The sequence below is a fragment of the Ahaetulla prasina genome, chromosome 11 (genome assembly GCF_028640845.1).
Source record: "Ahaetulla prasina isolate Xishuangbanna chromosome 11, ASM2864084v1, whole genome shotgun sequence".
In the NCBI taxonomy this organism is placed as follows: Eukaryota; Metazoa; Chordata; class Lepidosauria; order Squamata; family Colubridae; genus Ahaetulla; species Ahaetulla prasina.
In genome coordinates, this window is record NC_080549.1 from 29,054,963 (window position 1) to 29,343,320 (window position 288,358).

At 44.0% G+C, this 288,358-nt stretch overlaps 2 protein-coding genes across 12 annotated transcripts; one reads left to right on the plus strand and one right to left on the minus strand.

Moving 5' to 3' along the window:
- Window positions 1-17,918: 17,918 nt before the first annotated feature.
- LOC131204945 (heat shock factor protein 3-like) lies at window positions 17,919-75,225 on the minus strand. 2 transcript variants are annotated; one of them, XM_058196644.1, is made up of 13 exons: window positions 75,061-75,225; window positions 66,355-66,463; window positions 62,959-63,086; window positions 61,778-61,902; window positions 59,486-59,561; window positions 57,832-57,893; window positions 52,088-52,169; window positions 45,163-45,305; window positions 38,138-38,371; window positions 35,506-35,611; window positions 34,255-34,320; window positions 21,058-21,124; window positions 17,919-19,724 (listed from the first exon to the last, which is right to left on the minus strand). In XM_058196644.1, exons 1-13 carry the CDS (start codon window positions 75,190-75,192, stop codon window positions 19,420-19,422), a joined length of 1,635 nt encoding a protein of 544 aa, XP_058052627.1. In that variant the 5' UTR covers window positions 75,193-75,225; the 3' UTR covers window positions 17,919-19,419. The 2 variants fall into 2 exon arrangements, with proteins under 2 accessions (XP_058052627.1, XP_058052626.1); XM_058196643.1 differs by lacking the exons at window positions 61,778-61,902; window positions 62,959-63,086; window positions 66,355-66,463; window positions 75,061-75,225 and adding an exon at window positions 60,546-61,328.
- Window positions 75,226-75,272: 47 nt separating this feature from the next.
- Window positions 75,273-206,169, plus strand: HEPH (hephaestin). Of its 10 annotated transcripts, none has more exons than XR_009156681.1 (22): window positions 75,315-75,464; window positions 88,918-89,128; window positions 95,235-95,479; window positions 95,991-96,203; window positions 102,746-102,925; window positions 106,846-107,100; window positions 115,406-115,574; window positions 127,398-127,537; window positions 140,744-140,875; window positions 141,959-142,170; window positions 144,066-144,219; window positions 160,393-160,605; window positions 161,316-161,529; window positions 164,367-164,506; window positions 167,234-167,365; window positions 170,126-170,232; window positions 171,365-171,590; window positions 178,717-178,856; window positions 179,144-179,306; window positions 179,649-179,687; window positions 198,314-198,652; window positions 205,307-205,435. XR_009156681.1 is itself a non-coding variant. In XM_058196628.1 (22 exons), the coding sequence occupies exons 3-22, from the start codon at window positions 88,956-88,958 to the stop codon at window positions 205,645-205,647; spliced, it is 3,588 nt and encodes a 1,195-aa protein (XP_058052611.1). In that variant the 5' UTR covers window positions 75,347-75,464; window positions 86,011-86,190; window positions 88,918-88,955; the 3' UTR covers window positions 205,648-206,169. The 10 variants fall into 10 exon arrangements, 9 of the variants coding, with proteins under 9 accessions (XP_058052617.1, XP_058052610.1, XP_058052618.1 ...); XM_058196628.1 differs by lacking the exon at window positions 198,314-198,652 and adding an exon at window positions 86,011-86,190 and having other exon boundaries at window positions 75,347-75,464; window positions 205,307-206,169; XM_058196627.1 differs by lacking the exon at window positions 198,314-198,652 and having other exon boundaries at window positions 205,307-206,169.
- Window positions 206,170-288,358: the final 82,189 nt, after the last annotated feature.

Consider the following 288,358-nt stretch of genomic DNA (forward strand, 5'->3'; position numbering starts at 1 on the left):
GGGGCTCCCGTGTTACACCTATCCTGCGCAGACTGCACTGGCTACCTGTGGCCTTCCGGGTGCGCTTCAAGGTGTTGGTGACAATCTTTAAAGCGCTCCATGGCATAGGGCCAGGCTATTTACGGGACCGCCTACTGCTACCAAATACCTCTCACCGACCCGTGCGCTCTCACAGAGAGGGACTCCTCAGGGTGCCGTCAGCTAGGCAGTGCCGTCTGGCGACACCCAGGGAAAGGGCCTTCTCTGTGGGGGCTCCCACCCTCTGGAACGAACTCCCTCCAGGACTTCGTCAACTTCCGGACCTCCGAACCTTTCGTCGCGAGCTTAAAATGCACTTATTCATCTGCACGGGACTGGATTAGATTTTAAAGTTATTGGTTTTAAGGGGTTTTTTATTATTTATATTGTTTTTTAAATTCGGCAATAGAATAAGTTTTTTAATTGTTGTTTTTTAATCTGTATTTATATGTATTTTAACTGCCTGTGAACCGCCCTGAGTCCTTAGGGAGATAGGGCGGTATATAAATTTGAAAAATAAATAAATAAATAAATAAATAAATTTACCCAGTCACTGTGCTACATGGACTTTACTTCTTCACTAACTACCCTCTAAAAAGCAGGAACCTCCTTTTGGTGTGGGGAGGCTTTCATTTCCTCAAGGGAATCTGAGAGTCCACAGCAGGTAACACTGAGGCAAATGATGGATTAGTTCTTACTTGTTCTTAAGCCCCCATGGAAGAACTCTATTTATTTATTTATTTAGAAAATTTATATTGCCGCCTACTCACATATGGCGACTCAAGGTGGCTTACAAGGATGTAAAAAACACCTTATAAAAGAAATAAAAATAAAAATAATAAAATAGCCTCCCACCCCGCGACAACACACATTCACACTAGCCATTTTTTTTTTTAGTAAAAAAGTTTTATTTTTACAATCATGTCAAACAATTCATTCAATGTACAGTTATATACATTTAGTCGGGCCTGCCCAGTCACCACCCCCCTTTTTAACACTCCCCTCTTCTACCTTCTTTTACTATCCAAACCTTCCTCTCCTTCTCTTATCTACATCCTCTCCTCCCTCCACCCTACACCTTCCTTCTCCCTCTTCTACCCCTCTTCCTTCCTCTTCTCCTCTTTCCTACCTCCTACTCTCTCTTTTCTCCCTCCCCACCGTTCTAAAATGGTAACTGGACAGACCCGACCCTACATTAATTATATTTATACATCTTCAATAATCCCTGTACATTAACCATCACTCCATCTCTAGCCTCAACCCCCAATTCCCTCCCCTACCCCCACCCCACCCCGACTTCCCAGAACAAAATGCAGGGTATCAAAACTAACAATCATAATCTAAAATAATTCCTAAATTATAATCTCTAGTCTCTCCACACTTAATCACACTCTCAATTCCCCTCTCCTTCAGAAATATATCTAATACAAAATATTTCCTAAATTTACTCATATGCTATTCGATATTTTTTTATCTGATACTTATTCTGAATATAATCAATCCACATTTTCCATTCTAAAATATATTTTATATAAGCAGAGATTTTTGCCATTTCTGCCAGATTTGATACTTTAAGTGTCCATTCTTCAATTGTAGGTAATTCTTCTTTCTTCCAATATTGAGCAATCAAAAGTCTTGCGGCTGTTATTAAGTTCAAAATCAATTTAGTCTCTATAACTGTACAGTCCATAATTATTCCTAGTAAAAAGAACTGCGGAGTAAACTTAATCTTCTTTTTCAAAATATTCTGCATAATCCACCATACTTTAATCCAAAATGCTTTAACTTTTTTACAAGTCCACCATATATGGTAATAAGTGGCATCTTCACAATCGCATCTCCAACATTTAGCCTGTACATTAGGATACATACATGACAATTTTTTTTGGGTCTATATGCCATCTATAAAACATCTTATAAAAATTTTCTCTCATATTTTGCGCTTGTGTAAATTTAACATTCCTCACCCAAATTCTTTCCCAAGTTTCCAACATTATTGGTTGCTGAAAATTTTGTGCCCACTTAATCATACAATCCTTAACCAATTCAGTCTCTGAGTCTATTTCTACTAATACATTATACAACCTCTTAATATGCTGTTGGCCTTGATCTCTCATTTGTTTTAACAAATTATCCTCAATTTGCCTAACACCTATTTTTTGATCTAATTTCCATCTAGCTTGTAATTGTCCATATTGGAACCATGTATAATTTTTCCCTTCTTCCCCCATCTTTTCTCTAGATTTTAATTGTAATTCCCCCTTTTCCATACAAAGAAGTTCTTTATAGGTAACTACCTCCATCTTTTGATATATATTTATATTTTCTATCATGTGTCTCGGGATTGCCCATATTGGAATCTTTCCATCTAATTTATATTGATATTTCCTCCAAACCCTCAATAATGCATTTCTAATTATATTATTTTAAATATTTTATCTACTTTCTTATCATATAATAAATAGGTATGCCACCCATATAACAAACCATAACCTTCTATATTCAAAACTCTTTCCTCAGTTAAATTAATCCAATCAGTAATTAATGATAAGACAACTGCTTCATAATACAATTTTAAGTTAGGCATTTTAAGACCCCCCCCCTTTCCTTTGTATCCTGCATTATTTTTAATTTTATTCTTGGTTTTTTGCCCATCCATACAAATTTATTAATCCCCTTTTGCCATTCCTGTAATTTAATATCATTCTTAAGCACCGGTATCATTTGAAACAAAAATAAAAACCTGGGCAAAACATTCATTTTTATAGCCGCTATTCTTCCCAGCAAAGATAGTTGTAACTTCTTCCAACTCTCCATTTCTTTCCATACCTTCTGCCATAATACCTCATAATTATTTTTATATAATTTAACATTTGAAGTTGTAATATATATTCCTAAATATTTAACCTTTTTAACAATTTCAAAACCTGTAGTTCTTTCTAACTCTTCTTTTTGTTGTATATTCATATTTTTAGTTATCATCTTTGTCTTTTGTTGATTCACCTTAAATCCAGATACTTTGCCATACTGACCAATTATATCTTTTAAACCAGTAACTGAGTATATTGGTTGAGATACAGTAACAACCAGGTCATCTGCAAAAGCTCTTAATCTGTAATCTTGATGTTTAACTCTAATTCCCTTTATTCGATCGGAACCACGTATTTTATTCAGAAGAATTTCTAAAGTTAAAATAAAAAGTAATGGGGAAAAATTGGGCTCTGCGCATGCGCAAGTATGGCGGCTTACTAGAAGAGCTGGAATCGGTGCGGGATGGTTTCCCGAGAGTGGTGGACTTGGGGTGACTCACCCGGCTGCTCCTGTCCCTCGGTGGGCTGTGTCATCTCTCTGGCCGCCGCAGGAGAGGTTTCTTGATCCTCTCGGATGTGCGGCGGCCGAGAACGGCCGAGGGAGGAGCAGCGGACCGGATGACGGCGGCCATCTTTGGGGCGCGAGGGAGGCCTGCTGTTCCCTGCGGGCTCCGGCTGTTCCCTGTGGGCTCCGGCAGACTCCGGCCTCGATTTCCGGCCCAACTCCAGCTGCGGCGTTGTCTCTAGCCTTTCCCAGCCCGTTTCCAGCCCGTTCGCCCTACCGGCGTTCTGTTGCGCCGAGCGAGGCCGGGCGAGGCTGGGTGAGGCCCTGGCGGGCCGCGAGGCGTCTTTTTCTTCAGCGGCGTCCTCTGATCCACGGTTCCATCGGCGGTGGGCGTGGTGAGGCCGCAGTGGGAGACGAGGCCTGAGGCGAGGCCTGAGATGTGGCTATGGTTTGTTCCCCTTTTGGCACTTTACATCATGTTTTCCATCTGGCCCCCTATTGTTGGTCTGCCTTTCCTCCCCCCCATCGGATTTTTTGCGAACATTGGACTTTTGACCATCTTCCGCAGCCCATTCTCGGAGGAGTTGGGGGGGGCGATATGATGGGCCCGGTGGAGAAACCGACAACGGACACCGATGGTGGGGGATTGTGATGCCACCTATTTTCATCTTATGGGATTTTGGACTGGACCACAGATTGTGACTATGGATGGTAGTTTCTGCCTTGTTAAGACCTTTTGCAGGGACTTTATCCATAGGTTTAACCATGGAGGCCGTTGGGCTACCTGTTTGGCTGTATCATCTTTATTATCCAGTTCCAGCTTTTATTTGTCCTATTTGACATCTGGACATCCCTTGGAGGTTTTACCATCTCCCAATGTCCTACCACCTGGGATTTTGCCATCTTATCATCCTTCACCGATTCGTACTTTTCTATGCATTACGCTGCACAAGAACTCTTGCGCCTGCGAGGTGCCCCCGCCTCGCAGGAATGGCCCGCTCGTTACGAGGCGGCCTCTATGACGGTTTTGGGACCCACAGAGGTGGCATGCGAAGAGGAAGAGCCTTTGGGGTTTTAGATAGGGCATTTTAAGGGGTGGGAGGGAAAGGGCGGGTGTTGGGGAAACCCGTCGGGTGGGGATCCAGTTCTCCATGCTTGTGGCTACGTTAATAGGTCCGAGGTCACGGCGTTTGTGTTCCATCGGTTGAGGTGGTGCTATTTCCACGGTAAGGGGGAGGGGCAGATATGGCGGAAGTGGGGGCTCATATCGTGTTATGGGGCGCTTGATGTTTGCAGGCGTCACGCGTCGAGCCTCAAACTTCTCCTGTTCCCGGATGGTCAGGACCCTCAGAGCCCTGGCCTTCTGATGTTGTGCAACGACGGTCCATGGTCAATAAGCCCCCTGATTTACGATCTTATCCAGGGGTGCCGCGGACCTTATGGGCGTTACAGAGACCTGGTTGGGCACAGAAGGGGCGTGCCCTTGTTCAAATGTGCCCGCGGGTTTCCGGGCATTCCATCAGCCGAGGGGCCAGGGTAGGGGTGGGGGTGGCGGTTGTGATTAGAGAGTCTGGAGCCGAGGGAGACCACTGTACCTCAGATTGCCGGGTGTGAATCCCTCTTTGTGAGATGGGGTCATAGATGTCAGATGGGCTTGCTGGTCACGTACCTGGCTCCTTGCTGCGTGACAGCTGCCCTGCCCGAGCTCCTGGAGGTGCTTGCTGGGGTGGCAGTTGAGACCCCCAGACTTTTAGTCATGGGGGACTTTAACTTGCCATCTTCCGGCTCGTCATCGACAGCAGCTCGGGAGTTCACGGCTTCCATGACGGCCTTGGACCTGACTCAAGTAGTTGATGGCCCTACTCACATTGGGGGTGGCACTCTGGACCTGATTTTTATCTCTGGTCAGTGGTTGAGAGATCTGGATTTGAAGGAAATAGTCATTGAACCTTTGTCATGGTCAGATCACTCTCTCCTTCGCCTGGACTTTCTGACCGCCGCTCAACACCGCAGGGAGACGGAGCCAATACGTTGGTTCCGTCCCAGGCGCCTGATGGACCCGGAGAGGTTCCGGACGGAGCTTGGGCCATTTCCTGAGGGTCTGGCTCACGGCACGGTTGAGGAACTTGTTGCGGCCTGGGAACAGGCCGCAGCGGGGGCCTTAGACCGTGTCGTGCCTTTGCGGCCTCTGACCCGGCGCAGGTCCCAACCGGCTCCTTGGTTTTCCGAGGAGCTGAGGGGGATGAAGCGCCGGAGAAGACGACTAGAGAGTTCCTGGAGGTCTAGCCGTTCGGAGGCTGATCGGACACTAGTGAAGTCCTATAATAGGACTTACCTAGTGGCATTGAGGGAAGCGAGGCGTTGCTCCTCCCTCATTGCGTCGGCAGATAACCGCCCAGCCGCCCTGTTTCGGGTGACTCGTTCCCTCCTTCGCGGCGAAGGTTGTAGAGAGTATGGTGGCATATCAGTTTCCCTTACACCTGGATGAAACTGTCTATCTAGACCCGTTCCAGTCCGGTTTCCGGCCCGGTTACAGCACTGAGACGGCTTTGGTCGCGTTGGTGGATGATCTCTGGAGGGCCAGGGATAGGGGTTGTTCCTCTGCCCTGGTCCTATTAGACCTCTCAGCGGCTTTTGATACCATCAACCATGGTATCCTGCTGCGCCGGTTGGAGGGGTTGGGAGTGGGAGGCACCGTTTACCGGTGGTTCTCCTCCTATCTCTCCGATCGGTCGCAGACGGTGTTGACAGGGGGGCAGAGGTCGGCTCCGAGGCGCCTCACTTGTGGGGTGCCGCGGGGTGATCTCTCTCGCCTTCTGTTCAACATCTATATGCCTGGGTGAGATCATCAGTGGCTTGTGTGAGTACCAGCTGTACGCGGATGACACCCAGCTGTATGCCACACGGGCCACTAGCGAAGCTATCGAGTGCTGTCCCGGTGTCTGGAAGCCGTCTGGTCTGGATGGGAGGAACAGGCTCAAGCTCAATCCTCCAAGACAGAGTGGCTGTGGATGCGGCATCCCAGTACAGTCAGATGAGTCCACGGCTGACTGTCGGAGGCAAGTCATTGGCCCCGATGGAGAGGTGCGCAACTTGGGCGTCCTCCTGGATGAGCGGCTGTCTTTTGAAGATCATTTGCAACTACTATTTTAATTATATATTGATTTTAATTGTTTTATATTTATATCATTTTAATTAATTTGGCTTTAGAATAAGTTTTTTAATTGTGATCTTAATTTGTATTTATATGTTTTATTCTGTGAACTAATTCAGATAGGAATATCAAAAGTTAAATAAATAAATAAATAAATAAGGACATCCTGTCTCGTTCAATTTAAAAGTTTCTTAACCCACCATTTACTATTATTTGTGCTGTTTGCTTCTGATATATTGCTTTAATTGCATGGATAAAATAATCCCCAAATTGCATTTTTCTATTACTTTAACAAAAACTGCCAATCCAATCTATCAAAAGGTTTTCAGCATCCAAAAAGAATGCCGCTGAGACTTGGTTGTTTGTTCCAAATATTCAAATAAATTTACGATTTGCCTCACTTTATATCCCATCTGCCTACCCTTAATAAATCCTGACTGATCATTATGAATTATTTGATTCATCACTGGCATTAATCTATTAGCAAGTATCTTGGTAAATATCTTGTAATCAGTATTTAAAAGTGATATAGGCCTATAATTCTCTGCTTTAATACCATCTCGATCTTCCTTATTATGAAATAAAGGCTGTCCTCCATGAAGAGACATCTCCTCCATTTGAATTTTATTAAATAACTCTTTAAGTGGTTCAACCATCTCATTTTGTAAATTTTATAATAAACAGCTGTTAAACCATCTGTACCTGGTGCTTTACCGATTTTAAGTTGTAATTGCTAACAAAATTTCCTCTGAAGTAATTAATTGATTGAGTTCTTCTCTTTGATTTTCTGTAAGCTCACAAATATTTTGTTGTTGTAAATATCTTTCTATCTCTGTATCATCAATCATATCCCTAGAATATAACTTATTATAATACTCTAAAAATGCTTTTTAATCAAGTTCTTTTATAAACTTCCTTACCCTATATTCTATTTTATCAATCATTATGATTTTCTGTTTTTCCTTATTAAATAGGCAAGCCATCTTCCTGGCTTATTGGCATTATTAAATGTATTATGTTTTACATATTGTAAATTAATTGCTACTTGATCTGCCATCAACATATTAAACTGACCTCTTAATATATTTATTGATTCTTTTATTTTACTATTTCCTGGGCTATTTATCAATAATTGTTCTTTCTTTTTAATTTCCTCTTCCTCTTCCAGTTCCTTTTTCTTTTTCTGCAATTTATTTTTGTATTTAATATTCATTTGTATAAGATTTCCTCTCATATAGGCCTTGCTAGCATCCCAAATCATCTCTATAGATGTTTCTTTTTTCATATTCATAATAAAAAATTCTTTCATTTGCTTTTTACATTCATTTACATTTTGTTCATATTTAAACAAATTCTCATTCAACCTCCATGATCTCCTAGCCTCCTTTTCCCGATCAAATTCAATCCAAACCGGACTATGATCAGATAGAGTTCTTGAACAAATCTTAGTCCTCTTCACTCTAGAATACAAATCATTAGTAATCAAAATAAAATCAATCCTCGAAAATGATTGGTGCCTGTCAGAAAAGAAGGTAAAATCCCTCTCTTCTGTATTATGTTCTCTCCAAATATCTCTTAATTCCAAGTCCTCCATCATTTCAAAAAAAGCCTTTGGTAATTTCGCCCGGCTTGATATCTTCCTTAAACTTTTTTTGTCTTTTTGAGTATCCAACACACCATTCCAGTCACCCATTAATATATATGATTTATAATCCCAAAATACTATTCTTTTATGTAAAAACTTGAAAATTTTTTCTTGTTGTTGATTCGGAGCATAAACTCCTATTAATAATGTCTTCTTTCCCTCCAACAAAAGTTCGATAGCAATGTATCTTCCTTGCTTATCCACCTCAATTAATTTTGCCGATATATCCTTCTTTATATATATAACTAAACCATTTTTTTCCAAAGAGGCAACAAAATGTACTCCCAGTTTTGAATTTATCAAATATTTCTGGTCTAAAGATCTAATATTCTTGTAAACAGGTAATGTCATTTTAAATTGTTTCAAATAGTGAAATACTTTCCTTCTCTTCTGGTGAATTCAAACCATTAACATTCCAAGATAATAGTTTAATTGCCATTATCGGCCAAAGGAAACTTTTGGAACACTAGCCGGAGATCACATTTTGCTTTAGGCCTTGCTCCTCCACTGTTTCCGTTGTAGTAGTCGCCAGTTGTTGTTGTGCCTTCATCTCTTGTTCCTTGCGTTTAGCAGCAGCTCTTGTCAGCCTTTGTTCTTTTGAGTCTGAACCCGTCGTAGGTATTTCCAACACTGGTGCGCCAGTTGCGCCCTTTCTGAGACCGGGATGCCCTATGCACGGTCACTCACGCCTCGTGACGTCTCGCCTGGATTATTGCAATGCTCTCTACATGGGCTCCCTTGAAGAGTATCCGGAGACTGCAGTTAGTTCAGAATGCTCGCGGTGATAGAGAGCCCCGTGGCTCCAGCGTGACATCCTATCCGCAGACTGCACTGGCTACCTGTGCCTTCTGGGTGCGCTTCAAGGTTTTGGTAACCATCTTTAAAGCGCTCCATGGCATGGGGCGGGTTACGGGACCGCCTGCTGCTGCGAATACCTCTCACCGACCGTGCGCTCTCACAGAGAGGACTCCTCAGGGTGCCGTTAGCTAGGCAGTGTGTCTGGCGACACCCAGGAAGGGCCTTCTCTGTGGGGCTCCACCCTCTGGAAGACTCCCCAGGACTTCGTCAACTTCCGGACCTCAGACCTTCATGAGCTTAAAACATATTTATTCATTTTGAGGACTGGACTAGGTTTTAAATTTATATTGATTTTAATTGGTTTTAGTATTTATATCATTTTAATTAATTTGGCTTTAGAATAAGTTTTTAATTGTGATCTTAATTTGTATTTATATGTTTTTATTCATGAACCCTGAGTCCCTAGATACTATAAGATTAAATAAATAAATAAATAAATAAGGGACATCCCTGTCTCGTCCCTTTCCCAATTTTAAAAGTTTCTGTTAACCCACCATTTACTATTATTTGTGCTGTTTGCTTCTGATATATTGCTTTGATTGCATGGATAAAATAATCCCCAAATTGCATTTTTTCTATTACTTTGAACAAAAACTGCCAATCCAATCTATCAAAAGGTTTTTCAGCGTCCAAAAAAAGTAATGCCGCTGAGACTTGGTTGTTTCGTTCCAAATATTCAAATAAATTTACGATTTGCCTCACATTATATCTCATCTGCCTACCCTTAATAAATCCTGACTGATCATTATGAATTATTTGATTCATCACTGGCATTAATCTATTAGCAAGTATCTTGGTAAATATCTTGTAATCAGTATTTAAAAGTGATATAGGCCTATAATTCTCTGCTTTAATACCATCTCGATCTTCCTTCGGTATTAACGAAATAAAGGCTGTCCTCCATGAAGAGACATCTCCTCGCAGTTGAATTTTATTAAATAACTCTTTAAGTGGTTCAACCATCTCATTTTGTAAATTTTTATAATAAACAGCTGTTAAACCATCTGTACCTGGTGCTTTACCGATTTTAAGTTGCTTAATTGCTAACAAAATTTCCTCTGAAGTAATTAATTGATTGAGTTCTTCTCTTTGATTTTCTGTAAGCTCACAAATATTTTGTTGTTGTAAATATCTTTCTATCTCTGTATCATCAATCATATCCCTAGAATATAACTTATTATAATACTCTAAAAATGCTTTTTTAATCAAGTTCTTTTGTAAACTTCCTTACCCTATATTCTATTTTATCAATCATTCGTGATTTTCTGTTTTTTCCTTATTAAATAGGCAAGCCATCTTCCTGGCTTATTGGCATTATTAAATGTATTATGTTTTACATATTGTAAATTAATTGCTACTTGATCTGCCATCAACATATTAAACTGACCTCTTAATATATTTATTGATTCTTTTATTTTACTATTTCCTGGGCTATTTATCAATAATTGTTCTTTCTTTTAATTTCCTCTTCCTCTTCCAGTTCCTTTTCTTTTCTGCAATTTATTTTTGTATTTAATATTCATTTGTATAAGATTTCCTCTCATATAGGCCTTGCTAGCATCCCAAATCATCTCTATAGATGTTTCTTTTTTCATATTCATAATAAAAAATTCTTTCATTTGCTTTTTACATTCATTTACATTTTGTTCATATTTAAACAAATTCTCATTCAACCTCCATGATCTCCTAGCCTCCTTTTCCCGATCAAATTCAATCCAAACCGGACTATGATCAGATAGAGTTCTTGAACAAATCTTAGTCCTCTTCACTCTAGAATACAAATCATTAGTAATCAAAATAAAATCAATCCTCGAAAATGATTGGTGCCTGTCAGAAAAGAAGGTAAAATCCCTCTCTTCTGTATTACGTTCTCTCCAAATATCTCTTAATTCCAAGTCCTCCATCATTTCAAAAAAAGCCTTTGGTAATTTCGCCCGGCTTGATATCTTCCTTAAACTTTTTTTGTCTTTCTGAGTATCCAACACACCATTCCAGTCACCCATTAATATATATGATTTATAATCCCAAAATACTATTCTTTTATGTAAAAACTTGAAAATTTTTTCTTGTTGTTGATTCGGAGCATCAACTCCTATTAATAAAGTCTTCTTTCCCTCAACAAAAGTTCGATAGCAATATATCTTCCTTGCTTATCCACCTCAATTAATTTTGCCGATATATCCTTCTTTATATATATAACTAAACCATTTTTTTTTCCAAAGAGGAGGCAACAAAATGTACTCCCAGTTTTGAATTTATCAAATATTTCTGGTCTAAAGATCTAATATTCTTGTAAACAGGTAATGTCATTTTTAAATTGTTTCAAATAGTGAAATACTTTCCTTCTCTTCTGCGGTGAATTCAAACCATTAACATTCCAAGATAATAGTTTAATTGCCATTATCGGCCAAAGGAAACTTTTGGAACACTAGCCGGAGATCACATTTTGCTTTAGGCCTTGCTCCTCCCACTGTTTCCGTTGTAGTAGTCGCCAGTTGTTGTTGTGCCTTCATCTCTTGTTCCTTGCGTTTAGCAGCAGCTCTTGTCAGCCTTTGTTCTTTTGAGTCTGAACCCGTCGTAGGTATTTCCAACACTTGTAATAAATCTTCTTCCATCACAATCTGTTCTTGTACCTGCTTCACTTCTCTTTCCTTCACTTCCGTCTCCCTTCTTCTAGCTTCCAATGGAGGAAGACTTCCAACTTTTAATACTTCAGCATAAAATTCTCTTGCTTTTCCAACTGTATTGAGACGATGTACTTTCCCTGCATAATATACTATTATACCAGTTGGAATATCCCATCTATATTCAATCTGACGTTTTTTAAGTTCATTCACCAGGAAGGCAAATTCCTTCCTAGCCCTTAACATTTTTGGTGGAATTTCCTTTAATATTAAAATATCTTGACCAGCAATCTGAATCTTCTCCCCCTTATATGAGGCTTGCAAAATCTGATTTCTCACTGTTCTATTTGTAAAATAACAACATCCCTTGGCAACTTTTTTTGCCTTGCTATCCAAGAATTCACACGATATATTTTATCAATTTGATAAGCCACATCTGCTGGACGAGCTGCTAATATCTCAGCAAATACTTCAGAAAAAATTTCCCTTAAATTCTCTTCTTTATTCTCTTTCAAACCACGGATTCTTAGAGCAAATGCCATATTTCTATATTGTATCAAAACTATTTCATCATCTGTCTTTTCCATTTTACTTTGAAATTCAGCCATTTTATTTTCTAATTTTGAATTATGTTGCTTAATTTCTTCAACTTCCTCTTCTAATAAAATCACATTTGTTGCCAAACTTTGTACTGCAGTTACAAATCCTTCCTTAACTTCTTTATTTCCCACTTGAATTTCTAATATCTGCTCTTTCATTTCAGACATCTCATCAGTTATTACTTTAAATCGGCAACCAATGCAATTCTCACAGGTGATCTATGTGCACATTGAGGTCTGCACAAAACCATGTGGGCTGCTGCATTTTGCACCAACTGGAGCTTCCAGATCCTTCTCAGGGGCAGCCCCATGTAGAGCAAGTTACAATAGTCAAGATAGGAGGTGACTAGAGCATGAGTGACTGTGAGTAGGGATTTTTGGTCCAGGAAAGGGCGTAATTGGCGCACAACCCACACTTACGCAAAGGCTCTGCCACCTGCTTTTCAAGCAGGAGTCATGATTCCAGGAGAACCCCCAGGTTACACACAGGGTCTGTTTGAGGCAGTGCCAACCCTTCTAAGACTAAAGGCGGCAATTCTCCATGGACCAAAAACCCCCAAACCTAGAGCCACTCGGTCTTGCCAGGGTTTAGTTTCAACCTGTTGCTCCCCATCCAGCCCCTAACAGCCTCCAGGAACTGCGAGAGGGAGGACACGGCATCACTTAACGCACCAGGGGGTGAGACATACAGCTGAGCATCATCAGCATATTGATGATACCTCAGCCCATGGTGACAGATGATCTCACCCAGCGGCTTCATATAAATGTTGAATAGGAGTGGAAAGAGTACTGAGCCTTGTGGGACCCCGCAAAGCAACGGGCGAAGGCTGGATCTCTCACCTCCTATTGACACCGACTGAGAGTAGCCACAGAAGAAGGAAGTGAATCAGGGTAGCACAGAGCCCCCCACTCCCAACCTCTAAAACTGCTCCAGAAGAATACCATGGCTGGTGGTATCAAAAGCCACTGAGAGGTCAAGTAGAGCAAGGATGGATGCATTACACCCATTCAGCTCCTGGCAGAGATCATCAAAAAGTGTGGCCAATGCTGTTTCTCTCCCATTTCCAGGCCTGAATCCTGACTGGTAGAAATCTAGATAATCAGTTTCATCCAGAAACCTCTGGAGCTGCTGTGCAACCACCTTCTCAGCAACCAAGAAGAGAAGATTGGAGACAAGTCAGAAATTATCCAACAGGGTGGAATCCAGCAATGGCTTCCTGAGAAGAGGGCAGGCCACAGCCTACTGAAAGTGCTGGGGCACTATACCCTCCTGTAAGGAAGCACTGATCACCTCCCGGGAAGCTTTCAGAAGCTAGGAGGGACATGGGTCTAAAACCCAGGTGCTTGTGTGCATACTCCCTAGGATCCTGTCCACTTCCTCAGGAGTGATAGAGTCAAACTGTTCCCAGATAACAGGGCAAGAACCTGCCTCAGAACCCTCCACTAGACCAGCAACCATCTAACTAGGAACGAAGTCGAGCGATTTTGTCTTCCAGAAAATCCGCAAATTCCTCAGCACGTCCCTTTAGGTGGAGCTCAGTCTTCTCCTTCCCCAGGAGGAGGTAGCTCACCTTAAAGAGGGTCGCTGGTCGGTTATCCAAAGATGCAATTAGTGCACAGAAGTACTTACACTTCGCTATAGGAATCGCCACAAGGTAGGCCTTAATAGCAGCTCTTACTTGGTCGAGTTCATCCCGTGTCTTCCACCAGCGGTGCTCTACATGTCTCTTCATCCATTTCATCCCTTTCAGTTCCTCTGTATACCATGGAGGACAGAGAGGTTATGGGTGGGAAGAGGTCGCATGGGCGCAATCCTATGCAGAGCCTCAGCCACTTTCCTATTCCCAACAGTGACTAAGAACTCGGCTGGACTACACAACAGATCTGCAGTTATAACACCCAGTTCCTTCTGGAACCCATTTGGGTCCACTAGTCGATGGGGGTGGACCAATCTAATCTATGCATTACCATTACTATTATTATTGCTGCTGTTATAATAGTTGTATTTTTCATTTTCAAAACTATCAAGAGGTTTAAGCATCAGACCAGACACTCATCATGTCAATCCCATCTCTACTTTCTCTACCAACATAGCTGTCTCTCTGCCCAAAGCTCTTAGGGACTCAGGATACCCAACCTTGTTATGAAATAACCAACTTTTAATGCACGGAGATACTTCCGTCCTATAAGGACCAGCTCTAGAACAAGGTAAATCAAAACAAGGGAAGCACTAGTTTGCAATTAAAACCTCTGCACGTATTAAAAGAAGGGAAAAATTATACTTGGTTTCAATATGGGCAATTACGTGCTAGATGGAAGGAAGATCAGAAAATTGGTATAGTGCAGAATGAGGAAAATTTGGTAAAGCAAATTAGAAACCAATCTCAGGAGCATATAAAGAGATTGTATAATGTGTTACTTGAGATAGATTCTGAAAGGGATTTGGTAAAGGACTGTATGATAAAGTGGGCACAAAATTTTCAGGAGCCAATATTGTTGGAAACTTGGGGAAAAATTTGGGTTAGAAATGTTAAATTTACGCAGGCACAGAATTTAAGGGAAAACTTTTACAAAATGTTTTATAAATGGCATTTAAATCCTAAGAAACTATCGTGTTTGTATCCAGATATGCAAGCAAAATGTTGGAGATGTAATTGTGATGATACTACATATTTTCATATTTGGTGGACTTGCAAGAACATTAAGGCTTTTTGAATAAGAATTTGGTAGATTATACAAAATGTTTTGAAAAAGAAGATAAAAATTCCTACCGCAATTTTTTCTACTGGGAATTATCACATACTATACAGTAATTGAGACTAAGCTGATTCTAAATTTAGTAACAGCGGCAAGACTATTGGAAGTCTTGGAAGTATTGGAAGAAAAAAGAACTACCTACAATAGAAGAATGGATATTGAAAATTGCTAATTTGGCTGAGATGGCAAAAATCTCAGCCTTTTTGAAAGACAATACAAGAAAGATACTTAAATGAATGGAAAAAATGGATTGACTATATTCAAAATAGATATCAGACTAAGAGATATCAGACTGCCTTTGAATGATTAGGATGTATTATTTCTGATTGTTATTGGGGAGGTTAGGATTTGATGAGAATTGCAGGAGTATAACTAAGTTAGGAAGGAAAATTTTTAGCATATGCTTGTTTTATTTTTAATTATACCTTGTGTTTGTTCTGGGAAGTCGGGGGGGGGGAGGAGGAAGAGGGGGGGAAATGGGAGGAAAAGCTTTTTTTTGTAAAAACTTTTTCAATAAAAAAAAAAACCAAAAAAAACAAGGGAAGCACTGAAGCCTCTTATTTTGCATCTGCCCAACTTTAAAAAAAATTGTTGGTATTTAATTTAAAGTTGGTTTTGCAATTATTTTTTTCTGTGGTTTTAACATTTGTAGTCATCTTCAAGCTGTAGAAATCCATTAAAAAGAGAGGTTTTTAAATATTTAAACAATATCTACACAAAGCTGTCTGGGTGACTTTGTGCCAATCACCAGAAGATGGTGAGTTCTAATACTGCCTTAGGAATGAAAGCTGTCTGGTTGATTTTGAACCAATCCCTCTCCCAGCCCAATGTACCAGAGTTGCTATGGTGAAAATAGGAGGAGGAAAGAGTATTAGGTATGTTCATCCCTGAGTTACTTATAAGGTAATAAAAATGTAATCAATCAATTTAATTGGATGCTAATCGTGAGTCACCTTTTGAAGCTCAATCAACACTGCAGGAAAGGGTGTAACCTTAGCAGAATTTAAGTCTTTCTCAACTATTCCATGTCTGCTCTTTGGCAATGATGCAACACAGCTGACTCACGTTCAGCTGATGACTGATGGGAATCCCAACATTGCATGTGCACCACTGACAAAACAGGTACTGTGCATTCAAAAATTATGTGATCCAAGTGTACAACTTCCCATTTGCCCACAATGAACGTCATTCTTGTTTCCCATTCTATCACTGTTGCAATCACAAAGATCCTCTAGAATAGGGGTGATCTGGATCTGTGGCAAATGGGATTTAGGATCTGGCCTGGGACAGAAACTCTATCAGCTAATCTCATGTCCACTTGTAACAAGACCTGGGAGTATGACCATTCTTCTCAACCCTAGTATCCTTGTGGACCATCTACAATGTTATGGTGGTTCTTTTTTTTAATGTATAGATAATATAAATAGGGAGAGGGAGAACATTTGGACCCTGAGCAATCTGCTATAGGATGCCCATGGTTTGATATTTTCTGTTTAATCCTATTTAGTATCTACATGAGGCTGCTGGGACAGATCATGTCAATTCAGGGTAAGGTAGGATCAATAAGCAGATGATATCCAGTTGCACACCAGTATCTGAGATCCTGTAAGAAATATATGAGAACATCTTATCTGAAGACTATCAGGGCATGGTTGGGAGAAACACAAGGTCTTCTCCAGAACAAGTCAGATGGGACTACCGATGCAGAGGCCTGCTGATTCTAGGATAGAGCCTACATCAATTCTATCCTCTATGGGGATTACGCTTGCCCAGAGACAGTAGGCCTGGAGCCTAATGTTCTTCTACATTCACAGCTCCTGCTAGATGTACTGGTAACATCCATGACCTGGAAAGCCTCTGCTCAGCTTCCATTGGTGCAGCCTTATCTTAAACAGACTGAATTGACATCAATCACCTATATCCTCAGCTTCACTCCTCATCCAGCTCATTGAGAACACGGGGAGTTGGGTATTTGAGCGAGCAAACTCAGATCTCCTGGTCCAATAAAATTGGGATTTAATTACGTAAACCACTTCTTCTTGTTTATGTATTGCAGCCATGGTGATGGGAAATTTACAAAACCTGGCACAGGGAAACTCAGAGAAGTGTTCCTGGGCTCGGAGCAGACAGTTCAAAACCAGTGAAATGTTTAGTATTTATAATCATTCACTTTCAAATTTTCACTTTTGAAACAAAGTACAAAAACACTGTGCAGTTTTTCATTACAGCTAGTCCTCAAATTATGACTGTAATGGAGCTTTCCCTATTACAGTCATATGTTGTGACAGTTATAATGTATCTCATGACCAACCTGATTTTACGACATTTGGCAGCCGTCTTAACCAAACTCAGTTTACTATGGGATGTTTTTGCCAAAAAGCAGAAGTGCCAGATATTGTTACAAACTGTTTGTGTGATTGTGGGACGCTGCAAATGACTTTAAACATGAGCCTGTTGCCAAGCATCAAAATGCAATCATGTGATGTGCCTGTGTGTGTGTGTATGCGTGCGTGCTGGCTATCAGAATTTTGGAACCAGTCCATATGAACCTTTTTTGAACAAAATATGTTGTGCCTCGTCCTCCCTTTTCTCCTCAGCTGGCCCCTCCCGTCTACACCCGGGCCTGTTATCAGACTCAAAGAGTCTGATAATGAAGATGAACGGCCTGTCATGCCTCCAGCCCCTGGCCCTGGCCCAATGCCCGGACAGGATGTCAGGAATGAACAAACAAACCTCACTCCTACAGCGTATGAGCAGGGAGCCTGCCACGTGCTGGAATTACTGACAGCAGTTCCAGCTGAAAAGAATTCAGTGGGAGGATCCTCGTTTCCGGAGATCTGAGAGGCGATGCCAGCAGAAGGAAGGGAGAGGCAGGCCTGGATAAATGCTGAGTCATGGAGCCACACCCCACAGACTATATAAAGGACCTGCTTGTGGCATTCCAACCTTGAGTCAAGCAAAGACACATCTAGTTTGCTGAAGTCACAACTTGGACTCCTGCCTGCCCCAAGAAACCTGGAAGGAATTTGGCAAAGCTGCAGAGGCTTCGTTGCCATGCTTGATACGGACTTCCTGGACCCGGTCGTCGGCGGAGGAGTGGGACACGACAAAATATTAATATTCAAATATATTAAAAAGAACCTTTTGGGGTGGTCAGTCATAACTTCAATCTAAGCAACCAATCATAAATTGAGGATTATCCGTATCCATGCAATCAAGAGGCAAAAGCCTAAGTCAATTTTTCAGACAAACAAGTTATTTTTAAAAGGAAGCCTTCATTTGAAGGCAAGTATGTGATACTACCATTACACCATTTACAGGAGAGCTAAGGTGGAAACGGCTCCAATCCCCATTGGTTCTGCCCATGGATGACGTGGAATTAAAGGGCTGGCACTCATGGCACTTTCTGGGATGACTCTTGGATTTGGCCACCATATTTGGTTTATGGGCAAAGGGCCAAAGACGTTCAGGAGATGTCCTGCCCGTTCAGAAAGTATCTTATCTTTCTATAGGTCTCAACATGCCAAATGGCTTCATAATTCTGCTTTTGAAGACAAGGGGCAAAGGGGAATCTGCAGGTTGGGTGAAAATCGCTGGAACCAACAAACTTCATGAGCATCGGGTCCCAAGCCTCAGAAGTGCACCTGCCGGAGGTACCTAGACAGAACCGGTTATCCACACCCTCAGTGTTCAGGCCTATGAAGAAAATGTTGACTTAAAAGAGCAAAGGTGGCTTTGATGATACTTCTTCTTGGATAATCCCATTATTTACTGTTGGGAAAGTCATCCTAGGAACAGGAGGTTTGACATGCAATGTGCATCAGAAACAAGCTTTTTGCAAAATATCTAAATATGCAGCAGGTACACATACTACCATTATTTTAAAATAAATGTTAAAATATATTGTTTGCCATAGGAAACAGAAGTTACTTACAATAATAATTAGAGGGAGAACTTAAAGGTAAATAATGCACAAAAGGTGACATAGATGAAGACAAGAGAAGACAAGAGCAGTGAGGACTGAGGCAAAAGTTTGGAGCAAAGAAAGATTACAGTTACAAAAAAACTCAACATAATTCTAACATACTTGTTATTTCCAACACAACAGTTCAGGAAGAAAAATAAGTGTATTATGATAGTACTGACTATCATGGGATCAAACAACCTGAAACCCCTATGCAAATCTTACACTAAGATATAAACATTAATCTTATTTATAGCATATTTGTGTATAAAATAGTTCAAAAGCAGATTTGAAATTTAAAAAAAAAAAATCAGTGCAATTTGGAACTTCAGCCTTGCAGCTGCCTTCCTAACACTACATTCTTGCAGTAAAAATAGCTTTCCATTGTTTGTGGAGGAAATTCAGCCATGGAAAGTAAGAGAAGCAGAACTGCAACCTGCAGTGGTTCTTGAATCTTTTTCCACAGAAAAGATGCGATCAGCAGTTCAACTTGTTTCTATTTCTGAGGCCTCCTCTATGAAATTTGCAACTGGGCTGAGAAGCAGAAGAGGAAAGAGTTTATATTCGCCATTCATGTCTTCTGAGAGAAGGGGCTGATCCAGGGGCTCCAGCGGAGCAGCTCCAGCCGTTTGGCTTCCTGGGCTGGCGACTTGCTGCGCTGCTTTGTTGCTCTCCATGGAACCCAGCAGATCCCCTCCGGCGTTCCCCAGGCAGCCATCTTCCTCACTGGAAGGTGGTTCTTCAAATAGTGAAAGCAAAGGGTTTCCCCGATACTGAATCAGCTGCATGTCTGGGGGTGGTGGGGAAGAAATAGCTAGTTAATAAATATTTAATAGCTAAACTAAATGCTTGCGCTGTCATGTGGAGAATCCTGAAAGGAACAAGGGGCCCCCTGCCCATCCAAGCGCGGCACAGACAAGATCCCGGAGGAGGGAACATTTAAGCAGAAGCTCTGCCGTCTGAATCACATCCCAGGCTGCAACAAGGAGGAAACATGAGGCCATTCAGGCCTGCAGGATGGGCCCTGCCTGTCGCTCTTAGAGAAGAACCAACAGAAGCCGCCAGCTGGAACATCAATAAAGACTTCTTGCCTGGACAAACTAGACTTATTTCCAAGTGTATCATTACCGTTACTATTCCTTCAATGTACTGTTATTTTACAATAAAAGTCAATTTACTAGCAGTGCAATAAAAAATAATAATGGCCAACTCAGCACTGACTCTTTTCCAAACAAAAGGCCAAAGTCTAGAAATAGGAAGTTGGCGAAGGGGATGTTGTCACCACCACCAAGATTGGGGGAGGGATGTCCACGGGGCATGATAAGGAAATCAAAAACTCTGCCCCCACAAAAACAAACTGGCAATTTCAACCTCACTGCTGGGGCTACCATCTTGATTTTGAAAAGTATTTCCTGTGAACATCCCTCACATCCTGTGAGCCAATCCCCTCAATTTCCAGCCCCACAGAAGAGGCCTCGGACTCAGATCCGTAAATGATTTCAAGGGCTGGGAAAGTAAAAGCCGGACTGTGAGGTCAAAAACACAAACAGAGCTGATGGGGGATTCCTGCACTATCCACTCAGCCCTCCGGTATCAGAGTTGCCTTTAAAAACAGGATTGCACTTCTGAAAGGAAAGTCACAACCTTTCATTGCACAAGTCCGATTCCTCTCTTCCTCTCTCTGCTCTCCAAATGTTGTGTAAGAAGAACAAAAAGACTCAATCAGTTATAACCCAAATAAAATTTCAAACTGGAACAAGATGCTAAGAATAAAGTTTTGTATGGGGAAAGTACAGGTGCTCAGGGCTGTTCTCTCTAGCAGTGCATGAAAGCCAGTGAGCCAGGGGCAGATTCGGGCACTTGTGGGGCAGCTCTTCCCAACTGGATACTCTCAAATGGACTGGAGTTTGACATTCCAAATTCCTAGCCCCTTTGAGCCACATGGGCTCAAGATTATGGAAGGAGACGTCCAGGTCATCTGGAGGACACCAACTCCTATGGAACAGATGTTGTAAGCCACACAGGGCCTGAAAGGGTGGAAGTTCCCTCCAAATGAATCCACCCCTGCTTAGCTTCTCCAGACTGATTTGATAAAACAATTCCCAATTTCTTGGCCTGCTCACCATTCTTCCCTGAGGTTTCCTCATCCATTATCCCATCTGTGTCTAAATTTTCTGGCAAGTCTTCTGTCTAAAAAAGAAACAAAATTTTTAGAATATTTGTTTTAAATGCTACAGTACTTTTAAAACACAAAGACAAGAGAACCAACTGTACCCTCATCCGTTTAATAATGTCTCCTGTCTTCCCTTTAATCAGCTCATCACTCTGGCTATAATAGCCCAGCCAGGGCTTTGCTTCCCCAGCTTCTATTGGTAATGCTCAACTTAAAGCATCGCTGCTTCACATGTGCCCTAGCTGACAGTACCTCTCGGTGTTTGCTTTTCTTCTATTCTACAAGTGATCAATAGAAATATTTAGAGATGCTTGTTTTGATATTTCTGCTGCAACTGAGTGCTGTAATTTTTTTTTAAAAAAAATAAGGATATAAACATAAAAATAATTCTGATAAACTATACTTTTATGTGCATCACACGAAAGATGAATACTGCAAGCACCTGACAGCTTACATTTCATTTTGGGACTCTCTACTGAAACATACCACCTTGACTAGCCACACTGTCTCTGCAGGAAGCCAGGATGGTCTGCCTGCAGAGCACAAGTTCTGGAAAGAGAGGGACTCTGGGCCTCAGCCTTCTACTCTGCTTCGGAAGCAAAACGCCCTGCATCCCCCGCCCATTTTCTCCTAGGAGACGCGTGTGCTGCATAGGCTGAAACCATCTCTAACTATTGGACCTGATGGTCTATGTGCATACTTCTTAAAAAAGCTTTCCACTGTTATAGCAAAACCCCTAAGCATAATCTTTGAAAAATCTTTCAGGACCAGCTCCCTTCCCAAACTATGATCACTAGCCATGGTTATCCCTGTCTTCAAAAAAGGAGACCCCAGCCTAGTTGAAAATTACAGACCAATTTCTTTATGCTGCATCACCTGCAAAGTCATGGAATCAATCATCAACCAATCCATCACCCTCCACCTTGAAACGAACAACCTACTCTTTAATAAACAATTTGGTTTCAGAAAAGAATTATCCTGTAATTTACAACTTCTTCATTGCAAAAACATATGGACTACAAATTTTGATCAAGGCAAAGCAATAGATACAATTTACATAGACTTCTGTAAAGCTTTTGACTCAGTGGTACATGACAAACTTCTTCCAAAACTAAAATCCTACGCCATCTCCGGACCCCTCCATAATTAGATAACAGCGTTCCTGTCAAACAGACAACAAGTGGTCAAAATAGGCAGTGCCCTATCAAATCTCGCTCCTGTCAATAGCGGTGTCCCCCAAGGCAGCGTTCTAGGACCAACACTCTTCATATTATACATTAACGACCTCTGTGACCATATTATAAGTAATTGTGTTCTCTTCGCCAATGATGTTAAACTATTTAACACTACCAAAAATGCGACTACCCTTCAAAAAGACTTTGACTTTGTGTCGGAATGGTCAAAAATTTGGCAACTCCAAATCTCAACCAGCAAATGCTCTGTCTTACACATTGGAAAAAAGAATCAGAACACTAAATACAAGCTTGATGGAAATTACCTTGTAGATGACCCTCACCCCGTTAAAGACCTTGGATTTTTCATATCAAATGATCTAAGTGCCAAAGCCCACTGCAACTACATGGCCAGGTTTTAAGTGTTGTAAACTTAATCTTGCATAGCTTCTTCTCCAGAAAGATTACACTACTAACCAGACCATACAAAACATTTGCTAGAACAATTCTCGAATACAGCTCACCTGTCTGGAACCCACACCTCATTTCGGACATTAATACAATTGAGCGTGTCCAGAAATATTTTACAAAAAGTTCTCTCCACTCCTCTGATCACAACAAAATGAGCCTCTGGTGGCTCAGCAGACTACGTCTGTCTGTTATTAACACAGCTGCTTGCAATTACTGCAAGTTCAAGTCCCACCAGGCCCAAGGTTGACTCAGCCTTCCATCCTTTAGGTAGGTAAAATGAGGACCCAGATTGTTGGGGGCAATAAAAGTTGACTTTGTATATAATATACAAATGGATGAAGACTATCGCTTAACACAGTGTAAGCCGCCCAGAGTCTTCGGAGAAGGGCGGGATATAAATTCAAATTAAAAAAAAAAAAACTTATGCCACCAGACGTGAAATTCTGGGTTTAGAAAATTTAGAACTTCGCCGCCTTCGGCATGACCTGATATAATTCATAAAATCATCTGCTACAATGTCCTTCCTGTCGAAGACTACTTCAGCTTCAATCGCAACAATACACGAGTGTCAGGCTGCCTCTGATTATATCTAGGAAAGAATACACCTTGATTTCATTTGCAAATAAAGAAAAGTACTTTTACTAGGTACATCTGGATAGCAGCAGTGCTAAGTTGAATCTGAGACAAAATATGGCTAACAATCTGTATCACCCTATTCCTCCCTCCCCTTTCCCAAAAGGTCATCAGGTCTGGTCCAATGCCAGCTCCTTCCCGTGGTCCCGTGGTAATCTTCTTCCGCAGGTCTCTGGTTGTCAATCGTATCAGGAATGCAATGTCGTTAGAGTTCGCGCCCAAACATTCCTGTTGAACTCCTGCTCCCTGGCGGAGCAGAAGGCCAAAGGCCGGATGAAAACCATCAGGCAAGGGAGGAGACCGGTGGCGGATTACAGCCAGGAGTTCAGTGATCTGGTTCCCCTGATGAGAGGATGGTCGGAGGTGACCCTTGTGGACATTTACAAAGATGGTCTGAATGGAGATCTCTATGAATTGTGCCGGGCACGGGCCTCTCCAACCACGTTGTACGGCTGGTACACCCTGGCAGCGGAGATGGAAATCGAGCTAGTGAAGGATCGTGGCAGAAGAAAGCGCAATGGAAGGCCATACCCTGCCCATGCCCCTAGAGGCCTCCCTAAGGACGTTCTTACGTCGGAGAATGGGAGGCAACACTCGACTGCGTGCTACAGATGTGGAAAAGAAGGCCACCGAGCAGCCGACTGTCGGGTGAAGCTGGTGCCTAAGTCGACCCATGGTGGTGAAAAGGAACCAGTGAAACCAGCTGCTAAGGCGCGAAAGCCGGCAAAGGTGGGAGAAGGCGCCGCCAAGAAGGCCACTCCCTGCAGGGAGGAGTGTGAAACGCTGACCGAATCCGATGACAGCAAAACCACGTCAGAGTCCGATGAAGATCTTCTGGTGAGTTGGACACGGGGTCCCTTGAACATCCCGGTCAACCTGCACGTCCCCTCTTCGGGTAATAAGGGGGAAATGCTAGTGCTTCTAGACTCTGGGTGTACTAGGTGCATGATCAGTCCCGAAGTAGTAGAGAAAATGGAACTAAAACTGAGAACCGTACATAGGCCCATAGCGTTTGCCCAGTTGGATGGTTCTGTGGCAGGGGGAGAACCCACCCATTTTGTAACAGAACCCATAGAAATGATAATGGGAGACCATCGAGAGATCCTAAACTTCATAGTAGCCCCAGGGATGGACCAACCCCTGTTGCTAGGGTTGTCATGGCTGCGGAAGTGGAACCCCCATATTAACTGGAAGACGGGAGTCTTACGTTTTCGTTCTAAGACACAAAAGGGGGAGAAAAGAGAAACCAAGAAGGGATCTACAGTGGCCATGTCCCATGACGTGATGGGGGCAATGATCGAGCGAATAGAAGGGGAGGAGAGGATACCTAAGGAGTACTGGGACTTGCGAGAAGTCTTTAGTGAGAAAACATCAGATGTTCTACCTCCCCATAGGCCTACTGACTGTGCAATAGACATACTTCCAGGGGTAAAGCTTCCAAAACCAAAAGCTTATCCCATGACCCAAAAAGAATTGGGGGAGTTACGTAAATTCATAGATAAAAACTTAGAGCGGGGGTTTATCCAACCGGCTAGGCCTCGTGTGGCCGCACCAGTGATGTTCCGAGAAAAGAAAGATGGCTCTTTTCGTCTGATAGTTGACTATAGAAACCTTAACGCTGGTGTGCGCTGAAAACGTATACCCCATGCCGCTCATGAAAGATATGTTAGCGCATCTAGCGAAAGGAAAGTTTTTCACCAAATTGGACCTACGAGAGGCTTACTACAGAGTTCGTATAAAGGAGGGGGATGAATGGAAAACCGCTTTCAACTGTCCGCTAGGGTGTTTCCAGTTTCGAGTACTGCCGTTTGGACTGCAGGGGGCGCCCGCAGTTTTCATGCAACTGATAAATGAAATACTCCATCAGCATTTGTTTAAAGGGGTTCTTGTCTACCTTGACGATATACTTATCTATACAGAAACAATGGAAGAACATATTAAACTAGTAAGAGCTGTTCTCAAAAAGTTATTGTCTGCAGAACTGTATTGCAAGCTATCCAAATGTGATTTCCATCAAACAAAAATAGACTACTTAGGGTACCGCATATCAGCAGATGGATTAGAAATGGACCCAGAGAAAGTGAAAGCTGTCATGGAATGCCCCCCCCCCCCCCCGCACACACAAACAGCTACAAAGTTTTTTGGGGTTTGCAAACTTTTATCGTCAATTCATCCCCTCCTTCGCTCAAATTGCTTTGCCAATCACCAACCTCTTAAAAACTAAAGGAAATACAAAACCCAAACCATCATTACCTCTCGAATGGACAATGGAATGTCAAGCAGCGTTTGAAAAATTAAAACGACTATTTGCCGCTGAACCTATTTTAAAACACCCCGACATGGATGTTCCTTTTGTGATACAAGCAGATGCTAGTGATGTAGCAGTCGGAGCCGTTTTACTCCAAAACAATTCCAATGGTAAACTACAACCCTGTGCTTTCACTTCTCGAAAATTGACTGAAACTGAAAGACGATGGGCTATTTGGGAAAAAGAAGCATTTGCAGTTCATTGGGCTCTTCGCACATGGAGACAATTCTTAGAAGGTTCTAATCATCCTTTTGAAGTTTGGACTGATCACAAAAATTTAGAAGCGCTTAAAACTCCTAGAAAACTTTCGGCTAAACAAGCCCGTTGGGCTCAATATTTTAACTGTTTTAATTTCACCTTACATTACATTCCTGGAGGGAAAAACTTTTTGGCAGATGCTCTTTCACGTTTGCCCCACTACAATGGTACACGTTCCAAGGTGGTTTGCCCAATACTTCCCATTCAACAGATAGCAGCTCCAGCTATAACTCGAAGCCATACCGAAACCGAGTCATCACTGCCAGATGAACTAACTAAATTGTTTAAGGAAGCTTTGAACTCCGATGCCTGGTTCTTGACGCATTCGCATGAATGCACGCTCCGGGATGGACTAGCTTGGATTGGAGCGAAACTATATGTTCCTCTATCACTCAGAGAAACCATCCTACAATGATGCCATGATGCCAAAATGGCAGGACATTTTGGATTTGTAAAAACCTTGCATCTTCTTAAAAGACAATTTTGGTGGCCAAGTCTTAAAAAGGACATTCAATCGTATATCTCAAGTTGCCCTGTTTGCGCATCATCTAAAAGGCCTCCAGGAAAACCTCCTGGACTACTTCAAACAGTAGCCCGGCCAGGAGCTCCATGGAAAGAAATATCCATGGATTTCATAGTAGAACTACCCGAAAGTGCAGGCAATACTGTAATCTGGGTAGTTACAGACCTTTTCTCCAAACAAGTCCATTTTATTCCATGTTCAAAAATACCCTCTTCAAAGACTCTGGCGAAGTTGTTTGTACAACACATTTGTAGACTTCACGGAGTTCCTGAACGCATCATCTCAGATCGGGGAGTTCAATTCACTTCTAAATTTTGGAAAGAATTTTTGCGACTGATTGGCTCCGCCCAAGGATTAAGCTCCTCCCATCATCCCCAGACTAATGGAAGTTGTGAATGCTCGAACTCCATACTAGAACAATATTTACGTTGTTACATTAACTATAACAAGATAATTGGGCAGACCTACTACCTTTTGCTAAAGTCGCCTACAATAACTCAATTCATAGTAGCATGGGATTTACTCCTTTTAAAATAGCTTCAGGCCAAGATTTTGTTCCCATTTCGGAACTTCCAAAGGAAAAAACCAGTTTCCTCCTTGTCAGAATGGATAGATCAAATACAAAGCACATGGGAAATGACTCGCAAGGCGATCGATGACGCTCACCACGCACATAAAAAACAAGCAGATAAAAAAAGATCCCCTGAAAACAAATACCAAGTTGGAGATAGAGTTTATCTCTCCACCAAATATTTACAAACCACTCAAAAATCTAAAACACTGGGACCTAAATATGTGGGGCCTTTCCCCATAGTGAAAATCATCAACCCCGTGACTGTACAGCTAGAATTACCAAAAACACTTAGAAGAATTCACCCCGTTTTCCATGTAAGCTTGCTGAAACCAGAACACACGTCTAGTTTCCGTGCGAACCATACACCCCCTCCTATACCGATTCTCATAGAGGGTGAATAACATTTTGAAGTAAAAGAAATCTTGGATTCAAGAAAACATAGAAATAAAATTCAATATCTCATTGCTTGGAAGCACTTCCCTTTGTCCCAAGCCGAATGAGTGAACAAAGAAGATGTTCGTGCTTCAGAAAAGATAGCCCAATTCTATAACAAATATCCTGACAAACCCTAACTTTTCTCTTTTTCTTTCTAGGACTGACGTCCTTGTTGCAGGAGGGCCGAATGTCAGCCTCCACTCCAATCTTCATATCTTTTTGTATTCCTTATATTCGGTTGTTAGATAGCATGGGATTTTATTTCTAATGTAAATAGCTCTTGGATTCAAGTTAAGTAGAGAGGGCCCTTTAAGAGTGTCGGTCTGATATAATTAAGGGGGGAGGGGAGATTAATGTTTTGAATTCAACAGGAATGTTTGAGCGCGAACTCTAACGGACATTGCATTCCTGATATGATTGACAGCCAGAGACCTGCGGAAGAAGATTACCACGGGACCACGGGAAGGAGCTGGCATTGGACCAGACCTGATGACCTCTTGGGGAAGAGGAGGGAGAAATAGGGGGGTTATAGATTGTTAGCCATATTTTGTCTCAGATTCAACTTAATATTGCTGCAATCCAGATGTACCTAGTAAAAGTACTTTTCTTTATTTTCAAATGAAGTCAACGTGTATTCTTTCCTAGATATAATCAGAGGCAGCCTGACAGGGGAGGCATTTGTGAAAATTTTCTGTAAAACTTTTTAATAAAAAAAAAAGGAGCTCATTTGAAAAGAAAATTGGGTGGATTTTCTTCTAAGTACTCAGTTGACAAAAGACTTGGCAGAGGTCTCTTGATCACAATATAATTTAAAACTGTTTAACCTGAACCTTTTTATTAGGAAGGCTGTTCTGATCAAATCTTACAGAACACAGAATTAGAACTGAATGGCCTAAGAAAAAGGCTTCTAGGCCTATCTGCCAGAGTCCAAGCCTTTAACTACCAAATGTTATCAGAAAAAGCCAGGTCTTGGAAAATGCCCCTAATTTTCAAGTAGGCTTTCCTAATAAATAATAAATCTAATAAATAATAATAATACTTGAAAACCATCACGGATCCACTGTTAGACCCCTTGCAATTTGCATACCGAGCAAATAGATCAACAGATGATGCTGTTAATATGGCTCTGCAGTACATCCTACAACATCTTGAGTCTCCAAAGACCTATGCAAGATCCTTTTTGTAGACTTTAGATCAGCATTTAACATTCTTTGTTGTCCTTTTTTGATGACCAGACATTCTTCTAACTAAGCTAAACCAGCTACAGGTACCGGAACAGACTTGTAAGTGGATCACAAGCTTCCTAACAAACAGGAAGCAGCAGGTGAAGCTAAGCAAGATCACATCAAATACCTGTACAATTAGCACAGGGGCCCCCCAAGGCTGTGTGCTCTCCCCACTTCTCTTCTCTCTGTATACCAATGACTGCATCTCCAATGATCCATCTGTTAAGCTACTGAAGTTCGCAGATGACACAACAGTGATTGGTCTCATTCGAGACAATGACGAATCCGCATATAGACAAGAGGTCGAACGACTAGCCTTGTGGTGCAACCCAAACAATCTGGAACTGAACACACTCAAAACCGTAGAAATGGTGGTAGACTTTAGGAGAAACCCTTCCATACTTCCACCTCTCACAATACTAGACAACACAGTATCAACAGTAGAAACCTTCAAATTTCTAGGTTCTATCATATCGCAAGATCTAAAATGGACAGCTAACATCAAAAACATCATTAAAAAAGGACAACAAAGAATGTTCTTTCTGCGCCAACTCAGTAAACTCAAACTGCCCAAGGAGCTGCTGATTCAGTTCTACAGAGGAATTATTGAGTCTGTCATTTGCACCTCTATAACTGTCTGGTTCGGTTCTGCAACCCAACAAGAAAAACACAGACTTCAGAGGATAATTAGAAGTGCAGAAAAAATAATTGCTACCAACCTGCCTTCCATTGAGGACCCGTATACTGCACGAATCAAGAAGAGGGCCATGAAAATATTTACAGACCCCTCGCATCCTGGACATCAACTGTTTCAACTCCTACCCTCAAAACGACGCTATAGAGCACTGCACACCAGAACAACTAGACACAAGAACAGTTTTTTCCCGAAGGCCATCACTCTGGTAAATAAATAATTCCATCAACACTGTCAAACTATTTACTGAATCTGCACTACTATTAATCTTCTCATAGTTCCCATCACCAATCTCTTTCCACTATGACTGTATGACTGTAACTTTGTTGCTGGCAATCCTTATGTTTTATATTGATATATTGACCATCAATTGTGTTGTAAATGTTGTACCTTGATGAACGTATCTTTTCTTTTATGTACACTGAGAGCATATGCACCAAGACAAATTCCTTGTGTGTCCAATCACACTTGGCCAATAAAAGAATTCTATTCTATTCTATTCTATTCTATTCTATTCTATTCTATTCTATTCTATTCTATTCTATTCTATTCTATTCTATTCTATAAACAGAGAAGAGAAACATCAGAGATTAAAGCCCAAGTGAGAGGTGTGACAAGTGTCGCGACGGAACGGACACAAACCCCAAGAGCCCCGGGGTGAGTGCCAAAAATCCCCTCGATATGGGGGTCCGTCTCGGACCATAGCTGCCCTGCAGGGGCAGCGAAGAATGAAAGAGCCGCTGGAGCGAACAGGGAAGTTGCAAATTCCCTGCAGCTCCGGCTTTTCCCCCCTGACCCAGCAAGGAGGACCGCAGCCATCACCAGCTGCCTGAAGTCGGGACGGCCACAAAGAATGGGCAGGAGGATAAAGCACAAACACTGAACAAAATATTGAAGCCGGATGAGTTAATACCAGCTCACGAAGAGGCACTTGGAGTAATTTTGCTAATAAGCTTTTAAAGAAAAATTGAGAAATAGCGGCTAATTTAAACAGGAAATGAAAACGGAAGGAAATAATTAATGATACTTAAAACCTGACAAAATTTGGCTCGGAACCTAAGTCTAGAGCCCTAATTAAATAGAGAAAACAGAGAAAATAAGACTTCTAATTAAAATTAATTTTGGAGAATTTTTTTTATCGATTATTTAAAGATTACAAGCAAGAAGAAAAAAGAAAGGACTTAACTAAGACTTTAAAAATGGATTTTAATCAAGCATCTCCCAGTTCCTCTATTCTTTACAAATTTGGACTTAAAGGATTACAATGAAACTATTTAAACAGGACTGAAAAATGGAAACAAATTGATACAGAAAAAAAAAAGGTGCACTCTATCTTACAGACGAAATGGATACTTTGTTAATTGTGGATTGCAACTGTAGACTAAAGACTGACACCTAAAGGCAGAAGAAGAAATAAAGGAGGGAAATGTCTTGTGATTTCAGGACAATTTCAAAGGAGGATTTTAGCAACGAGATGGCTGACCTTTAAGACTTATAACAGCAAAGAACAAAGCAGAAAACAATGGATAACAAGAGAAGTATACAAATGACATCTAAGCAAGAAATATAAGAAATGACTACAGAACTGGAATATTAAAGACAAGAGCTGCTTGCAGCAATGATCGTCAAGAATACAAAAAGCATGATATAATAATGTAAAGTTAAAATTTGTATTAAAGATCATCAGAGGATTATAAAAATGTTGAGAAAAGGAGGAATGGGGTATTAAGAAATTTAATAAGATGAAAATATGAAATTTTTAAGCATATGTAATGAAATTGAAATAATTTGAGATAAAACTTTCAATAGAATATTTGAATGGCTTAGGACCGGGTTACTTATGGGACTGCCTACTGCCGCCGTTTGCCTCCCATCGACCCGTGCACTCTCACAGAGGGGGACTCCTTTGGGAGAAGGGCAGTATAAAAATTAAATTATTATTATTATTATTATTATTATCCTTAGGGTGCCGTCAGCCAAGCAATGTCAGCTGGTGGCCCCCAGGGGAAGGGCCTTCTCTGTGGGGGCTCCTACCCTATGGAACGAACTTCCCCCTGGACTTCGACAACTTCCTGACCTCCGGACCTTTCGCCGCAAGCTTAAGACCTACTTATTTGTCCGCGCGGGACTGGCATAGAATTTTTAGATGTTTTATGGGTTTTAATTTTTAATTAGTTTTTTGGGTTTTTAAATGTATTAAAATTTGGGCCAAATTTAATAAGTTTTTTATATGGCTGTTCACCGCCCTGAGTCCTTCGGGAGAAGGGCAGTATACAAATTAAATAATAATAATAATAATAATAATAATAATAATAATAATAATAATAATAATAATAATAATAATAATAATATTATTATTATTATTATTATTATTATTATTATTATTATTATTATTATTATTATTATTATTATTATTATTATTATTATTATACAAGCATGGAATTACGTGAGAAATGAGACACTCCTGTTCACTCCTTTTCACTTTGCTCTTTTCATTTTGTTTATTATTTTAATTTTTTTATTTGGAATGGGATTACGAAATAATAAGTGATGGGAGACCTTTTTGAAACTAAAAGGTGAGATTTAATGTGTGAGAGATTTTTATATAATCTTGTTCTTATTTTCTTTTTTAGTTACTGGTCTTTGATAAAAATTAGAGATAATTATGGTTGTATTTTGTTTAATGAAGAAGGGAGGCAAGAAAGGGGGCAAAAATATGGGAACTAGATTTAACATCAATCTCAGGATAGAGGGGTAGAATAGATGTTTTGATAGAAATGTGCAAATAATAAAATTTTAAGAGGGGAAGGGAAAAATACTGGTTAACAATACAATGGGGTAAAATTTGAAATATGTTTAATTATGTACCTGACTAATATTTTGTTCAAAAAGACTTGCATGTGGTTTGTTTATTTAAAAAAAAACCTTTAAAAAAAAGAGATTAAAGACCAAGCAAGCCAGGCAAAGTCCCAAGAAAACACACACTGCTTTCAAAAAGGGCCTCTGGTGGCTCAGGCTGGTAAGACAGTCTGTTATTAACACAGCTGCTTGCAATTACTGCAGGTTCAAGTCCCACCAGGCCCAAGATTGACTCAGCCTTCCATCCTTTATAAGGTAGGTAAAATGAGGACCCAGATTGTTGGGGGCAATAAGTTGACTTTGTATATAATATACAAATGGATGAAGACTATTGCTTAACATAGTGTAAGCCGCCCTGAGTCTTCGGAGAAGGGCGGGATATAAATGCAAATAATAAATAAATAATAATAATAAAAGGGCTTCTTCGATGCAAAATCACTCCTGATCCCTCAATGGCCTAACATAAACTGAACAGGACCTTCTGAGCAAGGGGAGGAATCCACACCACCTCATCACCCACAAGCCTCAAGTTGGCTCTGCAATACCCTCAGGAGCATCCACTCACAATAGGCATCAATTCTAATCCAAGGGGAGGTTGAGGAACCTGAGCTACATACAAGTTGGCTCTATGGCTTCTGAAGGAAGGTTGGAAAGAGAGCAGGGGCCCACTGGTGAACCCATGTCGTTGGGCTGAGACTGACAGGGAAAAAATGGTTTGAATGTTTCTTACTCTGACTTCTTGAAAGGAAGGACAGAACTAGCATTCCTCAGCCTCAGTGGGAATGATGGAAGCAGTTCGTCTAGAATAGAATAACAGAGTTGGAAGAGACCTTGGAGGTCTTCTAGTCCAACCCCCTGCTTAGGCAGGAAACCCTACACCACTTCAGACAAATGGTTATCCAACCTCTTCTTAAAAACTTCCAGTGTTGGAGCATTCACAACTTCTGGAGGCAAGTTGTTCCATTATTTTATTAATTGTTCTAACTGTCAGGAAATTTCTTCTTAGTTCTGTCTGAACAGCACCATGCTGGAAAAATCTTTTCAGAAGCTCAGCCAGCAATATTGATAGCACAAATACCATTTGGGAAATTGATTTACTTATTAAATTTATTTCCCGCCCATCTCTCTGCGAGGCAACACTGGGTGACTTACAACACTAAAGCTGTTTTTCATTGAACTCAGTGGCCTGAAAGGAAGGGCTCCTGGGGCAAAGGTTGCTTACCTACAGCTCATTCATCAGCTTTCCTACAGGTCCGTGGTCTGAAGAAAGTGACTGTGGGCAGCTAGACCTTTTATGCCCTCCAGGATAGGGATGGCAGCCGACTTTTATGCCCTCCAGGATAGGGATGGCAGCCAACTTTCAAGAGAAAGTTCTGATGGACATCCCTCCACCAATGCGGAAGTCAGATCTGGGATCCCCATTTAACAGTGGACAATCATGCCGTGGATTTGCCCTGTAGCTTTATTTTATGACTGACTGGGGGTGGGTGGGTTTCTCTTTAAAAAAAGAGAACAAGTAAGGAGAAGAAAGAGGAAAATGTCTCCAGGATCTTCAGTACCCACCTTTATTCTTTCTCCACTGGGCAGCTTCTTAAGCTGACTAAAATTGTCCACAAATCAGATTTATACCAAATATGTAAACCAGTTTGAAATGGTTCAATTATTGTGATCTGCTGAAAGTTCCTATCAAAGAGGTATAACTACACTAAAAAAGCTAATGTGTGTGTTTGCGCGTGTGAGAGTGAGAGAGAGAGGGGAGATCTGTATCTGTTAACCGTCTTCATTTATTGCTCTTGTTCTCTTTTTCTACTACTCCATTCACCTGGCAAAGATATTCCTGAAATTCAACTGTTCAGGGTCCAACGTTTCTAAGCAACTTTGCTGATCAGAAAGAAACGCAGTCTGGCACCTTCAATTCCAAGAGTGCCCCCCCCCCATTTTCACAATTCGCTGCTCCCCTCCCTCCCAGGAGCCAAGGAAGACCCACTACCTACCTTTTCCAATCTGAGAGGAGCTTCTGGTATGCTTGAATCCAACACAGGAAGCTCCGGACTGAAAGTCTAGAGGTAGAAATGAAGGTAATCTGATTTTATTGATTAGAAACAATTTAAACAACAAAAATATGACAAGGGCCTCTCTTGAAGTCAAATGCTTAAACATAGAATAAATGTAAAATAAGCTTTCTTCAAGTTAGCCAAAGTGCTGTTGCTGCACTGAGACTAAATGATGATGTCTCTCAATCCTAGAAGCAGAAGTGCCTTATAAGTGAAACGGGTGGCATATAAATATAAATAAATAAATAAAAAGAATCATAAAATCAAAGAGCTGGAAGAGAACCTGGAAGTCTTCTGGTACAAGCTGCCACCCCCACCCCCACTCCCCCAGGAATCATACAACCAGCCCAAATAAACAGCTGTGCAGCCTCTGCTTGAAACCCTCCACTGGCAAAGCCTCACAATTTCACACTGCTCAACTGTTGTCATTAGGATGAATCTCATGCTTTGACCTTCTCTATAAATCTTCCACTCACTGATTCTTCTCCTACTATTGGGCCCTATGGAGAGCAAATCCACAGCCTCCTCTTTCTTAGGGGCGCTCCCCTTATCTTCCTAGAATCTGACTCATCCTAAAGGGAGGTATCTTAATTGGGGGGGGAGGGGAGGGGGGTTGACTGCCCTTATCCTTGTGAGGCCTCAGCCAGGAGGTTTCCGAAGAGAGGGGAAGGGAACAGCATCACTTCCTTCCCCACCTCACCCTCAATGGTTCAGTTCCGTTAAGGATTACCAAAATGGTGTTTTCCACTGTTTTAGACACACATGGGAATGTGGTAACTAGTTGTGGTAAGTTATGGCTTCTAACGGGAGAAGCGCAAGGTCTGAGCTTTGGTGTGGAGTCCAAGTCAGGGGGCAGGGAAGCAACATGCTTTGTCCTAGTGACTCGGCAGGTGCAGAACTGGCCATATTCTCTTGGAAGAAGGCAGCAAAGAGGCAGCACAGGGGTGGTGCTGAAGGCTAGCCCCCTAGGTCAGTCCCAGCTGTCACAGAAATTTTCCAAGCACCATTGACAGCATATTGGTGTCTTGCCAGGACACCAATTTGCTGTCAGAGGTGCTTGGAGAATTTCCCCTGATCCTGAAGGGGAGGGAAAGGCAGAGAAGGCAGAGAATGGAAGAATAGTAGCAACCCGGTTTTCTTCGCTGGGTAATGGGAGAGGCAGGCAGCAGCCCAGCTAAGAAGTGGACTCACATCAGTAAGTGTTTCCGAAGCATGGCTGGTTTTTTCCCCAGACAGCATTGCCTGAAGCTCCTCAAGACTCGCATCAATACAATTCAAGAAGTCTTGGATCTCTTCTCTGCAAAGGGAAGCAGGGAAATATAAATATAACAGCCACATTGGAGTTATATATCAGGCTTTGGTACTTACACGGGTGAAAGAATGGATTAGTTTGAGGCATAAAAGATTATTAACTTTGGAGGGACATGATCTCCAACTGGGATGGCATGGGAAAAACAAAATGCATAGCTATTTTCAAAGACACAATATTAGAAATGCAGTATTGTCAATATGGGCAAAAAGTAAAGAACTACTTGAAAATACCAGTCTGGGTTTCTACAGTGGAGGCACTGATACATCCAAATGTTATTAACATGGAAAAAATTACAAGATATAAAGGTATTTTGAAAGAAGAGGGGGAACTCAAAACTTCAGCGGCCTTCAGCGGGCTCGGGCTGAGTCGCCCTTCACACTGGAATCCATGCAACCATTCAGAAAAAATAAAAGTAGTAGAAAAAGGCAAAATAAATAAAAAGGAAGTTTTCCTGCAGGAAAAAGCAATCAGAAATGGACAGCTCAAATAAACACATCTGTCCAGCTAGACTGAGTCTAAAAAGTTAGCAAGCAACAGGAAGAGGCATGGCTTAACAGTTTTGCAGACTCAGTCCATCAGCTAACAGACAGATTTAACCCATTCCTGACTGCTGTTTCCTTTCTGATGGAGAAATAGATTTGTTTATATTTAATAAAACTTAAAAAAAAACAGGTAGAAGGAAGCAAATGCCTTTTCACTACATTCCAAGAAGAAACTCAGAAGGGCCAGCTCGATCTGCAGTAATAAGAGGCTTTTAGTTTACTAAATTACAGTTTGCCTATCAGAATAATCTATAGATAATGCATTTTCCTGTGTGCTTCATTTTAGCTTGGCGCACCTGGAGGAGAATACTTATGTGTGAATGAATGCCGTTTGTTGATTTTAGTTTGGTGTTCAACAGAATCATTCCTCAGCATTTGATGAACAAACTAAGCCTATTAGGTTTTAATACTCCTTTATGGAACTGGATATCTGATTTCCTTACTGATAGGCCCCAGTTTCTACAAGTTGGAAGAAAAGTTTTCAACTTCCACCTCCTTGAGTATGGGTTCCCCACAGGGCTGTGTTTTGAGACCACCTTGACCCACAACTGCTGTGCCAAATCTGCTATGAGTCATATTGTGAAGTGTGCGGATGACATGGCAGTGGTGGGACGACAGTAAAGATGCTTATAGGGAAGAGGTGAAGGCTCTGCTGGATTGGTGCAATAAAAGTAACCTGGTTCTAAATGTTAATAAAACAAAGGAGATCATTGTAGATTTTAGAAAGAGCCGCATAGTCATACTCCGCTTAGTGTCAAGGATGCAGCTGTAAAAGTGGTCAAAAGTATTAAGTATCTGAGGCTGCAGATAATTAACAATCTCAGTTGGTCTCTCTACATGTCATCCTTAGTGAAGCCTGCAAACCAGCATCTGCATTTCCTGCATCGGATGAGGAGAGCACATCTTTCTCCTTCTGTCCTGGCCACTTTTTACAGAAGCACGATTGAGAGCATTTTAACAAGCTGCAACACTGCCTCAGATAGAAGGTCCATATAGAGAGTAGTAAGAACAGTGGAGAAGATTATAGGAAGCTCGCTTCCTGTTATTCAGGATACTGCTTATAAGCGCTCTGTACTTATAGCCTGAAACATTGTTAGAGACCCTACACGCTCACCCCACTGTCTGTTTCTGTTGCTCCTCGCTGGGAGGAGGATTTGAAGAATTTCTAGTAGGACTACCAGATTTTGTAACAGCTTTGTTCCCTATGCCATCCATCTGGTGAAACCTGCAAGATTAGTTTTTTTCGCCATGTACATGTATACATCCGAACTAGACTGTGTTGTTTCTCTCTTATGGTATACATATACCCATATGTAGGTATACATATAATTTATTTATTTAGTTAGTTAGTCATGTTTATGTAGTGTATATTGGAGGTGGTGACCCTTTGATAGCTGTATGCAACGAAATTTCATTTTAACATATGCCAATTAGTGTACATTTAAAGTGACATTAAAGTTATTCTATTCCCTATTCCTATTCCTATTCCTATTCCCTTCCCTTCTCTTCTCTTCTCTTCTCTTCTCTTCTCTTCTCTTCTCTTCTCTTCTTCTATTCTATTCTATTCTATTGTACTGTACTGTACTGTACTTTACTCTAGTCTATAGGATAGAGGATGGGAAGCGAGGGTTTCTTTTACAGCAGTTTACACTGAGAAATAAGGAGGAAGAATCCAGCAAGGAATTTACAGCTTGTGCTCAACAGAAATACTCAGAAGTCTTTTTCCTTCCAAGGGTATGCTGAAGAACGAGGGAGACAGTAGCACCAGAAACAAAGGGAAAAATCCAAGGGTTTCATTAATAAACAGAGCCAACTTTCTTGGAAAGTTGAGGGGGGGGAGCTGTCTGATGCTAGACAGGTACTTGTCATGGATGGCAAGGAAGAGACTAATCTCCTCCAATGCCAATGCCAGGTTCTGTGGCAGGGGATAATCCTGCCAGGTGTTGCCTCTCTGAAAGTAGACACACACCTGTCAAGGAAAGAGTCACTTGAGGCCGTTGTTTGGTTTTCGTTAATGATGGAATCGATCACTGCTGCAGCTTCTTCATTAGCGCTGACTTGTGGAGTGTGCAACTCCACAGCACTGGACTGGAGGGAGCCATCCGAGAGCTGAACCAAATGGTCACCTTGGGGAACTTCTGGCTCAGAGGTCTCTAGTGATCTACAAGTGGGTATTCCTTCTCTGTTGGGCACAGGAGCCTTCCTGAAAACACACAACAGGCACAGACTGAACTTTCATTTTCTCCGAATAGTGCAGCAAAGCACCTCCCACAGCACCCAAAAAGAGAACCCTCTTTTTCCAATGGGAATCCTGCACTGCTAGCGTCTATCCATTTTAAAAGGGCAAAGAGACTCTTGAATCAAATCACAGCATTCAGCAGGGCTACAGAAGTGGTTTTGCATCCTTTTCTAACATTGTTGAAAGGAAATCTAATGTTGATTTTCTTTCCCAGAGTCCCTAATGGTTTGGACTGATCTTAGAATCTAAAAACCAATCAGTCCTGGTTCATGCTTGTCTGGGGATCCACGTATGAATTTGAATACCGTTGACTGGGAACTTGGAAGAACAATCCATAAGGAGATAAAGGCAAGCCTCTTCTGTAATACTGTGTGGGTGCAGTCACCAGAAGCCGAACTCGCCTTGAGGGCATCTTTGCCTTTAATTTTCCTTTAAAACAAAATCCAATGGACTTCTGGTGAAGATTTGGCCAGCACTGACATGCCCAGAGAATCTCCTCTCTCTGAACTGTCATTTTTCCAACTCAGCAACAGAAGGAACAGGATTCCTTTTGTTTATTTGGCTCTCCGGGGTTAAGGAGAGTCTCAGAACCATCCCTCAAGATCTTCTGATAACAGCAACAGTCTGCAAGAGTTTTAGAAGCCGTGCTTCAGGAATAGTTGGTGAGCTGAAGCTGGGGGGAGGGCTTGAGATCACATCGTTGTTGGTTAAAAAGGCATCTGGGGATTTATTTATTTTTTAAGATCTCTTCGTTTTCCAGCTGGTGGTTCTGCCCAACGACTGTCGTTTGAGACCTTGACAAACCAGGATACCACCATTTTCTTCAATCTCTGATGACTTTTTCATTTAACCAGCTTCTTGCACTGCGAGATGCCCCCCTCTCGCGGGTGTGGCCCTCTTCTTTATCGAGGGCCTACCTTGATGACGGATTTTGGAATCCCGAGAGGTGGCATGCTTCTAAGAGAGGGTTAAGGAGGTTTTTAAATTTATCTTTTTGTAAACTTTTATCTAATTCAAATAAGGGTTAGGGGGTGGGGTGGGGGTGGGGGGCACGCCCACAGGGGATTAGGCTTCTAAGGTTCACGATTTGGAGGTTTGTAAATTGGAGGTCTTGGAGGAGGTTAAGGCTCGACCATGTATGGGCACTTCCATCTGCATGGTACGTGGGAGGGGCAGGTATGGCGGAAGCAGGGGCTCGTATCATGTTCGGGGAGTGCGTTCTCGCTGTTTGAAAGCGATACCGCACTCCGGGCCCCTAGGCTTTACTCGGGTCCCGAGTGGTTATATCCCCCGGATCCTGGACCTTCGACGGATGTTATGTAATGCCAGGTCCGTCATGAATAAGGCCCCCCTCATATCCGATCTTATTCAAGAGGGGGGAGCAGACCTAATGGGCATTACGGAGATCTGGCTGGGCACGGAAGGGGGGGTTCCCCTCACTGAGATGTGCCCGCCAGGTTTCCGTGTGTTTCATCAACCGAGGGCCCAGGGTAGGGGTGGGGGGGTAGCGGTTGTTATCAACGAGAGTCTGGATCCGAGGGAGGTCGCTGTCCCGCAGATAGCCGGTTGTGAAACCCTCTTCGTGAGGTGGGGCCGGGGGGTGCAGGTGGGCTTGCTGATTACGTACCTGGCTCCTTGCTACGTGACGGCAGCCCTGCCCGAGCTGCTGGAGATGGTATCCGGGATGGCGGTTGAGACCCCCAGACTTATGGTCATGGGGGATTTCAACTTGCCATCGGCGGGCGATTCATCAATGGCAGCTCGGGAGTTCATGGCTTCCATGACGGCCTTGGACCTGACCCAGGTAGTTGCGGTCCCCACCCACATCGGGGATAACACACTGGACTTGATTTTCATCTCGGGACAGTGGCTAAATGATCTGGAGTTAGGGGAATTAATATCTCAACCCTTGTCACTGTCAGATCATTTACTCCTTCAGTTAGACTTTCGGACCGTTACACCTCACCGCAGGGAGACGGAACCGGTCCAATGGTTCCGTCCCAGGCGCCTGATGGACCCTGAGAGGTTTCTGACGGAGCTTGGGCCATTTCCGAGGGAGTTAGCCCACGGCTCGGCTGAGGAGCTGGCGGCCGCCTGGGAGGAGGCGGCCGCTGGTGCCTTAGACCGCATCGTGCCTTTGCGGCTTCTGACCCGGCGACGAACTCAACCAGCTCCTTGGTACAACGAGGAGCTGAGAGAGATGAAGCGCTGGAAAAGAAGCCTAGAGAGTGCCTGGAGGTCCAGCTGCTCCGAATCTGACCGAACACTAGTGAGGTCATATATTCAGACCTATCTAGTGGCAATCAGGGCGGCGAAACATAACTATTTCTCCGCACTCATCGCATCGGCAGATAATCGCCCAGCCACCCTGTTTAGGGTGACCCGCTCCCTGCTTACGCAGGAGGCTCGGGAGGACCCCTTACAGGGACGCGCTGAGGATTTTGTTCAGTATCTGTCTGATAAAATCGCTCAGATTCGGGACGGCCTGGACACTGATTGGATAGATCCAGGTGGGATGGCGGAGACGAGTCTTGAGAGTGTTATCTGGGCTGAGTTCGATCCTTTGACTCCTGATGACATGGACAGATTGTTGGATAGGTTGAATTCCACCACATGTTTATTGGACCCGTGTCCCTCCTGGATGGTACTGGCCACACAGGAGGTTACACGAGGCTAGCTCCAGGGAGTTACCAACGCTTCTTTGTTGGAGGGTGTTTTCCCCGCCGCTTTGAAAGAGGCGGTGGTGAGGCCCCTCCTCAAGAAGCCCTCCCTGGACCCGGCTGCTTTAGCGAACTACCGTCCAGTCTCCAACCTTCGCTTCTTGGCGAAGGTTGTTGAGAGTGTGGTGGCATATCAGCTTCCTCAGCACCTGGAGGAAACTGTCTATCTGGACCCGTTCCAGTCCGGTTTCAGACCCGGATACAGCACCGAGACAGCTTTGGTCGCGTTGGTGGATGACCTCTGGAGAGCCCGGGACAGGGGTTGTTCCTCTATCCTGGTTCTATTAGATCTCTCGGCGGCTTTTGATACCATCGACCATAGTATCCTGCTGCGACGGTTGGAGGGATTGGGGGTGGGAGGCACTGTTTATCGGTGGTTCTCCTCCTATCTCTCTGACCATTCGCAGACGGTGTTGGCAGGGGGGCAGAGGTCGACCCCAAGGCGCCTCACTTGTGGGGTGCCTCAGGGGTCTGTTCTCTCGCCTCTCCTGTTCAACATCTATATGAAGCCGCTGGGTGAGGTTATCCGTGGTTTCAGGGTGGATTATCATCTGTACGCTGATGATATTCAGCTGTACATTTCCACCCCGAACCACCCCAACGAAGCCGTTGAGGTGATGGGCCGGTGTCTTGAGGCTGTGCGGGTCTGGATGGGGAGGAACAGGCTCCGACTCAACCGGCGTCCCGGTACAGTCAGCTTACACCATCGCTGACTGTGGGGGAGGAAGCCCTGACCCCCAGGGAGGGAGTGCGCAACTTAGGCGTTCTCCTGGACGATCGGCTGTCCTTAGAGGATCATTTGACAGACGTCGCCAGGGGAGCATTTTATCAGGTTCACCTGATTCGCCAGTTGCGCCCCTTCCTTGACCGGGACGCCTTACGCACGGTTACTCACGCCCTCGTCACTTCCCGCCTGGACTATTGCAATGCTCTCTACATGGGGCTCCCCTTGAAGAGCACCCGGAGGCTCCAGTTAGTCCAGAATGCAGCTGCGCGGGTGATAGAGGGAGCACCGCATTGCTCCCATATAACACCCATCCTGCGCGGTCTACACTGGCTACCGGTAGACTTCCGGGTGCAATTCAAGGTTTTGGTTACCATCTTTAAAGCGCTCCATGGCTTAGGACCAGGATACCTTTGAGACCGCCTTCTGCCACCAATTGCCTCCCAACGACCTGTGCGCTCCCACAGAGTGGGCCTCCTCAGGGTGCCGTCGACCAAGCAATGTAGGTTTGCGACCCCCAGGGGGAGGGCCTTCTCTGTGGCGGCACCAGCCCTGTGGAACTAGCTTCCTCCGGGATTACGACAACTCCCCGACCTCCGGACCTTCAGACGTGAACTGAAGACTTTATTATTTCAGCGCGCTGGACTAGCCTAAGAATAAAATGTTTTAACTAAATTTTAAGGGTTTTTTAATTGGTTTTACCGTTTTTAGTGATTTGGCTATGATAATATTTAGTTTTAATTGGATTTTTAATGCTTATTTATTATATTGTTTTTTAATATGCCTGTGAACCGCCCTGAGTCCTACGGGAGATGGTGTGGTATAAAAGTATGATTAATAAATAAATAAATAAATAGACAATAAGACGTGCCCTTCATTTCTTAATCACTTCGAGACTATTCTCTCTATTAGTTAAAAGAGGCTATCTTTAGTTACAGCCTATAACTCCTTTTTGAAGCTCTGAACGTCATTTTTGAGTCCTCTTTATTGTTAAACAACAAGGAAGAGGGCTGTTAAAGGCAGCCAAAAGAAGGAAGCATGGAGTATTTTTTTTCTCTTGAAATATAAGGATAAAATTTGTGGTTTTAATCTACTACTTTTAAAGTACTGTGTAGGCCTGTAATGTTCTGTTGTGGGTGGTTGAAATTTGCCAATTTTCATGAACTCTGATTGGCTAGAAAAAGGAATAAAGAAACAAACAAATTGTTTGGCCACCAGAGGGAGCTACAAAGATGTTTAACTCTGAGCTGGAGTCTGTCATCAAGGAAATTTTGAAAAGTCCATACAGAAAACTGCTTTTTTCATAAATCAGTTTGAAGGTATTAATTATATAGAGGATATTAAAAAAGAACAAGAGACACAATTAGGTGTAGAAAATTATCAACCCAATCTGTCAACTCTACAAATGCTGGGCAATGCAAATAACCTAAGTGTGTCTTTATAATATAAATCTGATATCAGCTTTTTTTATGATGATGCTTTGAATATAACCCTCCGAGTGCAAATGAAACAAGAGTGCCAAGTAAATTCACAACTCTCAAGAAGTCAAGTTATTCTTCATGGATACTAACAAGGTCAAGAATTCTTTGAGAAAAAAGATATGATAGTCATCTTAGAGAAGGAAACTTTTAATCTATGAGGATTTGCTCCAGTTTAATTTACAACGTTCTAACAAACCAACTTGGGGAATTTTTTTTCATGCATATAAATAAGGCTGAAAACTTCTTGAAGAAAAGAGACTTGATAGGCTCCCCTGAGAAGAAAAAACTTCATTCTGTGAAGATAAATTGGAGGGAGTGACTTAAATTTAATGACTTCGTTAGGATGGACTTTCAGAAATTTGATATACCGTATATATTGAAAGAAAGCTTTAAGTTAGTTTTGTATGTATAAAATGAGTTTGTAAATGTAAGTCCACTGTCTTTTTATGTAATGCTGAATAGTTCCAAAAATTTGTAAAATACTATTGACTAAATTTGAAAATAAGAGAAGAAAAAGATCCATTCCATGAGGATAAACTCGAGGGACAGATTCAGATTCAATGTGCTAATTGGAGTTAATTGAGCTTTTATCAGTATGATATATATATATATAATTGAATGAAAGCTCTAATGTAGTGTTGTGTTTTGGGTTTAAAATGAAGGGTTTTCTTTTTTCTCTTTTATATATAATATTAGAGTACTTTTTAAAGTTAGTAAAATATCAAAACTAAAAAAAAGTGTTTTCTCCCTTTAGGGTTAAAAAATGAAATAATATAAGCAGTTTCTTAATATAAATTATGATAAAGATTAACGAGTTAACTGAAACATATATTACTCCCCATCGCAAAGCGAAGCAGGTGTTCAAATTGATTCTTTTATCCAAAGAAGAGAATATGTGTAACCTTGTTTTTATTCTGAAATTGTTTCCAGATTTTGTGCTTGCAATGAAAAAAAAATGAAACTTTGATTTTGTTTTTGTTAACTAGATAGGCTTATTGTTATAGAAATGGTTGTACATACTGTTGTGTAAAAGCAAAAAGTTGTGGCTGTAATATTATCGTCTACTGAGAGTTGGAAGTTGGTGCCTTTTTCTTTCCTTTTCTCCCTTTATACTATATTTCTTTTCTTTTCTTTCCCCCTCTTATTTTTCCACTACTTTTTAATTTTTCTTTGTATTCTATATTTTGAAAAACCAATAAAAAATCAAATATAAAAAAACAGAATCCCATGCATATCACTCTACACTTTATGAAATGCCGTAAAAGGAAGGTTTTAATTATGAAAACCCTATTCCTTCTAAATTTACATGCGATATTCTCAGCACCATATAAACTTGCATTTTGAGAAGCTTGGTATCTCCATTTCATGGCATTGTCAAGTGTTAGGGGCACCTTGGGGGCCAGGCCCACAGCTATGTAATTGAATTCTAGGTTCAAGTTCTGAGCCTGGCAGAGCTGGGAGAAGCCTTGGAGTTCTTGACAAACCATAACAGACAATGCTAGACCTCACGGCTGCATAATCGGGTTTCATACAACCACAAATGCCACACCCACAAACTTTCAACCTCTTAGCGGTAGAAGCCAAGCCGTCAAAAAACCAGATACATCTACTTTTTAAGACAAACTCCCAATTCTACTTTTCCTTCCCAGGAACATGGCGGTAACCACATCACAAACCAAGATTTTACAGAACAAACAAAGGTATACAGACATCTCTTGGCAACACCTCTAGGGTAAAAATATTCAGCACTCTGATCACTTATTATGAAGCAGTCTGCCTCAGCTTCAATGTTGTCTCTTAGTAAAAACATCTGAATATCTGTAACCTCACCAATTTTCATGATTGGAGTGCACGAGCGCCAAAAACTTCTCTGGGGCAGCATCATCTTCCTCCTCCTCTTCCTCTTGAGCATCTGTGATGTCACAAATGATAATGGAGTCTTGACAGTCTGGGCCATGCTCCGAAAGGGCTGTCTAAGGGCACAAGAGCAACAAGCAGTCTATCCAACACCCTCATTTTTCTTATTCAGACAACTGTTATTATAGTAAAACTGTTAATGCTCTGGCAATTATTAGAATTCCTAATGAAACCAAAACGCATTATTAAAAAAATTAACAGGCATTATTAAGAGGGAAGGGATGTTGGTCTTACCGTGATACGTCCTTTCTCATAGGGGCGATGGGAGGCGCCATTTGGGTTATTCCAGTCTCTAGCTCTATGGTCACTGAGTTGAAAGAAAAAACTGCTGAGGCTCTGCCTCCCTGGTGACGTTCCCCAGCATTTGACAACGAAGCCGAAGCGATCCAGCTGAAATTAGAAAAACAGGAAACACCCCCACACCCCCATGGGAGTCGGACCTGACCGAAACAGGGTGGGACTGGCGCCTCCCATCGCCCCTATGAGAAAGGACGTTATCACGGTAAGACCAACGTCCCTTCTCCATAGTGTGGCGATGGGAGGCGCCATTTGGGGATATACCAAAGACTGATGAGCACTACGGGTGGGAACTGGTCTGGGCCGACGACCCTGACTCTTCGTGGACCTTCTGCAAGACCCTCCGCCCAAAGGCAGCCTCTGCCGAGGCATACACATCCAGTCTATAGTGACGTATGAAGGGAGATGGAGAAGTCCATGTAGTTGCCCTACAAATCTCCTCAACCGAAGCCTGGGTAGCCCACGCTGCTGTTGTAGCTGCATTGCGAGTAGAATGGGCCGTTATCCCCTGAGGCACCGGAAGAGCTTGAAGTTCGTAAGCATGTGCTATACATGACCTAAGCCAACGCCCCACTATGGAAGATGTCACCCTGTGGCCAAGAGTTGACGGTTGATAGGAAACAAACAGGGATTCAGTCTTCCGAAATGAAGAGGTCCGTGAGATATAAATACGGAGGGCCCGCCTAACATCCAACATATGCCAGGTCTGCTCCAAGGCACGGCGAGGCCTTGGATAGAAGTCCGGCAGGACCAACTCCTGTGCTCGGTGAAATGGGGAGTTGACTTTTGGTAGAAAGGCAGGGTCCAGCCGTAGGACCACCCTGTTGGAGTGAAAGATACACAGGTCCTTCCTCACCGATAAAGCCGCCAACTCTGATATCCATCGGGCAGACGTGATGGCCACAAGGAAAACAACCTTACATGATAGAAGTCGGAGACTGGCTTCCTTCAATGGTTCAAATGGGGCCTTGGTCAATGCCTGCAAAACCTTGGCAAGGTCCCAAGTTGGATAATGGTGCAGCGTAGGAGGGCGAAGATTAGAAGCCCCACGCAGAAAGGTACGCACCCTTGGATGATGAGCGAGGGAGCCCCAGTCCCCAAATGGCAAAATGGAACCCAGTGCAGCCACCTGCCTCCTCAAGGTATTAGGAGAAAGCCCCCGCTCAAGGCCATCCTGTAAAACTCTATCACCTCCGCCACTGAGACCGACATAGGATCCCAATTTCTTGCACTACACCACTCTGCAAAGGTGGTCCATGTGGCGTAAATGCGCATGGTCGAAAGCCGCCTGGCCGCCTGCATCGTAGGGATGGCCCTAGAAGAAAACCCCTCTCGCTTCAAGAGCCTCCGCTCAATCGCCAAACAGTCAACTGGAGCCGCTGGGGCTCGGGATGAAGCACCGGTCCTTGACTGAGGGAGACAATGTCCGGGGGAATCCTCCAGGGCTTGGCCACTGACAGGCCAACCAGGTCGGCGAACCACCTGGGCCAATGAGGAGCTACCAATAGTATCTCTGCCCTCTCCAACAGCACCTTCCTGATGACAGCCGGGATCAATAGTAGAGGAGGGAAAGCATACAAGAGGCCCCTGGGCCATGGGGTCCTCAGAGCGTCCACTCCTCTGCTCCCGGGGCTGGGAATCGTGACAGAAACCGGGGAAGGTGAGTGTTCGTTGGGGATGCGAAAAGATCGATTACCAGTTGGCTGAACTGGTCGACGAGGGCTGCGAATAGGCTGGGATGGAACCTCCACTCTGATGGATCCACTGAGGCCTGACTCAGCCAGTCTGCCCTGATGTTGTCTGTCCCGGCAATACAGTCCACTGTCAGGGACAACAGATGAGTCTCTGCCCATTGGCAAAGTGCTTCTGCCTCCAGCATCAGTGAACGTGATCGAGTCCCGCCTTGCCTGTTGACATGGGCCTTCGTTGTTGTATTGTCTGTGAGAAGAAGAACATGTCTCCCCCTCACCAGTGGCAGAAAAGCTTGAAGAGACAGACACGCAGCCCGCAGCTCCAGCCAGTTGATCTGTTGATCGATCTCCAGCCGAGTCCAACGTCCCTGGGCCACCTGGGACCCGCAATGTCCTCCCCAGCCGAAGAGGCTGGCGTCCGATGTCACCGTTACTCTGCAAGGCTCCCTGAAAAAACATCCCCTCCTGATGGCTTCCGACTCCCACCAAGAGAGAGAGAGCAGCACTTGTGGAGGCACCCTGACCCGAGCTTTCAGGGAACTGGTGCCCGCCCTCTGAAAGGGAAGCAAGAACCACTGGAGTGGTCGAGCATGGAACCTTGCCCAAGGAACTATGGCCAAGCAGGAGATCATTTTCCCTAACAGTTGTGACAATCGGGCCACTGGTACCGTCTGGTTCTGCCGAATCAGCTGAATTAAAGTCTGTATGTTCTCCTGCCGCTCCTGGGATAGGAACACCTGACCCGCCCAAGTGTCTATCAGGGCCCCCAGGTGCACTAACCTCGTAGAAGGTATGACCTGACATTTTTTCAAATTCACGGAGAATCCATGATCCCTCAGAGCACCTAAGGTTGTAGTTAAGTCTTGTTCTGCTAGCTGCTGGAACGATGCCTGGATGAGAAGGTCGTCCAGGTAACACTGGATCCTGATAGGAATGGACCTGAGGTATGCCGCCAGGACAGATAAAATCTTGGTAAACATCCGGAGGGCCAAGGCCAATCCGAACGGAAGGGCCCTGTATTGGAAATGCCGGCCGGCATAACAAAACCTCAGGTACTGCCGATGGTCTGGACTGATAGGTACGCTTCTGTGAGATCTATGGAAGCTAGGAAGTCTCCCTTCCTGATCCCCGCTAAGATAGAATGCAGGGAGTGCATTTTGAACCTCCTGTACCTGATGTAATAGTTCAGTCCCTTCAAATTGAGAATTGGTCTCCACCCCCCCGAGGCCTTTGGAACGATGAACAATATTGAATAAAAAACCCGCCCCCGTTGCTCCAACGGAACCGGCTGAATGGCCCGAATATCCAGCAAATGCTGAATAGCCGACTCCATGAGTCCCCGTTTGACTGGGTCTCGAGAAATTGGGCAACAGAGGAAAAGCCTCGGAGGAGGGAAGAGAAATTCGATGGAGAGCCCTGCTCGCACTGTCTCCCTGACCCAGCTATCTGTTGTTAGGTCGTCCCAACGGTCCGCAAACAGACCCAGCCTGCCCCCAATAGGAGCCTGGAGCCAGTCGTCACTTGGAACGACGAGCTCCTCTCCCACTGTTGCCCCTGAAGGACTGGCTTGATGGCAGTTGTCTACCTCTGGCAAAGGAAGATCTCTCGGTCTGGTAACCTGACCGTGACTGAAAGGGCCGTTGTTGTCGGGAAAAGCTAGGCCCAGCCCCCCCCCCCGACGGAAGGAGGGCCGCCTATAGTAGGGTGACTGACGGAAATCGCCCCTTCTACTCTGAGATGGAAGCACCTTCCTCTTGTCTCTGGTTTCAATTAATAAAGGATCCAGAGACTGGCCAAATAAATGTTCCCCTTCAAATGGGGCAGAAGCCAGTTTACATTTATGCTTAGCGTCCATGCGCCAGTGTCGTAGCCAAAGCAGACGTCTAGCCGTGACAGATGCCGCCATGGCCCTGGCAGAAAATTTGGCAGAGGCCAAAGTTGCGTCCGCGGTGTACTCTGCAGCAGCTAAAATCGTGGAGAGATCCTGATGAGCACGTATATCATCCGGCGCTAAGTGAGACTGAAGTTGTCGCAACCATCGAACTGACACTCTAGTAAGGAAGGAAGCCGCTGTAGAGGCTCTAATAGCCCAGGAATCTGCCAAGTGAGCCCTGCGCAGGGCCGTCTCCTCTCTCTTTTCCTTTGCCCTCAGGTGGCAAAACAGAAGAAGAGGTCAGAGCAGCCACCGGAGCATCCACCTTGGGAATGTCCAGTAACTTCAGTAAGGCTGCCTCCACTCCAAAAAGTTGATTCTCCAACCCAGTGGGCCTGGAAGCTGTAGCCGGTGAGGTCCACTGCCTTTGTATTAAGTCCAAAAACATCTTAGGGATAGGAATGGTATCTGCCTCCACCGTCTGCTCAGTGAACAGGAAATCATCCTGTTCCCCGCTATCTAAAGTGGACCCAGCAGCTGCAGGTGCCTGATCCATACGTGCTGTAGCCCGAGCCTTTGCTAACGAAGGTTTTAGCAAGGCAGGATTGAATAGACCCTTGAAGGGAGGTTTTGGTCGGGCATCTTGCTCTGGTACAGAAAAATCCTCTTCACCTTGCCACTCCCCATCGTAATAACTAATTTCAGAGGGAGCAGGAGACACAGGTTCCTGGTACTCCATCACTGGAGACAAAAGTCTCCGAGAGGCCTCTCCCTGCCCCAAAGAATACAAGTGGGCAGTTGGTTGAGACTGCTGGCGCCTTTCCTCTGCAATGCCTCGCTTAATGGCCTGCTCAAGCCACCTCTTCATAAACTGTGGCATGTCTTTTTCTCCCACTTCCCCTTGGTGGAGTCCCGCAGTGGTGGGAGTCCACGTTGCCTCAGGGGCCCTAAGTGGTGACCCAGAAGACCCAGGCCGAGGTAGAGGGTCAGTGAGGGTATCAGGTGACCAGGGCCTGGTAGCTGCAGGTTGAAATGGTATGTTCAGATCCTGCTGAGGAGGCAAATCTGGGGTTGGAGAAGCCATCTGATGATCAGAAATGGCAGAGTCTGAGGAGGCCTGAGGTAAAAACTCTGCTGAAGCCTTGGCAAACTCTCTATCTATGGCTTTCTGTCGTGCCTGGTCAGTCTTTTCTTCAGCCTTGGATGTGCCAGCACGGACATTGGTCCTGGTACAAATCTTAGCAGTTGCAGCAAGGCTGGCTGTTCTAGGCTTGACTGGTGCTCGGCCCCCTCTATCTGGCTGAGATGACCAAGAACCCTCTGCAGAAAATGCAGCCTGCCTATCAGAGTCTCCCATGGTAAGTTAGATATTAGGCCAGAAGTCTCTGTAATCTACAAAGGCAGGATAAACTATTTGCCAAATGACCAACTCCCAAGTCCAGTTTCTCTTTCTATTTGCAAACAGACAAGATAGAAAAGAAAAAAATACAAGCCTGATTTCTCCTCTGTGGGAGAAAAGGAGGCGCTCAATTAACTCCTTCCTTCCCAGGGCTGCACTAGGCTAAGAAAGGCTAGGACAGCCCAGCAGCTTTGTTCCTTTCTGAACAAAAATCCAGGAAACCATCCCGGCTCAAGCCTAGGCTGCAAGAGGCTGGCATGGCCGAGAAACTTGAAACAGCCCCCAGCTGCAAGCAACAAACATGCTCCACAGTTGATTGGCGCCAAAAAACCTCCTGAGTAAAATGCAGCCGTGCCAAGGCTCTTAGAGGCTTAAAAGCTCCAGCAGCTTTTAACAGGACGCTCCAAGATAATGGGAGCCAGCTGCAATCTTTGGGGTGAAAGCAAACCCCTGCAGCACTCCCCAGAGTTACCAGCCCGGTACCTGAGGGGAAAAGGGAGGGTGGGAGGCATCGGAAAGGGCAACCCCCCAGCTCCAATCCATATCAATGGAGAGCCCTCCCTAGCTGCAAGCAACAATCATAGATCCAAGAAAAATCAAGATAAAAGAAACAACCTTTACCTGAAAGGAACGGAAAGAGAACCCAAATCCAAAATAAGAAAAAGGATATCCAGGAAATAATATAATTCAACTCTAAAGCTCTGGAGATAAAAATCAATCGACCATAGCACCAGAAGGCTCCAGTTAGTCCAGAATGTGGCCGCGCGGGTGATAGAGGGAGCACCGCGTTGCTCCCATATAACACCGATCCTATGCAGCCTACACTGGCTGCCAGTAGCCTTCCGGGTGCAATTCAAGGCTCTGGTCATCATCTTTAAAGCGCTCCATGGCTTAGGACCGGGGTATCTACGAGACCGCCTCCTGCCGCCGATAGCCTCCCAACGACCGGTGCACTCCCATAGAGCGGGCCTCCTCCGGGTGCCGTCGACCAAGCAATGCAGGTTGGCGACCCCCAGGGGGAGGGCCTTCTCTGTGGCAGCACCGGCCCTGTGGAACGAGCTTCCTCCATGGTTATGGCAACTACCAGACCTCCGGACCTTCAGGCGTGAACTGAAGACTTTATTATTTCAACGAGCTAGACTAGCCTAAGAAATGAAATATTTTAGTTAATTTTAATTGGGTTTTAAACCGGTCTTTACCGTTTTAGTCATTTGGCGATTGAAATATTTTGTTTTAATTGGGTTTTAAATTGCTTATTTATTATTGTTGTATTTTTAATATGCCTGTGAACCGCCCTGAGTCCTATGGGAGATGGTGCGGTATAAAAGTATAAAAATAAATGAATAAAATAAATAAATAGCTGAGGCTGAGTTGAAAATTGCTGGGGAACATCACCAGGGAGGCAGAGCCTCAGCAGGTTTTTCTTTCAACTCAGTGACCATAGAGCTAGAGACTGGAATAACCCAAATGGCGCCTCCCATCGCCACACTATGGAGAATTTTATAACCAACTAAGCTAGAATAAATTTAACATGAACTGCTTCAGGAGGATCAGGGGGAAAAACAAAACAAGTCTTACAGTTTCACAGTCTTCCACGGGAATGCGCACGTACTGGCGACTGAATTTTGAAGGCGAAGGGTCTGAAGCATCGGCCAAAGACCTGGGAGAAGTAGAGCACAGAGAACTATGGAGGTGGATGGACAGATGAGCCAGAAAGCTTTGTATGCAGAAACCGCTGCATGCACACAACGGAAGCATTCCCCAGCAAGAAAATCATCATCAGAGAAATGACTTGGTAAAAACAAAAATAGGTTTTGATCAATGAGTTTTTCACCCCTCAGACATCTGAACAGTCCAAGAAAACAAATTTGCAAAGAGAATATTTATTCCCTTATTAAAAGAAACAAATGCTTTTGAAGAATGCTTTTTAAGACCCTAGACAAACCGATGAAATGTTCATTTGAATACAATGATCTAATTGCGACTTCTTAATTTTGCTGTATATCTACCTTAACATAACATAACATAACATAACATCAGAGTTGGAAGGGACCTTGGAGGCCTTCTAGTCCAACCCCCTGCCCAGGCAGGAAACCCTATACCATCTCAGTCAGATGGTTATCCAACATTTTCTTAAAAATTTCCAGTGTTGGAGCATTCACAACTTCTGAAGGCAAGTCATTCCACTTATTAATTGTTCTAACTGTCAGGAAATTTCTCCTTAGTTCTAAGTTGCTTCTTTCTTTGACCAGTTTCCACCCATTGCTTCTTGTTCTACCCTCAGGTGCTTTGGTGAACAGCCTGACTCCCTCTTCTTTGTGGCAGCCCCTAAGATATTGGAACACAGCTATCATGTCTCCCTAGTCCTTCTTTTGTTAAACTAGACATACCCAGTTCCTGCAACCGTTCTTCATATGTTTTATCCTCCAGTCCCCTAATCATCTTTGTTGCTCTTCTCTGCACTCTTTCTAGAGTCTCAACATCTTTTTTACATCGTGGCGACCAAAACTGGATGCAATATTCCAAGTGTGGCCTTACCAAGGCATTATAAAGTGGCACTAACACTTCACGTGATCTTGATTCTATCCTCTGTTTATGCAGCCCAGAACTGTGTTGGCTTTTTAACAGCTGCTGCACACTGCTGGCTCATATCTAAATGGTTATCCACTAGGACTCCAAGATCCCTCTCACAGGTACTACTATTGAGCAAGGTACCACATATACGGTACTGGTGCATTTTGTTTTTGGCCTAAATGTAGAACCTTACTTTTTCACTGTTGAATTTCATTTTGTTAGATAGCGCCCAATGTTCAAGTCTGTCAAGATCTTTCTGTAGCTTGAGCCTATCTTCTGGAGTGTTGGCTATTCCTGCCAGCTTGGTGTCATCTGCAAATTTGATGAGTTCCCCATCTATCCCTCGTCCAAGTCATTGATGAAGATGTTGAAGAGTACTGGGCCTAAAACAGAGCCTTGGGGTACTCCACTGCATACTTCCTCCATGTGGATGTAGTTCCGTTGAGGACTACACGTTGAGTGCGTGTAATTGGTCAGCCAATTACGAATCCATCTGGTGGTGGTGCTGTCTAACCCACATTTTTCTACTTTATCTAGTAGTAGGTTATGGTCTACTTTATCAAATGCTTTACTGAAGTCCAAGTAAATTATATCGACAGCATTCCTCTTGTCTACTAATTTTGTCATTTTGTCAAAGAATGCGATAAGATTAGTCTGGCATGATCTGTTTTGACAAACCCATGTTGGCTTTTGGTTATTACTTTGTTTGCTTCTAGGTGTTCGGTGATTCGTTGCTTGATTATCTTTTCCAGAATCTTCCCGGTATTGAGGTCAGACTGATAGGTCTGTAGTTTCCTGGATCTGTTTTTTCCTTTTTGAAGATGGGAACTACATCAGCTCTTTTCCAGTCCTCTGGCAGCTCCCTGTGCTCCAGGATCTTTGAAAGATATAGTTCAGTGGTTCTGAGATCACGTCTGCCAGTTCCATCAGAACCTTGGGGTGTAATCCCTCCGGTCCTGGTGATTTGAACTCGTCTAGGGTAGACAGGTGTTCACTTACCATTTTCTTCCCTATTTTAACTTGTGTTTCTAATCTGTTTTTTGTAGTGCTGTTTTTGATAGGTTGGATTGTTTTTCCTTTTGTGTAAAGACAGATGCAAAATATGAGTTAAGTAGATCTGCTTTCTCCTGTTGCTTGTCATCTTCTTGCCACTTTCTCCCAGCAATGGGCCAATTGTTTCCTTGACTTTTTCTTGTTTTTAACATGTTGGAAGAAGCTTTTTGTTATTTTTACTTTTGTCGCTAGCCTTTGTTCATTGTGAGCCTTAGCTTTCCTCACTTCATCTTTACAGGCTCGGGCTATTTGCTGATATTCTGCCTTAGTTATTTGCCCCTCTTTCCACTTTTTATATTTGTCCTTTTTGTCTTTCAATTTGTCAGATAGTTCTTTATGCATCCATGCTGGTTTCTTTTGAGATCTACTATTTTTCTTCTTCATTGGTATTGTGTTAGACTGTGCTTTTATAATCTCACTTTTCAAAATTTCCCAAGCTTCTTGAGTTGTTTTCCCCCTGAGGATTCTCATCCATTGAATCCTTCTCAAGCTCTCTCTAAGTTTATTGAAATTAGCTCTCTTAAAGTCCAAGACTCTAGTTTGACTTTGTTCTACTACTTGTATTTGCTTAATGTTGAATTCCAATATTGCGTGGTCACTTGCCCCCAAGGTTCCTGTAGCTTCAACACCTTCTATCATTTCATCTCTGTTAGTGAGAATTAAGTCCAATATAGCTGATCCCCTTGTCGCCTTCTCTATTTTTTGGGAAACAAAGTTGTCTGCTAGGTTTGTTAGGAACCTGTTGGATCTTCCACTTGGTGCAGAGTTTGTTTCCCAGTTGATGTCAGGGTAGTTAAAATCCCCCATTACTACTGTGATGTGCTTCCTACATACCTTAGTTAGCTGACTAGCAAAAGTTCATCTACTTCCTCTGTTTGGTTGGGTGGCCTATAGTATAGACCTATGGCAATATCGTTTTCACCTCTTTATATTGACCCAAATACATTCAAGATGATTTTCATCATTGTTGTGCTCTATTTCTGTAGAGATGTAGTTATTTCTTATATATAGTGCAACTCCACCTCCTCTTTTATTTGGTCTATTTCTTTTAAATAATTTATATCCTCTAGCTGTATGTTCCATTTGTCAGTTTCATCCCACCAAGTTTCCGTAATGGCAACAATATCATATCTACCCTCATTTACTTGGATTTCTAATTCACCCTGTTTATTCCTCATACTCTGTGCATTGGTGTATAGACATTTGAGTCCATTTGGATTGATCTTGTGTTTACTGTCTACATAACCTGTGTTGACTGCCCTACTTTCTTGCCACCTGTTGGTTTAGTGCACATGGTATGGCACTCACTGTTAAATGCTTGGTTTTGCTTGATAGCATGGTTGATAGTCTTACCCATACAGACATCTATGTTACATGCACTGATAACCCTTTTAGTTTTCGATTGCTGGGGACAGAAATTTTCTATATCAGTTAATTCTCTGTCCCCACTGTTCAGTTTAAATGTTTATCCAGAAAATCTGTGAATGTATTGCTGAGTAACTCAGTCCCTTTCTTTGATGGATGCAATCCATCTCTTTTGTACAATTTTTCATTGGACCAGTTGCAGACATCATGACTAATAAAACCAAAGCCTTCCCTTTTACACCACTCCTTTAGCCACACATTAAACTCCACTACACGCTGGCCTTTGCCTTTTTGTTCCTTATGTACTGGTAAAACCTCTGAAAAGTTAAGCCTACAACCTATGCTATTAAGTTCATACCCTAAGCTCTGGAAATCATTCTGCACAGAAAGCACATCCTTTTGGGACAGATCATTTGTGCCAAGATGTATAATAGCATCAACATCAGAATCCTTACTGGCATTCTTGACTATCTTAAGAATACGCCTCTTGTCTCTGCTGGCAGTAGCACCAGGTAGACACCTGACGTCTTTCAAAACCTCCATATCCTTTCCTAAATTTACATCCCTTACAATTGAATCTCCAATCAGAAGGTGGCTTCTCTTTTTGGATACCGTGCTCTTCTTGTGTGACCGATCTGTAATACTTGATACACACTTTTCCAAAGTAGGTTCACACTTTTCCAAAGTAAGTTCTTCATCTTGAACCATAATCCCTTGATTGTTTGAGTTATCAGTATCACAACTACCTTGATCTGTCACTTTAGTGTTCCTATTTAGGTCAGCAAGGGCACTATATCTGTTATACTGGGACACTGTAAAAGCTTTGTGTTTATGGTTACCTTGATTTAGAAAGCAGACATGTGAACCATGATGAATATTGTTTACTCCTTTACAGCTACCAAATTGATTGGAGGATTACGGGATTTGAGCGAGTGACCTTTAAAATCACAGCTGGCAATTCACAGCATTTAGGAACCAAAATTGAGGTAGGCTTTCAACACAATCAAGGCATAATCATTATGGAACTAAAATGGACTGGCTTTTCCTAGGAACAGCTTGCATCTAGAATATAGTATGGTCTCCAGCCAACAAATATGAGTGACAAAATCCAAGGCAACTCTTTCTTGTGCTCAAATGAAAAGGAAATCATAATTTTCTCACATGGGAAGTTCTTGCCTAGGAAAATGTACAACAGCCATTTATTTTACGTAGAATGATGGACCATGTGCTTCCCAAATGCACCTACCCCCACTAGTTATAACCACCCAAAATGTTTTTTTTCTGTGCACATGGAAAAAAGGACATGAGTTCAACATCCCGACACAATCATCTGAACATTCCCAATTGGCCAGGCCTCTGCCAACTCTGCACAAGCCCTGGGTCTACGAGCTGAAAAAGCATCCCACTGAAATTAGCTTCAAACCTTTGATTAACTTTAATTAGCTTTAAAGCTTCACATCCTTCTGCATAATTTCCTCAGTAAGGGAAGTATGGGTAGTCCTCGACTTACAACAATTCATTTAGTGACTGTTTGAAGTTACAACACGATTGAAAAAAGTGATTTATGACCGTTCCTCATACTTATGACTGTTGCAGTATCTCCATGGTCACATGATTAAAATTCAGACGCTTGGGAACTGACTCATATTTATGACAGTTGCAGTGTCCTGGGGTCATGTGATCACTTTCTGTGACCTTCTGACAAGCAAAGCAGTGGGGAAGCTTAACAAACGTGTTACTAGCTTAACAACTTCAATGTTTCACTTAACCTCACTTAACAAATATTTCACTTAACAGAAATGTTGTGCTCAATTGTGGTCGTAAGTCGTGGACTACCTGTTAGAACAGGTTTGTACAATGTGCTCTTCTGAAGTCTAAGACCTGGAAGAAATACAGCCGTGATTTAGCTGCCAGCCACTTTCACCTGATGCTAAGAAGAAAAACCAACCTAAAAAAGTTGCCGGCTCTTTAGAGTTTCTTTCCTGGTAAGAGAAACATCTGGCAAGATGAAGGTGTCAGAAACAAGTCAAGCGTTTGGCATGTTCACAGCAAACCATAAGCCGGGACTGTGCCCTGAAAAGCCACAAATATAGTAGCTGAAATACCTTCACACAGGCAAGAATAACACTCACCCAGAGGCCATGAAAAGAGAGGCAAAGTAATCAGAAATAAGAGCACGATGAAAGAAATAGTTCCGTTTGTATCCCCTTAACAGGGAGGCAGGAGCCCTACGAAGTTTAAGAATACTTTTCTCTCCTCAGTATGGGGGGAAAAACTGGAATCAAAATCTCATTTTGAATAGCAACAGAACCAAAAGAGTGAGTAATTACCTTTTTCTCTTGACCCCCAAAATGCAGTTTCCTCTCATTAAACCCAGTATAAATTCAAGGATCTGAAAGAAGAGGGGAAAAGTAACAATCCTCTCTCATCTCAACCATCACAGCCTCAAAATTAAGCACAGGAACAATATTCAGTGGTGCAAAGGTTTTAAAAACTTTTCATTTTTTGTCTTTACCGCATACCTCCTTCAAATAAATAACACAAACACACAAACACAAACACACATACACAAACACAAACACACACATACTTACATGCTGTTATCACGGACAATCTTAGGTAAGATTTAAGATCTACACAACAGATTTTAAAAACTCCAACACATTAACCAGTGTAATTATTTACCTTTCTTGTAATAATTAAGGATTGAGCTAATAAAACATGGACTGAATTATCATTCATCAACTTACATGCCATCAGGGCAGAAGCTGTGTTAACAGAGCAATGGATCACACTGGCAACATCCTTGCTACTATTTCCTCAACGTCAACAGACAAAACTGCTCCAGATTTGGGACCCTCTACAATTCTCTTCCATTCTCTCAGGCGCATCCATCTGTTGCACCAGAGAGAATTCCCAATTACAGGAATTGGTTTCCTGTCTTCCCTCTGTGCAATTTTCCCTTAAAGATGGCTATTATAAAGACATTCAAAGCTGCTTCGTTTCATCTTTTCTCTCCATCTATCTTTGACAGCGGTGTCTCTGAATATTGCATAAACCTGGACACAGGGAGTCATTTGTTGCAACTGTTCTACAAAATACTCTAAAAGTTCTTTCAACTAAGAGTAGAGTAAAGGCAGTTTATATAATTAATCAATCTCTGTGAGTTTCACTCCACAGGGATTTAATTTAACTACTTCTGATCTTCCTTGCCACTCAGAATGCAACAAAAACATAATTCTGTTCACTGACACAGTGAACTCTCAGTTTCTACATTTCTTGTGATTCTCTGATCAGGCCTCTATACCCGATTCAGAATAAAAAAAGTAAAAAGCCTATTTTTGACCTGTGCATGAATCGTATTGTGGGAGTTTTCTTACACATTCAGAGATTGACTTGATACATTCATCCTGAACCAAGATGCAGAGAATAATATAAAGTTATAGGGTGATTCACTGCGTGCCAAGCTACAGCTTTTTGCAACCAACAAAATTTGCCTGCAATTTACTTTAATGGTTGCTCCTTTCTTTGTTCAGTGAAACTTCTGAATCAATGGCCTATCTACTGCAAAATGATTTATCTAGACTAGACAGATTTTAATATTTTAAAAGTTCTCCAGACTTTTTTTTTGTTGTTGTTTTTTCTTCTATTCCTAGTTCTTCCAAGTAATCAGCAGGACTTTTTCCTGACCTCAACATTCTAGCCAAGGGAGACCTTCTGGGACTGTCAGTTGAGTCTCTTCCTTTCAGTTGTCTCTGTGAATCTGGGGGGCACTGAGAAATATTTCTATCTTGCATTTGGACTAGGTGCTCTTCTTCTAAGCACTTGGACAGGCTAGATCACTCTTAGGACCCTGAGCAACTGATTCATGGAGGCAGCATTCCAACCGCCCCCTCTCCTGCCTTCAAGGGAGAGCCCCAGGTGAGGGGCGGCTGCTCTGGAGTAGAGGAGAGCGCCAAGCTAAGGCCAGGCTATTCTCAGTACCTTTGACAAAAGCTGCTGCTGCTGGTTGTGCTTCTGGCGGAGGAAGGCCACTTCTTTCCAGAGGGCTTTGTTTTCCCTGAAAACGAGAAACAGAAAGATGCAAGATGGTGAAAGTGATCGACTTCCAAGGGTGGAGACTTTTGCAAGAAGATTTGGGTTGCTGAAAGGAGGGGATGCGTGGAAGCAGAAGACTAACCAGTTTTCCATTCCAAGAGACCCAGAATGGAAAAGGAGATGCCACAACTTTTCGGGACTTCCCGCCCGGGGTTCTGGAGGGGCAAAAAGAGGCTTTTCTGAAATGATGTGAGGAAGGGTTACACCTAATCATGCTTGAACTACAGTCACTGCCAAGGTTCTAAAGACGGGCTTTTCTCAGCTCTGCTCCATGAGATCCTTTAAATGGAGACTCGGGAGGCCAAAGTCACAAGAGATCACTGCTCAGGGGCAAAATATCTGTCCTGCAGGCAAAAAGCACCTGCATTTCCAAGAAGAATGATTTCTTTGGAAGGGGAAAAGCAGAAAGTTTTGTATCTGTGGACATCAATAGGTTAGACAGCCTATCAGTCCAGCCTTTCATCAGGCAGTTTTTTATAGACTTAGGTCATCTTCTGCTCTCCCAATGACTATGGATCTTTTCATGTCCCACAGTAGAGCATTCTTAATTAAAACATTAAAGAACAACAATTAAACTTGCAGGTGAGTAAAATCTCAGGTAAAATACTGCAGCTGAGCAGGCCAACTTAGTAACCAGCAGGAGCAAGATCTTTGGGGACAGAGGACAAAAAAATTAATAAAGACACAGTCTTCCTCTTAGATTTGCAATTATTAGTAGCCACAATAGTTAAGATCCTTTATTTCCTTTTCAAAGTGGGTGGGTGCTGATAACATGGCATAATGTTTGTTGTTGGAACAGAAGAAGGTCATCCAGGATACTAACAAGTCCACCTTTCTGTACTCAGGCAATCCCTTCATTCTATCTGCAGTTTTATAGATAGGGTGGGAAACTCCTCTCATGATTTGCCTCTCAATACTTGCTCATGGTGCATTCATGGTGCTGCACCTTTTCATACTTTCCAGCTTGATGTCCATGCTGTTCTGTTGTTCCCTCATCTCCTGAACCTCCGACAACACTTTGTGCAAGTCGTCTGGACAGATTGTGAAATCTTCTGGCCTTACCGTGGCCACCTGTGTCAGAGTAGACTGAAGATGATAAGATGAAACATGTTTATAAGAAACAAATGCAATTGAAATTTGACTCATAAGGAATGGGGACGCTGAAAACACTCAGGCACACAACTTTCCCCTTGCTGATCATAGATGATAACCCAAAGCTGCTGTTTATGCCCACTCAGGAATCGCTACCTGGGCATCCATCTACCCCAGTACCAGAGTTATACTGAGAAAGCAGGATTGCAACATCTCACTTAGAAAAGAACTGACACACATGTAAAAGGAAAAGGCTAAATCTCAGAAGTCTATGACACTGATTGCCTTACCGCTGGTCAATTTTGGTGTAATGTTCACATCATTGTTCCTATGATCTTGGGAAGAGAAATAAAAGATGTACCAAACTTTAGGAATTTATCCATTTATTTAGAGGTTTGTCCTTTTTGTACTTGGAATATATTAAAAAAAGAAAAAGATAATATTGAGTTGTCAAAAGCATCCACTGAAGAAATTTGTTAACTCTCACAGTTTGAATGAAAGTCATATTGGTATCATTATTATGATCCTGCACAGGCCAGGTTTAATTTGTGGCTTACATAATATATGAGGTTTTGTTTTTCTTTTATTGATTTTTGAAATATATAGTCATACAGAAAGTATGTAGCTATAACATACATAACAGCTATAAGTATGGATCTTTTCATGTCCCACAGTAGAGCATTCTTAATTAAAACATTAAAGAACAACAATTAAACTTGCAGGTGAGTAAAATCTCAGGTAAAATACTGCAGCTGAGCAGGCCAACTTAGTAACCAGCAGGAGCAAGATCTTTGGGGACAGAGGACAAAAAAATTAATAAAGACACAGTCTTCCTCTTAGATTTGCAATTATTAGTAGCCACAATAGTTAAGATCCTTTATTTCCTTTTCAAAGTGGGTGGGTGCTGATAACATGGCATAATGTTTGTTGTTGGAACAGAAGAAGGTCATCCAGGATACTAACAAGTCCACCTTTCTGTACTCAGGCAATCCCTTCATTCTATCTGCAGTTTTATAGATAGGGTGGGAAACTCCTCTCATGATTTGCCTCTCAATACTTGCTCATGGTGCATTCATGGTGCTGCACCTTTTCATACTTTCCAGCTTGATGTCCATGCTGTTCTGTTGTTCCCTCATCTCCTGAACCTCCGACAACACTTTGTGCAAGTCGTCTGGACAGATTGTGAAATCTTCTGGCCTTACCGTGGCCACCTGTGTCAGAGTAGACTGAAGATGATAAGATGAAACATGTTTATAAGAAACAAATGCAATTGAAATTTGACTCATAAGGAATGGGGACGCTGAAAACACTCAGGCACACAACTTTCCCCTTGCTGATCATAGATGATAACCCAAAGCTGCTGTTTATGCCCACTCAGGAATCGCTACCTGGGCATCCATCTACCCCAGTACCAGAGTTATACTGAGAAAGCAGGATTGCAACATCTCACTTAGAAAAGAACTGACACACATGTAAAAGGAAAAGGCTAAATCTCAGAAGTCTATGACACTGATTGCCTTACCGCTGGTCAATTTTGGTGTAATGTTCACATCATTGTTCCTATGATCTTGGGAAGAGAAATAAAAGATGTACCAAACTTTAGGAATTTATCCATTTATTTAGAGGTTTGTCCTTTTTGTACTTGGAATATATTAAAAAAAGAAAAAGATAATATTGAGTTGTCAAAAGCATCCACTGAAGAAATTTGTTAACTCTCACAGTTTGAATGAAAGTCATATTGGTATCATTATTATGATCCTGCACAGGCCAGGTTTAATTTGTGGCTTACATAATATATGAGGTTTTGTTTTTCTTTTATTGATTTTTGAAATATATAGTCATACAGAAAGTATGTAGCTATAACATACATAACAGCTATAAGTATGTAGCTGTTCAGCCTCCACAGCTCCAGAATTTTGCAAGTAACTCAGTATTTCACCCATTAGAAAAAAAATTAGCATGGATGAAAAACATCAAAGCCACGATTTCTTCCTCAAGACAAGCTCAACTCCGGAGACTTCATGAACCCACCTGAATGCAAGCAGCTTGCCTTGGCCTTCTTCCACATTATCTTTTCATCCATCCAAGCACTAAAGAGATTCAGCCCTGCTTAAGTTTTGGGGGTGGACTTTTTAGGGGGGAGTGGGAGATCAGTCAAGGTCCAATCCAGTTTTGCTCATAATGCTTTAAACAGAAAATGGACCAGGTAAAACATGATCGTATTGAACAGAGAAATTTTAATCAAGTGGCACTCTAGGAAACAGTACCTTTCTTTTGATGTTTGCCAGCAAATCAATCTTCCCTCTTTTGAAAAACGGATGCTGAAATTCAATGGTAGGATTCTTGTCAGAGGTTATCATGCCATTTTCAAGCGCAATCACTTTCCTGAAGCCATCTGTAACAACATCAGAGGATATTCAATGTGTTTGTGTCTCTGAGAAGCCCACTTTCACTTGAACTCTTTCATTTTCCTTTAGTTAGGTACAAATTCCCCACTCAAAAGAAGAGTTACAGCGGTCACATTCTGATATGATAAAACCATTTTCTTTCTTCCTTCTTCAAAAGGAAGAGATCCGTGTGATAATAGACCAATGTAAGAACAAAATCTGGATACCACCAGGGAAAAGTCAAGGGAGGGAAGATGTGTAATTCTTACAAGACAGCCTGGGATTCTTTTGAGTTTTTGAAACCGAAATGACTAAATTTGCTTCGCAGAATGAGCTACAGTAGTGGCCAAAATTGTGGAAAAATTGTTGAGGTTTGATGGCTAATACCACTTTTTGGGGGGAGTTTCAAGATAATCATATTCCACTGCTGGAATGGCCTGGGAATAGCCCAGATCTTAACCCAACTGAAAATCTATTGAGCTGACTAAAGAAACTTATTAGTCAGAAGCGACCCAGCAATAAAACCCAGTTAATAGAAGCAATCATTCAATCTTGGTTTCAGATTTAACAGCTGCAGAACTAAAAGACTTGGTGCACTCTATGGGAAGACGTTGTAAGGCCGTAATTCATGCTAAAAGTTATTCAATTATTAACTGACAACTAACCCTAACCCTCCATGTAGACGTAGCACCATTAAGGACTACTCGTTGAGCACGGCTTCTCAGCCAGTTACAAATCCATCTAATGATGATGCTATCTATGCTACTTTTTCTACCTTACCAAGAAGTAGTCTACTTTGTCGAATGCCTTGCTGAAATCTAAATATATTATATCCACAGTACTTAACTGGTCTACTAATTTAGTCACTATGTTGAAGAATGAAATAAGATTGGATTGGCATGATCCGTTTTTAACAAACCCGTGCTGACTTCTAGTTATTATTTTACTTGTTTTTAGATGTTGGCAGATCTGGGTTTTTTTATTTCCTCTTCCAGTATCTTCCCCGGTATTGGTGTTAGGCTGATTGGTCTGTAGTTTCCTGGGTCTGTTTTTAACAGAAGCCTATTCCAACCTCAAGACTGTATCTGTATCAATCACTGTAACTCCAAGCTCCAAAATTGCCACAGAAGAGAACTGTTTTCATCCCACTTCTGAATGGTGAAAGGGTAAGAACTGAACTGATACTTGTGCAACAAAGGGACACTCCCATACCACATGGCCAAGAACCCCGGTTCTTTAGAACTTAATAGATAACCAGCAGCACTATGGACTCAGCTCAGAGGCATTCCGGTAACCAAGTCCTAGTCTGCCTAAGCAGCTAGTTACAACAGCCTCCGGAGTAGCTATACTCTGTAGCAACTTCAGCTTTTAGCGTATTTTTTTATTATTTACATTTATATCCCGCCCTTCTCCGAAGACTCAGGGCAGCTTACAGTGTATAAGGCAATAGTCTCATTCTATTTGTATATTTACAAAGTCAACTTATTGCCCCCCCAACAATCTGGGTCCTCATTTTACCTACCTTATAAAGGATGGAAGGCTGAGTTAACCTTGGGCCGGGCTTGAACCTGCAGTAATTGCAGGCTGCTGTGTTTTAATAACAGGGTTAGGGTTTTCAGGCATAACCTCAGCTATAACAAATTGCAGTATGGCTACCATGTGTTTACAAGGTGTGAATTGCTATCTTGAGTCACCATCTTCAATCTCTCCTGATCCAGGAAAGGAAGGAGGCAGCTGGCATACCAGCCAAGCCTGAACACAGCTTCCACTTATCTGTCTAGCTGGAGCCCCAAGTCCAAGGAGGACCCCCAGATTGCGAACCTGCTCCTTCAGAGCCTCCATGGAGCCCAAAGAAACCCACAGCAACAGCAACTCCATCCAGGTCTGCTCCACCCCAACCAGTCCTTCAGTCTCCAGGACTTCCAGTGCATCTAGTTCTGCAGCAGGATGGAAAGCTGAGTATGATCAGCACACTGCACTGATAACGTCAAACCCCAAACCAAAGAGGGCCCTCTCCAATTACCGAGAGTGAGCAAGGCCATCAGACTCTCTTCCAGGGCTTCCTCTGCCTTTTGAAAGATACATGACCACCAACTGAAAGTATCCAACATTCTTTTGCTTCTCTTTGGGGCTGGAGGTTTTATACCAGTCTCTTGTCAAGAATCTGCTTGTCAATTATTTATTCATTCTGTCTGAGACCTCAAGATGACTGACATATGGGACTTTGTACTTTTATTTCCCACAACAGAATGACTGACCAAGATTATACACTGAATTCCACAGCCAAGCAGGGATTTCAAACCAGGCTTCTTAAATACAACTTTGCTAAAGGCACATCTGGCCTGGAACGCACTGCACTTTTCCTTGCATAGAAATAGCACTTAGACTTATATCTTACTTAGACTTCATACTGCTTTCAAGCCCTCTCTAAGCGGTTTACAGAGTCAGTGTATTGCCCCCAACAATCTGGGTCATTTTACCAACCTCAGAAGGATGGAAGGCTGAGTCAATTTTGAGCTGGGGAGCCTCGAATTCTAAACTGCAGGCAGGCAGCAGAAACAGCCTGCAGTATTGCATGCTAACTAACCACTGTGCCACCATGGCATCCCTATGTAGGATATGCCACATATAACTCCAAGTGGGCATGTCTTAGAATGAGCACACAATACAACAGGGTGTGGTTAAGGGCTGTAGTTGCTACCTCCATGTAGCTATTCTACCCTGAAGTTTACTTCCTACAGTTACGAAGGTTTATATGAACCGGGTAACAGAGCTATGCAAACTCTCTGAAAGGGGCACTTCAAAGTCTGTCAGTATTATACATTTCCTCAAGACATGCAGTTACATCCTCTGCAAGGCTCCTGCAGCTACTTCAAAGGCCACTGTATGGACATGGTTATGGAACTGGCATAGCTACGTGTAAATGGTGTTTCTGCTGCCTCCCAGCATAGCAAACAACCGTGTGTGGCCTACATGAGCAAGGCCTCCTGGGGCCCCTATTAAAGCAGCTATAGGAACCTTTCAGAGGAAGTTGCTCCTTCATATCCCAAATGCAAATTTTAAAAAATCCACATACTGCTTTATAGCTATTGTACGGTAGGTGAATATTATACCTTTTGCATAAACCCAGTTCTGGTGTTAAATATTTAAATAATTTGGTGTGTTTATTTTTCAACAGTTTAGGTAGAGGAAGGTTTGGGTCTGTTTTTTTTTTTCCATTTTAATGGACACTGGGTGCCGAAAAAAACAAAAATATAGATAGAATCTGATACTTACAGATGTTGAGCTGTCGTATGAAGCTAGACAAATTGTTGTGTTTGAAGTACTTAGGAAGCAATTCTTTAGCAAATCTCTGTTCATCCAAAATGCAAAAATTCTGTCCATTCTAGAAAAGTTAAGAAAAAAACAAGTACAGTAAGAAAGAGTAACTAAAGATGTCAAGATGTACTACTCGGTGGCATCACTCGGTCTATTATTTTAGCACACCTCACCCAGTAGCATATATTGGAGGTGCACTGAACAGACTGGGAGAGATGCGACTTCTATCTCTTAAATAAAGAGAACCCACTAATACAACCAGAGAATGATGGCAGAGCAATCCACCTCCAGCTGTCTCTATGGAGCCAGGAGATGAAGTGTCTCAGCAGAATTTACCCACACGGTGGTAGAAAACTATCTGCAGCAGCCACTGGAACCATCTTTCTCCCTCTCCCTCATTATGCTCCGTAGTCTGCACTGGCTTCCTGTGGTCTTTTGGGTGCGCTTCAAGATTCTGGTTACCACCTTTAAAGCGCTCCATGGCTTAGGACCCGGCTTAGGACGGGTCTGGATGGGGAGGAACAGGCTCAAGCTCAATCCCTCCAAGACGGAGTGGCTGAGGATGCCGGCACCCCGATACAGTCAGCTGCAGCCGCAGCTGACTGTTGGGGGCGAGTTATTGGCTCCAAAGGAGGGAGTGCGCAACTTGGGTGTTCTCCTGGATGCACGGCTGTCGTTTGAAGATCATTTGGCGGCCGTCTCCAGGAGAGCCTTTCATCAGGTTCGCCTGGTTCGCCAGTTGCGCCCCTTCCTTGATCGGGATGCCCTATGCACAGTCACTCACGCTCTTGTCACCTCCCGCCTGGATTATTGCAATGCTCTCTACATGGGGCTCCCCTTGAGATGCACTCTGTGTCTCAAGTTGGTCCAGAATGCAGCTGCGCAGGTGATAGAGGGAGTCACACGTAGCTCCCATGTGACACCTCTCCTGCGCAGACTGCACTGGCTTCCTGTTGCCTTTCGGGTGCATTTCAAGGTTCTGGTAACCACCTTTAAAGCGCTCCATGGCTTGGGACCTGGGTACTTACGGGACCGCCTTCTGTTACCTCATGCCTCCCACCGACCAGACGCCTCACAGAGAGGGCCTTCTCAGGGTGCCGTCCGCCAGACAATGTCGGCTGGCGGCCCCCAGAGGAAGATCCTTCTCTATGGGGGCTCCCACTCTTTGGAATGAACTCCCCCCTGGTTTACGCCAAATACCTGACCTTTGGACTTTTCGCCGCGAACTGAAAACATATCTGTTTGTTCGTGCGGGGCTTTCTTAAATTGTAGTTTTAAATTCTAAATTTCTCTCTGGTTTTAATTGGGGTTTTTTAGATTCTTAATTATTTTAATTTCGGCCAGACTGTATAATAAGCTTTTTAATTGTATTTTAACTGTATATTGTTTCTTTTTACTTTGGCTGTACACCGCCCTGAGTCCTTCGGGAGAAGGGCGGTTTATAAATCTAATAAAATAATAATAATAATAATAAATACTTACGAGACCGCCTGCTGTTACCGTATGCCTCCCACCGACCCGTACGCTCTCACAGAGAGGGTCTCCTCAGGGTGCCGTCCGCCAAACAATGTTGGCTGGCGGCCCCCAGGAGTAGGGCCTTCTCTGTGGGAGCATCGACGCTCTGGAATGAACTCCCCCCTGGCCTACGTCAAGTGCCTGATCTTCAGACCTTCCGTCGTGAGCTAAAAACATATTTATTTACTCAAGCGGGACTGGCATAATAGTTTGATTTTATATTGGGGTTTTATTAATATTTTAAATTTTAAATTCATTTTTAACTATCAGCCGTTTAGTAATTGCTATATTTTAATTCCTTTTAATTGTATATATCTTGTATTTTATTTCTGGCTGTACACCGCCCTGAGTCCTTCGGGAGAAGGGCGGTATAAAAATTTAATAAAATAAAATAAATAATAAATAATATTTGGATATGTTTTGTTTTGAGCTTCAGTAGCAGAGCTCCCACCAGCAAGCCCTGCCTCGGCCCTAGCCACCTTTCACTCATTTTAGAGTTACACAGCTAAGAATTATCAACTGTTGCAGTTATTAATGTCCTTAAAGCTATAACTGATTCACAAAATGCCTCCAGATATAAGAAGTCTTTTTCTGAAAAAGTGAGCTTTGGATTTTTAATTGATGGGACACATAATAAACTAAGGAAATATGAAACTTTTAAGCATATGTAATGAAATTGAAATAACTTGATATAAAACTTCCAATAGAATATAAGCATGGAATTTATTGAGAAATGAGAAATGTTTGCTCCTTTTTATTTTGCTCTTCTATTAAGAATAGATAATGTGGAAATTATTACTGAATAAGGAAAGAATGGTGACGAAGCTGTGGCTATGAACAAAACTTTTTGAAATATGAAAGCATATTGATTTCTTTTTTTAAGATTAAGGAAGAAATAAAAAATGTTGGGAGACCTTTTTGAAATTGGAAGGTGAGAATGGAATTTATAAGAGAACTTTTCAGATTATATTTTGTTTTTACTCTACTTTTTTTTGGAATTGGATTATGAAATAATAAGGGAAGGGAGATCTTTCTGAAACTAAAAGGTGAGATTTAAATGAATGAGAGATTAATAGCTATTACCTTGTTCTTCTTTTTTCTTTTTTGATATTGGTCTGTTTTTGATAAAATTAGGGATAATTATTATTGTATTTTGTGAAGTGTGAGGATTATAGATAGTGATTATAAGGAATGAAAAGAAAGGGAATTGTGGCGGAAATACACATTTGAAATGAAAAAGGGAGGGGCAAAAAGGGGGCAAAAATATGGGGACTAGACTTGATAGACATATGCAAGTAAATAAAATTTTAAGAGGAAAAAGGAAATATATTGGATAAACAATACAATGAGGGGGTGAAATTTGAAATGTGTTTGATTATGTACCTGACTGATATCTTGCTCAAAATGATTTGTATGTGGGTTTGTTTTTTTTCAAAAAAAAAAAACACAAAAAAACCCCACTGTCAAACTATTGACTAAATCTGCACTATTATTAATCTCATTGTTCCCATCTCCTTCCACTTATGACTGTAACTTTGTTGCTTAGATCCTTATGATTTATACCGAAATTGTTTTCTGAATGCTTAATTGTACCCTATGAGTACCATTAGGTGTTGTAAGTGTTGTACCTTGATGAAGGTATCTTTTCTTTTATGTACACTAAGAGCATATGCACCAAGACAAATTCCTTGTGTGTCCAATCACACTTGGCCAATAAAAAATTCTATTCTATGCTATGCTATGCTATGCTATGCTATGCTATGCTATGCTATGCTATGCTATGCTATGCTATGCTATGCTATGCTATGCTATATAAACAGTAAAGTGTTTTATTGATTGGACTGCCCATCTTAGCACAGGGCAAAGCTGGATGGCTTATAATATTAAAAGTTAAAAACTAAACACCATCTATAAACAATACAAATGCAATACTATTGTCACTCAAGAGCAAGTCAGGAATGCTTTGTGAATTGACAACTATAAAAATACAAATACTCAACTCTAACTAAAAGATGAAGAGGGAGGGAATAGGGTGAGTGGGGGAAAGGTGGGATCTATTATTAATCTATCGACCACCCCCCAATCTGCCCCAAGCCCCAATATTGCCTAAAGAATAAATGAAGCTATGTTACACAAACAGAAATGTACCAAAAAAACCTAGTAAAAAAAAGAGACCTAAAATTTCAATTTCCAAGCCATTCCACCTAGCAAAAAGCTACGCTGTGATTTGACAATGTGCCACAGTTCAGAATTCTGAGTTGAATCTTGGAAGGCGGAACCAACACACACACACGCACACACACACACCCCCCACTCTGGTTCAGCCTCAGGCACCTGCCCCAGGATCCAAGTGATCTGCATTTGCAGCCCAGGGGATTACCATCAGCTGCTTATGCCTTGGCCAGGAATTCTTGGGAGCCACATACATGCACCCCTAATCTTCTATTTCTCAAATCCTATTTGCCTTCGAAGCAAAAGCATTACCTGGCAAAATAGCCCAAATAAATATGGCAGCTCTTGAAGCCACATGACCAGGAGTAAAAGAACCCTTGCAGTTATGAATTAGCAGGCTGTTCATGAAATAAAACTGATATGGGAATTGCTCATACACAAGATTCACAAGAGGAAAGCTGGCCTCTTTCTCTGACACGTTAGAAGCAGCATTAAAAGCAAAACTAGGGCAGATATAATCAAAATTTTCTCAGGAAGACTAATCCAGATCTATGTGCGAACCCAGTAGTATTCTTAGCAAATCCTATGTTGAGGTGAATACCAACCCGCCCATACTTAAGAGTTCCCTTAGACTTAGAGAAATATTATAAGGCCTCAGAACATTAATGAAATGTTCGGAGCCAAACCAGAGCCTGGGATGCTGCATCACAGCCATCTGCTCAAGACATCACATCACAGAACTTCAGAGGCCACAACACCAAAGCTCAGGAACAAAAGACCAGGACCACAACCTACACAGGATGCTACGAAACAGCCGACTAATCTGTAAACACCCACTCCATCTACCAATCAGGATGCAACCACACAGCCAACCAACCCGCTCAGAGCAACATTCCCCACCTCCCCACCAATATTTATAGAGACGGCAGCTCCGACCACTCTTTACTCGAGAAGCACGAAGCCGAAGACACCAGCCTGAAGATGATGAGCGAGACCTCATCGAAACGTCGCCAAGATATTCTCAACCTTACACGGGAAAAGACCCGAAAATGCCAAGACTTACGTGTGTGTGTGTGTGTGTGTATGTATATATATATGTGTGTGTGTGTGTGTGTGTGTGTGTGTGTGTGTGTGTGTGTGTGTATGTAGGTCTTTGGTTATTCGGGTTTTCTCCTGCATAAAATTGGACGTGATGAAATCCCATTCGTCATCTTCAGGCTAGGTGTTTACAGCTGTATTTCTCCTAGAAGCACAAAGCTGTAAACACCCAGCCTGAAGATGACGAATGGGATTTTGTCGAAACATCGCCAAGACACTTCCAATTTTACACGGGAGAAAACCCGAATAACCAAAGACCTACATACAAACACCCGCGAAAACCTCAGAAAACAAATATATATGGGGGGCGGGGGGGAAGAGATTCAATTTTCCCAGTCTCTTTTTGAAAATCTCAACTTCTTCCAATTTTCACAGCCTTTGCTTTCCTCTAAATATTTTTCCACACAATTCAAATTCATTGTTTATACAACCAACCCACTGTAATGTATCCTACTTCTTTTATACTATTCCCTTCTGCACTTGATTCACATTCATTTAGCACCCCTTTATTCCTGACCCCATTATTTTTAAGTTCCTCACTCCCAACATATTCAATTTCCTTTTCTGTTTCTCTATATTAAACTCTCAGTTCTGGAGAACAAAGTGGAACCTTGTACTCGCTGCTTATTTAGACTAGCGTTCCTTCCTCAAAATAGACTGCATGCTCCTGCCATGTCCTATACTGCAATCACTAAATTAGGACTGGATGTAAAGTCATCTATTGCTCTGATAGAGGTCCATTTTTTCAGTCAAGCGGAACCATCTTGACTTTTGCTGCCCTGATTTTCAGATTCATACTCCTGACTGCACTGTACAACTTATGCCACATTTGCTAGAGGTTACCCGGGTTCTCTGCCAAGAAGAGATCATCTGTATACAGAAATATATCCAGTTAGGATCCCAACTAATACCCCTTAGTGATACAATAAATATGTATCATGTATCTGCCTACAAATATATTCTGTGAGTAAGAGGCCAGCCAGCAGCATTTACAAGCAAGGTCAAAATTTTCCAAGATGGCAGGTTTGGAGCCACAGCCAAAGCCTACCCCATTTGCACTTGAGGATATGGAAATGGATGGCTGTGGAGATAACAAAGTTGACACCTCATTATTTTCATGCATGCTTTATTTCCACAATGTGCTACTTGTATCAGCAGCCACATTTCAACAGCACATTCTGGCAAAACATTCTGTAATTCAAACCTATTCAATTTAACAAATTATAATATAATAAAAAAAATTATAACTATATATAAGTATAACTAAAATAGAGTTTGATTCAGTATCTTGATTGTCATTATCATGGCATAAAATGTTGCTATCATTCTGGAGATTTCCTAATGCTGGCCATTAAGAAGATAAGGATTGATTGAGGCGCTCACTGTAGTTGAGATATAAAGTGTTAGTTCTGTCTCTTTGGATCCAAGTCAAGTTTCTCCGTTTGTGCTCTCTCCAGATCAGGCTGAGTATGGATAAAAAAATGGGGCTCCAATACATCAGACAGGGCAGTTATTTCTTCCAAGGAGAGCAGCGTCTTGAGCTACAGATTCATCCCTGAAACTGTATCAATCCAGTATTTCAATTGGCAGAATAGTAGGTGATCCTTGATTGAAATGCACCCAAGCTTTAGGCAGCAGAAGTATACTAGCACTAAGCAGGGATCTCAAAAATGTAGACTGGACTGCCTTAAACCCACAAGTATTCTTAGAAATGCAAGACTATTCATGATACAGCAAATACTTGGGCTTTTTCCTGTTAAGGGAGAGAAATTGTAACTCAGGGTTGAAATGAGGGGTCCTTGGCGATCTCTGAGCCTGGCTGTTTTCTTGTAGACGGTTCATTACCCAACTAGGACACATCATCAGTGCTAGATGGTGTCTAGCACTGATGTCATCTAGCACTGATGATGTTACCCAGTTTGGGTAATTAAATGTCTTCAAGAAAACAGCCAAACTCAGAGATTATCAAGGACCCTCACTTGGGCTTTTAGAAGTTTGATTGCTGTGAGTGCATACAGTACTTGTTGCTCCTATAGGTTGTGTATCTAATTATTGCATTAGGAAGCAGGCACACTAAGAAAGTTTAGAGTAGCATTTCCAGGAAGATGACAACTGGAAGTATATGTCTAGATAGTAAAAAGTCTTCACCTGCTCCATTTGGTAGTTGTCAATTGATTAGCATTTCACCTTGTAAATAAACTACCTTAGTTTCACATAACTATTTCAGGTCAACCAAAGATGTTAGCAGGTGGAAGCTGACCCAGCCCCACTTGCAACACAGACAATAACAACAATATTTTCAGCATATATAAAAATGGAAATTGATTTTGCCAGGGATAAAATGTAGCTCTATTAAGGGTCAACACAATATCATGTATAAAATCAAATAGCGGAGGAACAGAACATCATCTGTTTGAATACTTTAGCAGTTGTAATTATGCCACTGAGGTGCCTTCATGCAACATCATAATTAACTGGAGTAGCCAGCAATCAACAGAGGAAATTGTTAATTTTCATCCAAATGCCTCAGAAATTAATGTCACTTTTCTAGAGAAACTTTTGGTGGACTGGTATATTTTGCTGAGGGGAAGACACTAATCTACAATCGAGAACTCTAACCCTAAATCCATGTATGTTTTTGTTTTGTTGGACCACCCTATCAAGAAACTTTTGGCAGAGGAGTTTCACATAATTTTCCAATTATGCATAATAAACTGATTGGCAATAATTAGCCAGTCTGTTCTTCCCACTTTAATAAATTGGGGTTATTAGGTCTAATTTAGAATCACCCACCTTCCCTGTTACACAGAAGGTTTGATGGCCTTTGGTGCATTACTTTTCAGCTTCATGTTCTTTGTTACATTATACATATATAATGTAACGAAGTTATGTATTACATACATATATAATTTACATAACTTTTGCTGCAAGTCATCTGGCTTCTTTGCCAAGAGGAGAGCATCACCTGCATACAGATGTATACCCAGTTATGGCCTAACACACTCAAATGCTGCCACAGGCCCTTCTCATACCACTTATCCGAAAATACATTACACGAACAAGGAGACAACCAGAAACGCCCACGTCAAAAGGGGAGAGGCGGCAGACTTGGTGTTACCGGCCGAACCTTTTCTGCTTGTTGATGTGGATGGCCACGGAGATCCATTTACTCTCAAGGATGCACCCTAAGCAGCCGCTTTCGCCTTCCAAGCCGCGCAAAGACCTCCGGGGCTCAGGCCTCATTATGCGATGCCCGAGGCCTTCACTCTCTTGCGGCCAGGCTCTCCCCACGCCCCTCTGGAAGTGGAACTTCAGCCGGCAACTCCCCCGACTTGCCTGGCATCATCGCCCTGCTTTTCCCCGGCTTTGCAGCCGGCTCTCCCGGCCTTCTTACCCGAGTCCCAGCCACCCCCTCGAGGGGATCCTTGGGGCAGCACCGCCAGGGCCAGGAAGGCGCTGGGAGGGGGAGGGTCGCTCTCTGTTCAAACGGCGGCAGTTGTGAGAGCGACGCCCCCCCCACCGTCCCCGCGCCTTCCTGGCCCTGGCGATGCTGCCGCCTGGTTTGGGCAACGAAGCGGCCGCGAGAGCCACGGGCTTCTCATTTCAACCCGCAGCTACGAATCTTCCCTTTCTCTTCCAAGGCCACAAGGGCCCCCGGGCCAAGTTTTAGGAAACAAGCCCGGGGGAGACGAGGGGCCACAGAGGAGAGGCGCAGGCGCCCGGCCGAGGCCTCGTCCTCCGATGGCAGCCAGAGGGCTTTTCCCGGGCTTGCGGGGCCTCGCGCCCCTCCTGGCCGCAGGCCTCGCGGCGAGCAGCAACCGAGGCCGGAGCGGATCCGGGCCCCGCGAGAGCCTCTGCGCATGCGTCCTCGGCCCTCACCCGGCTCCACGAGATTACGTCGTCGCTCCCGGGGTCCTCGACCAGGGCCCAAAGCTTGGCCAGGAAGCCGGGCACCGAAGAGGCGCCGGGCGAAGGCGGCCCCGCGCTCACCAGCGCCACCGCTTTCTTCATGGCCGATCCGCGATGTCGGAAAGGCGTCAAAAGGCGGCGCGACGGGAGGGAAGAAGGACGGCTCCTGACTCGCCCTCTCATTGGCGGTTCCCGGAGCTGGGCCCGCCTCCTCGCAAGGCCGGCGCTTGATTTGCCTCCGTTCTTTGGAAAGGTGGGGGGAGGCTCCCAGCGCCGGCCCGCCGTAAGACTCAGAAAAGAGGCGCAGAAGAATCCGCGCGGCGTCGGTGCGCTCGATCCTCTGCCCGCAGCTCCCCCGCGCTGCTTTTCGGCAGGTGAGTTTGGCTCGGCCCTTAAAGCCGCTTGGCTGTGGGATCCGGGCGGTTGGAGGAGACGCGCCACCGGCTGAAGAAGTTTGGAAGGAATTCGCCCCGCTGCTCTCCGGCTTTCGTGCCGAGAACCGGCCCCTCTAAGAAACCCAGACCGCGGATTGCTTAAAAGCCGTTTTCCCTCGCGGTGCTTGGTAAGACCCCACTTAGGACACTGCGGCCGGTTCTGGTCACCCCAGGACAAAAAGACTCCGAGACTCTGGAAAGAGTGCAGAGAAGCACAACAAAGAGGGCGAGGGGTCTGGAGGATAAACCGAGTGAAGAAGGGTGGCAGGAACCGGGTCGAAGGAAAAGGAGAAAAGGGGGGGAGGGGCTGCCACGAAGAAGAGGGGGTTCCGCCTCTTCCCCAAAGCGCCAAAAGGCAGCATGAGAATCAGTGGATGGAGAGAAGCGGAACTAAGGAAGTTTCCCGACAGCGAGAACGATTAGACCAGCCTGCCTCCAGAAGTTGTATGTAGGTGCTTCATTGCTGGAGGTTTTCAAGAAGAGTCTGAACAGACATTTGTCTGAAATGGTCTGGTCTCCTGCTTGAGCAAAGGGGTTGGTCTAGAGGACCTCCAAGATCCCTTCCGGCTCTGTTTTTCTGTAAACCCACTAGAGATTGCCTAGGCTAGAGCGATAATCTGGAGTCCTTGTGGGCAATCGCTTGTCTTCTCCTCGAAGGGAATGGCAAAGAGCCAATCTCCTTGCTGACCCTTTTATTATTCAGCCCGGTTCTCAGCTCTCCTCTCAATAGCGAGGATCTCCGCAATCTTCTAGTTACGAGCCGCCCGGCTGCTTTGCCTCCAACCTCGCCGGCTGAGCCTCCGCGGGTGCTTCGAGCGAGGGGCGTCCAGGCGCCTCCGGTGCGTCGCTCAGCCTGGAGCAGACCTGGCCTTTCAACTGAAGCAGCCCGCGGCTTCTCGGGACCAAACGGGGCGTTGTCCTTGGAGCGAGGAGCGCAGCCTCTTCCTCCTCTGAAGCGGAGCAGCCGGGAAAGATGCGGGAGTGGGCAGAAGGGCAGGGCCGGTGGGGGTGGGGAATAAAGTTCTCCCACGTACCTGTTGGCTTTCTCGGACGGACCTTCTCGGCAGGGCTCCTTTCCAGGGGCGCCACCAGGTCTGAAGTTCAGCCTGACAACTGAAGGGTGCATTTTTTTAAAAATGAGGCTGGTTGCTTGCTGGCCATTCCGGCAGATTTCCTATCTTTGTGGCAGAACGTCCAGAGAGAACTAGTATTTCTCAGCTGAATTTGAATTTGAATTGTTTTTTTATTGGTCAAGTGTGATTGGATACACAAGGAATTTGTCTTGGTGCATATGCTCTCAATGTACATAAAAGAAAAGATACCTTCATCAAGGTACAACACTTACAACTGTTGGAAGAAATATCCATCTGGGTTCAGTTCCAAGTGGGGACAAAGACACTGGAAACATGGAGGCTGCTTGGAAAGATGGTTTAATGGTGGCCAGGATCACAAGGCTTGAAATCCTGAACAAAAAAGGGATGAGATGCTGTGTGCTCCCTGGCTTTATGCTTTTTCTGAACTTTGAACTTTCTGGGGCACAGGAAGAATATCCTGATTGGTTGTCAGACTCCCAGGGGGTGGGGATCTTAGCTAGCCTTGCTGGCTGATGTAATCTTCCCAGGTGTCATGTGGTGAGTTTCAGTTGCTAGATGGGGAGAATGAGTTTCTACCACTGACCCATTGACAAAGGTGGGGGGAGTCAGGAAGCTGCTTTGTCTTTAAAACAAGTTTCTCCATTTCTCATCCAGGGAAATATATTCTTCTGCCCTTTTTAATATTTTCTAAAATATTTCATTCTTCTAGGAGAGGGGTGAGTGCTAACTTCCTACACAACACTTAATGATAGTCATAGACTACAATTAAGCAATCAGGAAACAATATCAGTATAAATCATTAGGATACAAGCAACAAAGTTACTATATATTTCTCAGCTTCAGTCACTGTAAAATATGTGGATTTCATCTCCCAGAATTCCCCAGGCAGCATGATGGGAAATGAAGTCCACCGCTCTCAATGAACTCTGTAATGGGAGTCCTTGCCGTCAGACCTGGGATTTGGAGCACAGAATTCCCGGCCCGCAATCTGGGAGGTTTGGGTCAGTGGCAGAAGCTTTTGCCGGCTCTTCTGACCTGGCAGAGGCGGCTGCATTGAAGGGTCAAAAATATTAAGCTGTTGCCACAACTGCAGGAATCAAAACTTTTTTTTAATTGCAACACACATAAAAACCAAGCAGAGCTTTGACTGCAACAATTGTGGCTGCCTTCTTGACTGCTTTGACTTATCCTGCAGCCTCCCCAGCAGTGCACAACTAGCATGTGGGAATTGCTTACCGGAAGCTCTATCAAAATGCTTTGTTTAGTACCTCCATTGTGACTGCCCCCCACTCCCCATTGTTCATGTGGCACCCACTGCTCTAAATCCCAAGGAGCAGATCCTTCTAAGGCAGAAAAGTCAAAGCAAGGATTTTTTCTGTGTTAATGAGTGGGTGACTAATATTTGTTGCTTGTTGTTTGTTCCACTCTTTATCAAGTTGATTAGTAGTCTACAAATTCTAAGGCAAATATTAGACTCTGTCTATGGGAGAGTAAAGTTCAGGAAAGCCCCATTTACTTTGCCTTATTTGAGAATGCAAATACAATTAATGGAGGCTGTAAGATCCATTTCCTTTAGATCCCCTCTGAAGGCTCCCTTGTTTGTCTTGCCATATAAGAACCTCAGAGCTGAGCCTCCCTTGGAAGCCATCTCATGGGCATTGCTTGAGGGAGGGATGACTTACTTCCTCTGTATTTTTCACGTTCATCCTTAGTAAGCAGAACTGAGAACCAGCAGCTGAAATGAAAAAAGAGATCTTTTAAGGTGTATTTTTATATTTGAAGTCCTGCAATCCCCAAATTTTGACTTTCCCAAGGAATACGCCAAAATTATATAATTTTATGTTCAATCAGAACTAAACAAAATAGAAAAGTAAGGTTTCTATGTACATTTATGATAAACATATATTCTTATGACTGCTTCCATTTTACTTTCATTCATTTCTCAATTTCTTCCAGGCAGGGAACGTATAAGACTTGTTTCCCTTACCAGAAGCAGCACCAATAACTGGATCAGCCAAAATGAAAACTCCCTTGACATGGCCTTTCTATTTGGATTTCAAAAGCGGTGGAATATAGAACATAGAATAATAGGGTTGAAAGGGACCTTGGAGATCTTCTAGTCCAACTCCCCCTCAAGCAGGAGATTCTGTATCATTTCAGACAAATGGCTGTTGAATCTCTTCTTAAGAACCTCCAGCGATGGAGCGCCCACAATTTCTGGAGGAAAGCCATTCTGCTGATTAATTAGTTCTAGATTGGATCTCTGTTTAACACATTTCCCCCATTACTGTTTGTACTGCCTCTGGTAATTTGGAGAATAAATTGACCCCCTCTACTCTATGACTGCCCTTCAAATATTGGAAGACTGCTATCGTGTCATTGTAGTCCTTCTCTTACATTTATTTATTTATTTATTTATTTATTGTTTAAATTTATATACCGCCCTATCTCCCAAAGGACTCAGGGCGGTTTACAGGCATTTAAAAAACAGGTAAATACAATCTAAAAACAGTTAAAAAACTTATTCTAGAAGCCTAAATTAAAAATATGAAAATAAAACCCAATTTAAAAACCGTAAATTAAAATCTAGCTCAGTCCTGCGCAATTAAATAAGTATGTTTTAAGCTCGCGGCGGAAGGTCCGAAGGTCCGGAAGCTGACGAAGTCCTGGGGGTAGTTCGTTCCAGAGGGTGGGAGCCCCCACAGAGAAGGCCCTTCCCCTGGGCGCCGCCAGACGACATTGCCTCGCTGACGGCACCCTGAGGAGTCCCTCTCTATGAGAGCGCACGGGTCGGTGAGAGGTATTCGGTAGCAGTAGGCGGTCCCGTAGATAACCCGGCCCTATGCCATGGAGCGCTTTAAAGGTGGTCACCAAAACCTTGAAGCGCACCCGGAAGGCCACAGGTAGCCAGTGCAGTCTGCGCAGGATGGGTGTTATGTTACATACCTAGTATTCTCAATCGTGTAGCCTCCAGATCCCATGCCATCTTTGTTACTCTTCTCTGCACTCTTTCTAGGATCTCAACATCTAGTTTCTATCTTTGCAAAAATGATCCCGGATCTCAAAAGATCCTTAGTAGAAAATCAGTCACACAAATCACATAGACTCGTGTGGGCTTTGGGGGTAAATCTGGACCCTGATTCCTTGGTCTATTTGACCCAGCTCAGCTCCAGGGTGTCTCGGAAGATTCTGAAGCAGGGCACAGAGGTTGCTTTTCTTCTTTAAATTAAGACTACATGAACATCTTCAGTTTAAAATGAAAAAAATCAATGGATCCTTTTGCTGCTTGGCAAATACGTCATAGAAATATTCTTGCATGGTGAATATGTTTTCTAAACATGTTGGGGACTGTAAGGGTGTTCTGTATATGGAGGGCATCTGTACTCCTTCAATCAAATAAGCTCCTTCAGCAATCAAATAAGCTCCTTCAGCAAATAAGCTTAGAAAAATAGCTTGGAAATACTGAGAGTTTCTTCCCACTCTACATGCCAATAGGGTTATTTTTTTAAAAAAACATGTTCTATAGGGGTGCAAAGAAATGATTAAGCCTGAGTTTCTTGACAACTTTGAGAGGTGTGGACTTCAATTCCCAGAATTCCACAGTTAGCATGGAAGTTGAAGTCCACACCTGCTAAAATTGAGAAACATGAAGTTTTCTTTCAAGAAAGAATGTCCTGTTCTACAACAAATTTTCAAAAAAGTTTCTGCTGGACCCAGAGACCCTGAGGCAATTTAGAAACAGATCCTGCCGAAGGCCCAATCCTAATCAGAATCAACCTGTGCACTGAGTACCGGCTGTTTGTGAGCTTTCCAAAAAGCTATAGAAGGATCACATCTGGCCTATACTAACCTTTCCCCTAAAATAAAGGTCCTGAAATGACCTTTGAGAATCATTTCTATGATTCAGGAAAATAGAGAAAATAAGTGCACATCCAGTTTGATTCATACAGCGGAAAAATCTTGATGTATCATTGAATACCCACACACACAAGGCAATTCTTTGGCCCCCTCTACTTTTTCAGTTTTAAGTGAATGCTTAAAACATATGAATTGTGCTAACTAAGAATACTCCTATACAGGTAAGAAAGTACACACCTGTTGTTAAAAACTGGGATTTATTTTTGTAAATCAATTTTGAAATGTCTTTCTATTGTAAATACAAGAAAAGGGACATCTGTTTCCATATGATTTAGGATTAATAATACATTGAGTTCTATATTAACATGGTATGGGTCTTCTTATTTTTTTAGTTTTTATCTTTTAATTATAATTTTTATTGTACTATCACTGCTGTATGTAATAGCAATAGCACTTAGACTTATATACTGCTTCACAGTGCTTTACAGACCTCTCTAAGTTATTTACAGAGTCAGCATATTGTCCCCAACAATCTGGGTCCTCATTTTATGGACCTTGGAAGGATGGAAGGCTGAGTCAACCTTCAGCCGATGAGACTCAAACTGCAAGCAGCTAGTAGTCAGCAGAAATAGCCTGCAGTACTGCATGCTAACCACTGTACTACCATGGCTCATAATCTTTTGGGTGTTATATTTTACCAAATTTAAAAGCATTTGTTAAGTTCGGGCAATGAAGAGGCAGGAGACCAATGAGTGGCAACAGCTCTTTAGTTTATTGTGACCCAGCAAAAGACAACCGGCAAAAACCCCTCTTTAAATACTCTTTTGGTTGAGGCTTCAACCAATCAGCAACGTGCACATTTCCCACCCAAATTTCCCTCTCAAAGTTCAAAATACATTACACTCCTTCCCTCCCAGAACGCTTAGTACCTCTATTTACATAATATTTACATGCTATCTCTCTACGTAGTCACGCAGGTAGACAGGGCGTCTCCTAACTCTTTCTGACCTGCGCAGTTCATTCTCTGGGAGAGAGTCGAGCTGGTCGTAGGGACTGTTTGTTCCTCCCAGCTCCTCCTCTAGGCCGTCCGGCCCTGGATTATTGGCTGAATCGTTCCTGTTGCCTTCAGGAGGAACCGGTTGGCGTCGCTGGACTTCATCGGAATCAGATAAGTCCTCCGCTCGCCTCGGGTTTGAGTCCGCTGCAGATTCAAACAATTGGTAGTCAGGGCTTGGTTGTTTTGTTTCTAGTTTGTTTGGTATACGTTTTCTTAACTGATCTATGTAGCGTTTCCATACCCGGCCGTCCTCCATGTCTACTACGTATGATTTGGGTCCGGTTATGCCCAGAATTTCCCCCTTTAACCATGTTGGGCCCTCGCTATAGTTGTGTGCCCATACTAGGTCACCCACTGTCATTTCCCTGGTTTTTCCTTGAATACCCTTGTACCCGTCTGGGGTATAAGTTGGGTTTAGTCGGTCTAGCGGGCACCTGAGTTTCCTGCCCATTAAAAGTTCCGCTGGGCTGCGGCCAGTTGTTACACAAGGGGTCCTATGTTGGACGGCCAGGAAAGTGTCTATTTTCGTTTGCCAGTCGCCTGGACTTATCCTAGATAGCGCTTCCTTGGTGCTCCGAACGAAACGTTCTGCAAGTCCGTTCGTCGCCGGGTGGAAAGGCGCCGAGAGGACATGTCTGATGCCCTCTCCCGCTAAATACCCCTCAAACTGATTTGCCGTGAATTGCGGGCCGTTGTCAGAGACTAGGGTGTCGGGCAGGCCGTGTGTTACGAATAGATGCCTTAGGACTGTGATTACTGCTTCGGCCGTTGTGCTTTTCATGAGGATTATTTCTAACCATTTTGAGTAGGCATCTACCACAATTAAAAAGGTCTGCCCATGGAACGGCCCCGCAAAATCTATGTGAATCCTGGACCAAGGCCCCTGGGGTTTCTCCCACTCTCTAACTGGGGCTGTAGGGGGTAGCGACCTCGACTCTTGGCAGGATTGGCATTTCCCTACCCTGTCGCTGATGTCCTTATCCATTAAGGGCCACCATACATAACTCCTCGCTAAACTCTTCATCCGCACAATCCCTGGGTGGCCCACATGCAACAGTTCCAACACATTTTCGCATAATTTTTCTGGGATAACTACCCTATCCCCCCATAACAGACACCCCCCTTGAACAGACAGTTCTGATTTTTTTTCCGCAAAGTCTTTGAAACGCTCGCCCGGCGCAGCGGGCCAACCCCTTTGCACCCAACCGATCACAGTCCGAATTGTAATGTCTCTATACGATGCCCTAGCCACCTGCTTGGATGTGACTGGGCCAGAGTCCAAAGAGTCAATTAGTAAGACGGGTGTCCCCGGGGTGGGGTCCTCAATTGTCTCTGGTAGAGGGCATCTGCTCAGAGCATCCGCATGCCTTAAGTCTTTTCCTGGGCGGTAGAGCAATTTGTAGGAGTATGCCGCTAGGAAAATAGTCCATCGGGTCAGCCTGGGAGAAAGTGCCACGGGTGTTGGGCGGTCACCCGCTAAAACCCCTAGAAGGGGTCTGTGGTCCGTGACTATCTCGAAATCTCGCCCGAACAAGTATTCGTGAAATTTCTTAACCCCAGAGACTATGGCCAACGCTTCTCTATCTAACTGGCTGTAGTTCCTTTCCGCAGAGGACATAGTCCGGGAATAATACGCTATAGGGGCTTCTGTTCCATTCGGTAACCTATGGCTGAGCACCGCCCCCACCCCATATGGTGAAGCGTCGCAAACTAACACTAGTGGCAACGTGCCATTGTACTGGATGAGGAGGCTATCGCTGGACAAAAGGTTTTTTACCCCCTCAAATGCCCTAGCCTCTTCTCTGCCCCAGGACCACACAGCTTTCTTTGCTAGCAACTTATGTAGCGGTTCGGCTACTGTTGCTTTATTCTTCAAGAATACCGCATAGAAATTAACAAGCCCCAAGAATGCCTGTAATTTTATTTTATTTTTGGGGGCTGGGGCCTTTCTAATGGCCCGTACCTTGCTCTCCGTGGGGTGGATCCCTTCCCTGTCTATTCTGTATCCTAGGAATTCTACCGATTTCACCCCAATATGGCATTTGTTGAGTTTAACTTTAAGCCCCGCAGACCTAAAAATGCCCAACACCTTCCTTAGTTTTACCCCGAGTTCCTCTAAGTTTTCAGCTGATACCAATACATCGTCGAAGTATGGTACCACTCCTGGCAGGCCCTGTAATAATCGCTCCATTAGGTTCTGGAAGAGCCCTGGGGCCACGCTAACTCCGAACTGGAGTCGCGTACATTTGAAAGCCCCACGGTGTGTGACAATTGTCTGCGCCTCAGCTGTGCTGCTATCTACAGGTAGCTGCTGGTAGGCTTGGGCCAAATCGAGTTTGGCGAAGACCTGCCCTTGCCCTAATGAGTGTAGCAAATGTTGCACCACTGGAACGGGGTATGCACTTTTCTGCAATGCTTTGTTAAGCGTTGCTTTGTAGTCAGTGCAAATTCGGACCGAACCGTCCGGTTTGACTGGGGTTACTATGGGTGTCTCCCATTTTGCATGGTCGATGGGGACTAATATTCCCTGGCTTACTAACTTGTCCAATTCTCGGTCAATTTTAGGCTTTAGGGCGAATGGAACCCTCCTAGCCTTTAACTGGATGGGGGCGACCTGGGGGTCAAGGTTGAACGAAATAGGGGTCCCCACGTACTTGCCCAGGCAATCCTTGAATACGTCCTCGAACTCCTTCAGTAGTTCGTCTCTGAGGATGACGTTGCTCCTGTGGACCCCGGTCACTCCCATGCCCAAAGCTCGGAACCAGTCCAACCCTAGCAAACTCGGTAGAGTTCCGTTTACTATGGTGATCGGCAGGGTCTTTGTGAATTGTCCGTATTTGACTTGGACGGATGTGGCTCCTCGAACAGGGATCCGATTCCCCTGGTAGTCCTGCACTCTCAGCTTCTGGGTTTGTAGCTGACGTTTAGCGATCGCTGGCAAGTCTCTCACGATGGTGTCCCAGGACATAATTGTGATTGACGACCCAGTGTCTACTTCCATGGGGCACTGCACCCCTTCAATGTAGACTTGGGTAAATATTTTCTTCTCTAGTCGTGTCGATGTGTGGCCCACTCTCACAGTGGTCTGGTTTAACTTCGCGCCCTTTTTAAATGGACCAATCCCGGGCCGCTTCGCTGCTCCCGTACTCTGATTGGTCGGTTTGAATTTTTGGCGGGAAGGTTGGGGGGCTCGGCAGGCCCGAGCTATGTGTCCTTTTTTTTCACACCGCCGACAAACCGCGTCCTTGAATCTGCAGTTTTGCCGTTGGTGTTGCCCCCCACAACTCACACATTCGTCCCGGTCACCTCTCTCCAGCCTCCCGGTGTGGAACACCTCTTCCTCACCTTCCGATTCGGCCTGGACTTCCTCACTGTGGACCGGTGTAGTCTTTGTCCCGGCACCCTGCGCGTTTGGCTTTTGCAAGGTCTCCGCCGCCTTGGTGGACATTTCATGAGCTCTGGCTTTGTCCAAGGCTATCGCTAGGGTCAGGTTGCTTTTAGACAGCAGCCGCCTTTGTAGTCTGATGTCTCTGACCCCACAAATGAGCTGTTCGAGTAAGGAATCCTCCAAATCTCTGTACTCGCAGTGGTTCGCGGCTTTCCTCAATGCGGCCATGTACACACTTATTGATTCGCCTTCTCGCTGTACCCGTTGCCTCAATTCGAAACGTTGGACGAACTTTGAGGGTACCGGTGCGTAGTGCGCTCGAAGTGTTGTTTGTAGTATCTGCCACGGTACCGATTGTACCGGCGTTGGCTCTGAGAGTGACTCCGCCGTATCGAAGACCTCTGGACCGCAGTGGCTCAGGAAGTATGCTCGCTTCCGATTGTCCGAGACTCCCTGTAGTTCGTTCGCTTCGAGGAAACACTCGAAACGAGCCATGTACGACCCCCATTTCTCCTTGGCTGGGTCGAATGGCACTGGCGGCATGTAGCTGGACATCGCTACTTTCTGCCTTCGCAAACTGGCTGGGTTTTTTGAATTCCTGGTTCCTTCAGCTCTTTCTTTCGATCTCACTGCCTCAACATCCCACCTTCGTCGCCAATGTTAAGTTCGGGCAATGAAGAGGCAGGAGACCAATGAGTGGCAACAGCTCTTTAGTTTATTGTGACCCAGCAAAAGACAACCGGCAAAAACCCCTCTTTAAATACTCTTTTGGTTGAGGCTTCAACCAATCAGCAACATGCACATTTCCCACCCAAATTTCCCTCTCAAAGTTCAAAATACATTACAGCATTGTACAAATTCAGTGTGCAAAGGAGCCTCATGAAAGTATCAGGTTTAGTTTATCTTAGTCGTTTCAGCCTTTTTATCACAAAGCTATTTTTTATTGCTATAATATCACCTGGCTCCTCCCATCATAAATTAGTCTGCCATCTGAGTGAAACTACACCAAAGTTGTCCTTGTTATTTAAACTAAAAATGAAAGAGATGCAAGGTAAATAAATGCGGGTGCTCTGCTTAATCCATTCCCAGGCCTTGCAGAAAGGCCCACAGTCAGCTGCAGGTTTACGAGTGAGACTTTGCCCCTCCTGGCCTTCTTTAAATCTCAGAAGATTTCATTGGGACTTCAGGTGCTAGAAGAAAATACTTCTGGGGCACGTCTTCACTCTTTCTTGTGGCTTCTGCTTCTGAGCTTCCCTCTTCTTTGTCAAGGTAAGGGAACCATCTTTTAACTTAATTGCAAACCCTTTTGGTTCACTAAAAGGAAAGTTGTTACCAAGACTGCAGTCCTAAATGTAAATGGACATGTCAATGGCAAATTCTCAAGAAAGGTTTAGGCTGCAGAGGGCCTACATTTTATCCTGAAGCTTTCCAATTGTTTCCAGTGAAAAGAAGGGAGTTTTGGGGAAACCATGGAAGGAAGTTTTTGTTAAAGCTTTTGGGATTATGGGAAGAGACCATAGAGTGTAAAGTGTTCCAAGCACTGATGATTCTGTTACAGAAGTCATATTTTCTGCAATCTAGATTAAAGTGGTTAACATTAAATTTAAATCAATTGGTTGCTCTTGTATTATTGCAATTAAAACTGAAGTAATCTTTAACAGGAAGGACATTACAATAGATGATTCTATGAATTAAACGTAGGTCTTGTCAAAGGCGACGGAGTTCCAAGTTTTCTAAGCCTAGGATTTCAAGTCTGGTGGGATAAGGTATTTTGTTGTTTTCAGAGGAGTGAAGAACTCTTCTTGTAAAATATTTCTGGACATGTTCAATTGTATTGATGTCAGAAATGTGGTGAGGATTCCAGACAGGCGAGCTGTATTCTAGAATTGGTCTAGCAAATGTTTTATATGCTCTGCTTAGTAGTGTAGTGTTTTTGGAAAAGAAGCTATGCAAGATTAGGTTTACAACTCTTGGAGCCTTTTTTGCTATGTAGTTGCAGTGGGTTTTGGCACTTAGATCATTTGATATGAAAACTCCAAGGTCTTTAACAGGGTGGGGGTCATCTGTAAGGTAATGTCCATCAAGTATGTACTTAGTGTTTGCGTTCTTTTTTCCAATATGTAAGACTGAGCATTTGCTGGTTGAGATTTGGAGTTGCCAAGTTTTAGACCAAACGGTTAGATGATCAAGGTCTTTTTGAATGGTAGATGTATTGTCAGTGGTGTTAAATAGTTTGACATCGTCAGCAAAGAGAACACAATTACTTGAGATATGGTCACAAAGATCATTTATGTATAGTATGAAGAGTGTTGGTCCAAGAACGCTGCCTTGAGGAACGCCACTCTTGACTGGAACAGGATTTGATAGAGCATTGCCAATTTTGACCACTTGTTGTCTGTTAGACAGAAAAGCAGATATCCATTTGTGAAGGGGTCCTAAAATGCCATAGGATTTTAGTTTTAGGAGAAGTTTATCATGTACTACTGAGTCAAATGCTTTGCAGAAGTCTATGTAGATTGCATCTATTGTTTTGCCTTGATCAAGATTCGTAGTCCATACGTTTTTACAGTGGAAAAGTTGTAAGTTACATGATAATTTTTTCCTGAAACCAAATTGTTTATTAGAGAGTAGGTTGTTTGTTTCTAAGTGGAAGGTAATGGATTGGTTGATGATTGATTCCATGACTTTGCAGGTGACGCAGCACAGAGAGATTGGTCTGTAATTTTCAACTAAGCTGGGGTCTCCTTTTTTGAAGATTGGGATGACTCTGGCTAGTGACCAAAGTTTGGGAAGGGAGCTGGTCGTGAAAGCTTTATCAAAGATTATGACCTTCCAACAAGCAGAGTGAATGGACAGGGCAGATTCACTTAATAACCATGTTGCTAACTTAACAACTGCAGTGATTTACTTAACACTGTGGCAAGAAAGGTTGTAAAATGGGCCAAAGCTCACTTAACAAATGTTTTGCCTAGCGACAAAAAGGGGCCGGATAGCTCAGGCTGGTACAGCCTGTTATTAAGAACACAAAGCCTGCAATTACTGCAGGTTCAAGCCCGGCCCAAGGTTGACTCAGCCTTCCATCCTTTATAAGGTAGGTAAAATGAGGACCCAGATTGTTGGGGGAGCAATAAGTTGACTTTGTAAATATACAAATAGAATGAGACTATTGCCTTATACACTGTAAGCCGCCCTGAGTCTTCGGAGAAGGGCAGGATATAAATGTAAACAAAAACAAAACAAAAACAAAAATTTCAGGGACAGTGGTGGTTGTAAGTCAGGGCTACCTGTAAAGGGAAGGTTTAAGCATGTTAATACAAGAAAGCAGGAGAGAGAGAGAGAGAAACTGATATCCCAGCCTATTTTTCCTGCCGTCTCATTCATTATTGGCTAATGAATCAGCCATGATAAGAGAACTTTATGAAGGGAATCAGTTTCGATGAAGTCAGCGGAATTGCTTCCAGTTAAGTACACGTTGCCACAGTGGGCTCAGATGTTTTAAACACTCTGGGAGCTGCAGAGAAAAGGGTGTGAAAGTGATATTAATGTAGCTGTGAATTTTGAAAATCTCTAATAAGACCCACCAGGCAAACAAACCTTGGCTATATGGCATTACAGAATCTGCAGGTCCTACCCAGTGAACCATGATCCAAAGCATGTTTGAGTTCTCCCATTTGGAATAGGCTTGCAGATTTAGAATCTTGATCAATATGGTAGCTTTAAGATGCATGGACTTCAATTCCCAGAATTCCCCAGCCAGCACAGGAGAGAAGCAAGCGAGAACTACGGTGAGAACAATCAACCAGTGGAACGGCTTGCCTTCAGAAGTTGTGGTGCTCCAACACTGGAAGCTTTCAAAAAAAAGACTGGGCAACCGTATGTCTGAAATGGGATAGGGTCTCCTGCTTGAACAGGAGGTTGGACTAGAAGACCTCCAAGGTCCCTTCCAACTCTGTTATTCTATGTTGTTCCATGTTTTTATTTCATCTCTTTTTTCAGATCCAAAGTCCTGGCGGGATTTTCAGCGCTTCGCTTCGATGTGCTCCTGTCAGCAAATACAGTTCTCTGTCCTTTGTCTCCATTTCCTTTCGCTGCTTCTTCTGGCACACGGAGCTACCAGAGTCTACTATCTGGGGATTCACGGTGTAGAGTGGAACTACGCTCCATTGGGAAAGAATGCAGTTACCGGACAAAGCATTGCAAATGACTCGTGAGTCCCACTTTCTCCATCCCCACAACCCAGCGCTACCTGGACACATCAAATCATTTCCGAATTGTACAGACAAAACTGGAGGGTTTGTGTAGAAATGTACTGCATGTATCACAACTTGTGAGGTGCAGTGGCGGACCTCTTTTATCTAAAAAATGGGAGAAATTCCATGCTACAGTATTTATAATGTATAAAATGTTTGTTGATTATCAGAGGTAAATGTTCAAAAATTCTCCTTAAGAGTTCACGGAGTTTCCCATCCCTGAAACTAGCTAGACTGTAATCCATCAACTTTTCAGAGGGCAGATTCCACCATCCATCTAGGGAAATTAATACAATTGAAACCGCTTGAAATTTTGTAGGATTTCTAATTTTCACAAGTTTTCAGCTATTTCACACCCAGGATTTCAGGCAATATTACTAATAATTTTAATTTCATGAGATTTTTAATATTTTTAATGCATGCTTTAAGGGTTTAATTTTGGGAACTCTAAATGGTATTTTAGAAGTCTCACTGGAATATCTGTCAGCAAATGGCTAACTTAGTTTTACATATATGATTTGGAGCCAAATTTGCTGTGACACCATTGAATTTATGATGAAGAAGTTTTGTGCTTAAATTCTTTCTATGATGACATTTTCTTGACCGTTGCCCTCAGGTCAAAGCAGCTGCCTTGTGTGTGTCTGTGGGCCTGTTGGGAACAGGAAGATTTCTTCATTTAATTCAGTTAACAGCCCAATGGAAGCTTTAAGGGAATGGCTCCATTTCCTTTCCTTGGTACCATGATTGCAATTTGACCTGCAGCTCCCATCAGCTACTTCTTTTAAAGAATTTGGCTTTCAATTACTTTACAAAAAAAATCAGCTATTTCCCCTGAAGTTGGATGGTAGCGGGGGCAGAATTGCAAACGAAATGCTGTTCTGTGCCTTATATGTGAAGGAGGCTGGAGGGACAGTTGGAGAGTCGTCATAAGAGGGCCTGCAGAACTAAGGTAAAGCTGCACTGCGCGGATGCAGCTGGGTTATATTCTTTATATGTGTATCAGTTTATTAAAGTTTCTTAAAAAAATAAGATAAAAATGGAAAAGAAAGTGAAAAAAGAAAAAGAAATCAAAGAGAAAGTTAAAAAGACAAGAAAGGGAGGAAAGTAAAAGAAAATAAAAAGCAGAAAGGAAAAGATACAAAGAAGTGGCTACTGATATTCTTTACAGCGATTATAAATACAAGAATAGAATAGAATAGAATAGAATAGAATAGAATAGAATAGAATAGAATAGAATAGAATAGAATAGAATAGAATAGAATTTTTTATTGGCCAAGTGTGATTGGACACACAAGGAATTTGTTGTGGTGCATATGCTCTCAGTGTACATAAAAGAAAAGATACCTTCAAGGTACAACACTTAATGTCATAGGGTACAAATTTAACACTTAATTATATAACACTTAATGATAGTCATAGGCTACAATTAAGCAATCAGGAAACAATATCAGTATAAATCATAAGGATACAAGCAACAAAGTTACAGTCATAAGTGGAAGGAAATGGGTGATGGGAACGATGAGAAGATTAATAGTAGTGCAGATTTAGTAAATAGCTTGACAGTGTTGATGGAATTATTTGTTTAGCAGAGTGATGGCCTTCAGGAAAAAAATGTTCTTGTGTCTAGTTGTTCTGGTGTGCAGTGCTCTATAGCGTCATTTTGAGGGTAGGAGTTGAAACAGTCCAGGATATGAGGTATCTGTAAATATTTTCACAGCCCTCTTTGACTCGTGCAGTATACAGGTCCTCAATGGAAGGCAGGTTGGTAGCAATTATTTTTTCTGCAGTTTGAATTATCCTCTGAAGTCTGTGTCTTTCTTGTTGGGTTGCAGAACCAAACCAGACAGTTATAGAGGTGCAAATGACAGACTCAATAATTCCTCTGTAGAAATGGATCAGCAGTTCCTTGGGCAGTTTGAGCTTACTGAGTTAGCACAGAAAGAACATTCTTTGTTGTCCTTTTTTGATGACCAGACACTCTTCTAACTAAGCTAAACCAGCTACAAGTACCTGAACAGATTTGTAAGTGGATCACAAGCTTCCTAACAAACAGGAAGCAGCAGGTGAAGCTAAGCAGGATCACATCAGATATCTGTACAATTAGCACAGGGGGCCCCCAAGGCTGTGTGCTCTCCCCACTTCTCTCTGTATACCAATGACTACATCTCCAACGATCCATCTGTTAAACTACTGAAGTTCACAGATGACACAACAGTGATTGGTCTCATTCGAGACAATGATGAATCCACATATAAACGTGAGGTTGAACGACTAGCCTCATGGTGCAACCAGAACAATCTGGAACTGAACACATTCAAAACTGTAGAAATGGTGGTAGACTTTAGGAGAAACCCTTCCATACTTCCACCTCTCACAATACTTGACAACACAGTTCAACAGTAGAAACCTTCAAGTTTCTAGGTTCTATCATATCGCAAGATCTAAAATGGACAGTTAACATCAAAAAACATCATCAAAAAAGGACAACAAAGACTGTTCTTTCTGTGCCAACTCAGAAAGCTCAAACTGCCCAAGGAGCTACTGATCCAGTTCTACAGAGGAATTATTGAGTCTGTCATTTGTACCTCTATAACTGTCTGGTTTGGTTCTGCAACCCAACAAGAAAGACACAGACTTTAGAGGATAATTAGAATAGAATAGAATAGAATAGAATAGAATAGAATAGAATAGAATAGAATAGAATAGAATAGAATAGAATAGAATAGAATTTTTATTGGCCAAGTGTGATTGGACACACAAGGAATTTGTCTTGGTGCATATGCTCTCAGTGTACATAAAGGAAAAGATACGTTCATCAAGGTACAACATTTACAACACAATTGATGGTCAATATATCAATATAAATCATAAGGATTGCCAGCAACAAGAACTGCAGAAAAAATAATTGCTACCAACCTGCCTTCCATTGAGGACCTGTATACTGCACGAATCAAGAAGAGGGCCGTGAAAATATTTACAGACCCCTCACATCCTGGACATAAACTGTTTCAACTCCTACCATCAAAACGACGCTATAGAGTACTGCACACCAGAACAACTAGACACAAGAACAGTTTTTTCCCCGAAGGCCATCACTCTGCTATACAAATAATTCCCTCAACACTGTCAAACTATTTACTAAATCTACACTACTATTAATCTTTTCATCATTTCCATCACCAATCTCTTTCCACTTATGACTGTATGACTGTAACTTTTTGTTGCTATCATTAAGGGTTAAATTGTACCCTATGATCATCATTTGTGTTGTAAATGTTGTACCTTGATGAAGGTATTTTTTTCCTTTTCTTTTATGTACACTTAGAGCATATGCACCAAAACAAATTCTTTGTGTGTCCAATCACACTTGGCCAATAAATTCTATTCTATTTTGTTCTTCTATTCTATTTTTGATGTTAGCTGTCCATTTTAGATCTTGCGATATGGTAGAAGCTAGAAATTTGAAGGTTTCTACTGTTGATACTGTGTTGTCTAGTATTGTGAAAGGTGGAAGTATGGAAGGGTTTCTCCTAAAGTCTACCACCATTTCTACGGTTTTGAGTGTGTTCAGTTCCAGATTGTTCCGGTCGCACCATGAGGCTAGTCATTCAACCTCCCGTCTGTATATTATAAATTTATCTCTTGTTCTATGATGAAAACTCTCTTCTCTATATATTCAGAACCATAAGTCATAAGTTCCATTTTTCTTCTTCACACAAAATGTCTGCGGGGGGTTTCCATTCAGCAATAAACATAGATATTGTCTTTTCTCTGATCAAATAAGTCAGTTTGGCCATCATCAACAAATACCATCATCTTCACCATTCCTCCCTCCATTGTGGGTGGTGCTGAATCTTTCCATCTTTGTGCATCTTTCATTGTGTAAAAACAAACTTCCATGACTTTTGTCCAACTATTTATCCATCAATCCCAAAATAAAAACTTGAGGTCTCAATTGAATATTAACCTTTAAAATTCTCTAGGGTTGGACTTGCATTCAAACTATTCAGCCCCACATTTGCTTGGTTTGAAATGCTCAACAGTTGCTATGGTTTGAAATCTTACTGGTTGTCAGGAGATTCCTGTTTCATCTGCAGATAGAAACTCAAAGTCCACCCCTTACCAACCTGGACTTAGACCTCCAGCCGTGGAGGTTGATAAAATGCCTAATGATAGGTAAGGTTGTATAGTTCTTTGCTGCAGCAGAACAATCTTTCCAGTGGTATTTCCAACTGTTAGAGCAGGAAGTGACTAAGCAGGGACCAGACCTCTGTGATCTGTCACTTGGGGACCATGTGCAGTTCTCTGGGTTCCATCATGCTGCTGGTGAACTGTACATTTTCATATTACACAGGGAATAATGATTATGTAAACAGAAAGCAAACATTCAAATTGTATTTAATTCACTCATTTTAAACAAATTGATCATGTCCAAGTCATGGTCAGTTTTTGTTATGATTCTGTCAGCCCACATCTTACCCCAGCCCACCTGCGCTCTAGAATGTCACTGGGGTAGCACGTAAGTCAAAGATTGTGATGGGTCTTGGTTTGAAAAGTGTTTTCAAATTCTGTGCTGGAACAACTTGGGAGGTTGCCAGTCAAATTAAGCCACTAGCCATATGATATGCTCTACTAAGTGCCTGATAAATCCCTGCCAGCTGCTCCTACAGTTAATAAGCCAGTGCTGGAGGCTTCTCACGATCCCTGTGTTTTTATTACTTATGATCCATATTGCTCTTGGATGCTGGGTTGAGATGGCCTTTTTGATCATCCAATGACTGATCCAACACATTTTTATCTAGGGGTAAATCCTGCTAGGTTCAATGGAGCTAATTAAAATAGCCCAAATTTGGTCCTGTGTCCAGTTTCTCATGATTACAGATGAGATTCATTCTCTAGAATTTCTCAGCGTGGGCACAAGATCTTCCTACCTACCCACTCCATCCTTCCTCTCATTCCTGCTTTAATTTTGTGTAGAGAAATCCTGTATCAACTGTAGAACCCAAGTTTCTCATTCTGGTCATTGATCAGTGATGACCTTAAAGAGGAACTTGGGATCTAGAAACAGGATGTATCATTATCGATTGATCCGTCCTTGATGAATCTTATCTGAACCCCCTTCAGTTCCCTCCAAGTCCAAGCACCTCCGTATCTCATAGCAACAAGTTATGTAAGCCAGCTGTTGTGTCTTGCCCGCCCTCAGAGCAGCCGGGGCCTTCTTATCTGCTCCCGAACACAGAGGAATGTATGCCTCCCGGCCCCAGTCCTGGCTCCATGCCCAGACAAACTGCAGAAGAAGGAGCACCCCCCGGCCCCAGCCCTGACTCCATGCCCAGGCAAACGGAGCAGCTAGACCCCTCCCCCTCCTCCACAGCATGTGAGCCTGAGGAGGGTTTATTACCAACAGCTGATTGGAGTGACCCTCGCATCAGAAGATTGGATAGGCGGAGGCAACAGAAGGAAGGGAGGGGCAGGCCTTAATGAGTGCTGAGTCATGGAGCCACACCCCATGGCCTATATAAAGGATCTGCTTTCTGGCAGTCTCTGAGTCAGGCAAAAGTCGAACTTATCTTGCTGAAGTCACTTACTGGTCTCCTGCCTGCTCTGAGGACTTTGCTAGGACTTTGGGCAGAGCTGCAGAGGCAAGCCTGATTCGGATTTCCCTGACCCGGCCGTCAGCGGAGGAGTGGGACACGACACCAGCTACACTTTGAGTGTATCTTCACTCAAAGTGTAGCTCTCCTGCCAGCCCATTTGCTTGGACGATTGAGTGTCAAACTTTTAGCTAAAGAGCAACAGTGATTCTCAAGGAACCATGAGAAAATGAAAGCATTTTCATATGTGGTAATCAGTGTTTTCTTTTGAGTTCTATATGTCAGCCAGGTTCATCAAGTTTTGCATCAGAGGGAATATTCCGTGGTATATTGCAAAAGGAACCAGCCATCATACAAATAGCATAAGAAACTTTCAAAGGGACTTTTAGCATCCAACCAGAGACAAGACACTAGAGTGAGTTTAGGTGGAAATTGCTACCAATGTTGTCTCAACTTTTGTCTTTTCTAGTGTCGCTTCCAGTTTCCTCCAACCTGCCAAGGACAGAATAGGTGGGATTTACAGGAAATCAGTCTATAAGCAATACTCCGATTCTACATATGCATTAGAGATATCCAAGCCTGCCTGGCTGGGATTCCTTGGGCCTGTCTTACGAGGTGAAGTGGGAGACACCATTACTGTGCACCTAAAAAATTTTGCCAGCTTCCCATTCACCATTCATCCCCATGGTGTCTTCTACACAAAGGATTCTGAAGGTAAATAACTTTGCAAGCTTTCAGGTGTTCATAGGAGAGAAAGCTTGCAAGTGACAGATGACTGAAAAACTCAAGCCACCCTTTAGAGATCTCAAGTGGCCCTGCTGAAGAGAGAGCACTTGGCAATATCTAGCAAGGACCTCTGGAAATTTGGGGAAACGTTTGCCAGAAGACATCAGATGGGGCAACCCCATTCAGAACAGAACAGCTGAAACCTCCGGATCAGCCTTTTGTACATATATCTCTAGGACTCCGACTTCCAGAATGTCCAATCACAGTCACTGTCAACTGGGAATGTTGTGTGGCAGACTAAGTATGTCTAAAGGATGTTATGTTGGTGAAGGGTAAACTCAAAAGGCTAATGACAAATTTACTGTGTTTGAACTTTGTGCAGACTATCCTACAGTTAATAATATAAAAACTAATATAAATCAAGAGATGGAGGAATTGACCATTAGATTTCTTGTGAAACCTATCTTTGACTGAATGGTGTCATTGATCCTTCTTCTAGGGGCCCTGTATCCTGATAGGTCCTCTGGAGCTCATAAGGCAGATGATGCTGTCCCACCAGGAGGAAACCATACTTACACGTGGACGGTTCCTGAGGCCCATGGCCCAACTGCTGATGATCCAGCCTGTTTAACATGGATCTACCATTCCCATGTCAATGCACCAAAAGATATTGCCAGTGGCTTAGTTGGCCCTTTGCTGATATGTAAACAAGGTAAATTCACTCTGAAAAATGGGATTGGTTTTGTCCCTTCTTTTTGAAATGACCTTACAGAGCTACAATAAATTATAAGGCTTCAGACTTAATTTAAGCAAATTCTTATTTCAGAGTGCTCCACCTGATTTTGGCTAGAAATTATACTTAATAACCAAGACTCCAATGGGCAGAGTGATGATGTAAAATAAATAGGCTTATTTTGTACTTTGTAGACAACATTCCCTGCTTTTTTCTTGAGACTTAATGGTGAATTGTTCTTATTTTAACAATGTTAAATGTAATTTTTGGCGGAATGGGAAAACTCTGTGTGGCCAGCTTGCTACCGCCAAGTTGCCTCTGCCAAGTCACCACTGCCAAGTCATCACAGGACAACTCAACACGGCCAATTTGCCATAGGTAAAACTTGACGTGGGGAGCCGTAGAGAGAGTGAGGCAGAGCTCAGAGTGGTGGAGGCTGGAGGCTTCTGCTCTGATCCAGGCCCAAGTAGATAGTAGTAAACTTAGTCCGTGGAAAAATAAACTTGATTCAAACAGCTGGGAATTACTTCATTCCCAGCGTCGTTCAACTCAAAGTAAAACAAATGCCTCCCAAACACAAACTCTTCAGTTATCTCACAAACCTTAGACCAATTAGGCAAACTGCCAAAGGCCCTTCCTAGCAAATGTCCAGAAGCTACAAAAACAAAGATGTACACGAAGCATAGAACGCAGCTACAATGTTGTTTTCCGGCAAGCTGAAACACCGGTGCTGGTCTGTTTTAAGCCTTTTGGGAGGGGCCAATCATCTCTTGGCCCTATTGCCGAGTTCTCCTCTCTGCTTGAGCTGCTCTTGCCTTTTGGCAGCTCTTCTCATGCATGCATTAGGAGCAGGCTTCTCCTGTTCCTCTGCCTCACTAGTGTCAGTCTCTGGAGGCTCTGGAATCCGCACCTCACTTCCTGATAGCCCTGGCCTGACCTTAGCCTCATCGCTGTCTGACTCCGTTGCCAACTCCATAGTCTGCTGATGGACCGCAACATTATTCCTCACCACAGGGCCTTTCCCCTGGGGCTGATGATCAGGATGCAGCTGGGACGGGAATTGGTCATGGAAGGCTTTCACTAAGGCAGGTGTATGCACAGAGGTTGCATCCTCCCAGGTGAAGTCCTCAGGCCCATATCCCTTCCACTCAATGAGATACTGGAACTGTCCTTTGAGCCACCAGGAATCCCGAATGCTGGCAACCTCGTACTCGGGTGGTTCATCTCCATCATGTGGTGCCGGTTGGGGACAATCAGGTTGGTGGAGTGGACAGGCAGGCCGTTTTGGGACAAGGAGGGATCAATGGAACACTGGGTGGGCACGCATCGAGCGTGGCAAGGTCAGGCGGTAGGTGACCAGGTTAATAACCACCTCAACAGAAAACAGACCAAGGTACCAATAGTCTAGCTTCCTGACCGGCCGGTCAGATGGAAGATGCTTGGTGGACAACCAGACCCGATCCCCCCAGCCAGTGGCAGCATCGCCTGTTGTGATTGGTCCATGACTCTTTTATAGTCCTCCTTGGCTTTCTTTAGATACCGTCGCACCAACTGATGGACGGCCTGCAACTCGGACAGAAAATCATTAGTAGCCGGTATTGGGGAGTTGATTGTGTGAGGGGAAAGAACCGAGGGTGATATCCGACATTAGCCAGGAAAGGGGTTGTTTGCATGGAGGTGTGTTGCATGCAAACTATGCTACTGCCAAATACTCTGACCAATTGTCTTGTTGCTGGTTCACGAAGCAGCGCAGGTATTGCTCCAGAATGCTGATAACTTTCTCAGTCCCGCCGTCACTTTCCGGATGATATGCTGATGACAGGCAGATCTTTACATCTAAGGCCATCATCAGCAGTAAATTAAGCCCCTTGTTCTGCTATGACCCTATTTGGTAGGTCATGGAGCCGACAAACATATTGGATAAACATGCGGGTGGTAGCGCAAGCTGTCGGTAACCCATGACATGGAATGAAATGCGCCATCTTTGTCAGCAAGTTCACCACCACGAACACTGTTGTGAATCCAGAAGACGGAAGCAAATCCATCAAGAAGTCCATGGAAATGGCACCCCAGGGTCTCTCTGGTGTTGGCAATCGCTGGAGTAGCCCAGGAGGGGCTCCTATTGCCGACTTGGCCTGTTGGCAGCGAATGCAGGATGTGGCATAAGCCTGGACATCACGTCGCAAGCGAAGCCACCAAAAAGTACGAGAAACTAGATTCAGTGTCTTAAAGAGGCCGAAGTGCCCTGCTGCAGGATTATCATGGCACTGCAACAAGATAAGTCCCCAAATGGCCCTATTGGCATGTAGAGCCTGTCTCGGTATCACAAAAGTTCATCGTGAAATGTTCATGGAGAGTCAGTCCCTACCTCTTCCTTCCGTTGCTCCACATAAGCATTGTGCCGCTGCGCTTCCCGTATCTGAGCCCATAAATCCACTGGTTCTTGAACCGCAGAGAAAGATTCTACAGGCAACACTGTCCGGAGTGGAAGCGGATCTTCAATGTGGATTCCCAGTTTTCTCCAGTTTTCTCGAGAGCGCATCTGCCCTTTGGTTGCAACCACTGGGGATGTACGTCATGCAGAAATGAAACCGGGCAAAGAATAGGGACCACTGAATCTGCTGTTGGTTCAGTTTCCGGGCAATCTGTAGTAACTCCAGATTTATATGGTCCATCCGGACTTCAATTTGATGCCGGGCCCCCTCCAGAAGATGTCTCCAGGCCTCAAACACCGTCTTAATGGCCAGTAACTCCTTCTCCCAGATGGTGTAATTGCACTCGGAAGGGTTGAGCTTCTGGGAATAATATGCGCAAGGGAAGAGGGTACCGCCGGACGCACAAGCCTGGAGCAACACCGCACCAACAACAACATCCGATGCATCTGCTTCCACCACAAATGGACAATGGGGGTCTGGATGCTTCAAGATAGGCTCCTTCATGAAGGCCTGTTTCAAGGCCTGGAATGCCTGCTGCTCGGGAGTACCCCACCAGAACGGGACCTTTTTCTGCAGAAGCCGAGTGAGGGGCGCAATCAAGGCAGCAAAGCTGGGGATAAAGGTCCGATAGTAGTTGGCGAACTGAGAAGGTGGTGGACATCCTTTGCTCGTCGAGGAGGCTGCCACCTACGCAGACTCCACCTTGGCTCCATAGCAGTGCCCTCAGGAGAGATGCAATGCGATGCCCCAGGAACTTGATGATGGACTGGAAAAACAGGCATTTCTTCAGTTTCTCATACTGATGATGCTCCTGAAGAAGTTGCAGGACCTGGCGGAGGTGCTGTTGATGGGTCTCCTGGGAGGGGGAGTAGATCAGAATGCTGTCTAGAAAAATGACTACAAACTTGTCTAAGAGGTCCCTAAAAATGTCATTCATGAAATGTTGGAAGATAGCAGGAGCATTGGTCAGCCCAAACGACATGACCGTATACGCAAAATGTCCATAACGGGTGCCGAACACTGTTTTCCATTCATCCGCGAGACAGATATGAACAAGATTATAGGCCCCTCGCAAGTCTAATTTAATGAACACGATAGCCTCCTGAAGCCGTTCCAAGAGTTAGGGAATAAGGGGCAGAGGATACCGGTTGCGCACCGTGATGGCGTTTAACTTGCAGTAGTTGCAACAAAGCCGCAAGTCTCCAGTCTTCATTTTCATGAACAGGACCAGGGCGGACAATGGTGACGAGGAGGAGTGGATAAAGCCCCAAACCAGGTTTTTGTCCACAAAGTCCCATAATGTGGCCAACTCAGGGTCCGACATCAAATACAAAAGCCCCACTGGGAATGGCGCGTCCGGGATCAAATCAATGGGGCAGTCGTATGGCCGGTGCGGGGGCAATTGGTCTGCCTCCTTCTTGCTGAAAACATCCACAAAGTCCTTGAGGTTGGAAGGCAAGGACACCCCAGTTGGACCCTGTAGCTGGCCTGCGCAGACTTGGTGGGTATGGTCCACACATTGCAGGCTCGGAAAAGCAATGAAGTTCTGGGACCAACAGATCTGCGGGTCATGTGTCCGGAGCCAAGCCAATCCCAAAACCGTGGGAAAATGCAGGCTGGAGGCAATATAAAACTGAATGGCCTCCTCATGAGACCCGATGATCAGGTGCAAGGGTTGCGTGGCAGCCGTAATAGGCCCAGACAGAAGCACCTGATCATCAGTGGTCTCCACGAGAATGGGAGGATCCACCGGACACTGAGGGACTGAATATTTGGCTGCAAACACCGCATCCATAAAATGAGTTGTGGCTCTAGAGTCCACCAAGGTGTATGCCAGAATTCCCTGGTGACTATTGGACAAGAAGACTTTGGTTGCCAAGATCAAATGCCGGGGGGGGGGGGTGTCCGGGCTCCATTTCTGCTGGGCATTCCTTAGTATTGGTACACGCCCGAGACAGGGTCTTCCCTAGATCAAGCTCAGGGCGTTTCCCAACAAGGTTTTCTGTGGCTTTGGGGCAGGCACAGGAGCCGGCTCCCCTTGTCGCTTTTTTGGGCAAGAGGCGGCCATGTGCCCAGGTTTCCCACAATACAAGCACAACTCCCTGATTGTCGTCTATTTTTCTCAGCCACCAACAGATGGGGTCTGGCTGTGCCTATGTTCATGGGCTCCTTCCGTGAAGCCAGGGTCTCATGCCTGACTGGAACCACACGGGTCTCCTGGTGGGCACGGCGACTGGTCCGTATCTGCAACCGGGCATCGATCTTAAGGCACAGATGTACCAGCGCGTTGAGGGTCAGAGGGATATCAACCTGAACCAGCTCATCCTGCAACTCCTCCGATAAACCATCCTGGAATGTGTCCATAAGGGCTGCCTCATTCCAGGCTGAATCCTGGCTAAGCAGCCGAAACTCACTGATATATTCCTGCAATGGTTTCTGGCCCTGATTCAGGGTCTTCAGTCATCTGGTGGCAGTCTGCATTTTGATGGGGTCCTCATACATAAGTTTGAGATGCTTACAAAACCCCCTGAAATCATCCAACAGAGGACTATCCTGGGCGTGGCCCAGCGAGCTGCAGAGCCTGAAAGCAGGCTGAGTACAAACCCCACTTTATCCCAGTCTGTGGGAAAGGTCTCCCTTTTCAGGCTGATAAAAAGCTGGCATTGTTTTATAAAAGCAGGAAACATGGCTTGATACCATCAAACTTGCCTGGCACGGCAATATGACCTATGGGGAGGGGGAGAAGCTGGAGCTTGGAACTGAGCCATCTGTGCAGATAACAAAGCTACTTGCTGCTGAAGCTGCGCATTCACGGCATGGAGCTCCTGCATTGATAGAGGTTTGTTGATACTTCTCCTCGTGGGCCGGAAAACAAACTGTTGTGACCCAGGCCCAAGTAGGTAGTAATAAACTTAGTCCGTGGAAAAAGAAACTTTATTCGAACAGCTGGGAATTATTTCATTCCCAGCGTCATTCAACTCAAAGTAAAACAAATGCCTCCCAAACACAAACTCTTCAATTATCTCACAAACCTTAGTCCAATTAGGCAAACTGCCAAAGGCCCTTCCTGGCAAACATCTGGAAGCTACAAAAACAAAGACGTACACGAAACAGAGGACGCAGCTACAACGTTTTCTGGCAAGCTGAAACCCCAGTGCTAGTCTGTTTTAAGCCTTATGGGAGGGGCCAATCATCTCTTGGCCCTACTCCCGAGTTGTCCTCTGTGCTTGAGCTGCTCTTGCCTTTTAGTAGCTCTTCTCATGCGTGCATTAGGAACAGGCTCCTCGTGGGCCTCTGCCTCACTACTATCAGTGTCTGGAGGCTCTGGAGTCCACACCTCACTTCCCAATGGCCCTGGCCTCACCTTAGCCTTATCGCTGTCGGACTCCGTTGCCAGCTCCGTAGGCTGTTGACGGACCACATTGGCCGTGTTGAGTTGTCCTGCGGTGAGTTGGCAGAGGCAACTTATCACTGGTGAGCTGGCTATACTGAGCTGACTGCCCCAAGTTGTCCTAGACCCAATTTAGGCCCTCTATTCCAAAAATCAATTATTTTGAGCTTAAGGTACACTTGCTTCACAAAGATGTTGGTTAAACTGATGCTGTTCTGCCTTTCTACTCTGGCCTCAGATGGTAGTATTGCTACCAGGTTTTTTAAAAGTTTTATAAAGATTTTTCATAATATTGTAGTGTTTAAATTATAAACAACTTGCTTGTTTTTAGTGAGATATATGGCACTTTGCAAATCTATAGAATGATATAGCAAGATAGAAATATTATAAATCCAGACCTTGATTTACAAATCATGGGAGTTTCATACAACGTAAACAATTCTGTGCCTTAGGGTGATGTGTGGACATACAGATGTCCACAGGATGTGGTTAAAAAATTCAAGATGGCAGCAACAACAGTATGATTGATGAGCCCTCCCCCCCTTCCCATTTTTTATGGGCATTGCATGCAGTGAACCCCAGGTTGGAAGGTCATCCTGAGAGAGAAGTTGAAACAGGTGAAAACTTCGTAAGTTTTCCACCCAGACCTGGCCCTGTTGGTGTCCTTCATTCACTCATGTTTTTTCCTGGTCCAGGAACTCTGAAAATGCTACCTTCAAGACGCCATGATGTAGATCTTGATTTCTTACTGATGTTTAGTGTGGTGGATGAGAACGAAAGTTGGCACCTGGATGAAAACATTGCTTCCTTCTGCACCGAGCCAGACTCAGTCGACAAGGAAGATGAAGAGTTCAGAGAAAGCAACAGGATGCATGGTGAGCACCCTCCTCTTTGCCTCCTTCTTCGACTGAGGTTATTGTTTTGCCTACGACTAAGAAAGTCCCCAAAGAAGCAGACCAAAAATTCAGATGTTACTGTCCAGACTTTATTAAACAGAGGGGAATTATTCTTCCTGGGAAAATGTTTTGTCTAGCATATATAATGGATTTATATGGATATTTCAATTTATGTTACCCAAGTGTAGAGTGATTCTAAGGGGTTAGTGAAAATACCACTAAGTTTGTGAGAAGGAATCAATGTGTTTGAAATGAATATTGCATCCTCTGATGTATTTTTTGAGAGCAGTGCCCCTGGTGATTAGTTTTTGATGAAAAGAACAAATATCCAGGATTTCTCTATTAAAGCGAAGACTTCCATATGATGGTGGTGGCGGCGGCTTTCATTTTCCAAATTTTAAAGGATATAACTTCAATAATGTACTGAAATGAAACTGATACTGATCATAGCATTTAGCATTGTGTGCTTAACTAGGGAGTTATTATTTAGCTCTCTTGACTCAAGCCTTCAAATTCTTGGTTTTGTCTACTGTACTCAAAATGTGATCGTTTTTCCAGCACGGAGACAGCAAGTCAAAACATAAAATTGATTGCAGTTGCCGTGAGAAAAATGTTTAATTCTTCTTCTTTTTAGATGGCTGGAAATGCTTTTGCATGTGTGTGGAAAACAAAGGTCAAAAATGGGATTTTTGCTGTTATTCAGATATCAAGAAACATATAAAATATTTGAAATTTTACAAAAACATAATAATAAAAGAGCCAAATGGAAAACTAAACATCTTAAATGTTTCATATGTTCATTGGTTAGCTTCATTGCAGCTTTTGAAACTCTGGAAAGCCTGTGTGAATTGGAGGAGGTCTTCATAAAAATTAAATTCACAATGTATTACTATATCATAGTTATAAAAATGTCATAAAAATAAAACTTAAATAATGCATTATATATTTAGAATAAAGAATTGAAATATTCTTCATTGGCTTTAGTTTTTAAGGAATGTACAATATATTTCATAAAACTCACTTAACAAAAAATATCCGGAAAGTTCATTAGTCGGCTATCATCCTTCCTTGGTCCCAGATGTCAAGGAACCTTAGAGTATGGGCATGTCAATTAGCAATTCTTCATTGGTAAAAAAAAAAAATTGTAATTTTTTTTAATTTTTAGACACATACAACATAAAAAAATCTTTTCTGAACAAAATATCTGCCAGGTAGATGTTCATATCCAATCTGTTATTTTCCAACCCTTCTTCCAATGCTTTCATCAGTATATTTTCGCTCAATTTTTCTTTCCTTATTTACAATCTTCTTAAAAGTCTAATCTTACCTTTCACCTCCATCTTTAATCTTTTATCTAGTTATACTTCTTTCCCCCCTTTTTCTATTCCCATTTATATCAAATCCTTCTTAATATATATTCTTTTACATCTTCTGCTTAACATCATCATCAATCATATCTTTTAATTTCAATCACAGTTTGTAAATTGTTTTGCATCAACCAGAGGAAAGAAAAGAGAGAAGAGAACAAGCAAAAACTTAATTTAGAAAATTTTACATAATAATTTTTACAATATCATTAAAACTAAAAATCTGTCATAACCTTCTATCAACTTTTCTCATGTTAAAATCCACATTCATTACTTTAGTGTTTTCTTTTTTCTCTCCTTCTCCTCTTTTTGTCCTCCTTCCTCTTAAAATTCTTTACTCTCTTTGTTTGTCCTGTACTTCCATCCACTCTCCTTTTCTTCCCTTCCCCCATTTTTATCTTTTCTCCACTGATCCCTAAGTAATCTTTTGGCTTTATATTTTTTTTCTCCCTTTCTGCCACTCCTTGTTTCTTCCTCTCTTCCTTGATATTTTTACCCGGTCTTATTTGCAGTATTTTTCTGTTTAAAATTCTCATTCCCTTTTTAATAATTTCTATTTTCTTTTTACTGATCCCAGTGTAACCTTCTGGTTTCTCTGCACTGTTTCCCTTTTTATTTTCCCCTTCTTTATAAATCCTATCGTCTATCTCTTTGGACTCGTTTAAAATTTCACAGTCATTTAAAAATTCATCATCAACATTTTTTCTTTTGTCTTCCAATACTCTTTCTTGCTTCATGGTTTCTTTGTTTGGTGCTTTTTTTTGTCTAGTGCTTCACTTGCTTACTCTGGTTCTTGTTTTCCATATGGTCTTGTAATTATTCCTTTTATTTCTTGTCTGAAAGTCATATGCATCTTTTTCATCATTTCAATTATTCCCTGCGCCGTTCTGTATTTTCAAAGTTAGGTTTATTTTTATTATCAAAATCAAACTGTGTACTGGCAAAAACGTCCCTCTCATTTCTCACCAGTCTTATCTCTGCAGTAGAGGAATTTTCCACAACAAATGTTAGTCAGTGTAATTTTCTCTTCTGCCTGAGGGGGTCTTTTTACAATCCACAGTCTAATCAACAATTAACAAAGGTATCCATTTTGTTTCTTTTATTTAAAGCTGCACTTTGTTCAGTTTTAGTTTTTTAGATATTCCAGTTAGTTCCAATTAGTTGAATTTAAAATCAATATCCAGATTTAATTAATTCCAATTTGCAGTAGAAGAGGAAAGTCAGAGAAATTTCCCACATTGTATTTCTAAATGTCCTGCCTTCTTCTTCATTTCTTCCCCCCTTCTTATATTCCAACAGCAAATTTTAAAAGTCCCAGATTTTTCCAACTTTGTTTAAAGGGTTCCTTTCTCCCCCCCCTTTTTTTGAGGGGTCTCCGCTTTGATTTAAAAGTCCCAATTTTCTCAAATCTTAGGGTAATGCTTCCGTTTCTCTTAGTTATGTTTTGTTTAAACATAAGTTTAACATTAGTTTAACCGCTATTTTACCGCTAAGGATTTTTTCCAAGATGTCAAATATAATATTTTCTTGTGAGTTGGTGTTCACTCACTCACCCGACTTCAACACTCTGTTCAAATCACTGCTCCTGTTCAAAATCTTGTCCGGTTGCCCCAGCTTATTGATGGCTGCCGTACCCACCGCCCCCGCCATTTAGTCGGAGAGCTTTCCTCTGACCTCCAAGGAACTTGCCAGTTCCTCTTGGTCATCTGAGGTCCCTCTCCCTCTTCACTGTCCCTACAGGACAGTTCCGGTCCGAAGACCCCTCAACAGCAGTTTGTCGGCCCAGGGAATTTGCAAAGCTCAGTGGAGCTCGCTCTTCCCCGTCTGTCTCGCCGCAACGCTTCATTGGTAAAATTGAATCAGTGAATTGATTCTTTGAAGGAAGTTAAGAGTAAAAATGTTAAAGTAATATTAAATTAAATACTCTAAACATTTGGGAATTCTCAGTTTATGAAGACCTTTGGAAAACATTATGCTTAGATCCATAGAAAGAAAGTGATCATGTATTCCTAGAGAGAAGCTTGTACTTCAGACTCTAAAAGTTGGCTTCATGCACTCGGGGATCTCTTATCTGGCTTTTCCTCAAGGGAGAGGCAAGAGCAGACAATAGGAATCCATGCGGTTCAATTCATTACTAAAAAGGGAGTGGTATAATAGTGTGTTAATACTTGAAACTTTAAAATGGTAATATGATTTTAAAATTTGAATGGTATACTTGTGTTTTATTGTTTATTTGTTTTTGGCTATGTCTTCTTTTTTCTCCTTTGTTTCTTGGTTTTGTTTTGGTGGGTTTTTTTAAACTTTTTGATTGTTTTTAAGAATAGAATTTGTTTTATAATAATCTATAGGTTACATATACTGTGTGTTTGTTATTAAATGTTATTAAGACACATTTGTTTTAGAAAAATGCAACTATAATTCTTTTGGTTTTTTTTTTAAGGAAAGGACCCATGGCAGTCCTGTTCTGCCTTATCCAGGGGTGAACTCTGGGAACCCCCTCCCGCACTGCTACTTTTCTCTTTCTTTCTGCAGCCATTAATGGTTTCGTCTTTGGGAACCTCCCTGAGATCACAATGTGTGCCGGAGATCGGGTCTCGTGGCATCTCTTTGGGATGGGCAGTGAGATTGATGTCCACACTGCCTTCTTCCATGGACAGACACTGACCAGCCGAGGACACAGGTCTGATGTGGTCTCCCTTTTCCCAGCAACCTTTGTGGCAGCTGAAATGGTTCCTCACAATGTTGGGAAATGGCTGTTGACCTGTGAGGTCTCTGACCATTTGCAAGGTGAGCATCCCAGCCCCTGGTAGTCACCCACCACAAAGAAGAACCAAGCTCTTCTCTATTTGGCATGAGCATGGACTAGAAGTCCTTGAGAAGAGAGGGAAGAGCTGAACCAAACCCATAACACATTCTTGTTTTGGGGCCTTGCTCTGAAAGAAGTTTGTTTATTCTTGAGACAACTGCTCTCAAAGTTGTCTATGAGATATGCTCAAGATGGCAGCTGTGACACTGCAGTGCAAGAAGCTGTTCTTTTCATGTGTGGCTTCTATCAGACCATCATCAGAGGTGCCATCTCAAGTTTTTGATCCTATTTTGAGGACATCTTAGTATCTTTGAGGAAGTACTTTATAATCCATGATAGTAATGATAGTACAATGGGGTCTTCTTTTTTTGTCTGAAAACAATCAGATACCACAGTTGTTCCAGAAATGTATAGTATCACACTGTGAACATTTTCTAGATCTAAAACATTTTCTAGTTTTTCTAGCTCTAATGCTTCTAGGAAAGGTCCCTCTTCCCAAAGACAGAAAAAAAAATGACACAAGGGAAACACCAAATGAAGGAAAGCTAGAATAAATTGCAGCTTCACATGACTTAAGTATGATTTTTGCATGATCAATATTTTCATAAATGAATGAATACGCGAATACAGTGAATGAAGTGAATACAAAATGGAGAAAATACTTACTAAATACGCCAATGATATCAAATAGTTGGATAGGGCAACGAAAGCCTTAGAAAATGGGCCTAAAATTCAGAATGATCTTGGTAGGGTAGAAAATGAAAGAAATAGAATAAAATTTAGCAGAAATAACTATAATACACTAAGAAAATAAAAACTAAATTCACAGATAGAGAATGAAGTATACAGGGTTCAGTAAATATATTAGCGATAAAGGAAAAGTGGCTTATTCTATACAGAACATGAGTCAATGTCATGAGGTGGCTGCAGAGTAGGAAATTGTTATTTTGACTGCAAAGAAAGAAATATAATCTATACTATGCTCCCCTGGACACCATATATTTATGGTGTTTACATGTCCCTGCAGTCCAGCCAGATCCTTAAATTTTCTTCTTTGGTTTGAATACAGAAATAGTACAAAATAATATCACTGTTGATATTTTTTAGAAAAAGAAACTAGGGCCATTGAGGACAGAGACATTCAAGCACAAACAAGGATGTGGTATCTAACTTTAACTAGATTCCATCTTTAAAAGCCAGGTTTTAGCTGATCTCCTAAACCATAACAGCGTGAGACTCACAGAAATTGGGAAAAATTTGTGAGAAGGACAGAAGCAATTATTAGGCGACTGTCAGCTGAAATCTATGAAGAATGATTGGACAAGCTAGGTTTATTTATCCCTGATCAAAGCCAACTGAGAGAAGATGTGCTAGAACTTTTCAAATACTTGAAAGGAGATCACAGAAGCTGAAAGCTTGTTTGCTCCTTTTCCACAGCTCAGAGCAGGAGTGACGGATTTAAGTTAGGCAAATTCTCCTTGATTGTTAGGAAAAAATGGGTTAACAAACTGCCTGTAGTTCAACAGAGGAACCAATGATTCAGTCCAGAGAGGCATGGAAGTGTGCAAAGGAGCCTGCTCTTTCATTTTACAGAATATTCACAACTCTCAGTTGCGGAAGTACAAATATAAGCAAGGATGGAGGAAGCAGGGACCAAGACTGAGGGGTTTAGAATATCAGACCACTTTTAGGAGAAATTAGTAGAAAAAAATAAGGGACAGAAACAACATTGTCACTAAAAGCAGTGTTCTCATAATGTTCAGCTAAATGTTTCATGTTTTTATTTTCTTCTTCTGTGGTAGCCCATAAACAGAAATGTCATTGATAGAAGCAACCTCCTATAATGCATTGCAAAACCACTCATGTACAAAAAAAGGTTGATCCTTTCATGTAAACAATCAACTATCAAATAAATAAATAAATAAATAATCAAATAGGCAGTATGAAAGCCAAGCTTTTTATAACTGCTTACAGGATAGAACTTTTTTAATGTAAAAAGGAATGAACAAGACGAGAAATTAAAAGATTTCAAACAAACAGACTCCCTATCCTGTTACACAGAAGGACATCAGATATAATTCATCCAACCTAATTGTTAAATCAATCATTAAAGGTTTGGCCACACAAGATAAAGTGCACATATCTTCTACTTGTGTCAGTAGGGTCTATTTAAGAAAGAGGTGGGAACATTTTTCTTAAGACTATAAATCCAGACTCATTCTGCTTTTCTAGTGTGGATATCTTCTTTGACCTCTCATATGCACATCATCGTCATATTTTAAAATAAACTAATAGGTTCCAAATTTTGTGCATATGTTCCAAGAATATAAAAAAGGTAAAGGAGTCCTTGTGCTATTACCTTCCCATCATAGTGCATCCACGTGCATTTGCATGCTTTCGAACTGCTAGGTTGGCAGGAGCTGGTTGGCAGAACAGGAGCTCGCCCTGTCAGGTGGTGCTCAGTATTAAACCCGGGCTACCATCTTTGCAGCCAACAAACCCAGCGTTTTAGCCACTGAGCTACTGCACTGCCATTCCAAGAATATATTCATGTTTTATTGGAAATAGCCACACTGGTTTTTATAAGATATAAAAACAGTGTTTCTCAATCTTGGCAACTTTAAACTGTTTCAACTCCTACCCTCAAAACGACGCTATAGAGCACTGCAGAACAGAACAACTAGACACAAGAACAGTTTTTTCCCGAAGGCCATCACTCTGCTAAACAAATAATTCCCTCAACACTGTCAAACTATTTACTAAATCTGCAGTACTATTAATCTTCTCATAGTTCCCATCACCAATCTCTTTCCACTTATGAATGTATGACTGTAACTTTGTTGCTGGCAATCCTTATGATTTATATTTAGAATAGAATAGAATTTTTATTGGCCAAGTGTGATTGGACACACAAGGAATTTGTCTTGATATATTGACCATCAATTGTGTTGTAAATGTTGTACCTTGATGAACGTATCTTTTCTTTTATGTACACTGAGAGCATATGCACCAAGACAAATTCCTTGTGTGTCCAATCACATTTGGCCAATAAAAATTCTATTCTATTCTATTAGGTATGTGGACCTCAAGCATGGCTGCAGGCATGGCTGGCTGGGAGTTGAGGTCTACATATCTTAAAGTTGCCATGGTTGGGAAAGCCTGCCTCAAGGCAAACAACGAGAGACAGGGAAAGAGGAGGCTCTTCAGAGGCTAGGGATCTGGTTCATCCACAGATTTCTAGTAAGAACTAGCAGTCAATTGCTAATTGCAGGTAGTCCTCAACTTACAACCGTTTAGTGACCATTCAAAGTTACAGTGGCACCAAAAAAGTACATTATGACTGTTTTTCACATGTTCGTTGTAGCATCCTCATGGTCACATGATCAAAATTCAGACGCTTGGAACTGACTCATCTTTATGACAGTTGCAGTGTCCTGGGGTCGTGTGATCACCTCTTGTGACCTTCTGACAAGCAAAGTCAATGGGCAAACCAGATTCACTTAACAACCGTGTTACTAACATAACAACTGCAGTGTTTAATTTAACAACTGTGATAAGAATGGTCATAAAATAGGGCAAAATTTACTTAACAGCTGCCTTGCTTAGCAAAGGAAATCTTGGGCTCAATTGTACTTGTAAGCTGAGAACTATCTCTACTTGAGTCTCTGTATTTAAGAGACGGAGGGAATTTTCTCTCTCCATCCCTCTTTGAGATACGGTTTAATTATTATTATTATTATTATTATTATTATTATTATTATTATTATTATTATTATTATTATTATTATTATTATTATTTAATTTGTATACCGCCCTGTGGTGGTCTCTCATGAAATAAGAGTCGAACGCGCGTTCTTCCTCGGGATGAGAGCCCAGAGTCAAATCCAAAGCTCCCTTTTATTATAGTTCATGCAAGAGGATACATACATGTAGCATCATGATAGGTCAGCGAAGATGCATGTACAATAAAACAATATATGTGTTGTGTCTTGCCCACCCTCAGAGCAGCCGGGGCCTTCTTACCTGCTCCCGAACACTGAGGAATGTATGCCTCCCGGCCCAAGTCCTGGCTCCATGCCCACACAAACTGCAGAAGAAGGAGCATCTCCCGGCCCCAGCCCTGACTCCATGCCCAGGCAAACGGAGCAGCTAGACCCCTCCCCCTCCTCCACAGCATGTGAGCCTGAGGAGGGTTTATTCCCAACAGCTGCTGATTGGTGTGACCCTCGCATCAGAAGGCGGGATAGGCGGAGGCAACAGAAGGAAGGGAGGGGCAGGCCTTAATGAGTGCTGAGTCATGGAGCCACACCCCATGGCCTATATAAAGGATCTGCTTTCTGGCAGTCTCTGAGTCAGGCAAAAGTCGAACTTATCTTGCTGAAGTCACTTACTGGTCTCCTGCCTGCTCTGAGGACTTTGCTAGGACTTTGGGCAGAGCTGCAGAGGCAAGCCTGATTCGGATTTCCCTGACCCGGCCGTCAGCGGAGGAGTGGGACACGACAATATGATTGGCTGAGGTGCTGCCTATTCAATGAGTGCTAAGCTGAGATAGATACCTGCTATGATAGAAAATGATTTCTGCCTTACCTCTGCTGGTACCAGTGTGTGCCAGGGTCTTCCCAAGGGCAGAGATTCCTTGGGGATGAGTCATAGGTAAGAGACTAAAGACTTACCTTGTGGTCCAGCTGTAGTGGTCTGCCATCTAGTGGTCAGCCATCTAAACAACCTGCATATATAATCTCTACACCGCCCTTCTCCCGAAGGACTCAGGGCGGTTTACAGCCAGATAAAAATAGCATTCATAGATACAATACAATAAAATCAAAGTTAAACAAACTTATTCAAACTGGCTGATAATTCAGATATAAAATACATAACAACATAAAAACCCCATTAAAATCCTAATAAAACCCATTTTATGCCAGTCCCGCGCGGAAGAATAAATACGTCTTCAGCTCACGGCGGAAGGTCTGGAGGTCAGGAAGTTGGCGAAGTCCTGGGGGAAGCTCATTCCAGAGGGCAGGTGCCCCCACAGAGAAGGCTCTCGCCCTGGGGGTCGCCAGCCGGCATTGTTTGGCTGATGGCACCCTGAGGAGACCCTCTCTATCGGAGCTCACCGGTTGGTGGGAGGCATGTGGTAGCAGAAGACGGTCCCGTAAGTATCCCGGTCCTAAGCCATGGAGCGCTTTAAAGGTGATAACCAACACCTTGAAGTGCACCCGGAAGACCACAGGCAGCCAGTGCAGCTTGCGCAGGAGAGGCTCCCTCTATCACCCGCTCAACCGCATTCTGGACCAATTGGAGCCTCTGGGTGCTCTTCAAGGAAAGCCCCATGTAGAGAGTATTGCAGTAGTCCAGGCGAGAAGTGACGAGGGCATGAGTGACTGTGCATAGGGAATCCCAGTCTAGAAAGGGGCGCAACTGGTGAACCAGGCGTACCTGGTAAAAAGCTCTCCTGGAAACGGTCGTCAGGTGTTCCTCAAAAGACAACCGCCCATCCAGGAGAACACCTAAATTGCGCACCCTCTCCATTGGGGCCAGTGACTCGCCCCCAACAGTCAGCAGCGGCAGCAGCTGATTGTACCGGGATGCCGGCATCCACAGCCACTCCGTCTTGGAGGGGTTGAGCTTGAGCCTATTTCTCCCCATCCAGACCCGCACAGCCTCCAGACACCGGGATAACACTTCGACAGCTTCGTTGGGGTGGTCAGGGGTGGAAATGTACAGCTGAGTGTCATCAGCGTACAGCTGGTATCTCACCCCAAAACCACTGATGACCTCACCCAGCGGCTTCATATAGATGTTGAACAGGAGAGGCAAGAGAACCGACCTCTGTGGCACCGCACACATGAGGCGCCTTGCGGTCGATCTCTGCCCCCCTGCCAACACCGTCTGTGATCGGTCGGAGAGATAGGACGTGAACCACCGGAGAACGGTGCCCCCCACTCCTAAACTCCCCAACCGTCACAGCAGGATACCATGGTCGATGGTATCAAAAGCCGCTGAGAGATCTAAGAGGACCAGGGCAGAGGAATAACCCCTGTCCCGAGCCCTCCAGAGATCATCAACCAACGCGACCAAAGATGTCTCTGTGCTATACCCAGGTCGGAAACCAGACTGGAACGGGTCTAAATAGACAGTTTCATCCAGGTACTGGGGTAACTGATGTGCCACCACACTCTCAACAACCTTCACTACAAAGCGAAGGTTGGAGACTGGATGATAGTTTCCCAAAACAGCTGGGTCCAGGGAGGGCTTCTTGAGGAGGGGTCTCACCACCGCTTCTTTCAAGGCGGTGGGAACAACACACTCCATCAAGGAAGCATTAACAATCCCCTGGAGCCAGCCTCGTGTAACCTCCTGTGTGGCCAGCACCAACCAGGAGGGACACAGGTCCAATAAACATGTGGTGGCATTCAGTTGTCTCAGCAGCCTGTCCATGTCCTCAGGAATCACAGTATCGAACTCATCCCAGATGGTCTCCACAAGACCAGCCTCCGTCATCTCACCTGAATCTACCCAATTTTGGTCCAAACCGTCTCAAAACTGAGCGATTTTATCGTACAGATACTTACTAAAATCCTCAGCACACCCCTGTAAAAGATCATCCCGCACCTCCTGATGTAGGACAGAGTGGGTCACCCTAAACAGGGAGGCCAGGCGGTTATCTGCCGACGCAATGAGGGTGGAAACGTAAACCCGCTTCGCCTCCCTCAATGCCACTAGGTAGGTCTGAATGTAAGACCTAACAAGTGTCCGGTCAGCTTCCAAACGGCTGGACCTCCAAGCACTCTCTAGGCGTCTTTTCCGGCGTTTCATCTCCCTCAGCTCCTCGGAGAACCAAGGAGCTGTTTGAGATCTACGCCGGGTCAGAGGCCGCAAAGGCACGACACGGTTCAAAGCGCCAGCTGCGGCCCGTTCCCAGGCCGCGACAAGCTCCTCGGCCAAGCCGTGGGCCAGATCACCAGGGAGCGGCCCAAGCTCTATCAGGAACCTCTCCGGGTCCATCAGGCACCTGGGATGGAACCTTTTTAGGCTTTTTAATCCTCAAATATTTCTAATAAGTCTGATTTTTACTTTAAATACAATGACTGATAATTAGCATTTGTTGATAGCTGGGCTAAGCTCATTCTCTGTAGCCAAGGCAAGTATAGGTAAAGGTAAAGATTCCTCTCGCACATATGTGCTAGTCGTTCCCGACTCTAGGGGGCAGTGCTCATCTCTGTTTGAAAGCCAAAGAGCCAGTGCTGTCCGAAGACGTCTCCGTGGTCATGTGGCCGTCATGACTAAACGCCAAAGGCATACGGAACGCTGTTATCTTCCCACCAAAGGTGGTCCCTATTTTTCTACTTGCATTTTTTACGTGCTTTTGAACTGCTAGGTTGGCAGAAGCTGGGACAAGTAACGGGAGCTCACCCCGTTACACGGCACTAGGGAGTCGAACCACTGAACTGCCGACCTTTTGATCGACAAGCTCAGTGTCTTATACACTGAGCCACCACGTCTCCTTAAGGCAACTATACCATAAGCCTTTTACTCTGTAAGATATACTGCTAAAGATATATTCTGCTATTTAGTTACTCATTATTCTTTAAGTACCCTACTGCTGTTCAGGAGCACAACAAAAGCTCCTGATGAATTTGAATCTCCAGTACATGCTGAAAAAGTAAATGGTCTCTGCAGCACCATAATAACAATTTTGTGAATATTTGTGTGGCATCCATCAGAAATGGAAAAGGGGTCATAACTATTTCCATTCCGATACTTTCTAGAGGAACCTTGCGGTCTTTAATGAAGGCAACACAATCCAGCTATGAGCAGAAGTGGAGAAGACAGTTTACTGGAGAATCAAAGAGATTACTTAATGACTTTCTGATTAATCTATCAAATCAGTATTGGATTTCTGAGTTGAACATTTAAGTTCCAAAGTTGCTCTGTTTGTACAACTCTCTAATGTGCAGATAGATTGTCAAGTTCCTTGTATCTGGAAAACTGAACAACCCAATTTAATTCATTCAATTTAGGCATGGCCCAACTGAGTCTGGGTGACGTGCAGTACAAATAACAGCATAAAAAGAGCATGATAATTATTTTTTAAAAACCATGGAGGATCTGGTGAACCAATCACCAATCAGCTAACCCAACTTATAAGTTACAATTTAGAAAATACAAATTATTTTTCTGCATCCTCCGAACTGCTCTCTTTTCTCCCCCACAAATTTTCCACAAATTGACAAAATGGAAATTGAGTCTCAACCTCTCATGGTCTCTTCTTGGCTTCCACAGCGGGAATGGAGGCTCTCTATGAAGTCAAGCGTTGCTCCTATCAGGATTCAGGACCTGACGTAAAAGGGAAACTGCGGCAATACTACATAGCAGCCAAAGAAGTGCGGTGGAATTACGGGCCTTCTGGACTAGACCCAAGTACAGGGAAAAGCCTGCGTGAGCCAAACAGGTAAGTCTCTTTGATCCAAGGTTTCAAATGCGGTTTCTAAAGCCTACATGCTTCAGCCAGGTATGCATCTGCAGTGCTGTAATGAGCATCATGGAAAAACTGGATTGTTCAGCTGCTGACTGTACTTTTGCAATGAAAGAATGGGCTGAGTAACTAAATTTACTATCTGAGTTGGGAGAATATGTGTGATGCAGATGCTGTTTCAATGAATGTCGAAACTGGCTTAACAATGATAACTTACCAGAAAGGCAGATGAGCTCAAGTTGGCTCCAAAGAGAGCATTACCTAGCTCAGCCACTGTTAGAATCCCTGCTGACATCCCCATCTGGGGAATTAGTTTTTGATGCATGTTGAGACTGTCACACAACGACAGTCTTCCGAACAGGCTTTGCACAGATTGAAAACCTCAATGTTAATGTGGAGATACTCAGTCAACCAGGTCATGGTTGCCCCAAAGGTGCTTTTTCACGAGGTAACTGTCTTTCTTAGTTTTTCCTTGAAGATATTTTGATTCTCATCCAAGAAGCTTCTTCAGTTCAGCTTCTGATTCAGAACTGGGGAAACTTCTTGGATGAGAAATGAAACGTCTTCAAGGAAAAACAAAGGAAGTTCAGTTGCCTCTTGAAAAAACACTTTTGGGACTGCAGTGTTAATGTTGCTTTGATTGTACATGAACTTTAACAAATGTAAATGAAAACATAGCAAGCTTATTTCTCACCTGCGAAGTTGGCAGGTCCACCTTCCTTCCAAGAGGAAGGGATCAATTGTGAGGTGGGAAGCTAGATAAATGATTGTCCCAAAGGTCCTTTTTCAAAAAAAAGCTGTCAAGGTTCCAAATAATGAACTCAACTCCCAGACTTTCAACTTTCTCAAAGAACCATTTTATTGAGTACACCATTTCGGCACAAATGAAAAGAAAACCAGCTCTAAATATTTCCTGCGGTTTCAGTATAATTAAAGAATAATTATTTCCCTCCCTCGTGGTCACAGGTCACATTGTCCAATTAGGTATTCTGGCATCTCCTTGGCAACTCCCCATAGTCTCTGGCCAGCACCTGTTGAGGTGACCTTGGTCCCCTTGGAATGATCTGTTGTTGTTGTTGTCTGGTCTGACATTCCAGACTTCCACCCTGCCACACCGTGTGGCAATCTGAGAAACTTCCGTTTCGAAGTTGAAAAAAGCACCTTTGGGACAACCATCATCGGGATGACTGAGAATCTCCATACATTTAGATAAATGATTACATACATACATACATACATACATACATACATACATACATACATATGCACACACAGGCTCTACTGTATGGAGGTCCTCATTATGGCCAAAGACCCCAGGGCAGTGTAGATACCCTGAACCTTGCATGTGCTTTTCAGGATCTCTTAGCAGCCTCAAGCTCTCTTCAGCTGAATTTCAGGTCTCTTTTCAATGCTCCTGTAGACCAGGGGTCCCCAATCTAGGCCCATAGCCCACTATCGGGCCATGGCCTATTTGCAGTCGGACGGCAGCGGGTTGGCACACACGCGTGCATGCACAGTTCAATACACACGAGTGGCAGCCGAGTGCACACATGCACACAACTTGACTCGCATGAGCTTGCAGTCGAGCTGCGTGCGCACGCATGCACGCCAGCCTGCTGCTCTCATGACCTGATTCCCCCATCCCCTCCCCAGCCAGACTGCCAAGCCGTTGGGGACCACTGTTGTAGCATCTGTCTAAAAATAGGCTTAGTATTCTGTCCCCCCCACAACCACAACCAAGAAGACACGCGAGCTGACTATATCTGCCAGCAATTTATTCCTACGACAGATATCAGTTCTGGCAACGAACCTGAGATTGCCTGCCAAGTTCTCTTATCTCCTCAGAAGCCAGCGTAACTGCAGTTCGTTGCTGGAGCAACCAAGAGTTCAGAAATAAACAGAAATCCAGAAGCCAAATTCTTAGTCTTGAAATATTGCAGCCAAAGTTTCCAAGAGTCAGTTTTTGTCCGTCACAAGAAGCTATAGAGCAGCTCCTCCTGCTTTTATACCATGTGGGGTGTGGCTCCGTGACTCAGCACTCTCTAGGCCTGCCCCACCCCTTCTTTTGTTGTTCCCGCCTCTCCTTTCTGCGATGCCTGGGATCTAACCAGGACTGATTGTCAGCAGCTGGGTCTTGAGGCATTGCCTGGAAGGGGGAAGGTGCGGGAGAAAGAGGTAATCTCCTCCACCTGGCCTGCCTCTGGAACCTGGAATGGAGCCAGAAAGGAAGGTCCTGCAAAGGGAAGCCCTGTCGGCTCTTCCCCCTCACTCTCTGAGTCACTCTCTGCCAAGAGGCCAGGCTTGGGAGCCGAAGACATAACACTTAGCAAGTTTTGTTTCAAACCTGCCCCCCACATTAAACCCAGAGAATCCTGGCCCTGTCTTTCTGCAAGATGGTCTTCATTCGTGTTATGTCAGGTCCCTCCATTGCTTTCTTCAGCTCCTAACCTCAACCATTACATTTGCCTCCTCAGCCAGCACAAGCCCCCCAGATTGTTGGGGGGGCAGTAAGTTGACTTTGTAAATATACAAATAGAATGAGACTATTGCCTTACACACTGTAAGCCGTCCTGAGTCTTCGGAGAAGGGCGGGGTATAAATGTAAAAAAAAAAAGCTGCCCACCCCCTACAGAAAGACAGAACCGGCCCGGGCTTCCCCTGGATTGGTTGAAGCTCCAGCTGCAGCTTTTTGCTAGTTTTCCAGGACTGGTTGGAGAAGAATTCTCCAATACAACGTTATCTGAGAGTCTCCCATGTTAGACAGGTAGTCCTCGACTTATGACCACAATTGAGTTGCCAAGTGAGACATTTGTTAAGTGGGTTTTGTCCCATTTTATGACTTTTCTTGCCACAGTCATTAAGTGAATCACTGTAGTTAAATAATAACACATTTGTTAAGTGAATCTGGCTTCCCCATTGACTTTGCTTATCAGAAGGTCACAAAACGGATCACATAATCTTGGGTCCCTGCAATCGTCTTAAATATAAGTCAGTTGCCAAGTGACTCAATTTTGATCACGTGGCCATGGGGATGCTGCAATGGTCATAAGTATGAAAAATGGTCATAAGCCACTTTTTTTGGTGCTGTTGATGGACATTATCTTGTAGATGACCCCCACCTCGTTAAAGACCTTGGAGTTTTCATATCAAATTATCTAAGTGCCAAAGCCCACTGCAACTACATCACAAAAAAGGCTTTAAGAGTTGTAAACTTAATCTTGCGTAGCTGCTTCTCCAGAAACATTACACTACTAACCAGAGCATATAAAACATTTGCTAGACCAATTCTTGAATACAGCTTGCCTGTCTGGAACCCATACCTCATTTCGGACATTAATACAATTGAGCGTGTCCAAAAATATTTTACAAGAAGAGTTCTCCACTCCTCTGAATACAACAAAATACCATATGCCATCAGATTAGAAATACTGGGTTTAGAAAATTTAGAACTCCGCCGCCTTTGATATGACCTGAATTTAACTCATAGAATAATCTGTTACAATGTCCTTCCTGTTGAAGACTACTTCAGCTTCAATCGCAACATTACATGAGCACACAATAGATTTAAGCTTAATGTGAACCGCTCCAATATTGACTGCAGAAAATATGACTTCAGTAACAGAGTTGTTAATACCTGGAATGCACTACCAGACTCTGTGGTCTCTTCCCAAAATCCCCAAAGCTTTAACCAAAGACTATCTACTATTGACCTCACCCCATTCCTAAGAGGTCTGTAAGGGGCGTGCATAAGAGCACCAACGTGCCTACCGTTCCTGTCCCAATGTCCCCTTTGATTGTATCCAATTTGTATAGTTTTTTTTATACTTATTCTTATATATATGCTTATATATCGTATAATTATTTCATGCTTATGCTTACATATACTGTTGTGACAAATAAATAAATAAAATAAATAAATAAAAACCTAGTCTTACGTTGTTTTGCCCAGACACCTAGAGCCTATATTTCCTATTCGCTCTCAGTGAACTTGTACAATGTGTTATCCATCTGAGTACTGATGCTATTTCTCTCCAAACATGGTCTCCTCCAGTGGCTTTATGTAGTTGTTAAAGAGCAAGGGGTGAGGAGAGAATCCTGCAGCAACCATATAAAAGGGGCCATTGATTCAGCTCCTTGTACCTTCCCACAACTGACTGGTTCCACCCATTCAGGAAGTAATGGGACAGTTGTAAAACATTGTTCCATCTCCCAACCCTTTTAGGTAAATCTGGAAGGATGGCATAGCTGTTGATATGAAATGCAGCCCAGGGACCTTCAAGGATGAGAGCTGCACTCCCATCTTCCTTATCCTGATCTGGATCATCCACAAGAACGGCCTGTGCCATCCTTCCTCTTTTATGACATACACCTTTCTGGCATTAACAGAAAATGTCAGGGATTCTGAACTCCCTTGAATGCAAAACAGCTGTCCTCTTAACTACCAGATGGTTCACCCAGGCACGACTTCCAATCCTGCTAGACCAGGAAATCTCAAACTGATCCTTGAGTCTTGGAGAAAAAGCCAAAAAGGGAGCCTTGGTGATGACATTTTCCTGCAGGCGCTCAGTTTTTAGTTGAACTGGGCTTTGCCATAACTGGCCTAGCTTTGCACAGTAACCACAGGGAAGCTCAGAGATGTCTGCAGGGAAAGTTATAGAGGCTACTCACAGCCTACTCCAGATGTTAAAAGATGGTAGAGTCTGCCGCAGGGGTGAAATGCTACCAGATTGGACCAGATCAGGCGAGTAGGTAGCGGAGTTTGGTTCTGGTTCGCCGATCCGGTAGCAATCGCTGGCTGGCCACGCCCCCGAACCAGTCCACGGCCCGCAGTCCAGCCTTCGCAACACAGGAACACCGGGAAGGGACTTTCGGGTGGCTCCACCTCTTCGCTGAGCCCTAATTAAAGGGGCTCCGCACTGAACATCGTAAAAGCCAGGAAAAGCCGGCTTTAATCTTTTTCCCTGGATGAAAGGGGCAAGATAAGAGCGCAGGAATTGCTGGTAGACCTCCCCAGAGGCTTTGTTTTAATTAAGCAGAGCCTCGAAGGGTCGATGGGTCCCATAAATATTCCTGCCATCTCCGACTTCAGTGCGTGTCTGCAAAAGCAGGAAAAGAAGAAGGTGTCCATCTCTGCTAATTGTCTTATCTTTATGGATCTCTTTAAGCAGACGGAATGAGTGCAAGCGGACGATTATTGGATTGCAAGTATTTTTGATTTCCTGACTTCTACTTTCTAAAAAAGAGAATTTTTTTTTTCTTTGTTCTAATTGACTCTTAAAGATGGCGCCTGAACGGGAGTGAAAATGACGAATGGAATTTTAAACAGTCTGTGCAACTAAGAAGATAAGAAATGTTATGTGTGGATTTTAATGAAGTGAACTGAGCTCTCCTATACTTAAAGGGGAAAAGAGAAGTTTCTAGACTTATATTTTGTGAATTTTAAAACTGAAATGGCTACTAAACCACCTAAGATTGGGGGCAGAAGGGGTTCTGAACCAGCTTTAGAAGATCTGATTAAAGAGCAAGGGAAAGTGTCTGAAGAAAGGTTTAAGGAGATTATGGATAATAATGAGAAAATAAGAGAAGAAATAAAAGAGAATAATAAAAAAATAAGAGAAGATATCTTAATGGCTTTTCAAGGTTTGGCAAAAAGACTGGAGGTGGTGGAGGAGGAGGTGCAAGAAATTGTTCAGTCAAATCAACAAATAGAAAATAGAATGGGGGGAATGCAAATCAAATTGGATAAAAATGAAGATCAAGTGGTGGTGATGCAGTATAGAATGATGGAAGGAGCTCTGAGAATTAGAGGTTTGAATGAGGACAAAGGGGAAGATTTAAAAAAAATTTTATCAGAAGCTCTGGCTGAATTTATTGAACTTGATCCACAAGAGGTTGCTTATCAAATTGACAAAATTTATAGAGTTAATTCTTGGATTGCTAGGCAAAAGAAACTTCCTAGAGACATTGTGGTTTATTTTTTGAAAAGAACAGTGAGGAATCAAATTTTGCAAGTTGCTTTTCAGAAAAACTTGAAAATAGGGGAACAGGAGTTGAAGGTTTTGAAAGAGATTCCTCCCAAGATGTTAAAGGATAGAAAGGACTTTACATTTTTTACTCAAGAACTTAAGAAATACCAGATTCAATTTAGATGGGAGGTTCCAGTTGGCTTGACAGTGTATTATCAAGGAAGGAGGCATCGTATTGACACAGTGCTTAAGGCCAAAGATTTTCTTTCTACAGTGTTGAAATTTGAAATAGAAATAATAGAAAAAAGAATTCAAGAGACTCAAATGGGTGTGGAAGCTGAGGTGATTCCAGTGATGTTACCATCAGAGGAACAACCACAAGAACAAAGACTGACGAGGGGAGCCCTTAAGCGTAAAGAAAAGGAGCAACAAACTCAAAGTAAAGTTCAGGATTCTGCTACAGAAGCGGTGGGAGGAGCACGTCAAGATCCGGGAGGACGATCTTCAGCTGATTGCTCAAAGGCTTCAGCAGCCCAGTAATGGCAAATAAAATCTTGACTTGGAATGTCAATGGTTTGAACTCAGCTCAGAAGAGAAGAAAAATATTTCATTATTTGAAACAATTTAAAAATGATGTTATTTGCTTACAAGAAACGCATATTAAATTATCAGATCAAAAGTACCTAATAAACTCAAAGTTAGGTAAACATTTTGTTGCTTCAGCTTTGGAGAAAAAACATGGCATAGTGGTTTATTTGAGAAAAGATATACCAGCCAAGTTAATAGAGGCAGATATTTATGGAAGATATATTGCTATTGAACTTACAATAGAAACAAAAAGGACTCTCTTGCTTGGTATATATGCACCCAATCCAGCAACAAGAAAAATTTTATAGAATGTTATATGACAAGTTGAATCTATGGGATTATAAATCGTGTATTATATTGGGAGATTGGAATGGAGTAATAGATACGAAAGGACAAGAGAATTTCTTCCAAGAAGATACCTGCACATGCAAAGCTGCCTAAATCCTTTTTGATATGATAGAAGATTTTGAGTTAAGAGATGTATGGAGACTGCGGAATTTGGAGGAAAGAGACTATACTTTTTCTCTGATAGGCATCAATCCTTCTCACGTATTGATTTTATTTTAATTTCTAATGATTTGCTTTTTAGGTGAAGAAAACTAAGATATTTCCAAGATGTTTGTCTGATCATAGTCCTGTTTGGATGGAATTGCAATATGGAAAAGAGGGTAGAAGAACTTGGAGATTAAATGAAAATTTGTTTAGATATCAGGATAATGTAAATCAATGTAAAAAGCAGATGAAAGAATTTTTTGATTATAATTTGAATAAGGAAACATCGATAGAAATGGTTTGGGACTGCAGTAAAGCTTTAATGAGAGGTGTATTAATATATCTTAATAATAGACAGAGAAATAAGCAACAAAGACAGCGAGGTATTTAGAAGAGGAAATTTATAAGAAACAACAATTATTAATACATAATCCACATGATCAAAAACTTAAAGATGCAATAAAGTTACTACAGAATCAATTTAATATGATAATGGCTGATCAGGTGGCAACAAATATACAATATGCCAAACATAATACTTTTGTAACGCAAATAGACCTGGTAGGTGGTTAGCATATACTTTAAGGAAAAGACAAAACAACGTACTATAGAAAAATAGAATACAAAGGTAAAGAGAGATATCAACAGGATAAAATTAAAAAGCTTTTTAGAATATTATACAAATTTATATCTTAAAGATAATATATTGAATAGGATATTGATAATTATTTGAAGGAATATAAGGTTAAAAATTTAACTTTAGAACAAACGGATGAATTGAATCGGCCTATAACCTCGGAAGAAATTATTTTGGTAATTAAACAATTAAAATGGGAAAACTCCTGGTACAGATGGGCTCACAGTTAGTTATTATAGGAATTTACAGGATGAGATGTTAGGTCCACTTAAGGAATTATTTAATCAGATACAACTAGGAGGGGAATTCTCATGGAGAACCTCTTTTATTTCATTGATACCAAAAGAGGAACAGGATTGTTCTAAACCTGGGAATTATAGGCCAATCTCACTTTTAAATAATGATTATAAGATTTTGTTAAAATAATAGCTAATAGATTAATGTTGATTCTGCAGCAAGAATTCATAATGATCAATCTGGATTTATAAAAGGGAGACAGATGAGGAATAATGTTAGGCAGATTGTTAATTTACTGGAGTACTTAGAAAAGAAAAATTTTATTCCAGCAGCATTTATTTTTCTCGATGCAGAGAAAGCTTTTGATCGATTGCATTGGGATTTTTTATTTAAATTAATAGAAAAGATGCAATTTGGAGATGGTTTTTTAAGAATAATTAGGGCAATTTATGGAGAGCAAACAGCACAGATTATAATCAATGGTAGCTTAACAGAACCTTTTAAGATTGCGAAAGGAACAAGACAGGGATGTCCTTTATCACCATTATTGTTTATTTTAACTCTAGAACCATTACTGGATAAAATACGAAGTAAAGGAGATAGAGGAATTAGAGTTAGACAGTATGAATATAAGTTAAGAGCTTTTGCAGATGATTTGGTGATTACTTTAACAAACCCTATAAATTCTAGTAAATCTTTGTTGGAAATAATTGATCAATATGGGAATGTCTCAGGATTTAAGGTAAATCAGAAAAGACAAAAGTGATAATAAAAATATGGCCAGACAACAGAAAGAAAAACTAGAGGAAGTAACAGGATTTGAAATTGTAAAGAAGGTTAAGTACTTAGGGTTTATATTACGTCATCAAATGTGAAATTGTATAAGAATAACTATGAGGTTTTATGGCAAAAGTTCAGAAGGAGTTGATTGTTTGGAAAAATTGCAATTATCTTTGCTGGGGAGAATTGCTGCTATTAAAATGAATGTTTTACCTAGATTTTTATTCCTCTTTCAGATGATACCAATAATTAAGAAAGATAAGAATCTTGAGGAATGGCAGAAGGAATTAACAAATTTATATGGGAAGGTAAAAAGCTAGGGTTAAAATGAAAATAATTCAAGATTCTCGGAAAGGGAGGTTTAAAATGCCTAATTTTAAATTATATTATGAAGCAGCTGCTCTCTCTGCAATAAGTGATTGGTTTAATTTAACAGAGGACAGAATTTTGAATATAGAAGGTTATGATTTGTTATATGGATGGCATGCATATTTAATTTATGACAAAAAGTGGATAAGGCCTTTAAAAATCATGTGTTAAGAAATGCCCTTCATGTGTTTGGAAAAATACTCTTATAAACTAAATTATAAGGTTCCTATATGGGCAAGTCCTAGACATACCGTAGAAAATAAAAACATAGAACAGAATCAGGAAATGATTACATATAAAGATCTTTTGTATACTGAAAGAGGTAATTTGCAGTTAAAATCTCTGCAAGTATTAAGAGAGGAAGGGAAAAATTATACTTGGTTTCAATATGAGCAACTACGTGCTAGATGGAAGGGAGATCAGAAAATGGGTATAGAGCAGAACGAGGGAAATTTGGTAAAGCAAATTAGAAATCAGTCTCAGGAGCATATAAAGAGATTGTATAATGTGTTACTTGAAATAGATTCTGAAAGGGACTTGGTAAAGGACTGTATGATAAAGTGGGCACAAAACTTTCAGGAGCCAATATTATTGGAAACGTGGGAAAAAAATTGGGTTAGAAATGTTAAATTCACGCAGGCACAGAATCTGAGGGAAAACTTTTATAAAATGTTTTATAGATGGCATCTAGATCCTAAAAAATTATCGTGTATGTATCCAGAAATGCAAGCAAAATGTTGGAGATGTAATTGTGATGACGCTACATATTTTCACATTTGGTGGACTTGTAAGGACATAAAGGCCTTTTGGATAAAAATTTGGTGGATTTTACAAAATGTTCTGAAAAAGAAGATAAAGTTCCTGCCGCAATTTTTCTTGTTGGGAATTATTATGGATTGTACAGTAATTGAGACTAAATTGATTTTAAATCTAATAACTGCAGCAAGATTACTAATAGGACAATATTGGAAGAAAAAAGAAGTATCAACAATAGAAGAATGGATATTGAAAGTTGCCAATTTGGCTGAGATGGCGAAGATATCAGCCTTTTGAAAGACAATACGCAAGAAAGATACTTAAAGGAATGGAAAAATGGATTGACTATATTCAACGTAGATATCAGACTAAGAGTTATCAGACTGTTTTGAATGATTATGATGTATTATTTTGATTGCTTTTGGGGAAGTTAGGAATTGATGATTGTAGGGGTATAATTAAGTTGGGACGAAAACTTTTTAGCATATGTTTGTTTTACTTTTAACTATACCTTGTGCTCGTTCCGGGAAGTCGGGGGGGGGAGGGGGGTTGCGAAGGGAGGGGGGAGGAGGGGGGGAAAGGGGGGAAAAAAATTTTGTAAAACTTTTTGAATAAAAAAAAAAAAAAAGGAACACCGGGAAGGCAGCTCGCCACCTGCTCTCCCTCGGGTCAGGGGCCGGGGCCCATTTCCCGAGGCCCCGGAGCCGCCACCTTCCCCAACCGGGTCAGGGAATGCACCATTCCCTGACTCTGGCCTTTCCCCGGAGCCGCCGCCCACTCTTCCTTCGCCACAGCTCATCGCCACCGCCTTTCTCGCCTTTGGTCAGGCAGGCCCAGGGATACCTCATTCCCCTGAGACCCCGGAACCACCCTCTGCTTGCCGCCTGCCCCAACAAGACACCAGCCTTGTCCCGGAGCCGCCGCCCACTCTTCCTTCACCGCGCAGCATATACTTACTTTCTTCCAGCGGCTGGCTGCCAGGAAAGGCAAGAGTCCAAAAGTTAGAGTCCTTCTCCTTGAATCTGCCGCTGCCATTGCTGCGTTTTCCATGCACCGACTGCGCAAGCGCACACCCGTTTATTTCATTTATTTATCAGCGGCAGGTTGGGTGTGCGCTTGCGCAGCCAGAGCATAGAACAAGGCGGCATATTCAAGGAGAGGAACTCCGGTAACTTTTGGACTCTTGCCTTTCCTGGCAGCCAGCTGCTGGAAGAAAGTAAGTATATGCCATGTGGCAAAGGAAGAGCGGGCGGCGGCTCCGGGACAAGGCTGGTGTCGGGGAATGGTGCATTCCCCAACCCGGTTGAGGAAGCGGCGAGCAGGGGGCGACTCCGGGGCCTCAGGGAATGGGGCGTCCCTGGGCCCCGGCCGCTGACCAAAGGCGAAGGGCGAGCAGGCGGCGAGCGGGCGGTGAGTGGGCGACAGCTCTGGAGAAAGGCCGGAGTTGGGGAATGGTATATTCCCCGACCCCGTTGAGGCAGGTGGCAGCTCCGGGGCCTAGGTGAAGGGAGAACAGGTGGCGAGGGAAAGGGAAAAGAATTTTTTTTCCCTACTGGGTTCTGTGGGTGTGGCTTGGTGGGGGGGGTTGTGACTGAGTGGGCATGGCTGTGAGTGACATTGAGTTGGCCACACCCACTCAGTCACAGGACACACCCACCCACCACGCCCACTCAGTCACAGGACACACCCACCCACCAAGCCACACCCACAGTGTAGGTAGCAAAAAAAATTAGATTTCAACCCTGGTCTGCCCATGTATCAATTTGCACTTGGTTGTATTGTACTCTGTGAATTAAAAGGGCAACACAAAAGGTTAATTTGCCATTAACCTATTGTCCTATTTGCACAGTTCAAAATGAAATTCATTGCCATTCTTGATAGAGTCAGATTTAACTATTCCGTAACAAATCCGCCTTTTAAAAGCTATGAGATTTAAGAAATGCAAGAATTCATTGTGGGCTTGTTTGTGTTCAGTTTCTCACAGCTGTTCTTTAAGCAAAATGCCAGTCAACTTGGAGGGACATATTGGAAAGCCAAATACGTTGAATATACGGATGGGACTTTTCGTGTGGAGAAAGAACAGACGGAGGAAGAAAAGCACCTCGGGATACTTGGTAATGGGGCAGGATTACATCTCTAATTGAGTAGGGAGTTCTTCTTAACTGATCACCCACATTAGTGATTCTCATCCTTGGCCACTTTAAGCGGTGTGGATTTCAATTCCCAGAATCCCAGCATGCTGGCTAGGGAATTCTGGGAGTTGAAGTCCATCTTAAAGTTGCCAAGTTGAGAAATACTGCCTGTATCTGTTCATTGCTCCATCCCTTCAACTTCTCCAAGCAATACGTAATCTAGTTAAAAACAATTTAGGAATCTGACATTTTTTATAACAACATTTTACAACAAGAATCCCACTTGTACACTGATCACTTATTTAATTTACTGTGAGTGTCAATGTTTCAAGCTTAAGGCTTGATGTTTTAATGTTCGTACAGTATTTTAATTGTGTATGTTGCTTTTATGATACTGTGAGCAGCCCAGATTTGTGTGATAGTGAGATGGGCGGCATACAAATTTAATAAATAAATGCATGATAGACAACCTGGAAATCTTCAGTGAAGAACAAAAATTCTAAAACCTGTATTTAAATAAAAATGTTTCCAGGTAAAGCACTTCTAGCTAAAAAATGGTAAGGATTTATTCAATTCCATTTTGAGGAAAACAGAGTTTCTATATAGGTAGGTGGAACATTTTTCTCAGATGGAAATATAGCTCACAATTATGCGCAATTACAGTTCACATTATATTCATGTTAAGAATAGACCTCGTGTGAAGAACCTGTTGGACATATTCAATAACTATATTAGCAAATGCATACAATTTTATGCAAATTTATTTAAAAATAGTATGGAATAATAAGAAACTCATCCAAATCAAAACTTACAAATTTGCTTTCCCCACTAATTAAAAATATTATGTAATGGTTATTACACAAAAAATGGATTTGTTTATGGAAAGAGAAAAGACAGAAAATATTGATTGATTAATTGATTGATTTTGTCAAACGTGTATAAGATAACAGGTATAAGTATAAACATGGAAATGAACATAGGAAATGAGTACAAATAAATGGGGATAGTAGGAGAGGGACGGTATGCATGACCCCTTTACAGACCTTTTAGGAATGGGGTGAGGTCCACGGTAGACAGTTTGAGGTTGAAGCTGTGGGCGTTTGAGGATGTAAGGTCAGGTAGAGTATTCCAGGCATTGACCACTCTGTTGCTGAAGACGTATTTTCTGCAATCGATTTTGGAGCGGTTTACCTTTTTTTTTTTTTTAAATTTACATTTATATCCCGCCCTTCTCTGAAGACTCAGGGCGGCTTACAGTGTGTAAGGCAATAGTCTCATTCTATTTGTATATTTACAAAGTCAACCTTGAGTTTATATTTATTCTTTGCCTCAGTATTATTGAGGCTGAAGCTGAAGTATTTGTTGACAGGTAGGATATTGTAGCTGACAATTTTGTGTATTATGCTTAGGTCAGTCCGCAGGTGGCATAGTTCCAGGATGTCCAGGCCTAAAATGTCGAGCCTGGTGGCATAAAGAATTCTATTGTGAGCAGAGTAGTGGAGTACTCTTCTCTTGAAAGACCTCTGGACCTGTTCCGATATACTGTCTGATATACAGTGTGGATTCCAGGCAGACGATGTCGTGTCCCACTCCTCCGCTGACGGCCGGGTCAGGGAAATCCGAATCAGGCTTGCCTCTGCAGCTCTGCCCAAAGTCCTAGCAAAGTCCTCAGAGCAGGCAGGAGACCAGAAAGTGACTTCAGCAAGATAAGTTCGACTTTGCCTGACTCAGAGACTGCCAGAAAGCAGATCCTTTTTATAGGTCATGGGATGTGGCTCCATGACTCAGCACTCATTAAGGCCTGCCCCTCCCTTCCTTCTGTTGCCTCTGCCTATCCAGTCTTCTGATGCGAGGGTCACTCCAATCAGCAGCTGTTGGAAATAAACTTTCCTCAGGCTCACATGCTGTGGAGGAGGGGGAGGGGTCTAGCTGCTCCGTTTGCCTGGGCATGGAGCCAGGGCTGGGGCCGGGGGATGCCCCCTCCTCTTCAGCTTGTCTGGGCATGGAGCCAAGACTGGGGCCGGGAGGCATACATTCCTCCGTGTTTGGGAGCAGATAAGAAGGCCCCGGCTGCTGTGAGAGCAGACAAGACACAACAGACGAGCTGTATTCAAGAATTGGTCTGGCAAAGGTTTTGTATGCCTTAGTCAGCAATACAATGTTACTGGAGAAGCAGCTTCGCAAAATTAGGTTAACAATGACTTTTTGGCAATGCTGTTACAGTGAGCTCTGGGGCTTAGATCATTTGAGATGAGTACTCCTAGGTCCTTGACAGAGTGAGGGTCGTCTACGAGGTCATATCCGCCCAGCTTGTATTTGGTGTTCTGATTTTTGTTGCCAATGTGTAAGATACAGTATTTGTTAGTTGAGATTTGGAGTTGCCAATTGCGTGACCATTCTGACACATAGTCAAGGTCTCTTTGTAGGGCAGCAGCATTGTCGGTGGTGTTAAATAGTTTTATGTCATCAGCAAAGAGAACACAGATGCTTATAATATGATCGCAAAGGTCATTTATGTAAATCAGAAAGAGTGTGAGTCCTAAAACGCTGCCTTGGGGTGTTCCCTATTTTGACTACTTATTGCCTGTTTCATAGGAACATGGCTATCCACTTGTGCAGGGATTCTGAAATACTGTAAGAGCTTAGTTTTAACAGTAGTTTGTTATGTACCACTAAATCAAAGGCTTTGTAAATTGCTTTACCCTGGCCAAGTTGTGTGGTCCAAATGATTCTGCAGTGTAGGAGTTGTAGATTACAGAACAAAATTTCCCTGAAACCAAACTGCTTGTTAGAAAGCAGGTTGTTTGTCTCTGTGGAGGGTGATGGATTGGTTTATAATTGATTCCGTGACTTTACAGATGACGCAACACAGTGAGATTGGTCTGTAATTTTCTACTAGGCTGGGGTCTCCCTTTTTGAAGATAGGAATGACCATGGCTAATGACCATAGGTCAGGCAAGGAGCTGGTTCGAGAGATACCTCATAGATTGTGCTTAGAGGTTCAGCTGTGGGAGAGCTTTTTCAAGAAGTAGGCACATAATTCATCAGGGCCATAGATACAGATGGCTTTAGGTTGCGTAGTGCCTTTTCAATGTTGTCTACCATAAAATCAATGTGTAGCAGATCATTGTAATTAGTTGTGGTACGACTAGGAAATGTGGGGCAGAAACCATTGCTGTTGACAAAGACTGAGCTGAAGAATGTGTTGAAGAGGTTGTGTTCTGACCTAGGCTTCCTGAGAAAGCATAAATCACAATCTTAGTCCCAAAAACCTCTTTTATTGGGATGGCTGTGAATTATGGTCCTTCACAGCCTGTAATGATTCACCAACAGTCTGTGAAGATTCCAACAGGTGTCTGCTCGAGTTGACACAGTCTTTCAGGGTAATGTTGATAAGCACCCACCTTTATCTCCCTTGAAACTTAGGCTGCCAGAGACCTAATTGTCAATTAGTTTTGCAAGGCCAAACAGAGCACAGAGTCAAATGGACTTCTCAGAGCTCGAATTGACTATATGAACTAATTGCTTCCTGCAAAGGCTCACGTCTGTTTGCTCCTCTTTTATGTCTTATGGGAGGGGCCAATCAACTCAATCCTTACTCCGGAGTCACCCTTTTTCTTCTTAATTGTTCTTGCCTTCTGGCAGCTCTGTACATGTGCCCACTGGGACAGGCTCACACTGTTCTTCTGCCTCGCTGATGTCAGTTTCTGGAGGCTCCAGAGGCAGCACATAACTACAAGATGGTCCTGGCCCCTTCTCTGCCTCCAATGTAGAGCCCTCATTGGAGCCTTCCCCAGACTCCAGAACTGGCCCACATTCCTTCCCAATCTTTTTGGGAGGGATTGAAGCTTTTTTATTATTTTGGGTAATGTTATTTTAGCTTTGGGGTTATTAATGGTACGTATAGTTTAATGATTCTATTGACTTCAAGCAAAAAAGTGTTACAATGGTCTTCTGCAGTATTACAGCCAGTGAACAGTAGGTGTTAATCAAAAGATGTGAAGTTGGCAGCTATGAGATCATAATTAGCTTTTTTAAAGTTATAATTTGGTGTCCCATCATTATGACCCTCTTTGCATGGACGTAAATTGAGACAAAAATCAATCATGCTGTGGTCACTGTTGGAAAAAAGTTCTTTAACTTGTAGATAATAAATTTGAGTTTAAACTATTGCAGAAGATGAGATCAAGGCAGTTTTTGAGCTTAATGTTGTTCATTACCAATTGAGCATGCCACTGAGTTGTGACAGTATTGTACAGGTTGCATGCATAGGTTCAGTTGTATATTCATTTGGGGACCAATTAAGAGGTAAATTGAGGTCACCAAGAAAGATAAGGGGGTGAAGGCAGGAGGCTGCCCACGTTAGTAATTCAGTCAGCTTATTTGTATGACCAAGGTCATAATTAGGGGCTCTGTAACATAGTAAAAAGCAAAATGTGGTATTTAGGGACAGTTCGCAGACAATGATCTCAGGAAGAGCAAGCTCCTGTGTAACTTTAATCTTTTTCAGATCTAGTGACTTTTTATAGAAGATAGCAACACCACCTCCTGTACAATTTTCATGGTCAGACCAATAAACACGATAGTCACTTACTGTGGTAATGGAGTCTGGAAAGGATACATTCAATCACGTCTCACATATAAAAATAAGGTTGAATAGGGCTACATTTAGGAGGAGGAGGAGGAATTCAGGCATTTTGTTTACGAGGCTTCTTGCATTAAATAGCTTGCATTTAATGTCTGTAGTGGTGGACCTGGAGAAAGTTGGGGGTGTGCATGCCTAGTTTTGGTTGTTGGGTGGGTGGTTGTTGGGACACGGGACGTGGGATGTTGGTCTTGCGTTTGATACAGTCAGCATGGTAGTTGATGTATAGGTCGGTCTCTCCTTGGTCCTGGCATGTTTTGAGCTCTGAGCGGAGCTCAGGGGCATGGGCACATTGCAGTATGGACAGGTCAGGCCATGAACGAAGTTTCTTATGGTTTGTACAGTTTTTGGCAAGTGAGTTTACTGTGGAGATGAACTTGCATTTGTTGCTCTCACTCTTGCAAATGACTCTGCAGACGCGTGGGGCCGAGCCGTCGTTGTTCTTGAACTCAGGGCTGTCGCGGGAAACGTCAATGATTTCATCAGGAGAAATGTTTGATGGCTGAAAGTTGCTGATGATGTTGCGAACCTTTGTGATGTCATCAGATTCATTGGTGTCCTCAAGTCCAAATAAGATAGTGTTGGGACGCTCCTGTTCGTATTCAGTTGTGTCTTTGACGAAGATGGAGATGTTACAGAGTTGGTGATTTCCTGTGGTTGTGGTTGTTAGGTCGGGATAGGATTTCGGGATGTTGCATCGTCACTTTTCTGTGTTATATCTTTTTTATCAAGGGATGCTAATCATGCTTCTATGGTGTCAACTCTTTCAAGTAGACTATAAATTTGTCCAATCTGGGTCTGCATGATGGGCAGAAAAGTGGAAACGCAAACTGGGAGGTGTTTTTTTTTTAATTGAAAAAGTTTTTACAAAATTTCCCCCCCCCCTTTTCCCCCCTCCCTCTCCCCTCCCTCCCCCTCCCTCCAAAACCACCCTCCTCCCTCCCTCCCCCCGACTTCCCAGAACAAACACAAGGTATAGTTCAAAAGAAAAAACAATCATACGCTAAATTTTCCCTAACACAAATTATAATCCTCCCCTTCTTCTCAAATCCTAACTTCCCCCATACAAATCAGAGATAAATACATCCTAATCATTCAAAGGCAATCTGATATCTCTTAATCTGATATCTATTTTGCGTATATTCAATCCATTTTTTCCATTCAGTTAGATATTTTTCTTGTGTAGTGTCTTTCAAAAAGGCTGAGATTTTAGCCATCTCAGCCAAATTAGCAACTTTCAATATCCATTCTTCTATTGTAGGTAACTCTTTTTTCTTCCAGTATTGTCCTATCAATAATCTTGCCACTGTTATTAAGTTTAAAATCAGCTTAGTCTCAATTACTGTACAATCCGTAATAATTCCCAGTAAGAAAAATTGCAGTAGGAACTCTATCTTCTTTTTCAAAACATTTTGTATAATCCACCAAATCCTTATCCAAAAAACCTTAATCTTCTTACAAGTCCATCAAATATGAAAATATGTAGCATCCAAACTGGGAGGTTTTAAGTGAAGATGATTGTAGGAACTGGGCTACACTTTTGGTTAACCCCAAGCATTTGTGGTGAGCATGCATGTCGCATAGGGAGCACTTCATGGTACTTTCATCCTCCTCGAAAGATCCTGTACAGATCCTGGCATAGTAGGTTTGATGTGGAGGCATTGGTGCAGTTGGTGAGGAAGGATTTATTTATTTTTGTTTGTTTGTTTGTTTGTTTGTTTTTATTATTTTATTTGGTTTTTTATTTGTTTGTTTTATAAATGTGCAGCTGAGCACCTCTTATTTGCTGGTTTTGACTGGTCGAATTCTTTTCCTCCCGGATTGCCCGAATACTAGGTGATGATCACCATACGTGTCTTCCAACTACAATGCTGGTAACATATGGCAGGATTATAAATGCAGGAAGGCCATCAGCTTCAATCTGTGCTGCCAATAAAATTCAATCAGCAAACAGGGTAACTGTACAATTAAAACATTAGTCCGGACCGGGTTACTTACGAGACTGCCTACTGCCACCAATAGCCTCCCATCGGCCTGTGCGCTCCTATAGGGAGGGCCTCCTCAGGGTGCCATCAGTCAAACAATGCCAACTGGCGGCCCCCAGGGGAAGGGCCTTTTCTGTGGGGGCTCCTGCCCTTTGGAATGAGTTGCCTCCGGGGTTGCGTCAACTCCCCGACCTCCGGTCTTTTAAATGCAAGCTCAAGACCTTTTTATTCCACCGTGCGGGACTAGCCTAACGAAATTTTTAATGGGGGTTTTTAAGATGGTTTTACGTTAGTTTTAATTTTATTTGGCCAAATTTTAGAATCAGTTTTTTAATATGTTTTTAATTTTTGTTTATGTTTATGTTGTTTTTATTCTGGCTGTAAACCGCCCTGAGTCCTTCGGGAGAAGGGCGGTATAAAAATTAAATAAATAAATAAATAGTCAGAAGCCCTTCAGAAAGCAGCTCATTGCTGACTTCCGGTTGACGTTGGGGCAATTTCAGACACAGTGAACGGGTCTCCGCATTCTCTGTGCTGATTTCTCCTTGTTTGTGGGCTCCAAGAGGAGCCAAAGCTGCCTTGTAGAGGCAGTGAATCATAGAGGGGCACCCTGTGAGATCAAGGTCACAGCTCTCCTACCTGACCCAGGGTTTTTTTTCCCTCTCAGCCATGGCAAGAGGAAAAGGTAGCTTAAAGATGGCTGCCACAAAGCTGGGACAATCGATGAACAACTAAGACTGGTGCTGGAGCGAAGTAGGTAAACAGTGACTGGAACTGGGGGAGTGGATTTTCTTTTGCTTTAAATTTAACCCCAAGGAACAATTTATTTATTTATTTCTTTATTATTTTGATTTTTATACCGCCCTTCTCCCGAAGGACTCAGGGCAGTATACAGGCAAAAATAAAATAGGCAATACAATGTACAATTTAAAATGCAAATTAAAAAACTTATTTTATAATTAGCCTACAAAGTTTAAAATATATAATAAACTAAAACCCCATTTAAAATTATTAATAAAAAATTTAAAATCGATAAAATTTAAGCCAGCCCCGCGCGAATGAAAAGATGTGTCTTCAGTTCGCGACGGAAGGTCCGAAGGTCAGGTATTTGGCGTAAACCCGGGGGAAGCTCGTTCCAGAGTATGGGAGCCCCCACAGAGAAGGTCCTTCCCCTGGGGGCCGCCAGCCGACATTGCTTGGCGGACGGCACCCTGAGAAGTCCCTCTCTGTGAGAGCGTACGGGTCGGTGGGAGGCATGCGGTAACAGCAGGCGGTCCCGTACGTACCCAGGCCCTAAGCCATGGAGCGCTTTAAAGGTCGTAACCAAAACCTTAAAGTGCACTCGAAAGGCCACAGGTAGCCAGTGCAGTCTGCGCAGGAGAGGTGTTACGTGGGAGCTATGCGTAGCTCCCTCTATCACCCGCGCAGCTGCATTCTGGACTAACTGAAGCCTCCGAGTGCACCTCAAGGGGAGCCCCATGTAGAGAGCATTACAATAATCCAAGCGAGAGGTAATGAGCGCATGAGTGACTGTGCACAAGGCATCCCGATCAAGGAAGGGGCGCAACTGCCGAACCAGGCGAACCTGGTGGAAGGCCCTCCTGGAGACGGCCGTCAAATGATCCTCAAACGACAGCCGTTCATCGAGGAGGACACCTAAGTTGCGCACCCTATCCTTTGGGGCCAATAACTCGCCTCCAACAGTCAGCTACGGCTGCAGCTGACTGAATCGGGATGCCGGCATCCACAGCCACTCCGTCTTGGAGGGATTAAGCTTGAGCCTGTTTCTCCCCATCCAGACCCGTACGGCTTCCAAACACCGGGACAGCACTTCAACAACTTCATTGGGGTGGCCCGGGGTGGAAAAGTACAGCTGGGTGTCATCAGCGTACAGCTGGTATCTCACCCCGAAGCCACTGATGATCTCACCCAACGGCTTCATATAGATGTTGAACAGAAGGGGCGAGAGAATCGACCCCTGCGGCACCCCACAAGTGAGGCACCTCGCGGTCGACCTCTGCCCCCCTGTCAACACCGTCTGCGACCGGTCGGAGAGATAGGAGGAGAACCACCGATACACGGTGCCTCCCACTCCCAATCCCCCCAACCGGCGCAGCAAGATACCATGGTCGATGGTATCAAAAGCCGCTGAGAGGTCTAATAGGACCAGGGCAGAGGAGTAACCCCTATCCCTGGCCCTCCAGAGATCATCCACCAATGCGACCAAAGCTGTCTCCGTGCTGTATCCGGGTCGGAAGCTGGACTGGAACGGGTCTAGATAGATGGCTTCATCCAGGTATTGGGGTAGCTGTCGCGCCACAGCACTCTCTACAACCTTCGCAACAAAGCGAAGGTTGGAGACTGGACGATAATTACCCAAAATAGCTGGGTCCAGGGAGGGCTTCTTGAGGAGGGGTCTCACCACCGCCTCTTTCAAGGCGGCAGGGAAAACCCCTTCCAACAAAGAAGCGTTGATAATCCTCTGGAGCCAGCCTCGTGTCACCTCCTGAGTGGCCAGTACCAGCCAGGAAGGACACGGGTCCAGTAAACATGTCGTGGCGTGAAGCCTCCCCAACAACCTGTCCACGTCCTCGGGAGCCACAGGGTCAAACTCATCCCAAACAGACTCGACAAGACGTGCCTCCTCTCCCTCGCTTGGATCATCCCAATTTCGGTCCAGGCCGTCCCGGAGCTGAGCGATTTTATCGTATAGATAACCACTAAACTCCTCGGCACGTCCCTGCAAAGGGTCATCCCGCACCTCCTGATGAAGGAGGGAGCGGGTCACCCGAAACAGGGCGGCCGGGCGGTTATCTGCCGACGCAATGAGGGTGGAGGCGTAAGAACGCCTCGCCTCCCTCATTGCCACTAGGTAGGTCCTATAATAGGACCTAACTAGTGTCCAATCAGCTTCGGAACGACTGGACCTCCAGGTGCTCTCTAGGCGTCTTCTCCGGCGTTTCATCTCCCTCAGCCCCTTGGAGAACCAAGGGGCCAGACGAGATCTGCGCCGGGTCAGAGGCCGCAAAGGCGCGACACGGTCCAAGGCCCCAGCCGCGGCCTGTTCCCAGGCCACGACCAGTTCCTCAGTCGTACCGTGGGCCAGATCCTCAGGGAATGGCCCAAGCTCCGTCAGGAACCTCTCGGGGTCCATCAGGCACCTGGGACGGAACCAACGTATAGGTTCCGTCTCCCTGCGATGGTGAGTGGCGGTTCGGAAGTCTAGGCGAAGGAGAAAATGATCGGACCATGACATTGGTTCTGTTACTAAATCATCTAATTCCAGATCATTTAATTTAGAACTATTTGCTCAGAATTACTTGTTAAAGCAGCATCTGAGCATTCTGAGAAAATACCAGACCGGAAATGAAAGGACGAGGAGAGAAAAATAATAAATTTTGAAACACATGAACTCTTAAACTGGGAAGACATGGTACTGGGAAGATATTTTAAAATGCTGGAATCATTTACTTACAAAACTTATTCTGCTTTTATAATTGTTTTACAACTAACTAGTGGTAATACTGAAACTTGAGAGTGCCACCTACTGACGAAAGGAAAAATTACAAGTCTGGGAATACCTATATGAAGGACTGTGAAAATTATTTATTGGATTATCTTTAACTACCTTATGACTACTGGAGACTCAAATATGAAAATAAGGAAGTTATTTAATTAAAGGGACCCCTAAATGTTATACTAGAAGATTGAACCTGTAAAGGGGATGTAAAGAGGCTCTTGATAACTTCTGGGATTATCTAAATGGAACTGACTGTTTACCTATGGGATATAAAGAACTGGGACTAATGCACTCCTTGAAGGGTAGCTTAAGGACTGAATAAATAGTTCTTGGACTGCTAAACAAAAGCTGATTCCTTTAAAATGAAATAAGAAGCTTTATAAGGAAGAAATGAATGGAATTTTGAAGAAGATGGAGTTACTTTTTCAAAACACAAAAGACATCATGGAGATTATGGAAAAAATGGAAAATTCTATACAAGGGATGATGAATAAAGACCAAGACGCCCAGGAATGGGAGGAGTCAACAAAAGAAATGAAGGAAGTAGAAGACAAGAGGAGATAACAATGAAAATAACAGTGATTGATGATTAAACCAGGAAAGAAATATATTAAGAGAGTTGGAAGATATATTTGAAAGGGAGATAGGAGCCTGGGCAGAAATTTTGGAAACAAGGCAGTGAAAGAGGGCAGAGGTAGGAGAAATACCTTGATTGAATAGCCAAGAAGCAGAGGCTGACAGAGATAAAGATTCAAGAGAGGAATTTGGGAAGCAAGACAAAAAAAGTGTAGCAATGAAAGTAAAAAAGTGTAGCAATGAAAGGAAAGCAAATTGTTTTGATTTGATTTCCTTTTCTCTCTCCTGCTTTTCTTTTTTTAGGTAGGTGAAATGACTAGAAGTTAGGTAAAATAGAAAGAAAATGTTTTTTAGTAAAGGGTGACATGATTAAAAGTTAGAATAAGTGACAGAAATAAGAGGAGGAGGAATAGTAGTGTATACACTTTTATATAATAAAATAAAAGTAATAATAAGAGAAAACATGGAATAATTGAATAATTGAATAATGACAGATTGCAACTTAATATAATTGTGTATCATTATTAGAAATATGTAAGCTGATTGAATGTAATAACTATTATTAATTTTACTTGTTTTATGTTCATGCATTGATTTGATGTTTGTAAAAAATAAAAACTTTTTTAAAAAAGAAAGAAAGCAGCCCATTGCTGTGTGATTATTTTCTTTTATTCTTTTTTCTCTTTATTCTGGATAGTGAAATAGCCCTATTCTGATACTTTAAAATGAAAAGGAATGAGAGCAAAATAAAAATGAAGAACCAACCACCTTTGCTGATGCTTCAAGAGATAATGTTTAATGTCTAGTTTAACAAAAAGAAGGACCAGGGGAGACATGATAGCAGTGTTCCAATATCTCAGGGGCTGCCACAGAGAAGTGGGAGTTGGGCTGTTCTCCAGAGCACCTGAGGGTAGAACAAGAAGCAATGGGTGGAAACTGATCAAGGAAAGAAGCAACTTAGAACTAAGGAGAAATTTCCTGACAGTTAGAACAATTAATAAGTGGAACAACTTGCCTTCAGAAGTTGTGAATGCTCCAACACTGGAAATTTTTAAGAAAATGTTGGATAACCATCTGACTGAGATGGTGTAGGGTTTCCTGCCTGGGCAGGGGGTTGGACTAGAAGGCCTCCAAGGTCCCTTCCAACTCTGATGTTATGTTATGTTATGTTATGTTATGTTAATGCAGCAATGAAGAAAGACAGACTTTGGAATTATTAGCTGGCAGTTCATCTAGTCAGACAGCAGAAAGAAAAACAGAACAACAAAGAGGAGACTCACTTGGCTTGTGCTTGACAGGAGGGTGACAGTTCCAGACAGCTTTTCTCCCAAGTCCAAGGAAGTAGGTGATCCAAACCTGGGGAAAGTTTTGGATTTGGACTTTGTGCCACAGATTTAGGAGGTTCTGTCATGATTCTGCAGCGAGGTTAACAGTTGTGGTCAAAATGTGAAGGTGGCAGCCAAGATGGTGCAGTCAAAGTTTCACCAGGCCCCCATTTTGAGTTTCTGGCATTTTGATTCATGGACATCCTGCCCATGCCTCTGCAATTTGGGGAAAATTCCAGCCCACTGAACATCCTTGTTTGGCTTAACTTTTCTAATTCAACCTTTCTGTTTTGAAAGGTATTATTAATCCTTGTAAGATAGAGGTTTCATTCTGAATTACCTCTTTAATTAATGTTTTAAATAACATCTAATATTTTGTGTCTGGGCCTCAGCAGATGAGCTTTGATTGAATTGTTTTTACTGAAAACAATAACCAGCAGGTTAGAACTCTATAAACATAAAGTTCTTAAAAACTTAAAATGAATGTTACCATAACATAAACTTTCTTGGATCCACCAACAACAGATGCTGAAATATTTTTTAAACTTTTTTTGGTTATGAATAATTTGAGGAGGTGGGAGATCTTTGAATTGCACTTGGTATTTGAAAGACAAGCCGGGATTTCACTCAAAAAAGCTGGCCAAGTCAAGACAAAAAAGTAAGTGAAATAATTTCAAATTATCTCTATCAACTTGCATCCATGGAAACATGATTGTCCAAACTTTCGTCTTGCTCTGGGCCTTGTTGAGTGAAGAGGAATTGTCCTAGTGTTTATAAATAAAAAACTTCATTTATTTTTAAATATTTTTAATAATCTTGTGAGACCACATTGCTAGCTGTCCAGGGCCACATGATCTCCTGGATTGCTGGTTGGACACATTTGCATTAAAAAAATTATGATGCCTCTTATCAATGTCTAATTCTTTCTATTTCCTCCTTTTTCTCACATTAAACATAACATTTTGAGAGCAATGTTAGCATGTTCTGGGGGCCCCACCAAAAGCTTTGGGTGGTTCTGGGGGCCCTGACTGGGCACTCTAGGGTCAGAATTTGCTACCCAGGTTTCATCTAGGTCCTCTGAAGCTGGGTCCGTTGTAGTTGTAGCTCATCCAGCCCCTTCTCTCTTTTCCCTTGCAGGTCCAGTGATCAAAGCCGAAGTAGGTGACACCATTCAGGTGACCTTTGCCAACAAAGCCTCGTGGCCTTTCAGCATCCAGCCCCACGGTGGGTTTTACAGGAAGCCGTGGGAAGAAGCCCCACACCAGGATGGTTCGTTCTTCTAACCTCTTTATGTTCATTTTTTAATCTCTTCCAGAATTAAACACATATGTAACAGGTGTGATCCTTTCAGTCAGAAAACAGGTCAGGCAAATTACGTTAAAACATATGAAGAACGGTTGCAGGAACTGGGTATGTCTAGTTTAATAAAAAGAAGGACTAGGGAAGACATGATAGCAGTGTTCCAATATCTCAGGGGTTGCACAAAGAAGAGGGAGTCGGGCTGTTCTCCAAAGCACCTGAGGGTAGAACAAGAAGCAATGGGTGGAAACTGATCAAGGAAAGAAGCAACTTAGAACTAAGAAGAAATTTCCTGACAGTTAGAACAATCAATAAGTGGAACGACTTGCCTGCAGAAGTTGTGAATGCTCCAACACTGGAAATTTTTAAGAAAATGTTGGATAACCATATGTCTGAGATGGTGTAGCGTTTCCTGCCAGGGCAGGGGGTTGGACTAGAAGGCCTCCAAGGTCCCTTCCAACTCTGTTGTTGTTGTTATTATTATGTTCTTGGGCTGAGTAACAGGAGCAGTTTCCAGTTATACAGAAGCAGTTTTATAGGATTCCTTCATGTGGAACACTGGCCATTTTATAACAGTCTGCTCCAACCTGGTGTCCTATGTCAGTGTGGATTATGCAAAATGAAGGAAGTCAAGTTGTGGCAGGCTTCTGCAACTTCCTGCTTTAAAAGCTTTTTATGCAAAAATGCTTTAGCAAAAAATGCAAAAAAGCATTCTTAATCTGTCTTATTTCATTAGCCCCTCTGAGAGCTTCTGAAAATAACAATGACTGATGGTTGCAACTGAACACTTCCTTTGAAAATGTGTCTACCTTTGCTTCCTCCAAGAAAGGATGAAATGGAAATTAAATGGATATTGCAATGATTAGTGATTATTATCTTGGCAGACATATTTGGGTGCCCCCTCTCCATGATAGCCGTTTTGTACAGGGCGATATGCCCGTAGACGGAAACAGCTAGGAACATCGGTTCCCATAGTGCATTCTATGAGATGTTTTGCTGGACCAGTGACCAAAAATGTACAAATAACTGGGTTTTTTCCCCTTCTTTTTAAAGATCTACTCAAAAATGGAGCATCCATCAAGCCATTTGGCAACTTCACATATCTCTGGGTGCTACCACCACATGTTGGCCCCACAGCCTCTGACCCTCCTTGCCTGACCTGGATGTATTCTTCTGCAGTGGATCCCACAAGAGACATCAACTCTGGCTTAGTGGGGCCCTTACTCATCTGTAGGCCTGGCACGCTCAATGAGAGAAACAAGCAGGTACTTTGTCTTGTTTAGTCTATCACACGTGGAGAAATCATGCAACCTGTGAGGGAGGGTTTATAAATGAAAGGCAGAGCATCTGTTTTGGATGCAAGAAGCCCAGGTCAGCACTGGCATGCATTCTCAGGGCTGGGGAGGCCTCAGAGCCAGATTTACTTTTGGGGCAGACTGCAGCTACTGTTCTAATGCATGCTGTAAGCCACATGCTGTGTGTGTATGTGTTTTGCTTTGGCTGCATCTGTTTGCCAAATGTGTGGAATCCCAACTTGTATGAGTCCTCTACAAATCTTATTAGATAAAGTAGATAAAGAAGCATGCTGTAAACAAATCTAACTATTTGGGGATAATAATTGAATAATATATTTTCTGGCTTCTTTTTAGTTGTTGTAAAACCCTAGTCCAAAAATGATGCCTTTGCTTTATAAACCTAGATCTATCAGTTGGTACATAAAAATCGCTGATATGCACAAGCATATGCAATAAATTAATATTCTATTTAAGTGGTTGGGCTTAGCTCCATTTAATAACAAGACAGAATCATTAAGGCTGCCATCGGAGATTTTTATAATTAAATTATTAAATGTCTATATCCAGAGGGAAGTCAACTACAGACAATTCTCAATGACCATAATTGAGCCCAGAATTAGGGTTGTGAGTCAAGGTGGGTCACCACATGACATCATCACCTTTTTTGCTGTGGTCGAACACAGCAGTTATTAAATGAATTCATTTTATCCAATTGGCATTTTTTTGCCAGAAACTGGAAGTAGATGCCAGAAACCGACAAAAAATTCTGAAAATTGCTATCACGTGATCACGGGATGCTGTAAACAGCCATAGACACAATTGCTATCACATGATCACGAGACAGCCATAGACACAAGCCAGTTGCCAAGTGCCCAAAATATGAGCATGTGACCATGCAGCATGTTGCAGCTGTCGAGACTGGAACCAGTTCATGAGTTGTTGTACCTTGATGAACGTATCTTTTCTTTTATGTACACTGAGAGCATATGCACCAAGACAAATTCCTTGTGTGTCCAATCACACTTGGCCAATAAAATTCTATTCTATTCTATTCTATGAGTACCTTTTGAGGAGTTGGTCATTGACTGGTCGTTAAGTAAGGACTACTATTGATGCCATTGCTCCATGTTGCCCTGTTTGTGGCTTTTCAGAGGCTTCGCTGTGGACTCTGACCCAATTTTGAGACTCCACAATATGCTAAACCGGTTAACAAAACAGAATTCCTGTATTTACCACATGTGATATGCCAAAGCAAAACACACACACACAGAGACATTGTGGCTTACAGCATGTACTAGAACAGTAGCTGCAGGCATGTTCCTTTATACCAACATCCCCATTTTAGCTTTGTGACACTAAGTAATTTTATATTCCCTGATTTTATTCCACTTTTCTATGTGTGGGCTAGCTGACAATTAGTAAGTTGTTGTCCCAAGTAGGCTTGCTGGACCCAGGATGCAAAACCAATAACACAGACCAGAGTAGATATTAGGAGGCTTTATTTGAGCCAATAAAGGGGGGCAGGAAAAATGCACCCCACTGCTTTTTATATAGTTCTTATGAAGCACAGGAAACAAAATTAAACGAAAACACAATAAAAAATCATTAAGTCTTTTACTACCTTTCTGTTCTCACCATAGAAGTTAAAAGGACTTTGCTACACAGCTTGTCCCATGGAAATTGCCCTGTTGTTTTAATAGTTCCTCACATTTTATTCCCACATGTTTTGCTATCTCTCACCCTCTTTATAACTCTGAGCTACAAAAGAAATTCCCTCTGTCCGCTGAGCTAGTTGAAATAGCAGACTATCACCTTGGTTATTAAATGAGATTCCAAAACCTGATATCCTCTGTGTTATTTCCTAGAGAGGCATTGATAAAGAGTTTTACCTTTTGTTTGGTGTGTTTAATGAAAACCTAAGCTGGTATCTGAACACAAATCGGAAGTATCTGAAATACACATTGGGGAAAGAAGAACTGTTTGAGGATCACATCTTCAAAGAGTCCAATAGAATGCATGGTATGTCAATGTGCCCAATCTGGGGGATGAAAGCAAAGGACCAGCCAATTCAGGATAAGAGGTTGGAGGTCTTATGGCAGCTCAATTTCTTACCAAAGATCAGGGATGTGAGATCTCAGGAAACAGAGCAATGTCATTGCAGAAGCCAAATTTGGCTTCTAGTGAAGGCACCAGGCCGAGAACCAGGAGACAGTGAGTTCTAGTCCTGCCTTGGCATTAAAAGCCAACTGATTGACTTTGGCAAGTCACGGCCTCTCAGCCCAGCCCACCACACAGAGTTGTTATTATGGAAAAGTGAGTATTATATATGTTCATCTTGAGTTATTGGTAAAAATAATAAAGAATGGGATATAAACAAAACAAAATAAACTTCCATATAGACAAATTCAAGAATCAGAGCTGAGTGTGGTTTTGTACCAGTCCAAAGATCAACAAGGGAATCAGAAGCAGCACTCACTAAGACTTGCCTGAAGTTGGAAATTGTTTCCCTACTCAAACTCACATCATCACGTGACATATCGGAACTTTTTTCCCCTTCGCTAAACCAGGTGTGGGCGTGGCCAGCCTGTGATGCATCCAGCCCATGAGCCGGGAGTTTGACACCCCTTTTATAGCATGACTAGGGCTTGGCTGTTCTGCTGAGTCTTCCCTCTTCCTTTGAGGAGCCACATTTCATATCTATGATCTTGCTGGGTACCAAAAGGCAAGAGCAGAATTCTGAAGCCCAATTCTCTTCCAGTTCAAAGTTGGACTCATCAAACAGGCTCATAACCCTCAGATATTAATTATAGCAACTCAAATTTGTAATGGTGGATGCAAATATTTGAACAAATTGATAATGAATGGTTGTTTACGTAGGTCAACCTCATCCTTTTTCTTGAGGAAAAGTTTCAGGACATCCTTCAAAGAAAAGCTTGAAAGCAACAGCTCTCTCCATTATTGCATGTACAATGACAATCTGCAAATTAAAAGCAAAAATGGACAATTCATAGAGCTCATGTTGTTGTTGTTGTTAGTTGCAAAGTTGTGTCCGACCCATCGCGACCCCATGGACAATGTTCCTCCAGGCCTTCTTATCCTCTACCATCCTCTGGAGTCCATTTAAGCTCACGCCTACTGCTTCAGTGACTCCATCCAGCCACCTCATAGGCTCTTCTCCAGTGAGTCCTTCCTTCTCATTAGGTGGCCAAAGTATTTCAGTTTCATCTTCAGGATCTGGCCTTCTAAAGAGCAGTCAGGATTGACCTCCTCTAGGACTGAGTTGTTTATTCACCTTGCAGTCCAAGGGACTTGCAGCAGTCTTCTCCAGCACCAGAATTCAAAGGCCTCAATTCTTTGGTGCTCAGCCTTTCTTATGGTCCAACTTTCACAGCCATACATTGCAACTGGGAAAACCATGGCCTTGACTATAGGCACTTTTGTTGGCAGGGTGATGTCTCTGCCTTTTAGTATGCTGTCTAGATTTGCCATAGCTTTCCTCCCCAGGAGCAAGTGTCTTTTAATTTCTTGGCTGCAGTCCCCATCTGTGGTGATCTTGGAGCCCAGGAAAATGAAATCTGTCACTACCTCCATTTCTTCCCCATCTATCTGCCAGGAATTGAGAGGGCCGGATGCTATGATATTAGTTTTCTTAATGTTGAGTTTCAAGCCAACTTTTGCACTCTCCTTCTTCACCCGCATCAAGAGGCTTTTCAGTTCCTCTTTGCTTTCTGCCATTAGAGTGGTATCATCTGCATATCTGAGGTTGTTGATATTTCTTCCGGCAATCTTAGTTCCAACTTTTGATTCATCCAGCCCCGCCTTTCTCATGATGTGCTCTGCATATAAGTTAAATAGGCAGGGTGATAGTATACAGCCTTGCCAGACTCCTTTCCCAATTTTGAACCAATCAGTGGTTCAGTCCAGTTCTCACTGTTGCTTCTTGATCTGCATACAGGTTTCTCAAGAGACAAATAAGATGGTCTGGTACTCCCATCTCTTTAAGAACTTGCCATAATTTGTTGTGATCCACACAATCAAAGGCTTTAGCATAGTCAATGAAGCAGAAGTAGATGTTTTTCTGGAACTCCCTAGCTTTCTCCATGATCCAGCATATGTTGGCAATTAGATCTCTAGTTCCTCTGCCTCTTCGAAATCCTGCCTGTACTTCTGGTACTTCTCGATCCACATACTACTGGAACCTAGCTTGTAGGATTTTAAGCATAACCTTACTAGCATGTGAAATGAGTGCAATAGTGCGATAGTTTGAACATTCTTTGGCATTGCCTTTCTTTGGAATTGGAATGTAAATTGACCTTTTCCAATCCTGTGGCCACTGCTGAGTTTTCCAAATTTGCTGACAAATAGAGTACTTTTACTACATCGTCTTTTAAGATTTTGAATAGCTCATCTCCTCTACTAGCTTTGTTGTTGCTCAGGTTTCCTAAGGCCCGTATGACTTCATATTCTAGGATGTCTGGCTCAAGGTCAGTGACCACCTCATTGTGGTTATCATGTTAAGCTCGTTCTTGTATAGGTCTTCTGTGTAATTTTGCCACCTCTTCTTAATCTCTTCTGCCTCTGTTAGGTCCCTGCCACTTTGATCCTTTATCGTGCCCATCTTTGCATAAAACGTTCCCTTCATATCTCCAATTTTCTTGAAGAGATCTCTGGTCCTCCCTATTCTGTTGTTTTCTTCTATTTCTTTGCACTGTTCATTTAAGAATGTATTCTTATCTCTTCTAGCTATTCTCTGGAATTCTGCATTCAACTGGATATATCTTTCTCCTTCTCCCTTGCCTTTCGCTTCCCTTCTTTCCTCAGCTATTTGTAAAGCTTCCTCAGAGAGCCATTTTGCTTTCTTGCCTTTCTTTTTCTTTGGGATGGTTTTAGTTGTTACCTCTTGTACAATGTTGCAAACCTCCGTCCATAGTTCTTCAGGCACGCTGTCTATCAGATCTAATTGCTTGAATCTATTTGTCACCTCTACTGTATATTCATCAGGGATATGATTTAATTCATACCTGAGTGGCCTGGGGCTTTTCCCTACTTTCTTCAATTTAAGCCTAAATTTTTCAAGGAGAAGCTCATGGTCTGAGCCACAGTCAGCTCCTGGTCTTGTTTTTACTGACTGTATAGAGCTTCTCCATCTTTGGCTGCAGAGCACATAGTCAATCTGATTTTTGTGTTGACCGTCTGGTGATGTCCATGTGTAGAGTTGTTTCTTGGGTTGTAGGAAAAGAGTGTTTGCTATGACCATTATATTATCTTTATTTATTTATTTATTTATTTATTTAATCAAATTTTTATACCGCCCTTCTCCCGAAGGACTCAGGACAGTTCACAGCCAAATAAAACCACAATAATAAATATAATAAAACAATAATTAAAAAATCTATCAAATATGGCCAATTTAAAATATATATAAAACAATAAAACCCAGTTATAATTTAAAACCCCAATAATAACAAATAAAATTCTAAAATCCTATGCCAGTCCTGCTCGAAGAAATAGGTACGTCTTCAGCTCACGGCGAAAGGTCCGAAGGTCAGGAAGTTGACAAAGTCCCGGGGGAAGTTCGTTCCAGAGGGTAGGAGCCCCCACAGAGAAGGCCCTTCCCCTGGGGGTCGCCAGCCGGCATTGCTTGGCCAACAGCACCCTGAGGAGTCCCTCTCTGTGAGTGCACACGGGTCGGTGGGAGGCAAACGGAAGCAGTAGGCGGTCCCATAAATAACCCAGTCCTAAGCCATGGAGCGCTTTAAAGATGGTAACCAATACCTTGAAGTGCACCCGATAGACCACAGGCAGCCAGTGCAGCTTGCGCAGGAGTGGTGTTACATGGGAGCCACGAGCGGCCTCCTCTATCACCCGCGCAGTTGCATTCTGGACTAACTGGAGTCTCCGGGTGCTCTTCAAGGGGAGCCCCATGTGAATGCTTCTCTGTTGGAAGGGGTCTTATCCTGCCACCTTGAAAGAGGCGGTTGTGAGACCCCTCCTCAAGAAGCCTTCCCTGGACCCAGCTATTTTGGGTAATTATCGTCCAGTCTCCAACCTTCGCTTTGTGGCGAAGGTTGTAGAGAGTGTGGTGGGGTGGCAGCTTCCCCAGTACCTGGATGAAGCTGTCTATCTAGACCCGTTCCAGTCCGGCTTCCGGTCCGGGTATAGCACGGAGACAGCTTTGGTCGCGTTGGTGGATGACCTCTGGAGGGCCAGGGATAGGGGTTGTTCCTCTGCCCTGGTCCTATTAGATCTCTCATCGGCTTTTGATACCATCGACCATGGTATCTTGCTGCACCGGTTGGGGAGTTTGGGAGTGGGAGGCATTGTTTATCGGTGGTTCTCTTCTCCGACCGGTCGCAGACGGTGTTGACAGGAGGGCAGAGATCGACCGCGAGGCGCCTTACTTGTGGGGTGCCTCAGGGGTCAATTCTCTTGCCTCTCCTGTTCAACATCTATATGAAGCCGTTGTGCGAGGTCATCAGTGGCTTTGGGGTGAGTTACCAGCTGTACGCTGATGATACTCAGCTGTACTTTTCCACCCCGGGCCACCCCAACGAAGCTGTCGAAGTGCTGTCCCGTTGCCTGGAAGCCGTACGGGTCTGGATGGGGAGAAACAGACTCAGACTCAATCCATCCAAGACGGAGTGGCTGTGGATGCCGGCACCCCGGTACAGTCAGCTGCAACCGCAGCTGACTGTTGGGGGCGAGTCATTGGCCCCAACAGAAAGGGTGCGCAACTTGGGTGTTCTCCTGGATGGACGGCTGTCATTTGAAGATCAATTGGCGGCCCTCTCCAGGAGAGCCTTTTACCAGGTTCTCCTGGTTTGCCAGTTAATAATCCAGACGAGAAGTGACGAGAGCATGAGTGACCGTGCATAAGGCATCCCGGTCAAGAAGGGGCACAACTGGCGAATCAGGGGAACCTGATGAAAAGCCCTCCTGGAGACGGTCGCCAAATGGTCTTCAAAAGACAACCGTCCATCCAGGAGGACGCCTAAGTTGCACACCCTCTCCATCGGGGCCAATGACGCATTCCCAACAGTCAGCAGCAGCTGCAGCTGACTGTACCAGGGTGCCGGCATCCACAGCCACTCCGTCTTGGAGGGGTTGAGCCTGAGCCTGTTTCTCCCCATCCAGACCCGTACGGCTTCCAAACATTGGGACGGCACTTCGACAGCTTCATTGGGATGGCCTGGGGTGGGAAAGTACAGCTGCGTATCATCAGCGTACAGTTGGTAACTCACCCCAAAACCACTGATGATCTCACTCAGTGGCTTCATATAGATGTTGAACAGGAGAGGCGAGAGAATCGACCCCTGCAGCACCTCACATGTGAGGCACCTCGCGGTCAATCTCTGCCTCCCTGCCAACACCGTCTGTGATCGGTCGGAGAGATAGGAAGAGAACCACCGATAAACGGTGCCTCCCACTCCCAAACTCCCCAACCGGTGCAGCAAGATACCATGGTCAATGGTATCAAAAGCCGCTGAGAGATCTAAGAGGACCAGGGCAGAGGAATAACCCCTGTTCCGAGCCCTCCAGAGATCATCAACCAACGCGACCAAAGCTGTCTCTGTGCTATACCCAGGTCAGAAACCGGACTAGAACGGGTCTAGATAGACAGTTTCATCCAGGTACTGGGGTAACTGACGTGCCACCACACTCTCTACAACCTTCGCCACAAAACGAAGGTTGGAGACTGGACGATAATTACCCAAAACAGCCGGATCCAGGGAAGGCTTCTTGAGGAGGGGTCTCACCACCGCCTCTTTCAAGGCGGAAGGAACAACCCCTTCCAACAAAGAAGCATTGATAATCCCCCGGAGCCATATTTTGTTAATTCTATTTCCTTAATTACCAACAATAATATAGTTTCCACTCTCAATGTTATTACTTTCCCCATCATTTCAAATATCATTTTCTCCAATTGTTGCCAAAACTTTTTAACCTTATCACATTTATACCACATATGTTCATAAGTCCCCAATTCCATCTCACATCTCCAACATTTTTTACTAATTTTTTTATCCATTTGTGACAATCTTACTGGGGTCAAATACCATTTCCAAACAACTTTATAATTGTGCTCTTTAATCCTTATAGATAAAGTTCTCATAATTCTACTCTTCCAATTCACATTCCAATCTGACTCTGGTATTTCAATATTAAGATCTTTTCCCAATTTGTCCTCATCACTCTTTGTAATTTTTCATCAGAATTTATAATCTTATAAACCCTACTAACGAGTCCCTTTAGCCCAATTTCATCTTTCATAATCCGAGATACTAAATATTCAAATTCAGTTTCACATCTATTTATCGAATAATTTTCCCTTAGTTTTTTTGTCCATTTTTCTATCTGTATTTTTTCAAACCAACTTAACCCTAATTTTTCGATAATTTCTTTATTCCTCCTTTCATTTTCCATAACTTTTATCCAATCTCTAATAATTTCTATATTTTCCTCTTTAATCACTTCATTACGTTTTATATTATTTTTAATCGGCCAAATTCCAGTTGTCTCCCCCAAAAAGATTATATCCGGAATTAGAATTTTAACAAATTTATTCCACATTTTACTTAATCCCTTTAACCAATAACTTCTACTTACACATTTTAAATTTGCTTTATCTAAAAATATGAAAAAGAATTGATTAGAATTATGATTATAATAGGTAGAATTATAATAGCTAGATATTGGAAACTAGATGTGATTTTTAGAATAGAAGAGTGGAATTCTGAAATGTGGAAATTAGCTTTAAATGATAAAATGACATGTGATATTAAAATTAGAAGTGGTGTGTATAAAGAAGATATTTTCTGGAAGACTTGGAAACCATTTGTGGACTTTGCGCTTGCAACATTGGACGCTTCGGTACCTGTACCTCGAGAACGTGGATTTTGGCGATCGTGAGGATATATCCGAAGACCCAAATCTTCCTTTTTTTATGTATAGCACAAGGGTGTAATAATGTATTTTCTTTTTGTTTGTTTGTTGCAAAAAAGTAATAAAAAAAATTTAAAAAAAAAAGATAATCCCCCGGAGCCAGCCTCGTGTCACCTCCTGCGTGGCCAGCACCAACCAGGAGGGACACGGGTCCAATAAACAAGTGGTGGCATTCAGATCTCCCAGTAACCTGTCCATGTCCTCAGGAGCCACAGGGTCAAACCGATCCCAAATAATCTCAACAAGATGAGTCTCTGACACCTCACCTGGATCTACCCAATTTTGATCCATACCATCCCGAAGCTGAGCGATTTTATCGTGCAGATACATACTAAAGTCCTCGTCTCATCCCTGTAGGGGGTCATCCCGCTCCTCCTGTTGAAGAAGAGAGCAGGTCACCCGAAACAGGGCGGCTGGGCGGTTATCTGCCGATGGAATGAGGGAGGAAACGTAGGAACGCTTAGCCTCCCTCAATGCCACTAGGTAGGTCTGAATATATGACCTAACTAGTGTTCGGTCAGCTTCCGTATGGCTGGATCTCCAAGCACTCTCTAGGCGTCTTTTCTGGCACTTCATCTCCCTCAGCTCCTCGGAAAACCAAGGAGCCGAGTAAGGTCTGCGCCGGGTCAGAGGCCGCAAAGGCACGACACGGTCCAAAGCGCCGACCGCAGCCTGTTCCCAGGCTGCAACTAGCTCTTCGGCCGTGCCATGGGCCAGATCCTCAGGGAACGGCCCAAGCTCCGTCAGGAACCTCTCCGGGTCCATTAGGCACCTGGGACGGAACAAACGCATTGGTCCCATCTCCCTGCAGTGGTGAGTAGCGGTCCGAAAGTCCAGACGAAGGAGAGAATGATCTGACCATGACAGTGGCTCAATCACTAAATCTCCTAAATCCAAATCATTCAACCACTGCCCAGAGATAAAAATCAAATCCAGTGTGCCTCCCCCAATGTGAGTAGGGCTGCTAACTACTTGAGTCAGGTCCATGGCCATCATGGAGGCCATGAACTCCCGAGCTGTCGTAGATGCCACACCGGTCGATGGCAAGTTGAAATCCCCCATGACCATAAGTCTGGGGGTCTCAACTGCCACCCCGGCAAGCACCTCCAACAGCTCAGGTAGGGCTGTTGTCACGCAGCAAGGAGCCAGATACGTGATCAACAAGCCCACCTGAATCCTACGACCCCATTTCACAAAGAGGGATTCACAACCGGATATCTGAGGTACAGTGGTCTCCCTCGGTTCTAGACTCTCCTTAATAACGACCACCACCCCACCACCCCTACCTTGGGCCCTCGGCTGATGGAATGCTCCGAAACCTGGTGGGCACATCTCGACAAGGGGAACCCCCCCTTGACAGAATTCTATCAGCCTGTGCCCTGCTTCATTTTGTTCTCCAAGGCCAAACTTGCCTGTTATTCCGGTTATCTTTTGGCTTCCTACTTTAGCATTCCAATCCCCCATGATGATAAGGACATCATTTTTTGGTGTTAATTCTATAAGGTGCTGTAGGGCTTCATAGAACCAGTCAATTTCATCCTCTTCAGCACCAGTGGTTGGGTTTGCCTTGGATTCAAACAGAGATCATTTGGGGATTGTATCCTATTTATTTTTATTTTATTTATTTATTTTATTTATTTTGTCATACAGTATATATAAGCATAAGCATGAAATAACTATACAATATATAAGCATAAGTATGTAATAACTATATTAATTGGATATAATAAAAGGAAACAATAGGACAGGAACGGTAGGCATACTTGTGCTCTTATGCATGCCCCTTACAGACTTCTTAGGAATGGGGTGAGGTCAATAGTAGATAGTTTTTGGTTGAAGCTTTGGGGATTTTGGGAAGAGACCACAGAGTCAGGTAGTGTATTCCAAGTATTAACAACTCTGTTACTGAAGTCATATTTTCTGCAATCAAGATTGGAGCGGTTAACATTAAGCTTAAATCTATTGTTTGCTCATGTATTGTTGCAATTGAAGCTGAAGTAGTCTTTGACAGAAAGGACATTGTAATAGATGATTCTATGAGTTAAACTCAGGTCATGTCGAAGGCGGCATAGTTCTAAATTTTCTAAACCCAGGATTTCGAATCTGGTGGCATAAGGTATTTTGTTGTATTCGGAGGAATGCAGAACTCTTCTTGTAAAATATTTTTGGACACGTTCAATTGTATTGATGTCAGAAATGTGGTATGGGTTCCAGACAGGCGAGCTGTATCAAAGAATTGTTCTAGCAAATGTTTTATATGCTCTGGTTAGTAGTGTAGTGTTTCTGGAGAAGAAGCTACACAAGATTAGGTTTACAACTCTTAAAGCCTTTTTTGCAATGTAATTGCAGTGGGCTTTGGCACTTAGATCATTTGATATGAAAACTCCAAGGTCTTTAACAGGGTGGAGGTCATCTGTAAGATAATGTCTATGAAGCTTGTACTTAGTGTTTGGGTTCTTTTTTCCGATATGTAAGACTGAGCATTTGCTTGTTGAGATTCGGAGTTGCCAAGTTTTAGACCATTCAGATACAAAGTCGAGGTCTTTTTGAAGGGTAGCTGTATTGTTGGTGGTGTTAAATAGTTTGACATCGTCAGCAAAGAGAACACAATTACTTGTAATATGGTCACAGAGATCATTAATGTGTAATATGAAGAGCGTTGGTCCAAGAACGCTGCCTTGGGGAACGCCACTTTTGACAGGAACAGGATTTGATAGAGCATTGCCAATTTTGACTACTTGTTGACTGTTTGACAGGAAAGCTGTTATCCAATTGTGGAGGGGTCCTGAGATGCCGTAGGATTTTAGTTTTAGGAGAAGTTTGTCATATACTACTGAGCCAAAAGCTTTACAGAAGTCTATATAGATTGCATCTATTGCTTTGCCCTGATCAAGATTTGTAGTCCATATGGACTTCCGGTTTGGCACCGTAGGTGATGGCGGTGATCTTTACGATCACCAACCTCTGGATTATGTGGAATCGCTAGGACAGCTTAAATCTGCTGCCCAGCGGTTCGGAAAACCCCCTCTTCGGGAGAAGGAGAAGGGGTGAGCTGAGGGCAGAGGTTGAATTTCCCTAAAGCCCCTGAGAAAAAAGGGGTTTGAAGGGTTAAGTTCCCTCCAGTAACCCGAAGTGCTCCAGATCCGAGGATTCTTCTGCTTTGGCGGAACCAATCACCACGACCAAACGCCGAGATTTATTTTGGACAATAAAGGATTATACCGGACAGAACGAAAGTGGGAGAACTTTAAGCAAGTAGCCAAGCCGATTCCCCGATACTTTGTAACAAGCTTGAAAACAGCAAGAAAATGGAGGCGAATTGTTAACAAGTTAAGAGTGGAAAGCGAAAGTGATACTTTCAGCGTGTGCCTCTGCAGTTGGTAATTTGCATGTTACTTGCTGCTTTAACTCTTTGCTGCCTGCTGATAGAATCTAGGGAGATTTTTTAAATACTGCTTTAAAAGACTGTGTTTCTCAGAAGTTAAGAAGATTTAAAGTGAATATTAAGTTGGAAATAAATAAATAAATAATTTTATAGAAGATGGCAGCCAAACAATTAAAGTCTACTGTAACAAAGAGCTTTGGAACTTTATCAGCTGGTGCCTCTCCAGCTCATACAGCAGAGACTAGAACATTGAATTTAGAGGCGTTACAAGAGAACTTAAAAGGCTTTATAGAAGAAAAATTTAAAGTTATAACTGATGAGATGTCTGAAATGAAAGAGCAGATATCAGAAATTCAAGTGGGAAATAAAGAAGTTAAAGAAGGATTTGTAATGGCAGTACAAAGTTTGGCAACGAATGTGATTTTATTGGAAGAGGAGGTTGAAGTAATTAAGCAACATAATTCAAAATTAGAAAATAAAATGGATGAATTTCAAAGTAAAATGGAAAAGACAGAGGATGAAATAGTTTTGATACAATACAGAAATATGGAATTTGCTCTTAGAATCCGAGGTTTGAAAGAAAATAAGGAAGAGAATTTAAGGGAAATTTTTTTCTGAAGTATTTGCTGAGATATTAGCAGCTCGTCCAGCAGATGTGGCTTATCAAATTGAAAAAATATATCGTGTGAATTCTTGGATAGCAAGGCAAAAAAAGTTGCCAAGGGATGTTGTTATTTATTTTACAAACAGAATAGTGAGAAATCAGATTTTGCAAGCTTCATATAAGGGGGAGAAGATTCAGATTGCTGGTCAAGATATTTTGATATTAAAGGAAATTCCACCAAAAATGTTAAGGGCTAGGAAGGAATTTGCCTTCCTGGTGAATGAACTTAAAAAACATCAGATTGAATATAGATGGGATATTCCAACTGGTATAATAGTATATTATGCAGGGAAAGTACATCGTTTCAATACGGTTGGAAAAGCAAGAGAATTTTATGTTGAGGTATTAAAAGTTGGAAGTCTTCCCCCATTGGAAGCTAGAAGAAGGGAGGCTGAAGTGAAGGAAAGAGAAGTGAAGCAGGTACAAGAACAGATTGTGATGGAAGAAGATTTATTACAAGTGTTGGAAATACCTACGACGGGTTTAGATTCAAAAGAACAAAGGCTGACTAGAGCTGCTGCTAAACGCAAGGAACAAGAGATGAAGGCACAACAACAACTGGCAACTACTACAATGGAAACAGTGGGAGAAGCAAGGCCTAAAGTAAAATGTGATTTGCGGCTGGTGTTCCAAAAGTTTCCTTTGGCCGATAATGGCAATTAAACTATTATCTTGGAATGTTAATGGCCTGAATTCACCGCAGAAGAGAAGGAAAGTATTTCATTATTTGAAATAATTTAAAAATGACATTACCTGTTTACAAGAAACACATATTAGATCTTGTTAAATGTTGGAGATGCGATTGTGAAGATGCTACTTATTACCATATATGGTGGACTTGTAAAAAAGTTAAAGTATTTTGGATTAAAGGCTGGTGGATCATGCAGAATATTTTGAAAAAGAAGATTAAGTTTACTCCGCAGTTCTTTCTACTAGGAATAATTATGGACTATACAGCTATAGAGACTAAATTGATTTTGAACTTAATAACAGTCGCAAGACTTTTGATTGCTCAGTATTGGAAGAAAGAAGAATTACCTACAATCGAAGAATGGACAAAACAAAACAACAAATGGACACTCAAAGTATCAAATCTGGCAGAGATGACAAAATCTCCGCTTACTTGAAAGACTATATACTAGAAAAATATATTTTAGAATGGAAAATGTGGATTGATTATATTAAAAATAAGTATCAGATAAAAAAATATCGAATAGCATATGAGTAAATTTAGGAAATATTTTGTATTAGATATATTTTTGAAGGAGAGGGGAATTGAGAGTGTGACTAAGTGTGGTGTGACTAAAGATTATAATTTAGGAATTATTTTGGATTATGATTGTTAGTTTTGATACCCTGCATTTTGTTCTGGGAAGTCGGGGTGGGGGGTGGGGGTAAGGGAGGAATTGGGGGGGTTTGGTAGAGATGGAGTGATGGTTAATGTACAGGGATTATTGAAGAAATATAATTAATGTAGGGTCGGGTCTGCATAGTTACCATTTTAGAACGGTGGGGAGGGAGAAAAGAGAGAGTAGGAGGTAGGAAAGAGGAGAAGAGGAAGGAAGAGGGATAGTAGAGGGAGAAGGAAGGTGTAGGGTGGAGGGAGGAGTGGACGTAGATAAGAGAAGGAGAGGAAGGTTTGGAAAGTAAAAGAAGGTAGAAGAGGGAAGAGTGTTAAAAAGGGTGGTGGTGACTGGGCAAGCCCGACTAATTGTATATAACTGTACATTGGATGAATTATTTGATATGATTGTAAAAATAAAACTTTTTATAAAAAAAAAAAAAAAAGATTTGTAGTCCATATGTTTTTGCAGTGAAGAAGTTGTAAATTACATGATAATTTTTTTCTGAAAACAAATTGTTTGTTAGAGAGTAGGTTGTTTGTTTCTAGGTGGAGAGTAATGGATTGGTTGATGATAGATTCCATTACTTTGCAGATGACGCAGCATAGAGAGATTGGTCCGTAATTTTCAACTAGGCTGGGGTCTCCTTTTTTGAAGACAGGGATGACCGTGGCTAGTGACCAAAATTTGGGAAGGGAACTGGTCATGAAAGCTTTTTCAAAGATTATGCTTAGGGGTTCTGTTATATTAGTGGAAAGCTTTTTTAAGACGTATGCACATAGACCATCAGCTCCAATAGATAGGGATGGTTTCAGTTTGCGAAGAGCTTTTTCAACATTATCTTCTGTGAAATCTATATGTGTTAGGTCGTTGTACTCATTGTTGGTACGATTTGGGAATGTCGGGTATGAGCCATTACTGTCAACAAAGACTGAGCCAAAGAATGTGTTAAAGAGATTTGCTTTAACTGTTTCATCATTATATTCTTTGTCGTTAGATTCTTTTAGTGGTGGGATGGATCTCGAGTTTTTAAGTTTGTTGTTCACAAAATTATAAAAAGCACGATTGGAATTTGAGCGCAGAAGGTCTTCTTGCTTGGTGTGGTAATTGGTGCCCACCAAGCACCAAGTAATTGGCGCAGTTTTTATTTGGTTGCATATATTTCTGTAGCGGTTTTTGAAATTTGCTATATACCCTTTTTGTTTCTTCTCCAGAGGGATTTTTTTTTGGATTGAAGCTTTTTTATTGATATGGGTAATTTGTTTTTTCTGATTTTGGTGGTGGTTTGTGGTATGTAAAGTTTAATGACTCTATTGACTTCAAGTAAGAAAACTCTATAGTGGTCTTCAGCAGTGATACAGGTTGAGAACAGATTTTGCTAGTCAAGAGATGGGAGATAGTTGTTTATAAGTTCATAGTTGGCTTTTTTGAAATTGTAGTTTGGAATACCATTATTATGATGATTTATGTAAGGGCGTATATTGAGACAAAAGTCTATCATGCTGTGGTCGCTGTTGGAAAAGGGTTCTTTTATTTGTAGTCCATAAATTGAGTTTGTGTTGTTGCAGAAGATAAGGTCAAGGCAGTTGTTGAGTCTTGTATTGTTAGTTACTAGTTGTTCAAGACCTAGGTTTGTAACAGCGTTGTATAGGGTAGTATGGATGGGTTCAGTTGTACATTCATTTATTATCCAGTTAATAAAAGGTAGATTTAGATCACCCAGGAAGATGAGAGGATATGGGCAAGAGGTAGCCCATGTTAGCAGTGTGGTTAACATATTCGCATGAGCGATGTCGTAGTCAGGGGCTCTGTAGCATAGCAAGAAGCGAAGTGTGATGTTAAAGGACAGGTCGCATACAATAGTTTCAGGAAGAGAAAGTTTATGTGCAACTTGAATATTTTTTAGATTCAGTGACTTTTTGTGAAAGATAGCCACTCCACCTAGTATTGCTTTTCCTACTCTTTTATTGATTATGAAGGCTACTCCATTTCTTCTGAGGGATTCTTGCCCACAGTAGTATACCTGATTGTCATCTGAATTAAATTCACCCATTCCTGTCCATTTTAGTTTGCTGATTCCTAAGATGTCGATGTTCAATTTTGTCATCTCTTGTTTGACCACGTCCAGCTTACCTTGCTTCATGGATTTTACATTTCAGGTTCCTATGGAGAAAAAATCTTTACAGCATCGGACTTTCCTTTCACCACCAGATACATCCACAACTGAGTGTCCTTTTGGCTTTGGCCCAGTCGCTTCATTCTTTCTGGCGCTACTAGTACTAGCCCTCCGCTCCTCCCCAGTAGCATATTGGACACCTTCCGACCTGAGGGGCTCATCTTCCGGCGTCATATCTTTTTTCCTTTTTGTACTGTCCATGGGGTTTTCATGGCAAAGATACTGGAGTGGGTTGCCATTTCCTTCTCCAGCGGATCACGTTTTGTCAGAACTCTCTGCTATGACATGTCCATCTTGGATGTCCCTGCACGACATAGCTCATAGCTTCATTGAGCTACGCAAGCCCCTTCGCCACGACAAGGCACTAATCCATGAAGGGGTTAGAGCTCATAGTCAACAGTAGACTTCCTGTCCTCTTTCTGTTATGCTTGACCTGATTTCTGTCCTTGCTAGCCAGCATCACTAATGCCCACCTTGGCTGAAAATTAGAGGAATTAAAATCCAGCATATGGAGGTCCCAAATTTAGAAATCCTGGTTTTCCCACTTTCTGGTTTCTCAATTAATGCCTAAATTTTCATCTTACAGCATTGAAATCCAGACATGAATTATATTTCATTGCTTGGATGAATTTCTGCGGGGGTGTTCTGCTTTGAGTTATGAGTCTTCGATTCCTTCAGATGTTCTCCAGGACTGTGTTCCAGGACAGCAGCGGCCTCAACTCTGATTGGCTGCAGAGCCTATCTGTCCCTCCCCTCCTACGGCTACTCCCTGGACAGTGATTTTATCCTGGGCTGCTGATATCCTATGTTTTAGTCTGGTCAGCAGTTGCCATTTTTAAGTATCTTAGTTTGATCCAGCAATGGCCCATTAAATTAATGAAGTATCCTCACTGGCCACCTTCTCTAGACCCTCATTGCTCCATCTCCCTGAACATCCTTTCAGTTTCTGCCCAGACTGGATAAAGCGTACCACCCCATGCCCACAGCCTCTCCCTTATTTTATTTCATTTTTGACATCTTTAAGTTGCCATGTAGACGTCATGCTGCTCTGCTTCTGAGAAGCTGAACTATTTATTCTTTCTTGCTATCAGCAAGTTATCCTGGATTTGGAGAGGCTGGTAGGAAGAACTACTGCCTTGATTGTGGCAGCATCAGAACAATAAAGGGAAAAAGGAAAGCAGAAAGGTCTGCATTGGTATCCAAAGAGTGGGGTGGGAGGCTGTGGAGGCATCCGTGGGCAAATATCTGCAAAGCAAAGTAAAGAGGCAGGGATTGGTAAACAGGCAAAGCCCCCGGGGGGGGGGGGAAAGGCAGGAAGGGGAGCCCCACAGCCGTTTGCCTTCTATCGCCCCCACCGTCCTTCTATTGCCCCTACCAGAACCAATGAAGCTTCTTGGATGTGCGAAAGTTCTTGGATGTTCTTGGATGCGTGAAAGTTCTTTTTCTTCCTCAAGGAAAAAACACTCCAGTTGCCCTTTGAGGCAGCCCCACAGCTCTTGCGGGGGCCACAGCCCAGGCATTTGGCAATCCTCTCCCCTCCCTCCTTTTCTCAGTTTTTGATTTCTGGAGTTTGAATCCTGCTTTCTACTCAGTTTGAGCATTCCCAAATTATGACTGGATGAAATATCCCCTAAAAACTGAGCCTACTGCTGATTTTTCCCTGTTTTCTTTTGCATTGAAGCCATCAATGGATTCCTCTTTGGAAATTTGCCTCTCCTGGATATGTGCAAGGGAGATACCATTTCCTGGCACCTGCTGGGCTTTGGCAGTGAAACCGATGTTCATGGGGTTGTTTTCCAAGGAAATACCATTTTGATGAATGGGATGAGGCGAGATACAACCAGTCTCTTCCCTCACACCTTCGCCACAGCCCTCATGCAGCCCGATAACCAAGGTAAAGGCTTAACTCAGTGCCCTCCCTTCCATCTCCCAAGATTGAGAAACCTGGCCCTTCACACTGTGTGGAACCACAGCTCCCTATGTTGTGACTCACTTTTGGCCAGACTGGCTGCGCTTTCCAGAGGCTCTAGAATTTGCCAGATCTGATCTTAACTCCTTTCCGTACTAAGTTTAAGATGAAGGCAAACAATGTAACACCTGCAGAGCAGTGGGATACTATTTTGTTTACCTATTTAGGGATGGTCTGTCTCCTTTGCATTTAGGAACTCAAGGAAAAGAGGAAGTTGGTGGTGTAGGTTGTGCTGAGCAAATGCCAAGTGAGCGCCATAATTGGAAGATGACTTTTACTGCAGTTTTTGGAGTAGTGATCCAACAGATTAACTACTACCCTGTATTTGCTCTCAGTAAATTCAGAACAAGCAAACCCTTCTTGAGAACTCTTCAAGCATGGCAACATCTGGTGTCTGAGAAGTGAACAAATGCTTCTACTCCCATCCGCAGTCCCTAGAAAAGTTTAAGCATCTTGCTCTATTTCTTTAAGCCAGAAGATGAACACATATGGTGTTTAAAAAATGTTGGCCTGTTGCCAGATCTGAGAGAACTTCGATCTGCCTTTCCCAAAGTTGGTAGAGAAGCTTCAAGCGTTTCTTTGCTCCCATCGTGATTCCGGCCATCTTCTCAGTAGCTTTGCTTGCCTCCTTCCAGGCACTTTTGGTGTGTACTGTCAGACCAGCAACCACTATCAGAATGGAATGAGAGGCAGTTACTCTGTTCGACAGTGTGGGGAAAAGGCCTATTTTCCAGACCGACAGTATGGGACAGTGAGAACCTTTTACATCATGGCAGAGGAGACAGAGTGGGACTACGCTCCAGACCGCAGCTGGGAGTCAGAAAGGCACAACAGCTCTGGAGAGGAAAGGTACCAGTGCTGCTTCTGAGATAACTGCTTCTGGTGATTTGCTTTTGGGAAATGGGATGCAGTCAATCGTGTTGCTCTATGTTTTGGGGGAATTCTCATGAAAGATGATTAAATCAATTAGACTTATAGGCCAGAATTTTAAAAGCGAGATAAGCTAATGGGGAGCGATCCTGAGGAAGGTAAGGAAGCTGATTAGTGGAATGAGAAGAAGCCCTAGAAAATTAGCCTGGAAAAGAGCCAATGAGGAGCTGAAGGACTTTCCTCAGAGGAGGTGAAGGGCTATTCTCCGTTGTCTCATGCTGGAGGATCCTCAGTTACTGGAGGATTAATTTTTGCCTGAATATCAGTGAAAGGTTATTGGTAGCTCAGAGAAGTGAGCAATTATCTAACAGAATAACAGGAAGGGATCGTGGCGGTCTTCTTGTCCAACCCACTGCTCAAGCAGGAGATCCTGTACCATTTCAGAGAAATAGCTGTCCAGTCTCTTCTTAAGACCCTCCAGTAATGGAGCGCCCACAACTTCTGAAGACAACCCGTTTTACTGGTTAATTGTTCTCACTGTAAGGAAATTTCTCCTTAGTTGTATGTTGCTCCTCTCCTTGATTAATTTCCATCCATTGATCTCCCTTGTTAGTACATTTCTGGCCTGATTGTACAGCATTTTATCACCTTTTCTGTAGGCTTCCTCTTTGGAATGACGTAGCTGCTTAAGTTTAGGTGGGAACCAAGGTTTCTGTATATTACTGTATATTCGCAAGTTCCTTATCAGTACTTGTATTGTTGTTACTGTATATTCGCAAGTTCCTTATCGGTACACATAAGTCTTCGCAGAAGCTGACATATGATGTTACAGTATCTGTGAGTTCATCCAGGTCTGCAGAAGTCTCTTCAAAAATATTCCAATCAGTGCAGTCAAAGCAGGCCTGTAGCTTTAATTTTGCCTCCTCCATCCAGGTCTTCACTGATTTAATTGTTGGTTTTGTGATTATAAGTCTTTGCCTGTAAGCAGGTACAAGGTGAATCATGCAATGATCAGAGTGTCCTACAGCTGCTTGTGGTAAAGACCGATAAGCATCTTTTAGTGTTGTGTAGCAATGGTCTAAAGTATTCTTGCCTCTGGTGGGACAATTGACATGCTGAAAGTATTTTGGTAGCTCTTTCCTTAAGTTTGCCTTTTTTAGATCTCCCAAAATAATGGCCAGTGAATCAGGGTATTTGGCTTCAGCCTCCATGATTTGGTCAGCTAGAGTTCGTAATGCCTTGTTTACACAGGCTTGTGGTGGGACATAAACAGCAATTAGAAGAAATGAGGAAAATTCACCAGGCGAATAGTATGGTTTGCAGTTGATAATTAAAGTCTCTAAATTGTTGTCACAGAATTTGTAAATTACTGTTAAATCTTGACATCAGCTGCTATTAATATATAGGCATAAGCCTCCTCCCTTCTTTTTACCAGAAGTTTCTGTAATTCTGTCTGATCGTTCAGTCTGAAACCCTGGAATATGCAGGCTGCTATCTTCAATTGATTCATTTAACTAGGTTTCAGAGAAGCATAAAACTGCTGAATTGTGAAAATCAGAATTGTATTTGTTTAAGAGGAATATTTCATCCATCTTATTTGCAAGTGAATGTACATTTATTAGGAAAATCGAAGGCAGAGGAGTTTTATTGCTTCTGTTCCTTAATCTGTTTAAGATCCCAGCCCGCTTACCTCTCCATTGCTGCTTTTTGGTAATCCATAGCTTTTTTGCTTTTGGTAATCCATAGCTCTGGGGGAATTGCCTCTTCCTGTTTTAGAATCTCCTCCGCGTTTGTAAAGACGGTGGGGGGGGGGGGTGAGATCACAGAAAGCTGCTCCTTAAAGAAATGTTGCTTGATTTTTAGCAGATGGTCTCGTGAGTAGGAAATCCATAGTGAGTCGCAGAGAACAATTAGAAATAAAGAAACCATCTGCAAATTTCCCCTTTATGCCCTCATCTGAATTATTGATGAAGATATTGTACTGGGCCTAAGACAGAGCCTTGGGGGTCCCACACTGCATACTTCCCTCCATGTAGATGCAGTTGTATTAAGGACCTACACAATCTGTTATTTGAATTTTCTGAAACGGGGGACTTTCTGCAGCTTTTTATTTTAGTTTTGCTCCTCTGGCCTCTTACCTCCACCCAGCACACTCTTGAGTGTTGCTCCTTTTTACACTTTACATCTTAACATGTGGAACTGGATAGAGCACAAATGGGACTGCAGGCCTGATCATTGCCTCCTCCCAGCTTGTATCTAGGCAGAGCCCCGATGGAGCTTTGAGTTGAGTTGAGCCACCCTCAGAGCCATGTGTGGTCAAATCCTAAACATATTCCAGGGAAAAGCCTCCATGGGGTAACCATCTCAGATGTCAAGAGGCAAAACACAAAACGGAACAAAGCAAGAGTTGTTTCCCTGAGATGGCTATAGAAATTGAATAAATAAATACATTTGGGGGGAAAAAAAACTTCCTTTGAAGGTATTTTGACGTCTTGATATTGCTATATAAGAATTATTGTAGTTTTCAAAATCTTAGACCGAAACACAGAGCCTGAAATTCCCTGGGCCACATTCCCTGGGCCACACAGGACTCAAAAATCATATGTAAAGTTTGCAGAAATATTTTTGAACTTTTTGCATCTGTCTGATTTCCCTATTGGCTCTCCTGTCAGCCTGCTCTAGATCAGTTAAAGCTAGATTTCCTTGAGTTAAATCTGCCCAAAGCAATGAAAGATAGTCTGATACACACCATTGTAAGTTGTTCATTTGTGCTAACCATGCATCTTTCATGCAAAAAGGGATTTTGAAATTCACAGGTATGGTGACATATTTCTCAACCATGAGAATGGACGACTGGGCTCCCGGTACAAGAAAGCTGTTTATAGGGAATATACAGATGGGACATTCAAGATCCCGAAGAACAGAATAGATGCTGAGCAACATCTGGGGATATTAGGTAATCCACCTGGGGTGAAATGCTCCCGGTTCGGACCGGATTGGGCGAGTAGGTAGCAGAAATTGGGACTAGTTCGCCAAACCGGGAGCAATGGCTGGCTGGCCATGCCCCCAAACCGGGAGCAATGGCTGGCTGGCCATGCCCCCACGGCAGGTGGATGTCTACAGCTGACAATTATAATGAATATGTCCACCTGCTCTCCTGAAGCACCACCATGGCGAACAAAACAACCCCATTGCTCCACGCCTCTTCCTGCAGCCAAACGCGCCCAGCCATGCGTGCCCTTTCCTCAAATGGGCCATGCATGGGGCGCTTGGAGAGCAAGCTAGCAAGAGAGCTCTCCAACCTCTGTTTTTGTGCGTGCGTGCGTGCGAGGGAGGGAGAGAGGGAGTGATCTAAAGCCGAGCCACCCAAACTTCTGGCAGAGGTGTGGGTGGCTTCTGAGCAGCCCTGAATCAGCCAGCTCCACCTGACCTACGCCCTGAGTCTTGCCATTCTCCTCGCCCCACTCCACCCCACTCAAGCAGTGGCTTCCCTGCTCAACCCCAGCTGAGAAGTAATGTCGCTGCTTGAGTGGGGTGGGGGGAGCGAGGAGAACAGCGAAACTCATGGGATAGGTCAGGTGGAGCTGGCTGATTCAGAGCTGCTCAGAAGTTGCCCCAACCCCTACCAGAAGTTTGGGTGGCTCGGCTTCAGATCGCTCCCTTCCTCATACACACACACAAACAGAAGTTGGAGAGCTCTCTTGCTCGCTCTTTCTCCAAGCGCCCCATGCACAGCCCATTTGAGGAAAGAGCACACACGGTTGGGCACATTTGGCTGCAGGAGGAGGCCCGGGTGGAAGGCAGCTTTTTCTGCAACATCCCCCTCCCCTCTTTGGATCGTCCTGCAAGGTGGAGGCTGTGCTTTTGCAGAAACGGGGTGGGTGGTTTGTATAGAGGATTGGCGGGGGAATGCGCAGCCCTCTGAGATGAAGAGCAGGGCAAGAGAAGGCTTCAAAGTTTGCTTGGGCACTTGTGAGGGAAACTCAAAGCGTTGGGGGCTTCAGAAAGGCAAAATGTGCTTTTGTGCAGCTCCTGGCTTCTGTGGCATTCTGTGAAAGACAGAATGTGCTTTTGTATCACAATGTGGAGCTCCTGGCTCTAGCAATGAGTGACATGAGTGACATCAAGTTGGCCACACCCACCCAGTCACATAACCACCAAGCCATGCCCACCAAGCCACACCCACAAAACCAGTAGCCAAAATAAATAAATAGATTTCACCCCTGTAATCCACTGAAACTTTCGGGTTTGACTTTCGTTCCAGCTAGTAGAATTTTAAACTCTTTCTGGCATTATTTTCAAGAGTGCATCTTTTTCATACACTCCTGATAAGCTTTGCAGCTTCTCAACCAAGAGATTTTCATCCCAGAAATGAAGATTGTCTTTGAAATACAGATAAGATGAACAACCATTTGTCCAGGATGGAATAAGGACTCCTGCCCTGGGCAACTCCACATGGGTCTCGGCCGGGGGGGGGGGGAGATAATTTGGATGGGGGGGTGCTCAAGATAGTCCTCGGCCTGCAATCATTCATTCAGCATCTATTAAAAGTTACATTGCATGAAACAAATTGTGGTTCACAACTAGTCCTTGGAGTTCTGGCCATCCCAAGAGCCCTGAAGTCACATGACTGTGATCTGGACATTCAGCAGCTGGTTTGCACTTTTGACCGTCCGGCAATCCCATGATGGCTATTTGCAATCTTTCCTTCTGGCTTTCTCAGAAAATGAAAGGGGAAGCCAACATCCAAAGTCTCAAGTCACTGGGGTAAGTCTCTCCCACCCACCCCCGGTCCCCAGTATTTCTGCGCTTATGCCATGCCTGTTCTTTGGGCACCTTTGGGTGCCCTTCCCACAACGGACCATCTTTGTGACAGAAGTTCCAATCCCAATTGCTATCGTAAGTCGAGGACTACCTATAAAGGGCCCCCTTCATCTGCACTGAGAAAGCACTTCAGCTTATTTCAAAGCTTTTCTCTGCTTTCCCCCCTCCCCTCCTCCCTTTTCAAAACCCCAAGAGCTTCTGCATTGGCCTCACAGCTGGGGAAAGTTAAGCATGTCGGAGTAGGCAGAGAAGCATCCATGAAACAATGTTTGGTCAGCACATCGGATCCTTTGGAGATGTCCCTTCAAGCTTTGGGGAAGTATGATGGACAACAGGTCCTTTTGGATTCTCTGGCACAGCTTATCAAAGCTGGGAAGAAAGTGCTGGAGAAAGCCTGGCTAGTGTCCTAGGGCTGCAAGGGATCTTGAAGGTCTTCTAATCCAGCCCTCTGCTCAAGGCAGGAATCCTTAGACCATCCTGGACAAACGGTTGTTGAATCTTTTCTTGAAAACCTCCAGGGATGGAGTATCTACAACACTGAGAAGCCAATTGTTCCATTCGTCCATCATTCTCCCTAATTTCTCCTTAATTCCAGGTTGAATCTTCCTTTGGCAAGCTTCCATCTCTTGCTTCTTGCCCTGCCTTCAGGTCCTTTGGAGAGTAAACTGATGCCCTGAGCTGGTCAGGAAGCTATGGGGTCCAGTGAACTAAGCAAAGCACTGGTTCCTTCTCTCAGAAGCAAAGTGGTTATGTTGCTCTGTGAAGCTGCTTGGAAGGGGCTACATAAGAAGAAACCCCCCCACTGAAGTTTTGCAAACCCCCGGCCACTCTTCTTTTGCTTTATCCTTCTCGCCTCCAGGTCCCTTTATTTGGGCAGAAGTGGGAGATGTGTTGAACATCGTTTTTAGGAACAATGCCACGCGGCCTTACTCCATTCATGCCCATGGAGTCCTGGAAAAGAACCACAGAGACTCCAAGACAGCAGTGCCTGGTGAGTCTTGCCATCATTTCCTTGGCAACCTATATGCCTGAGTTTTGTTTCTTAATTTACACGTATTGTGTTTGTGTGTCTGTGTACCAAAAAGTCCACAACTGCATCATCTGCCCTAAAATGAGGACAACCTTCCCTAAGAATTTTCAATGCAGTCCTAAAACTATAGCTTCTGGATGGATAGGGTGGCGAATTCAGAAATTCCTGGTGAGGAAGATGCTAATATTTCTTTCCTGCCTATAATTATTTTTCCTGATTCAGAGAATCCAGAGTATTGGGTACTAGGCTGGGTTGATGAAGAGACATGTAAAAAGGAGAGGGTCTTTTATTTATTTATTTATTAAACTTTATGTGGCCATGGTGGTCATCTTGATATTTTTCTCCTGTCCTTTGTTCATGCTCCTTCTCCTATCCTTTCTCCAAGGACTGGGGATATGCTTTTCTTTTTGTTTTGGTCAGTGACCATAATAAAGATTATAATACCCCCTTTTTTTATACCAGTGTTTCTCAACGTCAGCAACTTTAAGATGTGTGGACTTCAACTCCCAGAATTCATCAGTCAGCTAGAATTCTGGGAGTTGAAGTCTACACATCTTAAAGTTGCTGATGTTGAGAAAGATTGAAGTATACCATAATCAGGTGAGGGAGTTTAGACTGCGAGTGGAAACTTGGTCCAAGATCAGCAGTGAGCCTTGTGGCTTAATAGAGTCTTGATCTCAGATTTCCCCAGTTGTTATCTGAAAGCTAATTTTGGTGTCCCACTGGCTCACATAATAATACTATTTATGTTATTCCATCTCTCTTCATCTGCAATTACTGTGAAAGTCAGCAAGAGTCCCCAAAGTCTCACTTGAGCAAGTAATTTATGAAAAATGAATAGCGCCAATAAATATCTTAAAAATGCAGAAATATTTAACTAAATTTATATTTAAATAAATACAGAATAGAGTCAAAACATTGTTTATGAGGAGCAGCTAAAAAGAACTTTATTGTATAAGAAAAACCCACACACTCCAATCAAATAAGTTTTAGTTGCACAATAGCAGAGAACAATATTCTTAACCAGTCAGCTAGGTAGCGCTGTGATGGTAGAAGCATTTAAGCTAATAATCTTAATAAAATATAACATAATATAACATATGTTATGTTATGTTATATTTTATTAAGATTATTAGCTTAAATGCTTCTACCATCACAGCGCTACCTAGTTGACTGGTTAAGAATATTGTTCTCTGCTATTGTGCAACTAAAACTTATTTGAGTTTGTAAAAATTGGCACAGATCAAAGAAGAACACAGGCAGACTATTGTTCCAATAAAGGTATTGTTGAATCAATAACAGGACAAAAGCAGTCCTGGATATTAGCCGATGCCCTGTAGTAACTTAAGTCTCTTAAGTCTTCTGTTCCCGAAGGCCATCACTCTGCTAAACAAATAATTCCATCAACACTGTCAAACTATTTACTGAATCTGCACTACTATTAATCTTCTCATAGTTTCCATCACCAATCTCTTTCCATTTATGACTGTATGACTATAACTTGTTGCTGGCAATCCTTATGATTTATTTGATATATTGACCATCAATTGTGTTGTAAATGTTGTACCTTGATGAACGTATCTTTTCTTTTATGTACACTGAGAGCATATGCACCAGACAAATTCCTTGTGTGTCCAATCACACTTGGCCAATAAAAAATTCTATTCTATTCTATAGTAACTTAGGTCTGTTGATAAACATGTTGGTTTTCTAATTGCTTGTGCTCTCTTTTGTAGCTTGGTATTCATGAGGAGGGCAGCCTCATGAACACCAAAGGCAGCCTACAATCTGCCTTTATATCTGAAGCAGGGGTGAAATCTAAAAATTTTCCCTACCGTGGGCGTGGCTTAATTGGTGGGGGTAGCTTGGTGGCCAGGTGACTGGGTGGGCGTGGCCAATAACAATAAATAATAAAAATAATAAACGAAAGTACACAAACAATAAGAGGTACCAAAAACCAACGTTCACACTTTACACACACACACCACAACATAACATAATACAACTGACTCACACACAATGTAAAAGCAGCTGCACCTCACTCACACAGCTACAAAAAGCCCAAAAACCAACTTTCACACTTTATACACACACAACACAACTGACTCACACACACACACAAAATGCCACATACAGCTTTGTGAAATTTTGTGTATTTCTGTAGTTAGAGTGAAATTACAGAAACACACCAAATCTCAGAAAGTTGCACAAATATTTTATTTTATTATTTTATTTATATTTTAGATAAAAGCAGTTAAATTTAAAACTTCCTTAACTTTAAATTGCTGTCTAAAAAAATTAAATAAAACTCCTTAAAAAAAATTAACTTTTTTTTAAAGCTCCCCCCACCCCCAGTTATTTACCCAATTGGAGGCAGGCAGATTGAGTTGCTCACCGGTGAGATAGATTACAGGCAGGCAGATTCAGTTGCTAGCTGATGCAATTGATTGCAGCAGCCAACAGAAGGCTTTGTGAGTCCGAAAGAAGCAGCAAGTAGGCAAGTGGGGAAGTGGGGCCCGGGCGATTGGGTGGGCATTGGCAGGGGGGGGGAGGGATTTTTGCTACCGGTTCTCTGAACTACCCGCCCCCATCGCTACCAGATCGCACGATCCAGTCCGAACTGGGAGCATTTCACCCCTCATCTGAAGGCCTTAATTTTCAAATGCACAATCCCTTGTAGCTAAAGTTCCTAAGAAAAGTGTTGAAATTTCTCTCTCCTAGGAGAAATTGTAACCTATCAATGGGATGTTCCTGAAAGATCTGGTCCAGGGCCAAACGATTCAGCCTGTTTGAGTTGGATCTACTATTCCACAGTGGATCGTGTCAAGGTGTGTGTTTTTCGATTCCTTGTTGTTGATGTCCTCTCCCAGGGAGGGATGGAGCTGCCCAAGGAAATGTTAGTGGTCAAGGTGGAGACTAGGAATGGCAGAAGCCCACCCCAGCCATGGCAGCTGCCTGGGCGACTTTGAGACTGTCATTCTCCCTCAGCCAAGACTACCTCACGGACTGGCAATTGTGGGGAAAATGAGGGAGGGAGTCTCATGCATGCCAGCTTGAGCTCACCAAGGAAGTTGTGTTTGTGTGTGTGTATTTCTGTGTGTGTGTGATATACCCCTCACAAACAAATCAGCATGCTAGAAACTGTTTAGTCACTTCACAATAATAAGTAATAAAGCAAAAGAGACATAAACATACATGAGGCTCCTCAAAACAGTTTTCTTACCTCAGCTTTTCTCTTCCCTTTGTTGTTCCTGCATGGAAAATGAAGGAGCAGCTTCTCCTCCTTTCAAAGAATTCTGACCTGCAGTTACTGTAAGCTACCCTTCCTTCTGCACTGGACTTAGTCCTGGTTACATCACATTAGGTCCTATTGTTACCATAATTGAGCCCTGAATTAGCCATAAATCATGCCAGTTGTTAAGTGGGTCACAATGTGACCACACCCAATTTGGTCATTAAGCAAATGTCTTTGTAAAGATCATTAAGTCAATACTGTGGTCATTAAACTAAACCATTGTAATTAATGGGTGCTGTTTGCCGGAAACCGAAGTAAATGCTGGGTTCTGGCAAAAATGTTGTAAATCATGGTCATGTGACAGGGGATGCTACAAGTGGCTATAAATGAAGGCCACTTGTCAAGCACCCACAATGGGACCCCAGGGCTGCAGAAGGCAGGCAATTGTTAGGACTTCAAATCCAGGTTATAAATAGTTAGGCTGGAAAAGTCCGTTGTAACTGCTGATCAGTTGAGGACCGTTTAGCATTGGCTGAGGCAAAACAAGCTGAATAGAATTGGACTGAGTTTTAGTATTCCTTTGTTCTGGTGTGTCACACCTATTTAAACTGTTTAAGGCCTTCCCTTATGTAGCTAAATGTGCTCTGCACTTGTGTGTTAATGAAAAGTGTGTAGAGTTCTATCAAATGTATGCGAAGAGTTTTTGCTATCTCCTTTTCTGGCAGGATTTGTACAGTGGCCTCGTTGGCCCCCTGAAAGTTTGTCGTAAAGGGACCCTGGATTCTAACGGTAGAAGGAGAGGCGTGAGCAAGGAATTCGCCCTCCTCTTTTTAGTTTTTGATGAAAATCAGTCCTGGTACCTTGAGGAGAATGTGAAGATTTATATCCAAGGGGATTGGAACCGTTCCCACCAGCAGGATGAAGAATTTATGGAAAGCAACAAAATGCATGGTTTGTAGATCTCTTATGCTTTTTGTATTAGCACCAATGATGTCTTTGCACGTTGCAAAAAGAAAATTTCTCTCTTTCTGAAACAAGACATTTCTAAAAACAATTTGATTGTTCCACATGCACATTGCACTTGAGAGTGATGGCAGATTTCTGGAGTGCCAATATGCATGCAGTACAACTTTAATTTCCTTAGCAAGAGGTCATAAGATAGAGGTTTGGTCATAAAAAATTCATTTTTAATAGAAGAAGATATCTGTAATTCAGGGTTCGACTGTGGAGTCCTTGTTGTTCTCTGAGCTTAGTACCGTGATAGGGAAATCTATGGCACGCGTGCCCAAAGTGGCACACAGAGCCTATCACCTGGCACATGCGGCGTCGCCCGTTCCTCTTCCGGTTTTCTGGTGCGCAAGTGCACACGACGATCAGCTGGCCTTTGCATTTGCAGCAGTACCGGAAACTGGAAGTACTTTATACAACACACGCAAGCCCCCTGGGCAGCTCCTCTTCCTGGTCGCAGCCCTGACAAGCGCGAAGTGCTCTCTTTTCAGCATTTGGTGCTGAAAAGGTTTGTCATCAACTGACCTAGTAGGTAACTTCATCAGTACAAGTGAGTGTGGGGTTTGTTCTCTGGGGGTATGTGGTTTTTATCCCTTGGTAGTTTCCTGATTACAGTATTGTTTCCTGCTTGATTGTTTGTCTGGTGTTAATTAGGTGTTAATTAAATGCAGATCTGGTCGAACTCACAGATACTATAACATCATATGTCAGCTTCTGTGAAGACCCATGTGTACCGACAAGGAACTTGCGAATATACAGTAACAACAAACCTTGGTTCACACCTAAACTTAGGCAGCTCTTTGTTCCAAAGAGGAAGCCTATAGAAAAAGTGATAAAATGCTGTACAATCAGGCCAGAAATGTATTAACAAGGTAGATTGGAGCAGCAAAAAGAAGCTACTCTGAAAAGCTAAAGAATCAGTTGTAGCCAAGATGGCGCCGACGAAGGCTGCCTCGGTGAAATGCTCTCTAATTGTTTCTTTATTTCTAATTGTTCTCTGTGACTCACTACGGATTTCCTACTCACGAGACTATCTGCTAAAAATTAAGGAACATTTCTTTAAGGAGCAGCTTTCTTTGATCTCACCCCCGCCTGTCTTTACAAACACGGAGGAGATTCTAACACAGGAGGAGGCAATTCCCACGGAGCCATGGACTACTAAAAAAACCAAATGACGGAAGAGAAAGAAGAGAGGTAAACGATCTGGGATCTTAATCAGGCTAAGAAATCGCATTAAAACTCCTCTGCCTTCAATTTTCTTAACAAATATACGCTCACTTGCAAATAAGATGGATGAAATACTCCTCTTAAACAAATACTATTCTGATTTTCGCAATTCAGCAGTCCTATGCTTCTCTGAAACCTGGTTAAATGAATCAATTGAAAATAGCAGCCTGAACATTCCAGGATTTCAAATTGAACGATCAGACAGGATTCCAGAAACATCTGGTAAAAAGAAAGGAGGAGGCTTATGCCTATATATTAATAGAAACTGGTGTCAAGATTTTAAAATAATTTACAAATTCTGTGACAACAATTTAGAGACTCTAATTATCAACTGCAAACCTTACTATTCGCCTCGTGAATTTTCCTCATTTCTTTTAATTGCTGTTTATGTCCCACCACAAGCCTGTGTAAACAAGGCATTACGAACTCTAGCTGACCAAATCATGGAGGCTGAAGCCAAACACCCTGATTCACTGGCCATTGTTTTGGGAGATCTAAACAAGGCAAACTTAAGGAAAGAACTACCAAAATACTTTCAGCATGTCAATTGTCCCACCAGAGGCAAGAATACTCTAGACCACTGCTACACAACACTAAAAGATGCTATCGGTCTTTACCACGTGCAGCTGTAGAGCACTCTGATCATTGCATGATTCACCTTGTACCTGCTTACAGGCAAAGACTTAAAGCCACAAAACCAATAATTAAATCAGTGAAAACCTGGACGGAGGAATCAGAATTAAAGCTACAGGCATGTTTTGACTGCACTGATTGGAATATTTTTAAAGATACCTCTGCAGACCTGGATGAACTCACAGATACTGTAACATCATATGTCAGCTTCTGTGAAGACCTATGTGTACCTACAAGGAACTTGCGAATACACAGTAACAACAAACCTTGGTTTACACCTAAACTTAAGCAGCTACAACATTCCAAAGAGGAAGCCTACAGAAAAGGTGATAAAATGCTGTACAATCAGGCCAGAAATGCACTAACAAGGGAGATCAGAGCAGCAAAAGAAGCTACTCTGAAAAGCTAAAGAATCAATTTTCAGCAAATGAACCAGCAAACATGTGGAAAACTCTTAAAAATATCACCGGCTATGGCAAACCTCCTTCCCAGGCTGAAGGTAATCAACAACTGGCAGATGACCTGAATGAGTTTTACTGCAGGTTTGAAAGGAAACTACAGCCACCTATCTCCACAACCCGCATCTCAGACACACCAACAACAGCCAAGCCTCCTACAACTGACCCCATTTCATTGGGTTCACAACCCCTAGTGATCACAGAAAAGGAAGTGCAGGACCTATTTCACAGACAAACGCCAGGAAAAGCTCCAGGCCCACACAAGATAACTCGTTCTTGGTTAAAAGTCTGTGCTGACCAATTGGCCCCATCTTCACCCATATTTTCAATAAATCACTAGAGATGTGCTATGTTCCTTCTTGCTTCAAACGCCTACCATCATCCCAGTGCCGAAGAAGCCCACCATCAAGGAACTGAATGACTACAGACCAGTTGCTCTAACATCTGTAGTCATGAAAACCTTTGAAAGGCTAGTGCTTTCCTACCTGAAAACCATCAGGGATCCGCTGTTAGACCACTTGCAATTTGCATACCGAGCAAATAGATCAACAGATGATGCTGTTAATATGGCTCTGCACTACATCCTACAGCATCTTGAGTCTCCAAAGACCTATGCAAGGGTCCTTTTTGTAGACTTTAGTTCAGCATTCAATACCATCATTCCAGACATTCTTCTAACTAAGCTAAACCAGCTACAGGTACCGGAACAGACTTGTAAGTGGATCACAAGCTTCCTAACAAACAAGAAGCAGCAGGTGAAGCTAAGCAAGATCACATCAAATACCTGTACAATTAGCACAGGGCCACCCCAAGGCTGTGTGCTCTCCCCACTTCTCTTCTCTCTGTATACCAATGACTGCATCTCCAATGATCCATCTGTTAAGCTACTGAAGTTCGCAGATGACACAACAGTGATTGGTCTCATTCGAGACAATGACGAATCCGCATATAGACGAGAGGTTGAATGACTAGCCTTGTGGTGCAACCAAAACAATCTGGAACTGAACACACTCAAAACCGTAGAAATGGTGGTAGACTTTAGGAGAAATCCTTCCATACTTCCACCTCTCACAATACTAGACAACACAGTATCAACAGTAGAAACCTTCAAATTTCTAGGTTCTATCATATCGCAAGATCTAAAATGGACAGCTAACATCAAAAACATCATTAAAAAAGGACAACAAAGAATGTTCTTTCTGCGCCAACTCAGTAAGCTCAAACTGCCCAAGGAGCTGCTGATTCAGTTCTACAGAGGAATTATTGAGTCTGTCATTTGCACCTCTATAACTGTCTGGTTCGGTTCTGCAACCCAACAAGAAAAACACAGACTTCAGAGGATAATTAGAACTGCAGAAAAAATAATTGCTACCAACCTGCCTTCCATTGAGGACCTGTGTACTGCACGAATCAAGAAGAGGGCCATGAAAATATTTACAGACCCCTCGCATCCTGGACATAAACTGTTTCAACTCCTACCCTCAAAACGACGCTATAGAGCACTGCACACCAGAACAACTAGACACAAGAACAGTTTTTTCCCGAAGGCCATCACTCTGCTAAACAAATAATTCCATCAACACTGTCAGACTATTTACTGAATCTGCACTACTATTAATCGTTTCATAGTTCCCATCACCAATCTCTTTCCACTTATGACTGTATGACTATAACTTGTTGCTGGCAATCCTTATTGATATATTGACCATCAATTGTGTTGTAAATGTTGTACCTTGATGAACGTATCTTTTCTTTTATGTACACTGAGAGCATATGCACCAAGACAAATTCCTTGTGTGTCCAATCACACTTGGCCAATAAAAATTCTATTCTATTCTATTCTATTATTTGTAAAATAAATAACCACATCTCTCTGTAAACACTTCTGCCTTGCCAACCAAGAATTAACACGATAAATTTTTTCAATATTAACTTCAAAATCTTCTGGTTCCACTCCATCTATCTGAGCAAAGGCCTGAGCAAAAATCTCTTTCAAATTTTCCTCTCTACATTCTCTTAATCCCCTCACCCTTATAGCATATTCCATTAATTTATATTGTAATATAACCCTTTCTTCATCTGCCCTATCTACCTTAACCTGAATATCATCTATTTTATTTTCTAAATTCAAATTAATTTGAACTCCATCTATTTTCTTTTGCAAATCTAAATTAATTTGGTTAAGTTCTTCTAATCTTTCCTCTGTCTGAATACTAGATAGCAATAATGGGGTAATTGATTCCTTTAATTTTTTCATCTCCCTCCTCTGCTCTTCCACCATATCTTTAAAATCCAGTATTTCTTTCTCCATTTCATTAAATTTTTGATTAATTTCTGAAAGATGAGCCTCCATAAGCTCCTGTAAAAAATTCCTTAAACCTTCTTTAATATCTTCTTTTAATTTCCGTATCTGAACTGAAGAAATTTTCAATATTTTAGAAGTGGTTAAATCTCTTTGCTTGAAAACCATTTTTAAACTAAGTAATACCAAGAAGAAGAAAAAGAAAAGAAAAAGAAAAAAGAAAAATTCAGTAAGCTTTTCTTTTTAAACACTGTAAGAAAAAGATTAAAAAAAGAAATAAAAAAATATCCATTTTTAAAAAATATCTTGTTATATTCTTCTTAAAGGTTCCACGCCAGCAATTGTAATAAGCATTTCCTTAGCTTTCACTTAGCTTAGCTTTCACTTTCAATACACACAATGCCATTTCCTTTCATCATCTCCAATCTTGACTACGAATACATTCTCTGTCAGGGAGTTAAAATCTTCTTACAATCAAATGCCAACGCTCCTGTTTTCAGCTCTGTCTGCGTTAGCAGTCCTTCAGTAATCCATTTCAATCGCGGAGATGGGCGCTGCGTTTTGTTCTGCCATTTGGCAGAAGCGTTCCGGATTCCGGAGCTTTTTTTGGGCTATAGAAGGAGCGTTCCCATCAAGCCACCAGAAATCTTCCTGGGGCTTTCCTGGGGGCTCTACTTCAGCCCGAATACTCACCTCTCCCTCTTTGCCCAAGGGAAGAGATTTCCAAGCCACTTGACAGCAGATTAACGCTGTCTGAGCGGCTCTACAGAATCACACAGAACTGGCGGTCTGAAATAGACCACCATTAACGAAGCGGAGCCACCTGGAAGAAGCGGAGCCACCCAGAAGTGGCTAGATAGATAATTGCTAGATTGATGAGGTGCTTATGTGGATGGCTATATAAAATATATAAGGAAGCTGGTTTGGAGAACAACTGTTTTCTACCTCTACAAAGCAATTTCAGATAGGTCTCGGTTTACGACCATATAATGGAGCCTGCCAGTTAAAGTTGTAACTCATGACAGTTGTAATGTATGTCATCAGTGACCGACCAATTGTACAAAGGTGTGTTTTTTTTGGCATTTTGGAATGCTCCCTTCAGAGCTGCAACATCAAGGCCTGTTGGAGCTGTGGGAACGGGAGGGGGGAGGTAAAGATAGCTGGGGGGGATGTGTAGCCAAAATAACATTCTTTCCCATGGGAACCAAGGACACTCCACCAGGTGTTGGAAAGGTGTGAACCAAAGCCCACTGGAGATGGGACTGTGACTTGATTGGACCATGTGATGGACATGTGACCTGGAGGCAAAAACTTTGGGTTTTGATTTGGGTGGGGAAAACCTCGGGCCCTTCAGAGTTGGGTTTTCCCCAGCTGTGCCTATATGACATTCCTAATAAATTTATGGAAGGGACGTGGTGGCTCAGGGTTTAGGACGTTGAGCTTGTTGATCAAAAGGTCGGCAGTTCAGCGGTTTGAATCAGCGGTTTTCCCTCAGGGGAAAATGTGGCAGCGTCTGGAACCCTAAAGTCTAGTATGGTTTCCAGGCCTGACACCTAGTGCTGCCGTGTGATGGGGTGAGCTCCCGTTACTTGTCCCAGCTTCTGCCAACCTAGCAGTTTCGAAAGCACGTAAAAATGCAAATAGAAAAAATAGGGACCACCTTTGGTGGGAAGGTAACAACGTTCCATGCGCCTTTGGCGTTGAGTCATGCTGGCCACATGACCACGGAGACGTCTTCGGACAGCGCTGGCTCTTCGGCTTTGAAACGGAGATGAGCACCGCCCCCTAGAGTCGGCAACGACTAGCACGTATGTGCGAGGGGAACCTTTACCTTTAATAAATTTATACTTTGAGGAAACTCCAGGATTCAGAGTTTTGATTGCCTTGGGTCTGCTACTTGGAGCCCTGACACTAATTAAGTGAACCCAGATTTTGGCAAAAACATTGTAAATCCTGGGCATGTGACCACAGGATGCTGCAAATGGCGGTAAACATTTGCCAAGCGCTCCCAATGTGATCACATGACTGCGGGAGGAGGGACAGTGGTTGGAACTTGTAAGTTCATTTTGGGGTCCATTGTAACTTTGAATGGTTGCTAAGCAACTGGTCGTATAGACTTTTTGGTCTATATCATTTATGATAGCTCCTAAATTCCTCATCAGGCAAGATGTGACAGAAGACGAGACAGAGAAGAAGCCAAAACTCCAAAATGTTTCTGCAAAGTGAAGTGCAGTTTAAAGTCCTCCTTGGGGTGGAGATTGTGAGCTGGCCCTATTGTTTGTGGTGGGTGTGATTGAGTCAGAGGCAGGGAGAAGGATTGCTGACAGTTTTGCAGAGACAAAGGACCTGATCCTGAGGAGAAATGCAAAGGCTCACTTTGGAAGGCTGAGTGATTCTTCACAAGACAAAAGTCCTGCCATTATTAAGCAGAGATCTCTTCTTTCCTTAGCAATCAATGGTAAAGTATATGCAAACTTGCCCGGGCTGGAGATGTGTGAAGGAGACTGGGTGAACTGGTATCTGCTGGGAATGGGCCAGGAGATTGACGTGCACACCATTCACTTCCATGCAGAGACATTCATCTACCGGGTGAGACTCTCCCCAAACAGATGCAGAGGCTCCCCACCCCACCCCACCCTTAAAGAACAAATCTAGGGAAAGAGTTTGGGGGCTCCTGTCTTGCAGTTAGTTTGTGTGTCCCAAGTTGGCAGGTTGGTTTCTTTCCTCTCCCCAGGTCTCCCCAAGCCAACTAAGTTGAGCAAACTTATAAAGCGCCTAACTTTCTGGCCGTGGACATGGTAGTGGCTAAACATTATTCTCTGGCCATCACCCCTGTTCTAGATTTTCACTCATTGCCCTTTCATTTTGTGTTTCAGAATGGCAAGAGTTACCGGGCTGATGTGGTGGATCTCTTCCCTGGGACCTTTGAAATGGTGGAGATGCAGGTTGGCAATCCTGGCACCTGGCTTCTTCACTGCCACGTGGCTGACCATATCCATGCTGGCATGGAAACGCTTTTCACAATCCTACCCCGCCAAGGTAAGAAGAAAGCTTGTGGTGCAAGTGGGGCTCAATCTGTTTGGGGAACTGTGCCCATCAAAATCATTCAGTTGCTCCAAGGCACATCCAACCCCCTTGGAAACCAAGGATGAAATTCCAGAACTAAAAAAGCTTCAGGATAAGTGATGGATCAGTAGAGAACAACAGCTGGAAGGACCAGAAAAGTTAATGCTGTAGCAGATGTGCTTGCTTAGCGGTGAATTGTGAACAGAGAAGAATATAGATAATTGAGAATCAGGGTCTGGATTTCTCTATCTAAGTCCTCAATCTCCCTTTGGGCTTCACAAAACACTCCTGATTCTGCAATTTATTTCTTTTCAGATGCAGAACACTGCAGATACCATGTATTCAAAATTACAGGTACCGTGTTTTCATATTTATTTTCAGATATCTTTAATGAAAAGAAGGACTAGGGATGACATGATAGAAGTGTTCCAATATCTCGGGGCTGCTACAAAGAAGAGAGAGTCAAGCTATTCTCCAAAGCACCTGAGGGCAGGACAAGAAGCAATGGGTGGAAACTAATCAAAGAGAGAAGCAACTTAGAACTAAGGAGAAATTTCCTGACAGATCAATTAATCAGTGAAACTACTTGCCTCCAGAACTTGTGAATGCTCCATCACTGGAAGTTTTTAAGAAGATACTGGATAACCATTTATCTGAAGTGGTGTAGGGTTTCCTGTCTAAGCAGGGGGTTGGACTAGAAGACCTCCAAGGTCCCTTCCAACTCTGTTATTCTGTTTATCTCTTTCAGATATCATGATTGACAGAGATATTCCAAGTTTCTTTTCTCTCTTCCATTTTCTTGTCCTATGGTCCCAAATAATCATCCTCTGAAATCATCCTGAAATATTGCTAATCTCTTACAAATCAGGATTCCAACTTGGCACACCCTCCTAAAATTTTCCTCTATCTTCTGGAAATTCTCTTCTGAATATTAACTGGTGAACCCTTATTTATCATTATTTATGCTAGCAAGATTGCGTCTTACCCATGGTTTTCAGATTTCAGGCTGTGGTTTAGATGAAACTGCTGGGACATAGCTATGGCACTTTGGCTGAAGTGCAGTTAAACATCATGCTCAACCATGCTGGACTTGAATCCTATACAAACAAGCCGGTTCAGTCCTTGGCTTTGGCTTGCCAGTTTCAGGAAAACCAGGGACTAGTGTAATGTATGAATCCATGCTTAAGCTCAAGAATGACACAACTGAAAGAGATTCTGTTCAGTCAGCTTGGTTCAATCCCAAATTCTAAACGATTTCACAGGATTTCCAGTTTAGCCTTGTTCCTCATTTAGTTTTCCAACCATAGGGAGTTTTTGACTTACTTGAGCCAGCTTTTACACAATTATTGCTGTTGTTCTCCAGTTTTCAATGGCTTAAGTTATTAAATTCCTCTTGGTCCGTAGTTTGATTTTTCCATAATTTGTTTGACTTCCAGCAGAAACATCTGAGGAGGTAACTGGATGTCCTTCTGAAGAAGATCATATTGAAGCTTCTGAAGAAAAAATTTCCCACGACATCATTTTGTTTGGCTCAACGCTAAACCAGGGACATGTAGAAGCAGCAATTATTACTCTTGCTGTTGCTGGGGTGGTGCTCTTCATCACTGCAAGTGTTCTTCTTGGTGTGATCATTCACCTCAAAAGACAAAAGAAGTTGAGACGCAACAAGCGGTCTATATTGGACGAAAGCTTCAAACTGATGCGTAGTCAAAAGCGTGACCTTTAGAAAAGGTCTTGGGAGTTTTTAAGCCAGGCAGTAGTGTAAATGGCCCAGAATAGGATTTAGCAATCATTTTCTGAAAATTCAATGAGAAATTTTACTAGTAAGTCCTTCTGCCTATTATATTCACTTTACATTTTAAGGTTTCAGGTATCCCAAGTCTCAGATTAATTCCCAGATCCTTACACCCTTATTCACTGAAGGACAGGACAGGACCTAAGGTAGAGCCCCCCAAAGTTATGGGCAGTCAATAAATTTGATAAATAAATAAGTAAATCAATCCAGACTGGATACTCAGTCAAAAATCCTTTGGTCAACAGTTTCCAGCTTCTTGCATCAGCTTATTCCCTATCTGATGCTACAGTACAACCTGAGACCTAGATCTCCTGCATTCCTTCATTCTTGAGGCAAGTCACCATTCCGTGAGATTAGCCAATATAGTTTGTGCCTGTTGAACATAATACTTGGTTAGGGAGAAGCAACAGGCACAGAGAAGGTTCTTCTTCTTTTTCCTTGCCATGTATATTTCCACATCATCTTGTTCAAAGTCTCAAAATATTCCTTCTCCAATTTTATCGGAATTGTTTGAAAGAAGAACAAAATTCTTGGCAGTACATTCATTTTAATTAATGCTATTCTTCCCATTCCATGGGGTCGCGATGGGTCGGACACGACTTCACAACTAACAGCAACAACAATTCTTCCCATTAATGATAGTTGCAGATTTTTTCATTTTTCCAAATCTATTTCAATTTGATTCCTCAATTTATAGTAATTATCTTCCTTCCACGTAATACATCTTGAAGTTAATTGAATGCCCAGATATCTTACTTTCTTTACTATTTGAATATCTAAGTTCTGCATTAGTTGCTTCTTTTGTTTTTCTCTCATGTTTTTGACTATAATTTTAGTTTTATCTTTATTTATTTAATCCTGCTACCTCTCCATATTCCTCTATTTGTTGCATTAACTTTAAACCCGTTGCCATTGGTTCTTCCATAATGAATACTAAATCATCCGCAAATGCTTGTAGCTTGTGTTCTTCTTTTTTAATTTTCATTCCTTTTATTTCTTTATCTTGTCTTATTTTTCTATTTAAAACCTCTAACGTCAAGATAAATAACAATGGAGATAACGGACATCCTTGTCTAATTCCTTTTCTGATATCTACTTTTTCTGTCACTTCGCCGTTTATTATTACCTTTGCCGATTGATCTTTATATATAGTCTTTTTTTTTTTTATTTTATTCAAAAAGTTTTACAAAAAATTTTTTCCCCCTTTCCCCCCAACCCCTCTCCCTTCACAAACCCCCTCCCCCTCCCCCCCTGGCTTCCCGGAACAAACACAAGGTATAGTTAAAAATAAAACAAACATATGCTAAAAAAAAAAAATTTTTTTCCCAAAACTATTATACCAATTCTCCCTCTCTAGCTCTGACTTCCTCCTTACATAACCAAATCCTTCAAAAAATTAACAATAAACAATAATAAAATATATAAATCAGTAGAACAAATTAATCCTAAAATATTTAAAACCAGCTAAAACATAAAAATCCAATCCAGTTCAGAGAATATCTCCCTTATAGCTTCTATAACCATATAACCATATAATTCTTTCGGGGACACAAATATTTTTGTCTATTAATATTTTAAAAAAACCTTGTTTCAAAAATAATACTATTGTCTCTTGCCATTTTTTTTGGTGCATTAATCTCTGTCTTTCCTTCGTTGCTCCTTTTAAAAAGTCAATCACAATATTTCCTAGTAATTCCTTATGTCCAGAAATCCAAAAATTACTGCAGATATTCCATCAGTCCAAAAGAGAACTCTTGGGAAACATTAAGCTTGTGAGTCTTTTCCATTTGAGGGACAATCTCCTGTAGCACAAATTCAGGCAGCTCATCCAAACTATTTAAAGAAAACTTCTTTAGATCACCTTGTTTCTTCACGATCAAATCTTCATATTTATCCACTTTTATTTGTATATCCTCCATTCCATTTTCCGAATAATTGCACTGGTTAATTTGCTCCAAACTCTCATCCAAAACGTCCCCATTTTTTATCAATTTGTATTTTTGAATAATTAAATACATTCTTTCTGTGTAGTCCTGTATAACGTCCCGAACCCATTCTTCTGAAAGAACCTCCATAACAAAATTCCTGCTGACAATCCCCTTGTAACGTACTTAAACAGCGTAATATAATCCAACAGTCCACAGTCAAACACAATAAGATAAAATCTCCATTCAGTTTCGATTCAACAGCAAAGCTCCCTTTGATGTATCGCTCTGCTTTCAGTTTCTCTAAAACGAAACTGAAGGGGGGGAGGAAGTCAGAAAATCAAAAATACTTGCAAACCAATAATTGCTCCTCACATTCGTTCCTCCTGCTTTTCGTATCCACAAAAAAAATCAATTGCTAGCAGAAGTGGACATCTTCCTCTTTTCCTGCTTTTTCAGGAGCGCAGAGAATACTGGAGGTGGGGGAGGGGTAAATAAGGGGATTCACCGTTCAGGACTTTGTATTACAAAAACAAAGCCCCTAGGGGAATCTACCCAATTCCTCCCCCTTGCTCTGTCTCTCTCTTTCAACCAGAGAGAGAAATGAAGCCGGGATCAGTTGTTAAATCCGGCTTTTACGGTATTCAATGCGGAGTGCCATAAATTGGCACCCAGCGAGAAAGATGGCGCCACCCAGAAGCCCTTTATATATAGTCTTAACCATGTTTACAAATCTATCCCCAAAATCCATCTTTTGTAATTGTGTAGTCATAAATTCCCAATTCACATTATCAAATGCTTTCTGTGCATCTAAAAATAACAACACCATTTGTTTTCCTGGATGAGCTTCATAATATTCCAATGTATCCAATATGATTTGTATATTATCTCTAATTTGTCTTTTGGGTAGAAAACCATTTTGATCTAACTGTATAAATTCGTTCAACAACCTCTTCAGTCTTTCTGCCATAATTGATGCAAATATTTTATAATCTGCATTTAATAATGAAATTGGTCTATAATTCTTTATTTGTCTGATTCTTCCTTTGGTATAAGAGTTATATATGCCTCCATCCATGACTTGGGTGTTTGGCTTCCATTAGTAAATCATTGAATACTTGTAGCATTTTATCACTTAATACATCTTGCAATTCTTTATACAATTCTGCTGGTAATCCATCTGGCCCCGGGGTTTTTCCATTTTTCTTTCTTTTAATTCGCTCTATCAATTCCATCATTGATATTCTTTCTTCTAGTGCTTTTTGGAATTCCTCTGATATTTTAGGAATCTTTGCTTTTTCCAGATATTGTTCTATTTTCCCTACAGAGAAGGTTCTTCAAGAGGAAGGGTAACAAGCATTCCTTTGAAACAGGTTTCAACCGTGAATTATGGAATTTCTTTGCTTGAACTCCTTTCATTCCTCAGCAGTGCTTCTTTCAGAACTGTTTAACTCAACCAAAATAGGACTTTCCACCTAAAAGGCCAATGATGATAAAACTGATCTGGCTTATAACTAAAAGAAATGGAAGAATCGGGGTTTGGGGGATCATGTTTGTTTCCTAAACTAGGAACCCTCCACCTGAGTTGGGATTGCAACCCCTAGGATTGTGGAAAGTGGGAAAAATAATTGTAGACATGGGGAGGGTGACAGTGAGAATAAATGAAGAATTTTAATTAGGCATTAGTTTATTAATGTCGGGAGGGCACCATTATGGATGGACTGGTTCACATCTTCATTATGCAGTTGTTGGATATCTGATGAGAATCTGATTTCAAGAACTGAAAGGACACCATCCCAACTAAAGGAGACCTTATACCTTAGCCCAATGTTCAGTTTGAACCAAAGATCCGAAGATTGTTAAGGCTTCTGATCCATTCATTTTGGAAAAAGAACTTGGCAAAGGCCTTCACAATTGAAATAGAACCAAATCTTTCAAAAATCAAAATGAAAGGAAAATGAAATACTACATGCAGACTCTGTAGGGTCTGAGAGTGCTATTCTTAGGCATTTATCCTTGTTTCTGGTGCTCAGTTCAGTTTGCCAACTTATTTTGGTGAAAGATCCAAGATCTTTATCAAAGACTTATCTGTGTAGATGGGTAGAAATTCATTTATTCTTGTTTTTTTAATAAGGAAATGCTAACATTTGTTGGTTTGCCAATAAAAGTGATAGAAACAAGTTTAAAACAACCTTATAGAAAGTAGTGGTGGTGGGGGAGAGAGAGAAGACAATCATTCCTACAAAGAAATTCTGAACTCTGATCCCCCAAAATTGTAAACCCAGAGACTGGAGCATTGAAGCCTGATTTATGTATACATATCATGGACTGTTTCCCAACTTTGGGTACTTAAAAATGTGTGGACTTCAACTCCCAGCCAGGCTGGCTGGGAATTCTGAAAGCTGGAAGTCCACACATCCTCAAGTGCTCAAGGTTGGAAAACACCAATCTTGCGCCTTATCCTAAATGTCTTCAGACTCCTCTGAACCTGCGTGCACAGAGTAGTCCATGTGCAAGCGAAAAACCACTCAGGTAGTCAGATGGATGGCATGCTTCAGATGACTATACAACTTCTTTTGCATTCATCTGAAATCACATGAAAAAGTTCTGAATGCAACCATTGTTCAGTGGGCATAGAAAGTTGATTATGTCGTTTGTATTCCTGCCTTCACATGTGCTCTGGAGAAATTACTTGGGTCAAATTCTCCTAAGTTGTCTCAACGACTCCTTCTCTGGAAGCATCAGTTGACTAATGAATGGGTGCATTGTACAGCTTGGTATTTGGAAAGATGTATGAGTATTATCAATGCTGCTTGATACATGATTTGGTACTCATTCATGCCAGTAATTACTTGCTGATTTATAATTATATGAATTGGGCCAGAACTTATCTATCTTAAATAAATTAATAACAAGAATGAGAATGTATTAGTATTGCCAAAACTATCACCAACTAGAAACAAAATTTGGAGCAGCTGTTTCCAAATTTTTTCAGAGTTGATTTTGGACTGGCCTTTTTACTTTCTTCAGACAGAGAAAGAGGGTGAAGATTGCTCCTCCCTAATAGTTCCCAGAGAATATTGGAGATGCAGATAGTAAGGTCCTCAGACTGGGAAGAGTTTGTCTATAGGGCTAAAAGAACAGAGAACTCAGTTTAGAAGAATCACTAGGTGTCATTCTTGGATTTTGAACTGACATGGACCTATCTGAAGGGGAAAAAAAGGATGTCTGGCAAGTGTTTTCCCTTGTTTGAAGAAGAGGTGGCTTTGTCGGGTAGAATTTTAAGAAAGAGAAATAAAGGACAGCCTCATATGAAAAGAAAAATGGTTTGAAAGTATTACCTGGGTGTATGCGCACGTGCAAATGTACCCTGACATGGATTTGTGTAAGTGCAAATGGAGCCTGACCTGGGTGTATATGCATGTGCGAATGGAGCCTGACTTGGCTGTGCACACGTTCAAATGGAGTCTGACATGGATGTGCATACGCACGAATGGAGTTGGACCTGGATGCGTGCAAGTGCAAAAGGAGCCTGACCCAGTTTTGTACTCATGAGTGAATGAAGCCTGACCTGGCTGTCTACAAGTGCAAATGGACCCTGACCTGGGTTTGTGTGTGCATGTACAAATGGAGCATGATCTGGATGTGCACATGTGCAAATGGAATTTGACATAGATGTGCACACATGCAAACGGCACCAGACCTGGGTTTGTACGCATGCGTGAATGAAATCCGAGCTGGGTGTTTGCAAGTGCGAATGCAACCTGACCTGGGTGTGTGTGCATGTGCAAATGGAACCTGACCTGGGTGTTTGCAAATGTGAATGAAGCCTGACCTGGTTGTGTGCAAGTGTGAAAGCCTGACCTGGGTTTGTGCGCACAAGCAAATGGAGCCTGACTTGAGTGTGTGCGCACATACAAATGGAACCTGACCTGGGTGTTTGCAAATGTGAATGAAGCCTGACCTGGTTGTGTGCAAGTGTAAAAGCCTGACCTAGGTTTGTGCGCACAAGCAAATGGAGCCTGACTTGAGTGTGTGCGCACATACAAATGGAACCTGACCTGGATGTGTGCAAGTGCGAAAGGGGCCTGACCTGGGTTTTTACACATGTGTGAATGGAGCCTGACCTGGGTGTATGCACATGTGCGAATAGAGCCTGATCTGAGGTTTAGGCGCACATGCGAATGTGAGATTTGTACAAATGTTTGCAATTGAGCCCACACCCAGGTCAGGCCCCATTTACACATGGGCCAAAACCTGGGTCTGGCGGCATTACCCAGGTCAGGCCACATTCATGAATTCAAATTCAACCCCGACCTGGGAAAGCCCCCAAATCAGGTCAGGACCCATTCGCACATGCATCCAAACCCAGGTCAGGCTCCATTCGCACGTTTACAGAAACCCAGGTCAAGTTCCATTTGCAACTTGAGGGCCTCCTTAGGGTGCCATCAGCCAAACAATGTCGGCTGGCGGCCCCCAGGGGAAGAGCGTTCTCTGTGGGGGCTCCTGCCCTGTGGAATGAACTACCTGTGGGGCTACGCCTACTCCCTGATCTTTGGACCTTTAAGCATGAGCTTAAGACTTTCTTCTTTCATCAAGCAGGGCTGGCCTAATGATAAATTTTAATCGAGGGTTTTTAGTGGGGTTTTTAATGGGGTATTTTATTCTATAATTTTATGCACGTATTTTAAATATTCAGCTTATGGAATTAGATTTTTAATTATATTGTATTTAAAAATTTTTGTATCTGTGTTTTATCTATGCTGTACACCGCCCTGAGTCTTCGGAGAAGGGCGGTATAAAAATGTGAACAATAAATAAATAAATAAATGCACCCATTTCAACGTGCACCCAAACCTGACTCGCCCAAATCCTAACCTTAACCCTATTTGCAAATTCAACCCCGACCTGGGAAAGGCCCCATTCACAAACTCACCACCAACACAGCTCAGGCCCCAAACCCAGGTCAGTCTGTGTTCATAGATTCACCCCGACCCAGGTTAGGCCTGATTCACACATGACCACAAACCAGGGGTGAAATGCTCCCGGTTCAGACCAGCTTGGCCAATCCGGCCAGCTGCTGGTTTGGAGGACCGGTAGCAAAAATCCCAACCCCGCCTCTGCTGAGCCTCACCATCAGCAGAGTTTTTTTTTTTTACTTTTAAAAGTTTTTCTTCAGCCGAAACATGCCTTTAAAAGTAAAAAAAAAACCTCTGATGATCGCGGTGCTGAGCAGAGATCATCAAAACCTTTTAAAAGTTTTTTTTAAAAAACCCTCTTCAGCTGAAGGGGGAAAAAAAAGAAAAAAACCGAGGTTTTAAAAGCCTCCTCTGGCAATCCTCACAGGCTTTTAAACTCACTTTTTAACAGCCCCCATTTACAAGAGCCCCCACCCATGCCCAGCCAATTCCCCCTCCTCACTTACCTATAATTACTGCTCCTTTCGGCAACGGCATGCTTTTTCTTCAGCTACTGAAGAAAAAAAAATGGTTGTTAGTCACAGACTCCTGGGTTTTCATCATTACTTCTTGAGTCATGTTTAATGCTGTTTGTATACTCTGCAACGCTGGGGCTGATCCTGGTTTCTCAGCGCTTGACATATCCGTTATTAATTTCTGTCCTGCAGGAGAAGCTGTTCTTGGGGTTGCTTTCTTAACTGTTTTCGTAACTGTGAATGTGTTTGACATTTTGAGTACTTGGAAGAAATTATTCCACCTATGTATGGTATATACAGAGTTTAATCCTATATTATAGAGAGGTCTACCTTTTATCTCTACCAAGATATACTAAATAGAATGCAAACAATCTAATCAAATGTAAAGTCTGTTTAGTATCCACTTATTATTATACCAATCAACTATTATATACAGCGCTAGGCATTGGAAAGGGGTAATGTATCTTTAATTATGGGCCAGCTGCTTTGGCTGCCATAGGTGGGGAGGGGAGGAGCTAATCCAGAATCAAAACTGATGAATTCAAAATCTAAGAAGCGGGCTGATAACCCTCGCAGCCAACGGTTCATGCATAGCAGAGAAATGAAACCATCTGAAGATGACCCTCATGTGAAATCTGAGGAAGAGGTGGATTGGACACAACTGCCTGACCTTTGGGGGAGGAGGGATTTATGTGGGAACATATATGTGTAAGACACACCTATTATTCAGAACTTACTTTACTTCGTTGCAATCAGTTCACTCTCAGTAAAATACCTTTCTCTACAAACAATGGAGTTGGGGTTTTTCTTTCTTGAGTGTTGAAAAGAGGCACATTTGACATTAAGCTTGCACAGACCTTCCCTGGATCCATTTCCAGCCCCTCCGGAGATATACAGTATCCCAAATAGTCAATTTTGGTTTGATGAAATTTGCATTTAGACAGTTTCGCATATAGTTCTGCAGCTAACAGTTTTTTGAGAGCCGCTCTTACTAGTTTCACATGTTCATCCATAGTCCCCGTGTAGATAAGGTTGTCATCAAGATAAACCAAGACCCCGTTGAACAGGTGCTTATGGAGTACTTCATTTATCAATTGCATGAACACCGCAAGGGCTCCTTGTAATCCAAACGGGAGCACTTGAAATTAGAAACAACCCAGGGGACAATTGAAAGCAGTTTTCCACTCGTCTCCTTCCTTAATGCGCACTCTGTAATAAGCCTCTCACAAGTCCAGTTTGGTGAAAAACTTCCCCTTTGACAAATGGGCCAGCATATCCTTCATAAGTGGCATAGGATACACATTTTCTACACACATTTTCTACACACACAGCATTCAAGTTTCTGTAGTCAACCACTAGGCGGAAGGACCCATCCTTCTTCTCCCGGAACATTACCAGGGCAGCTACTCATGGCCTAGCTGGTTGAATAAATCCTCGTTCCAGGGTTTTATCAATAAAGTTCCGTAACCTCCCCCCGCCAATTCTTTCTGCATCATGGGGTAGGCTTTTGGTTTAGGAAGCTTGTTGTGACCCAGGTTCCTGGACTTGGACTCCTGGACTCGGATGATTCAGAAAGTGAGGGAGAAGACCTGGCAAGGCCTGCTTCTCCTGGGCCCTCTCCCTCCCTGGCACCCACCCAAAGGGAGGAGGAGGGGCCGGCAAGGCCTGATTCTCCCGGGCCTTCTTCTGATTTGGCAACGCCCCAAGAACAATTTTGGCTTGGTGCAAGACTGCGCAGACGTGACCGGCGCATGCAGCAGAGGAGGCATTGGGACAAAGTCAAAGAATGATGAGTCACACAGTGACACCTACAGAGGCTATAAAAGCAGGAGGCGGAACTTCCTGGCTTTTTGTCTTGGACAAAGCAGTGAATTTGTGCCGGCAAACTGTATCAATGGAGGGAAGAATATCTTAGTAAGTAATTCCGGCCTTATCTATAATTTCCTAGTTATCTCCAGAGATTGGTAGGCCCGTGGGTAGACGTGGCCAGAACATTTATCTATGTAAATAAACTAGAAAAGAAGGCCTTTAACTGACTCTTTGTTGGGAGTATTGGGGGAGGGAAACAGAACATTTTGTCCAAGATCCCGACTAAACCATCTTCCACCAAAGATGGACCAGCAGCAGGTACAGCAGCAGGTACAGCAGCTACAAGCGGCTAATCAACAGCTACAGCAGCAAGTGGCTCACTTGGCAGGCCAACTTGCTGCCGGGAATATGCCTGAAGCCCTCCCCACACCCCCGTCCTCCCACTCCTCCTCCTCGTCGCAAGTGCCCGATAACCGTGCCGGATAAGTTTTCTGGGCAGCCTGAGATGTTCCCAACCTTCTTGGGACAGTGCCAGCTCTACATGGCTATGCGGCCAGAGGATTTCCCAGACGACTGGGCTAAGGTGGCCTTCTTTTTGGCTCGGCTGCCCGATGGGCCACGCCCCTCTTTCTCCAGGACAGCCCCCTGCTGGTGGACCAACAGCATTTTTGGCTCATGTACGAGGACCCCGTTCGGACACTGACGGCAACCAGGCACCTTAAGGAACTCTGTCAAGGGAAGCGCCCACTGCAGGAGTACATCGCCGAATTTCATCTTTTGTGCCAGGACTCTGACTGGAATGATGCAGCACTGGTGGATGCTTTCCAGGAGGGACTCTCAGAGGAACTGCAAGATGAGCTGGCCCGGGTGGAGGCGCCGCGGACCCTAGACAACTTGGTGCCGCGACGCCCGTCTGCAACAGCGACCGTCCTGTCGCACCCCCCGGGACCCACCATCGATGTCTGCACCCCCGCTTCCTGCACCACCAGCACCCCGGGTCGCCCCATGTTTTGTAACCGCTGTGGAGGAGCCCATGGAGTTGAGAGTGGCCAGACCTCGCCTGACAGCCCAGGAGCGGAACCGGAGGCGCCAAGGGGGATTGTGCCTCTCCTGTGGGGAGCCCGGCCACTTCGCCGCTTCTTGCCCCAGAAAGCGAAGTGGGGCACGCCTGCCGGTCCCCGAATCAAAGCGTGACCAATCGGGAAACGGAGCAGGCCCGACCTCAGGGAAACCCTAGGTCGGGCACGTACTAAGCCCCCACTGGATGTTGCGGAAGTAGACTCTGGGCCCCCTCGGCATCTGATTCTGGACACATGGATATGGTTGGGGAACCAGTCGGACGGGCTCCAGGCGCATGCGCCGGTGGACTCAGGGGCCACAACAAACTTTATGGACCAGGCCTTTGTGACCCAGTTTGCGGTTCCCGTGGTTCCGGTGGACCCTCCGATGCGGGTAGAGACAACTGATGGACGAGAACTGGTGTCCGGCCCCATTAAATTCACCACCCAGCCTTTGCGCCTGGCTATTGGGGACCATGAGGAGGCGATCCAGTTTTATGTCACAGCGGACCTTCATTTTCCCTTGGTCCTTGGGTTGGCCTGGCTTCGGACTCATGATCCTCAGGTGACCTGGTCGCAGAATGCCATCTATTTCCCAAGTCTGCAGTGCGTCGACCACATCCGCCACACCTGTGCCGGCCAGAACGTCCCCACTGCTGCCATCTCCTTGCCTCCTGAGCTGACGGACTTCGCCGACGTGTTCAGCGAGAAGGAGGTGGACCGACTACCCCCGCATCGGCCCTACGATTGCCCCGTGGACCTTCTGCCCAATGCACCACTGCCTGTGGGACGCCTGTATTCCATGTCGGAGCCCAAGTTGGCCACCCTCAGGGACTTCCTGGACAAAAATCTGGCCCGAGGGTTCATCCGGCCTTCGAAATCCCCTCTCTCGGCCCCGGTCCTCTTCGTGAAGAAGAAGACTGGGGACTTGCGCCTGTGCTGCGATTACCGCCAGCTAAACGCCATTACGGTGCAGAATCGCTACCCCCTGCCGCTCATCCCGGAGCTGCTGGAGAGGTTGCGGGAGGCCACGATCTTCACCAAGCTCGATCTCCGGGGGGCCTACAACCTGGTGCGGATGCGAGAGGGAGATGAATGGACGATGGCATTCGGCACCCGATACGGACACTACGAATACACTGTCATGCCGTTTGGGTTGACCAATGCCCCCGCCGTTTTCCAGCACTTCATGAACGATGTGTTCCAAGACATGTTGGATCAGTTCATTGAATCTACCTGAACGACATCCTGATTTACTCCCGGTCCAGGGAAAGCCACCTTCGGAACGTCGGTCTGGTTCTGCAACGCTTGCGGGAGCAACAACTCAATGAGAAGCTGGAGAAATGCGTCTTCTTCTGGACTTCCATAGAATTCCTCGGGCATATCATCTTGCCCGAGGGCATAGCCATGGACCCACACAAAGTAGAGGCTTTGTGTAGCTGGGAAGCCCCTCGTCGGGTGAAGGATGTTCAGCGCTTTCTGGGCTTCGCCAACTGCTATCGGACCTTCATCCCGGGCTTCGCCACACTGACGGCTCCACTTACCCAGCTCCTCAGGAAGAAGGTCGCGTTCCGGTGGGGTCCCCCGCAGCAAGAAGCATTCACAGCCCTCAGGAAAGCCTTCATCACGGAACCCATCCTGAGGCATCCCGACCCACTCCGGCCTTTTGTGGTGGAGACGGATGCGTCCAATGTGGCTCTTGGAGCGGTGCTGCTTACAGGCTCCGACAAATGGTGGCACACTTTTTCCCTGCGCTTACTACTCCCGGAAACTCAATCCTTCCGAGCGCAACTACACCATCTGGGAAAAGGAGTTGCTGGCTATCAAAGCTGCATTCGAGGCTTGGTGACACCATCTGGAGGGGGCCCGACATCAGGTGGAGGTCCGAACGGACCATCGGAATCTCGAGCACCTCACCACAGCTTGAAAGTTGAACCAGCGGCAGATCCGGTGGTCATTGTTTTTTGCCCGGTTCAACTTCCGCGTGACCTAAATTCCCAGCGGTCACAACCGGAGGGCGGATGCCCTGTCCCGCAAGCCGGAGTACCTCTGCGCCAAGGACCCCCTTCCTCCATGGACGGTGCTGCCGGCAGAAGCCTTGGCCGCAGCACGGGAACCGGTGGACTTGCGGGCCCAGGTGCGAGAGGCGCAGCGCCAGGACACCTGGTCACAGCAAAGGAGAGCGGAGGTGGGCCCCGCGTCTCCTTGGACCTTGGAGGAGGACTTACTCAAGTTTTGGGGGCGATGATACGTGCCCACAGGACCACTCCGAGCCCTCGTCATGACCCAGTGCCACGACAACCCTGCAGCAGGACATTTTGGGTTCTTCAAGACCTTCCACCTGGTGACACAGACCTTTTGGTGGCCCCGAGTGTGGCATGATGTACATGCGTATGTGACATCCTGCGTACCGTGCCGGCAAGCCAAGGCCGCCACAAGGGCCCCTCCCAGGCTCCTCCAGCCCTTGCCGACACCCGACAGACCTTGGGGGGCGATCTCCATGGACTTCCTGACGGACCTGCCGCCGTCCTCTGGGTTCACCACTTTGCTGGTGGTGGTGGTGGATATGCTCACCAAGATGGCACACTTCATCCCATGCTGCGGGCTGCCCACAGCTGCCAAAACGGCCCGTCTCTTCCTGCAGCACATCTTCCGCCTCCACGGTCTGCCGGACAGGGTGGTTTCGGACCGCGGAGTTCAGTTCACAGCTCGCTTCTAGAAGAGCCTGATGGCCGCGTTGGAGGTGCAGGTGTGTCTGTCATCATCGCACCATCCGGAGACTGACGGGGGTACAGAGAAGGTCATCGGTATCCTAGAACAGTATCTCTGTTGCTTCATCAACCAGCAGCAGGACAACTGGGCTGATTACCTGTCCCTGGCAGAGTTTGCTTTTAACAACTCTCAGCACACTTCTACTCAGATGACCCCGTTCTTTGCCAATGTGGAGTACCATCCGCGGCTCTTCCCTCTTGCACCACCGGACTCTCCTGTTCCCGAAACGCAGACCTTCCTGACGAAATTGCATGTGGTCCAACAGTTGGTACGTCAGCAGCTGGATCGGGCGAAGGAGGACTACAAATGGTCCGCCGACTGCTCCCGACGGGCAACGCCCCCACTGGTGGTCAGAGACAGGATGTGGCTCTCCACCAAACACCTCCTGTCCGACCGCCCGGTAAAGAAATTGGACCACCGATTCATCGGCCCGTTCCCTGTCGTGGCAGTCATCAACCGACTGAGCTTACCGACTGACCCTGCCACGATCCATGCAGATCCACCCCGTCTTTCACCGGTCCCTTCTGGTTCCTGAGGCCACACTGAGTCCCCTTCGGTGCCCAACAGCACCTGTCACTGTCGCCAAGGACGGGTCGGAGGAATACGAAGTCCACAGCGTACGAGACTCCCACTGGCTGAAGGGTCGTTTCCAATATTTGATCACGTGGAAGGGATACGGGACTGATTTCTCCTGGGTAGATGCCTCCAACGTTCATGCCCCTGACCTGGTGCAGCCCTTCTATGAGCAGAACCCAGCCCAACCGCATCCCGATCGTCAGCCCCGGAGGAAGGGTCCTGCGGTGAGGGATAGTGTTGTGACCCAGGTTTCTGGACTCGGACTCCTGGACTCGGACTCCTGGACTCGGATGATTCAGAAAATGAGGGAGAAGACCTGGCAAGACCTGCTTCTCCTGGGCCCTCTCCCTCCCTGGCACCCACCCAAAGGGAGGAGGAGGGGCCGGCAAGGCCTGATTCTCCCGGGCCTTCTTCTGATTTGGCAACGCCCCAAGAACAATTTTGGCTTGATGCAAGACTGCGCAGACGTGACCGGCGCGCGCAGCAGAGGAGGCGTTGGGACAAAGTCAAAGAATGATGAGTCACGCAGTGACATCTACAGAGGCTATAAAAGCAGGAGGCGGAACTTCCTGGCTTTTTGTCTTGGACAAAGCAGTGAATTTGCGCCGGCAAACTGTATCAATGGAAGGAAGAATATCTTAGTTAGTAACTCCGGCCTTATCTATAATTTCCTAGTTATCTCTAGAGACTTGGCAGGCCCGTGGGTAGACGTGGCCAGAACATTTATCTATGTAAATAAACTAGAAAAGAAGGCCTTTAACTGACTCTTTGTTGGGAGTATTGGGGGAGGGAAACAGAACAAAGCTTTACCCCCAGAAGAATTTCAATGCTACAGTCTGTGGGCCTATGAGGGGGCAACACATCAGAGGCCTTCTCACTAAATACCTCTCAAAGGTCCCAGTATTCCTTGGGAATTCTTTCCTCCTCCTCCAAGTGTTCTATTACTGACGCCAGTACTTCGGTTGGTATGGCTTCCTCTCTTTTGGCAACTCCCTTCTCCACCCTGCGTGGTTTGGAGCGAAACCACAATACACCCGTTCTCCAATTTATTTGTGGGTTCCATTTTTGGAGCCAGGGCAATCCCAACAAGACAGGTTGGTCCATCCCCGATGTCACGATAAAATTCAGGGTTTCTCGGTGATCGCCCATGATCATTTCTATTGGTTCAGTTATAAAATGGGCTGGACCTCCCCCTGCTACTGACCCATCTAGCTGGCAAAAGGCTATGGGCCTACTTAGAGTTTTTAGTCTGAGTTCCATTTTCTCCACCACCTCAGGGCTGATGACACACCTGGTACACCCCGAGTCCAAAAAAGCTAGTATCTCCCCCTGGGCTGCAGTAGAAGGGACATGCAATTTCACTGGGATAGTCAGGGGTCCCCTTTTCCAATGCACCAAAAGAACTTCATTGGAATCAGACCCAGATCCACTGTCATCAGAGCTAGTCAGACTTCCCAACTCCTCCTTGATGGGATGAGCGACCTCGATGACGTCAGCTCCCTTCTTCGCAACCTCTCGAGCCTTGGCAAGCAGCTTCACAATCCTTTTCCACCACCAGGAGTCATCTTGGGGTCCAGCTTGACCACACAGTTGACTGCCCAGTGGCTTTCCTTTCCACATCTGAAACAAGCCATAGATCTCTGCTTCCTGCTGGCAGTGACTCCAGGGCCTTTTGGAGCTCCTTTATGGGGTGGAGAGGGGTCTGCTTCCAGGTTCGACTGCCTGGGATGCAGTCTCTGGCCAGATCGATCTCCATCTCCGCTGCCAGAGTATACCAACCGTGCAGGGTGGGGGGGGGTCTTGCGCACCCAACAAAGTGCATATACGTCTTCATTCAGGCCATCTTTGTAGTTCTCCAACAAAGCAACTTCGGACCACCTCTCATATGGGGCAGCATCTCACGAAATTCTTGGTTGTATTTGGCTACCGGCCTTCTCCCGTTTGATGTATTTCATCCGGATCCTTGCTTTCCACTCAACCAGAGGATCCTCATATCTCGCTCTTAGGGCTGCCATGAATTGGTTATAATCTCTTAGCACTGGGGAGTCCTCATTATGAAGAATTACAAACCAATCTGCTGCCACCCCTTCTAGGACTCTGGTCACGCACCTCATACGGGCTGCATCAAATAGAAAATCCTCTCCCCAATCCTCCATGTGATTCCACACTTGAGCTAAGAACCGTCCAAGTTCCTTTGGCTCTCCGTTGTATTTTCCAGGAAGAGGGGGGATCTTGGGCTTTTTCCGCCTGCGTGGCAGTGCCTGTCCAGAAGGTGGAACCAGACCTCTACTAGATACTACAATCCCCAGCCGCCTCTTTGTCGTAAGCAGTCTCTCCAGCACTTCCCAGGTCTGGCTCTTCTCCTCCCTTCCCAGAGATACCCTGAGTAGATGATTCATACCACTCACGGGCCTGTCGTCTCCGAATGGCATCTTTATAAAGTTTCACTGCCTCTGTGATTTGCAGGTCCTCCTTCATTTTTTCTTCTTGCTGCCAGGCAGAGTATCCTCCCTTATGCTTCTTATTGTAACCCCTGGGAAGTTTCCCCCAGTTCTGGTAATCTGCCAACCCCCACGGACCACTTTGGCTTCTCACGTCGTCCCTCTAATTGCAGTTTTTCAATTTGCAGTGCGACATGCCAGCAGCCCCCATCTCCTCCTGGTCGCTCCCAAGATCCGACATTCCTTTCTGGTATTTTCTATTCAGCCCCCACGGCAGGTTCTATAATCAATTTGTAAATCTATAAGAGGGAAAGTATCCTATAATTAAATATAGGTATATAAAGAGAGAGGAGGGAAATAATTAATATATTAGAATCTATTCAGTAAAAGGTATAGAAATATATCAATATATAAAAGATATAAAAGATAGTCAATTGATTGTAATTAGTTCCCACTCTAGAGTTATCACCCTAGTAATCCGTTGTTGTTTTTTTCCCCTTCTTTAGTCTTTATGCTTTCTAAATTCACTGCTACTTAGTGTTCTTCGAGGTGGGAAATGGTTGCTGTCGATAAATTGCACAGTCACTGTCCCTTCTCCATAGCTTCTTCATCTCTCTCTCTTTTCTTTTTCTTTGCAGGAATGATCTGTTGTTCCTCTGTTCTGTAGGAAGGGAACTTCACCTAGGCAGTGTTGAGCAAAAGGAAACCAAGCAAGGGTGCATCATAATAACAAAAGGCACTGACTCAGAATTAAATCTGGCCAGGGAAAAACCCACAAACCTCAAGGCTATTTAAAAGACAATACCAAGAAATACAGGAAAGGAAATAATCAGGTCACACAGACATAGCCGACCGAATAAAAGAAATAGATTAGATCAAGACAAGATTCAATCACAAGCCTAAATAGATTAACTTCAAATCAAAACATATGGAAAACAACTAACGGGAGGGAGAATACTTGAGGAAATCAAATCGTTAGAATGAACAGATTAAACCGGAACACACACCCATACACGAAACCCACCCACATTAACATAATCAGAAAGACAAAACACAGAAAACTTAGCAAACACATACACAAAAGGAAAACCCATCAAGTACTCCCGAAACAAAGAAATGAAAAGGGAAAAAGAGTATAAAAAATGTACACTTACTGTATATCGTTGTCAGCTCACCCAGCTTGCTGGATTCGTCTTCCTGAAAAATAAAGAAACCTCGCTTTCACGCAGCTCGCTTCGATCTCAATTCTTCTAACACATCGGCAACGCTCCAATCTGCTGGAGAGGCTCTCCCAGCCGGGAAATTCGAACCCATTCGGGGAACGATCTAACAATTGGCGACTTCCATGAAGGGACTCCCAGCCAACCCAGCCACCGGACGGGGCCTGAAGATCCAACCCAGCCGGCACGGACCATTTTGTCCGGGGAAGAATCCACGGACCCTGCCCAGGAGGTGTCGGGTAATAAAGGGAGTTTTTGAGCTTTGCCCTCAACAGCTGCTTGAAAGCAGGTGAGTACCGCCTTAAATTTACTATTTTAAAAGGATAATTCCCAGAACCTAGAGAAACGAAAGTATGTATGTGTGCATGTGTGTGTGATAGTGGGATTCCGCCTAAGGAAACAGTCTGATTCCACCTCTTTGAGCAACCTCTAGCCGCACCTCTGCCTACTGCTAGCTCCACCGAGCCGTGACCGGTAGGATAGAGAAAGCAAGGGGGGGAAGCCAAACGTGGAACTTTGTGTTTATTGGGAATGGAAGCCGAGCGAGAGGAAAGTAAGTGTGAATGAAGCAATTAAGAGAGTAAAGAGCAAAGCAGGAAGCAGTGTTGAGGTGGTGCTCGTACCTGCTGGAGGGGCAGTAGGTCCTCTGGGATCACCTTTTTGATCCAAAACAGAGCTCCCTTAACAGGAAGGGGCCCATACTTCGACAGAAGGGAGTCGAAGTCCTTCCCAGAATTTTTTTTTCTGAAAACTATAGGAGTTTTCAGAAAACTCCACCCGGCTAAGCCAAAGTGAAAAATAAAACCTCACATCGGAGAGGGAAACATGGGAAGCAGTAGCTCGAGGGTGGCGGAAAATCCCCTAGGAAACCTGCTTGGGGCCTGGGATGCCCGCAGGCTGCCAGTTTTGCCTGGTATGCGAAAAAAGAAATTGAGGAAATTGTGTAAAAAATGGACTTTGCTAAAAGATGACACTGGGAAACAAATTTGGCCTCATGGTGGTACTCTAGATATAAAAATCCTGATGGCATTTAGACCACGATTGAAGCCTAGCCATATACCCTATTGGTATTGCTGGGCTGAACTATCTAAAAATAAGGAACCTTTGAGGGAAAGAAATCCAACCAGCGAGGAGGAGGAAAACACAGCAAAAATAATGGCCCCACTAATAAGTAAACCTGTGCCTGGGAGACAGAGGGGTCAGCTAGAATACATCCTATCACACACCCCATTTTCAGCCTCAGACCTAGTAATTTGGAAAAAGGAGGCACCATCTTTCAGGGCTGACCCCCTTACAGTAATTCAGACTCTCAAGGCCATAATAGAGAGCCATAATCCATCATGGGGAGACATGAACCAGCTGTTGCATGTCTTCTTAACAAAAGATGAGTTATTAAAATTATTTGAGAAAACTGATGAGATTGCCAAACAGCCAGTTATAGCCGCTCCGGGCCAGGTAGCCCAGGCCCGGGTAGTCTGGCCATTACAGCGCCCTGACTGGGACTATAATGATAACAACCACTGGATTATGTACACCAAGGCAAAGGAAAACCTATTGGAAGCCCTGGAAGAAATTGGGAAAAGACCCTTAAATTGGTCAGAATTCCAGAGAATAACCCAAAGAGATCAGGAGAACCCAGATGCCTTTTGGGTCCGACTCTCTGAGGCAGCCACGACTTATGCCCACCTCGATCTCAGCTGCCAGAAGGATCAGAGGATATTAGCCTCAGCCTTCGTTGACCAATCTGCCCGTGATATAAAAGAACATTTCCACAAAATAGTGTCTAACTGGTCCTCTTTAGAGATATCGGAGTTGCGCAGAATTGCCAACTTCATTTATGACCAGCAGGACAAACTGAAGGAGGAGGAAAAAGAAAGGAGGGAGTTAGAAAAGGAAAAAGACAAAGAGAGAAGAAGGAAGTCAGAAAGACATGAGGAATTACAAATATTTGCGGCTCTGCAGGACAGAGCAAGGCCACCACAACAGCGATTGGGCGATGGACGGCCTCGGTGTGGGCGGTGCGAAAAAACTGGAGTCCTATCACAGAAATGCCGACATTGTTTCAAATGCGGAGAAAAGGGACACCTAAGTTGACGATGTAATCAGACCCAAACCCATTCCCGGTATAGCGCACCGCCCAAAATCCTTCGGGGGGAAAATGATTTCCATTATCCTTCCGAACGGAGAAACAATTATCATCGGGAACCACCAACAGCCCCACTTCCACCATACAATCCAGCCCACCTAAACAACCGCAATGATCCGAGAAACCCGGACTGGGAACTGGAAAGGGACCCAGATACTCAATGACTAGAGAAAGAAGAGAAGGAGTTCATGGCCACACTCCAGGGGCTTGCAATTCCCTTAAGGAACGGCCCCGAAGGGGAACCTATGATATCCCTTCTCATCAATGTTCCCTCTAATTTTTCACGAGTCTGAGCAAGCACACTAACTCCCTGAGCGGTCCCTTGGACCACTGTGAGCAACATCAGACGTGCGGGTCATGCCAGCATCGCATCCATTCAAGTCACATGATTTATTAAATCCATTCATTTATTTTATTTATTTATTATTATTATTATATTATATTTTATTTATTTATTATTATTATTATTATTTATTATTATTCATTTATTAAATCCATCCATTCAAGTCACATGATTTATTAAAAGAATCAAACAGATTCGGCTAGCTAAAACTTTTAGCTAGAATCGGCTAGCTAAAAGTTTTAGCTAGCCGAATCTGTGCTGGGCAGCTAAACAACGGAATTTGACAGGGGGTGATTAGCTGCGCCTGAATTGACTAACTAAAACTTTTAGCTAGAATCGACTAGCTAAAGTTTTAGCTGGCGAATCTGTCTGGGCAGCTAATCAGCGCCTGTCAAATTACGTTGATTAGCTGCGCAGACAGATTCGGCTAGCTAAAAGTTTTAGCTAGCCGAATCTGTGCTGCGCAGCTAATCAACGTAATTTGACAGGCGTTGATTAGCTGAGCAGCACAGATTTTCTGTGCGCGGAGACCGTGTTAGCAGTGCGCATTTGCGCACGCGCGCAGCTTAGAGGGAACAGTGCTTCTCATAGAGAGAAAAGAATATAACTGCCTAGTGGACACTGGGGCGACTGCCTCGCTAATTATCAACCCACCCCACAAGGACTCAATAAAGAAAGGAGCTCAAGATAATATAGTAGGAGTGGGGGGGAAAGTCATCCCGGTAGAATATACTAAAGATTTAACAGTCGAATTAGGTCTCTTCTCATTAAAACATGGCTTCACCATCTGCCCGCAATCCCCAGTCTCCCTTTTAGGAAGAGACCTCCTATGCAAATTGGGAGCAACCATTAAATGTGGGAGAAGGGGCCTCACTCTAGACATCCCCGGAAAGAAAACTTTCCTACTAGCCACCCATCCACCCCCGCTACATGCGGATTTAGCAACTTTGCCCCCCTCACTTTGGGGCTGGGATTCAACTGAAGTGGGACTTTTAAAAGGGGCCACCCCGGTGACAATAAAAGTGAAAACCGGATGCCCACCATGCATCCCACAATACAAGATTCAAGCGGAGGCCATTGAACCAATACGCAAACTGATTAAAGCCTATCTGGAGCAGGGAGTTTTGCGGAAATGTACCTCCCCATGTAATACCCCAATTTTTCCCGTAAAAAAATCAAAGGTGGATGAGAATGGGGATCCCATTTACCGTTTTGTTCACGATCTGAGGGCCGTCAACAGTCACGTGATACCTCGAGCCCCGATAGTGCCGAACCCCGCAACAATAATTACGGAAGTACCGGCTTCCGCTACTCACTTCACCGTGGTGGATCTCTGTTCCGCTTTTTTTAGCATTCCGGTAGATCCAGCATCACAATACTTATTTGCCTTATTTGGGAGGAACAGCAATATACTTGGACCCGTCTGCCTCAAGGCTACACGGAGTCTCCCACCCTATTCTCCCAAATTTTAAGGAACGATCTATCCTCCATAAACTTACCTGAAAAATCTATATTAATCCAATATGTAGATGATTTGTTGCTAGCATCAGAAAGTGAGCAGGCATGTAAACGTGACACTTTACATCTACTAAAAGCCTTAGCGGAGAAGGGACATAAAGCCTCCCCCACCAAATTGCAATATTTGAAACAAGAAATAACTTATTTGGGCTACATAATTGCGCCGGGAATACGGAAACTAGCTCCCAGCCGCCTAGAAACCATATTGGCCATGAAAAACCCCAGCACGAAACGACAAGTAAGAGCACTCCTAGGGGTCCTGGGATTTTGTCGCCCCTGGATCCCATCGTTTGGGGAACTAGCAAAACCCCTGATACACTTAACTACTAAAAACATGCCAGATCCTATAGAATGGACAAAATCTTTAGACCAGCATATCGGGAGAATTAAACAAACACTAGCTTCAGCCCCGGTATTGGGTTTGCCTGATTACAAAAAACCATTTACTCTCTTCATACACAAAAAACTAGGCATTGCATCAGGAGTTCTAACACAGAGCTGTGGTCTAGCTCAGCGACCCGTGGCATACTATTCAGTAAAATTAGATCCGGTAGCCCGGGGAACACTCCCCTGCCTGAGGGCAGTAGCGGCCACGGTAGAAATAGTAAAACGATCCAAGGACCTAGTCCTCGGACGGCCGCTGACTTTAAAAGTGCCCCACGAAGTATTCGCTATTCTCCTAAAATCACAAACGCAAGCCTTCACACAGCAGCGTCTAGCGCAATACGAGGCGGAATTGTTTACATCTGACCACATCACATTTATTTATTTATTTATTTATTTAAATTTTTATACTGCCCTTCTCCCGAAGGACTCAGGGCGGTATACAGCCAAAGATAAAAACAGCAAGTATACAAAGTTAAAATATCAATTTAAAATACCTATTCAATAGTGGCCGAATTAAAACCGTCAGATTGACCTAACCTAAAATACCCCATATAAAATTACAAAAGATTAAGAATTTAAAATTTAGAATTTAAAAAATCAGTCCAGTCCCGCTTGAATAAATAAGTGAGTTTTTAATTCCCGGCGAAAGGTCCGAAGGTCAGATATTTGGCGCAAACCGGGGGGAAGGTCGTTCCAGAGAGTAGGTGCTCCAACAGAGAAGGCCCTCGCCCTGGGGGCCGCCAGCCGGCATTGCTTGGCGGACGGCACCCTGAGGAGACCCTCTCTGTGAGAGCGTACGGGTCGATGGGAGGCATAAGGTAACAGCAGGCGGTCCAGTAAGTACCCGGGCCCTAAGCCATGGAGCGCTTTGAAGGTGGTAACCAAAACCTTGAAGCGCACCCGAAAGACCACAGGTAGCCAGTGCAAACTGCGCAGGAGCGGTGTTACCTGGGAGCAACGAGGAGCTCCCTCGTTCACCCGCGCAGCTGCATTCTGGACTAACTGGAGTCTCCGAGTGCACTTCAGGGGTAGCCCCATGTAGAGAGCATTGCAATAATCCATTTGAACGATGTAGCACCCTAAACCCTGCTACCCTATTACCCACAGAACAATCGGATAATAACCTCCATGATTGCCTCCACCTAATACAGGATGCAGAACTACCGCGCCCAGATTTAACTGACAACCCTCTAGAAAATCCAGATCTTGAATTATTTACAGATGGCTCCTCGTATATGCACGAGGACAGAAGGGTTGCAGGAGCAGCGGTAGTCTCTCTCCACGAAATCATTTGGGCTGAGCCACTAACCCCCTCACATAGCGCTCAGGCAACAGAACTTATTGCACTAACCAAAGCTTGTGAAGCAGCAGAAAATCAGTCTGTTAACATATATACTGATTCAAGATATGCATTTGGTGTTTGCCATGCCACAGGAGCACTATGGAAACAACGGGGTTTCCTCACATCAGCAGGTCAACAAATTGTACATGCAGCTCTGGTCTCCAAACTATTACAAGCCATTCAATTACCAAAGGAAATAGCAGTTATCCATTGTAAAGCCCATCAAACGGATGACTCTTTGATTACAAAAGGAAACAAATACGCTGATGCAATAGCCAAATGGGTAGCCACCGAACCTCTTCCACAAGTCACTATTGCTCCAGCAATAAGAACCAACCCAGAAATCCCATATAAGGACTTCCTTGAAGAAGGAGAAGCCCAAATGTGGGAAAGAAAATTAGGTGCAACATTTTCTAAAGGATTTTGGAGAGTCCCAGATGGCAGACCCATAGCCCCACGTCGCCTCATACGCCTAATTTGCCAGAAGCTACACTCGAAAGGCCATTGTGGGACCCAAGCAATAGTGGATGCTGCTAGAAGGGTATGGCATGCTCCTGGAATTTATACAGAGGCAACCAGAGTGACTAGCACCTGTAAAACATGTCAGGCTAATAACAGCACCTCCAGGAAAAGCATCCATGAGGGGGGCAGACCATGGGCACAAAGACCCTTGAACGAGTTCAAATGGACTATATTCAATTGCCTAAAGCAAATGGATACCAATATGCCCTCATATGTAGAGACCAACTAACACACTGGGTAGAGGCTTTCCCTTGTCGCCATGCTACAGCCTTGGAAACCGCCAGACACCTCATTAAAGACATTGTACCCAGGTTTGGGGTACCAAGTGTCCTAGATATGGATAGGGGCAAACATTTCATAGCCCAAGTTCTCACCTATATATACCAAGCACTTGGCATCACCCAGAACCTGCATTGCCCCTACTCCCCATCCTCATCAGGTGGAACAGAGAGAGCAAATAGAGAGGTAAAAACCTTATTAGGTAAGCTCTGCCAAGAGACACACCTCTCATGGCCACAAGTCTTACCAATCGCCTTATTTTACATTAGAACTAGACCTAGAAAGGATATAGGAATATCTCCTTTTGAAATCCTTTTTGGACGGCCACCTGATACCCTGCAGGGCCTTGATCCTCAGTCCCTCAGCTTAGATAGGGGGGACATGATTCTCTCTTCATATCTTTCAGCCCTGCATATGAGATTACAGGTCCTGTGGACACAGAGCGCCCTGACCCAGACGCTACCTCTGGAAGACAATCTACATCCCTTTGAACCAGGTGACTGGGTGTGGATAAAATTCTTCACGCGAAACTCACCACTGCAACCCAAGTGGGCAGGACCATATCAGATTCTACTGACAACCCAGACTGCCATCCGAGTTGCAGAAAGGGACTGCTGGATACATTGGACACACGCCAAACCTGCAGTTGTGGACAATAGCCCAGCTATCCCACCGATTAAATTGAAGAAACATCCAGAGACAAAAGAATGGACTTTGGAAACATTTTTTAACAACACCACTGAATAAGAAGAGGAAAAAAATATAACCCAGACTGTCTCCACCATCACCTTTCTTCTTATATGTATATATTGTTGTTGTCTTTTGTTTGTTTTTCTTTTAATCCAAGTTTGTAATATTTAGAGGGAAAAGGAAAAGAAAAAGAAAAAGAAAAAGAAAAAAAAGAGAGGGGAGGGGGGAGGATCCAACTGGGATGAATAATAATAATAATAATAATGGGAGGAAAAAAACCAGTTATTAACACTATATGTAACCTATATTGTATATTGCTAACTGTAACCCAGGTAACAGCATTCCTTGAACCAAACCTCATCCCAGAAAAGGGAAACATCTGGGAGTATCTAGCAAGAGAGATACTCAACACCACAGAATTTTGCCTATCAGGGGGTAACTCAGTGACAGATATCTTAAAAACATGCCTAATGGGAGTAGCAATTAGACCTCAAGCTATACTCAATGACACTAGGCTCAGACACATTCCTATCACAATGACATATTCAACCATTTACGATTGGGGAAATATCTCCTCAACAAAAGAACTAGACATGTACACTCTTCATATAGCTGCCATCTCCACCTCCTCCTGGTGCTTTGAGGTTTTGGATGTTTTTCTGTTGGACTTGGAGATCTGTTGAAGTAGTCCATAGATGTTGCATAGACAGTATAACATTCAATCACTAAATTGCATCTAGTATCAGTTTGATTTCCTATCCCTTTTCAAATATGTTCTCGAGAATCCCATTGTATGAGCAGAAGTGTATAATTTGTATTACATATATTTTCTTTTGACCATGGCCAAAATTTGAAAAATCGAAGGTTAAATTCACACATTTATTTATTTATTTATTTAATTTATTTATTTGTATTTTTATACCGCCCTATCTCCCTAAGGACTCAGGGCGGTGTACAGCCATATAAAAACACACAAATATACAAAATAAAACATTCATCTAAAAAACTTATTATAAAGGCCAAATATTTAAAATAAGATATAAATAATAAAACCCAATTTAAAACCAAAGCTAAAATTTAGTCATTTAAAAATTTAAAACCCTAGTCCAGTCCTGCGCAAATGAATAGATGTGTCTTAAGCTCACGGCGGAAGGTCCGAAGGTCAGGAAGTTGACGAAGTCCTGGGGGAAGCTCGTTCCAGAGGGTGGGAGCCCCCACAGAAAAGGCCCTTCCCCTGGGCGTCGCCAGTCGGCACTGCCTGGCCGACGGCACCCTGAGGAGTCCCTCTCTGTGAGAGCGCACGGGTCGGTGGGAGGCATTCGGTGGCAGCAGACGGTCCCGTAAGTAACCCGGCCCTATGCCATGGAGCGCTTTGAAGATCATTACCAAAACCTTGAAGCGCACCCGGAAAACCACAGGCAGCCAGTGCAGTCTGCGCGGGAGGGTGTTACATGGGAGCCACGAGGGCTCCTCTATCCTGCAGCTGCATTCTGAACTACCTGGAGTCTCCGGGTGCTCCTCAAGGGGAGCCCCATGTGGAGAGCATTGCAGTAGTCCAGCCGAGATGTCACGAGAGCATGAGTGACCGTGCACAAGGCATCCCGGTCTAGAAAGGGGCGCAACTGGCAAACCAGGCGAACCTGGTAAAAGGCTCTCCTGGAGACGGCCGTCAAATGGTCTTCAAAAGACAGCCGTCCATCCAGGAGAACGCCCAAATTGCGCACCCTCTCCATTGGGGCCAATGCCCCGCCCCCAACAGTCAGCCGCGGCTGCAGCTGACTGTACCGGGATGCCGGCATCCACAGCCACTCCATCTTGGAGGGATTGAGCTTGAGCCTGTTTCTCCCCATCCAGACCCGTACGGCCTCCAGACACCGGGACAACACCTCGATAGCTTCGTTGGGGTGGTCCGGTGTGGAAAAAACAGCTGAGTGTCGTCAGCGTACAGCTGGTACCTCACACCGAAAACCACTGATGATCTCACCCAGCGGCTTCATATAGATGTTGAACAAGAGGCGAGAGAATCGACCCCTGAGGCACCCCACAAGTGAGGCGCCTCGGGCCGACCTCTGCCCCCGTCAACACCGTCTGCGACCGATCGGAGAGATAGGAGGAGAACCACCGATAAACGGTGCCTCCCACTCCCAATCCCTCCAACCGGTGCAGCAGGATACCATGGTCGATGGTATCAAAAGCCGCTGAGAGGTCTAATAGGACCAAGGCAGAGGAATAACCCCTATCCCTGGCCCTCCAGAGATCATCCACCAACGCGACCAAATCCGTCTCAGTGCTATAACCGGGCCGGAAGCCGGACTGGAACGGGTCTAGATAGACGGTTTCCTCCAGGTACCGGGGCAGCTGACATGCCACCACACTCTCTACAACCTTCGCCACGAAGCGAAGGTTGGAGATCGGACGATAATTACCTAACACAGCTGGGTCCAGGGAAGGCTTCTTGAGGAGAGGCCTCACCACCGCCTCTTTCAAGTCGGCCGGAAAGACCCCCTCCAACAAAGAAGCATTTGTAAGCCCCTGGAGCCAGCCTCGTGTCACATCCTGTGCGGCCAGCACCAACCAGGAGGGACACGGGTCCAGTAAACATGTGGTGGCATTCAGCCTACCCAGCAACCTGTCCATGTCCTCGGGAGCCACAGGGTCAAACTCATCCCAAACAATCTCAACAAGACGGCTCTCAGACATCCCAACCGGATCTACCCAATTTTGGTCCAGACCGTCCGAAGCTGAATGATTTTGTCGTATAGATAACCACTAAACTCCTCAGCACGTCCCTGCAACAGGTCATCCCGCTCCCCTTGTTGAAGGAGGGAGCGAGTTACCCGAAACAGGGCGGCCGGGCGGTTATCTGCCGACGCAATGAGGGAGGAGACGTAGCAACGTCTCGCTTCCCCCATTGCCACTAGGTAAGTCCTAGTATAGGACCTAACTAGTGTCCGATCAGCCTCCGAACGACTGGACCTATTTAAATCTTTTTGGTGCTACTTCTGTTTCTTGTTGGGTTTTTAATTAGCATCATCACTGTGCTCTCAAGGCAGCTTTACAAACTTGGAATCAATCAAACTGATACAAATGACTGTAGCTCAGACTTTCACATTTAGAGTAGTTGTTTCAACAATTTTGAAATTGATATCAAAGAGAGGAATGCTTGAAACGGAGTGCAGTACATTGCCACCTTAGATATAATTCATGTACTGTCTTATAAGTGTATTTTCTCCTAAGAGCTTCAAATGGGACAGTTTGCATTGGCCGATTTAACAAAAAAAAATGTAGGTTTTAGAAATTTTCCATTATTTATGCTTTAACAATACTATCTAGGTTCTTCTTGCTTGCTGTGAAAAGTATGAAAGGCTAGTGCTTTCCTACCTGAAAACCATCACGGATCCGCTGTTAGACCCCTTGCAATTTGCATACCGAGCAAATAGATCAACAGATGATGCTGTTAATATGGCTCTGCACTACATCCTGCAACATCTTGAGTCTTCAAAGACCTATGCAAGGGTCCTTTTTGTAGACTTTAGTTCAGCATTCAATACCATCATTCCAGACATTCTTCTAACTAAGCTAAACCAGCTACACGTACCGGAACAGACTTGTAAGTGGATCACAAGCTTCCTAACAAACAGGAAGCAGCAGGTGAAGCTAAGCAAGATCACATCAAATACCTGTACAATTAGCACAGGGGCCCCCCAAGGCTGTGTGCTCTCCCCACTTCTCTTCTCTCTGTATACCAATGACTGCATCTCCAATGATCCATTTGTTAAGCTACTGAAGTTCGCAGATGACACAACAGTGATTGGTCTCATTCGAAACAATGACGAATCCGCATATAGACGAGAGGTCGAACGACTAGCCTTGTGGTGCAACCAAAACAATCTGGAACTGAACACACTCAAAACCGTAGAAATGGTGGTAGACTTTAGGAAAAACCCTTCCATACTTCCACCTCTCACAATACTTGACAACACAGTATCAACAGTAGAAACCTTCAAATTTCTGGGTTCTATCATATCACAAGATCTCAAATGGACAGCTAACACCAAAAACATCATTAAAAAAGGACAACAAAGAATGTTCTTTCTGCGCCAACTCAGTAAGCTCAAACTGCCCAAGGAGCTGCTGATCCAATTCTACAGAGGAATTATTGAGTCTGTCATTTGCACCTCTATAACTGTCTGGTTCGGTTCTGCAACCCAACAAGAAAAACACAGACTTCAGAGGATAATTAGAACTGCAGAAAAAATAATTGCTACCAACTTGCCTTCCATTGAGGACCTTTATACTGCACGAATCAAGAAGAGGGCCGTGAAAATATTTGCAGATCCCTCGCATCCTGGACATAAACTGTTTCAACTCCTACCCTCAAAACGACGCTATAGAGCACTGCACACCAGAACAACTAGACACAAGAACAGTTTTTTCCCGAAGGCCATCACTCTGCTAAACAAATAATTCCCTCAACACTGTCAGACTATTTACTGAATCTGCACTACTATTAATCGTTTCATAGTTCCCATCACCAATCTCTTTCCACTTATGACTGTATGACTATAACTTGTTGCTGGCAATCCTTATGATTTATATTGATATATTGATCATCAATTGTGTTGTAAATGTTGTACCTTGATGAACGTATCTTTTCTTTTATGTACACTGAGAGCATATGCACCAAGACAAATTCCTTGTGTGTCCAATCACACTTGGCCAATAAAATTCTATTCTATTCTATTCTAAGATGGTAAAATCCCAGATGATAGGACATTAGCAGAAGATGGAACCTCCAACGGATGTCCAGTTGTCAAGGAGGACAAATAAAAGCTGGAACCAGATAGAGATGATAAAACCAGGACAAACAAACCGACAGCCTCCATGGTAAACCCATGGAGAAAGTTTCTACAAAAGATCTTAATAAAGTAGAAATTACTATCAGTCTGTCCATAGTCCAGTCCAGAAACCCGTGGATACAGATGGATGACATCACAGTCCCCACCATCGATATCGGTTGTCAAGTTCTCCACTGAAGCCTGTCATACCAGCCCCCAGCTAAAAAATTCTGAGAGCGGGCTGCCGGCTGCTAGGCCAAGACCTATCCACAGCCAGCTACTGACACCAAAGGCCACAGGTCTCAACGTGGCAGGGAGCCAGCTCGGAAAGATGAAAATAGGCAGAGGAGGCGAATGCAGGCCGGGAAAACCTTCACCCCTTCAGTAATCAAAAGTCAGGGGCGGACAACTATGGGATAGGACACAATCCTTCGCCCCTTCGATGATCAAAAGTCCGATGGGGGGGGGGGGAAGGCAGGCCATTCAATAGAGGACCAGATGGAAGATGGAAGACATGATGGAAAATGCCAGTAGGGGGAAACAAACCGCAGCCTCGCCTCAGGCCTCATCTCCCACCGCAGCCTCACCACGCCCACCACCGATGGAACCACGGAACACAGGACGCCGCTGGAAAAGACGCCTCGCGGCCCACCAAAGCCTCACCAGGCGCAACAAAGCGCCGATGGAACAGACGGGCAAACAGACAGGCGAACGGGCCGGAATTCATGCCGCAGCTGGAATCGGGCCGAATTCACATTGCCGCTGGAGTCAGGCCGAAATCGAGGCCGGAGCCTGCAGCAAGCAGCAGGCCTCCCTCGCGCCCCAAAGATGGCCGCCATCCGATCCGCCGCTCTTCCCTCGGCCCGTTCTCAGCCGCCGCAAATCCGAGAGGATCAAAAGACCTCTCCTGCAGCCGCCAGATAGATGACACAACGCACCGAGGGACAGGAGCAGCCTGGTGAGTCACCTGGAGTCCACCATTCCGGGAAAAGCCTCCAACGCCGATTCCAGCTCCTCTAGCAAACCGCCATACTTGCGCATGCGCAGAGCCCTTCTAAGACAAGTCAGAGAGGCAACCCTTGAGAATCGGGCAGCGATTGATTTTCTGCTGTTAAAGCACAATCATGGCTGCAAAGAATTCAAAGGGCTTTGCTGCTTTGAATTAGAAGAAAACGCAGAAAGCGTAAATAAAGACATTAACCACCTAAAAGAGCTGACCCAAGATATTGGCCACAACCAGCCAGTCTTTGACCTCTCATGGCTCTTCTCCTGGCTGCCAGACTTCTCTTGGCTAAAAATTGTCCTGACAGGCATAATCATTATCTGTGTACTAGGAGCTTTCATGTGCTGTCTCTGTTACTGTATTCCCCTATGCCTTAACTGCTTAAGGAGTTGCAAACCAAACTCATCTAGACCAGATACAGGGAAACATCAAGCAGCCCTTATGATGATACAAATTGACAAGGAATATCAGGTATACTCAGATCACTTTCCAAAGCTTTCCTCTTTGACAGCTGGCCCCGCCCCCAGCTTTAACTTTAACTTCTGAAGGCAAGCTGTCCCACTGATTGAATGTTCTAACTGTCAGGAAATTTCTCCTAATTCCAGGTTGTTTCTCTCCTTCATTAGTTTCCATCCATTTAAGAAGAGACTAGACAGCCACTTGTCTGAAATGGTATAGGATCTCCTGCGCTTGACAAGGGGCTGGACTAGAAGACCTCCAAGGTCCCTTCCAGTCAATTGGAGGGCTGATTTACCACCAGCTTATCAGGTACTTAGGAGCCGAGGGCTTGGCAGCACAAGGAAATAACAGCCAATCACTGGCCATTAACACACCACTCAATAGGAAGGCACCATGTAAAAATGAAGCCTAGAATAGCCTAAATTCCGGGAGAGAGGAGTTCCCTGAAGATGGGCTCCAGCATGGGTCCAAAAGCTCAGAAGACTGACCTGGATCGGATCTTGCACATTATCCTGGGACTCCCAAAGGTGTTTTTTCAAGAGACAACTGGACTTTCTGGTTTTTCTTGGAAGACATTTCGCTTCTCATCCAAGAAGCTTCTTCAGTTCTCTTGAATGAGAAGCAAAACATCTTCAACTTTTGTGACTGCCTGAAAAGCCAGGTCTCTGGGGAAGCCAGATTTGCTTAGATTAGACGGTGATCAGATTAGACGGTGTGACTAATATAACAACTGCAGTGATTCAGTGGCCAGAAAGGTTGTAAAATGAGGCAAAGTTCACTTAACAAATGTCTCCCTTAGTCACAGAAATGTTGGGCTTCATTGCGGTTGTAAGTTGAGGACTAGCTGTGTTAAGTATTAGGCAGTCCTCGTCTTACAACCATTCCTTTAGTGACGCTTTGAAGTTAAAACAATAAAAGCAGTGGCTGATGACCATTTTTCACCCTTATGACTGTTGAAATATCCCCATGGTCAGATGAACAAACCTCAAGATGCTTGCAACTGGCATGTACTTATGACGGTTGCAGTGTCCCGGGGTCACATGATCCCCTTTTGCGACCGTCTGATCAGCAAAGCCACTTAAAAATGTCTCACTTAGCAACAGAAATTTTGGGCTCAATTGTGGTTGTAAGTCAAGGTCCAGTTTAGTTTTTTGGAAATCAACCATGCCGCAATGGTCATCAGTGTGAAAAAAGGATGTAAATCACTTTCTTCAGTGCTATTGTAGCTTCAAACAGACACTAAATGAACGGTTGTAAGTGGAGAACTACTTGTACTGATATTTCTATGCATTTTTGGTCCCCATTTCTCCACTTTGGGGCATCTACCAAAATTAGACACTATTTTTTTCTAAAGGAAAGAAGAATTAGGGGCAACCTGAAAGCAGTTTTCCAGTATTTGAGGGGCTGCCCCAAAGAAGAGGGGGTCAAATTATTCTCCAAAGCATCAGAAGGCAGGAGAAAAAACAATGGGTAGAAACTCATCAAAGAGAGAAGCAACCTGGAACTGAGGAAAAACTTCCTAACAAAGGACATTTAACCAGTGGAACAGCTTGCCACCAGAAGTTATGGGTGCTTCATCATTGGAAATTTTGAAGAAGAGACTGGATAGCCACCTTTCTGAAATGTTATAGGTTCTCCTGCTTGAGCAGGGGTTGGACTAGAAGACCTCCAAGATCCCTTCCAGCGCTATTCTATTCTTCTTCTTCTATTCTTAAAAACAATTTCCCCTAGGAGAGGCACATGAATATATGATTAGTTACAATGTTGAATTTTGAACAACTCCCTTAATCCACTCAAAGGTCATTCAATCGATCACGGACCCAGGGTGACCTGGTTTATGACCGGCGCAACTTACAACCTATAAGGCCGGGCTCATTCATGGCTGAAAGTTGAAAGGACTGCCAGTAAGAGATATTAAGAGGGGACCAGTGCTCAGCCTCCTTCTGGCTTAACAAACTAAGTTGACAAACGTCGCATGCTTTCCGAATGCGATCAGGGCCCATGGGAAGATACGTTTGGGATCCAGAGGTTTTTCCCGAAGGCTTTTATTCAATGCTCCATCTATGTGGATAATAATGAGCATCTTTTTGGAGGACATTAGATCTCCCCCCAGGGGAGTGTTCAGCTCTCTGCATCTGCCCTACTCTAGGCGTTCTTATTTCTGCTGGAAGATGACCAAGCGTGGAGATGTTCCAGATATCGTCGATGGTTGCTGGTTGCTACCACCCTTCTCCATTGGCACCTGTGGCTCTGTGACCTTCTCGTGGAACCTTCTCCTCTCTCTGAAATTAAATTGTCCTGCCGTTCTCGACGTTCCTTTGTGGTCCTTCACGATGTAAGAATGCTCTTTATGTTTCCTTACTTTCCCCAAATACCAGCTGGAAGGGAGGTGCCTAGAGGGTCATTGGTTGCCCCCTCCTCACTTTGGAAGAGCTTTATAGTTCCTGCTGCCTTAAGAAAGTTCAAAACTTCCTTAAAGATCCATTTCATCCGGGGGGTGGGGGTGGCTTTTTTTTGAACTATGACCATCTGAAGACGGTACAGGACAATAAGAACAAGGACAAATAGGCTAAAAAGCAGCTTCTATCCCAGAGCAGTAACCGTACTGAATTCTACTGTAGAGTGCAATATTAATGCAATATCAGGGGTTTTCAATTCAATTGCATACAATGTGAAGGAGGGGTGTTTTTGTTTTATTTTTATAGGGTTTTTTTAAAAGTATATGTCGTGTCCCACTCCTCCGCTGACGGCCGGGTCAGGGAAATCCGAATTAGGCTTGCCTCTGCAGCTCTGCCCAAAGTCCTAGCAAAGTCCTCAGAGCAGGCAGGAGACCAGAAAGTGACTTCAGCAAGATAAGTTCGACTTTGCCTGACTCAGAGACTGCCAGAAAGCAGATCCTTTATATAGGTCATAGGGTGTGGCTCCATGACTCAGCACTCATTAAGGCCTGCCCCTCCCTTCCTTCTGTTGCCTCCGCCTATCCAGTCTTCTGATGCGAGGGTCACTCCAATCAGCAGCTGTTGGAAATAAACTTTCCTCAGGCTCACATGCTGTGGAGGAGGGGGAGGGGTCTAGCTGCTCCGTTTGCCTGGGCATGGAGCCAGGGCTGGGGCCGGGGGATGCTCCCTCCTCTGCAGCCTGCTTGGGCATGGAGCCAGGGCTGGGACCGGGAGGTGCCCCCTCCTCTTCAGCTTGTCTGGGCATGGAGCCAGGACTGGGGCCGGGAGGCATACATTCCTCCGTGTTCGGGAGCAGATAAGAAGGCCCCGGCTGCTGTGAGAGCGGGCAAGACACAACAGTATAATATACAGTGAAGACGGCACTTAATTTCATTCTATGAGGTGCCATGACAATAAAGTAAACTTAAACTACTATTGCTTGGTCTCGGAGATCCTCCTGATGACTTTGGAGAGGAGTTGACTCGTAATAAGACCCGGCTTGATCCGATGGCCACACTGCTGAAAGATTTCTTCCATTGAGTCAGCTGCAGCCTGAACTACCAAGGCTTCGCAATCAGCTTGCAGATCCCGGAAACATGAAAAGAAATCCAGAAAACAAGTGATATCCAGGATCGACCGGGAGAACTAACCTTGATCAGCGACAGAGCTTCTGGAGACAAAATCACCACTTCAAGTGAGGGAACTTTGAAAGTCACCAAGGAAAACTTTTTGATTTGTTTGGAAGTCACCACAACCAGTTTCATGTATTGCATGCAGCAGCCTAGGCACATAAAAAGAAAACGTTGGTGGGGTTAGCAGAGACGGCTAAATTGACTGATTCAAGAAAAAAATACGCAATTTACTTGGAACAGTTTCCATTTGGAACAGTCGCTTTGGGACTTACAGGATGGTTACAGGGATTGGGTATGTCACGAGGACTAATGAAAAGAAAGACTAGTGTTCTTCATATGTTTTTGTCTCCAGGCCTCACTGGAGGTTTTTAAGAAGAGATTGGACAGCCACTTGTCTGAAATGGTATAGGAACTCCTGCCTGAGCAGGGGGTTGGACTAGAAGATCTTCAAGGTCCCTTCCAGCTGTGTTCTGATAGATTGATTGATTGGTAGTTTGGGATGGTCTGATATGATAGGACAAGGCTGGCTCCATAGGTAGCCCAGCCCTGTAGTGTATATACCTAGATATGAAGGCAGGACGGTGCCTGGAGTGGGTTTGCTCCCCTGAGGCCTTTTCCTCTCGGGCCTCCTTGGCAAGGGAGGGGGTTCTTTCAGGTCAGGCTTGATCTCTGTCTGAGGAGGCCTTGGAGCCATCCTGACAGTAGTCTTCTGGGCCAAATCAGGCAGCCGCAGCACTGGAGGCTGAACCTTCTTCCTGACCTGCAATGGAACTGGGGAAGACGTCACAATCAGAGGCAAGACCTGAGTGGTTCACTGAGTGGCTGAGGAACTGGATGGATGGGAGTCAGAGAAGAGGACTTCCTGGTTGCCCCACTGATGCAGGTCATTATTACTGATCTGTGGACAGGACTCCTTGCTGACCTTCTTCAGGTAGGGCTACTTTTTGAGCATACGATCCATCCTGTCATGGAGAGTGAGTGTGTTCTGTTTCCCTTCCCCCAATACTCCCAGCAAAGAGTCCGTCAGAGGCCTTCCTTTTTTTTCCCCTTTTATTTACATAGATACATGTCCTGGCCACGTCTACCCACGGGCCTGCCAAGTTTCTGGAGATAACGAGGAAATTATAGATAAGGCCAGAATTACTCACGAATACATTCTTCCCTCCATGAAACAGTTAGCTCGCGCCAAATTCATTGCTTTGTCCGAGACAAAAAACCAGGAAGTCCCGCCTCCTATTTATAGTCTCTGCAGATGTCACTGCATGACAATTATGACTTGGCTTTGTCCCAACTCTTCCGCTGCTGCGCACGCCGATCAAGCCTTCGTAATCTTGCGTCCCTCCAAAACTGTTCTTGGGGCGTTGCCAAATCAGAAGAAGGCCCGGGAGAATCAGGCCTTGCCGGCCCCTCCCTTTGAGTGGGTGCCAGGGAGGGAGAGGGCTCAAGAGAAGCAGGGCTTGCCAGGTCTTCTCCCTCATTTTCTGAATCATCCGAGTCCAGGAGTCTGGGTCCAGGAACCTGGGTCACAACAGAGTGTTAGAACATGAAGGAGATCCTATCAAGAAAAGAGAAGGTTAAAGGAGCGGTCCTTGGTGCTCCCGTCTGTCTGTCTGTCTGTCTGTCTATCATCTATCTATCTATCTACCTATCTACCTATCTACCTATCTATTTATCTATCTATCTATCTATCTATCTATCTATCTATCTATCTATCTATCTATCTATCTATCTATCTATCTATCTATATCATCCACTCAGGTCTGCTCTTCTCCATTCTTATCTCCTCCATTCAGTTCCGATCTGTTCTGCTGTTATCTACTCCACTCCGCTCTACTCTACTTGTGTCTCCTCTACTCCGCTTCGCTCTCTCCGTGTTCTGTTTCCCTTCCCCCAATACTCCCAGCAAAGAGTCCGTCAGAGGCCTTCCTTTTTTCCTTTTATTTACATAGATACATGTCCTGGCCACGTCTACCCACGGGCCTGCCAAGTTTCTGGAGATAACGAGGAAATTATAGATAAGGCCAGAATTACTCACGAATATATTCTTCCCTCCATTGAAACAGTTAGCTCGCGCCAATTCATTAGCTCGCGCCAACTCATTACTTTGTCCAAGACAAAAAACCAGGAAGTCCCGCCTCCTATTTATAGTCTCTGCAGATGTCACTGCATGACAATTATGACTTGGCTTTGTCCCAACTCTTCCGCTGCTGCGCACGGCGATCACGTCTACGTAATCTTGCATCACTCCAAAACTGTTCTTGGGGCGTTGCCAAATCAGCAGGAGGCTCCATGGAATCAGGCTGTGCCGGCCCCTCCTCCTCCCTTTGAGTGGGTGCCAGGGAGGGAAAGGGCTCAAGAGAAGCAGGGCTGGCCAGGTCTTCTCCCTCACTTTCTGAATCATCCGAGTCCAGGAGTCCGGGTCCAGGAACCTGGGTCACAACACTATCCCTCACCGCAGGGCCCTTCCCCCGGGGCTGACGATCGGGATGCGGTCGGGCTGGGTTCTGCTCATGGAAGGCCTGCACCAGGTCAGGGGCATGAACGTCGGAGGCATCTACCCAGGAGAAATCAGTCCCGTATCCCTTCCACGCGATCAAATATTGGAAACGACCCTTCAGCCAGCGGGAGTCTCGTATGCTGTGGACTTCGTATTCCTCCGATCCGTCCTCGGCGAAAGTGACGGGTGCTGTTGGGCACCGAAGGGGACTCAGTGTGGCCTCAGGAACTAGAAGGGACCGGTGAAAAACGGGGTGGATCCGCATGGATCGTGGCAGGGTCAGTCGGTAGGCTACCGGGTTGATGACTGCCTCGACAGGGAACGGGCCGATGAATCGGTGGTCCAACTTCTTTACTGGGCGGTCGGACGGGAGGTGTTTGGTGAAGCCACACCCGGTCTCCAACTGCCAGCGGGGGCGTTGCCCGTCGGGAGCGGTCGGCGGACCGTTTGTAGTCCTCCTTTGCCCGATTCAGCTGCTGACGTACCAACTGTTGGACCGCATGCAATTCCGTCAGGAAGGTCTGCGTTTCAGGAACAGGAGAGTCCGGTGGTGCCAGAGGGAAGAGCCGCGGATGGTACCCCACATTGGCAAAGAATGGGGTCATCTGAGTAGAGGTGTGCTGAGAGTTGTTAAAAGCAAACTCCGCCAGGGACAGGTAGTCGGCCCAGTTGTCCTGTTGCTGGTTGATGAAGCAACGGAGATACTGTTCCAGTATACCGATGACCTTCTCTGTACCCCCGTCGGTCTCCGGATGGTGCGATGACGACAGACACACCTGCACCTCCAACGCGGCCATCAGGCTCTTCCAGAAGCGGGCTGTGAACTGAACTCCATGTCCGAAACCACCCTGTCCGTAGACCATGGAGGCGGAAGATGTGCTGCAGAAAGAGGCGGGCGTTTTGGGGCTGTGGGCAGGCAGCAGCATGGGATGAAGTGTGCCATCTTGGTGAGCATGTCCACCACCACCAGCACCGTGGTGAACCCAGAGGACGGCGGCAGGTCTGTCAGGAAGTCCATAGAGATCGCCCCCCAGGGTCTGTCGGGTGTCGGCAAGGGCTGGAGGAGCCCGGGAGGTGCCCCCGTGGCGGTCTTGGCTTGCCGGCACGGTACGCAGGATGTCACGTAGGCATGTATATCATGCCGCACTCGGGGCCACCAAAAGGTCCGTGTCACCAGGTGGAGGGTCTTGAAGAACCCAAAATGTCCTGCTGCAGGGTTGTCATGGCACTGGGTCATGACGAGGGCTCGGAGTGGTCCTGTGGGCACATATAATCGCCCCCGAAACTTGAGTAAGTCCTCCTCCAAGGTCCAAGGAGACGTGGGGCCCACCTCCGCTCTCCTTTGCTGCGACCAGGCGTCCTGGCGCTGCACCTCTCGCACCTGGGCCCGCAAGTCCACTGGCTCCTGTGCTGCGGCCAAGGCTTCTGCCGGCAGCACTGTCTGTGGAGGAAGGGGGTCCTTGACGCAGAGGTACTCTGGCTTGCGGGACAGGGCATCCGCCCTCCGGTTGTGACCGCTGGGAATGTAGGTCACGCAGAAGTTGAACCGGGCAAAAAACAATGACCACCGGATCTGCCGCTGGTTCAACTTCCGAGCTGTGGTGAGGTGCTCAAGATTCCGATGGTCCGTTCGGACCTCCACCTGATGTCGGGCCCCCTCCAGATGGTGTCGCCAAGCCTCGAATGCAGCCTTGATAGCCAGCAACTCTTTTTCCCAGATAGTGTAGTTGCGCTCGGAAGGATTGAGTTTCCGGGAGTAGTAAGCGCAGGGAAAAAGTGTGCCACCATTCGTCGGAGCCTGTAGCAGCACCGCTCCCAGAGCCACATTGGACGCGTCCGTTTCCACCACAAAAGGCGGGCGGGTCGGGATGCCTCAGGGCGGGTTCCGTGTGAAGGCTTTCTTGAGGGCTGTGAATGCTTCTTGCTGCGGGGACCCCACCGAACGCAACCTTCTTCCTGAGGAGCTGGGTAAGTGGAGCCGTCAGTGTGGCGAAGCCGGGATGAAGGTCCGTAGTAGTTGGCGAAGCCCAGCAGGCGCTGAACATCCTTCACCCGGCGAGGGCTTCCCAGCTACACAAAGCTTCTACTTTACATGGGTCCATGGCTATGCCCTCGGGCGAGATGATATGCCGAGGAATTCTATGGAAGTCCGGAAGAAGGCGCATTTCTCCAGCCGCATTGAGTTGTTGCTCCATAGCGTTGCAGAACCAGACTGGCGTGTCGAAGGTGGCTTTCCCTGGACCGGGAGTAAATCAGGATGTCGTCAGGTAGATAACCGAACCGATCCAACATGTCTCGGAACACGTCGTTCATGAAGTGCTGAAAAGCGGGGGCATTGGTCAACCCAAATGGCATGACAGTGTATTCGTAGTGTCCGTATCGGTGCGAATGCCGTCTTCCATTCGTCTCCTTCTCGCATCCGCACCAGGTTGTAGGCCCCGGAGATCGAGCTTGGTGAAGATCGTGGCCTCCGCAACCTTTCCAGTAGCTCCGGGATGGCGGCGGGGGCGATTCCGCACCGTAATGGCGTTTAGCGGCGGTAATCACAGCACAGGCGCAAGTCCCTGTCTTCTTCTTCACGAAGAGGACCGGGGCCGAGAGAGGACTTTGAAGGCGGATGAACCCTCGGGCCAGGTTTTTGTCCAGGAAGTCCCTGAGGCGGCCAACTCGGGCTCCGACATGGAATACAGGCGTCCCACAGGCAGTGGTGCGTTGGGCAGAAGGTCCACGGGCAATCGTGAGGGCCGATCGGGGTGTCGGTCCGCCTCCTTCTCGCTGAACACGTCGGCGAAGTCCGTCAGCTCAGGAGGCAAGGTGATGGCAGCGGTGGGGCGTTCTGGCGGCACAGGTGTGGCGGATGTGATCGACGCACTGCAGACTCGGGAAAGAGATGGCGTTCGCGACCAGGCCACCTGAGGATCGTGGGTCCGAAGCCAGGCCATCCCAAGGACCAAGGAAAATGAAGGTCCGCCGTGACATAAAACTGGATCGCCTCCTCATGGTCCCCAATAGCCAGGCGCAAAGGCTGGGTGGCGAATTTAATGGGGCGGACACCAGTTCTCGTCCATCAATTGTCTCTACCGCATCGGAGGGTCCACGGAACCACGGGACCGCAAACTGGGTCACAAAGGCCTGGTCCATAAAGTTTGTTGTGGCCCTGAGTCCACCAGCGCATGCGCCTGGAGCCCGTCCGACTGGTTCCCCAACCATATCCGTGTGTCCAGAATCAGATGCCGAGGGGCCCAGAGTCTACTTCCATAGCGTCCAGTGGGGCTTAGTACGTGCCCGACCTAGGGTTTCCCGAGGTCGGGCCTGCCCGCTTCGATTGGTCACGCTGTGATTCGGGACCGGCGTGCCCCACTTCGCTTTCTGGGGCAAGAAGCGGCGAAGTGGCGGGCTCCCACAGTACAGGCACAATCCCCTTGGCGCCTCGGTTCCGCTCCTGGGCTGTCAGGCGAGGTCTGGCGCTCCCAACTCCATGGGCTCTTCCGCAGCGGTTACAAAACGTGGGGCGACCCTGGGTGCTGGTGGTGCAGGAAGTGGGGTGCAGATGTCGACGGAGGGTCCCGGGGTGCGACGGGATGGTCGCGTTGCAGACGGGCATCGAGGCGGAGACAAAGGGCACCAAGTTGTCGAGGGTCCGCGGCGCCCACGCCGGGCCAGCTCGTCTTGCAATTCCTCTGAGAGTCCCTCCTGGAACGCGCGTCCACCAGCGCTGCATCATTCCAGTCAGAGTCCTGGCACAAAAGACGAAATTCGCGATGTACTCCTGCAGGGGCGTTTCCTTGACGGAGTTCCTTAAGGCGCCTGGTTGCCGTCAGCATTCGAACGGGTCCTCATACATGGTGCGAGGTGCTGCCAAAACGCTGTTGGTCCGCCAGCAGGGGCTGTCCTGGAGCAAGAGGGCGTGGCCCATCGAGCAGCCGAGCCGGAAAGAAGGTTAATCACGAAGGCCACCTTAGCCCGGTCGTCTGGGAAATCCTCTGGCCTCATAGCCATGTAGAGCTGGCACTGTCCCAAGAAGGTCGGGAACATCTCAGGCTGCCCAGAAAACTTATCCGGCATGGTTATCGGGCACTTGAGACGAGGAGGAGGAGTGGGAGGATGGGGGGGGCTGCAGGCACATTCCTGGCAGCAAGTTGGCCTGCCAAGTGAGCCACTTGCTGCTGGAGCTGTTGATTAGCCGCTTGTAGCTGCTCTAACTGCTGCTGTACCTGCTTCTGATCCATCTTTGGTGGAAGATGTTTTAGTCAGGTCTTGGACAAAATGTTCTGTTTCCCTTCCCCCAATACTCCCAGCAAAGAGTCCGTCAGAGGCCTTCCTTTTTTCCTTTTATTTACATAGATACATGTCCTGGCCACGTCTACCCACAGGCCTGCCAAGTTTCTGGAGATAACAAGGAAATTATAGATAAGGCCAGAATTACTCATGAATATATTCTTCCCTCCATTGAAACAGTTAGCTCGCGCCAATTCATTAGCTCGCGCCAACTCATTACTTTGTCCAAGACAAAAAACCAGGAAGTCCCGCCTCCTATTTATAGTCTCTGCATGACAATTATGACTTGGCTTTGTCCCAACTCTTCCGCTGCTGCGCATGGCGATCACGTCTACGTAATCTTGCATCACTCCAAAACTGTTCTTGGGGCGTTGCCAAATCAGCAGGAGGCTCCATGGAATCAGGCTGTGCCGGCCCCTCCTCCTCCCTTTGAGTGGGTGCCAGGGAGGGAAAGGGCTCAAGAGAAGCAGGGCTGGCCAGGTCTTCTCCCTCACTTTCTGAATCATCCGAGTCCAGGAGTCCGGGTCCAGGAACCTGGGTCACAACACTCCGCTTTTGTATCATCCATTCCGCTTTGTTTTGCTTTTAGCTCCACTCTGCTCTTATCTCCTCCATTCTGTTATACTCCGCTCCGCTCAAAACAACTCAACTAAACTACCCTCCTCTGTCCTCTACTCAACTCTCCACAGCTCCACTCTCATTCCTTTTGCCTTTATATCTCTGCCCCAGGGCTGTGACATCACAGCATTATGTTCTCATCTGAGACAGCTAATGTCATGACCCAAGGGGCCTCTTTTTTCCCAAAATAATTAGGATGGGATATGGAGGATCCCCTTGATAACCCCCTTGATAACATTCTCAATATCACGGGGAGGAAATCTAGAGGTCCCTTATGGAATGACTCAGTTTGATGGTGTCCCTCAACTTGCTAGATCTCGTATATAAAAAGTTTTATTTTTACAATCATATCAAATAATTCATCCAATGTACAGTTATATACAATTAGTCGGGCTTGCCCAGTCACCACCCCCCTTTTTAACACTCTTCCCTCTTCTACCTTCTTCTACTTTCCAGACCTTCCTCTCCTTCTCTTATCTACATCCTCTCCTCCCTCCACCCTACACCTTCCTTCTCCCTCTTCTACCCCTCTTCCTTCCTCTTCTCCTCTTTCCTACCTCCTACTCTCTCTTTTCTCCCTCCCCACCGTTCTAAAATGGTAACTGGGCAGACCCGACCCTGCACTAATTATATTTATACATCTTCAATAATCCCTGTACATTAACCATCACTCCATCTCTACCAAACACCCCCAATTCCTCCCCATACCCCCACCCCCACCCCGACTTCCCAGAACAAAATGCAGCTATAGAGACTAAATTGATTTTGAACTTAATAACAGCCGCAAGACTTTTGATTGCTCAGTATTGGAAGAAAGAAGAATTACCTACAATTGAAGAATGGACACTCAAAGTATCAAATCTGGCAGAGATGGCAAAAATCTCCGCTTACTTGAAAGATTATACACTAGAAAAATATATTTTAGAATGGAAAATGTGGATTGATTATATTCAAAATAAGTATCAGTTAAAAAAATACTGAATAGCATATGAGTAAATTTAGGAAATATTTTGTATTAGATATATTTTTGAAGGAGAGGGGAATTGAGAGTGTGACTAAGTGTGGTGTGACTAGAGATTACAATTCAGGAATTATTTTAGATTATGATTGTTAGTTTTGAAACTTGCTAGATCTCAAAAGAACCTAACCAAGATTAAAGCTGATCAATTTTATTCTTTGATTGGCTAAGTCTGCCACTGAGCTTAGTTTTTTTTATTTTTTTTATTATGATATATGAGATATATGAGATATGATATACTGAAGTGGTGTAGGGTGCTCAAGACCTCACACTGGGCTGAAGGTTCACTTTCCAGCATGACAACGATCCTAAGCACACAGCCAAGACAGCACAGTAATGGCTCAGGGGCAACTTTGAATGCCCTCGAGTGGCTCAGCCAGAGTTCTGACTTGAACCCTATTGAACATATCCTGAGGGAACTGAAAATGGCTGTCCATCGATGGTCTCCAACCAACCTGGCTGAGTTTGAGAGGATCTGCAAGGAAGAATGGCAGAAAATCTTCCAATCAGGTGTGCAAAGCTTGTCGTACCCCAAAAGACTTGAGGCTGTAATTGCTGTCATAGATGTACTGAATGAAGGATCTGAATACTTATGCCAATGTGATAGTTCGTTTTTTCTTTTTTATATATTTACAGACATTTCTAAACTTCTGTTTTTACTTTGTCATTATGGGTACTGTGTGTAGATTAAGGAGAAAAAAATGAATTTCAACAACTGTAGAATCAAGGGGGGGTCTGAATACTTTCTGAATATGCTGTATGTTATTTGAACATATGGACCCCAATATGTCATTTGTGTAATATTCAGTCCAAGATCCTGATTTCTCTTTTTCTTAGACATTTGACATTCCAAAAATTGTTCAATTCTCCAGTTGTACAAGAGGAAGGAAGAACACAGCTCCTAATAACAGTTGTACAATCCAAGATGTCTTTAATTGAAATTTTACAGTTCTAACACAGGGAATTTTGGAGTCCATCAGATTCTATAGCTTTAATTATCTAATAAAAATGAAATATGCTTTTTTTAGACCAGGGACAAATTGTAGACATTTCCAATTCAGCACTGAGGGCAGTAGTTGAAATCCTTTTATCCACCCCCCCAAGATACTCCTCAGATGCTGGGATTGTGTTTGTTCTAGTAGGGATACTTCAGTTCAATATAAGGGCTTGGCAGTAACTTTGGCATTATATTCTTGGTTTATTTTTAAGTTTAAGCAATAAATTCACTTGTATCCTTTCTTCTGTGATGAAGTGGAAAACAATATCCAGTCTCAGAAAAAATTACTCCCAGGTGTTATTTGGCTATCGGCTGACCATCAAATAGGCATCCATGGCCATAATGTCATTTTCCAAAATCATAACATTTGACTTTGATTTATCAATGATCATTGAATGATTATATCAGTGGGAGCCAAGTTTTCTTAACAGTCTACACAATCCAACTTATTAGTATGATAACAATAAAGTATTAGCATTGTAAACCATGATGTCCATGTATTTAGCACATTAGACATGTGTACTTCAAGTTCGTTCATTATTCCATGGAGAAGATATGGTTGCATCTATTGCTCACTCACCAGCAACCAGCTAATTTATCAGATATAGAAACACACACGCAAACTTGTGAGACTTTGTAGGTGCCTAACAACATTGAAATCTGGATGGAGATGCTTTTGTCAGCTCCATCAATCAGAGCTAAAAGGTTATCCTTCTTCCACAGCCATAATTGGGGACACTGGCTTCTCCAGTGGAGAGAATGTCCTGCAAGGCATCTGAAGTGTGTAAATGGCTCATAGAGTTGTCATGGATGTTGTAGCCAAGTGGACGACTGGGGATTCTTGTTGATCATTTGAATGGCGAAAATGACACGTAGGATTTCTGAAAAGCCAAAAGAAAGCCTACTGTAAAAAAACATTCATATTATTATCATCAACAGTATCAACAGTAAAAAGTCAATTTTCTTTGTCTCCACAAGCCAACTGAGCCTTTGGCCAACATTGATCCAAATAGAATAGAATAGAATAGAATAGAATAGAATAGAATAGAATAGAATAGAATAGAATAGAATAGAATAGAATAGAATAGAATTTTTAGTGGCCAAGTGTGATTGGACACACAAGGAATTTGTCTTGGTGCATATGCTCTCAATGTACATAAAAGAAAAGATACCTTCATCAAGGCACAAGATCAATTAGATCAATAGTCAAGAGATGAACCCAGGAATCTACAAGGAGAACAAAATAATCTCAACTTTCTTCAGGTTATTTTCAGCCCAATCTTTGGATCTGAGTTATTTCAGCCCGATCTTTGGATCTGAGTTTCTTTCACAATAAGATAAAAGAGGCAAGTAATAGAAATCAAAATAATTCAGGAAATTAAACATTAATTATTAATGTTTTAATCATTAAAAATTAATCTTGTAAAATAGAAGTCAGTGTTATAAGAAGAAAAAGAGAATGTTGGAACTGTAAATGGAGGGAATGCAGCTCCATCACCCTGAAAGACTTATGAATGAGATGGACTCAAAGGAGCCCTGTTGAAAGGCAACATTATAGGTGAAATTTCCGTTGCAGTGTTGATCATAGTAATGAGATGGTCTCCTGGGCTATAATAGCTCCATGGTTGCTGCTGCTCCAAACTCAGCGGGCATTTCATTCTAAGCTTCCTAGAGACTGGCTGCAACATAAGCAGCATCCGAAGCAGAAGCAGAAGGTCCATAATTCATGAGGGTGAATCAATCCCCTTCCCAAGACTTAACAAAACTAAAACAGGTTAGAAGAATTCAAAGCATTCTCACAAGATGGAAATGGCTTTCCTGATTCAGATCTAGACAATCCAAGCTTCACCTGGAAAAGATAGAAAAGTACACGCAAGAGCTCACCAGCCTGCCTGTCTGAAAACTTGTGCCACACCGAATGTGACCAGAGGCATTTATCATCCTTTGCTTATGAAGGACACCTTCCACGTTGCTTCAGTCTGATGTTGACATCAAAGGCAGTCAGTGGAGAATTAGCTCCAGTGAGAAGCTAATGTGAGTTGGGTAAGAGGGGGAAAAACATGTTAGTGAAAAAGCACAATCACCCCTGCAGATATTGTTCTGTAGTGGTTGTGGTCTTCTTCAGAAAGTGAAGCGGGAAGAAAAGTGTTCAGCAACAAGGGAATTCTTCTGCTGTCCCTCAACATGACCTCTTGTCTCCAGAGACTGCTGGAGAAGCTCCTCCAGAGCTATGGAGTTTGGTAACACTATAAGATGTCACTTAACTCTGTTGCTCCCTGTCTTCTAATGTCAAGGAAGTAATCATTATCTTGAACCCTAACTAATGTTAAGAGCAGGATTTTCTCATGTTAGATGAGAAGGCATCTGCGCATGTCCAAGATGGCGTCGCGCCGCTGATCAGGAAATGCGGCGGTGAGCCTTTCTGGACCAGCCCAGGCCAGGGGGGACCTTTTTGAAATCTTAGGTCCCCCGCCCGGGTAGAGGACAGTCTTACCAGCTGGGAGAGGTGCGGCTGGGTGTCGAGCGGCTTCGGACGGCTTCGGTAGGGGCTCCGGAGTTGTCTCCCCCCCAGCGATGACGGTTCCGCTTCCGGCCTGGTTCAGCGGTCGAGCGGGCGGCCTGGTTTCGGCGTTCAGCCTTCCCAGGCCATTTCCAGCCTTTCCGGCCTCTCGGGACATCTTCAGGCCGGCTACGGGGGACCCTTTGGAAACCTTGGGTCCCCCGCCCGGACCTTGGTAGAGAGGTAATTCTCTCCGAAGGCGACGGCGGCCCGGCCTGGTTTGGACAGCTGGGTGGGCGGCGCCGGCGTCGAGGATGCGGTTGTCGGTGGTGGTGAGCCCTCCCGGGCCGGCTTGAGCAGGGGGGGGACCCGGTGAGTGCTTGGGCCCGCCCGCTCGAATGATGGGGTGTTTTCCTCAGCCGGGGGAGGTGATGGCGGTCCTGGACAACCTTGGCAGGGACCGACTGGGGTGTTCTATCCTGTGGCGGCTTGGCTTGGAGGGCAGCACCGGCGGCGGCAATATTGAGATCTGCCCGCAGCGGTTCGGGACAGTTTGGAGTGTTCCGCTGCTTAGGTGCTGCGATGGCCCCCAAGGCTATTTTTTACAGCTGAATATGCCGACGGTGCAGATGGGGGTGCTTCCCCCTCCCTCTTTTAGAACTAGCTGGGCCGCGGAACAGGACTATGGCCTCGACATCGCTGTCGCTACTGTGAGAGATGGAGGTGGTTGGTGACGTGCTAGGGCGCTGATGGTGGTGTCCGGTAGGGATGTGGTCCTCGTTGTGTGGCCCCCACCTCCCGGAATTACTGTGATCTTTATGCCACATTGTGCCTCGACGATGATGAGAGTAAATGTAGACCTGTGCCTCAGAAACCCCCCCAATTGGAGTCCAGGTGGAGCCCATGGAGTCCTTGACATTGTAGGACTCCTTTTTCATCCCCCCCTCTCCCATAGACCACCCTTGGACTGCTCATGTGGGGTTGGTTAACTGACTGGACAAAGCGGTGCTTTTATCATCTGCCGCCTAAGACTGAAGACTGATTTTCTGACTGTTCTCACCCGGAGAGCTGGTGTGAACATTTTGACATCTTGACCGGCCAGGATGGGTCTGCTTGCCGGATTTCTTTATTATGCGGACATTTTCAGCGGCTGACCTTCTTGCCCTGTGAGATTCCCCTCTCTCGTGGGTTTGGCCCTCTACATTATTGAGGGCCCACCTTGAGGACAGGTTTTGGAACCCCGAGAGGTGGCATGCCAAAAATAGGAGGCTTAGGGGATTTTTAATTAATTGTTTTAAACGATTTTTAAGGGGAGTTTTAAGGGGAATTTTAAGGGGAGGGTGGGAACTGACGGGTTTGGGTTGGGGGGGTGGGAGGGGAAACCTGTCGGGGAGGGAGCCAGTCCTTGTGATTGTTCGCGGCAATACTTTATTAGGTTCGGAGGTGAAGGGGGAGCCTCATTTTCCAACTCTAGAGGGTTGTTCCATCAGCACGGTAAGTGAGAAGGGCAGATATGGCAGAAGCGGGGGACCGTATCATGTTCAGGGGGTGCGCACTCGCTGTTTAAGAGCGATTGCGCGCTCCGGCCCCTCAGACTTTTCCCGTTTCCCGAGTGGTCAGTATCCCCAGGGCTTGGACCTTCGGCTGATGTTATGCAATGCAAGATCAGTAGTGAACAAAGCCCCCCTGATTTATGATCTTATACAGGGGGGGGGGGCTGCGGACCTTATGGGCATTTCGGAGACTTGGTTGGGCACTGAAGGGGGGGGTTCCCCTTGTAGAGATGTGCCCACCGGGTTTCCGAGCATTTCATCAGCCGAGGGCCCAAGGTAGGGGTGGAGGGGTGGCGGTTGTTATTAAGGAGAGTCTAGAGCCAAGGGAAGCCACTGTACCTCAGGTAGCCGGTTGTGAATCCCTTTACGTGAAGTGGGGGCGTAGGATGCAGGTGGGCTTGTTGATCACGTACCTGGCTCCTTGCTGCATGACAACAGCCCCGCCCAAGCTGCTTGAGGTGATAGCCGGGATGGCAGTTGATACCCCTAGGCTTATGGTCATGGGGGATTTCAACTTGCCATCGGCCGGCGTGTCGTCAACGGCAGCCCGGGAGTTCATGGCCTCCATGACGGCCATGGACCTGACCCAACTAGTTGACGGCCCCACCCACATTGGGGGAAGCACACTGGATCTGATTTTTGTCTCTGGACAGTGGTTGAATGATCTGGAAGTAGGAGAACTAGCCATCGAACCTTTGTCATGGTCAGATCATTCTCTCCTTCGTCTGGACTTTCGGACTGCCGCTCAACACCGCAGGGAGACGGGGCCAATGCGTTGGTTCCGTCCCAGGCGACTGATGGATCCGGAGAGGTTCCTGACGGAGCTTGGGCCGCTCCCTGGTGATCTGGCCCACGGCTCGGCCGAGGAGCTTGTCGCGACCTGGGAACAGGCCATGGCGGGTGCTTTGGACCGTGTCGTGCCTTTGTGGCCCCTGACCCAGCATAGGTCTCAACCAGCTCCCTGGTTTTCTGACGAGCTGAGGGAGATGAAACGCCGGAAAAGACGCCTAGAGAGTGCTTGGAGGTCCAGCCGTTCTGAAGCTGACCGAACACTAGTTTGGTCTTATATTCAGACCTACCTGGTGGCATTGAGGGAGGCCAAGCGGGCCTATGTTTCTACCCTCATTGCGTCGGCAGATAACCACCCGGCCTCCCTGTTTAGGGTGACTCGTTCTCTCCTTCATCAGGAAGGGCGCAATGATCCCTTACAGGGTTGTGCTGAGGATTTTAGTAAGCATCTGTACGATAAAATCGCTCAGCTCCGGGACGGATTGGACCAAAATTGGGTAGTTTCAGGCGAGGTGACGGAGGCTAGTCTTGTTGAGACCATCTGGGAGGAGTTTGATCCTGTGGCTCCTGAGGACATGGACAGGTTGCTAGGGCGGCTGAATGCCACCACATGTTTATTGGACCCATGTCCCTCCTGGTTGGTGCTGGCCACCCGGGAGGTTACACGAGGCTGGCTCCAGGGAATTGTTAACCCTTCCTTGAGGGAGGATGTTGTTCCCACCGCCTTGAAAGAGGCGGTGATGAGGCCCCTCCTCAAGAAGCCCTCCCTAGACCCAGCTGTTTTGGGTAATTATCGTCCAGTCTCCAACCTTCGCTTTGTGGCGAAGAGAGTGTGGTGGCACATCAGTTACCCCAGTACCTGGATGAATCTGTCTATCTAGACCCATTCCAGTCCGGTTTCCAACCCGGGTACAGCACGGAGACAGCTTTGGTCGCCTTGGTGGATGACCTCTGGAGGGCTCGGGACAGGGGTTATTCCTCTGCCCTGGTCCTCCTAGATCTCTCAGCGGCTTTTGATACCATCGACCATGGTATCCTACTGCGACGGTTGGGGAGTTTAGGAGTGGGAGGCACCATTTTTCGGTGGTTCTCGTCCTAACTCTCTGACCGATCGCAGATGGTGTTGGCAGGGGGGCAGAGATTGACCGCAAGGCGCCTCCTGTGTGGAGTGCCACAGGGGTCGGTTCTCTCGCCTCTCCTGTTCAACATCTACATGAAGCCGCTGAGTGAGGTCATCAGTGGTTTTGGGGTGAGTTATCAACTGTACGCGGATGACACCCAGCTGTACATTTCCACCCCTGACCACCTCAATGAAGCTGTCGAAGTGTTGTCTCGGTGTTTGGAGGCCGTGCGGGTCTGGATGGGGAGAAACAGGCTCAAGCTCAACCCCTCCAAGACTGAGTGGCTGTGGATGCCGGCATCCCGGTACAGTAAGCTGCAACTGCTGCTGACTGTTGGAGGCGAATCATTGGCCCCAATGGAGACGATGCGCAATCTAGGCGTTCTCCTGGATGGACGGTTGTCTTTTGAAGATCACTTGGCGACCGTCTCCAGGAGAGGTTTTTACCAGGTACGCCTGGTTCGCCAGTTGCGCCCCTTTCTAGACCGGGATTCCCTATGCACGGTCACTCATGCCCTCGTCACTTCTCGCCTGGACTACTGCAATGCTCTCTACATGGGGCTCCCCTTGAGGAGCACCCGGAGGCTCCAATTGGTCCAGAATGCAGCTGCGTGGGTGATAGAGGGAGCCACTCATGGCTCTCATATAACACCTATCCTGCGCAGGCTGCACTAGCTGCCTGTGGTCTTCCGGGTGCACTTCAAGGTGCTGGTTATCACCTTTAAAGCGCTCCATGGCTTAGGACCGGGATATCTTTGGGACCACCTTCTGTTACCACATGCCTCCCACCGCCCAGTGCGCTCCCATAGAGAGGGTCTCCTCAGGGTGCCGTCAGCCAAACAGTGTTGGCTGGTGACCCCCAGGGGGAGAGCCTTCTCTGTGGGGGCACCTACCCTCTGGAATGAGCTTCCCCCAGGACTTCGACAATTTCCTGACCTCCGGACCTTTCGCCGCGAGCTGAAGACGTATTTATTCTTCCGAGCAGGACTGGCATAAAAAGGGGTTTTTAAATTGGATTTTAAATGGGGTTTTATTTTATAATATGGATTTTATAATTTAATTTTATTGGCCATATTGAATAAGTTTTTTAATAGTGATTTTATTGTATTGTATTGTATTTTATCTGTCTGTTAACCGCCCTGAGTCCTTCGGGAGAAGGGCGGTATAAAAATTAAAATATTATTATTATTATTATTATTATTATTATTATTATTATTATTATTATTATTATTATTATTATTACATACATGAATCCTAAATCACAGCTGGTTTTAAAACTGCTTGTGCCTGGAATGAAATTTCATTTGTCATCTTTTCTAATATAAATTTTTGGATAAGAACTAAGAGGCAGGAAAGTAACATCCCATGGACTATATCATTGGGTAAATAGAGAGTAAGTTATAGAGTAGATGGTTTGTTTGTTTTTTGGCACTGTATCTGTTTACCCGTCTGTGAGGAAAGAGCTATTGGCCCATTTGGTCTCCGTCTGCCACCCCTCCCTTCATGACCCCCCAGTTTCTCCCTCCCACTAGCCCTCTGGGGACCCAGAAGAGGATCCAAGGGGAGACACCCCCGCAATCCAGGTCTGGCTTTGGAGTCAGGACCTCAGCCGGCCTGAGGGGGCAAGAAGGCCAGGGGGCAACTCCGGGGTTAAACCAAAATAACTTTATTAAAGGCACCAATAAAGATCATGTTTTACACACAAAACATAGTTAGAAAAAGGACAAAAAAAATTAACAAAATTCTAGCTACACTAAAGCACCTCGGTTTCCATCTTTGCCAGGTTTCCCTTTTTCTGTGGGGAAGAACTTTTCTGCCCTGAGTGAAATGTTCTCATTCTCATGTGCATTGACCTGGGTTTTGCCCTGAGGGGATCTTTATATGGTAATCAACAGATCCTGTCTCCAAAGCTCTTTCCACCCTTCCTGCATTTCCTGTTTAGGGTTTCTCCATCTGAGAAGCCAGGGAAGCCTCTCCCTGAAACTGGTCAAAATTCAGGAATGTATTTTACTTACTGATATATCACATGTACTGACTATATGTGTCATTCTTTCTGCAGCCAAGTAGAGTAGAGTAGAGTAGAGTAGAGTAGAGTAGAACAGAAAAGAACAGAACAGAACAGAACAGAACAGAACAGGACGGAGGTCTTTTAGTGCTGCTTCCTGCTAAAGCAGGAGAACCTATACCATTTCAGACAAATGTCTGTCTAGTCTCTCCTTACAAACCTCCAGGGATGGAACACCTACTATTTCTGGTGGCAAGCTGTTCCACTGGTTAATTGTCTTCGCTGTTAGGAAGTTTCTCCTTAATTCTAAGTTGCTTCTCTCCTTGATAAGTTTCCACCCATTGCTTCTTGTCCTGCCCCCAGATGCTTTGAATAGCATGACCCCCTCTTCTTTGTGGCAGCCCCTCAAATACTAGAATACTGCTAGTCCTTCTTTTCTCTCGACTGGCCAAAAAACGTCAAAACCCCCCTTCATAAATCCTTTTTGCTTTGCCTGATTTAATTGAGATTCCTTTTTTTAGGAGGCACAAAGTCCCTTTGCAAAGAAAATGGTCTTTTCTCTCCTAAATTCAGGTCTTCTCACACATTTGGGGTATCAACCATTCAATGCATGCAGCAAATGAGACTCCCGAGTCATTTTTTGTTTCCAAGAGTATAATTTAGTGAGCAAATATGGATATGGAAGTAGTGAAGCCAATTCTAAAGTGCTACCATGCAACAGTATTACACATGGCAAAATCAAAGACTTTGGTAGCAACTGTCCCACTTGCAATGAATGTGCATGTTTGCAACAAAAAGAAACCATGATGTCACATGAGATACTGTCACATCCTTGGCAGTTCATAAGTACATAATTGTTCAATTATGCAGGAAAAGAGTACCTGATATTAAGTGGATCATTATTCAGACTTCTGGGAAATTGAACTTCTTCCTGACTGCTCAGCTGAAACTACTATTAGGAAAGGCAAAGCTCAGTTTGCATGTCATGGCCAACCAGATAAAGTGATCTCTGGTAATGGCCCTCACTTCGCAAGCCTACAATTTAGGAAATTTGCCTCTGAGTGGGAATTTTAGCATGTGACTTCTTCACCACATCACCGCCAAGCTAACAGCAAAGCTGAATCAGTCACAATCGTGTGCATCTGCGTGTGGCTGAGTAGCCAGACTATCCATATCCAATCAGACTGACATTGCCGGGCCACTGACAATACGGAATGCAGTGTCAATACCACAGACCAATGACAGTCGTGAGTAAGCCAGACTACCTGACGGCAGTCAAAGGCAGAAAGTCCTAGTAAGTGGGGAGAAGAGCTCAGCAACTCCAGCAAGGTCCGAGAAGCTTTCAGGACAAAGAGAGCCAGTCTTCTTCACCCAGAGTGGCAGACATTCACAACCACCTGACAGAAGTGTTGGTCCTTCTTCGCATCCAAAATGTTGCTTGGTTAACATGAAAAGGGGAAGATGTTACAGGTGTTGTGTTTATGCAGCTCTGTCATTCATCTCTATTGTATTTGTTTATCACATTGCCACTCTAGGATTTACCTCTATTGTTCCTGTGGTGCATTTCCTGTCCCTGCTGTATTCTCATGCTTTAACAAGACGGTTTCTGCACAGTGATGGCTTGTGATATTTTTTACTTACTCCTCATGAAACATTCCGTACTAAATGTGTCGGTCTGGCTGACGATCTTAACTGGATCTTATTTTGGGGGTAGGGTTTATATTACGAGCATCCTGAAAACTCATGCTAGGGCTTATTTTCCAGTTCAATCTTATTTTGGGGAAAAAAACAGTAACACGGGAGCTTGGTTTCCATAGCTCCCATGTATTTATTTGTTTGTTTGTTTGATTTGCCACCCATCTCCTAACAAAATGACTCTGGGCAGTTTACAGCATAAAATCTTAAAATCATAACATATAAGGATATGTTCAAGGATAGTCCCATGTGGAGTGCATTGCAATAGTCTAAACATGATAATCAGGGCTTGAATGACAGCATGTAGGGGGACTCCTGATCCAGGAAAGTCTGCAATTGCACACCAACTGAAGTTATGCAAAGGATTCCCTAGCCACAACTGCTACCTGTTCTTTTAGCAGGAGTTGTGAGTCCAGGAAAAACCCCAAGTCACGGACTGGGTCTGTCTGGGATAGTGCCAGAATAATCTGGGGTACCTTACCTCTTTTCCTATTCACACTCTCACACACATACCCTTTTAGCCAAAATCAGTAGGAATAATTGGTCAAATAATTTCTTAAAATGTATCATATAATATAACAACAGAGTTGGAAGGGACCTTGGAGGCCTTCTAGTCCAACCCCCTGCCCAGGCAGGAAACCCTACACCATCTCAGTCAGATGGTTATCCAACATTTTCTTAAAAATTTCCAGTGTTGGAGCATTCACAACTTCTGCAGGCAAGTTGTTCCACTTATTAATTGTTCTAACTGTCAGGAAATTTCTCCTTAGTTCTAAGTTGCTTCTTTCTTTGATCAGTTTCCACCCATTGCTTCTTGTTCTACCCTCAGGTGCTTTGGAGAACAGCCCGACTCCCTCTTCTTTGTGGCAACCCCTGAGATATTGGAACACTGCTATCATGTCTCCCCTAGTCCTTCTTTTTGTTAAACTAGACATACCCAGTTCCTGCAACCGTTCTTCATATGTTTTAGCCTCCAGTCCCCTAATCATCTTTGTTGCTCTTCTCTGCACTCTTTCTAGAGTCTCAACATCTTTTTTACATCGTGGCGACCAAAACTGGATGCAATATTCCAAGTGTGGCCTTACCAAGGCATTATAAAGTGGCACTAACACTTCACGTGATCTTGATTCTATCCCTCTGTTTATGCAGCCCAGAACTGTGTTGGCTTTTTTAGCAGCTGCTGCACACTGCTGGCTCATATCTAAATGGTTATCCACTAGGACTCCAAGATCCCTCTCACAGGTACTACTATTGAGCAAGGTGCCACATATACGGTACCGGTGCATTTTGGTTTTTTTGCCTAAATGTAGAACCTTACTTTTTTCACTGTTGAATATCATTTTGTTAGATAGCGCCCAATGTTCAAGTCAAGATCTTTCTGTAACTTGAGCCTATCTTCTGGAGTGTTGGCTATTCCTGCCAGCTTGGTGTCATCTGCAAATTTGATGAGTTCCCCATCTATCCCCTCGTCCAAGTCATTGATGAAGATGTTGAAGAGTACTGGGCCTAAAACAGAGCCTTGGGGTACTCCACTGCATACTTCCCTCCATGTGGATGTAGTTCCTTGAGGACTACACGTTGAGTGCGGTTGGTCAGCCAGTTACGAATCCATCTGGTGGTGGTGCTGTCTAACCCACATTTTTCTACTTTATCTAGTAGTAGGTTATGGTCTACTTTATCAATGTGTAATGTATTTTGAACTATTGAGAGGGAATTTTGGGCGGGAAAATTGCACGTTGCTGATTGGTTGAAGCCTCGACCAAAAGAGTATTTAAAGAGGAGTTTTTGCCGGTTGTGTTGGTTGGGGTCACAATAAACTAAAGAGCTGTTGTCACTCACTGGTCTCCTGCCTCTTCATTGCCCGAACTTAACAAAATGCTTTACTGAAGTCCAAGTAAATTATATCGACAGCATTCCTCTGGTCTACTAATTTTGTCATTTTGTCAAAGAATGCGATAAGATTAGTCTGGCATGATCTGTTTTTGACAAACCCATGTTGGCTTTTGGTTATTACTTTGTTTGCTTCTAGGTGTTCGGTGATTCGTTGCTTGATTATCTTTTCCAGAATCTTCCCGGTATTATTATTATTATTATTATTATTATTATTATTATTATTATTATTTATTTATTTATTTATTTATTTGATTTTTATACCGCCCTTCTCCCGAAGGACTCAGGGCGGTGTACAGGCAAAAGTAAAAACAAACAATACAATATACTATTTAAAATACAAGTTAAAAAACTTATTATAATTAGCCTAGAAACTTTAAAATATATAAAAAACTAAAACCCCATTTAAAATTAGTAGTAAGAAATTTAAAATCGATAAAATTATAAAATTTATAAAATTTATAAAATTTAAGCCAGCCCCGCGCGAGTAAAAAGATGTGTCTTCAGTTCGCGGCGGAAGGTCCGAAGGTCAGGTATTTGGCGTAAGCCCGGGGGAAGCTCGTTCCAGAGTGTGGGAGCCCCCACAGAGAAGGACCTTCCCCTGGGGGCCGCCAGCCGACATTGCTTGGCAGACGGCACCCTGAGAAGTCCCTCTCTGTGAGAGCGTACGGGTCGGTGGGAGGCATGCGGTAACAGCAGGCAGTCCCGTAAGTACCCAGGCCCTAAGCCATGGAGCGCTTTAAAGGTCGTAACCAAAACCTTAAAGTGCACTCGGAAAGCCACAGGTAGCCAGTGCAGTCTGCGCAGGAGCGGTGTTACGTGGGAGCTACGCGTAGCTCCCTCTATCACCCGCGCAGCTGCATTCTGGACTAACTGAAGCCTCCGAGTGCACCTCAAGGGGAGCCCCATGTAGAGAGCATTACAATAATCCAAGCGAGAGGTAACGAGCGCGTGAGTGACTGTGCATAAGGCATCCCGATCAAGGAAGGGGCGCAACTGCCGAACCAGACGAACCTGGTGGAAGGCCCTCCTGGAGACGGCCGTCAAATGATCTTCAAACGACAGCCGTTCATCCAGGAGGACACCTAAGTCGCGCACCCTATCCTTTGAGGCCAATAACTCGCCTCCAACAGTCAGCTGCGGCTGCAGCTGACTGAATCGGGATGCCGGCATCCACAGCCACTCCGTCTTGGAGGGATTAAGCTTGAGCCTGTTTCTCCCCATCCAGACCCGTACGGCTTCCAAACACCGGGACAGCACTTCAACAACTTCATTGGGGTGGCCTGGGGTGGAAAAGTACAGCTCGGTGTCATCAGCGTACTGCTGGTATCTCACCCCGAAGCCACTGATGATCTCACCCAACGGCTTCATATAGATGTTGAACAAAAGGTGCGAGAGGATCGACCCCTGAGGCACCCCACAAGTGAGGCACCTCGCGGTCGACCTCTGCCCCCCTGTTGAGCTCAGGCTGATAGGTCTGTAGTTTCCTGGATCTGTTTTTTTCCCTTTTTTGAAGATGGCAATTACATCAGCTCTTTTCCAGTCCTTTGGCAGCTCCCCTGTGCTCCAGGATCTTTGAAAGATATAGTTCAGTGGTTCTGAAATCACATCTGCCAGTTCCTTCAGAACCTTGGGGTGTAATCCATCTGGTCCTGGTGATTTGAACTCATCTAGGGTAGACAGGTGTTCACTTACCATTTTCTTCCCTATTTTAACTTGTGTTTCTAATCTGTTTTTTGTAGTGCTGTTTTTGATAGGTTGGATTGTTTTTTCCTTTTGTGTAAAGACAGATGCAAAATATGAGTTAAGTAGATCTGCTTTCTCCCTGTTGCTTGTCATCTTCTTGCCACTTTCTCCCAGCAATGAGCCAATTGTTTCTTTGATTTTTTTCTTGTTTTTAACATGTTGGAAGAAGCTTTTTTTGTTATTTTTTACTTTTGTTGCTAGCCTTTGTTCATTGTGAGCCTTAGCTTTCCTCAGTTCATCTTTACAGGCTCGGGCTATTTGCTGATATTCTGCCTTAGTTATTTGCCCCTCTTTCCACTTTTTATATTTGTCCTTTTTGTCTTTCAATTTGTCAGATAGTTCTTTATGCATCCATGCTGGTTTCTTTTGAGATCTATTATTTTTCTTCTTCATTGGTATTGTACTAGACTGCGCTTTTATAATCTCACTTTTCAAAATTTCCCAAGCTTCTTGAGTTGTTTTCCCCCTGAGGATTCTCATCCATTGGATCCTTCTCAAGCTCTCTCTAAGTTTATTGAAATTAGCTCTCTTAAAGTCCAAGACTCTAGTTTGACTTTGTTCTACTACTTGTATTTGCTTAATGTCGAATTCCAATATTGCGTGGTCACTTGCCCCCAAGGTTCCTGTAGCTTCAATACCTTCTATCATTTCATCTCTGTTAGTGAGAATTAAGTCCAGTATGGCTGATCCCCTTGTTGCCTTCTCTACTTTTTGGGAAACAAAGTTGTCTGCTAGGTTTGTTAGGAACCTGTTGGATCTTCCACTTGGTGCAGAGTTTGTTTCCTAGTTGATGTCAGGATAGTTAAAATCCCCCATTACTACTGTGATGTGCTTCCTTCATACCTTAGTTAGCTGACTAGCAAACAGTTCATCTACTTCCTCTGTTTGGTTGGGTGGCCTATAGTATAGACCTATGGCGATATCGTTTTTCACCTCTTTTATATTGACCCAAATACATTCAAGATGATTTTCATCATTGTTGTGCTCTATTTCTGTAGAGATGTAGTTATTTCTTATATATAGTGCAACTCCACCTCCTCTTTTATTTGGTCTATTTCTTTTAAATAATTTATATCCCTCTAGCTGTATGTTCCATTTGTCAGTTTCATCCCACCAAGTTTCCGTAATGGCAACAATATCATATCTGCCCTCATTTACTTGAATTTCTAATTCACCCTGTTTATTCCTCATACTCTGTGCATTGGTGTATAGACATTTGAGTCCATTTGAATTGACCTTGTGTTTACTGTCTACATAACCTGTGTTGTGCCTGACTGCCCCTACTTTCTTGCCACCTGCTGGTTTAGTGCACATGGTATGGCACTCACTGTTAAATGCTTGGTTTTGCTTGATAGCAGGGCTGATAGTCTTACCCACACAGACATCTATGTTACATGCACTGATAACCCTTTTAGTTTTCCATTGCTGGGGACAGAAATTTTCTGTATCAATTAATTCTCTGTCCCCACTGTTCAGTTTAAATGTTTATCCAGAAAATCTGTGAATGTATTGCTAAGTAACTCAGTCCCTTTCTTTGATGGATGCAATCCATCTCTTTTGTACAATTTTTCATTGGACCAGTTGCAGACATCATGACTAATAAAACCAAAGCCTTCCCTTTTACACCACTCCTTTAGCCACACATTAAACTCCACTACACGCTGGCCTTTACCTTATGTACTGGTAAAACCTCTGAAAAGTTAAGCCTACAACCTATGCTACTGAGTTCATACCCCAAGCTCTGAAAATCATTCTGCACAGAAAGCACATCCTTTTGGGACAGATCATTTGTGCCAAGATGTATAATAGCATCAACATCAGAATCCTTACTGGCATTCTTGACTATCTTAAGAATATGCCTCTTGTCTCTGCTGGCAGTAGCACCAGGTAGACACCTGACCTCTTTCAAAACCTCCATATCTTTTCCTAAATTTACATCCCTTTAAATTGAATCACCAATCAGAAGGTGGCTTCTCTTTTTGGATACCGTGCTCTTCTTGTGTGACTGATCTGTAATACTTGATACACACTTTTCCAAAGTAGGTTCACACTTTTCCAAAGTAAGTTCTTCATCTCGGACCATAATCCCTTGATTGTTTGAGTTATCAGTATCACAACTACCTTGATCTGTCACTTTAGTGTTCCTATTTAGGTCAGCAAGGGCACTATATCTGTTATACTGGGACACTGTAAAAGCTTTGTGTTTATGGTTGGGAGGGGCAGATACGGCGGAAGTGAGGGCTCGCATCATTTTTTGGGGGCGCGCGCTCGATGTTTGAGGTCAATCGCGCGCCCCGATCCCTCAGACTTCTCCCGTTCCCCGGATGGTCAAGACCCTCAGAGCCTGGTCCTCCAGCTGATGTTGTGTAATGCACAGTCCGTGGTTACTAAGGCCCCCCTAATATATGATCTTATCCAGGGGGGTTCCGCGGACTTTATGGGCGTCACGGAAACCTGGTTGGGCACAGAAGGGGGCATGCCCCTTGTTGGAATGTGCCCACCGGGTTTCCGAGCATTCCATCAGCCGAGGGCACAGGGTAGGGGTGGGGGGGTGGCGGTTGTCATTAAGGAGAGTCTAGAGCCGAGGGAGACCACTGTACCTCAGATTGCCGGCTGTGAATCCCTCTTTGTGAGGTGGGGTCATAGGTGTCAGATGGGTTTGTTTGTCACGTACCTGGCTCCTTGCTGCCCGAGCTGCTGGAGGTGCTTGCTGGAGTGGCAGTTGAGACCCCCAAACTTATGGTTATGGGGGACTTTAACTTGCCATCGACCGGCATGTCATCGACAGCAGCGCGGGAGTTCATGGCTTCCATGACGGCCTTGGACCTGACTCAAGTAGTTGATGGCCCTACTCACACTGGGGGAGGCACGCTGAACTTGATTTTTATCTCTGGACAGTGGTTGAAGGATCTGGACTTGAGGGATTTAGTCATTGAACCTTTGTCATGGTCAGATCACTCTCTCCTTCACCTGGACTTTCTGACCGCCGCTCAACACCGCAGGGAGACGGGACCAATACGTTGGTTCCGTCCCAGGCGCCTGATGGACCCGGAGAGGTTCCGGACGGAGCTTGGGCCGTTTCCTGAGGGTCTGGCTCACGGCACGGCTGAAGAACTAGTCACGGCTTGGGAACTGGCCACGACTGGGGCTCTAGACCATGTCGTGCCTTTGCAGCCTCTGACCCGGCGCAGGTCTCAACCAGCCCCTTGGTTCTCTGAGGGGCTGAGGGAGATGAAACGCTGGAGAAGACGCCTAGAGAGTTCTTGGAGATCCAGTCGTTCGGAGGCTGATCGGACACTAGTTAGGTCTTATAATAGGACCTACCTAGTGACACTGAGGGAAGCGAGACGTTGTTACGTCTCCTCCCTCATTGCGTCGGCAGATAACCGCCCGGCCGCCCTGTTTCGGGTGACTCGCTCTCTCCTTCAACAGGGGGAGCGGGATGACCCGTTGCAGGGACGTTCCGAGGAGTTTAGTGGTTATCTATACGATAAAATCGTTCAGCTTCGGGATGGTCTGGATGAAAATTGGGTGGATCCAGGTGAGTTGTCGGAGAGCTGTCTTGTTGAGACTATTTGGGATGAGTTTGACCCTGTGGCTCCCGAGGACATGGCCAGGTTGCTGGGGAGGTTGAATGCCACCACATGTTTACTGGACCCGTGCCTCTCCTGGTTGGTACTGGCCACGCAGGAGGTGACACGAGGCTGGCTCCAGGGGATTACGAATGCTTCTTTGTTGGAGGGGTTCTTCCCGGCTGCCTTGAAAGTGGCAGTGGTGAGACCCCTCCTCAAGAAGCCTTCCCTGGACCCAGCTGTATTAGGTAATTACCGTCCGGTCTCCAACCTTCGCTTTGTTGCAAAGGTTGTAGAGAGTGTGGTGGCATGTCAATTACCCCGGCACCTGGATGAAACTGTCTATCTAGACCCGTTCCAGTCCGGCTTTCGGCCCGGATACAGCACGGAGACGGCTTTGGTCGCGTTGGTTGATGATCTCTGGAGGGCCAGGGATAGGGGTTATTCCTCTGCCTTGGTCCTATTAGACCTCTCAGCGGCTTTTGATACCATCGACCATGGTATCTTGCTGCACCGGTTGGAGGGATTGGGAGTGGGAGGCACCGTTTATCGGTGGTTCTCCTCCTATCTCTCTGATCGGTTGCAGACGGTGTTGACGGAAGGGCAGTGGTCGACCCCGAGGCGCCTCACTTGTGGGGTACCACAGGGGTCGATTCTCTCGCCCCTCCTGTTCAACATCTATATGAAGCCGCTGGGTGAGATCATCAGTGGCTTCGGTGTGAGGTACCAGCTGTACGCTGACGATACTCAGCTGTACTTCTCCACACCGGGCCACCCCAACGAAGCTATCGAAGTGCTGTCCCGGTGTCTGGAGGCCGTACGGGTCTGGATGGGGAGAAACAGGCTCAAGCTCAATCCCTCCAAGACAGAGTGGCTGTGGATGCCGGCATCCCGGTGCTGTCAGCCAGGCAGAGCCGACTGGCGACGCCCAGAGGGAGAGCCTTTTCTGTGGGGGCTCCCACCCTCTGGAACGAACTTCCCCCAGGTCTTCGTCAACTTTCCGACCTTCGAACCTTTCGCCACGAGCTTAAGACACATCTATTCATTTGCGCAGGACTGGACTAGGATTTTAAATTTTAATTTGGTTTTAATGGGGTTTTATTTTTTTTTAATTTTTTTATTACTTTTTTTGCAACAAACAAACAAAAAGAAAATACATTATTACACCCTTGTGCTATACATAAAAAAAAAAAAAGGAAGATTTGGGTCTTCGGATATATCCTCACGATCGCCAAAATCCACGTTCTCGAGGTACTGAGCGTCCAATGTTGCAAGCGCAAAGTCCACAAATGGTTTCCAAGTCTTCCAGAAAATATCTTCTTTATACACACCACTTCTAATTTTAATATCACATGTCATTTTATCATTTAAAGCTAATTTCCACATTTCAGAATTCCACTCTTCTATTCTAAAAATCACATCTAGTTTCCAATATCTAGCTATTATAATTCTACCTATTATAATCATAATTCTAATCAATTCTTTTTCATATTTTGTTAATTCTATTTCCTTAATTACCAACAATAATATAGTTTCCACTCTCAATGTTGTTACTTTCCCCATCATTTCAAATATCATTTCTCCAATTGTTGCCAAAACTTTTAACCTTATCACAATTATACCACATATGTTCATAAGTCCCCAATTCCATCTCACATCTCCAACATTTTTACTAATTTTTTATCCATTTGTGACAATCTTACTGGAGTCAAATACCATTTCAAACAACTTTATAATTGTGCTCTTTAATCCTTATAGATAAAGTTCTCATAATTCTACTCTTCCAATTCACATTCCAATCTGACTCTGGTATTTCAATATTAAGATCTTTTTCCCAATTTGTCCTCATCACTCTTTGTAATTCAGAATTTATAATCTTATAAACCCTACTAACGAGTCCCTTTAGCCCAATTTCATCTTTCATAATCCGAGATACTAAATATTCAAATTCAGTTTCACATCTATTTATCGAATAATTTTCCTTAGTTTTTGTCCATTTTCTATCTGTATTTTTTCAAACCAACTTAACCCTAATTTTTCAATAATTTCTTTATTCCTCCTTTCATTTTCCATAACTTTTATCCAATCTCTAATAATTTCTATATTTTCCTCTTTAATCACTTCATTACGTTTTATATTATTTTTAATCGGCCAAATTCCAATTGTCTCCCCCAAAAAGATTATATCCGGAATTAAAATTTTAACAAATTTATTCCACATTTTACTTAATCCCTTTAACCAATAACTTCTACTTACACATTTTAAATTTGCTTTATCTAAAAACCACCTTGATCCAAATTTCTCTATATCCCTTAACTCTAAGTCTCTCCAATAGTTATCTTCACCTTTAAATATTTTTACCACTATCCGGATACCATACGCACAGTAATAATTAAATAATTTGGGGATTCTAATCCACCTTCCTTTTGATTTTGATACCACATTTTCTTCACTAATCTAGGTCTTTTGCCACCATTACAAAATTTATCCAGTTTTTTCTGATATCCTTCAATATCTTTCTCTGTCAAATTTAGTGGTAGCATCTCGAATAAAAAGTTGAACTTGGGCAGCAACATCATCTTACACATTGCAATTCTACCAAACCAAGACAACTTTAAAATTTTATATTTATCTATCTTCTTCTCAATTTCGTTAATCACCACATCATAATTAAGTTTTTTCAATTCTTTAACCTTAAGTGAAAGCACTATACCCAAATATTTCAATGTGTTTTAATCCTTATCCCAAATTGCTCTTGCATATTCTCAGACTCATTACCATTACTATCCATCAATAATTCTGACTTTGACCAATTTACTTTCAATCCTGTCATTTCCTCAAATTCTATCAAATGCTTATATATCTTTTCAGATCTTTCTCTACATTTTCAAAATAATTAAAGTATCATCCGCATACAAATTTATCTTATACCCTTATATCCTTCTAATTCTTCATCTTTTCTATCATTTTGTCAATATTTCCATAGCCAATAAAAATAATGTTGGGGACAGGGACATCCTTGTCTCGTACCAGCTTCTAATTTTATCTCTTCAGTTAATATTCCATTCACCTTCACTCTTGCACTGCTCTTTTGGTACAATTTTGAAATAACATGTATAAACTTATTACCAAAGCCTAAAGCCTCCACAATTACTTTAATAGTTTCCCATTGTACAGAATCAAAAGCTTTAAAAATCCAATGATACTATACCAATTTTATCACCATTATATTCAGCTACATCTATAATATTTAATACTCTTCTAACAATATCACTCATGTATCTACCCTTCACAAAACCTACTTGATTATAACTTATATATCTATCTATAAATCTATTTAATCTATTACTTATAATAGCAGTAAATATCTTTGCATCCTGATTAATTAAAGAAATGGGCCGATAGGACTCAATCCTTTCTAAATCTTTATCTGGTTTAGGAATTAGGGATATCACCGTTCTATTCCATGACGAAGGTACTTCCCCACCATGTAATATTCCATTGAATAATTTTTGCAATCTTGGTATTATTAATTCTTTAAATTCTTTATAAAACTCAACAGGTAATCCATCCTCACCTGGAGCTTTTCCTAATTTTAATTTTTGTATTATTCCATTAATCTCATCTTGTGTTATATCTTCTTCCATCAATTCCTTATATGTTTGATCAATTTTCACCACATACTTTTCTAAATAGCTTTGCAATTTTCCCCGATTAATTGGTTTCTTTGAATATAGATTCTGAAAAAAATTTCTAACCACTTCACATTTCTCTAATTTTTTATAACATCTTATACCTCTATCATCTATCAAAACTCCAATTTCTCTCTTCTCTTTTATCTTTCGCCATCTTTGCCAATAATTTAGAATTTCTATTACTAAATTCAAAAAAATTCCTATTTAAAAATCTCAAATTTCTTTTTACTAACTCTGTATCTTCTTCTATCATTTTATTTCTTAACATATTAAGCTCCTGAAGAATTTTTTTTTCTTTAGTAAGCAAAAATTGATTTTCCAATTCTTTAATCTGATTTTTATCTCTTTCCATTTTAATTTTATAATTTTTATATTTCCTACTTGATAATTTAATACTCTCCTCTCTAAACACCGCTTTCATCATCCCAAACAATTTCAAATTTAACCTCCCGTTATCATTTAATCTCCAACTTTCCTCCAGTTTTTAAGTATCCATTTTTATCCTTTTCATTTTATACAATTTCTCGTCATATCTCCAATAGCTTCTTTTTCTCAAAATTAAAATCTAAGTCCACCATAACTTCTGCATGATCAGAATCTTTAAAATTCCACATCTACCTTATCCACATTATTCAACAAATCTTTAGAAAGAAAAATATAATCAATTCTAGAATATGTATTATATATCTTAGAGAAAAAGTGTATACTCTCTCAATTCCTTTAACCTCTCTCACACATCGACCACGCGTTTGAGCATCCACATATTTAAAATCCCAATTTTATTTGCTCCTCGTCAGCGGGTGGAATAGGTACTATCTATTTTATCTCTGATTAAATTAAAATCCCCAGCCACAATTACTTTCCCTACACTTTCATTCTCCAAAATTTTTGTTATTTTTTCAAGAAATTCTCTTTGTTTTTCATTCGGTAAATATAAATTAACAAGTGTCACTTTTTCCTCATTAAGATTTCCAACAATTATTACATATCTTCCATCTTCATCCAAAATTACCTTATGCTTTTCAAAGTACACCCTATCTGATATCAGTGTTGCAACTCCTCTAGCTTTTGAAGTTCCAAATGCTTTTTCATATATTTGCATACCTTTTATATACATTCTATTTGAATCTTCAGATTTCTGATGGGTTTCTTGTAAAAATAAAATGTCTGGTAAATCCCTTTTAATCTTAAGTTCCAATCTTCTTCTTTTAATCTGATTCCCTGTACCCTTCACATTCCATGACATTATTTTTATAACTCCCATTTAAAATATAAATTTTTTAATCCTATCCCCGCATCTTCCTTTCTGTGCCCACCACCCGACATTAAACTACCATATAACCTATATTTAACATATAAACAACAATAAGAAAACAGAAAAAAACAAAAAACAAGACAAACAATAAAGTACAAACAATCTTCTTCCCCCACATCCTCATCGGTTTCGCCTCTATAAAGAGAATGGGGGAGAGGGGACGTGCCAATGCCCGGGCCACTTCTTTCGGGCTGTCTATTTAAATTCATCACTCAAAAAAAAAGATAGCGATGATTCTCTCCCGCATTCAGCTTCGTATTTTCCAAGACTCTTATCTGCTTCTTCTCCTGCTGTATCCTCACGACTCTTCTTCTGTTCAACCAACACAGGTGATATTTCTTTCCTCTTTAACCCTTTAGAGTCTTGCCCTCCAATAGCCCCTTTTTCTTCTTCTGGGATTGATGTTTCCGCATATGTTCCACCCATCTTAAGCATTTGATCTTTTATCTCCATTAAATCCTCCATCTCAATCAGTCCAAGCTCCGTAAATATAATAATGCATCTATATCTGGGGTGATTGTACGCATCCTTCCTTTATAAAAAATTTCAATTGTTGTGGTGGCCTCAATTGTATTTAATTCCATTATCTCTCAAAACTTTTGTAATTGGTTTTAAAAAATCTCCATGCCCTTTCTTCTCTTGATATATCCGGGAAGACTTGAATAGTCTTCCTTCAAACTCAAAGCATCTCCCAACTCTCTCACCTTGGCCATAACTTCCAACTTATCACCAAGATTTGCGAACCTGACAAGCACATTCCTGTTAGAACCATTTTGCCTTCTATATCCAATTCTAAAACACTTGCCAGGTCTGCTATTGTAGCGTAAATTGCGTATCCAAATCATTAATCCATTTCAGAACCCGCTGTTTCAATTTATCCTCCTTTTCTTCCGAGATTCCTCTGATAACCAAATTATATTTCCTCATCTCTTCTTCCAAAAGACAATTCTCTTATCTTGCTGCTCATTTTTATAAAATATTTTGCCAATTTGCCGATCTACTTTTGCCTCATGTACATGCATCTGCTCCATTTCATCTTTAATCATTATCATTTCCTCTCTTTGTTTTGCAAAGTTTTCATTCATCTCTTGCTTCAAATTTTGCATTTCGGATGTCAGTTTCAATGTCATATTATCTATATGCTCTGATAGTCCTGCTATTTTTTCCCCAATTTTATTTAAAGCTGCAGCAAGTTGCTGCGTTTCTGAAAGTTGTTGAGTCATTTTGAAAAAAACCAAAAAATTTCCCAAACTAGGATTCCAAACCAATTTTACAGAGGGTCTTAGTGAAGATCAAAGGACGGCAGTCTTTTAATTGAAGCGAAGCGGCTTATTTGCACTGTTATCTCTCAAGTTCAAGGATACTCCACAAAGAAACACAGAACCTCGCAGCTAACATTAATCAGCGCCATTTTTCCTCCACGTCAACAAAGCAGAAAGGAAGACAAACCAACTTAAACTTCGAAACAGAATCCTTTTTTTTCTATAATATAAACAAGCTATTAATTTGCTCTCAAGAGAAAAAAAAATAAAGAAAAAATTATCCGCCCAGTAAAATCCTCTTGCTGCCAAACAATCCAACAAAAGGTCAGTTTCTCTTCTCTTCAATTAAATTCTTCTCATTATCAGATTCAGTCCTTAATATTCACTCCTTAGCCTCAGCAATAGAAAAAAAATTTTTTTTTTTAACACAGAACACGATAGTTAATTTTGGAAAAACAAAACACAGCAATTTATTCCAACTTATCGTGTCTGCCGGCCGGCTCGGTCATCCCACGCTGTAGAAACTCCTTAATTCAAGCCGTTTCAGATGACCTACCAGTTTTAAATTCAATCTGCTGGGCTGTTAACACTTTCACTTCGTGATTTATTAACTTTCATCCATAACAGTGCATTCCAAACGGCATAAATTCTCATAAATCTTCATTAATAAGCCCTGTGAAGTGAAGGAAAGGTCCTTACCCCACCACGGTCATGGCCACGCCCCCCCTTTAATGGGGTTTTATTGTTTTTATTGCAATTTTTAACATTCGGCCTTATTTAATAAGTTTTTTAAATTGGTGTTTTATTTTGTATTTATATGCATGTTTTATTAGGCTGTAAACCGCCCTGAGTCCCCTGGGAGATAGGGCGGTATATAAATGTGATTAAATAAATAAATAAATAAATAAATAAATAAAAATGGTTCACAGCTCTCACCCTGCCAGATCCCACGGTTGTCCATACTGCCCTTTTCCTGCAGTATCTTTGTGGTAGAGGGGGCTGATGGCACAGCAGCTGGAATGGCTGAACTGGGTACCTAATTTCTGCTTGGAGAGCATAGATTAGTGATTCTAGATATGTAATCTGTCCACGTAGACTGCTAATTTGTTTACAAAGAGGACAGTACCCAAATTTGAAAAGAGTACTGCGAAAGACAGCTGCAAAACAAGTATTGCACTGAACTAAGCCAGTCATTTTGAATAGAATAAAATCACAATCTCAAGTGGACCAACCCTGAATATATTATTGCTATTTTTGATTTATAGTGATTAGATTAGATTCACGCGCCGTTAGGTGCACAGGTTGTGAAAATGAGAAAGAAATGCAGGCAGTTTCCCACCCCCAATTCCTCCTTAAAGCAGCAACTATACTCACGTGCTTCTCTGAAGCAAATCAGGAAGAAATGCAGAATCATGTTCATTGGCATTTGCTGAAAGACCTCTGAATGACTTTCGCGGTTCTATTTAGCAAGATTTATTGAGATGAGAGGGAAGAGAATTACAAGAATTACAGTCAATAAACCATTTCCCGTTATGAAACATAAACATATCATTTTCTTTGATTCTTGCATACTATCTAAGTGGAAATAATATCTTCTTGCAAATAAGTTTTAGAATTCTTTCAAAATCATGGTGTTATGACTATATTTTTACATGTATTCTGGTTGTAAGCTGCCCCTTAGTGTTCAGGTCTTGCCTCAGAAGGATAATGTAGCACTTGGGGATGAAGATGCAGCCCAGCAGACCAGCATTAGAGGCCAGGTTGGAGAAGACCTGCACAGCCACCATGTATTTCCCTTTGGTGCTCAGGTAGGTGGGCACAAAAGTCACCCAGACACTGCAGAAGAGCAGCATGCTGAAGGTGAAGGCCCCAGGCAGATTCCTGGCCAGGAAAGCCACCATGAAGAAGATGGCAGCCAGGAAGCCCATGTAGCTGAGGGTGATGTTGAACATGACAACGGCCCCTTCGTTGCATTGCAGGATGATCTCTCCAGGCTGGGAGTGGAGGTCAGAGTCAAGGAAGGGGGGAGAAGCATCCAGCCAGATGGAGCAGATGATCACTTGGACTGCAGAAGAAGAAAGAATGATGGAGTTGGCCAAGCTCTTCCCCAATCATCTCTTCGCTCAGTTTCCTGGTTTTATGACCAGGAAAGCCAGCACCACTGTGATGGTTTTGGCCAAGAGACAAGAAACGGCAAGTGAGAAGATGAGGCTGAAAACCGTCTGTAGGAGAAGGCAGGTGGCTTTCTTTGGTTGACCAATGAATAGAAAAGAAGACAAGAAGCAAAGCAAGAGGGAGATCAGGAGGATATAGGAGAGGTCCCGGTTGTTGGCTTTGATAATGGGAGTTTCTCGGTATTTAATGAATACTATTAAAACAAGAGCTGTGGTAGGAAGAAGAGTAGGGAAAAAGAGACCAGGATGATGCCCAGATGTTCCTCATAAGACAGGAAGGTTATGATTTGGATATTTATCATCTGGACACTTGGTGCATTTTCCCGTATCTGAGAAAGCAAAAAAACAATATTTCTTTAACATTCTGTTCTTTAAATGTATAAAAATATATAGCTAAGTCTATGAAGTTGCGCCTTTGGCGTTGAGTCATGCTGGCCACATGACCACAGAGACGTCTTCGGATAGCGCTGGCTCTTCGGCTTTGAAACGGAGATGAGCACTGCCCCCTAGAGTCGGCAATGACTAGCACGTATGTGCGAGGGGAACCTTTACCTTTACCTTTTTGAAGTTGGAGGAAGTCCTAGGATGGTAATTATTTTCCATCCAATGTGCAGAATCTTCATAGGAAACTATATTATTAGAGGTAAAGAATGAATCAGATCATATTTCTAGGCAATAGTCCTGCCTGCCACATGGCACTTCTTAATATGCTTGATAGGGAGAATACTATATTTTGAAATCTAATTGGCTGGCAGAAAAAGTTTGTCCCACAAATAATCTGGAAAGGGCACTGAAAAGAAAAGGTAACATGGATTTAATGAGTTCCACCAATAACAATCCACACTGTCTCTTTCTGGACCAGCAACACCTTCTCAGTGACCCTCAAGGGAGGCCCATGTAGAACCCATTGCAAGAAGCCTTTCAGGAGGTGAATCTAAGAGAATTCACCAAGTTTCAAAGAACTCTGATGTTCCTAGGAAGGTAAACCTAGGAGGATGCATGCAAAATATAAAGCAGAAAAAATATTTCCTCTGCTATTAGTAAAGCTTGCCCAATATGCCACACCCTCCTCCCATCTTTTGCCAGTCCCTCCTTCAAATCATGTTGCTCTTCTTCTCTTTAAATAAGAAATTGTGCAGGTTGAAAATAATCAATAAAACAAGTTAACTACAATTTGTTCCTCATCTTGCACTTTCATGGAAATTTTCTGGACGGATCCAGTTTCACAAAAACTTCCTTTCCTCTGGTGTCACCCACCTTCCTGAGTGGTGAAGGTCCCCTCCGGATAAGGAACGCAGTCATAGCAGCGAACTGGCTCTCCTTCTCAAGCCCTCTTGACAAATCCAGGATGACAACTTTCCGCACATACCAGACTCTTCTCTTCTCTGCCCATTCTTAACGCTGCTGACGCCGATGCTGCTAAGAAACGGGCTGGATGCGGCCGAATGAGGCTTGCTGTCCTGCCACACTTACTAGGATCGAGGCTACAGTCAGGATCACAATGGCATTAGCCCAGATCTGCCTCAGTGCAGGACCTCCGGGCTGCCTGGGAGCTCCAAGTCAGCTGAAAAAAGGTTCAGTTCTTGGGGAGACAAGAAAAGAGAGCGTCTTTCCAAGAACTGAATCTTTTTTGCAATCCTGACCATAGCCTGGATCCTAGGCACTTTCTAGTAAGTGTGGCAGGACAGCAAACTTCATTTGGCCATATCCAGCCGGTTTCCCAGCAGCATCGGCGTCGGTGGCGTTAAGAGTGGGCAGAGAAGAGTCCGGCAAAGTTGAGCTCCATAAAGAAGAGAGGACCGTCCCCCTTCTCATAAGTGTGGCTTTCCCCTCCTAGGCTCCCGGTGCCCACTGATGGGTTGGTAATTCCTGCGGCTGCCTTACTGAAAAAACAGATGCTGTGCAGGCGTGGGGAGGTCATGGGGGGAAAGGAAAGGAAGCATGCAGAAGTGTGGAAGCATCAGCCGAGTTTGCAGGGAGATTGGACGAGTGGATGCTGCTGGCAAGGAGGAAGAGATGGAGTGGTAAAGCGGGGGTAGGGCAGCTTACTCCCTTCCCCGAAGCCCTGCCATGCTTGACTGCCTTCCATGGGGGCTTCCACTTGCCTGCCTTCGCAAGCTGGACACCGGGACACCGGGAAGGCGGCGTGGAAGGCAGGCAAACATGGCAGGACTGCGGGCCTTGGATTGGTTTGGGGGCGTGGCCAGCCAGCCATTGCTCCTGGTTCGGTGAACCAGCCCCAGTCTTTGCTACCTACTCGCCTGATCCGGTCCGATCTGGTAGTATTTCACCTCTGCTTCAACCTGCTCTCTCTGTCACAGGTATGGAGATCTCGAAGGCCCAGATGGTCATCATTACAGGGAGAAGCAACTTCTCGTCTTGGAATCCTGAACTTCTTCTGGGCTCCGTGTGTGCAGAGAGGCTGGAGAAGAGCTTGTTTGTGAAAAGCCACAATTACACTCTTGAGGTCAATTTCTGTAGTGGTTGTGGTCTTTCCTGTCAGGACATGTCAGGAAAGTGATGCTGGAGGAAGATCCTTCAACACCAGGGAATTGACTTCTGCTGTCCTTCAAGTATCTCTTTGTCTCCAGAGTCTGCTGGAGAAGGTCACCCAGAAGTGTGGAGTTTGGTGCCACTCTAGGTTGGTGACTCTTAACTCTGGTGCTGCCTATCTTCTAATGCCAAGGAAGCATTAGATTCTGGGGGCCTGTTTGGGAATTTCTGTTATATCAGAACTCCATATATTAATCCTAAATTGGAGCTGATTTTAAAATTCCTTGTGCCTGAAGTGAAACTTTCTTTCCCATCTTTTCTAGGAATGTCAATTTTGGGATGAGAGGCAGGAAAGTGACAGCCTGTGGGCTCTATTGGCTGAATAGGGAGAAAGTCAAAGAGTGGATGGAAGATTTTTTATTGACACTTTCTGCAATGATGTAAGACGTTAAGATTCTTTGTATTTTGAAGTTTCTTTTTAGTTTATCAAATAAAGAATGGACTGTAAGGTCTGAAGCTGAGATTTATTTATTAATTTATTTATCAAATTTATTGGCCTTCCATCTTCTGTCAGGTAACTCTGGGGGCTTACAAAGGTGTGGGTAGTTCCCACAGCCAAGATGGTGTGACCTGTTTTTGGAGATCTGATGGCCTCTCCTTCTGGTTGTCTGGATGTACTTGGTGGGGTGGGACATTCCCATCTCTGAGTGTGGTGTGTTCCTTGCAAGATTTGGCTCTGAGTAATTTATTTATACAAATAAACTCCCATTAAAATACAAGAAAAATACAAGAACAAGAGATCCATCTACCTAATTTGTGTGTCTTCTTTGACCCTCACCAATACTTTTTCCCTCTGCTTAAAATTGGATGACCCTGAGGTTGTTTTCCTTCTGACTCTTTCCCAGACAATTTAAGCAGGGGTGAAATCTAAAATTTTTCCCTTCCAGTTCTGTGGGCATGGCTTAATTGGTGGGTGTGGCTTGGTGGTCAGATGACTGGGTAGGTGTGGCCAATAACAATAAATAATAAAAATAATAAACAAAGTATAAAAAACAATAAGAGGTACCAAAAGCCAACTTTCACACTTCACACACACACAACTGACTCACACACAATGTAAAAGCAGCTGCACTTCACACTTCACAAAGCCACAAAAAGCTCAAAAACCAACTTCCACACTTTACACACACACAACACAACACAACACAACTGACACACACACACGCACACAAAATACCACATACAGCTTTCTGAGATTTTGTGTGTTTGTGTAGTTAGAGTGAAACACTACAGAAACACACCAAATCTCAGAAAGCTGCACAAATATTTTATTTTATTATTTTATTTAATTTTATTTATATTTTTTAGATCAGGGGTCTCCAACCTTAGTAACTTTAAGGTTTGTGGACTTCAATTCCCAGAGTTCCTCAGCCAGCAAAGCCAGCCAGCATTAGTTGCTCAGTGATGAAATAGATTAGCTAAGCAACTGATTCTGTCTGGTGCTGAAAGTGAAACGGGCTTTAGGGCTGGGAAAAAAGCCATGCGTTCGATCAGTAATCAGGTAAGTGCCTTAGAATCTCTTAAAAGGAGGTTTTCTACATGTTTTCTACAGAAAACATGTTTTTTAAGGTTCTGCTGAGGAACTCAGGTGAGATTGCCAGAGGAGCCTTTTAAAAAAAATTTTTTTAAAGTTTAAAGGCTCTGCCGATCTCAGCTGGCATGGCAACTCCCCTTGCGAACCAGAGGCAAGAGAGGCAAACTTTGATGGGAAGGAATCCAGACAGCCCTGATCTTTAATGAGGAGAGAAGTTCAAAGTCTCAAATTATCCAGTGACAATTTTTGCCTAAAGTCAAGTTCTCCAGCAGGAAAGGTTTCCATCCAGGGCCTTCGGGGTCAGTGGGAGAAGAGAGAAGCTGCCCCCACCACCATCACCAACTCCCTGGGTCTCTGCCCAAAGTCTCTGGGAGGATTCGGCCAAAGAGCAGAGTGGAAACTTGGAGGATAATAATTCTCTTTCTCAAGAGGGATCCCTGGATAATTCAACTAGTTCTTGGACTCAGAGATTGTTGGGCATTTCTCTGGCTGGCTTGAATAATGCAGAAACCATGATTTGTTATGGCCATCAGAAGTGAAACATGCCACAATTAATTGGAGTTATATATAACCCCAAGACCCTGATCCTGGTTGGTTCTTATAGCTCACTAAGACAACCTGAGCAAAGCCTGGGATGCCCGTGAATTCAGCCCCTTCCTGGCCCTTCAGATTTGGGCAGAGTCACAAAACCTTCCCAGATTCTGAGTGAGGCTCTCAGGCCCAAAACCTCCCTGGACCAGGAATGGCTGGCAGGACTTCCAGGAGAGCCTCCTTGGCTGTTTCTCTCCCACTGTAACCACTAAGCCCACTGGTTCCTCCCTGGGGAACAGAACTGCCTTCTCTGAACCTCCGTTTTTGGCATCTGCTAACAGCACAGCTGTGGCTGAGGATGATGGGAGCTGAAGTCTATGCATTTGGAAGGTGCACATGGGAAGGCTGCTTGTGGCTGTTTAGGCAGGACAGAGATTCATAAACAGGACTTGGAAAGACTAAAGCAAGCAGTGTCCATTGTTTCGCCCAACACTGGCAGGAGAGAGAGCTGAAGCACCCAACAATTTTTAATTGTTATTTTAATCTGTATTTATGTGTTTTTATTTGCCTGTGAACCGCCCTGAGTCCTTCGGGAGATAGGGCGGTATATAAATACGATTAATAAATAAATAAAAATAAATAAAAAGCTCTCTCCCTTTTTCAATTTGACCGGATGCACACCCAGCCTTTCTGCTCTGGGGAGCAGCCCCAGTATCCTGAACCATGGCCTAACTGGAAATACTGGAAACCAGCATCCAAAAACCACCCTGAGGTTCCAAGTGGGATGAGGAGAATCAAAATCACTGGTTGATCCTCTGAAGACACATGGAGAGATCTCTGCAAGTCTCTATCAAGGTTTGTCCAGAGATTGTGGAAAATCACTGACCCCCTCCATCCCTAAAACTTCATCTCTGTCCCTCTCCCATTATCCCAACTCTTTTCCCTGAATGCCAAACTCTGATCTGGTTCACACATCCCTCCAACTCCACTTCGTTCAGCCATAGTTTACTGCAAGCATTGCAGTTGGTGCTGAAAACCCCGAATCCAGAAAGAGATCCTATGGGAAGCTCTCCATCCTGCGTGCAAAGGGGCTGCATTTTTTTAAATTTGCATTTATATCCCGCCCTTCTCCAAAGACTCAGGGCAGCTTACACTATGTTAGCAATAGTCTTCATCCTATTTGTATATTTATATACAAAGTCAACTTATTGCCCCCAACAATCTGGGTCCTCATTTTACTTACCTTATAAAGGATGGAAGGCTGAGTCAACCTTGGGCCTGGTGGGACTAGAACCTGCAGTAATTGCAGGCAGCTGCTGTTAATAACAGACTGCATTAGCAGTCTGAGCCACAGAGGCCCATCATCCCCTGCCTGATCTGTGGTGAATCCACATAATACACTTAATCCAGGTTAATGGAAGAGAACTGCTATGTTGGCCATAGGAGCCATGCCAAAATGCACAAACCAGATGGTGGTTTAGCGTGATGACCTGCTTCACACATCAACACAGAAAGGGGAAGGTTCCCACCCACCAGAATGGGGGAAATGGAGTCAACATATTTCAAAATCTCAGTCAGTATTTTCAGGGGCTCCATGGCCGACCAAGGACGAGACCCTTGGTCCTTAGCTCTGCAAGTCTCATTCACACATACACAGACCGCCCTCAAAGTGCCCACTGGCAGCTCAGAGGTCTCGGAGGGAAACCTCCAGGAGGGGCCTAGGGGCTCCTGTTTGGGCCTGGGTCCGACTGGATGACCTCTGGCGGAACCTCCAGCCCTGGGATGCTCTGGGACTCACCCGAAAGAACCGAGAGGGGCTGCTGATCTCCCACCACCCCAACCTCCCTCCACCCCTGTGGGGAACTTTTCCTGACTCCTGGCTGGAGAGGGGACAAGATATCCTTGCAGCTTTTTCCTCGCCTCAAAATGGAGGGAGGAAGAATCCCCCCAGGAAAGAGGCCACAAAATGGAGGATGCTGTGGGGGTTTTCCCCTGCTTTAGCTGTCCTTTTCGCTGCCTGTGGGGGCCAGCTGGGACTGAAAGGCTAGAGTAGACTGTAGACTGCCCCCTACATGCAGTGTGAGGGACAGCTAAACCATGGAAAGAGGATTGAGGCCCCTGAGTGCTGGACAGAGGATTCTAGGAGTTGAAGTCCAGACATCTTTGCTAAGGTTGAGCAACCTGCCCTAGGAGAAGGAGTTCACCCCTCAGCCTAAGAGATGGGAATGTCAAAAGTGTCCACTTTTTAAAATCAGCTCCAATTTAGAATTAATATATGAAGTTCTGATATAGAAGAAAATCCCAAACAGGCCCCACTCTTAACATTTTGTTTGTTTGGGTGTTTATTATTATGATTTATTGGATTAGGGATTTTCTGTCTTCACTATGAGTTGTATTGTGTTGGGGGGGGGTGTGCAGTGAGGGAGTTCAACCAATCTCATTTTACATATGTTGTGCACTGACAATAAAGATTTGAAATTCATTGAAATTCATTAGGCAGAATCCAAGGCGACTCGATTCCTTGACATTAGAAGACAGGCAGCACATGAGTTAAATGTCACCACACTTCTGGGTGACCTTCTCCAGCAGACTCTGGAGACAAGAGATCCGGATGAAGGACAGCAGAAGTCAGTTCCGTTGTTATTGAACTATCTTTCTCCAGCATCACTTTCCTGACATGTCCTGACAGGAAGGACCACAACTACTACAGAAATTGACCCAGGAGTGTAGTTGTGGCTTTTCACAAACAAACTTCTCTTCTGCACACATGGAGCCCAGAAGAAGCTCAGGATCCCAAGAGGAGAAGTTGCTTCTCCCTGTAATGATGACAATTTGGGCCTTGGAAATCTCTATGGCTTTTATAGGGACATCAGATTGAAGTCATAAGCAAAGGATCTTGTATACATTTGTTAGAACAAGCTCTGTGGGAACAAGTTTTGGCATAGGCAGGGGCTCTGCTCTTGATTGTACCTTTCTCGCCTTTCCAGGTGAAGCTGAGTGTTTCTCTGTTTATGTCAGGAAAGTGACTGGCATTTGCATCTTGTGAGAGTGCTTTGAATTCTTCCATTTGTTCCTATTGTTGGTGTTAAAAACAGGAAGAGGATTAATATTTGCATACCGAGCAAATAGATCAACAGATGATGCTGTTAATATGGCTCTGCACTACATCCTACAACATCTTGAGTCTCCAAAGACCTATGCAAGGGTCCTCTTTGTAGACTTTAGTTCAGCATTCAATACCATCATTCCAGACATTCTTCTAACTAAGCTAAACCAGCTACAGGTACCGGAACAGACTTGTAAGTGGATCACAAGCTTCCTAACAAACAGGAAGCAGCAGGTGAAGCTAAGCAAGATCACATCAAATACCCGTACAATTAGCACAGGGGCCCCCCAAGGCTGTGTGCTCTCCCCACTTCTCTTCTCTCTGTATACCAATGACTGCATCTCCAATGATCCATCTGTTAAGCTACTGAAGTTCGCAGATGACACAACAGTGATTGGTCTCATTCGAGACAATGACGAATCCGCATATAGACGAGAGGTCGAACGACTAGCCTTGTGGTGCAACCAAAACAATCTGGAACTGAACACACTCAAAACCGTAGAAATGGTGGTAGACTTTAGGAAAAACCCTTCCATACTTCCACCTCTCACAATACTTGACAACACAGTATCAACAGTAGAAACCTTCAAATTTCTGGGTTCTATCATATCGCAAGATCTCAAATGGACAGCTAACATCAAAACATCATTAAAAAGGACAACAAAGAATGTTCTTTCTGCGCCAACTCAGTAAGCTCAAACTGCCCAAGGAGCTGCTGATCCAATTCTACAGAGGAATTATTGAGTCTGTCATTTGCACCTCTATAACTGTCTGGTTCGGTTCTGCAACCCAACAAGAAAAACACAGACTTCAGAGGATAATTAGAACTGCAGAAAAAATAATTGCTACCAACTTGCCTTCCATTGAGGACCTGTATACTGCACGAATCAAGAAGAGGGCCGTGAAAATATTTGCAGATCCCTCGCATCCTGGACATAAACTGTTTCAACTCCTACCCTCAAAAGCAGCTATAGAGCACTGCACACCAGAACAACTAGACACAAGAACAGTTTTTTCCCGAAGGCCATCACTCTGCTAAACAAATAATTCCCTCAACACTGTCAGACTATTTACTGAATCTGCAGTAATTAATTTAATTTAATTAATTTAATTAATCGTTTCATAGTTCCCATCACCAATCTCTTTCCACTTATGACTGTATGACTATAACTTGTTGCTGGCAATCCTTATGATTTATATTGATATATTATCATCAATTGTGTTGTAAATGTTGTACCTTGATGAACGTATCTTTTCTTTTATGTACACTGAGAGCATATGCACCAAGACAAATTCCTTGTGTGTCCAATCACACTTGGCCAATAAAATTCTATTCTATTCTATTCTATTCTAATAAAGCTCCATGAATTATGTACCTCCTGCTTCTGCTTTTGATGCTGCTTATGTCCCATCCAGTGTCTGGGAAGCCTGGAATGAAATGCCCGCTGAGTTTGGAGCACCAGGATGGAAAACAACCATGGAGCTACTACAGGCCAGGAGACCATCTCGTTGGTATAGTCACAACTGAAACACTAATATCGCCTATAACGTTGCTTTTCAACAGTCCTCCTTCTATACCTTCTCATTCGTAAGTCATTCAGGATGATGTAGTTGCAGACCCTCCAATTGCAGTTCTAACACTGTCCTTCTTTTCTTCTTATTTCACTTACTTCTATATTACAGGACTTGTCTAATTTCCTGAATGATTTTGATTTGCATAACTTGCCTCTTTTTTCTTATTTTGTAGAAGAGACTCAAATCCAAAGATGGAGTTAAAAAACCTGAAGGCAATCCAGATTATTTTCCTCTCCCCGTTCACTCCTGAATTCTTCACTTGAATTCATTGTGTTTGAATCATTGAGTGATTGAAACAGTTGTAGTTGCCTCTGCCCAGCCCATTCCCTTATTTCTATAACTGATTATTGGTTTTGGATCAATATTGACTTAAGACTCAAGAGGCTTGTGGAGACAAAAAGGAATAAATTATTTTAAAAAGTTACTTGTTACTGTTGATGAGAATAACATGAACATTTTTTTACAGTAAGGGTTCTTTTGGTTTTTTAAACACCCTACAATTAATTTTCAACGTTCAACTGGTCAACAAGAATTCCCAGCTTCTGCACAACCTCTCACTGGGCTACAACATTCATGACAACCATTTGAGCCATTTACGCACTTCAGAAGCCTTGCTGGACATTCTCTCCACTGGAGAAGCCAATGTCCCCAACTACAGCTGTGGAAGGAAGGAGAACCTTCTGGGTCTTTTTGATGTGGCTCACAGGGACATCTCCCTCCAGATTTCAACATTAGCAGCACCTTACAAAATCCCACAGGTTTGTGTGTTTTTCTCTATCTGGCAAAGTGAGTGGTGGCGTGGGGGGGGGGGAGCAACAGATGCAACCATATCTTCTCCATGGAATTCAAGAATTGATTTTCTCCATATTAGCAAACATGTCAATTTTGTTTTTTTCTATTATGTTCATGTTAAAATTAAAGAGGCCTGAAAAGTAATAAGGTCTCTGGAGAGGATTTTCTCCTGTCTATTCAGGTATTCAAAAAATATCCCTAGTTGTGGGTGAACTATATATGAAATAAAACGGACTCGAGCAATTAGAGGCCAGTTAATCTAGTAGGTATTGTGGCTAAAATATTTGCCATGTTCCTCTTAAGTAAACTTAAGATTGGGTAGAACAAAAGTGCATTCCTTGCAGAAGAACAAGAAGGTTTTAAGTAGAGTAAAAAGTTTCATATAATTGTATAATAATCAATCAATTAATAATTTAATATTGTTAACAGATTTGTTTTGAAATATCTACTTACATAATATGTCAGTCAAGTAAACCATGGTTTGCTGGCTGTATAGATGTTAGTGCAAGATTTGATACAGTAAATGGAGAAATATGATGGAGGAAACTGATTGCCTTCAAAACGGACCTCAGACCGTTGGCCCTGGTCTAAGCCCTTGTTTGAGAGGGAGGTTTGGGCTCACTGGAGCCATGAGAAGAAGAATCAATACTTACCAAGGGGTAACACAGAAGGGTGCATATCTGAACTCTTGTTATTCAGTCTATATATTAATGACTTAGCAGGACTAAGGCAAGATTCTCAGTACATGTCTAAATTGCTAAATTATTTATTTATTTAGCAGATGGCAAAGGTATAATTATTCTGGAGACTGCAATGTTAGTACATAGTATTTCTTTCACCACCAAAGAACGCTAGTCCATTAATTAATTAATTAATTAATTAATTAATTTATTAATCCAATTTCTATACCGCCCTTCTCCCGAAGTACTCAGGGAGTACAGCCATATTAAAATACAAAAATACACATAATATAAATAACAGATTTAAAAAACATTTAAAACAAATATATTAATTGGCCAGATTGCTAAAACGGTCAAAGCCAAAGGGTTTTAACCCTTTAAAATCTAAAAGCTAAAATTAAAATACATTTAAAATACATTTAGGCTAGTTCCGCACGATTAAATAATAAAGTTTTTAATTCCCGCTTGAAGGTTCGGAGATCGGGGAGTTGGCGTAACCCCGGAGGTAACTCGTTCCAAAGAGCCGGTGCTGCCACAGAGAAGGCTCTCCCTCTGGGGGCCGCCAACCGACATTGTTTGGTCGACGGCACCCTGAGCAGGCCCACTCTGTGGGAGCGCACAGCTCGTTGGGAGGCTATCGGTGGCAGAAGGCGGTCTCGTAGATACCCCGGTCCTAAGCCATGGAGCGCTTTGAAGGTGGTCACTAACACCTTGAATTGCACCCGGAAGGCTACCGGCAGCTAGTGCAAGCCACGCAGGATAGGTGTTATATGGGAGCAACGTGGTGCTCCCTCTATTACCCGCGCAGCCGCATTCTGGACTAGCTGGAGCCTCCTGGTGCTCTTCAAGGGGAGCCCCATGTAGAGAGCATTGCAATAGTCCAGGCAAGAGGTAACGAGGGCGTGAGTGACCGTGCGTAAGGAGTCCCGGTCAAGGAAGGGGCGCAACTGGCGAATCAGGTGAACCTGATAAAAATGCTCCCCTGGCGACGGCCGTCAGATGTTCTTCTAAAGACAGCCGTCCATCCAGGAGAACGCCCAAGTTGCGCACCCTTCCTCTGGGGGCCAGTACTTCACCCCCAACAGTCAGCGATGGCAAAAGCTGGCTGTACCGGGACGCTGGAACCCACAGCCACTCTGTCTTGGTCGGGTTGAGCTGGAGCCTGTTCCTCCCCATCCAGACCCGCACGGCCTCAAGACACCGGGCCATCACCTCGACAGCTTTAGTTTGTGTTCATGAGCTTCCCAAGGCGGCACCACAGGGGATGAACTAGCTCCGCACCAGAAAACAAGAGGTGCCCTGTGGCATCATCTGGGCTTCTCTCACCACCGATGTTGCCTCACAGTTGGGTGTCACATCTGAGCAAGTCCAGCCTTGGCAGGGGCCCAAGCATCTGCACAAAACATGCCATATTTCCCACCAAAGTAGTATCAATTTTTCTACTAGTGTTGTCGCATGCTTTCAAACTGCTAGATGGGCAGAAGCTGAGGCAAGTGATGGGAGCTCACCCCATCATGCAGTGGTAGAACTCAAACTGCCAGAGCAGAGACCATCTCCAGCCTCTTTAAGCCACCGAGCCTCTTCTTCTGATTCCGGACTTTGTGATTTTCATGGAGCAGCCAGTTAATTTTAGCAAACAGGTTTTCATACAGATCAAGTTTATTATCAGGCACCCTCCAAATCAAAGGCTTACAGTCAAGATGAGATTTATCCGATTATTCATAATCTGTCCCATTTCCTAGTATAAAAGAGTGGTAGATCTCTCCCCATATTCAGAAAGCATGTTTCTCTCCTCCGTTGCAATTTGTTGCAATTTATAATAGCCAGAGCTTTGTTCTACACCCAGGTAGAGAGCCTCAGTGGCCAATCTGACACACAGATGTGATCACATGTCATATACTACATTTCCCATAATGCAATCTCTTAAGGAGACAGCTCTTAATTCTTTAAAGTAACTAATTTACTGTCTAAGCAGCACACTCCCTGCATGGAATTATAAAATTCCACTATTAACTAACAAATTAACTGAGGTAAATAAAGGCATAGCATAAAACAATGTAAACTTAACTATCTAATTGACTAAGGTATACAAAGGCATAGCATCAAACAATGAGGTAGACACAAAGCATGCAAAGCTTGAGGTTCAATTTTTTAGTTTGATCTTCCTTCGCAGCACTACTAAGTCAGTGATTGGTCTGGTGTAGAACTTCTTGTCGGAAGTCAGTGGGTCATGGCATGACTCTTGTGGCTTCACGATCTGAACTTTGACTTGGCAAACTAGTACATGAGAGCTGGGTAAGGCTTGGTGCACAGGTCCCATGGGCCGTGAGTTCCAATGTCTTTAATGTTTGGAGGTGGTTTGTTGGAGGACTGCGGGGAGGCGATGGAGGTATTCCGGATTTGTCCCCTTGTAGTCCCCCCTGACGGTTTAACATCAGCTATGCCTCTCCTCGGCCTTTTGGGGATTCTTTGGCCGCTGTTGGTCCTATTGGGACTTTTTGGAATAGGTAGTAGATTCGCCTGGGGGACGGAGGTCGACATTGCTTATGACCGGAGCACCCCCGCTCCTTACTCCAGGATGTTTGGATTAGGCACTCGACAGATTACCATCTGGACTGTCCTTTGTTTTCCATTCTATGCCTGCCCTCATACGGGACTACCATCATTCTGGACTACCATCATTTGTCATCATTCTATGTCTGCCCTTATTCAGGACTACCATCATTCTGGACTACCATCATTTTGTCATCATTCTTGCCATTCGGAGATGGACCCCCTTTACGCCGATTTTATCTTCAGTTGCTATGCGCTACTCCTCTTGTGAACTCTTGCACCTGAGAGGTGCCCCCGCCTCGCAGGAATGGCCCTCCACATTACCGAGGGCCGGCCTCTATGACGGGTTTTGGGACTCACAGAGGTGGCATGCGAAAAAAAAGAACCTGTGGGGTTTTTTAGATAGGGAATTTTTAAGGGATGGGAGGGTAAGGTCGGGTAATGGGGGTAACCCGTCGGGTGGGGGGCTAGTCCCTACGTGTGCTCGCGGCGGCTCTTTATTAGGTTCGGAGGTCAGGGGGGAGGACTATGTTCCTACTGATGAGGGTGGTTGTATTGAGACGGTAAGTGGGAGGGGCAGGTATGGCGGAGGTGGGGGGTCATATCGATTTTCGGGAGCGCATGCTCGATGTTTGAAAGTGATCACGCGCTCCGACCCCTCAGACCTCTCATGTTCCCCGGATGGTCAGGATCCTCAGAGCTTGGACCTTCGGTTGATGTTGTGCAATGCACGGTCCGGGGTGAACAAAGCCCCCCTTATTTGTGATCTTATACAGGGGGGCTCCGCGGACCTTATGGGCATTACGGAGACCTGGTTGGGCACAGAAGGGGGGGTGCCCCTTGGAGAAATGTGCCCACCGGGTTTCCGGGCATTCCATCAACCAAGGGCCCAAGGTAGGGGTGGGGGGTGGCGGTTGTGATAAAGGAGAGTCTAGAGCCGAGGGAGACCACTGTTCCTCAGATTGCCGGTTGTGAATCCCTCTTTGTGAAGTGGGGCCATAGGTGTCAGTTGGACTTGTTAGTCACGTACCTGGCTCCTTGCTGCGTGACCACAGCCCTGCCCGAGCTGTTGGAGGTGCTTGCTGGGGTGGCGGTTGAGACCCCTAGACTTATGGTCATGGGGGACTTTAACCTGCCATCTACTGGCATGTCATCAACGTCGGCTCGGGAGTTCATGGCCTCCATGACGGCCTTGGACCTGACGCAAGTAGTGGATGGCCCTACGCACATCGGGGGAGGCACACTGGATTTGATTTTCATCTCTGGACAGTGGATGAGTGATCTGGTTTTGGGAGATGTAGTCATTGAGCCGTTGTCATGGTCAGACCACTCTCTCCTCCGCCTGGACATTCAGACCGCCACTCACCACCGCAGGGAGACGGGACCAATATGGTGATTCCGTCCCAGGCGCCTGATGGAGCCAGAGAGGTTCCTGACGGAACTTGGGCCATTCCCTGAGGATCTTGCCCACGACACGGCTGAAGAACTAGTCGCGGCTTGGGAACTGGCCGCGGCTGGGGCTCTTGACCGTGTCGTGCCTTTGCGGCTTCTGACCCGGTGTAGGTCTCAACCAGCTCCTTGGTTCTCTGAGGAGCTGAGGGAGATGAAACGCCGGAGAAGACGCCTAGAGAGTGCCTGGAGATCTAGCCGTTCAGAAGCTGATCGGACACTAGTTAGGTCCTTTAGTAGGACCTACCTAGTGGCACCGAGGGAAGCGAGGCGTTTTTACGTCTCTTCCCTCATTGCGTTGGCAGATAACCGTCCGGCGGCGTGTTTCGGGTGACCCGCTCCCTTCTTCAATAGGGGATGCGGGATGACCCGTTGCAGGGACGTGCCGAGGATTTTAGTGGTTATCTATACGATAAAATCGCTCAGCTTCAGGATGGTTTGGATCAAAGTTGGGTGGATCCAGGTGAGATGTCGGAGACACGTCTTGTTGAGACTGTTTGGGATGGATTTGATCCTGTGGCTCCCGAGGACATGGACAGGTTACTGGGGAGGTTGAATGCCACCACATGTTTACTGGACCCGTGCCCCTCCTGGTTGGTGCTGGCCACACAGGAAGTGACACGAGGCTGGCTCCGGGGGATTATAAATGCTTCATTGTTGGAGGGGGTCGTCCCTGCCGCCTTGAAAGAGGCGGTAGTGAGACCCCTCCTCAAGAAGCCTTCCCTGGACCCGGCTGCTTTAGGTAATTATCATCCGGTCTCCAACCTTCGCTTTGTGGCGAAGGTTGTAGAGAGTGTGGTGGCATGTCAATTTCCCCGGTACCTGGATGAAACTGTCTATCTAGACCTGTTCCAGTCCGGCTTTTGACCCGGATATAGCACGGAGACGGCTTTGGTCGCGTTGGTTGATGATCTCTGGAGGGCCAGGAATAGGGGTTATTCCTCTGCCCTGGTCCTATTAGACCTCTCAGCGGCTTTTGATACCATCGACCATGGTATCCTGCTGCACCGATTGGAGGGATTGGGAGTGGGAGGCACCGTTTATCGGTGGATCTCCTCCTATATCGCAGACGGTGTTGGCAGGGGGGCAGAGGTCGGCCCTGAGGCACCTCACTTGTGGGGTGCCACAGGGGTCGATTCTCTCGCCCCTTCTGTTCAACATCTATATGAAGCCGCTGGGTGAGATCATCAGTGGCTTTGGGGTGAGATATCAGCTGTACGCTGATGATACTCAGCTGTACTTCTCCACCCCGGGCCAGCCCAACGAAGCTGTCGAAGTGCTGTCCCGGTGTTTGGAAGCCGTACGGGTCTGGATGGGGAGGAACAGGCTCAAGCTCAATCCCTCCAAGACGGAGTGGCTGTGGATGCCGGCACCCCGATTCAGTCAGTTGCAGCCGCGGCTGACTTTGGAGGCGAGTTATTGGCCCCAAAGGAAAGGGTGCGCAACTTGGGTGTTCTCCTGGATGAACGGCTGTCGTTTGAAGATCATTTGACGGCCGTCTCCAGGAGGGCTTTTCACCAGGTTCGCCTGGTTTGCCAGTTGCGCCCCTTCCTTGATCGGGATGCCTTATGCACAGTCACTCATGCTCTTGTCACCTCTCGCTTGGATTATTGCAATGCTCTCTACATGGGGCTCCCCTTGAAGTGCACTCGGAGGCTTCAGTTAGTCCAGAATGCAGCTGCGCGGGTGATAGAGGGAGCTCCACATAGCTCCCATATAACACCACTCCTGCGCAGATTGCACTGGCTGCCTGTGGTCTCTCGGGTGCACTTTAAGGTTTTGGTTATGACCTTTAAAGCGCTCCATGGCTTAGGGCCTGGGTACTTACGGGACCGCCTACTGTTACCTCATGCCTTCCACCGACCCGTACGCTCACACAGAGAGGGACTTCTCAGGGTGCCGTCCGCCAAACAATGTCGGCTGGCGGCCCCCAGGGGAAGATCCTTCTCTGTGGGGGCTCCTACCCTCTGGAACGAACTTCCCCCTGGTTTACGCCAAATATCTGACCTTCGGACCTTTCGCCGCGAATTGAAAATGTATTTATTTACTCGCGCGGGGCTGGCTTAAATTTTGTTGTATTTTTAAATATATATTTTATATTTCTAAATTTTATATGAATATTAATGGGTTTTTAGAATTTTAAATGTTTTAAAGTTTTTGGCCAATTGTATAATAAGTTTTTTAATTTTGTTTTAATTGTATATTGTATTGTTTGGGTTTTTTATTCTGGCTGTACACCGCCCTGAGTCCTTCGGGAGAAGGGCGGTATAGAAATCTAATAAATAAGAATAAGAATAAGAATAAGAATAATATCTGCCCCTCCCTCGTACCGTGCCAATGGAAATGCCCATACATGGTTGAGTCTTAGCCTCATCCTTTGCCTCCATTTCAGAGACCTCCAAATCGCAAACCTTAGAAGGGACCGGCCTAACCCCCTGTGGGTGTCCCCCCCCACCCAACCCACCCCTTAAAAACCCTTTAGTCGATTTAATTAAAAATTTCTGTAAAAACACATTTTAAAAACCCCTTAACCCTTTCTTAGCTGCATGCTACCTCTCGGGATTCCAAAATCCATCATCAAGGTAGGCCCTCGATAGAAAGGAGGGCCAAAGCTGCGAGAGGGGGACATCTCGCAGTGCAAGAAGTTGTTTCGACGTGTACATCACGGGAGTCCTGAAGAGTGACAGAGTCCTGGTTTATCAAGATGTTAAGAGATGTTACAATGGCTAGACAGACCACTGGCTGGGAACGGGAGTTCTTAACGATGACAATGGAGACGGTGAGGACCCGGGTGGAACTAAGATATACAATATTGACATGGGGTGGAAGATCACCACTGCAGCCGCCACCGGCCGAGGTCGCGCCAACCGCACCATCCACCGTCTGGGAGACACCATCGCCGCCAGACCCAACCGACAATCCCCAGTCAACCACCCTGGGCTCAGGCAAAAATTCCAGGAGGGGGAAAAAGAGCAGCCGCCGTCACCATCGCGGGATGCCGTCCACGTTAGCACAGCCGCCAAAATGGCGTCCACCACCATTGTCGCCGTCACCACTGCCTCAGCTTCCAGCGCCGCTCAGGAACCATCAGGAGAGCCCCCAAAGCACCACGGAGCTCCATGGAGGGGGGGAAACCACCCCGCCTCTGCTGCCGCCGCCGTTGCCACCGCCGTCGCAGGCAGACCGAAGACACCAGCCGTTGCCCCCAACACCGCACCCAGCACAGGCTCCGCAGGGCTGAGAGGGCTCCATGGGGTTCCACCGGCTCCCCGTGCTCCGCAGGCTCCACCAAAGGGAAAGGGCGACCCTGCCGCCACCTCACTGTTGCCATCGCCGACGAACATGCCACCGCCGGCGGTGCTGAAACGGCCGAAAAAATGCCGGTGACTGGTCGGCCTCCACCCCAATCGGGCCCGCCGAGTTCACAGCCGCCGTCTGCGTCCCGTCCACGTCCCATTCGGCCTGACTCATCCCGAGGGCTAAAAACCCTCTTTTCGGGCCGACGAGATGTTTCTTCAGCCGGGAAGGGGGGCAACGCTGTTCAAAAGCCCCCCTTCTGTCCAGCCCTGCCAGGAGAAGACCATCACTTCTCCGCTCCGTCTCTACTATGCCGCCATCTTGCGCATGCTCAGTAGGGTTCCTATTCTTGAGGTTGAGATTTCGAGAGTCATTGTATAGCTTCACTAGGTGAGCAACAAATTCTTCAAGGGCAGCGAAGGGTGGTGTTGTGACTCTGGCCCCCGAGCCTGTTCTCATGGAGGAAGATGACTCAGAGGGAGGGAGAGGAGGGAGAGGAGGGAGAGGAGGGAGAGGAGCCGACAAGGCCTCCCTCTCCAGGTCCCTCCTTCCTGGCAACGCCTCAAGTGCGAGCGGAAGGCCAGGAAGAAGGCATGACAGAGCCCCCACAGATAGAGGAAGAGGAGGATCAATCCTGGATTGACCCTAGGCAGCGTCGGCAAGAGTGGCGCCGCAACAGAGGAAGAGGTGTGGCAGGCCCAGAGAGTGCTGAGTCACTGAGCCACACTCCACAGGGGATAAAAGCGGGTGGGGTTGCTATCTGGCCCTTGTGACGGACAAAAGCTACTAAGGGTGAACTGCATCGTGTGAGCTTCAGACAGTTTTTGGATTTAAGGCTTGGATTTTCATGAGTAACTCTTGACCATTCTTTAGACTCCTGGTTGCTCCGGCAACGGACTGTAAACATGCTGACTCTTGATAAGAAACTTGGCTGGTTCTTGGAGAGTAGCTGCCAGAACTTTCTTCTGCCAAAGGAAACCAGGCCAACTTGTAAATAAATTGCTGGCAGATGTCCTTCAGCGCATGTGTTTTCTTCGGAGAGGTGGAGGGGACAGAACAGGTGGGTTTCTGCCTAGGTTCTTTGCCCTGTAATCATCAGATAGCTTGATCCATTCTTCGATCAGCTGCCATGGTAGTTTTTTAATAATAGAACTTTGTGCCTTAAACAGGTTGAGACAGATAAGCTCCGGCAAGACAAGATCCTTTTGTGCTGACTGCAGCTGTGTAAGGAGGGCAGAGAAGCTTCATAGCTCATGAGGTTCACTGAGGCTGATGTCAGGGAAGCGGTCAACACAATCTAAGAGCAAGGACTCTGTCAGCGTAAACACGCTATACTGCCGATCGAGCAATTCCCATGATAACCTGAAGGCGTTGACTGGCTCGCCTAGTTGGGATGTGTAGATCTCTTTTACTATTCTTGCAGTAGTATCAGATGGCCAAGTTCTTTGGCTGGCTGCAACCATTTGTCATTAATGGTGTTTGAAAAGATATGCTTCCATAGCAAATATTCTGAGCCCGGCTTGTCGGAGAACTTGTACACCCCCCTAGATGCCAAGTCCATTCTTCTCCAGGGTGTTGTAGGATCCTTTTGGACTTCAGGAGAGTTGTATGGTGGGGGTGATGGTAAGATGCACCCGATGGAGTTAGCAAGAGCAGGACCAGGGGCCTCCCTTGGGTCCCAGCAAGCATAGCCTCCAGGAGCAGGGCCATGTGCCAGAGACAGCTAGTAGTTTCTTACTGAATGTTTCTTGACAATTTTGTCTTGCCATGACACAGACAATGGTTGTTCTCCTTGCTGGCAGGCAGGCTGACTACATCCATTGGGCCAGGCATCGTGCTCGAAATGCCTTGAAGATTTGGCAGGAACACCTCAGCCTCAGCATTGAGGTTGTGAATTGCGGCTACTTGTGTACCGTCCTGCTGAGGATCCTTCACTGCTACTGATGGAATACTCTGGTTATCCTGTGTGTCTTGGTTTGTCAGGGTAGGTTGTCAATTCTGAGGGAGGGATCTCATGATCCAAATCATACAATGTCATGATGTCTGACTATTCTATTTATCTGGTGGTTGAGATTCTCCTCCTTGTCCCTGCCATAGCAAGTTCTGGCCATTCACATAAACCCTGATATGCTCATATGAGTTTTCCTTCTCTAACTGTCTGGGATTGAGGCTGAGTAAAGTGTGGTTAGCCTCCACCTGTAAAACTTCAGCCTGTGCTGCTTTTTCCTTTGCCTCCCATTCGTGCTTCAAATAGTCAAGTCTAGCCTGAGCTTCCTTTTGTCTGGCCTGAGCTTTGGCCATTTCTTCCTTTTGTCTGGCCATTTCTTCCTTATGCAATTGCTCTTCTTTTGCCATGCTTAAGGTTGCCTTGGCTGCCACAGCTTCAACTTGTGCTTCTGCAGCTTTAGCAGCTTGATCCTCTGCTCTTGAGGCCTGGAACCTCTGGCTATGATAAGAAGATGCTTTGGAAGAATGCTAGGAGCCTTAGGCAGAAGAATGCTATGAGACACTGCTACACAGCTGAGACCGGAATGACTTGTGAGGGGGGTGCACATATGACCAATGGGATGGCATATGCGAATGATGGGTTGCTTTGGTCTTCTCACTCGTTGTATCTTTGAGACAAAAGAATGATGCTTTCTTAGAAGAATGAGAGGAAGCATCATGTGGTCGCTGGGATGGTGCATGCGAACGATGGGATACCTTGGATTTGGCCTTCTTGCTCATATGATCTCCACCTGAAGATCAGCTTGAGGCTGAAAATCAGCTTGGAGAAAGTCATTCCTGTTTGGAAAGATGTTATCATGCTGTTTGTTTAACGTTTGGATGCGTTGTATGTCTTTTTGGAGCTCTGGGTCTTCTAACTTTGACTGGATGTGGACGAGTTAGCGTTCACAATCTTTCCATTGTAGGTACAGCTCATTCATATCTTTATCCATTTAGTGGATGCACCTGGTGGAGAGCTCTTCTCTGGGTGTATCATGAAGACGTATCAATTTATCCCAGGATCTGTTATGGTTTCAATAGTGCTAATCCCATTCCTTCACCAGGCTTGACCGCATGGCATCGGTAAGCTTTCTATGCTGCCTCAATGCATAGGTTCTCTGAGGTGCCTCTGCCTCTTCTGAAATTTGGAAGTTAAATTCTGAGTTTGAATCGAGGTTAGGTGGGGGGATTGGCATTCCTGGTAAATCAGATGCTTCTGCCATGATTGGGGAAGACTCCATGACATCAGATTCTTCATTCGTGTCGAGATTAGTTGGGAGGACCAGCTCAGCATTAGAGGCCTCAGCTATGACTGGGAAGACTCAGGAGATTTCCTGGATACTTTAGGAATCTTTGATCAGTTCACCTTTTTTGGCCACTAGGGTGCATTGCAAACTTTAGGAGGCATCAGTACAGTTCACCTTTTGGCCACTAGGGTGCATTTCTTTCCTCTTTTTTGGAATCACCCCCCCCCCCATATATATTCTATGAACCAAATCATATCTTATACAACTTATCATATCCAAATACACTTTACATAGTTACAATTTCTGCCAAAATATTCTTTTTCCCTATTTTTTTATCTTATCTTAATATTTCTATACTTATTTATATGAACAGCATCACCATCCGCCCTCAAATCCCTTTTTTTTTTTTCGATTAAAGGGAATACGATTAAAGGGAACATTAGGACAGGGATGGTAGGCACGCTGATGCTCTTATGCACGCCCCTCACAAACCTCTTAGGAATGGGGTGAGGTCAACAGTAGACAGTGTTGGTTAAAGTTTTTGGGGTTTTGGGATGAGACCACAGAGTCTGGTAGTGCATTCCAGGCAGTAACAACTCTGTCACTGAAGTCATATTTTCTGCAATCGAGTTTGGAGCGGTTCACTTTAAGTTTGTATCTATTGTGTGCTCATTATTGTTGTGGTTGAAGCTGAAGTAGTCATTGACAGGTAGGACATTGTAGCAGATGATTTTTTGAGCTATGCTTAGGTCATACCGAAGGTGGCGTAGTTCTAAATTTTCTAAACCCAGAATTTCAAGTCTGGTGGCAGAAGATATTTTTTTGCAAGCAGAGGAGTGGAGGACTCTTCTTGTGAAATATTTCTGGATGCGCTCAATTGTATTAATGTCCGATATGAATTGGTCTAGCAAATGATTTGTATGCTCTAGTTAATAGTGTAATATTACCGGAGAAGAAGTTAAGCAAGATTAGATTTATAACCCTTAATGTCTTTTTGGTGATGTTGTTACAGTGGGCTTTGGCACTTAGATCATTTGATATGAGTACTCTGAGGTCCTTGACAGAGTGAGGGTCATCTTCAAGGTCATGTCAACTTAGCTTGTATTTTGCGTTCTGATTCTTTTTACCAATGTGTAAGACAGAGCATTTGTTGGTTGAGATTTGTAATTATTATTTTTTATTATTATTATTATTTATTCAATTTTTATACCGTCCTTCTCCCGAAGGACTCAGGGCGGTGTACAGCCAAGGTAAAACACACAATACAATATACAATTAAAATACAAATTAAAAAACTTATTATACAATTGGCCTAAAAACTTTAAAATATAAACTAAAAAACCCCTTAAAATTAATGATAAAAAATTTAAAACAATAAAATTTAAGCCAGCCCCGCGCGGATAAATAGATGTGTTTTCAATTCGCGGCAGAAGGTCTGAAGGTCAGGTATTTGGCGTAAACCCAGGGGAAGTTCGTTCCAGAGTGTGGGGGCCCCCACAGAGAAGGATCTTCCCCTGGGGGCCGCCAGCCAACATTGCTTGGCGGACGGCACCCTGAGAAGTCCCTCTCCGTGTGAGCGTACGGGTCGGTGGGAGGCATGAGGTAACAGCAGGCAGTCCCGTAAGTACCCAGGCCCTAAGCCATGGAGCGCTTTAAAGGTAGTAACCAAAACCTTAAAGTGCACCCAAAAGGCCACAGGTAGCCAGTGCAGTCTGCGCAGGAGCGGTGTTACACAGGAGCTACGCGAAGCTCCCTCTATCACCCGCGCAGCTGCATTCTGGACTAACTGAAGCCTCTGGGTGCACCTCAAGGGGAGCCCCATGTAGAGAGCATTACAATAATCCAAGCGGGAAGTAACGAGCGCATGAGTGACTGTGCACAAGGCATCCCGATCAAGGAAGGGGCGCAACTGCCGAACCAGGCAAACCTGGTGGAAGGCCGTCCTGGAGACGGCCGTCAAATGATCTTCAAACGACAGCCATTCATCCAGGAGAACACCTAAGTTGCGCACCCTATCCTTTGGGGCCAATAACTCGCCTCCAACATCCACAGCCACTCCGTCTTGGAGGGATTAATCTTGAGCCTGTTTCTCCCCATCCAGACCCGTACGGCTTCCAAACACCGGGACAGCACTTCAACAGCTTCATTGGGGTGGCCTGGGGTGGAAAAGTACAGCTGAGTATCATCAGCGTACAGCTGATATCTCACCCCAAAGCCACTGATGATCTCACCCAACAGCCGTATAGATGTTGAACAGAAGGGGCGAGAGGATTGACCCCTGTGGCACCCCACAAGTGAGGCACCTTGCGGCCGACCTCTGCCCCCCTGTCAACACCGTCTGCGACCGGTCGGAGAGATAGGAGGAGAACCACCGATAAACGGTGCCTCCCACTCCCAATCCCTCCAACCGGCGCAGCAAGATACCATGGTCGATGGTATCAAAAGCTGCTGAGAGGTCTAATAGGACCAGGGCAGAGGAATAACCCTTGGCCCTGGCCCTCCAGAGATCATCCACCAACACGACCAAAGCTGTCTCCGTGCTGTATCCGGGTCGGAAGCCGGACTGGAACAGGTCTAGATAGACAGCTTCATCCAGGTATTGGGGTAGCTGCCGCACCACAGCACTCTCTATGTCGTGTCCCACTCCTCCGCTGACGGCTGGGTCAGGGAAATCCGAATCAGGCTTGCCTCTGCAGCCCTGCCCAAAGTCCTAGCAAAGTCCTCAGAGCAGGCAGGAGACCAGTAAGTGACTTCAGCAAGATAAGTTCGACTTTTGCCTGACTCAGAGACTGCCAGAAAGTAGATCCTTTATATAGGCCATGGGGTGTGGCTCCATGACTCAGCACTCATTAAGGCCTGCCCCTCCCTTCCCTCTGTTGCCTCCGCCTATCCAATCTTCTGATGCGAGGATTACTCCAATCAGCTGTTGGGAATAAACCCTCCTCAGGCTCACATGCTGTGGAGGAGGGGGAGGGGTCTAGCTGCTCCGTTTGCCTGGGCATGGAGTCAGGGCTGGGGCCGGGAGATTCTCCTTCTTCTGCAGTTTGTGTGGGCATGGAGCCAGGACTTGGGCCGGGAGGCATACATTCCTCAGTGTTCGGGAGCAGGTAAGAAGGCCCTGGCTGCTCTGAGGGCGGGCAAGACACAACACTCTACAACCTTCGCAACAAAGCGAAGGTTGGAGACCGGACGATAATTACCCAAAATAGCTGGGTCCAGGGAGGGCTTCTTGAGGAGGGGTCTCACCGCCTCTTTCAAGGCGGCAGGGAAAACCCCTTCCAACAAAGAAGCGTTGATAATCCCCTGGAGCCAGCCTCGTGTCACCTCCTGATTGGCCAGTACCAGCCAGGAAGGACACGGGTCCAGTAAACGTGGTGGCGTGGAGCCTCCCCAACAACCTGTCCACGTCCTCGGGAGCCACAGGGTCAAACTCATCCCAAACAGACTCAACAAGACGTGCCTCCTCCCTGTCGCTTGGATCATCCCAATTTCGGTCCAGACCATCCCGGAGCTGAGCGATTTTATCGTATAGATAACCACTAAACTCCTCGGCACGTCCCTGCAAAGGGTCATCCCGCACCTCCTGATGAAGGAGGGAGCGGGTCACCCGAAACAGGGTGGCCGGGCGGTTATCTGCCGACGCAATGAGGGTGGAAGCGTAAGAACGCCTCGCCTCCCTCATTGCCACTAGGTAGGTCCTAGAATAGGACCTAACAAGTGTCTGATCAGCTTCAGAACGACTGGACCTCCAAGTACTCTCTAGGCGTCTTCTCCGGCGTTTCATCTCCCTCAGCCCCTCGGAAAACCAAGGGGCCGGACGAGATCTACGCCAGGTCAGAGGCCGCAAAGGCATGACACGGTCCAAGGCCCCAGCCGCGGCCTGTTCCCAGGCCACAACTAGTTCCTTAGCCGAGCCGTGGGCCAAATCCTCAGGGAATGGCCCAAGCTCCATTAGGAACCTCTCAGGGTCCATCAGGCGCCTGGGACGGAACCAACGTATAGGTTCCGTCTCCCTGCGATGGTGGGTGGTGGTTCGGAAGTCTAGGCGAAGGAGAAAATGATCTGACCATGACATCGGTTCTGTTACTAAATCATCTAATTCCAGATCATTTAACCACTGTCCAGAGATATAAATTAGATCCAGCGTGCCTCCTCCCATGTGCGTAGGGCCATCATTTACTCGAATCAGGTCCAAGGCCGTCATGGAAGCCTGGAACTCCCGAGCTGCAGTCGATAACAAGCCAGCCGATGGCAGGTTGAAATCCCCCATAACTATAAGTCTGGGGGTCTCAACCGCCACAGCGGCAAGTACCTCCAACAGCTCGGGCAGGGCTGTGGTCACGCAGCAAGGAGCCAGGTACGCGATTAACAAGACCAACTGATTCCTATGGCCCCACCTCACATAGAGGGATTCACAGCCGGCAATCTGAGGAACAGTGGCCTCCCTCGGCTCTAGATCTTCCTTAATAACAACTGCCACCCCCCCACCCCTACCCCTACCTTGGGCCCTCGGTTGATGAAATGCTCGGAAACCCGGAGGGCACAGCTCAACAAGGGGAAACCCCCCCCTCTGGACTCCCCCTGAATAAGATCGCAAATCAGGGGAGCTTTATTGGCCACGGACCGGGCATTACATAACATCAACCGAAGATCCAAGGTCTGAGGATCATGGCCGCCCGAGGAACGGGTAGGGACTGAAGGGCCGGAGCACGTGATTGCTTTCAAACATCGAGCATGTGCTCCCAACACTCGATATGCCCCCCCCGCCATATCTGCCTCTCCCACTTACCGTACAGATTGAACAACCCTCTAATCCTGGAACAGAACCCTCCCCCCCTGCCTTCAGACCAGATGCCATAACGCTGCGAACAAGCACAGGGGCTGGATCCCTCCCCAACGGGTTCTTTCCCCCACCCGTCATATCCCTCCCCCCCCCCTTAAAAAACCCTTATTTAAAAATCTATCTAAAAATCCCCACAAATTCTTCTTAGCCGCATGCCACCACTCTGGGTCCCAAGACCCTTCGTTAAGGTAAGCCCTCGATAACTTGGAGGACCATTCCTGCGATGCGGGGGAACCTCGCAGTCATAATAGTTCGGCAGACGAGTATCTCATGGAGAAATAATCGATAAAACAGCAGAAAAGTGTCCATCCCTAGCCGGCGGAGATGTTCCAGTCATACCAATAGTTCACCAAGACCCGACATTAAATAGTCAACCGTATGGGTCATCGTCAGTAAAAATCCATGGGACCAGAAGAAACAACCCAAAATCCAAAGGGTCCAGAACAACCAAGGGATCCGGAGGTCCGGCCCAAATCCAATGGCCTCCCTCTCGGAAGTTGGTATAGCAATATTCCCCCGGTTGTTCCCTCGGCTGCTAAGATGAAAAAGTCGGCAACCAGAATGAAAAGGTCTCCCTCGGATTCCCGGCAACGCACCGTCACGGGACAAAGACTTGCCAGTTTTTTGACCATTCCGACACAAAGTCAAGGTCTTTTTGAAGGGTAGCAGCATTGTTGGTGGTGTTAAAGTTTAACATCATCGGTGAAGAGAACGCAGTTACTTATAATATGATCACAAAGATCAATTATGTATAGTATGAAGATGGTCCTAGAATGCTTCCTTGGGGGACACCGCTATTAACAGGTGCAGGCAGTGGTGGGTTGCTCCTGGTTTGCTCCGATTCTGGAGAGCCGGTAGTAAAAATCTGCTGGCGTTCGGAGAACCAGTAGTAATGGCTGGCTGGCCATGCCCCCGAACCAGTTCACCGATCGTCAGAGGTTTTGTTTTGTTTTGTTTTTACTTTTAAAGGGCCTCTAGTGGCTCAACAGACTAAGCAGTCTGTTATTAACACAGTTGCTTGCAATTAGTGCAAGTTCAAGTCCCACCAGGCCCAAGGTTGACTCAGCCTTCCATCTTTTATAAGGTAGGTAAAATGAGGATCCAGATTGTTGGGGGCAATAAAAGTTGACTTTGTATATAATATACAAATGGATGAAGACTATTGCTTAACACAATGTCTTCGGAGAAGGGCGGGATATAAATTCAAAAAAAAAAAAAAAAGCATCTTTTCTTCAGCCAAAAAAGGGCTTTTAAAAGTAAAAAAAAACTTCCGGTGGCTCCGCTGGTCGTTGAGGACGGTCTCCAGCCAGCCCTGGATTGCGTAGAGCCGCTAAGACAGCGAAAATCAGCTGTCTAGTGGCTTGGAAACCTTTCCCTCGGGTGAAGAGGAAAAGGTGAGCGATCAGGTGGAGGTAGAGCTCCCCCAAAAGCACCAGGAATGATCCTGGAGGCTTGAAGGGAAGAGCTCCCTTGGCAACCCGAAGAGCTCCGGATCCAGGACACCTCTGTCTTTCTTGGCAGAGCAAAACACCGTGACCACATCTGCGATCAATAATGAGTTTAAATGGATTTTTGACTTAACCAGATAGAGCAATGTCAGGAGGCAAGGTAGAAGTAAGTACCAGACCTCAACCCTGTGTGTGGATTCCGTTTGAGAAGAAAGTAAATGGCGTCTGAGTATAATGGGCGTGAAAGTGAAAGTCAAAAAGGTGTTTATTAACATTGTTACCATTTATAACTTTGCTTAAACTTGCTGGATTTTACATTTATATGAAGAAACTATAAAGTGAAAGCTGGAAAGATTATATTCAACTAAATACTGTGTTTATGAAAAGATCTGACTTTGTTCCAAATTATAAAATCAAAGTAAGATGGCTTCTGTACAAATGCAGCCTGCTGTCTTCAAGGAAGTTGGAGCCCCACTAGTTCAACTACATAAATTACAAGAGGAGCTGAAGGAATTTCTGAAGGCTCAAATTTTTGCTCGGGATAAAAAAATTAAGAAAATTGAGGAGAAAATATTGAAAATTAAAGATTCTGTTGCAGCTGAGAATGAAGAGATCAGAGAAGGTGTGGTGGCAGCAATTAAGACTCTGGCTGAATGTATAAAATAATTGGATGAAAAAGTGGAAGAGATTGATCAAGTTAATTTGAACTTACAAAGCAAAATACAGGAGTTTCAGATCAAGGCGGAGAATATGAAGCAGGGATGATAGAGTTGAAGAAATTAATCAAGTTAATTTGGACTTAAAAAATAAAATAGAGGTGCTCCAGATCAAGGCAGAAGAAAAGTAGGTTTTGTTGCAATACAGAGTTATGGAATCTGCACTGAGAGTAAGAGGTTTGAACGAAAACAAACAAGAAGATTTTAAAAAGATCTTTGCAGAGGCTTTTGCACAGCTGATTGGACAGAAACCAGTGGACTTTGAAATCCAAATTGAGAAAATTTAGCCTGTTAATTCATGGGTTGCAAAGCAGAGACACTTGCCAAGAGATGTAGTAATTTATTTTACATCTAGGAAGGTTAGGAATGAAATTTCACAAGTTTCTTATAAAAACAAAATTCAAATTTTGGGACAAGAGGTATTGGTATTGAAAGAAATTCCTTCTAAAATGTTAAGAAATAGAAAAGAATATGCTTTCTTGGTGGATCAGCTTAGAAATCTCCAGATACAGTATAGATGAAATGTACCAGCTGGATTAACAGTAAACTATAAGGGAGGGAAATATTGTCTTAATACAGTTTTTAAAGCAAGAGATTTTTATACTAAAGTATTGAAGGTTGGAAGTTTACCATTGTTAGAAGTTAAGACAGAAGGAGAGGTGGGAATGGTTAAAAAAGGGGAAAAGGAAGTAAAGCAAATACAACTTAAAACTGGGGCTGTAATTTTTGGAGAAGAAACACAGAAAGCCGTAGGGGAGGATTTAAGTATGATTGTAACTATTAAACGTAAAGAGCAAGGAGTAAAGAAGTAATATTTTCAAATGAAAAGACTTTCCTTTCATGGGATAGGGTAAATTATAAGGGATATTTTTGAATATAAAAAGTAGAAAGAATAAGTCATATTTACTTTTAGCAAGGATAGTTAAACTAGATAATATAAAAGTTTTTAGGGTATGATGGATATATAAATTTGAGGGACTATAAGATATATTGAAACCTTTTGATAGTGTAATACTGTGTGGGGATAAGAAATGTAATTAGTTATGGATTGTATGATAAATGGGGTGTAAAATGTTTAGAAATTTATAGTGTGGGGAATATGGGGAAGAATATGAGGTAAATGTTAAATTTATATAAGCTAAAAAGATGATGTTTATTATTATGTATGATGAATATACAAATTTGATGGATTATAAGGTATACTGAGGACTAATTTTTGATATTACAACATTGGAAGATGGGATATTGTTTATTACAGAAGATTGGATTTTAAACTTAATGGATTTAGATGAGAAGGTAGAATTATCAGCATATTTGAAAGATTACTTTCGAACGATATATATAATGCAGACGGTTTGATTTTTTTAAAAAATATTGGACTGAAATAACAAAATACTAAATAGCTTTTAAATGAATAGAATGTAATTGTATTAGTATTAACATTTTCCTTTTTCTACTTTTTTATGGAAAAGGGGAGTTGAGGTTCAAGAAGAGGGATGGAAGTTTATGTTAATTAGCGTATTTTAGCTTATGGTTGTTAGATACGATACCCTGTATTTGCTCTGGGAAGTCAGGGGGGGGGATGGGGAAGGAGGGAGGAGGGAGGAGGGGGGAGGGAGGAGGGAGGGAAAGGGTTAGGGTTGGGGGGAGGGGGGATGTATGGGTGAAAAATTTTGTAAAACTTTTTCAATTAAATTTTTTTTAAAAAAAACCTCTGATGATCGCGCGGCTCAGCAGGGATCATCAGAACCCTTTAAAAGTTTTATTTTTAACAACCTCTTCAGCTGAAGAGGTTGTTAAAACAAAAGGTTTTAAAAGGCTTCTCTGGGAGTCCCAGCTGAGTTAAGAGGTTCTGGGCTGCTTAGGCAACTTCAGCTGGGATCGTCAGAGGAGCCTTTTAAAATCTTTTTTTCCTCTGGCCCACCCAATCCCCCCTCCCCACTTACATAATTACTGCTCCTTTCGTGCTCGCTTTCCTTCGGCTTCTGCATTCAGTTGCATCAGCTAGCAACTGCCTGTCTGCCTGCAATCCATCTCCTCGGTGCCTTTGCTGGCTGAGGAACTCTGGGAGTTGAAGTCCACAACCTTAAAGTTACTAAGGTCGGAGACCCCTGATCTAAAAAATATAAATAAAATAAAATAATAAAATATTTGTGCAGCTTTCAGAGATTTGGTGTGTTTCTGTAGTGTTTCACCCTAACTACACAAACACACAGAATCTTACAAAGCTGTATGTGGCATTTTGTGTGTGTGTGTGTGTGTGTGTGTGTGTCTGTGTGAGTCAGTTGTGTTGTCTTGGGTTGTATGTGTGTAAAGTGTGAAAGTTAGTTTTTAAGCTTTTTGTGGCTGTGTGAAGTTCCTGCTTGTTGCAGGGGACATTTTGGGTGAAGTGCAGCTGTTTTTACATTGTGTGTAAGTCTATTGTGTTGTGTTGTGTGTGTGTGTGTGTGTGTGTCCCTTCACAAGGCCTTGGAAAAAGGTCCTCTGAGGAAAAGAGGAGGCGGCGAAGCTCTGGCTGTCCCCCAGGAGAATCACCCTATCTTTGCAGCATTGGTCATGTGACTGAGTGGGTGTGGCCAACTTGATGTCACACCCACCTTGCCCTGAGTGACTTCAGTTTGGCCATGCCCACTCAGTCACATGACCACCAAGCCACGCCCACCAGATAAGCCACGCCCACAGAACCAGTAGTAAAAAAATTTGGAATCCATCTCTGCAGAATTAGATAGGGTACTCCCTATTTTGACCACTTGTCTGTTTGACAGGGACGCTGTTATCCAATTATGGAGGGGTCCAGAAATACCATAGGATTTTAGTTTTAGAAGTAGTTTGTCATGTACCACTGAATCAAAAGCTTTACAGAAGTCTATGTAAATTGCATCTATTGCTTTGCCCTGATCAAGATTCGTAGTCCATACGTTTTTGCAGTGAAGAAGTTGTAAGTTACAGGATAATTTTTTTCTGAAACCAAATTGTTTATTAGAGAGTAGGTTGTTTGTTTCAAGGTGGAGGGTGATGGATTGGTTGATGATTGATTCCATGACTTTGCAGGTATTGCAGCATAAAGAAATTGGTCTGTAATTTTTAACTAGGCTGGGGTCTCCTTTTTGGAAGACAGGGATGACCGTGGCTAGTGACCATAGTTTGGGAAGAGAGCTGGTCCTGAAAGATTTTTCAAAGATTATGCTTAGGGGTTTTGCTATAACAGTGGAAAGCTTTTTTAAGAAGTATGCACATAGACCATCAGATCCAATAGATAGGGATGGTTTCACTCTGCGTAGGGCCTCTTCAACATTATCTTCTGTGAAATCTATTTGTGTTACATCGTTGTAGTCATTAGAGGTACCACTAGGGAATGTTGGGCATGAGCCATTGCTGTTTACAAAGACTGAACCGAAGAATGCGTTAAAGAGGTTTGCTTTAACTGCTTCATCATTGCATTCTTTACCGTTAGGTCCTTTTAGGGGTGGGATGGATCTCGAGTCTTTAAGTTTGTTGTTTACAAAATTATAGAAGGCGCAATTGGATTTCGTGCGCAGAAGGTTTTGTTCTTGTTTGATGTGGTAATTGGTGCATTCAGTCTTTGTTTGGTGGCATATATTTTTGTAGCGGCTTTTAAAGTTAGCTACATAGCCAGTTTTGTTTTTTCGCCAGAGGGATTTTTTTTTATTGGAGGTTTCTTATTGATATGGGTAATTTGTTTTTCCTGGTTTTGGTGCTGATTAGTGGTACACATAGTTTAATAACTATTGACTTTGAGCAAGAAAATATTATAATGGTCTTCGGCAGTGTTACAGTTAGAGAATAGAATTTGCCAATCAAGAGATGAGAGGTCAGTGTCTATGAGATCATAGTTGGTTTTTTTGAAATTGTCCTTTTATCTGTGGGACTTCCTTCCAGTGTTTTCCTCCCGTGGACAATGAATAAATAGCGACTGCAGTGAGTCTGCATTATTGGGTTTTTGTGTTTGATTCCACAGAAGTTGGTGTTAGAAGTGGGATTCCCAATCTTCAAGCTGCAACCAGGGACAACTGCTGGGGAACCCTATAGGATGATTTTTTTGTGAGCTGAGCGATGGCTGGAGGTGTCCAGGAACCAAGGGGGAATTTGGCTTTGGAGAGGTCAGATTGACCTTATTGTGTCGAAGATCAGAGACTCACCCAGAGGCTCTGTGCAAACTCCCATTTTCCTATTCTCTGAATGGAGGAATTGCGTGAGCTGATCCTAGACAGGGAGGGAAGTGGATGATGGGGCTCAAACTGATCAGTAATTGAATCTTTCCCAAAGAAACAGAAAAACCCGCTATGGCCCAGGGCTGGGAGGGCGGGTCTGGTGCCCTCACTTCTGCCTGAGAAGTTTTCTTTTTATGAATTAATTTGCTCTTATATTGCAAGGCTGTAATCAAGGCTGGAGAGAACCAGAAAAATGCTATCATTCCACTACAAATAGAAGATGATTTTTTAATCGATCTGTCTCCCCGTCAATTGGATTCCACGCAAGCCGTTTCTTTCTTCTAGCTGGGAAGCAAAATGGGGGAAATCCGGAGTCTCTTCAGGGCTGTGATAAAAGTCCCTGCAAACACAAGCCGGGAGGTGTAGCTGTTGCTTTGTTAAGGGAAAGGTATGATGGGTTTTGCTTGTTTGCTCATTTGTCTGCATAAATTTGTGCGTGCAGGTGCACAAAACAAAATGTGAGATTGAAAACCTATTGAGTTGCAATATGGAAACAGTTTGAAAATTGAAAATTGAAAATTTTTAAAGGGACAAATTTGTCCCTTTAAAAAGCTGAATTTATTTCAGTGGTGAGTGCAAATGCTGCCCTCCCACATCCAGCATTTAGTCTGGCTTCTGTCAGTTTTGCGTGAATGTTGTAATTAAGTCAAGAAAGTTGAAATATTTCTGTTACTTTCTGTTATTTTTCATTGTTTGAAGTGTGAGAGAGATTTTTGGTCTTTTTTCTCTCTTTTCTATTTGCTTTCACCTTCCCCAGCCTCCAAACTCCTCTGGATTTTATGAGATTTCCTTTAACAGGTACTCCTCGACTTACAACCACAATTGACTCCAAAATTTCTGTTGCTAAGCAAGACAGTTGTTAAATGAATTTTGCCCCAATTTACAAGCTTTTTGCCACAGTTGTTAAGTGAATCACTGCAGTTGTTAATTTAGTAACAGAGTTACTAACGTTAAGTGAACCTGACTTCCCCTTTGACACTGCTTGTCAGATGATCCTAAAAGAGGATCACGTGACCCTGGGACACCGCGACCATCATAAATAGCATATAATTTTTGATCATGTGACCTGACCATGGGAATGCTGCCATGGTTGTAAGTGTGGAAAACAGTCATAAGTCACTTTTCTCAATGACATTTTAATTTTGAACGGTCACTAAATGAACTGTTGCAACTGAAGGAGTACCTGCACTGGTTCTGTCTCTTGTCTGTTTGATGCCTTTATTGAAGATTCACAAAGAGGAAGAGGAAGATGAGTTGAAAAAGAGGAGACGCAATGTGAGGCTTCCCCAGGAGACCCCCAGTAGCTGCAGACCCTCCTCAAGTTCCTGAGTTCCCTCAGGATGGGTTCCAGCTGTCAGACCTCATTTTGTGCCTTCAGGCTCGAGGCCTGCCATAATCCTACTATCCTACTACTAAAGTTGGGAGAGGGGATAGCACAGTGGGAAGTAGGTTGTAGCCATAATAAAATTCTTTGTAGAAAGTCAAGGCCAAGGTGCCCAGCAGCTATGATGGGATGAGAGAAGCCAAGTCTCTTCTGGTCTTCTCCTTCATAATCGCCCTGGAGATGCTCTGAGGTCCTTCCTGCCCCCTTTCCTCTGGGATCCCTTTCTGAGGATCATGAGGAGCCTCCGATCTTTTTTGGCTACTATGGGATCGAGTGGGAAAGGAGCCCCAAAGGAAAGAGATCCCTGCGTTGGCTGTGATGGGAGCTCAGAGGGGACGGGCGACCCACATTCTGGACAGGGAAGATGGAGGGTTGGAGAGAGAAGGGAAGGGGTCCATTTGTGCCAAAGCGGAGGCTGCTTCCCTCAATGGAGGCCTCAGGCACCACTACCCCCATTTTCTGGGCTGATCCCTCATCCTCCCCCAGGAAGGTCAAGAACGACCCCTGAGGATTCCAGGAGTTGGTACATTCCAACGACTCTCTGCCTACCCAGAATCCCCCAGTCTAAGTGGATCAGACCGAAAAAGCAGCAAAAACTCCCAGCTAATAAAAAATAAACCCTGTTGCCATGACTACGTTTCCAGGCATCCATCTTGAGGTTATCAAAGATAAATAGAATAGAATAGAATAGAATAGAATAGAATAGAATAGAATAGAATAGAACAGAACTTTATTGTCACTTTAAATGTGGACTAATCGGCATACATTAAAATGAAATTTCATTGCGTACAGGTCTCAAAGGGTCAACACCTCAAAGGCTGTTAAGTGAATCACCACTGTCATTAAGCAAATCACACAGTTATTATGTGAATCAGGCTGTGATTAAGCAACTCCGGCTTCCCCGATGCCTGAAATTGGCAAAAAAAGGTCAGAAATTGTGATCACGTGACCACAGGGATGTTGCGACAGTCGTAAGTGCGAGTAGAAGTGGTAAGTCATTTTATCCAAGGTTGTTGTAACTTTGAAGCATTATTAACCATACGGCCATAAGTCAAGGACAGCCTATAATGGACCTGGGTGGGGAAAATAAAACCTTTTAAGGCTCCTGCCTTTGTCAAAGTTCTGGCTATAAGAGGCTCATTGATTTGCTCAGTTTATATATGATTCGCAGCAGCATCAAATTCATAAATACAATTCCCAGCCTTTACGCAATCTAATCAAAGGTTAATAAAATTTCAAACCAGGATGCCAATCTAAGGCAACTTTCAAGGCCTCTGATTTAGTTTTAACAGTTATTCTTTATTATGCAGGAAATTAAAGAAAAATTATACAAATAAATAAAATGCTTTCGGCTATTGCATTTGCTGCTTAAACTTTTAAAAAAAACATATCTATCCAGCTTTTTTCTCATTTTTTTATTTTATTTTTTTTCCAGAAATTTTTATTGAATTTAAAAAAACAAAACAAAAACAGTGGACTTTGCTCCACGTCTCTGGTTTTTAACATCTATGTCAAATCTAATTTACTATGTCATGTGTTCTCAGTTTATATATAGGTTTACATATCTCCTAATTCCATTTATATCAAGTATAAACCATGTTATTACTACTATTACAACTCTATACATATTTAATAAAATTATTCTACCCTCATAAATACAATATACAATATACATTGATATATACATTTCCAGACACTCCTTATCCCTACTTTCTGGCATTCTTCCTCCTCTCAAGGCAGTCATAAAATTTATTCCAGACGTCGTAATACCTTGATTCACATTTATCTTTAAGTTCTAGGGTAAGTCTATCTATCTCTGTGCAGTTGTAAATTTTATTTATTATGTCTTCTTCCGAGGGTACATCTTTGCACTTCCACTTTTGGGCAAATATTAGTCTTGCCGCGGTTAGTATATGAAATATTAAATAAGTAACACTTTTATCTTGTTTGTCGTCCGTCATACCCAATAAGAAAAATTCTGGTTTGACCTCAGTTTTGATCATTAACATTTCCTCTAGCCAGCTTTTTTGCTGCCAATTTTTTTTCATTTTTTTGGCATTCCCACCACATATGGTAATATGTTCCTAATTCCATTTCACATTTCCAACAAATCGGAGAATATTTTTTACTCTTTTTATCTTTGCCCATCTTGTGGGTGGGATATGCCACCTGTGAAACATTTTATACAGGTTTTCTTTGTATTCGGCCGCCAATTTATTTATTTCTTTATTTATTATTCAAATTTCTATACCGCCCTATCTCCCGAAGGACTCAGCCTTATAAAACATAAAGTATAAAATAAATACATGTTAAAACAACATTTAAAAAACTTATTCCATTAGGCCAAATTTAAAACTATAGTTAAAAAATACAAAACCCCATTTAAAATTAATTTTAAAATTAAACCCTAGGCCAGCCCTGCACAAATAAATAGATGTGTCTTAAGCTCGCGGCGGAAGGTTCGAAGGTCAGGAAGTTGACGTAATCCTGGGGGGAGCTCGTTCCAGAGGGTGGGGGCCCCCACAGAGAAGGCCCTTCCCCTGGGTGTCGCCAGTCGGCACTGCCTGGCGGAGGGCACCCTAAGGAGTCCATCCTTGTGAGAGCGTATGGGTCGGTGGGAGGTAGTCGGTGGCAGCAGGCGGTCCCGTAAATAACCCAGCCCTATGCCATGGAGCGCTTTAAAGATGGTAACCAAAAACTTGAAGCGCACCCGAAAGGCCACAGGTAGCCAGTGCAGTCTGCGCAGGAGAGGTGTCATGTGGGAGCCACGAGGGGCTCCCTCTATTACCCGCGCAGCTGCATTCTGAACCAACTGAAGCCTCCGGATGCTCTTCAAGGGGAGCCCCATGTAGAGAGCATTGCAGTAATCCAAGCGAGATGTGACGAGTGCATGAGTGACCGTGCATAGGGCACCCCGGTCTAGAAAGGGGCGCAACTGGCGAACCAGGCGAACCTGGTAAAAAGCTCTCCTGGAGACGGCCGTCAAATGATCTTCAAAAGACAGCCGTCCATCCAGGAGGACACCCAAGTTGCGGACCCCTTCCATCGGGGCCAGTAACTCGCCCCCAACAGTCAGCTGCGCCTGTAACTGACTGTACCGAGGTGCCAGCATCCACAGCCACTCCGTCTTGGAGGGATTGAGTTTGAGCCTGTTTCTCCCCATCCAGACCCGTATGGCTTCCAGGCACCAGGACAGCACTTCGATAGCTTCATTGGGGTGGCCCGGGGTGGAAAAGTACAGCTGAGTATCATCAGCGTACAGATGGTATCTCACCCCAAAGCCACTGATGATCTCATCCAGTGGCTTCATATAGATGTTGAACAGAAGGGGCGAGAGAATCGACCCCTGCGGCACCCCACAAGTGAGGTACCTCGGGGACGACCTCTGCCCCCCTGTCAACACCGTCTGCGACCGATCGGAGAGATAGGAGGAGAACCACCGATAAACGGTGCCTCCCACTCCCAATCTCTCCAACCGGTGCAAGAGGATACCATGGTCGATGGTATCAAAAGCCGCTGAGAGGTCTAATAGGACCAGGGCAGAGGAAAAACCCCTATCCCTGGCCCTCCAGAGATCATCAACCAACGCGACCAAAGCCATCTCCGTGCTATAACTGGGCCGAAAGCCGGACTGGAACGGGTCCAGATAGACAGTTTCATCCAGGTACCGGGGTAATTGACATGCCACCACACTCTACAACCTTCGCCGTAAAGCGAAGGTTGGAGACTGGACGATAATTACCTAAAGCAGCCGGGTCCAGGGAAGGCTTCTTGAGGAGGGGTCTCACTACCGCCTCTTTCAAGGCGGCAGGGACGACCCCCTCCAACAAGGAAGCATTTATAATCCCCCGGAGCCAGCCTCATGTCACTTCCTGTGTGGCCAGCACCAACCAGGAGGGGCATGGGTCCAGTAAACGTGGTGGCATTCAACCTCCCCAGTAACCTGTCCATGTCCTCGGGAGCCACAGGATCAAATCCATCCCAAACAGTCTCAACAAGACGTGTCTCCGACATCTCACCTGGATCCACCCAACTTTGATCCAAACCATCCCGAAGCTGAGCGATTTTATCGTATAGATAACCACTAAAATCCTCAGCACGTCCCTGCAACGGGTCATCCCGCATCCCCTATTGAAGAAGGGAGCGGGTCACCCGAAACACGCCGCCGGACGGTTATCTGCCAACGCAATGAGGGAAGAGACGTAAAAACGCCTCGCTTCCCTCAGTGCCACTAGGTAGGTCCTACT

Bases quoted from the DNA above. Each gene is read 5' to 3' on its own strand.
- LOC131204945 (XM_058196644.1), bottom strand. From the start codon at position 75,192: ATGAAGAAAGCGGTGGCGCTGGTGAGCGCGGGGCCGCCTTCGCCCGGC. The intron at 59,562-61,777 runs GTGCAGCACCAT...TCTCGTTTTCAG, and splicing joins AAGCTGGAAAGTATGAAAAG to GGAAAACAAAGCCCTCTGGA. The intron at 35,612-38,137 runs GTGTGTGTCTAC...TTCCCTTTGCAG, and splicing joins AGTGACTCTTTCCTTGACAG to AGAAGAGATCCAAGACTTCT.
- HEPH (XM_058196627.1), top strand. From the start codon at position 88,956: ATGTGCTCCTGTCAGCAAATACAGTTCTCTGTCCTTTGTCTCCATTTC. The intron at 161,530-164,366 runs GTACCAGTGCTG...TGAAATTCACAG, and splicing joins AACAGCTCTGGAGAGGAAAG to GTATGGTGACATATTTCTCA. The intron at 164,507-167,233 runs GTAATCCACCTG...TCTCGCCTCCAG, and splicing joins GCAACATCTGGGGATATTAG to GTCCCTTTATTTGGGCAGAA.